Source organism: Oryzias latipes, chromosome 7, assembly GCF_053564925.1.
Source record: "Oryzias latipes strain Hd-rR chromosome 7, Olatipes_Hd-rR_3.1".
NCBI classification, from domain to species: Eukaryota; Metazoa; Chordata; class Actinopteri; order Beloniformes; family Adrianichthyidae; genus Oryzias; species Oryzias latipes.
Genome location: NC_136243.1, coordinates 10360882 through 10586580, shown reverse-complemented (window position 1 = coordinate 10586580; position 225699 = coordinate 10360882). Strand labels below are relative to the sequence as shown.

The 225699-nt window shown below is 42.1% G+C and overlaps 11 protein-coding genes and 2 pseudogenes across 20 annotated transcripts; 7 read left to right on the top strand and 6 right to left on the bottom strand.

Moving 5' to 3' along the window:
• The first annotated feature begins 5876 nt into the window (after positions 1-5876).
• camk1gb (calcium/calmodulin-dependent protein kinase IGb) lies at positions 5877-15408 on the top strand. Its single transcript, XM_004071001.5, has 13 exons — positions 5877-6016; positions 7166-7277; positions 10766-10891; positions 10976-11050; positions 11126-11264; positions 11405-11528; positions 11648-11723; positions 12438-12550; positions 12636-12714; positions 12930-13017; positions 13206-13549; positions 13637-13726; positions 14618-15408. The coding sequence occupies exons 2-12, from the start codon at positions 7192-7194 to the stop codon at positions 13692-13694; spliced, it is 1308 nt and encodes a 435-aa protein (XP_004071049.1). The 5' UTR covers positions 5877-6016; positions 7166-7191; the 3' UTR covers positions 13695-13726; positions 14618-15408.
• Positions 15409-21435: 6027 nt separating this feature from the next.
• On the top strand, positions 21436-23840 carry g0s2 (G0/G1 switch 2). Of its 2 annotated transcripts, none has more exons than XM_078950206.1 (2): positions 21436-21517; positions 23005-23840. In XM_078950206.1, the coding sequence occupies exons 1-2, from the start codon at positions 21504-21506 to the stop codon at positions 23366-23368; spliced, it is 378 nt and encodes a 125-aa protein (XP_078806332.1). In that variant the 5' UTR covers positions 21436-21503; the 3' UTR covers positions 23369-23840. The 2 variants fall into 2 exon arrangements, with proteins under 2 accessions (XP_078806332.1, XP_078806331.1); XM_078950205.1 differs by lacking the exon at positions 21436-21517 and adding an exon at positions 22762-22925.
• Positions 23841-24073: 233 nt separating this feature from the next.
• LOC101164981 (TAF8 RNA polymerase II, TATA box binding protein (TBP)-associated factor) lies at positions 24074-72638 on the top strand. 4 transcript variants are annotated; one of them, XM_078950204.1, is made up of 8 exons: positions 24074-24261; positions 26872-27031; positions 27281-27379; positions 27449-27511; positions 29035-29159; positions 29243-29390; positions 29469-29611; positions 72209-72638. In XM_078950204.1, exons 1-8 carry the CDS (start codon positions 24214-24216, stop codon positions 72347-72349), a joined length of 927 nt encoding a protein of 308 aa, XP_078806330.1. In that variant the 5' UTR covers positions 24074-24213; the 3' UTR covers positions 72350-72638. The 4 variants fall into 4 exon arrangements, with proteins under 4 accessions (XP_078806330.1, XP_078806328.1, XP_078806329.1 ...); XM_078950202.1 differs by having other exon boundaries at positions 72206-72638; XM_078950203.1 differs by lacking the exon at positions 72209-72638 and adding an exon at positions 42480-42943.
• A 5075-nt stretch (positions 72639-77713) lies between these two features.
• On the top strand, positions 77714-84323 carry LOC144994036 (transcription initiation factor TFIID subunit 8-like). Of its 2 annotated transcripts, none has more exons than XM_078950207.1 (2): positions 77714-77971; positions 83783-84162. In XM_078950207.1, the coding sequence occupies exons 1-2, from the start codon at positions 77849-77851 to the stop codon at positions 83924-83926; spliced, it is 267 nt and encodes an 88-aa protein (XP_078806333.1). In that variant the 5' UTR covers positions 77714-77848; the 3' UTR covers positions 83927-84162. The 2 variants fall into 2 exon arrangements, with proteins under 2 accessions (XP_078806333.1, XP_078806334.1); XM_078950208.1 differs by having other exon boundaries at positions 77731-77971; positions 83786-84323.
• A 670-nt stretch (positions 84324-84993) lies between these two features.
• LOC101165235 (V-type proton ATPase subunit S1) lies at positions 84994-95537 on the bottom strand. Of its 2 annotated transcripts, none has more exons than XM_078950200.1 (10): positions 95297-95537; positions 92778-92898; positions 92505-92579; positions 92233-92423; positions 90327-90364; positions 90149-90234; positions 89847-90067; positions 88933-88968; positions 85846-86083; positions 84994-85762 (listed from the first exon to the last, which is right to left on the bottom strand). In XM_078950200.1, exons 1-10 carry the CDS (start codon positions 95392-95394, stop codon positions 85550-85552), a joined length of 1317 nt encoding a protein of 438 aa, XP_078806326.1. In that variant the 5' UTR covers positions 95395-95537; the 3' UTR covers positions 84994-85549. The 2 variants fall into 2 exon arrangements, with proteins under 2 accessions (XP_078806326.1, XP_004071051.1); XM_004071003.5 differs by lacking the exon at positions 95297-95537 and adding an exon at positions 94200-94705.
• On the top strand, positions 94942-105471 carry gdi1 (GDP dissociation inhibitor 1). Its single transcript, XM_011477635.4, has 11 exons — positions 94942-95297; positions 97047-97154; positions 97244-97343; positions 97430-97564; positions 97665-97863; positions 97947-98078; positions 98166-98265; positions 99534-99705; positions 101503-101647; positions 101763-101817; positions 103072-105471. The coding sequence occupies exons 1-11, from the start codon at positions 95253-95255 to the stop codon at positions 103222-103224; spliced, it is 1344 nt and encodes a 447-aa protein (XP_011475937.2). The 5' UTR covers positions 94942-95252; the 3' UTR covers positions 103225-105471.
• Positions 105029-120312, bottom strand: itih6 (inter-alpha-trypsin inhibitor heavy chain family member 6). Of its 3 annotated transcripts, XM_078950199.1 has the most exons (17): positions 120050-120259; positions 118577-118612; positions 116807-116961; positions 114547-114617; positions 114317-114427; positions 113977-114224; positions 112281-112450; positions 111966-112082; positions 111054-111225; positions 109465-110979; positions 109329-109361; positions 107665-107712; positions 107546-107575; positions 107346-107438; positions 107149-107262; positions 106618-106998; positions 105029-106144 (listed from the first exon to the last, which is right to left on the bottom strand). In XM_078950199.1, the coding sequence occupies exons 4-17, from the start codon at positions 114594-114596 to the stop codon at positions 105891-105893; spliced, it is 3336 nt and encodes a 1111-aa protein (XP_078806325.1). In that variant the 5' UTR covers positions 114597-114617; positions 116807-116961; positions 118577-118612; positions 120050-120259; the 3' UTR covers positions 105029-105890. The 3 variants fall into 3 exon arrangements, with proteins under 3 accessions (XP_078806325.1, XP_011475911.3, XP_011475912.3); XM_011477609.4 differs by lacking the exon at positions 114547-114617 and having other exon boundaries at positions 120050-120312; XM_011477610.4 differs by lacking the exon at positions 114547-114617 and having other exon boundaries at positions 107346-107387; positions 120050-120312.
• Positions 120313-120505: 193 nt separating this feature from the next.
• On the bottom strand, positions 120506-138627 carry LOC101165483 (6-phosphofructo-2-kinase/fructose-2,6-bisphosphatase). 2 transcript variants are annotated; one of them, XM_004071004.5, is made up of 14 exons: positions 138364-138627; positions 130676-130801; positions 130481-130577; positions 130321-130387; positions 126718-126792; positions 126213-126269; positions 126000-126121; positions 125705-125912; positions 125482-125628; positions 123917-124021; positions 122803-122932; positions 122637-122699; positions 122501-122565; positions 120506-120949 (listed from the first exon to the last, which is right to left on the bottom strand). In XM_004071004.5, exons 1-14 carry the CDS (start codon positions 138422-138424, stop codon positions 120890-120892), a joined length of 1383 nt encoding a protein of 460 aa, XP_004071052.1. In that variant the 5' UTR covers positions 138425-138627; the 3' UTR covers positions 120506-120889. The 2 variants fall into 2 exon arrangements, with proteins under 2 accessions (XP_004071052.1, XP_004071053.1); XM_004071005.5 differs by lacking the exon at positions 138364-138627 and adding an exon at positions 131388-131737.
• Positions 138628-152587: 13960 nt separating this feature from the next.
• LOC110015389 (P2Y purinoceptor 1) lies at positions 152588-153979 on the bottom strand. The gene has a single exon (XM_020704902.3). The coding sequence runs from the start codon at positions 153926-153928 to the stop codon at positions 152948-152950; it is 981 nt and encodes a 326-aa protein (XP_020560561.1). The 5' UTR covers positions 153929-153979; the 3' UTR covers positions 152588-152947.
• Positions 153980-156867: 2888 nt separating this feature from the next.
• Positions 156868-162131, top strand: LOC110015296 (UDP-glucuronosyltransferase 1-2-like; annotated as a pseudogene).
• Positions 162132-164479: 2348 nt separating this feature from the next.
• LOC111947623 (P2Y purinoceptor 1-like) lies at positions 164480-167552 on the bottom strand. Its single transcript, XM_023956249.2, has 2 exons — positions 167525-167552; positions 164480-165289 (listed from the first exon to the last, which is right to left on the bottom strand). Exons 1-2 carry the CDS (start codon positions 167550-167552, stop codon positions 164505-164507), a joined length of 813 nt encoding a protein of 270 aa, XP_023812017.2. The 3' UTR covers positions 164480-164504.
• Positions 167553-174002: 6450 nt separating this feature from the next.
• On the top strand, positions 174003-188037 carry LOC144993881 (uncharacterized; annotated as a pseudogene).
• Positions 188038-204298: 16261 nt separating this feature from the next.
• Positions 204299-207800, bottom strand: LOC110015388 (P2Y purinoceptor 1-like). The gene has a single exon (XM_023956912.2). The coding sequence runs from the start codon at positions 205679-205681 to the stop codon at positions 204701-204703; it is 981 nt and encodes a 326-aa protein (XP_023812680.1). The 5' UTR covers positions 205682-207800; the 3' UTR covers positions 204299-204700.
• Between the last annotated feature and the right edge of the window lie 17899 nt (positions 207801-225699).

The following is a 225699-nucleotide window of genomic DNA, read 5'->3' as shown; positions in this document are numbered from 1 at the left end:
AGAAGGTTCATTCAGCAGCAGGGATCAGAGGAGCCCTCTGGTTTTTTTTTGGTTATCTAACAAGCTTCTATTGCATCACTTTAATGACCATCAAAGCTTAAGTCCTGGTTTATTCTTTTGGGGAATTAGAGTTCATGCAAGGTGGCATGTGCTTTTTTAACAGTTTGTCATTTGAATATCTAAAGTCTGTGGTACTGGAACATATTACATGGGGGGGGCGAGAGGGGGGCAGAGCAGTTCGGAAAGGTGGCAAATGAGCAGAGTGGAAGGCCATTGCAAATGAAATGCGTTTTTCAAACTGTTTTACTATTGTTATTAATACTAAAACAGCTGTTCTTTTAAGCGAGGCGATTTTACTAATGTATAGCAGTAGAAAAATGCTTTTTTTTAAGTGTAGAAACTCTTAAAAGCCCAGCAGGGCCGGCATACACGATACAGGGGTGTAGCAAATTATTTGGGGGGGCTCAAGATTTCAGTTAAAAATATAACATTTGTTAGTTTTTTAATGCTTGAAGAAGCTTGTATCGATGATTTCTTAATTTTTGTCACTATTGATATCAATATTGACTCAAAAATTTGGGGGAGAGTGGGGAGGCAAAGCTTTTTGCATGGGGGGCAAAAAGCCCCCCCCTTAGTTCCACTACTGTATATAAAAAAGCTTTTTAAAACTTGCAATCGCTTAAATGTTTATTTTTGGGAGGATAGTCGTAATGGTTTGAGTTTTTATTTGTGAATTCGTACTACACGGGAATACAAAATAAAAGTACTAAATTACTCTGTAATCCCTTATATAACTTTGGTAACATGCAAACACACCTGTGGGACTGAACCTCTTGATTCCCGCTGGCTGTCTTTTAATTGGCTTACTGCTCAAAGATGGACTTTACCTTCACGGAAACAAACACATTTGTACAAATGGAAAGACTGGATTTTAAAAACAATATGAATGACATTAATTTTGTTCATCTTTGGTCCAGGATAATAAAGCACACTTCCCTTCCCCGTTGCTCTATAATCAAACATGTTTAACACGTCTTCTTTTCCATCCAGTCCAACAAAAAACTGATAGAAATATAATGGATATAAATAAAGTTTAATCTGAATTACAAAAGGGTTTTTTTCAAATATACACCTTGTGTGTCAGAAGATTCAGGACAGCAACAGTAAAATTAGGTCCAACACAAGAGGCCTTCAGCTCTTATCTGTTTGCTCAGCTGTTGGACAGGAAAAGTCATAAAAAACAAAAAAAAACATGTTTGTATTTTTGTACATACAGACAAGACGGACATAGACTTGTTTCAGCAATGCTCATCACTGCAAACACTTCCTCAATTAATCTTTAGCGGACTGTTTTTTTTATCTACACGTTTAGGGCAGAAAAGTATTCATGAGTCATTGATTGTGCAGGTCGTCCCACTGAAAAAGAGGAGTTTGTTTTGTAATCATCATCATAAAAACACTGTAAAAAATCCATAATATTCCATTATCCATTCAACCATTTTCTGGACCTATTTACTCCCTTTCTTGGTTGCTGGAGCCTATCCCAACCCCTGTTGGGAGGGTACAGCTTGGGCAGTTTGAGGAAAATCACATTGTAGGATTTGAAAGAATTTAGAGGTGCAGAGAATCAGCATTTGGTAGGTAAAAAAAACATAACAAGAGGTCATCCTGTAGGTCCTTATCAGGTTTGAACGCACTAAAGCTAGGGAATTGCTCCCTTCTTTCATTTAGATCTCCTCAAAAAACTATGATCCTTTGGGGCTTTTGAGACTTTCCACATCCTCCTGACATTCCTTGTTAGATTCAGGTCCAGAAATTGGCTGGACCACTCCAGAACCTTGAAATGCCTTGTTATGCAGTCACTCCTTTGTAAACTGGGCCCTGTTCCAGAAAGCAGGTTATTTGAGTTACCTCTGTAAGTTTGAGGCTAAGGAAGCAGATAACCTCAGCTTTCGGTTCCAAAAACAGAGGTATGTTACAGGGTATGTCAAGTTGCCATAGCAACTGATGCTATGAACATAACCTGGTCTGGAGCAGGTTTAGTTGAAGGTTAGTTTGTTTTCAGAGAGGTGAACCAGCATGACATGTCCATTTGAAGATGATTTAGTGGATGAAGAAGCTCAGACAATACTTTTTCCACCATGACAGGATGATAAGACCACATATGGATGTTGGAAAGATAAACCTTTTTACTTTGATCTAACTTAATTATTTGCTTCAGTTAAGATAAATATTTTTTTTAGTTCAGTCAACTTAATAATAACACATAGTTTTCAAACAGTTATTTTACTTTCATTGAAATTAATTCAATTAAGTAGGTGTAACTTTGGTGCTGCTGTTAGATTGGCAGTGGAAGGAATTGTGGGATACCATTTCCTTTGCCTGTCTGGACGGATTTGTTTAATATATATATATAAACTCATGTGTTTACTTTGTCCATTATTTATTTTCTCCAAGCAAAAACTCTGTCTTTTGCTTAGGAGCCGTATTACTTTTTTGATGGACATATAATCTTCATACGCCGTCATTAAAATCTCAGACCCCGTCTCACTGAAGTATAGCAGTTTCTTTTTTTGTCCACGCGTTTCCATGGTGACTCCGGAAATCGGCGATCCATTAAGAATGTCTTAATGTACTTGCTGTGCACGAGCATTAACCCAGGGTTACCAAGTCGAGCGTAATTACGCTAACTCATATCCGATCTTTTAGAACTGACATACCCAGAGTAAGCAAGTTCAGGGGGGTATTCCAGAAAGCAGGTTATGCTAGCTCCCACGGTAAGTTTGAGGCTAAAGAAGTGTGTTTTCGGTTCCAAAAACAGAGGTATGTTTCAAGGTATGCTTAGTTCCCCTGGCAACTCATGCTCTGAACGTAGTTATCAGACATTTATTTTATTTACATTCAAATTAATTCAATTAGGTAGGTGTAACTTTGGTGCTGCCGTTAGATCGGCACCGCAAAGGATTGTGGGATACCATTCCTATTGCCTGTCTGGACGGATTTGGGTTTAAGTGTGGGTTTTTGACCAAATGTGTTAAGTTGTTTAGCTGTTTTACTGTGTTTTGCCGGGTTATTTTGTCCTACTATGCTCAAGTCTCTGCACCATGAGTGAGAGGGAGGGAGAGGATGATGAATTTATATAGCACCCCTACTGTCAAATACCATATTGACAATGTCAGAAGGTTGGTAAGTGAATGTGAACCCTCCGTGTTCAATACTTCTTTCTTTTTATTGTTTTAAAAATGAGTATATCTGCCGGCTCAAACTTAGACATATGAGAGTTCAAGAATTACAATAAATTAAGATGGAAAAAAGATTAATTGAATTGGAGTAATATGACATTTTGTTAGATAAATAAGTAAATTTGAGTTGTATAAACACAAATTAAGTTTTATTGACGTAAGAAATTAGGTTGAATAAATTTAACGCATTTACTTACCAATAGAAGTATTTCATTTAAGGTGGCAAAATTGGATAAGATATATATATACATGCGTCATAAGGAAAATGGAAATAAGATCAGAAACTCGTGCGTTTACTTTGTCTGTTCTTTTTCTCCAAGCAGAAACTCTTTCTTTTGCTGATGATGCAGCCGTGTTACTTTTTGATGGACGTATAATCTTCATACGCCGTCATTTAAATCTCAGACTCCGTCTCACTGAAGTATAGCACTCTGTTTTATTCTCCACGGGTTTCCATAGTGACTCCGTAAATCCATTGAGAATGTCTTCATGTACTTGCTGTGCACGTGCATTAACCCAGGGTTACCAAGTTGAGCGTAATTACGCTACCTCATATCCGGTCTTTTGGAACCGACATACCCAGAGTAAGCAAGTTCAGGCGGATTTCAGCCAGAGTTCAGGGTTAAAGTCAGGGTAGTTTAAACATGCTTTCTGGAATACCCCCCTGAGAAGCAGCTTTAGCAGTAGACTCCTACACTCCCACTGTGCAAAGGAACGGTACAGGAAGTCATTCCTGCCATCAGCCATTTGACTTAGCAATTCATCTGTCAGTCATGGGTGTACATGAAAATAAGAGTTTTGCCTGTATATTTTGCCTCTCTGTATATTTTGTATTTATTTTATTTTATGGTGCTGCTACTACTGAATTTACCTACGGGGATTAATTAAGTTGATCTAAATCTTAATCTTAACAACACACAAAAAAAAAAACACGCAAAAGAACAATGCCACTCAAATTAAAAAAAATGAAAACAAAACAAATCAATACAAACCAAACCGAAACACAACTAAACTCAACAAATCAAAAAAATATAACAAAACGCACAAAACGTTAAAATACAAAAAGCAAAATAAAACAACAAAAAACAAACAAAAACAGAACAAAACAATAAAAAACAAAACAAATCACACAAAACATTACAACACCAAAAAACAAACCAAACAAAAAATACATAATAAAACAAAACAAGGGAAAACAAAACAAAAAACAACACACAACAACAACACATCACAAAACAAAATAAAATGAACCAAAACAAAAGAAAAAGAACACAAAAACAATACAATGCAATGCAAAGTCAAACCAAAGCTACACAAAAAAACTAAACGTTGGATTGTTTCAGGCAGAGCGGTTATTTATTTTTTATTGAAGTCCTAATAGCAAATTTACATTCATTCAAATAAAAGACAATCCATCTATGGGAACACAATGACCCAGACAACATTTTCTGTTCACTCTTATTTGCAGAGACCTCCTTAAAGCTGTAAACAGTTTCATGAGAGTAACTCCCCCACTCAGTGTTGTGCTCACAGCCTTAAGACCTGTTGTTCTCAGGACATGGTTGCTTACTTTCCCGTGCTGTTAGCGGTCTGAAATACGTGATCAGAGAGGCTCATCTGTTTGTTCAGCACGACGTGTCCTTTGCCACTGCTGTGACTGAGAGGTGACATGAGCACCTGCTGCAGATTAATAGATAAGCCTGTTAAAGGTGAAGTCTGAGGACTGCATTATAACCTGTCTACAGGCAGAAACCTGAAGCTGCACTGTGGAGAAATGACGCAATACTTTTACATCTCACAATATTATTACCAACCCAACTCCCAATGTTAAAGTGCCTAGGATAGCACAAGGGTTACAGGGTGAAACAGGTGCTTCAAACAAAAAAGGCTCTTTTTTTCAGCATCTCACTGTAAAGGAGAGCACATATATGTGTCTTTGTTTCATTATTCTTGATAGTCACTGCAGCTCTGCATCCCCATCTTCTCACAAACAGAATCAAACGCATATTTCACATTCCTTCATTCCTCACCCTCAATACTCCACCCATTCTTACAAAACCCCGCCTACAATGGCTGGAAAGGTACATGATTGGCTAGAGTTGTTAAATTCAAAAGAAGTGGTTGACAAGTCTGCAACAGTCCCCGCCCCTTTTACATTTATTGTAGGATTTTACATTTATTTATGATTTTACCCCCCACCCAACATCCTTCTCTCTCCGTCTCTCCCTCCTCTTCTTTTCTGTCCGGTCCAACAACAACGGTTACTTTTAATCTTGATTTTCATATGTCATCCATCATGCGATAATTGCTACAAAAACAGCAAAAACACAATGTTTAATTGGAGTGGGTCCTTAATGAACTGAAACAAGTCCAGTCCTCAATGTGGGCGGGGCATGGCAAAGGCGCAAACGGGATTGGTTGAAAATGTGTCTTTTTTTTGACCCCCTACCAATCACTTAAATATTGAATGATGAAGAGGAGAACACATGTAAACAGCAGGTAATCCCTGACGGATTGTAAAGAAGCTATAAACAATAAAACAGTCCACCTGTGTCGCAGACACACAGCACACCTGCCCTAAAGCCACGCCTCCTGACTGCTGAAACTCTGCCGCGTCCACTTGGAGACGGTTGGCCCCGCCCCTCTGTTGCCTCCTCAATCTCCGACGTGACAGCGGACTATATGTAGCGTTCCCCGCTGCGCCGCGCGTCCTGACGCCGCAGAGCTTTTGGCAGGAGAGTCAGAGCGGAGCTCCGTCAGCGCACAGCTTCTCGGTGAGTCAGCATCTCCTCTATGAATCCTTTTCAAGCTTTGCTTTTAGGTTGTGTTTACATTGATTCAGAATGAGAGCTGTGAGGATGCTGGAGTCCTTCTGTTATATGATCAGCATCCATCTTTTTTTGCTTTTTATTCTGAACATATTTGACTGCAAAATGTGAAAATCACTGATGTCCAAAAACATGCTTCATAGGTTAATTGGTTAAATTTCCCCTATAGGTGTGAACGTGAGAGTGAATGGGTGTGTGACTGTGGCCCTGCGACAGACTGGCAACCTGTCCAGGGTGTCCCCTGCCTTCACCCATGAGTGGCCGGGATAGGCTCCAGCAGCCCTGTGACCCCAAAAGGGACATAACGGGTTTAGAAACACTGATGGAACAACACGCCTCCAAAGCTCTTATTTTGAAGGGCTCCTCCTTGAGAATTGTGCTCCACCGTGCTGCAGCCTCATGTGAATTCATTCACAAAAGTTCCTCTTAAAGTTCACGTCAGGACGCTCATTTGCAGCGTTTTAAATGAGACGTCTATTCGAACCCTGCAGGGATTTGTTTCAGGATGTTCCTGTGAATTTGTGAGGTCAGGTCCTGAGATCAGGAGTTACTAATCCATTATATAAGAAAAAGAGGACAGGAAAGCAAAGTGGGTAACCTGTTGATTTGAAGTGCCTGTAATCCGCCTCAGAGCCTCCTGTTCTCCTGCCTGTGGCTCCTTCTCCGGCTCTGACCTGATTCAACATGAGATCTGGAAACCTCGGTGCAGCCCTCACTTGTTCTCTGAACTGCCTTTTTGACAAAAGTATGTTTCTCCTTTGACAGTTTTGGGTTTGCAGGCTTTGATTCTGAAGCGTCCACAGACGGTCTGGGTGACTCAGAGCAGCACCTAAACCCTTTTGTCGGGCATGCAAACATGACCGGCGGCGACCTCCAGACAGTCTGAGCAGCGCAGACGCGCCAATCTTCACACCTACTTTGTGATAACTCAGCAGATATAATCCCCAGATATTGTCCGTCCATGCTTATGATGAAGGAGTCTGAACATTAATCAGGGATTAATTCTACTGCGGCACGTTTGGACTTTCCCAGCATGCTCGAGCAGGAACGGGGGTGTCGAGTGTGACACCTGTGCTCCTCTGTTTTCTCCTGCAGAAATCCCTGCTAAAGCAGCTGCAGTCATGGGGCGTCAGGAGTCAGACCACATGTGGAAGAAGAGCACGGAAAACATCCAGGAGATCTTTGATTTGATGGAGGAGCTGGGATCGTAAGTACATTTCACTGGCCCGCTTTCCCTGGAGTCCTCTCCTCAGCTGTTTACAGACTTGGTCATTTGTGCTGCACAGCTGGAGGTCGCAGAGAGATTAGCAAAGAGGCTGGAGGCCGACTTACAGGCTCAGACAGCAACAGTCCGCAGACAGGATAAGTTCATTCATAAAAAACCTCCAGGCTCTCATGAATGTTGTCCCACTGCAAGGTTACTGCTGTCAAAATAAAATAACAAGAGTAAAGTCAGTGATTCACAGAAATCAATTTAATATTTTCAAAGACTGACTAAATTAAAAGTAAAAAAAAAAAAAAGTTTCTGTAGAGTAGCAGGAGTTCATTAGAAAGTTGCATTGTGGGCAGGACTCCATGTTGCCGCCCAGCACATTTTCTACATCACAAATACAATCTTTTTCCAACTGCATTTTTTTAAAATCTCTTCTTGATTCTCAGTGATTTGAATAAAAGACTCAGAAATACAATTTTGAGCTTCATTTTCTCTATATGTTTCCTCCATCATCAGGAAAATGCCCCAATAACGTGTTAAAAACACCAAAAACACGATTTTCACAAGAGTGGAGCTTGAAAATCGTTGTCAGATTGCAAACGGGTCAAAAACACAAACACTACATTTATTAAGAGAGCTACTAAAACTGGCAGATCTAACAAGTAGACTAGAAATCCAAAAGTTAAATTTTTGACTTAAAAAAAATCTAAGTGTTATCACAGACACTTAGTAAGTAAAAACATTCATAACATGTTTTCGTCTCTGAAGGAAATTAAATTTAAAGAAGTTACCTAGTTAGAGAAGGTCTTTGGGACATTTTTACATCCATATTGATCATCTGTAGCAATATCATAACTGCAGCAGCTATCAGTCAACAGTCAAACTAGCGGACTGGATTTTCTTTGCACAAAAACAAGGCTGCGGTCTTTTGAGTCTATTAAATTGACGTTTTTCCCAGATTTCCACCTCATACTGTTTCATTACACACACAAAAAGGCTTAAAGAGTACTTTGTCTCCTCAGAACCCATGGGGTCAATTTTGGCTGCTGTGATTCTTTATTTTATTATTTTCCTTTTTTTTTGGCTGCCACCCAAAATGAGCAAACAGACCTAAACAAATAAACTCATGTTTACTTCCAGAGCCTAGACAATACTGTTCTTGTGGTCTCCAGGGTTAAATAATACCAAATATGGAAATATTGTTCTTTTACTTTAGTTTAAAAAAAAAAAAGAATTAAAAATTAATTTGATCTGAAACTATTTAGAGCTTTGGAATTGACCACAATATGTCCATCACTCCAGGATCGTTTTACATCTCAGTTTTAGAGAGGGTACCCACATTTCTGCAAGATCTATTCTCTATTGCATATTTCTCTTAATTTTGTCTCGATCTTAAACGTTTAGTGCTTAATTTTATGCTCATTGGTGAAGCTTGTTGGATGTAAAATTTTGCATTGTCAAAAATACACTGAAAAAATGGAATCTTAAAGTAAAAATGTCTTACGTTCAATAAAAGCTTTCATGAAAAATAATCTTATCAATAAAGTTTTTCAAAAGCAAAATAATGTTAGTTTCAGAAAACATGTCTTAGTGACTAGGATTGTTGTCTAAAAATAAGAATTCTTTGTAATAAGACCGTTTTTCCCTTTGGGAGATTTTCTTTGACAATTTAAAGAACATGTTCTTTGCAGTGTAGTGCTGTCATTGTTTTGCAAGATGCAAAGAAAACAATTACTTTCTAAAAGTCAGTTAATCATCTTTTGAGGTGTTTAGCCTTAGCAGTGCTGGCCTACTTTCTGCTGCGGAAATCTGAAAACCGTCTCTTGCTGTAAAGCTTCTAATGAGCAGATGATTAAAAAAAATAGACAAGCCAATGTTCCAGCAGGCTAAAAACAGGAGCAGAAGCAGCTGCCAAAAGCTCTCATCCCAAGATGTCCGGGATGATTGGGTTGTTAAGGAGGCGAGGCCCTCCTGATCTCACAGCGTCATACAGCTCAGTCAGTCGGAAGCAATTACATTTTATTTCCCCAAACAGCTTTTGAAAAACACACAAAGGAAGGGGTTTGATGGAAACGTTGATACGTGTGAGACATCGGGCGATGGGTTTCTCTTTTGAGACTGACTCAGAGGATCAGCTGGGAGGGTGACTGGATCTCCTGACTCACCTGTGAAGTCCTTCATTCATAAAAGAGCAAACCCTCTGAGTTTTCACGACGCCTCTCGGGCGTGACTTTTCCTTTCCTCTACCGTTAAAAAAGTGAAGGGAATCCAGAAGGGACTTCTGATTGCATACGTCCCCAAAGTTTCCCCCACTGTGACTCATCACACGGAAGGCAAATTACATCCCAGTGGTTCCTAAGCAATAAAGACCCATGAAAATATATGGAAAAACAACAGTTGTACCGTCAGTGTTCAACTTTCAGGTCTTTACCATCAGGACTATGGAGAAAAAAATCAGAATCAACTTCCTATAAATTAGTTGTGCTGTTTTTCCGAAAGAAATGTGGGTCACGGTGGAGACAGAATGTCCCATGTATGCAAAGCCCTTGACACCTGCTGTTACCTGGCCTTTTCTCTGCCGCACATGCTCAGTCCGTGCGCCTGGAGACTGCAGCCCGCTGCTCCTTCCATTGCGTCAGGGATAAAGGCTTTAATCCCCCTGGTGGAACAACCAAGGCTGTGCTGAAGATAGCATGGCTTCAGAGCAGAATAATGAGCTTCTGACATGCAAATGGTTAAGCCACAGGTCAAAACTCAAGAAGTTATTCAGAGAATTTGGAATTAGGAGTCTTTTCAGATTACCGGTAATGCTAATTAAAGCAATCCAGCTACTGCTTTGCATTCTTTAAAGAGGAAGGAAAATGGTGTTTTGGGTGTTTTTAATGTGTTCTTGTAGCATATTTCTCATGGTGGAGGACATATTTAAAGAAAATTAAGCTTAGAACTCCATTTCTGAGTATTTCTTTTTCGAAATTCTTGTAAATCAGGAGCAGACGGGAAAAAATGCAATTGCAAAAAGATTGTATTTGTGACGTAGGAAATACATCATCCATCTGTAGATGCGTAGCTCCGCACTGCACTGATGATGTTAGATTGATGGTGTGAGGGGCTGAAAGCTAGCTGGAGAGAGTGTAGACAGAAAGCTCTCAGTTATGGGTGGCGGGACAGGGGGCGGAGTTGCTTTTTGTGGCTAAAAATGTCACATTTATAGTGACAAAAACCACAGACAACACTTTGAAAACAAATCAAAAGACATTCGCAGTGGGACAGCAATAGTGATTTTAAAGAGCCTTCCCTAATACATTCAATACTTGCATCCTTTAAACCTAACAGAACACCAGTTCTGATGAAGTCCTGGTGGTCTTTTTACATGAATAAGAAAAACATTTTTATTTGATTAAGGGGGCGCTGCAAATCTCTGCTTTGAAGCAGCAAAGGACATGAGTAACAGTGCTGCTTCTTCATCTTGTTTCCGTGAACAGAGGGGCGTTCTCAGAGGTCTTCATGGTCAGAGAGAGGAAGACCGGAAAGAAGTTTGCTATGAAGTGCATCAAGAAGAAAAAGAAGAGGGACATCAACCTGGAAAATGAGATGGCAGTTCTGAGAAGGTAAATCACTAATATTCTAAAACTGCTTTTATTCTGTCGTCGAGTTATGCTACAAAAACTTTTTCTGTTTTCGTTTTAATACAGAATTAAACATGAGAATGTCGTTGGGCTGGAGGATATCTACGAAAGCCGGACCCATTACTACCTTATCATGCAACTGTGAGTTTTTCTAACTTTATAATTAGAGTATCTGAGTAAAATTGCAGTTTTTTATTGTTTGCGCCTCTTGTTCAGTGTTTCGGGGGGCGAGCTCTTTGACCGCATTCTGGACCGGGGGATGTACACAGAGAAAGATGCCAGCAGAGTGATCCAGCAGGTGCTGCAGGCTGTCAGCTATCTGCACCAAAACGGCATCGTGCATCGCGACCTCAAGGTGTGAATCAGCGAGAAGAATTTGAAAAATATCAATGTTCAGCCCATTTCATTCATTCATTCATTCATTCATTCATTCATTCATTCATTCATTCATTCATTCATTCATTCATTCATTCATTCATTCTGACCTCTTTGCAGCCGGAAAACATTCTGTACTACAGTCAGGATGAAGACTCCAAGATCATGATCAGTGACTTTGGACTGTCAAAGATGACGGACACCGGCATCATGTCCACAGCCTGCGGGACCCCAGGATACGTAGGTGAGGAAAAAAAACAAAGGGACTTTTTTTTTTTTTTTTACTAAATCAACCGGAACCTTTTTCTTTTTTTCTTTTTCTACAAACAAATGTAAAGATTTCTCTCTTTGAATCCCTTACAGCCCCTGAAGTTCTTGCACAGAAGCCCTACAGCAAGGCAGTAGACTGCTGGTCCATTGGAGTCATCACCTACATCTTGTAAGTTCCTGTTTGTTTATTTATTGTGAGTTAATTTCAAAGATAAGAACTTAGTTTGTGTTGTTAAATCGAGTTTCCCAAAGATGCAATTGTGTATCACCGTCTATAAAGCTGCATTTAAGCTGCAGGTTTTAATGACTTTAACTCACATCAGATTGAAAAAATAATTGACTTTACACTATTTGGACAGTTCAGGCTGCCATTAGAAAACAACACGGGCAAAATATAAAAAAATAAACCAGATAAGTGTCTATTTTGGCTGCTAAGTACAATTAACCTTTGGTTGTATCCACAAAATGACACTAAAGCAACCATTTCAGGTTTTTTAGAAGAGTCTACACACGGTCAAAGCGGCAGAAAGTAATTTCTTTATCTGACCTGATTTAAAGGAAAATGTGGTTTTGAAGCTGCATAACTTTCCATCAGTTTGTGTGCACTTTCACATCATTTACAGACAACAATCGTCATGAAGCTATGCAAACATGAAGCAGCAAAACCTAGTTTTTTTTTTTAGATATTTTTTAGGTTCTTTCTTCTCTTACTTTTACTTAACGAGACAAATATAAAATTTCAGCACAAATTCTGCCTTCAGCTGGTTTTCTGAGGACTTGTCTTGTGTAGACAAGACAAGTAAAAGGCAACGCTCTAAAAAAATGTACCGATGTGTGTGTGCTCTTAGTCCCCGTCTCATTGATCAGTTTCATGTCATTGCAGGCTCTGTGGATATCCCCCATTCTATGAAGAGAGCGAGACGAAACTCTTTTCCAAGATCATGAAGGCGCAGTACGAGTTTGACTCGCCTTTCTGGGATGACATATCTGAATCTGGTAAATACACAAAGTCCTCACACACGTCTGTTGAGCATCTGCGATACACCGTTTTACCCCTAAAATGTTGTTTCTTAATCCCCAGCGAAGGATTTCATACGGAACATGATGCAGAAGACCCCTAGCATGCGGTACAGCACAGAACAAGCACTCAGACATCCTTGGTAAGGAGAAAAACTTCCCAGAAGTCTCAGTTCTGCATTTTGCAAGGGATAAAAATCCAAAAGGATATATTTTACAAGTATATTAAACATTTTAGCTTTTAACAGACACAAGATAAAGAAAAAAAGATTTAGTTTGGAATCTATTTGTCATCAGGTTTCACCATCTTGTTGGATGATTTCAGTTTAAAGTTTTGTTCCTGTTTCTGCTTTCACAGGATTATTGGGAAGACCGCCCGCAGCAACGACATCTACTATTCTGTCAGCACCCAGATCCAGAAGAACTTTGCCCAGACCAAATGGAAGGTCAGTCCACACTGCATATTTGGTTTTAAGCCTAAATCTGTTAAAGCTAAATGATCCTAATCCTCCAGATTAAGAACAACATTTGACTAATGACAAAGAAAACTGATCTAGTGATAGTTTCTGCCATTCAGGAAAGATAGTTGTCACCATGGCTACAGATGGAATCTCCTCTTGTCTTTGTGTTCTAGCAAGCCTATAATGCAGCTGTTGCCATCAACCACATGAAGAAGCTGAAGCTGGCTCACACAGAGCTGCCTCTGAGGCAGACCAGCATCCCTGACATCAAAGTCATTGATGTGTCCTCCCCCACGAAAAACCGCAAACACCTGGGCCTGGACAGGCCGGAGCCCAGGGCCGCTGAGGTGGTCGAGAAAGGGAAGCACCACATGTCTCTGCCCACGAGCCACGTCGACCTGAAGAGCCACGTCCATCCACTGCAGGCCAGCCAGAGCCAAAGCGACACACACCACGCACCCTCCATGGCTGAGCAGGGAAAGCATGCATACCACTCAGAGCCGGCCAACCTCAACGGGTCAGTACCGCCACCGTCAAACCTCCCGACTGACTGGAAACCCGTATGCGGCTGATGCACGATTTTAATGTTGTGTTCTGCTTTTAGGTACACCAAGAATCACAGCGGGAAACCTCTGCAAACTGGAGTTTGTGCCGTCATGTAAAAAAGGAAGAAAAACAAAAAGCATTTTACGTGGTAGGTTTCAAGACTCGGATTTAAAGACCCACTCCAATCATCCTTTGGTCTATTGGAAACTCTTTCTCAGTGGCCTTTTAATTATCATTATTTTAGGCAAAAATTAAAAAACCTATGTCGGTTTGTAGAACATGCTTTATGAAGAGATGCAGTAGTTAATAATATTAATGGATTGGACTTTTTCTGCGCTTTTCCAGACGCTCAAAGCGCTTACAATGTGTCCATTATTCATTCACTCCTCATTCATTCTTGGTGATGGTAGCTACTGATGTAGTCACAGCTGCCCTGGGGCAGACTGACAGAGGCGTGGCTGCCAGTTCGCGCCTTCGGCCCCTCTGACCATCACCGGGACATTCATACACATTCAGTGTGGAGCCACACTGGAGGCAAGGGGGGTGAGGTGTCTTGCCCAGGGACACGGCGGGGGTTGGCTGGTGGGAGTGGGGATCGAACTGCCGACCTGCTCAACCCACTGAGCCACTGTCGCCCAAGTTCCTTAGAAGTTGGCCTCTGTGTTGTGGGTGGAACTGTTGGCACAGAGTAAGTCTGCCACCTTCCAGTCCCCCTTCTGTTTACCCTCCCTCCTGCTAGCTATCAGCCCCGAAACCTCACATTGGAGCGGAGATGGGAGCTTGTGGCCCGCCCTGCATATTTTCTACATCATAAATACAATGTTTTTATAAACAGCATTTCTTCATCTGCTCCGGATTCACAACAATTTGAATAAAGTAATACTCGGAACAGGAATTTTAGTCTTAATTTTACTGCTAAAACTTGCTAAAAAACAACATTTTCATCAGAGTGGGTCTTTAAAGCAACTCTATTTTTGTTCTTTGGAACTGCCAGCTGGTTATCATGCATCTCACCCCCCTGTGCTGCTGCCCCCTGCAGGTCAGTGCTGCTACTGCTGCTTTGTGTCAGCCCCTGGTCTAAACCCACAGGAAGAGGCGGCGGACCCTCCAGTGGACCCAGCAGTCGACAGGATTTATGTGCCTACGAAACCTCCCAACCAACACATACAGTCATTTATTCAACCGAAACTCTCACTTCCAAACGTATTCTGTGTTTTTGGAAGAGTTATGACGGGCTCACCTGCTGCTGGGAATGGGGTAAAGGGGGGGACCCTGAGCTCTCTTCTTTAAAAAGCTTTAAATCAAGTTTTCTATGTTATATTATGTTTTTATTTATTTTTAATCATAACTCAGAGTGTTGGAGTTATTCAAGCATTTTGCACTTTATTTTTTAGTCATTTGGATAAAAAGACAAAGAATTAAAAACTTTATTTGCACCTTATTTTTTTAGAATATTGCAGAAAAGAAATATTAAAAAAATAAATAAAACTATTGTTCTTCAACTGATTTTAAAGTGTTACGATGAGGCCAATTAGTGCTTTACATAAAAACCATGCGTCTGCTGTGAATAAGCAACCGTGTGTGATTTTAGCAGATGCTAACATTTTTTTTCTTTGTTTGAACTGATGCAAGATACAAATGCCAGGCTTTCAATGTGAAGTGTATTTTAACTGGACAGAAATACATATTGTTTTTGTGTGCTGGAAGTGAAACACAAAGCGTTTGTCCCCTCCCCAGCTGTGGCAGCTTTGTGTTGAGGCATGAACAGATATTGCTTTTATGGATGCAGATATTCTGTGTGTCTAGAAATAAAGTTTAAGTAAATCTGAATTACTTGTTTTTCTTTTTATCAACAATGACCCTCTGAACTATTTCATTGAAAATACTTACTTTGCAGAGTGGTGTCATTATTATAAACAGTATTGAGTAAATTACTTCTAAAAAGTAATTGATTACTTGACCTAATTACTGAATCAAAATTGTAATTAGATTACTTTAATCATTACCTATTTGAAAAAGTAATTCACTACTCATTACTTTTTTTCCTCTCATACAAAGTCTCAAGGGGAAAACAGCACAAGATTCCTTTGTCTTTTATTTAACTTTATTTGTAAAGCAATGACTGTGCAGAGGATGAACCCAAGAAATGACCTGGCTTCATTAGAATTCAGACAAAAATGTGAGAAATGACACAAAAATAAGTGACAACATATGGTCTATGCCACTGTCAGATGTGAAAAAAATGTATATCTTTATCCCTTGTGCTATGAGGCACATTAAAGTTGTTTCATCCACATCAGTACATCAGATTCAGAATCACTTAATTTGCCAAGTACAGTGCATGTACAGGGAATTTGACTTCAGTGACCTGTGATGCCAGGTCTCTGCTCTGCTGCTCACCTGCTGCTCCTCGGGGATGGGAGGACTCCTCGCAGCTTCTCTTTTCATCTCATCTTTGAGCCAGTTTGGAAAGTAAAGTGACTGCAGCAATGAGGGCACGTCCATGCTTTACTCGATCTCCAATTCTGTGTGTACATGCGTTCGCGTCTACGCCAGTAACTCAGTTGTTTTTTTTTTAACTTAACCTCTGTTTTGTCTTATTTAACTAAGAGAAAATGTCAAAACCTACGTTAAAAAATAATGAGGGTTTCTATTGTTGAGTGATTTTAATTAATTACCAAAATTTGTGCAGTACTTCATTACATTCCTGTGACAGACAAAAGTAATTAAATTGCAATAATTCGATTCTTTGTAATCTATTACCCCCCACTATTGATTAAAAATGTCTTCTTTATTGTAATTGGCTGTATATGACACTGGACTAAGTTACCCATAAGTCACCCTTAGAAAATGTCTTACTTCCGGCTCCAACCATATCAAGTCAATTCATTCGCCATTTTTTCACAATACGCATACCGCCATGAAGGAGCCAGATGTTAGTGAGCAGGAATTGGTGATTTAGCCAATCAGGAGTGATCTTGTTGGAAGGTCACACCTGTACCACTTGAAACCAGATTAACCCTTGTGCTATCTTAGATGACCCCACCCTCCCTTACATTGACGTGTTATTCCTACCATGACAAAGGTGGATAAAGGTGAAAAGGATTTCATATAATCCATGGACACCAGTGAAGATCCCAAATCATTGAAGAAAAAAGGTTCAGAGCACTGTCTAGTGGGTCTAGATGACCCAACTCCCAATGTTAACGTGCTGAGGATAGCACAAGGGTTACAAAGTTAGGATTAATAAAAGCATGTTAAAAAAAGGTATCTGAGCAAGAATGGTTATTCTGACATTTATAATAAGTGAGTAAAAGCCTTCTTACTTCTCTATCCCTTGTTTTCAATGTAAGGGTGGGGTCATCTAAGATAGCACAAGGTTTAAGATGGTGAGAATTACAGGAAGCCATCACAAACACAAAGTTTTAGATCCTTTAGGATGTCTCCTATTTTATGCTTCTTTCACAGACATAAAGTTCAGGTAAATGCTTATGTTTATTGCGTGACAGTTCTGCTGAAACACCAAGTGTTGTGCGTTCCTGTGAATGTGATGAATTGCCATGTTTGCAGTTCTTATTGTGCTGTTTTCTTTGAAACTTCAGAGACACAAACACACACACGGTGCCGCTGAGCTCCGGCTGAAAGACTTTTCACATCCAGACTCCACATAGGCGGCTCTCACCCCCCCTCAGACGTGACATGGCTGACCTGGTAGAGCCCGGCGCAGAGACAAACTGTCAATTGAAAGATGAGGATAGAGAAATGTGGGGGAAAGGTCCTGGAACAGACATGGCCTTTTCCCTCCAGCTGCCAGCACCAATGCCCAGAAATGAGTTGCTCAAAGAGAAACATTGTGGACTCTGCAATCAGGGTGACACAATCAATGTCTTTTGGAAGTCTGCACTGCAGAGAAGTAAAACTTTGACTTCTTCACAGGATGGGGAAGAAATGTTTGGCTGTGAAGAATGGCATGATTGTTTCACATAGCTGAAGGAATTTGATCACCAGATGCAGTGGATGCAGTTTATTTTTCCCCCAAACAGAAATGCAGCTTGTATTTGTTTGTACTACATCACAAAGAAATATCTGAGTGAAACCTAATTTGAGTGTTTTTGCTGGCCAGATGTCTGTGCAGAAAAACCCCTTGTCTGAATTGTGTTTTTGACAGTACACAAAAATAAAAATGCAGTTTCAGCTTTGACTTTTTTACCTTCCCCCAGATGAAAGTCATGAATCAAGACGTCGCTCAAGACGAAATGCTGCAGTTGTAGTAAGTGCCCACTTTATTTGTTTAAAAAAAAACACAAGATTTTTAGTTCTGTCTGCATTCAACACAAGTTTCAGGTGTAGCATTGAGTGTTAGAGGGCAACAGCAGATTCCTACAGATGTTTGATGGTCTGAATGTGTTTTTCCACAGCAAGTCAGAGGGCAGCTTTAACCCTTGTGCTATCTTAGATGACCCCACCCTTCCATTGACGTGTTCTCCCTACCAAGACAAAGGTGGATAAAGGTGGAAAGATTTCATGTAATCCATGGACACCAGTGAGGATCACAAATCATTGAAGAAAAAAGGTTCAGAGCACTAGTGGGTCTAGATGACCCAACTCCCAATGGTAAAGTGCCTAGGATAGCACAAGGGTTACGTTCATCTTTATTTGTAGCTCAACTATAGTATTTATTTGCTGCTGAATCTTTTATGAAGCTAGAGGAAAGATTGAATCTAATTGAAAATGTAGAGATCTCCTTTTACTGTTTCATTTAGCCCCTCTTCTTTGACCTGTGATGTTTGTCAACAGAAGAAAAAGCTCCAGGTAAAGGATGATAGATTAAAAAAAAAGCAAACTCAATAAATTAAGTTTTGATAAAAGCTTAAATTCATCTTCTAAACCTGCTTTGTTCCCGTTTTTGGAGTCAAAAAGTAAATGGAGCCAGTTGCATGCCAGCAACTAAAGGGCAAAGGCAGGGTTCACCCTGGACAGTTCACCAGACCACAAAAGCTTCCAGCTTGCTCGAGCGGTGGCGTGTAAAGCGCTCGATTCAGATTGTGTTTGATAACGTGACTTTCCAAATGAAGCTTCCTTTCATCTCGCGCGTATTACCGAATGCCGAGCATTTTCTGCAGTTTTGAATTCAGAGAAGGGTTATCAATATGACCGTTCTTATAGAGAGACATCACTCATTCTGTGTTTGTGGCGTTTAGAGAGTAGTGATGGGTTGGTCGTGGATGCAGGCTTGTTTTACTCGCACAAGGAGAAGAGACAGACACAGAAAGGGAGCTGTGGTGGTTGCAGGGTTTTGTTTCACTTTAAATTTGTTTAAAAGGAAAAAGATTTAAACAATTATTTAGCTTTTTTTACATTTTTATCTGCAGTGAATAAATAAAATCGTATTGATACACACTTTTCAGCATTACCAGTTCTCTTTGTGCATACTTGTATATTATTGTTCATAATAAATTAAAGCAATAAAACAATCTGAAGAGCTGATTGGGATACGATGGGAATTCCCATCAGTATAAGAGCGGAGGGATTTTTTCCCGCATTGTTGCTATTGGCACATTGCTTTATAAACTGGGGGAAAATATTTTGGTCAGTTTATAAAGCAATGTGCCAATAGCAACAATGCGGGAAAAAAATTTCATTTACTGAGATTTGCAATCAGACATTGATTCACAAACCTAACATTTTTTCATATAAATACATTTATCTACACATTCAGCACAGAAAAGCAGTAGCACAAGGATTTCACAGTTCTATTTCTTTTATGGCAAATTGTGTATACTTTATGAAATTTGGTGTCATAAAGATCAATTTTTTTAAACTAATCTTGCAAAAACAACAATATTTGCTTTACAATATTTTATACATAAAATGTGTGTGGCACAACTGCATTATGATTATTCATGAAAGAAACAGACTTTGGAAATCAAACGTTTTATTGCTACACATGATTTAACACACTGCAGTCTTTCATGACACACTGGTCCTATTTTGATCCATCCTGATGCAATTTAATAGTCTGACCAGTAGATGTCACTAGTTTCAGTGTGTCAAATGCTTCACAATCCCAAAACATTGCAATACAATTTGATTCATTTTGGTTCAGTGTTTGAGAAAACTTTGGTTTCTGAATGATAATTTTGCACTTATTTATTATTAACTGTTATTATTTATAACTCATTAGAAAACTAGCATTATTAAGGATGTTTCTGTTTGTATCAAAGGTGAAAGAACTTCAGCTGGGTTCAGATGGAGCAAAAGCTCTGTGAAGTAATCCATGACTTTTGCCTCCAACCTATGATTAGTTTTGGATTATTGGAGCAAAAGCTTTACTCTTTATGCTAACATGACGTTTTGCTTGAATCCTTGATGTTTAAAAAAAACTTTATTTAAAATATCAATGTGTAAACAAAAAACAGTGTAAGCCGGAGAACCTAGCATAAATGGCTTTTAGGAAGTAAGACTGGATTTTGTGTACTGTTAAAGAATTACAAAATGGTAAAATTGAATAAAAAAGCAAGTAAATAGGAAAAAAAAACATTTAACTAACGAAAATCTATATGGCTAACTTAATTCTAATTGTTTTCTTAATTTCAAACATGAGAAACTTTAACATCTCCAAAGTCTAAATAATTTATTCCTTAGGGTGTGAAAGTTGCCCTAAAATTAGTTTTAAAAAAAGGGGGGTTTTCAGTTCTCCAAGTCTGGTCCTTGATTTTTACTTTATTTTTATAACTTTATTGTACAAAACGGAAGTACAGTACAAAACACAATTTTACAAAATAAACTTCAAATGTGCCAGGGGAGCATACATATTAAATGTATTTTACATAAAAACATTCAAAGTTCTACAATTTTCATACAAACATACAGCTTTCTGATTAAGGCTTTTAGAGATGGTATTGATTTTTACTTTGAAATTCGGACAGGTGCGTCTGACGTCATCCGACAACGGCCGGTCAGCACGGTGTTTATTTGTTTTTAATATCCCTTTTTTATTTCTCTCTCTCTCTCCTCTCTTTCCATCTTGCAAAGTCAACATTAAATTTGTCGCAAGTATTTCGTGTTGTATTTTTCAAAACGTTCAATAAAAAAGGAATAAAAAATTGAATAAATACAATTTTTAAAGAGTTTGTTTTTGTTCTTCCAGTTGTATAGTTTAGCTTATTTGATCTTGGAGCGCGCGTGCGGTTCATTAGCATTAGTAGGGCGCCACGTGGGCCTCTGCTCTCAGGACCGTGGGAGCCGCACAGAATGACTGTGCTAGTCAAGAAGCGCGTGCCGTCTGCGGACCTCACGTGCGCTCGTTTTTTCACCGAGCGCTCGTGACACGTCTCTCCGTGGCAAAGATCAGACACATTTCCCAACTCACTGACTTCACCCGCGCTCCTCTAGCGGCGCAAGATTTGGGTCAAAGGTCCGGGCCAAAGAGTTCGGGTACAGCGGACTCACGTCCGAGCAGCGGCGTCGCTGGCGCTGCGTCAGTCAGCCTGCAGGAGCGGGGCAGCTGGGAGCTGCATGACTGCGGCGCAGATCTGAACCTTTGCTCCTCATCTCCCCCAGCCCTTCCATGCTGTCAGACGAGGCTACTGCAGGGGAGGATCATCTGCGTGGACACAAATCTCCTGATGAAGATCATTGAGGTGGCGCCATTACGGGGGACAAACCCCCCGAGGAGCCCCCAATCCTTGATAGCACGTGGTCAATTTAGACTAAAAATATCACTATCATCTATGGGGAGATAATTTAACCCCCAACTGACGTATTACATACGAGTTAATCAATAGATATTAACTAAAACGTACATTATTATTTAGGTGGTTGAGTGAAATGCAATAAATTATTCCAACCTCCACCTACAGGGGGCACCAACACTGCTTTAGGTTTTTCCCAAAACCATAGAAGAAGAAAACAACCAAGACCTTATGAACGTTTTTAGGTCTGCATAAAACTTTTTTTTAAATATAACCACTATCTGTGTTGTAGTTGTTGTGTTTTACTTAGAATTATCTTTTCAACCAAGTTTGAATTTTAAATTAGGAAAAATATCAAAGAAGCTAAATCTTAATTGTCATATTTTAAAGTGATAACATATGACTCAAGTTTTTAGTTTAAAGTACTTTGATTTACTTTTGTTGATCTAGTGGTGGGGCAGACAATATACGTTTTTGATGCTATGTCTTGCTATTAAAAAAAATAAAAAGAAAACATGTTTTTAGAGAGTAATATGAAATTTTTATTTATTTAGCAAGATATTTGTCATTGTCATTGTAATAACGAAATTACATTTGAAATATCGACAATCCCCCTAATTATTTTAAGGGGTTAATAATTTATTCCAATCGTTTAGTTGTTGCCTAGGTATTGAAAAATATTTTAAAAATAAACCAGGTTGTGTTGACATTGAAAAAGATGATTGCATAGCTTAGAAATTATATATGTCTTAATCACACATTTATATCCAACAACCATCTTTGGGATAAACTGATGTAAAAATTACCACAAAAAAAAGCAAAATTCTGACATTTTCATTATACTTCCTTAAGCATAAAGTGGTACACTTTAACTTTAATTTATAAAGTATACTTGAGTTTAAATATAAGTATAGAAAGCACACTATAGACCATGTACATGCAGAGTATGAAGTATACTAACTAAATAATTTTTCAGACTAAACTGGAACATTTTAATTTTACAATATATGGATGGTATATCAAAGATCAACTTTAAGTATACTGCCTTACTTTTAGCATAGACGAAGTATACTTATAGTACACTAAAATAGACTATTATTTCTGAGGGAAATCAAGTTGTGTTTACATTCAAATAAAAAAAATTGCACAGCCTAGAAGTGATGTACACATGTTGGATTTCTGAATCACGGTTTGTCCTAATGCCATATTTGGACCAAACTGATGTAAAAATTATGCACATTTTCTGAGATATTCTAACATTTTCAATTGCCCTATATTTCCACTCTAAAAAAATTCCATAGGCGCATTGGGAACATTGTGGATTATTACAAGTCATAAACACATCCAGCATGAGTCATGGGTTCTGGCACGTTGTTATATGTTTATTGGATCTGTTGGGCAACAAATGATGTCACATACTCACTATAAGGAAAAAAACTGTCTCACTCCTTGTCCCACAAACTCCTGCACTTTAACCCAAAACAAGTGGTAATCTATAAAAAACAGAACAGTACACTCATGAATATGCATGAGTGTCCTCCACTGTGGGGGTTGGCTTCTTTCTGCTGTCCTTAAATTGAGATGTCTGCCCAAGTGTACAATGATTGTCCTCAATACACAGAGAAAAGTGAACTCTTTGGCATCCCCTTTAAGGTGAGCCCTGGCAAAAAAAGGACTTTGATTCCATATGAAGTTAAAAAACTGACCAAAATGTTCCTTTTTCTTTCTGCAGAGCCATCATGGAAAACAGTGGAGACATTGTACCATTTATGAAGGAGGTTCTGAAGGAGGGGCCCAGCAGGAACATGGTGAAGATCTACGCGCTGGGCTCTGCTCTGACCCTGCTGGGAATGGTCGGCGGAATGGTGGAAATGATTCTCCTGCCCTTTTCTGGGGACAGCCCTGCTGATGGCAAACAGACTGCTGAGCTTTTCATGGACAAGAAGAGAAGGGAGAGGCTGCTGCTGAAATCCCACCATGTCCAGATCCCCACTGAAGCTGAGGACATACTGAGCGTGGTGGTGCCTGAGGTCAAGCCCAAACATCTGGGCATGGTCACAAGGAGAAGCTCGGCCACTCGCCTGCATGCTTCCTAAAAAGACTTTCTCACTTTAACGGAAATGGACAATGGCAGACCTTTTTATTTTTATGAATTTCTAATTTATTTTAGTTTTGGTAAAAATGTTTTCTGCCCCTTTTTTTAACAGAATGTCAGATGTGGTGATACACTAAAAACTGCAGGACACAGTGACCTCAGGCTGCTGGGCAGCAGATTCTAATATGGATCAAATACCATGGGAAGGAAAGGGGAATTGTGCAATTCAATTTATTGTGTGTTTTAATAAAAATGGTGTTGTGCTAACCACTGGTACTCAGATTATAGGAAAATAGTGTCTACTTAAAGAGGCACATTTGCTGCTCCTGCACTGAAAAATCGTGAGAAATTGAACAAAACTTTTTTCTTTTAGTCTTGCTTTGATGGCATCAAGTATTTGGTGATTGAGGTACTTAATAGATGTCTGTGCAACAAGCCTGAATTAAAATGGGTTTTTTAATTGAAAATCACAATATTTTCTCTCTTTATTTTTTCAATTTTTTGGAAAAAAATATAACATTTATTCAGGATAACTTAACACTTTCAAAAAAAAAGTCAGATATTTGAATGCATTTTATGTTGTTTTTGTCATGAAGCCGTTTCTTTTCTTCCATCTGCCAGTGGATAAAAATGACAATGTAAACAATCGCAGTACTGTAGACGGACGTTAGGGGGCAGTGTCGGCTAAACTCAAGACATTCACAATCGTTTCCGTCTGAATGACGGAAGTGTCGTCATACATGGACAACTTATTTACTAGCGGTGGCTTATCGTGTCTAAGCGAATAAATCTGTTTAATTTAAAAAATTCACACCTAAAAAGGAGACATTTTTGAAGTTATTTCCAATGGCAGATCCCGCCGTGACGCCGGGAGGCGCGTTAAACTCCAGCGGGGTAAGAAAAGCGTTTGTGTTTGTCGTAAATGCTGCAGGTTTGCATCGGAAAGCTTGCTAGCAGCCACATCTGGATGCGGAAAGGTTTCATCGTTGATTTTGGGTTAAATGGCAACAAGTACGATTATACTCCACTTTGTTTTGAACGACTAGCTGAGCTAGCTTTAGTGTTTTTGTGCAACATGCTCTGTAAATGATTCTCTTCATGTTGAGACTATTGTTTCGGACGGAGTATATCTATGCTAACTAAGCCGACTATTCTTGATGATGAGGTTTTTAGTTTTCTGAACCTCCTGAAGGTTGCAACTCTCTTTAATACCTCCGAGCCCTCCTGGACTCTTTAGTACTGCCCTAACAGCAATTCAAAATATAAATTCACCCTTATTTATAGAGCGCTTTTCCTGCTACAGAACACCTCGATGTGCTTTATACAAAGAAAAAAATGTATAATGGTAATCATTAACATAAATTGCATGGTGGCGCAGTGGTTAGGACTCTTGCGCCCTGGTTCAAGTCCCGGCTGTGGGAACCTGAAACAGAACGGGACCTTTCTGCTTGGAGTTCGCATGTTCTCCCCGTCCATGAGTGGGTTTTCTCCGGGGACTCCAGCTTCCTCCTGGCGACCTGTGCAGGATGTTCCCTACCTTCGCCAACGAGTGGCCGGGATGGGCTCTGTAGCCCCGTGACTCCGAAAGGGTCTTAACGGGTTTAGAAGATGAAATGAAATTAGCATTAACATAATAAATATTGATTAACACATACACAATCTACAAGTCTCCAAAATAAAAAATAAAATATGAGGAAATGTACCAAACTCCTTGGAAAGCTACACAGATAAGTTTTGAGTTCTGTCTTAAGCCTCTACATTGGATGAAGCCCTCACATCCACAGTGCTGAAATGTGGCCTCGCTTTCTGTTCTGACCTTTGGGACCATCAGCAGACCTGCACCTAAGGTCTCTGAGAGGGTCATCAACTAAAAGCAGTTCTGATTAAAACTGAAGTTCCATTTTTTTATTAGCATGAGACTTGTAGAAACTAACAAAAGAACCTTAAAATGGATCTTTATGCTCCCTGGGAGCCAGTGCAAGATTTCAACATTTCAGTAATGTGCTCCTTCTTTCTGACTCTGCTTAAGAGGTGCACAGTTGAGTTTAGAACAAGCTGCAGCCAATAAAGATAAAGATAATCTATTTTAGATGTTAAAAAAGTGTGGATTCATATTTCAGTGCTGGCTTTGGAGAGAAAGGGTCTCACTCAGACAATATTTCTAAGATGAAAAAATGCAGTCTGCATCAAAAATCCCACCAAGATTTCTGAGTTTATAAGTAATGGGTTTATAAGGAAAAATGGACCCTCTCTTCTCAGCTTCAGGGCCAAGATTTAAGAAATGTCTGTTTTGTCTGTATTGAGCTTTAAGAAAGTTCTCTCCAATCCAAGTTTCAACATCTAAAAAACAACTTAAAAGGTCATCAGTGGGTCCCAAGTCATCAAGTGTCTCCTGATGACATCACCAAGTTGAAGCATGTACAGGTTAAAAAGTGTAGAACCAAGGACGGAGCCTTGTGGCATCCCACATGTCAGTCTGTGTTATGACGCATCATTTACATCAACATTAAAATCTCTTCCTGTGAAATGAAATTCAAAACGTCTGGAGACCGTTTCAGTGATAACATCTGCATAAGTATTTCTTAGGAACTGTAAACACAAGCAGCTGCTGCAGATTTTTTTCATTGTTGTGTTTATGATAAACGAACAAGTTTTACTTTAGATTTGAGCTGCTGTTTTGTAGACACTACAGAGGAAGGAAACTGACACGTCACACAGTGAAGATATGTGCAGGGCGCTGAAAGCTAGGCTGAAAGGAACATTGGTGAGCAACAGTATGGTTTCATGCAAAGGCTGAGAACCACAGATCCAACATTTGCTTTTAGGACGCTTCTGGAGAGGAACAGAGAAGGTCAGAAGGAGCTGCATTGTGTCTTTGTAGATCTAGAGAAAATGTATGACAGAAAACAGAGAAAGGAGCTGCGGTCTGGATGAGGAGTCTGGAGGAACAGAAGAACGTTGGAATTATGCAGGATATGGATGAGAGCTGGAAGACGTTGGTAAAAAATGTTCTGTAGGCACGACAGAGGAGTTCAAGGTGGAGGTGGGACTGCACCAGGGATCATCTTCGAGCACCCTCTTGTTTCCATGGTGATGGACAGTCTTGACGGATGAGGTTGGACAGGAATCTGTGTGGATCATGATGTTTGCAGATGACATTATGATCTATAGTGAGAGGTAGCAGGCGGAGGTTTCCTCTGGAAATGAGATGAATGAAGGAGCGGAATTCGAGTGGAACAGGGAGTAAAGGTGGAGGACTTTAAGTTCTTTGGGTCAAACAGTCCAGATCAACAGAGAGTGTGGGAAGGAAACGAAGAGCTCCCTCTTCATCTCTTCCCCTTGGAACCTCCCATTCCAAGGAGGTTAAGACAGGTGAAGGAAGGTTTCAGGTGTGACAAGATTGTTAGCAAGAACGAAAGGAAAGGTGTATAAGTCTGTGTTATGATCGAATAGATATCTTTGTCTTGCATCTAAATAGTCTGCATACTTTTTTTTTTCTTTTAGCGAGGGTCTGGAGCCAAAGCAGCTTCAAGCCCTGCAGAGAACTACCACCTGGCCCGGCGCCGCACCCTGCAGGTCGTGGTCAGCGCCCTGCTGACTGAGAGCGGCTTTGACAGCGCTGAAAAGGCGGCGGTGGAGACGCTCACAGAGATGATGCAGAGCTGTATGTAACAGTCCTGAACTGGAACGTTTAAAGCCAAAGAAAAATCGGTTCCATTTGATTCCTTCATTTCTGTACTTTTATCATGAATTTTCCCTTTAGAATGTTTTAAGGTGACTTTTGTATTTTTGTCACAAACTGATTTTAAATGTGACTCAGTTAGGCCTTTACTGTTGACTATTCATATACATTAAAAATGTTCTCCTGATGAGTCACTGCTTTATTAAGTAAAAAATGAGGATTTTTTTCTAGACATCACAGAGATCGGTCGGTGTGCCAAGGCCTACTGTGAGCACACAGCCAGAAGCGTCCCCACCCTGTCAGACGCGGTGCTGACTCTCATTGAAATGGGTAAGATGACGGGCTGCTCTCCCTCACCCCTGTTAGAGCCGCCATTGACGGAGCTTCAATCGTTTTCAGGTTTCAATGTGGACACGCTGCCGGTTTACGCCAAACGGTCGCAGAGGATGGTCATAACTGCTCGTAAGTAGATGCGCCTTTCATCGGCTCTAGAGGTTTGGTGCCGTTTTAAGGGATTTCTCTATCCGGAACATGAACTTTCTATTGTCTGGGTGTGCGTTGAAATCAAACTCAGAATCTCGATGCATTTGGAATTTGAAATTTAGACTTTTTTTTTCTTTTTTTTGGTAAAATCTTAAAAATACTAAATCATTGAGTCTTTTTGCTTCTGTTGAAACGTTGAAACACATTTATTGATGTTACAGAGAGGAACATGGTGCCTTTTGTTGCAAATAAAAGTAAACTTGATCTGCACGTGTGTCTTCCCTACATGGGAGAAAGGGGCGTGTCTGAGGAGAACTCCTCCAAAACCTCACACGGCCAGCTGTGATGTCATTTCATGGCATGAGATCCTTTTCTCTGCCAGGTCAGTCAGGATGAAAATCTTAACGCCGTGTCACACAGTTACTACGTACATTTTAAGTATTTTCTACGTAGGAAATTTCCGTCTTTTGTGATACATGCATGCTATTCATAATTCATGTGTTTTTTTTGTGTTAGTCATTCATCGATGTCCGCCGAGGGTCTCAGGTCTTTACGTGAATTTGGTTTTGAGTTGTTCAAAATTTTTGGTTGGTTGAGACTAATGCAGTTTATGCGTATTTAACATAGTTTATGCACAATTATTATGTAAATCGAACACAATTGCGCGTGATTTTAGGAGATGCTTACACAAATATTTGGGTTTCCACGACAGTTGCATGTATGTTTAACGGAGTATTCACACATGTACCACCAATGTATAACTTTTTGTATAACTTATAAGGCGCACATATCACATTAAAATTACTCAACTGATACATGAGTCACTAATAAATTGCATATAAACAGCACAATAATCACGCACAGTTCACGTAGATTGACGTGTTCTTTGGTGGTTTATTCATCTGTCTTCCGTGGTTTTAACATGGTTCATGCCTGATACATCTGTGAAAATTTCACATAAAAAAGTACAACTTTTCTCGCTTTTCACATATTTTCACTCATGACCAATTTCTTTTACAAGCGCAAAGCTGCTTGCTTTGCCGATCAACTTTTGATCTGTTGTAAAAGCGTCTCCACTGCTCTTTTTCTTATGGTTGTGTTTTAGGCCAAACCAGAAACATCCTGTCATTTTGTAGGACAAAGTTTCTACAGTTCTACAGTTTCTTCTACAGTTTCTTCTTATTTAAAATTGGTGGGGAGTGAGCTTGCCCTCATTTCCCATCCTCCTTTTGTCTACACTCTCTCCTGCTAGCTTACAGCCCCTCAAACTAACATTACCGGTGCAACATTACTGCTGTAGGCTTTTTCAAAGAACACTTTTGTCTTCTCCTGATTCTCAATGATTCGAATAAAAATATACTCAAAAAGGAAGTTTTTAATCTGAAAATTCTTTATAAAAGTCCTCCATTTTTAAGGAAGATGCTATAAGATTGTGCTAAAAACACCCTTTAAATGGTTACCTGCAGTCAGTGGTTTTTTATTTTTTATTTTTTTATTTCCAGCTCCGGTGACGAATGCTCCAGGGACGCCCAAGTCTCTATCGGCGGGACAAAAACGCACACACCCATCTCACATCCCCAGCCATTTGCCAGAGTTCCCAGACCCCCACACCTACATCAAAACTCCTGTGAGCCCCCACACCTGAGCTCAAAAAAGCAGCCAGTTTGCTTTGGAGGCTGTTTTCTAAAAGCCCCCGTTTCCGTCCTGCAGACTTTTAGGGAGCCAGTGTCCGACTACCAAGTGCTCAGAGAGAAGGCCGCCTCCCAGAGGAGAGACGTGGAACGAGCCCTCACCCGCTTCATGGCCAAGACGGGAGAAACACAAAGCCTCTTCAAGGACGACGTCACCGCCTTCCCACGTGAGCCTCTCTGACCTTCCGCTGTGACCTCGCTTAGGTCCTACACGGGCGCTAATGAGTCCTCTTGACCGCCGTCAGTGATCGCCGCCCGGCCCAGCGTCATCCCGTACCTCAGCGCCCTTCTGCCCTCGGAGCTGGAACTGCAGTCCCTCGAGGAGACGGACTCCTCCGAACAGGACGACCAGACGGACAGTGAGAACGCAGCGGGGAACATCAATTCTGTAAGAACGCACAGATTTCTTGCACTCTACTGAATCCATGCTAGCCTGTTTGCTGGGAGAGCTCATAAAGACTTAAGGACTTAGGGCATGGGTGCTCATTACGCCGATTGCGATCGGTCGATCTTCATGGACATGAGGGTAGATCGCCGGCCAGCAAAGACAAATAACCCCCCAAAAAAATGTACTTCTAAAAACTCCGTAAGCCAATCAAACTCCCCGACTTGTATTACATCTGAACCTAAGTCCAATGACCATAAACATCCAGCAACTTGTTGCTTTATGATGCTTTATTATTGTACCCCCCCCCCCCATTCTATAATCACCCACCTATCCCCCCTCTAACATTTCTCTCTCTTCTTCCTTCCTTTTCTTTTTCGTCCGGTCCAACAAAAACTGTTACAAATGAAATTAATTTTAAAACGTTTAGTATAAATTACAAAAGAAAAGAGGTACAAAAAAACATGAAGGACATTGTTCATCTTGACCCAAAAGACAGTGGGGGTGTCAGTTAGGCTCAATGGCAGAACAAAGAATTTCAAATGTTGAAAGCCGTCTTCTACTCATTCTCTTCTCTGATCCTAAGGTGGACATAAGCATTGATCCAGATTAATGGTTGCAATGCTCACCTTTTCATGTATAAAAGTCCGAATATTTTGCAGAGTACCGTAGGGAATCGAACCCTAACCTGCTAAAGCAGGCATACCATTATCAGTCTCTTTATTTTTTTTAGACCAAACATGAAAGGAACCGAGGATTTCCCTGTGCTTGGACCATGATTCAGCTTACTGGACTGTCTCCGGCCCCTCCACTTCCTCCCCTGAGTCTAGACGGAAATGGTGAAAATTCAAACTGAACCATTTAGAAAGCAGCATATCTCCTAGTCTAAGTTTATTTCTGCTGTGAAAAGGTCCCACTCTACAAACACCACTCACTCCATAACAGTCTAGATGCTATTCTAAGGCTCCTGAAGTCAAACCTCTGTGTCTGGCTGCCCAAAGCAGTTCTGTCCATCAAAGTTACAAACAGAATCAAAGCCATGGAGTTCATTTGGCCTGAACCAAAAAGAAAACATGGTGGAAGTAACAGCCATTACAAACTACTTTATTAGTCCAGCCTCTAGTTCTGGCTCCAGGGTGAGGTCCAGGTAAATCTTGTTGGGAGGAATAAAATGTTTTTTGTTTGAATCGCCCTTAGTCTGGCCCGTCCCCCAGGAGCAGTTTACCATGAAACAGCCCAACAGGGCAAATGCTTCTAGCAACACAACTCCTGGGGTCATTCAGGCACGCAAACCCCTCCACCACGATAAGGTGGCAATTCAGGGAGGGGAATTCATCAGTCACTAGCCAATTACTACAAATTACTGTGGGGAAACCGAAGTCCTCGGAGAAAACCCACAGGACTGCCAGGATTTGTTCAACTTATTTCCCTATAAATTTGGTGACTGATAATTTGTTTTGTTGGATCCAATTGAATGATTTTATTTTTATAATTTATTTATTCTTGCTATAAAGGCCACAAAAAATTAACTAATATATTTGTAAAGTGGGGGGGAACCGAAGCGCTCGGGGAAAACCCACGCAGACGCCGTCCTGTCAGCCGACCATGTCAACCAACAGACCAACGTGCTGCCCCTGTTTTTGAAGCTCATTTCGGGGATTTTTCCACAGAGTGGAGAGAAACCTTTAGGGGGGAGGATATTCTTTTTGGGTTTGGAGGTCCAGACCTGGCAGTCAGTGGCCGAATTGTTGAAGGAACTTTGGATTGTTAAATCCCTAGGCATGGCCGTCACCTTTGTTTCTAATTTTGGGGAGTGGGGGTGAAAACTATCAGGGGCTTGTTTTTACTGCTGGGCTGCAATAACACACAGTCTTGGACCAAAGGTGAGCTGGAACCTTCTTCAGAAAATCATTTCTAACATGTCTTTTTATTTTTATTTTTATTTTTTTTGTATTAACATTTCTAACATATTTTTATGATAACATCTTTTTTATTTGTCATATATTTTGCAAATTTACTAGAACTATCATTAAATAATATAAATGAAGAAGTAACAAAAAATGAAAACAACTATAATAAACAAAATTATATAAAACTTAAATTAAAACATTAAACAATCTTTAAAATACCCAAACTATTTTAATAACACACAAAATCTAGAGAATTAGACGTAGAAGGATTTTGTTTTGGCTTTTGCTCCCATCCAGAGTCCTTCTTTTAGGCAGCTTTACTGGCTGAATTCTTGTTCTTTTTGGATTTTGTCAGACCCAGAAAATGTCTTGCCCTTTTCCAAAATGATGGAGACTTTTTCTTGGCTCCTGGAAGTTCTTCAGAGTCCTCTTTGATGACCTGAAGACCTCCATCTTCCAAGTGCTGGCTGGTCTCCTGGACTGGGTAGGCGTCCTGAGTGTCCTCTGTGGTCTGGATCACGGTGACCACAGGGACTGGAGGCTGTTGCTGGGCAGATCTTTCTTCCAGCAGTTGACGGATTTGGCTCTCTTTGTCCTGAAGCTGAACTCTCAGACTCTGCAGCTCTGCCTGAAACTTCAGCTCTGTTTTGCAGGTCGCGACGGTCATGGTGGCGATCTGTTGGGCCGTGGTTTGGAGGGAAATGTCCTGCTCCGCTTTAAGGCTGTTGATAATCTGCTGCTTCATCAACAGTTCTTGTGAGAAAACAGATCTCTCATGTTCCAGCTCTTGACGCAGGACTTCCACTTTCTTTCTGGTAGCTGACATCTGGGCGTTTTGGTCTTGGTGAGCTGCCTTCAGATGTTCAATCTCTTCCTTCAGGAGAGTCTCAGTTCTGGATTGTTGACTTTTGGAATCCAGCTGTTGTCTAAGACTTTCCAGTTCTCGCTGAAGGATCTTATTTTTCTCACGTTCTGCCTGCAGGTCTTTGGTAAACCTTTGCTCATTTGTTAGGAAAGCCACTTTTAATTCCTCGTAATCTCTCTGGAGGTCCTTCTTCTTTCTCTGCTTGATGTCGCTTCTAACTTGGTTAGAGACTTTGGCGGCGCTCAGTACGTCTGGATGGGCGTATTTTTGAAGCCTCTCCAGTTCCCGCTTGATCTCTTTTCCATCATTAATGAATTTCTCTTTGAGTTTTTTTTGTTTGGCCAGTTGTAGCTTTGTTTCCTCCAATTCTTGGTGTAACTGGGCAATAAAATAATCAGCATGGAAGTGAGATTCTGCGTGTCTGGGCAGAACCTGGGTTCCATTATAACCCTGGTGGGGGTTGATGGGCATGGCACTCGGGTGGGGCTCCTGGTAGTTGTTTCTCCTGGAGAAATGTTGTTGTCCATGAAAAGCCATTGTTCGTTTGGAAAATATGTTTAAAATATTCCCAAAAGATAAAGTACAGTAGAATAAACTACTCTCAGCGGTTGTTTAAACTGCAGTGAGGTGTAGGAATGCAGCGGAAAACTATCCGGGGCTTATTTCAACAGCTGGTTTGCAATAAAACACAGTCTTGGAACAAAACTGAGCTGGAAGTTTCTTAAGAAAATCTACTTCTATTTAGGGACATATCATCGATGACATCATATGACATGGATGATGTCATAACCCCAAAGTCTTTGTGACATCAGAGTAGCTTTAAGCCTACATGTTCTGACACGGGGGGGGGGGGGGCTTTGATGAGGTCATCGCCGCGGTGATGACCTCATCAAAGCATTTTTTTTTTACGTTTTTTTTTTACGTTTTGCATATGGTGCGTGGTTGGAACTATAATAAACACATAAAACACATTCATCTTTGCTGATAATTTACTTTTTCTGCTAGTCGTGTGTTCAGACTTCAAGGATTTCTATAGAAAACCTTTTATCACTCCTCTCCTTCTCTCCTGCCTGCCCGTGCACGGCTGTCACTGCCTCTTGGAGCACCACGTGGCACGTGCTCACTCTACTTACACACCCACACACACACACACCCACACACACACACACACGTGCACTGTTTCAGAAACACACACACATCCTCATTCTACAACTCTTGCCAGGGAAAGATGAAAAATTTACTGCGTTCTGATTATTAATTTCCTTTGTATTTATTTCCATTACAAGCTGCATGCATTCTTGAGAGCGCGACATGACCACCGTGTCAGACTTCTAGGATTGTGCTGGGGGGGGGGGTGTTATTACTGTTCTCATTCACTCTGTAACATGAACGTGGACTGTTAGATTTCCATGGCAATCACTACATTTTTTGTTTGGGAACTATTTTGTGCGCAAAGTTACGTGTCTGTCTGAACAAAGGCTGAGCCTCCTGCCCCGTGTTCTTCATGGGTGTCTGGCTTCATGGCCGCCAGAAAGGTGACAAAGTATCTGCAGTCTGTTTATTACTGGGCAATATATAATTCTCTGATAGGATGTCTGTACCAGAGAGCACAGGTGAAACACGCGTGCAGCTAGAGAGCGGTCCACTGCAGAAGAATCAACACGCACCCCCAACACACGTGTGCGCGCTCCTTCCTCCTAGTCCTACACACGACGCAGCGCGCTCACACAGCCTCAGTCAATCTACAACACCTACATAGTCAGTTCATTAGTTAGATAGGTAGTAGTTAGTTGTTATTTGTTAATCTTCTTCCACTTTCGGCTTCTCCCATCAGGGGTCGCCACAGCGAACGAGTCGCATGGTAAATTTGGCAATGTTTTTACGCCGGATGCCCTTCCTGACGCAACCTTCTCAAACCGGGCTTGGAACCGGCAGAGGTAGAGAAGGGAACAGGGAGCAGCTCGGAGTCGAACCTGGGTTTCACAGACGGAAGGCGCTGCAAACCAGCACGAGCTAAACTGGCTCCGGTACTGTTGTTATTTGTTAATAAAGAATAAAAATACAATGCGGCCGCTGGGGAATTTTGTGTTTTAACCGCGACACCGCGCCCCCTGGTGGTTCATCACCGCGGTGATCAAAAATCCGACACCGTCACAGCTCTAATATCTCTCCCCGTATCTTTTCAATTTCTTTCTTAAAGTAAATCTTTTTCAAAGCCAACAACAAAAGAACCAAAAAAAATAATGTCATTCAATAAATATCCAACATTTCAACTATTCGCAGACCATGTCTTGCAGTTGAAAAAGTGCGTAAGGAACCGATTTACTGTTTACAAGCTCAGTTTGCTACACTCTGATTTACTCTCCACATTGGTCTTAGCCTGGCATCTTTTCTTAGATGGAAGTTCATCCATTTCTGGGGTCGGGCTCTGAGCTGAAGAAAACCTCAGGACAGAGTGAAGGTGTTCATGTTGGGAACTGGTGGGGTGTTGAAGAATCCAAGCGCGGACATGAAAAATAGAGTGTTGATCTGTCCTGAAATGTCTGATCAGTCTGGCAGGCTGTGGCTTCTCCTGGAGGCCTCCTCCTCTCCTGAGGTCTCCTGTGGGTCACAGCTGCAGTCAGTCCTCACCAGGTTCCTGTTTAAGGCAATGGTTCTCAAACTTTTTCTCTTGCTCGCCTCTTTGGAGGAGGAAAAATGTTCATTCCCCTCGCCCCCCCCCACACCGTGAAAAACTGTGACAAAATAAGCCAAAAACATTTATACTTAATACCACATCACAATTTTCAAGATTCCTGCTGCTAGATACTAGATACAGAAACACAAAGTTGTGTTATTGGCTGCGATGTGCCTGCTTTGTGCTTCACATCTTTCCAAAACGAGGTTGCAGGTTTGTTACTGCAAGTCTCAAGTTGTGCTCAATATATTGAGCCTAGCTCTGTTGTTTTTTCTGCATAGCCCCCCCCCCCCCCCCCCCCCTTAGGAAAAAGAAAATGTTTCACGCCCCCCCACTTACGCGGTGACTGTAAATAAGATCAGTATCTATAAAAATAGTGTAAGTATACCTAAAATTGTATCTTTTGTGATGCTGAGAAAATAATTCAATCAAGAAATAATAATAAATGTAAATTGATCTGAAACATGAACACAGCAGCACCAATAGATTTAACCTTTTTAGTCTGAAGAAATGGATAAAAACATTGTGCTCATTTTTTCTAAATGATCTATTGTTTATTTATGATCTCATAAAGTTCAGCTGTTTTCCTGCATTACCTGCTGTCTTTATGTCAAATACTGACACCAACTAAACAACAGGCAGACGTAAAAAATATATTTATATGAAAATAAAGACGTCATCAAAATGTCTACAATAGTTAATAAAGAATGACATTAATAGCATGAGCAGTTCACAGATTTCAGGCTGTTACAAACTCTGTGATATAACAGATAATAGGAAAGTAATAGTGGCGCAGATATTTTATCCAAGCACTGAGCGCTGCCGCACCTGTTAAATTTGCTCCCTGGGCAATTGCCCGTTTGGCTTGTGTCTAAAACTGCTACTACTGTGCCCCCCCCCAGCATAGCATCCCCTCTATTTGAGAAGCACTGCTGTAAAACAAAGCGAGCAATCCGCTGCTCTGTTTACCCCCCCTTTCTGAAAATGACAAGGGTTATGAGGTAAAAAGGGCACAGACAGCAAACGACCCCTTTCTCACATCAACTTCTCTACGCCCCACAACTACATATTAGGCGCACCGCCTCATAGGGCGCCCCCTACAGTCTGGAGAAAATGTAATACTTTTAAATGTGCCTTGTAGTCATGAAAATATGGTGATTCTAACAGATTATGAAGAAAAGCTGCTCACTTAACCACCGTAGAGAATTCTTAAAGTGTTTCATGTAGGCGCAAAGCTGCTTTTCTCCGCGGCGTTTCTTTTTTTTTTTTGAACTCTTTATTTAAAGATTTTCAATTTTTTATAGAAACACACATACATTTAAAAAAAACAGCTTTAAAACTGTACAGTCGTAGAAGGTGAAATAAGTAAGAACCAAGTATATACATATATACGTACATATACAGGTCTATACAAATGAGAGTAACATTAAACCTGCCAACCAGTGGCATGTGAAACACAGCTTGCTTATAGATTCCCTTAGTAAATTTTTTATAAAACAGACAACAACAAAAACCCAAATAAGTCAACTGAAATAGACCAAAAATAACAAATGTTACGACATATATAAGTCAGAAATGGTCCATATATATATATATATATATATATATATATATATATATATATATATATATATACACAAACATACTCTTATAGGGAAAATAAACAACAACAAAACAGAATAAAAACACACTTAAATACACATACACTGCAGCTCCCTCTTAAAATTGCTGATCTATTCTTTAAAACCCCTTACCTCATGTAAATGGCAGACCCTCAATATATGTTATGAATGGTGCCCACATTTTATAATATTTGCCCGTTGAGCCCTGTATATTATACCTAAGGTATTCCATTTGTAAACACATCATGGCTTCTCTCATCCATTGGACAAAGGAAGGGGGCTGTTCATCCTTCCACTTCACTAGAATTAGTCTACGTGCCAGGAGAGATAGAAAAGCTATTGCGTTCGTTTGATATGAGTTTAGTCCCTCTGTGTTCGGGAGAGCACCAAACACTGTTGTGAATGGATTGGGATCTATTTTCCTCCCACACAGATTTGAAAATGTTTTAAAAACAGAATCCCAGAGCTTATCTAAGGCAGTGCATGACCAAAACATGTGACTCATCGTAGCAGGTGAATGGTTGCATCTTGGGCATCGATCGTCACTGCTGTTGTATATCCTTGCCAGCTTAGCCTTCGTTAAGTATGAGCGATGAAAAACTTTGAATTGTGTCAAACTGTGTCTAATGCAGATGGATGTTGAATGTATGAGGGTAATACTTGTGTTCCAGATTTCCTCTGGAATCTCAGAATTCAGGTCTTGCTCCCAGGAGTTTTTCAACTGACTTAGTGATGTAGGGTCAATGTGATGTAGTTGGTTATATATTTGCGAGATCTGACCTCTGGTGGTGGGTTGAGATTGCAGGCAATTTTCGAGAGTACCGGGGAGTGGTTGTATTGGATAACTGGTGAAGTGTTTCCCTGCAAAACTGCGGACCTGTAGGTATCTAAAAAAATGAGACTTGGGGATATCAAAATTTTTACAGATGCTTTCAAAAGACATAAATGAACCATCAACAAATAAATCAGTAAAAAGGACTACTCCTTTTTATGCCATGTTTTAAAACCAAAATCATTTAGGGCAGGTGGGAAAAATGGATTAGAGGAGATTGGTGAGTAAACGAGAGTCCGCTTAAACCCAAAGTGGCGACGACATTGGAACCAGATCTTAAGGGTGTTTATAATCACTGGGTTTCTGAAGCTATTTTTTTCAGTTATTGGCAATGAGGCACACATAAATGACACTGGTGACGCGGGGAGATCAGAGGTGATTTCCATGGTGGACCAAAGGGGTCCTCTGTTTTCTTTAAAAGTGCGGAGCCAAATTGATAGTTTTATAATATTTGCTGACCAGTAATAATATTTAAAATTTGGCAAGCCAAAACCACCTTCAGATTTAGAACGTTGCAATTTGGACCTACGTATTCTTGAGCATTTTTTATTCCATATAAATGAAGATATGAGTCCATTTAACTTCGTAAAGAACACCTTAGGGAGAAAAAGGGGAATCATCTGGAAAAAATACATAAATTTAGGCAGAACTGCCATTTTGATCGTGTTAATTCGCCCTGCTAGAGAAACTGGTAAAGCTGACCATCTGGCCAGATCTGCCTTTGTTTTCTCCAAAAGTGAGGAAAAGTTGTATTTATAAAGAGTATTATAATTATTAGTAATTTGAATTCCAAGATAAGCCAATGATTATTTTCCACTGTAAGTGGAAATTTTGAATAATCCAAGTCTCTTGCCAGTTGGTTAATAGGAAAAAGGATACTTTTTCCTAAATTCAGTTTGTACCCTGATAAAGATCCAAAGGAGCCAAGTAATTCTAACATCCTCGGAATAGACTCCTCTGGGTTCGTGATGTATAAAAGTAAGTCGTCAGCATACAATGAAGTTTTGTGTACCTCTCCACCCCGACTAATCCCATTAATTCCCTTGTCTGTTCGTAGGGCAATTGCCAGCGGCTCAATTGCAAAATCAAAAAGTAGTGGGCTCAACGGGCATCCCTGACGGGTGCCTCTATATAAGACGAAATACTCAGAGACGGTACTATTAGTGCGAACAGATGAGAGGGGCATTGAATACAAAGTTTTAATCCAGGATATGAACCCTGAACCAAAGCCAAACTTGCGCAGTACAGCCAGCAGATATCCCCACTCCACACAGTCGAAGGCCTTCTCAGCATCAAGTGAGACAATTAGCTCTGGAGAGTCAACTGAGTGGGTGGAATATAAAATATTAAACAAACGCCTGGTGTTAAAATATGACTGGCGGCCAGCAATAAAGCCTGTCTGGTCTTCGTGAATAACACTGGGGGCTATTTTTTCCAGGCGAAGCGCTAGGACTTTGGTTAAAATCTTGTAGTCCACATTAAGTAGACTAATTGGTCAATATGATTCGCACTGCTGGGGGTCCCGGCCTTTTTTTAAGATTACTGAAATCGTGGCTTGGGATAATGTTTGAGGCAGTTTAGACGATGCATGAATTTCTGCAAACATCATGCAGAGTAGAGAGGCAAGTTTGTTAGCAAACACCTTGTAAAAGTCTGATGGAAATCCATCAGGACCTGGAGCTTTGCCATTCTGTAATGAACCAATTGCCGTCAATATTTCAGCCACAGAAATATGTCTCTCAAGTGTCTGTTGTTGATCTGATTCCATCGAAGGAATATTTAGTTTCTCCAAAAAAGCTTCAATTTCATCGGAATTACATGTACTTTGACTGGCATAGAGACTTTGATAGTAGTTCTTGAAAGCTGTATTAATTTGTTTGGGGTCCGTCACTATTTGAGTTGAGTCCGTTTTGATCTCTGTTATTGAATGATTAGAAATTGATTGTCGCAACTGGTGTGAGAGCAATCTGCTTGGTTTTTCCCCATGCTCATATACTTTTTGCCTTGTTCTGAGCAGTAACTTCTCTGTTGCTTTAATTGATAATGTTTCAAATTCAGATTGCAGCAAAAGCTTTTGTTTGTATAAATCAGGTGTTGGGTTGCTGGCATACTGCACGTCCAGATTTGCTATGAGCTTGGTTAATTCCCTAAGTCTCTCACCACACTTTTTGTTCTTTTGAGCTGTAAAAGAGATTATTTGCCCACGTAAATATGCTTTAAGAGACTCCCATATTAGAGTTTTAGAAACATCGGGTGTGTCGTTTATTTCCAAAAAGAGATCAATGTGGGAGGAAATATATTTGCAAAATTCTTCATCTGATAACAAGGTTGAGTCAAATCTCCATACCCGTTGTTGCGGGGCATGAGCTGTGGGAAATGAAAGGTCTAGTTGCACAGGAGCATGGTCCGAAATAACAATAGCATGATATTTACAATTAGTGATCCGAGAAGTAAAAATATTATCTACCAAAAAGTAATCGATCCTTGAGTATGAATGATGTACTGGAGAAAAGAAAGAGTAATGTTTTGCTAATGGCTCAATAATACGCAGCGGGTCAGAGACACCATAGTTTTGAATGAATGTGTTGAGAACAGAAACTGATTTAGGTATCGCTGCTGACTGACGTGTGCTTGATCTGTCAAAAATCGGATCAAGAACTAAGTTCAGATCTCCACCCATAATGAGGTGATGAGTGTCTAAACCTGTTAACTTGGCAATAAGGCTTGTGAAAAATTGTGGGTTGTCCCAATTAGGGGCATAGACATTAACCAAAAGAACTGGGGTGTTACACAATTTACCAGCCACAATAACAAAACGACCATTGGCATCCTGAATCACATTTGTACAGACAAATGAAAGTTTTTTTCTAATAAGTATGGCAACCCCTCTTGCCTTTGTGTCAAAAGCAGAGTGATGTGTCTGTGAAAAAAAGCTGTGTGTTAACTTATGAGCATCAGCGGAACGCAGATGCGTTTCCTGGAGAAAGACTATATCTGGTTTGAAACTCAGCAAATGTGTAAAGACTCTCCTCCGTTTGACCAGATTATTAAGCCCCTTTACGTTCCATGTAATAAATGTCACTGAGTTGGGCCCCACTGTTTGCCTTAGATTAGTAAGGGCGGCCATGTTTACTTAGGTTTCATCCTCTCGGAAAGGTGCACACCCACACAAGGATGAGGTATATATATTTGGAGCTGCAACAAAAACAAAACAAAACCTACAAACCAAAGAATCAACACACATATTAAACACAATAAACCCGAATCTCCCCCCTCCCCCCCAATGAGCTGGTGTACCATGTAAACCTGTCCAACCACTATACTCACCAACCACAATGCTCATTACAGAAAATACCTAGGATACAAAATATTCCCATCTAACAGAGTCTAAACTAGAATGTAACAAACCTCCCTCTCCAGAACACTCTCCTTCATTTGTCTCAGTCTTCCTGCTGGTTGTTGTGCATCAGATGTTTCTGGGTGTAGTCTTTGGCTGCAGCGGGATCTAGGAATATTTTCTCACCCAAGCTTGAAGAAATTCTCAGCCTCGCAGGGTACAGCATCCCATATTTCACACCCTGGCATCCTCGCAGCAGCTCTTTAACCTCTTTAAAGGCTCCTCTTCTCTTTGCCACTGTGGCTGGAAGATCAGGAAAAATAAGGATCTTGTTGCCATCATACTCCAGAGACTCTTTCCTAGCAGCTCTGCGAAGCACATCCAGCTTTTCTTGATAGTAGTGAAACTTCACTATCAGTGGCCGGGGTTGCTTTCCTTTGGCCGGGGTAGATTGCAGGCTGTGGTGCGCTCTATCCAGCGTGGGGGCCGAATCCATGCCCAAAACATCCTGAAGTAGCTTAGCCACCGACTCAACAGGCCACGTGCCAACTTCAAACTGCTCCTTTACCCCGAGAATGCGAATATTGCAGCGGCGTTGCCTTCCCTCCAGGTCCTCGGTCTTCTCCGTCAGGGCCGTCACAGTAGCTTTTAAGCGGCACATTTCTTCCTCCATGTTCACCACTCTGTCGGAGTAGTTGTTTGTAGCATTCTCCAACCTAGCTATCTGGGTCCGATTTTCTGCAATGCTAGCATCCAGTGGACTTAGCTTAGCATTAAATTCGCTTCTCAGACCTTCGAGTTGATCTTTGAAATCCCGTCGGAGCGACTCCATATTTTCGTTTAGCATTTGGCATTTAGATTCAATTTTGATATCCAGCGTAGCAATCTTAGCCAGTACTGTTTTCTCCGAGTTTGTGATAGCATCCATTAGCTTAGCTGTATCCGATGAGCCGGGGCTGCTCTCGGTAGCTTTGGCAGCCTCTAACATTTTGGTGCTTCTTGATCCAGACATCATGGATGAACGTCTTCTGTTCGGTCTGAGAGAGCGTTTCTGGAGAAGGTGAATCAGTTTAGGAAGATAGATGTTTAGTATTTAACCGAAAAATCGGGTATTTCTGCGGAGCCACAAGGCTAAAAGTTTTCACATGTCGTTGCTCAAACCACGCCCTTCTCCGCGGCGTTTACGGTTGAATTAGAATTCAAGGAACACTGGAGCTAAGGCGCTGGTGTTAGAGGGTTAGGAGGAGCGCAGGGTTTGTCTTGCAGTTCCCTTGAGGCTGGTTGGAAATGGAACCTCCCATCGTTGTGCGTGTATTGTGAAGTATTTGTAAGTATGATGTAAACGGGGTGATGTAACGACATACGGGTGATGCTGGTGTCCGGTGCGAGTACTGACTCCTTACCGACTGCGTGCACATACTACAGGCACAGGCTGTGCACGTGATGTAAGAATGATTCCTAGGTACCTGTAGGATGTCCACACAAACACCATTTTTGTTGTTTTTAGTGAACGCACTAACCTTGAACTTTCTCTAGCAGACTGTGAAAGAGCCTATCGTCATCACGAGCCAATTGGTTTCTAGAATCTCCACTGACTTCCATGTTTGTCTCTGCTGTGCGTCAAGCAGGACGATCCAGGCGACGACAAAGAAAACTCCATGCTTCCTCCCAGCGCCGTCGTCTCGTCCGCCAAAGCCAACGAAGACAACATGATCGACAACCCGTACCTCCGACCCGTCAAGAAACCCAAAGTGAGGCGGAAGAAGTGACGCAGCAGCTCGGCGGACAAACGGACTGCTGTTCTGTCAGTCAATTTTCCTGTGTGGACAGACTCCTATTTTTGACTTTTTTTTGTATTGAGGACAGTGAAGTCATATTGTGAGAAAAAAACAGTGACGAAGCACAAATAAAAGATTAGCTGCTTTGGACAAGTTATGAAAACTTTATTAACACTGAAACGAGAAAAAAACATAAAGTGGATTTCCTCTGAAATAATCTGCAGTGTTTTTGCTGGAGACCAAGCAGCTAATATTCACTTGGTAAATAATATTGTTACATTCTGCAAACATAAACTTGACGTTTTATGACCAAATATGCCTTTTTGTTTTTAATCACTGAAAATGGCCTTAAAAAAACAATCAAGCAATTTTAAACAACATAGGCAGATTACAAGAATAAGGATTATTTAGAGCTCAAATCTGAGACTAGTAGGTTTTTTTCTGCTTTATGTGATTTCATATTTCTGTTTAGAGGAATCTCCTGAGGTCGTTTCATGTCTTTTTCTTTTTTTCTTTTATAGTTTGTTGTGAAATCATTCTGTTTTTGGGGCTCTTCCATTCAGTTCCTCCATTTATGGGATTGAAAATCATCTTTTTATGATGTTTTCCTTTTTCGGATGAACAACATATCTCATCCATTGAAGTCTTTCATGTTTTATGCTTCTAAGCTTTTAGTGGTTGAATGTCAGAGCCCCATCTCAATCAGAGATGTGGACTGAAAATGAACGAAAGCAGAGGATTAAAAGTTAGGCTTGATCATCAGATTGACAGACCGAGAGGGGAATTGATCGGCAAGAGCCGTTGAACGTTTCTCTGAACTTTTTCTGGAATTCTTTACTAATTCCCCTGCATAACATCTATTCAATCCATAAAACTGAGCAAAGATTTAGGATAATTTGAGTGTTACTGTGCCAAAACTGCACAGACACAGGTTCAAGGATTAAAACAAAAACCGCTTGTTTTTCAAACCAAAAGACACTGAAGTGTGTGTAGATGGATCTTTATTTGCAGTTCCGGACAGTTTACTGCACACATGACAAATTAAATCCGGCCTCATTTTGTCTTTTTTCTAAGCATCAGACCAGATGAGGAACGGTCTTTAGATCATTTCATCCCAAGTGTAAAACTTTCAGGGATGCTTAAAGCTTTAAAGTTGTTTTCTTTACAAATAAATTAGGAATCTAGAGAAACTTTGACACAAACACAGAGCTTCCAGCAGGTAGGCACATCTGTCCACATCTGTCCATCTGGTTTCACATGCAGGCACTTCTTTTAATAAAACAAAATCAAGGCGAAGCGAAACGGGACAGACGTGGGTTTTACAGCAGGGGTCAAACTCGCGGCCCGCGGGCTATTTGCGGCCCCCAAGATGATCTTTTGCGACCCCCGCCGTAATATGTATGTTTAATGTTAATGCGGCCCGCCAGTCTGTATGAATGATGCTTTTTTATAGTTGTGCGCGGAGCTGATGAACCAACCAATCACATCTGTTGCCTTAAGGGACAAAGACTTTTGCATATAGCATGAAAAAAATTCAAGCAATGATGATAATTGCTATCACTGTCCCTAAGGATGAGAACAATAGAACTCATTCAATTTCCACTACAATGTCTAGATGAGTGTCAGCTATGTCTGATAACTTGGCCAATTAGCTGGACCGGGATCTTGCAAAGTGCAGGTGGTTAACGTCCAGTGTAATGAGTCTGTGGACGGCAACAGTAGAGCAGAGCCAAGGATGTGTTTACATGTTTAGGTCAAAAATGTGATGGACAGCTTCATGTTGTCTAAACATGCCACCCTGTTATTAATCCAGTTGATATGGTTCTCCATCTGTGTCTAGGTGATAGAAAAGCATTTTTTTTTATATTTAGAGCTCTAAGCAAACAAACAGTTGTCTATATAAAAGAGCTTTTACAATTGTGCACTTTTAGCAGGTCTCTGAGTTCATGTGACCAATGTATGGTGGATTTTCACAGACCTTGTTTAAAACTGAAGGTGAGAGAGACTTAGAGAAATGGCTTCATTGTTCTGGAGTTCTTTGTTTCATCCACAGAAGAGTAGAATTGGTGATTGATTTTGAAAAGCTGCTGAAAAAAGTATCTTTTTCAAATTGCAATTTCTAACTTGGGTTTTACATTTTGTGTTCCATTTTTTGTGCTTTAATTGGGAAGCATTTGTTATTTGTTTGGTGTTTTTAAGGTTCTGCAAATATACACATCATTTTTTAGAGACATTTGTTATCAGTTGTGTTTGTTGATTTGTAGTTTAATTTCATTGGATGTATAGATGTCGTGTGGGGGGGAGGCTCGAGAGCAGGTAGGACCCAGGCGCAGAGACGGGAGGCAAACAGGTTCAGGGCAAGTGGGTTTATTTAACTAACAAAAAGCGCTGCAGAGCAGGATGACAAAACTAAAAACAAAAACTTACTGTGGCATGGCAAGGGACATGGACGCCAGACAAGAAGACGTGATCAACATGAGCAGAAGTTAATGGACCAGCACAGGAGGAAGGCAGAGACAAGACTTATATACAGACAGGGCAGACAAGACACAGGTGAACACGATTAGGGCAGATGGGGACCAAAGGAAGTAAAACTCAAGAAACATGACAAGACAGGAAACCTTTCAAAATAAAACAGGAAACAGAACCAAACAAGACAGAACAAGAACTAAAGCGAAAAACAAGACAACAAACTGAAACCATGACAATAGAAAGGAAAAGAAGTTCAAACATTGATTATAAAAAAGGATATAAGAGATAAAAAAAAAGAAAAAGGAAAAGAAAAAAGATAAAATATTGATTTAATTGCATTTTGAATGAATAAAAAACAATGATTAATAGAATCAGAATCAGGAATCAGAAAAAGTTTTATTGCCAGGTTCAGTAGAGCGCACTTTACAAAACGAGGAATTTGACTTGGTGTATAGTGCAATTAAGAATAAGTTAAAAATTAAGTTAACAACAACAACACACTATATACAGTAGAGTAAGGTGAATTAAAGTGGGAGCACAGATGGGCTGGGATGGTGGGGCCTGTAAGTGGCACCGACAGTCCTTTGGTGGGCGGGGGGGGGAGGGGGGGTCACCTGGGGGAGTTGGGGTTCTGTTCAGCAGGCTGGCTGCAGTGGGGAAGAAGCTGTTCTTGTGGCGCGAGGTCCTGGTCCTGATGGACCGGAGCCTCTTGCCAGAAGGGAGGGGCAGAAAGAGATTATGTCCTGGATGAGAGGGGTTGGCTACAATCCTGGCTGCCCGCCTCCAGGTCCTGGAGATGTGCAGCTCCTGGAGAGACGGGAGGTGGCAGCCGATCACCTTCTCTGCTGAGTGGATGACGCGTTGCAGCTTGGCCTTGTCTCTGGCCGTGGCCGCAGCGAACCAGACTGTGATGGAGGACGTGAGGGTGGATTCGATGATGGCGGTGTAAAAGTCTACCAGCATCTTTTCAGGGAGGTGAAACTTCTTCAGCTGCCTCAGGAAGTACATCCTCTGCTGGACCTTCTTAGTGATGGAGCTGATGTTCTGCTCCCACTTGAGGTCCTGGCTGATGATGGTTCCCAGGAAGCAGAAGGACTCCACAGAGGTCACCGGGGAGTCACAGAGGATGACAGGGGGGAGGGGGGCTGGGGCCTTCCTGAAGTCCACTGTCATCTCCACTGTCTTCAGAGCATTAAGCTCCAGGTTGTTAGCGCTGCACTATGACACCAGCCTGGCTATTTCACTCCTGTAGGCCGACTCATCTCCGTCAGAGATGAGGCCGATGAGTGTGGTGTCGTCAGCAAACTTCAGGAGTTTGACAGACAGGTGACCAGCTGTGCAGCTGTTTGTGTACAGGGAGAGTAACAGGGGTGAAAGGACACAGCCCTGGGGGGATCCGGTGCTTGTGGTCCGAGTATCTGAGACGAGCTTCCCCAGCCTCACATACTGCTGTCTGTCCGTCAGGAAGTCTGTGATCCACCTGCAGGTGGAGTCAGGCACATTCATCTTGGAGAGTTTTTAATACTAAAGATGTATGAAAGACATACCGAAAAAATATGTCTTTCAGTGTTTAACTGGCTGTCTTTGGATTATGCATGCCTGAATAATGGTCATTCTTACTCCTCATCTCTCTGTTCACTGCTTGCTAATTTACATAGCAGGGGTCCCAGCAGGAGGGGGCGGGGTTGTAACACGACTCCTTCAGCAGAGCCAGGCTGAGAGAGGCTTTGACATGTAAGATGTTAGATGTTAGAATGCCAGATGTTAGAATGACCAGTTCATTTTATATCTATGAAAATATTCAGGTAGCTATGGGACATGTTTAGCTATAGGTCTGTGAAAATTGGTGTCGATTGTTGAAACATAAGTTACCATAAAAAAATGTTTGTTTGGAGTCTAGACAGATTTAACACAGGTTTTTGGATGAAAAAGGATTTTTTATAAATCATCTGTTACACTTTTAAGTCTGAAAAAAATATGGAAGGCAGCAAACACAGATCCCTACCGTTTTTAATTTTTTTGTGCTGATATTTGAAAGATAAGTTATGCAAAAAAATAGGTGTTTGCAGTTTTGCCTAAAAAGACGTTTTCGGACCTTTTTGGATGAAATGATGTCTAAAAGTTCACCTGTAACTTCAATAATTCTGAATTTTTTTAGGAAGCAGTAGCACATAAATGCCTATGAAAGTTGAATTCTTGGTGCTGATAACCTAAACAGAATTTATGCTAAAAATCTTTGTTCAGTCCAAAATTTCATTAAAAAAATCAAGTGATGAAGTTTCTCGTAGACCCTATAGTGTTACATATCAAAGCTGGAGGTTATTAAAGGCATCTAATTCTGAAATCTCAGCTTCCTGAGACAAACGGCTGATTTATAATAAATTTCTATTATTTGGGTGCACATAATCGACCACTTCCTGTTACGCAGGCACCGTCAGGTGTACACCCATGAAACTTTACATGATGAGAGAGGACCCTTCTGAGTATCTCCAGTTTTAATTTCATGCACATCGGACAAAGCAAAGAGAAAATACAGGGCAGAATGTGCCCAATGCAATAACTAGGTGGCGCTATAGAGCTCGTCCAAGATTGTCATATCCATGGGTTCAGAATAGAAGCTTCATCATATCCATTGAATTTCAGTGAGATTGGACAAGGAATGTGCACGTGAGAGCAACTTTTGTGTGCATGGCGAGATGCCCAACTTTGCCGCTCTGTCACGACCACACCCCCGCATTGAAAGTTATGGTTTTTTGTCAGAGTAAACTTCAATGGCTTTTCAACAGGTGGATGTCTTTTTCAGGTGTGTCGGCTCATCCTACTCAGAGCAGTGATGCTCCAAGTAAAACATGTCATTTCATCTTGCCAGCAGGTGGCGCTACACTTTTTCCGGATTCTTTCACTGCAGATGTGTTCAGAGTCAGACTACAATCATGCATATCAATTTTGGATCAGATTGGAATATGCATGGCTGAGTTATGGCCATTTTTCTTTTCATGGCGTGTTTTCGAAACAACGTCAAATTTCTACGCGCCGCCACGGCCACAAACTTCTGTAAAAACTTAAAAGCTTTGCAATTTAACATCGGACATGTGTATAGTTTACAAAACCAAAGTTTGGAGTCATTATTCACAAATCTCTAGGAGGAGTTCGTTCTAGAAGGAGGCCTGCAAATGTCCAAAATAGAGCAAAAATGACATATTGACCTCAATATATCAGACTTCCTGTGCGAGTGACAGGTGGGTCCTTTCAGACTTTTTTGTAGGTCTCCATCTGATGAACATGCCCTGTAAAAATCAAGCTTGTACGTTAAAGCGTATGCGGGGCGTCGGGACAAAAGTCACTGTAGGTGGCGCTGTCGAGCCATTTTTGCGCACCCAATCCAATTTCCCATAAAATACGAAATTTTTCGCGACTCCTGATGTGTGTGCCAAATTTGGTGAGTTTTGGGGTATGTTAAAGGCCTCAAAAATGCGATTCTTCCGGCAGAAGAAAAATAATAATAATAATTAAAGCTACAAGTAGCATTTAGCGGGCCCGAGCACGTGCGACCGCATGGCACGAGCGACCGCCCCGTGAGCAACGCCCTGCTCGAGCCATTCTCGTCGTTTTTTCTTGTCCATTCTGGAGCTCCAAGCTAATGTTAATACGACAGTAGGCCTTATGTGCAGAAGTGATTGGCTCTGGACATATAATGACTCCTATTGTGAAAATCATAAAAAACCTCAGCTGCAAAGCAAAACAGAACAGGATTTTTAAGGTGCTATTGGTGGAGATATCTGCTGAATATGGTGAATATGAATATGGTGAATCTGAACTTGTATTCTTGACTGACATTACTGGAAAACTAAACCACTTGATCTGCGAGCTGCAAGACAATGGCAAAACTATATTTTTTTATTGACAAGCCTGCCTGAGCCAGTGTTTTTCTTGTGGGGATCTTTTCTACCAGGGCTTGCCAGCTTGGTCAGTGGATGTTGCTGCAGTTGTCTCCCTTGCTGGGACAGCTGGAGTTAAACACAGCAACCTCACGGCTGTGAAGTGGACCCCGTTGCTGTCCCAGTCTGGATGGGCACTGTGGTGATGTTCCACATTTTGTGTTCCATTTTTTGTGATTGTATTAGAAAGATTTGTTATTTATTTGGTGTTTAAAGGTGGTACATATTGTATATACACAATCTTCTTAGAGACATTTGCTATATGTTGTGTTTGTTGTCGTTGTAGTTTAATTTCTTTGGATGTATTGAAAGGAAATGAAAAGAAGTTGCAGCATTGATTAAAAAAGCATAAAAGAGACATTTACTGTCTGATGTTGCATCTGTAGGAGTGTACTGAGACTGGGCTTTGTTTTGGAGCACATTCATATATTTTGTTTGTAAAAAAAAAAAAAAAGATAAAATTTAAAGTTAATTGTATTTTGGATGAATAAAAAAGCAATGATTAGTGCTAAGGATGTATAAAAGACAAACAAAACAAAGGAAATTGCTGTATTTTAGTGTTGAACTAGGCTTTCTAACTGTTCTACTTTCTGTCTGCCACTCCTGGCTAATTTACATGTGAGCACACAGCCGGGGGGGGGGGGGGGGGGGGGGGGGGGGGGGGCTAACTCCACTCCTGCAGCAGGGGAGACTGATGAAAAGCTTGAGGATGTAAGATTGAATAAATAAAATCCTAGAGTTGACCAGTTCATTTTATAAATGTAAAAATTTTTTATTTTGGTGCTGATAAACTAAACAGAAGTTATGATAAAAATATTTGCTTGAGTCAAAATGTCCAAAAATTTGCTTTCAGCACAATAGGGTGATTAAGGTGGTTAAATGTTTTCTCGTACGTATAGTGCTGCTTTTCAAACGTGGAGCTTTGTAAGACGCATCTAATTCTGAAATCTCAGCTTCCTGAGACAAACGGCTGATTTCCTATGAAGCTTGATTATATGATCATGCTTCATGATCATTTATGAACATATATAGCTCGTCCAAAATTGTCATATCCATGGGTTCAGAATGGAAGTTTCATCAAATCTATTTAATTTCAGTGAGATCAGACAAGGAATGTGAACGTGAGAGCAACATTTGTGCATGGCGAGATACCCAACTTCGCCGCTCTGTCACGACCACACCCCCGCGTTGAAAGATTTGTTTTTCATCAGAGTAAACTTCAATGGTTTTTCAACAGGTGGACGTCATTTTGAGGTGTGTTTGCTCATCCTACTTGGAGCAGTGATGCTCCAAGTAAAACATGTCATTTCCTGTTGCCAGCAGGTGGCGCTACACCTTTTCCAGATTTTTCCACTGCAGATGTGTTCAGAGTTAGACTACAATCATGCATATTAATTTTGGATCAGATTAGATTATGCATGGCTGAGTAATGGCCATTTTTCTTTTCATGGCGTGTTTTCGAAACGACCTCCAATTCTGACGTGCCGCCATGGTCACAAACAACCGTAAAAACTTAAAAGCTTCGCAATTTAACATCGAACATGTGTCTAGTTTACAAAACCAAAGTTTGGAGTCATTATTCATGAATCTCTAGGAGGAGTTCGTTCTAGAAGGAGGCCTGCAAATGACCAAAATGAAGCAAAAATGACATATTGACACCAATATAGCAGACTTCCTGTGCAACTGACAGCTTGGTCCCAAGAGACTTTTTTGTAGGTTTTCATCTGATGAACATATCCTGTAAATATCAAGCTTGTATGTTAAAGAACATGGCGAGCCTAGCTAAAACAAACATTGTAGGTGGCGCTATTGAGCCGTTTTTGTGCACCCATGCGAGTGCTGTATATATAAGTTGGAGATATGTAAGAGGCATCTCATTCTGAAATCTCAGCCTCGTGATACAAACGGCTGATTTTTTATGAATTTATAATTATCTGACTGCAACGCAATCAACCACTTCCTGTTTGGCGGTGGCTTGCGCAGGCACCGTCAGGTGTACACCCATGAAAGTTTAGACGATGAGAGAAGACCCTTATGAGTATCTCCTGTTGTAATTTTATGATTGTCGGACAAAGCACAGAGAAAAGATAGGTCAGAATGTGACATAAAATGTATTTGTCAATATCTAGGTGGCGCTATGGAGCTCGTCCAAGATTGTCATATCCATGGGTTCAGAATGGAAGCTTCATCATGTCCATCGAATTTCAGTGAGATCAGACAAGGAATGTGCACGTGAGAGCAACTTTTGTGTGCATGGCGAGACGCCCAACTTCGCCGCTCTGTCACGACCACACCCCCGCATTGAAAGTTATGGCTTTTTATCAGAGTAAACTTCAATGGCTTTTCAACAGGTGGACATCATTTTGAGGTGTGTCGGCTCATCCTACTCGGAGCAGTGATGCTCCAAGTAAAACATGTCATTTCATGTTGCCAGCAGGTGGCGCTACACATGTTCTGGATTTTTCCACCTCTGATGTGTTCAGAGTTGGACTACAATCATGCATATCAATTTTGGATCAGATTGGATTTTGCATGGCTGAGTAGTGGCCATTTTTCTTTTCATGGCGTGTTTTCAAAATGACCTCCATTTTCGACGCGCCGCCACGGTCACAAACATCCGTAAAAACTTAAAAGCTTCACAATTTAACATCGGACATGTGTGTAGTTTACAAAACCAAAGTTTGGAGTCATTACTCCAAAATCTCTAGGAGGAGTTCGTTCTAGAGCGAGGCCTGCAAATGTCCAAAATGAAGCAAAAATTACATATTGACCTCAATATATCAGACTTCCTGTGCGAGTGACAGGTGGGTCCTTTCAGACTTTTTTGTAGGTCTCCATCTGAAGAACATGCCCTGTAAAAATCAAGCTTGTACGTTAAAGCGTATGCGGGGCGTCGGGACAAACGTCACTGTAGGTGGCGCTATCGAGCCGTTTTTGTGCGCCCATGCCAATCTCCTATAAAATACGAAATTTTTCGCGACTCCTGATGTGTGTGCCAAATTTGGTGAGTTTTGGGGTATGTTAAAGGCCTCAAAAAGGCGACTCTTCCGGTAGAATAATAATAATAATAATAATTAAAGCTACAAGTAGCATTTAGCGGGCCCGAGCACGTGCGACCGCATGGCACGAGCGACCGCCCCGTGAGCAACGCCCTGCTCGAGCCATTCTCGTCGTTTTTTCTTGTCCATTCTGGAGCTCCAAGCTATTGTTAATACGACAGCAGCCTGGGGGGGGGGGGGGGGGGGGGGGGGGGGGGGGGGGGGCTGTAATCTGTTGCCTTAAGGGACAAAGACTTTTGCATATAGCATGAAAAAAATTCAAGCAATGATGATAATTGCTATCACTGTCCCTAAGGATGAGAACAATAGAACTCATTCAATTTCCACTACAATGTCTAGATGAGTGTCAGCTATGTCTGATAACTTGGCCAATTAGCTGGACCGGGATCTTGCAAAGTGCAGGTGGTTAACGTCCAGTGTGATGAGTCTGTGGACGGCAACAGTACAGCATAGCTTTTGGTTTCCACAACAGAAGAATTCCTGACACATCTGCCCTAACAGACAACTACAAGAGGAGTTGAAATGTATAACACGGTGAAGGAGTTTTTGTGCAGAAAAAGGTACAATTAGAAAAGCTGGTAGCAGTGACTGCAGATGGGACTCCTGCTATGATCAATAGACAAACAGGTTTCATCACTCACTGTAAAGCTGACCCAGACTTTCCAAAATGTCTGCATTACTGCTGCGTCATTCACCAGCAGGCCTTATGTGCAGAAGTGATTGGCTCTGGACATATAATGACTCTTATTCTGAAAATCGTAAACAACCTCAGCTGCAAAGCAAAACAGCACAGGATTTTTAAGGTGCTATTGGAGGAGATGTCTGTTGAATATGGTGAATATGAACATTGTGAATCTGAACTTGCATTCTTGACTGACATTACTGGAAAACTAAACCACTTGATCTGCGAGCTGCAAGACAATGGCAAAACTATTTTTTTTTGACCAGCCTGCCTGAGCCAGTGTTTTTCTTGTGGGGATCTTTTCTGCCAGGGCTTGTCAGCTTGGTCAGTGGATGTTGCTGCAGTTGTCTACCTTGCTGGGACAGCTGGAGTTAAACACAGCAGCTCACGGCTCTGAAGTGGACCCCGTTGCTGTCCCAGTCTGGATGGGCACTGTGGCGATGTTCCAATGGCCAGGCTGGCTCCTGGTATAAAGAGATTCCCAAATACCATTTCCTAACCGCAGAGCCAAGGATGTGTTTACATGTTTAGGTCAAAAATGTGATGGACAGCTTCATGTTGTCTATTGATGTAAGTTTAAACCTAAACATGCCACCCTGTTATTAATCCAGTTGATATGGTTCTCCATCTGTGTCTAGGTGATAGAAAAGCATTTTTTTTATATTTAGAGCTCTAAGCAAACAAACAGTTGTCTATATAAAAGAGCTTTTACAATTGTGCACTTTTAGCAGGTCTCTGAGTTCATGTGACCAATGTATGGTGGATTTTCACAGACCTTGTTTAAAACTGAAGGTGAGAGAGACTTAGAGAAATGGCTTCATTGTTCTGGAGTTCTTTGTTTCATCCACAGAAGAGTAGAATTGGTGATTGATTTTGAAAAGCTGCTGAAAAAAGTATCTTTTTCAAATTGCAATTTCTAACTTGGGTTTTACATTTTGTGTTCCATTTTTTGTGCTTTAATTGGGAAGCATTTGTTATTTGTTTGGTGTTTTTAAGGTTCTGCAAATATACACATCATTTTTTAGAGACATTTGTTATCAGTTGTGTTTGTTGATTTGTAGTTTAATTTCATTGGATGTATAGATGTCGTGTGGGGGGGAGGCTCGAGAGCAGGTAGGACCCAGGCGCAGAGACGGGAGGCAAACAGGTTCAGGGCAAGTGGGTTTATTTAACTAACAAAAAGCGCTGCAGAGCAGGATGACAAAACTAAAAACAAAAACTTACTGTGGCATGGCAAGGGACATGGACGCCAGACAAGAAGACGTGATCAACATGAGCAGAAGTTAATGGACCAGCACAGGAGGAAGGCAGAGACAAGACTTATATACAGACAGGGCAGACAAGACACAGGTGAACACGATTAGGGCAGATGGGGACCAAAGGAAGTAAAACTCAAGAAACATGACAAGACAGGAAACCTTTCAAAATAAAACAGGAAACAGAACCAAACAAGACAGAACAAGAACTAAAGCGAAAAACAAGACAACAAACTGAAACCATGACAATAGAAAGGAAAAGAAGTTCAAACATTGATTATAAAAAAGGATATAAGAGATAAAAAAAAAGAAAAAGGAAAAGAAAAAAGATAAAATATTGATTTAATTGCATTTTGAATGAATAAAAAACAATGATTAATAGAATCAGAATCAGGAATCAGAAAAAGTTTTATTGCCAGGTTCAGTAGAGCGCACTTTACAAAACGAGGATTTTGACTTGGTGTATAGTGCAATTAAGAATAAGTTAAAAATTAAGTTAACAACAACAACACACTATATACAGTAGAGTAAGGTGAATTAAAGTGGGAGCACAGATGGGCTGGGATGGTGGGGCCTGTAAGTGGCACCGACAGTCCTTTGGTGGGCGGGGGGGGGAGGGGGGGTCACCTGGGGGAGTTGGGGTTCTGTTCAGCAGGCTGGCTGCAGTGGGGAAGAAGCTGTTCTTGTGGCGCGAGGTCCTGGTCCTGATGGACCGGAGCCTCTTGCCAGAAGGGAGGGGCAGAAAGAGATTATGTCCTGGATGAGAGGGGTTGGCTACAATCCTGGCTGCCCGCCTCCAGGTCCTGGAGATGTGCAGCTCCTGGAGAGACGGGAGGTGGCAGCCGATCACCTTCTCTGCTGAGTGGATGACGCGTTGCAGCTTGGCCTTGTCTCTGGCCGTGGCCGCAGCGAACCAGACTGTGATGGAGGACGTGAGGGTGGATTCGATGATGGCGGTGTAAAAGTCTACCAGCATCTTTTCAGGGAGGTGAAACTTCTTCAGCTGCCTCAGGAAGTACATCCTCTGCTGGACCTTCTTAGTGATGGAGCTGATGTTCTGCTCCCACTTGAGGTCCTGGCTGATGATGGTTCCCAGGAAGCAGAAGGACTCCACAGAGGTCACCGGGGAGTCACAGAGGATGACAGGGGGGAGGGGGGCTGGGGCCTTCCTGAAGTCCACTGTCATCTCCACTGTCTTCAGAGCATTAAGCTCCAGGTTGTTAGCGCTGCACTATGACACCAGCCTGGCTATTTCACTCCTGTAGGCCGACTCATCTCCGTCAGAGATGAGGCCGATGAGTGTGGTGTCGTCAGCAAACTTCAGGAGTTTGACAGACAGGTGACCAGCTGTGCAGCTGTTTGTGTACAGGGAGAGTAACAGGGGTGAAAGGACACAGCCCTGGGGGGATCCGGTGCTTGTGGTCCGAGTATCTGAGACGAGCTTCCCCAGCCTCACATACTGCTGTCTGTCCGTCAGGAAGTCTGTGATCCACCTGCAGGTGGAGTCAGGCACATTCATCTTGGAGAGTTTTTAATACTAAAGATGTATGAAAGACATACCGAAAAAATATGTCTTTCAGTGTTTAACTGGCTGTCTTTGGATTATGCATGCCTGAATAATGGCCATTCTTACTCCTCATCTCTCTGTTCACTGCTTGCTAATTTACATAGCAGGGGTCCCAGCAGGAGGGGGCGGGGTTGTAACACGACTCCTTCAGCAGAGCCAGGCTGAGAGAGGCTTTGACATGTAAGATGTTAGATGTTAGAATGCTAGATGTTAGAATGACCAGTTCATTTTATATCTATGAAAATATTCAGGTAGCTATGGGACATGTTTAGCTATAGGTCTGTGAAAATTGGTGTCGATTGTTGAAACATAAGTTACCATAAAAAAATGTTTGTTTGGAGTCTAGACAGATTTAACACAGGTTTTTGGATGAAAAAGGATTTTTTATAAATCATCTGTTACACTTTTAAGTCTGAAAAAAATATGGAAGGCAGCAAACACAGATCCCTACCGTTTTTAATTTTTTTGTGCTGATATTTGAAAGATAAGTTATGCAAAAAAATAGGTGTTTGCAGTTTTGCCTAAAAAGACGTTTTCGGACCTTTTTGGATGAAATGATGTCTAAAAGTTCACCTGTAACTTCAATAATTCTGAATTTTTTTAGGAAGCAGTAGCACATAAATGCCTATGAAAGTTGAATTCTTGGTGCTGATAACCTAAACAGAATTTATGCTAAAAATCTTTGTTCAGTCCAAAATTTCATTAAAAAAATCAAGTGATGAAGTTTCTCGTAGACCCTATAGTGTTACATATCAAAGCTGGAGGTTATTAAAGGCATCTAATTCTGAAATCTCAGCTTCCTGAGACAAACGGCTGATTTATAATAAATTTCTATTATTTGGGTGCACATAATCGACCACTTCCTGTTACGCAGGCACCGTCAGGTGTACACCCATGAAACTTTACATGATGAGAGAGGACCCTTCTGAGTATCTCCAGTTTTAATTTCATGCACATCGGACAAAGCAAAGAGAAAATACAGGGCAGAATGTGCCCAATGCAATAACTAGGTGGCGCTATAGAGCTCGTCCAAGATTGTCATATCCATGGGTTCAGAATAGAAGCTTCATCATATCCATTGAATTTCAGTGAGATTGGACAAGGAATGTGCACGTGAGAGCAACTTTTGTGTGCACGGCGAGACGCCCAACTTCGCCGCTCTGTCACGACCACACCCCCGCATTGAAAGTTATGGCTTTTTATCAGAGTAAACTTCAATGGCTTTTCAACAGGTGGACATCATTTTGAGGTGTGTCGGCTCATCCTACTTGGAGCAGTGATGCTCCAAGTCTAACATGTCATTTCCTCTTGCCAGCAGGTGGCGCTACACTTTTTCCAGATTCTTTCACTGCAGATGTGTTCAGAGTCAGATTACAATCATGCATATCAATTTTGGATCAGATTGGATTATGCATGGCTGAGTAATGGCCATTTTTCTTTTCATGGCGTGTTTTCGAAACAACGTCGAATTTCTACGCGCCGCCACGGTCACAAACAACCGTAAAAACTTAAAAGCTTCGCAATTTAACATCGGACATGTGTCTAGTTTACAAAACCAAAGTTTGTAGTCATTATTCACAAATCTCTAGGAGGAGTTCGTTCTAGAGCGAGGCCTGCAAATGTCCAAAATAGAGCAAAAATGACATATTGACCTCAATATATCAGACTTCCTGTGCGAGTGACAGGTGGGTCCTCTCAGACTTTTTTGTAAGTCTCCATCTGAAGAACATGCCCTGTAAAAATCAAGCTTGTACGTTAAAGCGTATGCGGGGCGTCGGGACAAACGTCACTGTAGGTGGCGCTATCGAGCCGTTTTTGTGCACCCATGCCAATCTCCTATAAAATACGAAATTTTTCGCGACTCCTGATGTGTGTGCCAAATTTGGTGAGTTTTGGGGTATGTTAAAGGCCTCAAAAAGGCGACTCTTCTGGTAGAATAATAATAATAATAATAATTAAAGCTACAAGTAGCATTTAGCGGGCCCGAGCACGTGCGACCGCATGGCACGAGCGACCGCCCCGTGAGCAACGCCCTGCTCGAGCCATTCTCGTCGTTTTTTCTTGTCCATTCTGGAGCTCCAAGCTATTGTTAATACGACAGCAGCCTGGGGGGGGGGGGGGGGGGGGGGGGGGGGGAGGGGGGCTGTAATCTGTTGCCTTAAGGGACAAAGACTTTTGCATATAGCATGAAAAAAATTCAAGCAATGATGATAATTGCTATCACTGTCCCTAAGGATGAGAACAATAGAACTCATTCAATTTCCACTACAATGTCTAGATGAGTGTCAGCTATGTCTGATAACTTGGCCAATTAGCTGGACCGGGATCTTGCAAAGTGCAGGTGGTTAACGTCCAGTGTGATGAGTCTGTGGACGGCAACAGTACAGCATAGCTTTTGGTTTCCACAAGAGAAGAACTCCTGACACATCTGCCCTAACAGACAACTACAAGAGGAGTTGAAATGTATAACACGGTGAAGGAGTTTTTGTGCAGAAAAAAGGTACAATTAGAAAAGCTGGTAGCAGTGACTGCAGATGGGACTCCTGCTATGATCAATAGACAAACAGGTTTCATCACTCACTGTAAAGCTGACCCAGACTTTCCAAAATGTCTGCATTACTGCTGCGTCATTCACCAGCAGGCCTTATGTGCAGAAGTGATTGGCTCTGGACATATAATGACTCTTATTCTGAAAATCGTAAACAACCTCAGCTGCAAAGCAAAACAGCACAGGATTTTTAAGGTGCTATTGGAGGAGATGTCTGTTGAATATGGTGAATATGAACATTGTGAATCTGAACTTGCATTCTTGACTGACATTACTGGAAAACTAAACCACTTGATCTGCGAGCTGCAAGACAATGGCAAAACTATTTTTTTTTGACCAGCCTGCCTGAGCCAGTGTTTTTCTTGTGGGGATCTTTTCTGCCAGGGCTTGTCAGCTTGGTCAGTGGATGTTGCTGCAGTTGTCTCCCTTGCTGGGACAGCTGGAGTTAAACACAGCAGCTCACGGCTCTGAAGTGGACCCCGTTGCTGTCCCAGTCTGGATGGGCACTGTGGCGATGTTCCAATGGCCAGGCTGGCTCCTGGTATAAAGAGATTCCCAAATACCATTTCCTAACCGCAGAGCCAAGGATGTGTTTGCATGTTTAGGTCAAAAATGTGATGGACAGCTTCATGTTGTCTAAACATGCCACCCTGTTATTAATCCAGTTGATATGGTTCTCCATCTGTGTCTAGGTGATAGAAAAGCATTTTTTTATATTTAGAGCTCTAAGCAAACAAACAGTTGTCTATATAAAAGAGCTTTTACAATTGTGCACTTTTAGCAGGTCTCTGAGTTCATGTGACCAATGTATGGTGGATTTTCACAGACCTTGTTTAAAACTGAAGGTGAGAGAGACTTAGAGAAATGGCTTCATTGTTCTGGAGTACTTTGTTTCATCCACAGAAGAGTAGAATTGGTGATTGATTTTGAAAAGCTGCTGAAAAAAGTATCTTTTTCAAATTGCAATTTCTAACTTGGGTTTTACATTTTGTGTTCCATTTTTTGTGCTTTAATTGGGAAGCATTTGTTATTTGTTTGGTGTTTTTAAGGTTCTGCAAATATACACATCATTTTTTAGAGACATTTGTTATCAGTTGTGTTTGTTGATTTGTAGTTTAATTTCATTGGATGTATAGATGTCGTGTGGGGGGGAGGCTCGAGAGCAGGTAGGACCCAGGCGCAGAGACGGGAGGCAAACGGGTTCAGGGCAAGTGGATTTATTTAACTAACAAAAAGCGCTGCAGAGCAGGATGACAAAACTAAAAACAAAAACTTACTGTGGCATGGCAAGGGACATGGACGCTAGACAAGAAGACGTGATCAACATGAGCAGAAGTTAATGGACCAGCACAGGAGGAAGGCAGAGACAAGACTTATATACAGACAGGGCAGACAAGACACAGGTGAACACGATTAGGGCAGATGGGGACCAAAGGAAGTAAAACTCAAGAAACATGACAAGACAGGAAACCTTTCAAAATAAAACAGGAAACAGAACCAAACAAGGCAGAACAAGAACTAAAGCGAAAAACAAGACAACAAACTGAAACCATGACAATAGAAAGGAAAAGAAGTTCAAACATTGATTATAAAAAAGGATATAAGAGATAAAAAAAAAGAAAAAGGAAAAGAAAAAAGATAAAATATTGATTTAATTGCATTTTGAATGAATAAAAAACAATGATTAATAGAATCAGAATCAGAATCAGAAATCAGAAAAAGTTTTATTGCCAGGTTCAGTAGAGCGCACTTTACAAAACGAGGAATTTGACTTGGTGTATAGTGCAATTAAGAATAAGTTAAAAATTAAGTTAACAACAACAACACACTATATACAGTAGAGTAAGGTGAAGTAAAGTGGGAGCACAGATGGGCTGGGATGGTGGGGCCTGTAAGTGTCACCGACAGTCCTTTGGTGGGCGGGGGGGGGGGAGGGGGGGTCACCTGGGGGAGTTGGGGTTCTGTTCAGCAGGCTGGCTGCAGTGGGGAAGAAGCTGTTCTTGTGGCGCGAGGTCCTGGTCCTGATGGACCGGAGCCTCTTGCCAGAAGGGAGGGGCCGAAAGAGATTATGGATGAGAGGGGTTGGCTACAATCCTGGCTGCCCGCCTCCAGGTCCTGGAGATGTGCAGCTCCTGGAGAGACGGGAGGTGGCAGCCGATCACCTTCTCTGCTGAGTGGATGACGCGTTGCAGCTTGGCCTTGTCTCTGGCCGTGGCCGCAGCGAACCAGACTGTGATGGAGGACGTGAGGGTGGATTCGATGATGGCGGTGTAAAAGTCTACCAGCATCTTTTCAGGGAGGTGAAACTTCTTCAGCTGCCTCAGGAAGTACATCCTCTGCTGGACCTTCTTAGTGATGGAGCTGATGTTCTGCTCCCACTTGAGGTCCTGGCTGATGATGGTTCCCAGGAAGCAGAAGGACTCCACAGAGGTCACCGGGGAGTCACAGAGGATGACAGGGGGGAGGGGGGCTGGGGCCTTCCTGAAGTCCACTGTCATCTCCACTGTCTTCAGAGCATTAAGCTCCAGGTTGTTAGCGCTGCACTATGACACCAGCCTGGCTATTTCACTCCTGTAGGCCGACTCATCTCCGTCAGAGATGAGGCCGATGAGTGTGGTGTCGTCAGCAAACTTCAGGAGTTTGACAGACAGGTGACCAGCTGTGCAGCTGTTTGTGTACAGGGAGAGTAACAGGGGTGAAAGGACACAGCCCTGGGGGGATCCGGTGCTTGTGGTCCGAGTATCTGAGACGAGCTTCCCCAGCCTCACATACTGCTGTCTGTCCGTCAGGAAGTCTGTGATCCACCTGCAGGTGGAGTCAGGCACATTCATCTTGGAGAGTTTTTAATACTAAAGATGTATGAAAGACATACCGAAAAAATATGTCTTTCATTGTTTAACTGGCTGTCTTTGGATTATGCATGCCTGAGTAATGGCCATTCTTACTCCTCATCTCTCTGTTCACTGCTTGCTAATTTACATAGCAGGGGTCCCAGCAGGAGGGGGCGGGGTTGTAACACGACTCCTTCAGCAGAGCCAGGCTGAGAGAGGCTTTGACATGTAAGATGTTAGATGTTAGAATGCTAGATGTTAGAATGACCAGTTCATTTTATATCTATGAAAATATTCAGGGAGCTATGGGACATGTTCAGCTTTAGGTCTGTGAAAATTGGTGTCGATTGTTGAAACATAAGTTACCATAAAAAAATGTTTGTTTGGAGTCTAGACAGATTTAACACAGGTTTTTGGATGAAAAAGGATTTTTTATAAATCATCTGTTACACTTTTAAGTCTGAAAAAAATATGGAAGGCAGCAAACACAGATCCCTACCGTTTTTAATTTTTTTGTGCTGATATTTGAAAGATAAGTTATGCAAAAAAATAGGTGTTTGCAGTTTTGCCTAAAAAGACGTTTTCGGACCTTTTTGGATCAAATGTTGTCTAAAAGTTCACCTGTAACTTCAATCATTCTGAATTTTTTTAGGAAAACTAAACCACTTCAACTGTGATCTGCAAGGCAATGGTAAAACTATATTTTTTATGGAACAGCCTGCAGTGTTTCTTGTGGGGATCTTTTCTGCCAGGGCTTGCCGGCTTGGTCGGTGGTTGTTGCTGTTACCAATCCAGTTGATATGGTTCTCCATCTGTGTCTAAGTGATAAAATCAGAATCAGAATCGTTTATTGTCATTGTACATGGGGATACAATGAAATTGCAGCAGCCTTGGAGTGAAGGAGTTACATAAAATAAAAATAAAAATAGAATAGAAAAAGAAATACTGTATTTACAACTCTTAACAAAAAATGAACAATATGGACAGAAACTGTTAAATATTAAATATTTGTGAATAAAATAGAATGGAATTACATGAGTTGCTGTGAGCACAGCTTAATAAATATCAAGTTATTGCACAGTGACCCGGTTAGACAGTCAGGATATTGCACGCATTGTAGTAAAATTAGAGTGAGGTGTGGTTGGTGGACGTATGTGCATTCCGTATGATAATTGCCTGTGGAAAAAAAGCTGTTTCTTAGTCTGTTTGTCCTGGTTCTGATGGACCTGTACCTCCTTCCAGAGGGCAGCAGTTCAAACAGAGGGAAAGCAGAATGGGTGGAGTTAGTGGTGATGCTAGTCACTCTGCTGAGGCAGCGAGACTGGTAAATGTCCTTCAGTGAGGGGAGGGGGCAGCCGATGATCCTCTGCGCTGTCTTTACCATTCTCTGGAGACTCTGCCGTTCTGCTTCAGTGCAGTGGGAAAACCACACTGTGATGCCATAGGACAGAATGCTCTCAATGGTTGAGCGGTAGAACGTTACCAGCAGCTCCTGGCTGACGTCGTTCCTCCTAAGTTTTCTCAGGAAGTGCAGGCGTTGCTGGGCCTTCCTGATGACAGTCATGGTGTTGTTAGACCATGTGAGGTCAGCAGAGATGGTGGTGCCCAGGAGGGTGAAGCTGTGGACCCTCTCCACACAGTTTCCATCGATGTAGAGTGGGGGTGGATCTGTTCTGTTTTTTCTGAAGTCCAGGATGATCTCCTTGGTCTTGGTGGTGTTCAGGATGAGGTTATTAGCCTGACACCACCTTGAGAGTTTCAGGACTTCGTCTCTGTAGGCCGTCTCGTCGTCCCCAGAGATCAGCCCCACCACAGTAGTGTCGTCTGCAAACTTCACCACGGTGTTGCTGGTGTGGGCTGGTCTGCAGTCTGCTGTGTACAGTGTGTACAGCAGAGGACTCAGCACACATCCCTGTGTGGAGCCTGTGCTCAGCGTCCGGGTGGAGGAGAGGTGGGGGTCAAGTTTGACTGTCTGTGGTCTGTTTGTCAGGAAGTCCTTGATCCACGAGCAGGTGAGTGGGTGGAGTCCTAGTTCAGACAGTTTGTTGACCAGAATGTCAGGAATGATTGTGTTAAAGGCTGAGCTATAGTCCACAAAGAGCATCCTGGCGTAGGTGTCTCTGTGTTCCAGGTGGCTCAGCGCAGTGTGGAGGGTGATGGAAATGGCATCATCCGTTGATCTGTTTGCTTTGTAAGCAAACTGGTGGGGGACGAAGATTGGAGGGAGGGAGTCTTTGATGTGTCCCAGGAGCAGCCGCTCCAGACACTTTGTGATGACAGCAGTGAGTGCAACTGGGCGGAAGTCCGTGAGGAAGGCTGTGGATGAGGACTTTTTGGGTATCGGGATGATAGTGGATGACTTCAGGCAAGCAGGGATGAAAGCCTGAGCTAGCGACAGGTTGAAGATTTTTGTGAAGACCTGGGAGAGTTGATCGGCGCAGGCCCGCAGAACCTTTCCGGGAACTCCATCAGGTCCCGCCGCTTTCCTGGGGTTTACCCTGCTGAACATCCGTGCCATCCGTGCCACGTCCATAAAGGCATTGTTTTTATATTTAGAGCTCTAAGCAACCAAACAGTTGTCTATATAAAAGAGCTTTTACAATTGTGCACTTTTAGCAGGCTGAAAAAATTATCTTTTTAAAATTGCCATTTCAAATTTGGGTTTTAAATTTTGTGTTCCATTTTTCTGTGCTTGTATTGGAAGGATTTGTTATTATTTTGTTTAAAAGTGCTACATATTGTATATACACATAATTTATTTAGAGAAATTTGCTATACGTTGTGTTTTTTGGTTTTGTAGTTTAATTTCATTGGATTTATATTAAGGAAAAGAAGTTGCAGCATTGATTAAAAAAGGATAAAAGAGACATTTACTGTCTAAGTCTTATGTTACATCTGTAGAACTGTACTGAGAGTTGGGTTTTGTTTTGGAGCACATTCATATGTTTTGTTTGTAAAAAAAAAAAAGATAAAATATTAAGTTAATTGCATTTTACATGACTAGAAAAGCAATGATTATTCATAAAAATCTATGAAAGACATACAAAACAAATGAAAAAGCAGTCTGCCCTCCCTCTTGTGTCTAAACTATTGTCACCTCACTTCTGGGTTAGTTAGCATATAAACAGGCAGCTGGTGTGTGTGTGTGTGTGTGGGGGGGGGGGGGGGGGGGGTGAAATTTGACTCCAGCAACAGAGCAGGCTGACGAACAAGCTGCAGCATGAGGAAAAGACTGAAGCATGTAAGAGGAAATGACATCCTACAGTTGACCAGTTCATTTTATATCTGTAAAGAATATTCAATAAGCATTTAGACATGTTCAGCTATATGCGTGTGAAACTTGGTGTGGATATTTGAAGCATAAGTAATTTTAAAACACACTTGTTTGGAGTCCAGACGGAAAAAGCACAGGTTTTGGGATGAATCAGGATTTTTTTAAAATCATCTGTTTCACCTGGACTTCTGAAAAAAATATGGAAGGCAGCAAACACAGATCCCTACATTTAAAAAAATAAATGGTGTTGATATATGATGATTAAGTTATGAAAAAAAATAGGTGTTTGTAGTTTTGCCTAAAAAGACGTTTTCGGACCTTTTTGGATGAAATGTTGAATAAAAGTTCACCTGTAACTTCAATAATTCTGAATTTTTTTAGGAAGCAGTAGCACATAAATGCCTATGAAAGTTGAATTCTTGGTGCTGATAACCTAAACAGAATTTATGCTAAAAATCTTTGTTCAGTCCAAAATTTCATTAAAAAAATCAAGTGATGAAGTTTCTCGTAGACCCTATAGTGTTACATATCAAAGCTGGAGGTTATTAAAGGCATCTAATTCTGAAATCTCAGCTTCCTGAGACAAACGGCTGATTTATAATAAATTTCTATTATTTGGGTGCACATAATCGACCACTTCCTGTTACGCAGGCACCGTCAGGTGTACACCCATGAAACTTTACATGATGAGAGAGGACCCTTCTGAGTATCTCCAGTTTTAATTTCATGCACATCGGACAAAGCAAAGAGAAAATACAGGGCAGAATGTGCCCAATGCAATAACTAGGTGGCGCTATAGAGCTCGTCCAAGATTGTCATATCCATGGGTTCAGAATAGAAGCTTCATCATATCCATTGAATTTCAGTGAGATTGGACAAGGAATGTGCACGTGAGAGCAACTTTTGTGTGCATGGCGAGACGCCCAACTTTGCCGCTCTGTCACGACCACACCCCCGCATTGAAAGTTATGGTTTTTTGTCAGAGTAAACTTCAATGGCTTTTCAACAGGTGGACGTCATTTTCAGGTGTGTCGGCTCATCCTACTCGGAGCAGTGATGCTCCAAGTAAAACATGTCATTTCCTCTTGCCAGCAGGTGGCGCTACACTTTTTCCAGATTCTTTCACTGCAGATGTGTTCAGAGTCAGACTACAATCATGCATATCAATTTTTGATCAGATTGGATTATGCATGGCTGAGTAATGGCCATTTTTCTTTTCATGGCGTGTTTTCGAAACAAGGTCGAATTTCTACGCGCCGCCACGGTCACAAACTTCTGTAAAAACTTAAAAGCTTTGCAATTTAACATCGGACATGTGTCTAGTTTACAAAACCAAAGTTTGGAGTCATTATTCACAAATCTCTAGGAGGAGTTCGTTCTAGAAGGAGGCCTGCAAATGTCCAAAATAGAGCAAAAATGACATATTGACATCAATATAGCAGACTTCCTGTGCGACTGACAGCTTGGTACCTACAGACTTTTTTGTAGGTTTCCATCTGATGAACATGCCCTGAAAAAATCAAGCTTGTATGTCAAAGCATATGCGGGGGCTCGGGACAAATGTCACTGTAGGTGGCGCTGTCGAGCCGTTTTTGTGCGCCCATGCCAATCTCCTGTAAAATACGAAATTTTTCGCGACTCCTGATGTGTGTGCCAAATTTGGTGAGTTTTGGGGTATGTTAAAGGCCTCAAAAAGGCGACTCTTCCGTCGGAAGAAAAAGAATAATAATAACTCTTACAGATACAATAGGGTCCTTGCACTCCGTGCTCGGGCCCTAATAATAATAAACATTCGAATTACAATAGGGTCCTTGCACTCCGTGCTCGGGCCCTAATAATAATAATAAACATTCGAATTACAATAGGGTCCTTGCACTCCGTGCTCGGGCCCTAATAATAAACCTAACAGATACAATAGGGTCCTTGCACTCCGTGCTCGGGCCCTAATTAATTTTAAAAACGTTTAGTATAAATTACAAAAGCAAAGAGGTACAAAAAACCATGAAGGACGTTGTTCATCTTGACCCAAAAGACAGTGGGGGTGTCAGTTAGGCAATAGCAGAACCAAGAATTTAAAATGTTGAAAGCCGTCTTCTACTCATTCTCTTCTCTGATCCTAAGGTGGACATAAGCATTGATCCAGATTTATGGTTGCAATGCTCACCTTTTCATGCATAAAAGTCCAAATATTTTGCAGAGTACCGTAGGGAATCGAACCCTAACCTGCTAAAGCAGGCATACCATTATCAGTCTCTTTATTTTCTTTAGACCAAACATGAAAGGAACCGAGGATTTCCCTGTGCTTGGACCATGATTCAGCTTACTGGACTGTCTCCGCCCCCTCCACTTCCTCCCCTGAGTCTAGACGGAAATGGTGAAAATTCAAACTGAACCATTTAGAAAGCAGCATAGCTCCTAGTCTAAGTTTATTTCTGCTGTGAAAAGGTCCCACTCTACAAACACCACTCACTCTATAACAGTCTAGATGCTATTCTAAGGCTCCTGAAGTCAAACCTCTGTGTCTGGCTGCCCAAAGCAGTTCTGTCCATCAAAGTTACAAACAGAATCAAAGCCATGGAGTTCATTTGGCCTGAACCAAAAAGAAAACATGGTGGAAGTAACAGCCATTACAAACTACTTTATTAGTCCAGCCTCTAGTTCTGGCTCCAGGGTGAGGTCCAGGTAAATCTTGTTGGGAGGAATAAAATGTTTTTTGTTTGAATCGCCCTTAGTCTGGCCCGTCCCCCAGGAGCAGTTTACCATGAAACAGCCCAACAGGGCAAATGCTTCTAGCAACACAACTCCTGGGGTCATTCAGGCACGCAAACCCCTCCACCACGATAAGGTGGCGATTCAGGGAGGGGAATTCATCAGTCGCTAGCCAATTACTACAAATTACTGTGGGGAAACCGAAGTCCTCGGGGAAAACCCACAGGACTGCCAGGATTTGTTTGACTTATTTCCCTATAAATTTGGTGACTGATAATTTGTTTTGTTGGATCCAATTGAATGATTTTATTTTTATAATTTATTTATTCTTGCTATAAAGGCCACAAAAAATTAACTAATATATTTGTAAAGTGGGGGGGAACCGAAGCGCTCGGGGAAAACCCACGCAGACGCCGTCCTGTCAGCCGACCATGTCAACCAACAGACCAACGTGCTGCCCCTGTTTTTGAAGCTCATTTCGGGGATTTTTCCACAGAGTGGAGAGAAACCTTTAGGGGGGAGGATATTCTTTTTGGGTTTGGAGGTCCAGACCTGGCAGTCAGTTGGCCGAATTGTTGAAGGAACTTTGGATTGTTAAATCCCTAGGCATGGCCGTCACCTTTGTTTCTAATTTTGGGGAGTGGGGGTGAAAACTATCAGGGGCTTGTTTTTACTGCTGGGCTGCAATAACACACAGTCTTGGACCAAAGGTGAGCTGGAACCTTCTTCAGAGAATCATTTCTAACATGTCTTTTTATTTATTTTTTTTTTTTTTAGTATTAACATTTCTAACATATTTTAAATGATAACATCTTTTTTATTTGTCATATATTTTGCAAATTTACTAGAACTATCATTAAATAATATAAATGAAGAAGTAAGAAAAAATGAAAACAACTATAATAACAAAAAATTATATAAAACTTAAATTAAAACATTAAACAATCTTTAAAATACCTAAACTATTTTAATAACACACAAAATCTAGAGAATTAGACGTAGAAGGATTTTGTTTTGGCTTTTGCTCCCATCCAGAGTCCTTCTTTTAGGCAGCTTTACTGGCTGAATTCTTGTTCTTTTTGGATTTTGTCAGACCCAGAAAATGTCTTGCCCTTTTCCAAAATGATGGAGACTTTTTCTTGGCTCCTGGAAGTTCTTCAGAGTCCTCTTTGATGACCTGAAGACCTCCATCTTCCAAGTGCTGGCTGGTCTCCTGGACTGGGTGGGCGTCCTGAGTGTCCTCTGTGGTCTGGATCACGGTGACCACAGGGACTGGAGGCTGTTGCTGGGCAGATTTTTCTTCCAGCAGTTGACGGATTTGGCTCTCTTTGTCCTGAAGCTGAACTCTCAGACTCTGCAGCTCTGCCTGAAACTTCAGCTCTGTTTTGCAGGTCGCGACGGTCATGGTGGCGATCTGTTGGGCCGTGGTTTGGAGGGAAATGTCCTGCTCCGCTTTGAGGCTGTTGATAATCTGCTGCTTCATCAACAGTTCTTGTGAGAAAACAGATCTCTCATGTTCCAGCTCTTGACGCAGGACTTCCACTTCCTTTCTGGTAGCTGACATCTGGGCGTTTTGGTCTTGGTGAGCTGCCTTCAGATGTTCAATCTCTTCCTTCAGGAGAGTCTCAGTTCTGGATTGTTGACTTTTGGAATCCAGCTGTTGTCTAAGACTTTCCAGTTCTCGCTGAAGGATCTTATTTTTCTCACGTTCTGCCTGCAGGTCTTTGGTAAACCTTTGCTCATTTGTTAGGAAAGCCACTTTTAATTCCTCGTAATCTCTCTGGAGGTCCTTCTTCTTTCTCTGCTTGATGTCGCTTCTAACTTGGTTAGAGACTTTGGCGGCGCTCAATACGTCTGGATGGGCGTATTTTTGAAGCCTCTCCAGTTCCCGCTTGATCTCTTTTCCATCATTAATGAATTTCTCTTTGAGTTGTTTTTGTTTGGCCAGTTGTAGCTTTGTTTCCTCCAATTCTTGGTGTAACTGGGCAATAAAATAATCAGCATGGAAGTGAGATTCTGCGTGTCTGGGCAGAACCTGGGTTCCATTATAACCCTGGTGGGGGTTGATGGGCATGGCACTCGGGTGGGGCTCCTGGTAGTTGTTTCTCCTGGAGAAATGTTGTTGTCCATGAAAAGCCATTGTTCGTTTGGAAAATATGTTTAAAATATTCCCAAAAGATAAAGTACAGTAGAATAAACTACTCTCAGCGGTTGTTTAAACTGCAGTGAGGTGTAGGAATGCAGCGGAAAACTATCCGGGGCTTATTTCAACAGCTGGTTTGCAATAAAACACAGTCTTGGAACAAAACTGAGCTGGAAGTTTCTTAAGAAAATCTACTTCTATTTAGGGACATATCATCGATGACATCATATGACATGGATGATGTCATAACCCCAAAGTCTTTGTGACATCAGAGTAACTTTTAGCCTACATGTTCTGACACGGGGGGGGGGGGGGGGGGGGGCTTTGATGAGGTCATCGCCGCGGTGATGACCTCATCAAAGCATGTTTTTTTTTTTACGTTTTTTTTTAACTTTTTCATATGGTGCGTGGTTGGAACTATAATAAACACATAAAACACATTCATCTTTGCTGATAATTTACTTTTTCTGCTAGTCGTGTGTTCAGACTTCAAGGATTTTTATAGAAAACCTTTTATCACTCCTCTCCTTCTCTCCTGCCTGCCCGTGCACAGCTGTCACTGCTTCTTGGAGCACCACGTGGCACGTGCTCACTCTACTTACACACACACACACACACACACACACACACACACACACACGTGCACTGTTTCAGAAACACACACACATCCTCATTCTACAACTCTTGCCAGGGAAAGATGAAAAATTTACTGCGTTCTAATTATTAATTTCCTTTGTATTTATTTCCATTACAAGCTGCATGAATTCTTGAGAGCGCGACATGACCACCGTGTCAGACTTCTAGGATTGTGCTGGGGGGGGGGGGGGGGGGGGGTGTTACGTGTCTGTAAGAACAAAGGCGGAGCCTCCTGCCCCGTGTTCTTCATGGGTGTCTGGCTTCATGGCCGCCATATAGGTGACAAAGTGTCTGCAGTCTGTTTATTACTGGGCAATATATAATTCTCTGAGAGGATGTCTGTACCAGAGAGCACAGGTGAAACACGTGTTCAGCTAGAGAGCGGTCCACTGCAGAAGAATCAACACGCACCCCCAACACACGTGTGCGCGCTCCTTCCTCCTCGTCCTACACACGACGCAGCGCGCTCACACAGCCTCAGTCAATCTACAACACCTACATAGTCAGTTCATTAGTTAGATAGGTAGTAGTTAGTTGTTATTTGTTAATAAAGAATAAAAATGCAATGCGGCCGCTGGGGAATTTTGTGTTTTAACCGCGACACCGCGCCCCCTGGTGGTTCATCACCGCGGTCATCAAAAATCCGACACCGTCACAGCTCTAATATCTCTCCCCGTATCTTTTCAATTTCTTTCTTAAAGTAAATCTTTTTCAAAGCCAACAACAAAAGAACCAAAAATAATAATGTCATTCAATAAAAATCCAACATTTCAACTATTCGCAGACCATGTCTTGCAGTTGAAAAAGTGCGTAAGGAACCGATTTACTGTTTACAAGCTCAGTTTGCTACACTCTGATTTACTCTCCACATTGGTCTTAGCCTGGCATCTTTTCTTAGATGGAAGTTCATCCATTTCTGGGGTCGGGCTCTGAGCTGAAGAAAACCTCAGGACAGAGTGAAGGTGTTCATGTTGGGAACTGGTGGGGTGTTGAAGAATCCAAACGCGGACATGAAAAATAGAGTGTTGATCTGTCCTGAAATGTCTGATCAGTCTGGCAGGCTGTGGCTTCTCCTGGAGGCCTCCTCCTCTCCTGAGGTCTCCTGTGGGTCACAGCTGCAGTCAGTCCTCACCAGGTTCCTGTTTAAGGCAATGGTTCTCAAACTTTTTCTCTTGCTCGCCTCTTTGGAGGAGGAAAAATGTTCATTCCCCTCGCCCCCCCCGTGAAAAACTGTGACAAAATAAGCCAAAAACATTTATATTTAACACCACATCACAATTTTCAAGATTCCTGCTGCTAGAAACTAGATACAGAAACACAAAGTTGTGTTATTGGCTGCGATGTGCCTGCTTTGTGCTACACATCTTTCCAAAACGAGGTTGCACTAAACCACAGGCAGACGTAAAAAATATATTTATATGAAAATAAAGACGTCATCAAAATGTCTACAATAGTTAATAAAGAATGACATTAATAGCATGAGCAGTTCACAGATTTCAGGCTGTTACAAACTCTGTGATATAACAGATAATAGGAAAGTAATAGTGGCGCAGATTTTTTATCCAAGCACTGAGCCGCCGCTGGCGCCCCTGTTAAATTTGCTCCCTGGGCAATTGCCCGTTTGGCTTGTGTCTAAAACTGCTACTACTGTGCGCCCCCCGAGCATAAAATCCCCTCTATTTGAGAAGCACTGCTGTAAAACAAAGCGAGCAATCCGCTGCTCTGTTTACCCCCCCTTTCTGAAAATGACAAGGGTTATGAGGTAAAAAGGGCACAGACAGCAAACGACCCCTTTCTCACATCAACTTCTCTACGCCCCACAACTACATATTAGGCGCACCGCCTCATAGGGCGCCCCCTACAGTCTGGAGAAAATGTAATACTTTTAAGTGTGCCTTGTAGTCATGAAAATATGGTGATTCTAACAGATTCTGAAGAAAAGCTGCTCACTTAACCACCGTAGAGGCTTCTTAAAGTGTTTCATGTCGGCGCAAAGCTGCTTTTCTCCGCGGCGTTTAAGGTTGAATTAGAATTCAAAGAACACTGGAGCTAAGGCGCTGGTGTTAGAGGGTTAGGAGGAGCGCAGGTGTGTCTTGCAGTTCCCTTGAGGCTGGTTGGAAATGGAACCTCCCATCGTTTTGCGTGTATTGTGAAGTATTTGTAAGTATGATGTAAACGGGGTGATGTAACGACATACGGGTGATGCTGGTGTCCGGTGCGAGTACTGACTCCTTACCGACTGCGTGCACATACTACAGGCACAGGCTGTGCACGTGATGTAAGAATGATTCCCAGGTACCTGTAGGATGTCCACACAAACAACATTTTTGTTGTTCTTTTTAGTGAACGCACTAACCTTGAACTTTCTCTAGCAGACTGTGAAAGAGCCTATCGTCATCACGAGCCAATAGGTTTCTAGAATCTCCACTGACTTCCATGTTTGTCTCTGCTGTTCGTCAAGCAGGACGATCCAGGCGCCGACAAAGAAAACTCCATGCTTCCTCCCAGCGCCGTCGTCTCGTCCGCCAAAGCCAACGAAGACAACATGATCGACAACCCGTACCTCCGACCCGTCAAGAAACCCAAAGTGAGGCGGAAGAAGTGACGCAGCAGCTCGGCGGACAAACGGACTGCTGTTCTGTCAGTCAATTTTCCTCACAGAGGAAAAGGCCTGGAATGAACCCCCCCCCCATCAGGAGCAGAGCTTTGGTCTCTTCCGTCTCTGGTGCCAATGTGGACAGACTCCTATTTTTGACTTTTTTTTGTATTGAGGACAGTGAAGTCATATTGTGAGAAAAAAACAGTGACGAAGCACAAATAAAAGATTAGCTGCTTTGGACAAGTTATGAAAACTTTATTGACACTGAAAAACATAAAGTGGATTTCCTCTGAAATAATCTGCACTGTTTTTGCTGGAGACCAAGCAGCTAATATTCACTTGGTAAATAATATTGTTACATTCTGCAAGCATAAACTTGACGTTTTATGACCAAATATACCTTTTTCTTTGTTTTTAATCCCTGAAAATGGCCTTAAAAAACAATCAAGCAATTTTAAACAACATAGGCAGATTACAAGAAGAAGGATTATTTAGAGCTCAAATCTGAGACTAGTAGGTTTTTTCTGCTTTATATGATTTCATATTTCTGTTTAGAGGAATCTCCTGAGGTCGTTTCATGTCTTTTTCTTTTTTCTTCTATAGTTTGTTGTGAAATCATTCTGTTTTTGGGGCTCTTCCATTCAGTTCCTCCATTTATGGGATTGAAAATCATCTTTTTATGATGTTTTCCTTTTTCGGATGAACAACATATCTCATCCATTGAAGTCTTTCATGTTTTATGCTTCTAAGCTTTTAGTGGTTGAATGTCAGAGCCCCATCTCAATCAGAGATGTGGACTGAAAATGAATGAAAGCAGAGGATTAAAAGTTAGGCTTGATCATCAGATTGACAGACCGAGAGGGGAATTGATCGGCAAGAGCCGTTGAACGTTTCTCTGAACTTTTTCTGGAATTCTTTACTAATTCCCCTTTATAACATCTATTCAATCCATAAAACTGAGCAAAGATTTAGGATAATCTGAGTGTTACTGTGCCAAAACTGCACAGACACAGGTTCAAGGATTAAAACAAAAACCGCTTGTTTTTCAAACCAAAAGACACTGAAGTGTGTGTAGATGGATCTTTATTTGCAGTTCCGGACAGTTTACTGCACACATGACAAATTAAATCCGGCCTGATTTTGTCTTTTTTCTAAGCATCAGACCAGATGAGGAACGGTCTTTAGATCATTTCATCCCAAGTGTAAAACTTTCAGGGATGCTTAAAGCTTTAAAGTTGTTTTCTTTACAAATAAATTAGGAATCTAGAGAAACTTTGACACAAACACAGAGCTTCCAGCAGGTAGGCACATCTGTCCACATCTGTCCATCTGGTTTCACATGCAGGCACTTCTTTTAATAAAACAAAATCAAGGCGAAGCGAAACGGGACAGACGTGGGGTTTACAGCAGGGGTCTGAAACTCGCGGCCCGTGGGCTATTTGCGGCCCCCAAGATGATCTTTTGCGACCCCCGCCGTAATATGTATGTTTAATGTTAATGCGGCCCGCCAGTCTGTATGAATGATGCTTTTTTATTGTCGTGCGCGGAGCTGATGAACCAACCAATCACAGTGGGGTATATGACTCTTGGGGGCGTGACATTGACTGGGCTTGAAAGCAGGAGAACATTTAAGGCAGGACTCCTGACAGCCCCCTCCCCGGACCACATTGAGGAGTTCCTTACTTTCCTTTTTAGAATGTATCTATTCGCTCGTAATTTTTCTAAATCCATGCAGTCCGTGCTGAACTTTTCTCTGGGTCGCATAGACCCGGAGGAGGGTCAAGGTTATGCTTACGGTCAGTCGCGGCGGCGTATCACCCCCAACCCCCCCACCAAATGGTTCTCATGCAGCACACCGCTCCCGCGGGAGGTGGGCCGGCCGAGGAGAATATATGTCCCACACCTACATGCGTGACAGCTAACAGGGCTTCAAGATTAAACACGTGCGAGCAAAAACAAGATTTAGTCTTAGAAACACTGAAAATACGTGGGGAAAATACAACGATAAACGTGTTTGAAGTGAACCAGCACCTCGCCTGGACCGTTAGCGAGACCAGGCCCGGGGGGATGAAGACGAAGCTGCAGCGAGACTGAAGGAGAACAGTAACTTAAGTTGGAGTTGTCCTTAACATTCAATTTAGTCTTAATATGCCTCTCCCCTTTAGTATGATCTGTTATTATATCTTTTATATTGATTTTAATGTTTTGTAATGTATGTAGCCTTTTTTTAATCAATTGGTATTTTAAATTATTTTAATTGATCACTTAACTACAGAAACCATCAGGACACATGTCCCATAATGCATTGTTTTGTAGTCATCTGGGCAGCTTTCAGTCAGTGCAGTACTAAATTTCCAGCTGCGTTCACTTAGGTTTGCTCCTTGCTCCGCCCCTTTCCTCGTGATATCTTTGTGATGATTGACAGGTGATGTTTGTGCAAAAACATACGTCACACACCAGGTTATCTGCGCAGAGTTTCGTTCACCTGGGTGATCTCAAACACGCTTATTGTGCATCTTGGCTGCACATGTTTGCTGTCGCCAACACACATTTCCATCCTTTTTTTGAGCTTTTCTCTGATCTCAGGAATCTGTAACGATTGTTCTGATCTCCAGTGAACAGCGCCTGTTATTTTATGAACCAGTTTGAATTCAGTATGAAAACATAGTGTGGCAAGTAGGACACGCCCACTAATTGTGATGCAGCAGTAACAACTTGTTAATTTGGTGGCGGTGCTTTAAAAGCTCTCCTCCTCTTCGTCGGACATGAACTTGTGCTGTGCCATACATCCAAGGCATCGGGAAGTAGAACGGGGGTTGGCAGGCAGCTCCATGCACACAAGAAATCGGCCAGACGTTGGCGCATCTGCAGCGTAGCGGCGATAATCTGCAAGCGTGACGTGACTCTGTTCACCTAGATAAGATCTCCTCTCAGTGACCGGAACGTGTTTTAGGCTGCACGCCCTTCTCTCCCCGCAAATAGGGGATTAAGCTGCTGCTTTGCTTTTATTGTTTTTTATTGTGATTTCTGTCCGGGTCCCACCCCCGCCACGACGGAACCGGTTGGAGCGAACGCCCAGCTCACGGAGACCTCGTTGCTGTGGCATCTCACCGGACTGTGGACGGCTTCCACCCGCTGATCGGCGGTGGTTGGGCGGCTCACCAGCGCCCCGGAACACTAATCATCTTTTTAATCTTTATTTTTAATTCTGTGTCTCTTATTGATATTGTCAATTTTATTCTTGTTTCAGGAGGTAGGAGGCCGAGGTGGTGGACTGCTGTCTGGTGGTGGGTCCCAGTGTGCTGTGTGGTTTCCATCACGTGTGCAGTGATTCACAAAGAGGGGTGTTTGCATTGTTTTGATGCTGTTTTTAGCCTACTCGGTAAGCTCCTCCTCCAGAACATTTTTTTAACTGACTTTTATCAAGGATTGTTTTATTAAAAGGTTTCTTAACATTGTTTTTAACTGAATGCTAATAAATTATATTTTAAAACAAACCGCAGCCTCTGCCTTGGTTTAGAGCAGGACCTGCACCTGCCTTACTTTAAAATCTTTTCCTGGGGCTCAGCAGCCCCAGGTGGTGTTGTCAACCCGTTTTCTCGTGCTGCCACAATAGGAGTGGCTGACCGGCTGCTCTACAATAACTTGTGACCAGAGTTTAAATGTGCAAAAAGTCATAAGAAAGAAAATCCCAAAATGGTTTCTGAATTTTGTTTCTCCTTTACTGATTTGTGGTTTAAAGAGTAAACTTAAAAAAAAAATCTCTGACTTCTCCACCTTCAATCTCAATAAGTCCAGTCCAGATTTTCTGACAATCATCTTCATCTATACTGAGGGTCTCAGCTGTTTGGGAGGAAGTGCTGCCAAGTGTCCATCAGTGAGAAGTAAACAAGAGAAGCCGTGTTCAGAAGAACCATTGGATTTACAGAACTGTAGAATTTAAGTCTTCTTTTTTGTTTAATAGTTATAAGTCAACAGTGTTAACTGAAGTGTGTTAATATGGGCGTTTAAATTAGAAAATAGCAGATTTAGAAGACGATTGTTTTGGAGTCTTTCTTAACCCACTCTGTGCAGAATCCGCCTTCTGCCCTGGAGAAAATCTCCCGTGTGTTTCTGACCACGGTCGGAAAAAGAGAAGTCATCGCGCAGGAAAGGTTCAACACTTGGATCAAACTGTTCGGACAGAACGTCTGCAATCACTTCCTCATTCAAAACTCAGAGAGAGCACATAAGACGACCGAGCAGCCCCCCTTTTTCCTCTCCCCTCTGGAGCGCCCAAGGCAACGCCTCCTTCGTCGCTGAGTTGCCTCCATGACAACCGCAGTCATACAAAAGTCCGAGGGATGTCCATGGAATGCGGAAATGCTGCTACGTAGTCCTCAGAACGTCTAAGTTTGATACTTTCAGTATTGTATAGTGTAAATACAAAAATCGGATACGGGTCACTTTTAAAAGATGATGTAAGCGGGTCGTCAAAAAAATCGGATTTAGTCAGAAAATCGGATATGAGCATCAAGAGCTGCAGTGTAAATGCAGCCTAAATGATCTGTGTGAACCAGAACTCGTGATGGTTACTTGGGATCAATCATCTATTTACCTCAATGGTAAATAATAATAATTGACATCAATTCTTTAAAGTGGATTTCTTGATTTTCTCTGTCTCAGTATCCAAACGAACCTGCCATTAGGATGACAGACTGATCATTTCTTGTAGGTGGACAAACCTACAAAACCAGCAAGAGATCAAATACTCATTTTTCTCCCCTGTACTTCATGAACTTCTATAGTTCCATGAACTTCCATGAACTAGGATAATAAGGATAGGATTCTCTATAATGGGGGTAGGAGGTGCCTTACCTTAAGACATAGCCTGAAGGATAGCTGAGGACAAGCCTAGAATGAAGACAAAGAACCATTTCAATGACTTTCATGCTGTTCCAACCCATCGATGACTAAACCTCCACGCTCTCCAACCTTTTGCAGGCCACAGACCAGTTTCATGTCAACCATATTTGTGTTTCTGTATGAGGCTGAAGTGGGCGTGCCCTTTTTTTTTCCCTCTTCCAAGTTTCCTTTAACTATTGAGGCTAAAGTTCATCTTCATCTTTTGTAAAACCTCTGTATCTGCTTAAAACTGTATTTATAAACTATATTTTATGTGTAAAAGCATTCACACGTGCTTTTAATTTTCTCTTAACCCATAACTGACAAAATGGAAGCTAAAAACTGAAATCAGACACCAACTTCAGCCTCGTCTGACTTCTGTACATGTTTATGGACCTCCTTACTGAGAGTTGCTGGGGCTGCACGATCCTGTTAATTAGGGGATTTGTGTAGCCAGATCGATCCACTCGCCAGACTTTGTGCTGACGTTCAGATTGTGAGCCCAAAGCATGATGCCGGGACGCCCCGTCACGTTAAAAATGATGGGGGGGCTTAACATCTGCCTTGACTGCTTGAAGCAAGGAGCGGCCCATCTTCTCCTGAGGCACAGCGGTCTCCGAAATGACCTGGACAGGAAGTTTGCTGTGTTCTCAGTGGTCAAGCTTGCAGTCCCTCGAGGAGACTGACTCCTCCGAACAGGACAACCAGACGGACAGCGAGAACGCAGCGGGGAACATCAATTCTGTAAGAACGCACAGATTTCTTGCACTCTACTGAATCCATGCTAGCCTGTTTGCTGGGAGAGCTCATTCAGACTTTGGGACTTAGGGCATGGGTGCTCATTACGCCGATTGCGATCGGTCGATCTTCATGGACATGAGGGTAGATTGCCGGCCAGCAAAGACAAATAACCCCCCAAAAAAAATGTACTTCTAAAAACTCTGTAAGCCAATCAACCTCCCCGACTTGTATTACATCTGAACCTCAGTGCAATGACCATAAACATCCAGCAACTTGTTGCTTTATGATGCTTTATTATTGTACCCCCCCCCCCCATTCTATAATCACCCACCTATCCCCCCCTCTAACATTTTTCTCTCTTCTTCCTTCATTTTCTTTTTCGTCCGGTCCAACAAAAACTGTTACAAATGAAATTAATTTTAAAAACGTTTAGTATAAATTACAAAAGCAAAGAGGTACAAAAAACCATGAAGGACGTTGTTCATCTTGACCCAAAAGACAGCGGGGGTGTCAGTTAGGCAATAGCAGAACCAAGAATTTCAAATGTTGAAAGCCGTCTTCTACTCATTCTCTTCTCTGACCCTAAGGTGGACATAAGCATTGATCCAGATTTATGGTTGCAATGCTCACCTTTTCATGTATAAAAGTCCAAATATTTTGCAGAGTACCGTAGGGAATCGAATCCTAACCTGCTAAAGCAGGCATACCATTATCAGTCTCTTTATTTTTTTTAGACCAAACATGAAAGGAACCGAGGATTTCCCTGTGCTTGGACCATGATTCAGCTTACTGGACTGTCTCCGGCCCCTCCACTTCCTCCCCTGAGTCTAGACGGAAATGGTGAAAATTCAAACTGAACCATTTAGAAAGCAGCATAGCTCCTAGTCTAAGTTTATTTCTGCTGTGAAAAGGTCCCACTCTCCAAACACCACTCACTCCATAACAGTTTAGATGCTATTCTAAGGCTCCTGAAGTCAAACCTCTGTGTCTGGCTGCCCAAAGCAGTTCTGTCCATCAAAGTTACAAACAGAATCAAAGCCATGGAGTTCATTTGGCCTGAACCAAAAAGAAAACATGGTGGAAGTAACAGCCATTACAAACTACTTTATTAGTCCAGCCTCTAGTTCTGGCTCCAGTGTGAGGTCCAGGTAAATCTTGTTGGGAGGAATAAAATGTTTTTTGTTTGAATCGCCCTTAGTCTGGCCCGTCCCCCAGGAGCGGTTTACCATGAAACAGCCCAACAGGGCAAATGCTTCTAGCAACACAACTCCTGGGGTCATTCAGGCACGCAAACCCCTCCACCACGATAAGGTGGCGATTCAGGGAGGGGAATTCATCAGTCACTAGCCAATTACTACAAATTACTGTGGGGAAACCGAAGTCCTCGGGGAAAACCCACAGGACTGCCAGGATTTGTTTGACTTATTTCCCTATAAATTTGGTGACTGATAATTTGTTTTGTTGGATCCAATTGAATGATTTTATTTTTATAATTTATTTATTCTTGCTATAAAGGCCACAAAAAATTAACTAATATATTTGTAAAGTGGGGGGGAACCGAAGCGCTCGGGGAAAACCCACGCAGACGCCGTCCTGTCAGCCGACCATGTCAACCAACAGACCAACGTGCTGCCCCTGTTTTTGAAGCTCATTTCGGGGATTTTTCCACAGAGTGGAGAGAAACCTTTAGGGGGGAGGATATTCTTTTGGGGTTTGGAGGTCCAGACCTGGCAGTCAGTGGCCGAATTGTTGAAGGAACTTTGGATTGTTAAATCCCTAGGCATGGCCGTCACCTTTGTTTCTAATTTTGGGGAGTGGGGGTGAAAACTATCAGGGGCTTGTTTTTACTGCTGGGCTGCAATAACACACAGTCTTGGACCAAAGGTGAGCTGGAACCTTCTTCAGAGAATCATTTCTAACATGTCTTTTTATTTATTTTATTTTTTTTTAGTATTAACATTTCTAACATATTTTTAATGATAACATCTTTTTTATTTGTCATATATTTTGCAAATTTACTAGAACTATCATTAAATAATATAAATGAAGAAGTAACAAAAAATGAAAACAACTATAATAACAAAAAATTATATAAAACTTAAATTAAAACATTAAACAATCTTTAAAATACCTAAACTATTTTAATAACACACAAAATCTAGAGAATTAGACGTAGAAGGATTTTGTTTTGGCTTTTGCTCCCATCCAGAGTCCTTCTTTTAGGCAGCTTTACTGGCTGAATTCTTGTTCTTTTTGGATTTTGTCAGACCCAGAAAATGTCTTGCCCTTTTCCAAAATGATGGAGACTTTTTCTTGGCTCCTGGAAGTTCTTCAGAGTCCTCTTTGATGACCTGAAGACCTCCATCTTCCAAGTGCTGGCTGGTCTCCTGGACTGGGTGGGCGTCCTGAGTGTCCTCTGTGGTCTGGATCACGGTGACTACAGGGACTGGAGGCTGTTGCTGGGCAGATTTTTCTTCCAGCAGTTGACGGATTTGGCTCTCTTTGTCCTGAAGCTGAACTCTCAGACTCTGCAGCTCTGCCTGAAACTTCAGCTCTGTTTTGCAGGTCGCGACGGTCATGGTGGCGATCTGTTGGGCCGTGGTTTGGAGGGAAATGTCCTGCTCCGCTTTAAGGCTGTTGATAATCTGCTGCTTCATCAACAGTTCTTGTGAGAAAACAGATCTCTCATGTTCCAGCTCTTGACGCAGGACTTCCACTTTCTTTCTGGTAGCTGACATCTGGGCGTTTTGGTCTTGGTGAGCTGCCTTCAGATGTTCAATCTCTTCCTTCAGGAGAGTCTCAGTTCTGGATTGTTGACTTTTGGAATCCAGCTGTTGTCTAAGACTTTCCAGTTCTCGCTGAAGGATCTTATTTTTCTCACGTTCTGCCTGCAGGTCTTTGGTAAACCTTTGCTCATTTGTTAGGAAAGCCACTTTTAATTCCTCGTAATCTCTCTGGAGGTCCTTCTTCTTTCTCTGCTTGATGTCGCTTCTAACTTGGTTAGAGACTTTGGCGGCGCTCAATACGTCTGGATGGGCGTATTTTTGAAGCCTCTCCAGTTCCCGCTTGATCTCTTTTCCATCATTAATGAATTTCTCTTTGAGTTGTTTTTGTTTGGCCAGTTGTAGCTTTGTTTCCTCCAATTCTTGGTGTAACTGGGCAATAAAATAATCTGCATGGAAGTGAGATTCTGCGTGTCTGGGCAGAACCTGGGTTCCATAATAACCCTGTTGGGGGTTGATGGGCATGGCACTCGGGTGGGGCTCCTGGTAGTTGTTTCTCCTGGAGAAATGTTGTTGTCCATGAAAAGCCATTGCTCGTTTGGAAAATATGTTTAAAATATTCCCAAAAGAAAAAGTACAGTAGAATAAACTACTCTCAGCGGTTGTTTAAACTGCAGTGAGGTGTAGGAATGCAGCGGAAAACTATCCGGGGCTTATTTCAACAGCTGGTTTGCAATAAAACACAGTCTTGGAACAAAACTGAGCTGGAAGTTTCTTAAGAAAATCTACTTCTATTTAGGGACATATCATCGATGACATCATATGACATGGATGATGTCATAACCCCAAAGTCTTTGTGACATCAGAGTAACTTTTAGCCTACATGTTCTGACACGGGGGGGGGGGGGGGGGGGGGGGGGGGGCTTTGATGAGGTCATCGCCGCGGTGATGACCTCATCAAAGCATTTTTTTTTTTTACGTTTTTTTTAACTTTTTCATATGGTGCGTGGTTGGAACTATAATAAACACATAAAACACATTCATCTTTGCTGATAATTTACTTTTTTTGCTAGTCCTGTGTTCAGACTTCAAGGATTTCTATAGAAAACCTTTTATCACTCCTCTCCTTCTCTCCTGCCTGCCCGTGCACGGCTGTCACTGCCTCTTGGAGCACCACGTGGCACGTGCTCAATCTACTTACACACACACACACACACGGACATGAAAAATAGAGTGTTGATCTGTCCTGAAAGGTCTGATCAGTCTGGCAGGCTGTGGCTTCTCCTGGAGGCCTCCTCCTCTCCTGAGGTCTCCTGTGGGTCACAGCTGCAGTCAGTCCTCACCAGGTTCCTGTTTAAGGCAATGGTTCTCAAACTTTTTCTCTTGCTCGCCTCTTTGGAGGAGGAAAAATGTTCATTCCCCTCGCCCCCCCCCACACCGTGAAAAACTGTGACAAAATAAGCCAAAAACATTTATACTTAATACCACATCACAATTTTCAAGATTCCTGCTGCTAGATACTAGATACAGAAACACAAAGTTGTGTTATTGGCTGCGATGTGCCTGCTTTGTGCTACACATCTTTCCAAAACGAGGTTGCAGGTTTCTTACTGCAAGTCTCAAGTTGTGCTCAATATATTGAGCCTAGCTCTGTTGTTTTTTCTGTAAAGCCCCCCCCCCCCCCCCCCCCCCCCCCAGGAAAAAGAAAATGTTTCACGCCCCCCCACTTACGCGGTGACTGTAAATAAGATCAGTATCTATAAAAATAGTGTAAGTTTACCTATAATTGTATCTTTTGTGATGCTGAGAAAATAATTCAATCAAGAAATAATAATAAATGTAAATTGATCTGAAACATGAACACAGCAGCACCAATAGATTTAACCTTTTTAGTCTGAAGAAATGGATAAAAACATTGTGCTCATTTTTCTAAATGATCTATTGTTTATTTATGATCTCATAAAGTTCAGCTTTTTTCCTGCATTACCTGCTGTCTTTATGTCAAATACTGACACCAACTAAACCACAGGCAGACGTAAAAAATATATTTATATGAAAATAAAGACGTCATCAAAATGTCTACAATAGTTAATAAAGAATGACATTAATAGCATGAGCAGTTCACAGATTTCAGGCTGTTACAAACTCTTTGATATAACAGATAAGAGGAAAGTAATAGTGGCGCAGATATTTTATCCAAGCACTGAGCGCTGCCGCCCCTGTTAAATTTGCTCCCTGGGCAATTGCCCGTTTGGCTTGTGTCTAAAACTGCTACTACTGTGCCCCCCCCCAGCATAGCATCCCCTCTATTTGAGAAGCACTGCTGTAAAACAAAGCGAGCAATCCGCTGCTCTGTTTACCCCCCCTTTCTGAAAATGACAAGGGTTATGAGGTAAAAAGGGCACAGACAGCAAACGACCCCTTTCTCACATCAACTTCTCTACGCCCCACAACTACATATTAGGCGCACTGCCTCATAGGGCGCCCCCTACAGTCTGGAGAAAATGTAATACTTTTAAGTGTGCCTTGTAGTCATGAAAATATGGTGATTCTAACAGATTCTAAAGAAAAGCTGCTCACTTAACCACCGTAGAGGCTTCTTAAAGTGTTTCATGTCGGCGCAAAGCTGCTTTTCTCCGCGGCGTTTAAGGTTGAATTAGAATTCAAAGAACACTGGAGCTAAGGCGCTGGTGTTAGAGGGTTAGGAGGAGCGCAGGTGTGTCTTGCAGTTCCCTTGAGGCTGGTTGGAAATGGAACCTCCCATCGTTTTGCGTGTATTGTGAAGTATTTGTAAGTATGATGTAAACGGGGTGATGTAACGACATACGGGTGATGCTGGTGTCCGGTGCGAGTACTGACTCCTTACCGACTGCGTGCACATACTACACGCACAGGCTGTGCACGTGATGTAAGAATGATTCCCAGGTACCTGTAGGATGTCCACACAAACACCATTTTTGTTGTTGTTTTTAGTGAACGCACTAACCTTGAACTTTCTCTAGCAGACTGTGAAAGAGCCTATCGTCATCACGAGCCAATTGGTTTCTAGAATCTCCACTGACTTCCATGTTTGTCTGTGCTGTGCGTCAAGCAGGACGATCCAGGCGCCGACAAACAAAACTCCATGCTTCCTCCCAGCGCCGTCGTCTCGTCCGCCAAAGCCAACGAAGACAACATGATCGACAACCCGTACCTCCGACCCGTCAAGAAACCCAAAGTGAGGCGGAAGAAGTGACGCAGCAGCTCGGCGGACAAACGGACCGCTGTTCTGTCAGTCAATTTTCCTCACAGAGGAAAAGGCCTGGAATGAACCCCCCCCCATCAGGAGCAGAGCTTTGGTCTCTTCCGCCTCTGGTGCCAATGTGGACAGACTCCTATTTTTGACTTTTTTTTGTATTGAGGACAGTGAAGTCATATTGTGAGAAAAAAACAGTGACGAAGCACAAATAAAAGATTAGCTGCTTTGGACAACTTATGAAAACTTTATTGACACTGAAACGAGAAAAAAACAAAGTGGATTTCCTCTGAAATAATCTGCAGTGTTTTTGCTGAAGACCAAGCAGCTAATATTCACTTGGTAAATAATATTGTTACATTCTGCAAGCATAAACTTGACGTTTTATGACCAAATATGCCTTTTTCTTTGTTTTTAATCACTGAAAATGGCCTTAAAAAACAATCAAGCAATTTTAAACAACATAGGCAGATTACAAGAATAAGGATTATTTAGAGCTCAAATCTGAGACTAGTAGGTTTTTTCTGCTTTATATGATTTCATATTTCTGTTTAGAGGAATCTCCTGAGGTCGTTTCATGTCTTTTTCTTTTTTCTTCTATAGTTTGTTGTGAAATCATTCTGTTTTTGGGGCTCTTCCATTCACTTCCTGCATTTATGGGATTGATAATCATCTTTTTATGATGTTTTCCTTTTACGGATGAACAACGCACCTCATCCATTGAAGTCTTTCATGTTTTATGCTTCTAAGCTTTTAGTGATTGAATGTCAGAGCCCCATCTCAATCAGAGATGTGGACTGAAAATGAACGAAAGCAGAGGATTAAAAGTTAGGCTTGATCATCAGATTGACAGACCGAGAGGGGAATTGATCGGCAAGAGCCGTTGAACGTTTCTCTGAACTTTTTCTGGAATTCTTTACTAATTCCCCTTTATAACATCTATTCAATCCATAAAATTGAGCAAAGATTTAGGATAATCTGAGTGTTACCGTGCCAAAACTGCACAGACACAGGTTTCAAGGATTAAAACAAAAACCGCTTGTTTTTCAAACCAAAAGACACTGAAATGTGTGTAGATGGATCTTTATTTGCAGTTCCGGACAGTTTACTGCACACATGACAAATTAAATCCGGCCTGATTTTGTCTTTTTTCTTAGCATCAGACCAGATGAGGAACGGTCTTTAGATCATTTCATCCCAAGTGTAAAACTTTCAGGGATGCTTAAAGCTTTAAAGTTGTTTTCTTTACAAATAAATTAGGAATCTAGAGAAACTTTGACACAAACACAGAGCTTCCAGCAGGTAGGCACATCTGTCCACATCTGTCCATCTGGTTTCACATGCAGGCACTTCTTTTAATAAAACAAAATCAAGGCGAAGCGAAACGGGACAGACGTGGGGTTTACAGCATTCGGGACTTGCATTCTGTTTGGCAAAATGATTCTTTTTTCAGAGTGCAAATGTTTGATCTTGGAGTTTTGACATTCAGCGGAACGACTTCAATCCAGGAAAAACATTAAAGAAAATGGGGGGGGAAAAGAGAAAAGGAAAAGCTGGACTCTCATTGGTCCACAGGCCACCGGGAGGAGTGAAGGAGGAGCAAAGGACTCTGGGATGCGTCCTTCACTCTGACTGAGGCACGGAGATGAAAGGACCTTTGGGGTCGTCGAATCGATCCATGGTGTTGAGCTGCATGATCATGTGCAGGCCGTACAGGAAGATCAGCAGCATGAGCAGGGAGGTGAGGAGGCCCATCCAGATGGCGGGGGTGAAGAAGGACGCGCAGTCGCTGGCGTAGGAGAAGTTAGTTCCGTTGTTCAGACCGAAGCCCTGGATCTGGGTGAGGCAAACACGAGACGCCAGGTTAGACGAGCGAAATGACCGTTCCCTTAATGCAGTGGGTGGGACTCTTGCAGCACCTGGAAGTCAATAAAGTTGAGGCTCCACACCGACAGGCTGGAGTTGGTGTTGTTCCTGACCAGCAGGGCGTCCTGGAAGTTGTTAACCGACTGGCAGCGGAAGGAATACTCTGCAGGGGCGTAGATGCCGCGGCTGCCGGCGTAGGAGGCGCTCACTCCTCCTACCTCCAGCTCCACCGTGTCCAGACTGAACCAGTTGCGTGCGGACACGGGATAGAACCGCTGACTCATGGAAAAGCTGCAGCACAGCAAAAAACAGGAATTTCAGATGAGAGAAAAGAAAAATCTTAAAATTGCTGCACAGTGGAGGAAATAAGCATCTGATCACTTGCTGATTTAGTAGGTTTGCTCTGAGCTTCAGTCCTCCTTAGGTTTTCTAGAGGACTGAGGTCCAGTGACTGACTGGACCACTCACTCCATGACCTTGATCTGCTTCTTCCTCTGTCATTCCATGGTTGCCTTGGCTGTATGTTTTGGGTCATTATCCTGCATAGGAGCCTGTTTTATGCCTCCTGGTGGAGGGAAGGAGGTTCTCACTCAGCATTTGACAAAACATGGCTCCATCCATCTTTCCACCACAAGGTGAAGTAGGCCTGTGCAGATAAAAACCTCCAGAGCATGATGTTTCCACCTCCATGCTTGACAGTGGGGGTGGTGTTCTTGGGGTCACAGGCAGCATTTCTCTTCCTCCAAAAACGATGGGAGCTCTGTTTTGGTCTGATCTGACCACAGCACCCTCTCCCTTTAGGTGGGCCTGCACATCTGTCTTCTCAAACAGGGGGGCTGTGTTACCTCTAGATGTTAAACCATGGCAGTGTAAAGATTCACCAATGGTTTTCTTGGTGACTGTGGCTCCAGCGGCTTTGAGATCATCAAATAACTCCTACTGTGTTGTTTTAGGCCGATTTCTCACTGTTCTCGTGATCATGGAAACTCCACCAGGTCACATCTGGTTTGGAACCCCAGACCTAAAGGTGGATTGATGGTCATGTTGCAGCAACAGTTGTCACCTTAACCTCCAACTTCTTATTGATGGTTTTGTTGTCCATTCCAGTCTTATGCACGTCTACAATCTTCCCCTAAATCCACTGAAAGCTCTTTAATCTTTCCATGTATGAGAGTTTGGAGTCTGACTGTTCTGTGGACAGGTGTCTTCTCGACAGGTGATCACTTCCAACAGGTGTCTGTTATTCAGGTAAAAGGTTGAATAGGAAAGTCTAACTGGTCAGTGTGAACCAGAACTCTTAATGGTTACTAGGGATCAATCATCTATTTACCTCAATGAAATACAAATAATTGATATCAATTCTTTAAAGTGGATTTCTTGATTTTTTTATGTCTCAGTATCCAAACAAACCTGCCATTAGGATGACAGACTGATCATTTCTTTTAGGTGGACAAACCTACAAAACAAGCAAGAGATCAAATACCGTAATTTCCGGACTATAAGCCACTACTATTTTCCTGCGCTTACAGCCCTGCGGCTTATTCAGTGACGCGGCTAATTTATGGATTTAATTGGTGGCCGCCATGTACTTTCGATCTTTTGTATGTACTTTCGATCTTTTGTATGTACTTTCGATCTCAGTGAATGGTTTGAATTTTCTATCTAACACCAAGCACAAGGCATTTATTTTTCAACACACCTCTTAGCAGCCAAACAGCATGGACTTGACTTCAGGTCTTAGACACTTTAGTCATGGTTCAACAAAACGAAACACGCATGCCCGGCCGCATCCCAGAATCCTTTGGTGCCATTAGACCCAACGTGCACGTGATCGCCATTACAGTATGATGCAGCTTTCAAGTTAAAAGCAATCGTTAAAAGCAGCGTAAAAAAATCCACCGTCACCAACGGGTTTGGAAAAGCCGGTCAGCTGCTGACGGAAAAGCTGCAATCTGCAGCTGGCTGCACGTAAATATGTGGGAATAACATCAGCCTTTATTTTGTCGGGACACGACTGGAAACACAAATCGACGATTGTTTTTACGGTTTCTAAGGACTGAGCGAAAGTTTTGGTTTGAAAAGCTCACAGCCTCCGTGTGAGGTGGAGACATCTTCTCCTGCTGCTCTTATAGAGCTGCGGGGCCGATGGCAGTCTGATGGCCCCCACACGTGGCATCGCATCCGCCCCTCATACACAAAACGTACAGTATTAAGTCCGATTGCTTTGCACAGACACGATTTGCTCCTTCCACCGGCGCAATGGGGACGAAGTGGTCCTCCTTGAAGCCGCCCTGGCCAGAGGTGTCGGAGTAGATAGGAAGGGGAGACAAGGAGCGCGCAGGGCGGGAGCGGAGCGCAGAGGCGTCCGCGGAGTGCAGAGGCTTCTGACTTCTGACGCACGCTTTTCAGTCGCCGCTGCTTTATTTTACTGGTGTGTTTTTTTTTACCAGCCCTGTTACTCCCATAACGCTGCCGCGACACAAGCGGAAGGAGAGCTGTTCCCGTTCACCCCTCCATGCACTGCTGATACTTGCTCATTCTTAAACACGTACAACAGTATGGCGAGCCGGGCGTTGGCCCCGCCTTTAGCCCCTAAGACTCATGGGAAATGGGGAATCGCGGATGTAAATTTCCTCATCATAACTGAGGGATGTAATGTTGATTATATGGTTACTGTTTGTAATTTTATGTATGATACCTAGATTGTCAATAAGTAAAAAAAAAATGAAATAAAAACACCATAACTGAGGAACTTGTGAACAGAATAGAGGTCCGTGCTGTTTGACAGATGTTGACATACTCAAATACATGAGCCTGAGGCAAAGCTGACTCCACCCACAGTGTGCTAATGAATCGCACTCACTCTGGGATTCAGGACGTGATCTGTCAGGATGACAATGTCGCCTAACACATGCGCGGCTTGTACTCTGACGCGGCTTATGTCTGTTTAAAAGTAATTAAACACGAGAAAATGGGTGGGTTCGGCTTTTATTCGGGTGCGCTTTGAAGTCCGGAATTTACGGTACTCATTTTTCTCCCCTGTACTTCATGAACTTCAGCATGTGTCTGCTTGTTATTTAACTCCATAATTAGGATAAAAACATAACGGATTCTCTGTAATAGGGGAGGAGGTGCCTTACCTTAAGACATAGCCTGAAGGATAGCTGAGGACAAGCCTAGAATGAAGACAAAGAACCATTTCAAAGACTTTCATGCTGTTCCAACACAAACGATGACTAAACCTCCACGCTCTCCAACCTTTTGCAGGCCACAGACCAGTTTCATGTCAACCATATTTGTGTTTCTGTATGAGGCTGAAGTGGGCGTGCCCTTTTTTTTTTCCCTCTTCCAAGTTTCCTTTAACTTTTGAGGCTAAAGTTTATCTTCATATTTTGTAAAACTTCTGTGTCTGCTTAAAACTTTATTTATAAACTACATTTTATGTGTAAAAGTGTTTGAGTTTTGAAGATGGAAAGAGTTTTTTCTCTTAACCCATAACTGACAAAATGGGAGCTAAAAATAAAAATAAAAAATCAGACGCCAACTTCAGCCTCGTCTGACTTATAATATAAATATAAGAAAAACGTTCACAAAAACTGGCGTTTTCTATTAATAACCACAAATCTTCCGTTTGAGCAACTTTATCGGCAGCATCCTCGTAACATTAGGCACCCGGTTGCTGAATATTCTGCTTTATTATAATTATGGTCTGTGATAATAAATCCATATTTGGAGTAAAGACTCCTGGTTTTGTCTGTTAAATGCAGATTCCTTTTATTTTGAAGTCGAAGGCTTTACTTCGGTTTCGGTATCGGATGGATTTTCAAAACTTGATTGAGCGACTCGACGTGTGACAAGAACGAGTCAGACGGGGTGGAGAGAATCCAGTAGTTTTTCAAAATAAATCCTTCAGAATCAGATGAGAAATAAAACAGAAAAAAAATGCAGATTGTGTTTTTTTTCTCTGTGACCCAGTATTATGTCCAACGGACCGGTACTGGTCTGCAGCCTGCGGTTGGGGACCACTGCCGTACATGTTTATGGACCTCCTTACTGAGAGTTGCTGGGGCTGCACGATCCTGTTAGTTGGGGGGTTTGTGTAGCCAGATCGATCCACTCGCCAGACTTTGTGCTGACGTTCAGATTCTGAGCCCAAAGCATGATGCAGGGTTGCCCCGTCATGTTAAAAATGATGGGGGGCTTAACATCTGCCTCGACCGCTTGAAGCAAGGAGCGGCCCATCTTCTCCTGAGGCACAGCGGTCTCTGAAATGACCTGGACAGGAAGTTTGGTGTGTTCTCAGTGGTCAAGTTTTCACTTTTAAGTCCTGACATCATTGAGGAGATGCTATCTTACCCTCGACGGCTGCTGTCCGGTGTATATGGAAATGTACGGAACGCCTTTTGTTTGGACGACGCTCAGAACCTTCCCAAGAACCTCATCTGAGAACAACCAGAGAACCAAAACGTGATTTTACTCTGAAAAGTTCTAAAAAAAAGCAAATGAAAATCTTTGGTCAGCGCCTCCAGCCTACCGTTGTTACGGAGAAGCTCCTTGCAGGACTTCAGTGAGCTGAAAAACAGCAAATTCATAGAACAACTGAAGAACTAAGAGAGAGAGAAAGATGTGATTGTTGGAAGATTGCTGTCATCGCTGTCAAACAGTGGAACACCTACATTCCATTCATGAATTTGAAACCCAGAAGCACAAAATGTTGCAGTTCTTTAAAAGGCCACTAGAGACCGGTTTCATAAGAGAGCAAGTCTTCATTTGCTCCCATGTTAAATCAAAATGGGATCATAATGTCTGTCAGGCTCCGGTCCACAAGGTGGCGCCACTTCATGCTCCATGTTCGCTGCTAAGAATTCTGGTACGCAAACTGTCGCTACTGTTCAACTGCAAACCAAACAAATTTGTTCTCCGCATTTGACCCATCCCCTGGGGGAGTGGTGAGCTGCAGACACAGTGGATTTAACCCCCTGATCCAGCCTTAATGCTGAGTGTCAAGCAGGGAGGCATTGGGTCTTTGCTATGACTCGGCCTGGGTTTGAACCCACAACTTTCCAGTCTCAGGGCGGACACTCTAACCACAAGGCCACTGAGCTGGTTAAACCTCAACTTTAACAGCCGAGCTGTGTTCAAGTTTAAAAAAAGTAACACAAAAACATGACAAAAAAAGTTAAAACCTCTGTTGTGTGTTTTTTAGAGAAGTGCAGTGGATTTGTGGTGGAAATGTTGAATTTAAGATGAACTAAGATGTTTAAAAAAACATTTTCAGAAACGATTTAAATTGATAGAATATCTAAAAGACAAAAATGGGAAAGGAAACGGTTGCGGAGTTGAAGCCAAAATGCAAATCCAACTATAAAGTTATGGTATAATTATAAAATACTGCAAAAGCGTATTTTACAATATTTTATTGCAGCTTTACAGTGACGGAGTGACAAACCAGTCAGAGGTCCAGCTCTGTCCTCTGAACAGAGCCACAGAAGAGTCCTGGCTGAACTAACATCTATGGTGGAGCGCGAGTCCCACTCACTGCAGGACCCCCCCATCTACCCTAGAGAACACCCTCTGAGACAGACGGATCTTTACTTCCCGCAAGTCAGAATCTACAATAAACATCTGTGACCGGACGCTTTCATCAGAATTATCCCCAGAATTTTGACCCTAAACTGTTGGAGTTTTGAATGTTTTATTCTTTTATTTTAAATAACGCCCAGTGACAAACTGGCGAAACGTTTCAGGGTTTAACCCGCCTTTTTACAACTGCTTCAACAAGGACATTTCCCCTTTGAGAAAACAAATAAAGGTTTTAGAAGAGAAATAGAAAAAGAAGTAGAATAGAATAAAAAAGAGAGAGAGAAGAATAGAACTTTATTTATTCCACAAAGGGGAAATTGCCTTGTTACCATAGCTCTTAAAAACAGCAGAAAGATAACAACTAACAATAAAAATATACTTTAAAAAGAACTTTCTAGGAAAAAAATCCAATTGAATAAAATAAAATTCGTCCTGGTGTAAAACACCAAAAATAAAAAATGCTATAAAAGGAAAAAATAAAACATTTTTGGCTGTTTACAAGTTTGAAATACACAATAGCAAATGATCAAACTCATAAATACACTTCACTTGTATACCCAACACTCCAGCGTTACTATTAAATTTGCCTCAGAAGCCCATTTGCTTAAAAAAATTAATGAATTAGCAAAAAAAAAAGTGGAGACTGTTGCGCCACCTGGTGCTCAAAACCTGCAAAATCATTGAATTTTTTATTATTATTTATGCTCTGATAAAATTAAAAAGCATATCTCACAGAAATGTTCATGTTTCATGAAGTTTATGTTTGAATATTTGTTTTAAAAATACTGTAAAAATTGAGAGTAAACACAAATGTCTGTAATAAAGTGTCAGATGTTGGTGGATGGGGGGGGGCTCACTCGCTACAGTAGGGCAGGTTGATGAGCATCAGGTTGTTGACAGACACGTCGATGCTCAGGTGTGACAGAGTGTCTGGATCTGCAAGCACAGGTGAAGCCCTAAGCTCCGCCTCCAGCAGGGCCGTGATGGCAGACGGGCTGCGCCACTCCAAGGCGGGAAAAGCCACAGATGAGGAAGACTGGAGGGCGGCCTGGATTCAAGTCAGCCAATTAAAAAACACAGACATCTGCAGTCGTAGCAACTTTATATGTCAAACTTAGTTCAGACTTACCTCCAGATTTTTAAAGGCACTATCCTGCTTGTTTCCAAACACGCCCCCATAACGTGTGAGGTCATCTTTGCTTAACTGAGACAAAAAGAGATCAAAGTTTCTGTAAAAATGACAAAAATAGATCCTCAAAAAAGAATCAACCCCATAGATCTGTCAGAACGATGAACTGTGGAACTGGACAATGTTGTCACACACTGCTGGGAAAAGGGAAGTAACTGTAAAGCTCAAGGTCACCAAAATGACAAAAAAAGAAGCCATGACAGACAGACAGACCTTCTCCTGCAGGAAGAGCAGCACAGTGTGGGGGCCGGAGGCAAAAACCGGGCTGAGGTAGGCCGTCAGCTCCTGATCAGAGCTTATGTGACCAGCTGAGGGGGAAGCCAGCGGGGGTAAACTGAAAAAACAACAACAATAAAACCAGGACTTCATTAATATTGCTTCAGAGGATATTTGAATGACACTCCAGTTCTCAGAACAGCAGTTTATTTTGTGCAACACAGAACTTCAGCCGTTCCTTAAAACGCTTTCCGTCCACTCAAAACCAACTTTAGTCACAACAAACCCAATTTCTGCTTTAATGTTTATTATTTAGGCAAACAACATGATTGTAGTGTAATGCTGAAAATTCAACACTGAATCAGAATTATACAGAACTACATTAATCTGCCAAAAACAAGATAATTTAAATTAAATAAAAGCCCAACTTAGTTAAGAAATGGACAATTACAACTGCTGAAAATAAAAAACATTTAAACTGACAAGAAGCAGTTTAAATAAAAGTTTTATTTGAAATAAAAAGCCTAAAAGTGTTTATTTTTAATTATGTTAAGACAAAATGTACTTTCTTTGCATCAAGCCTACAGTGAGACAAACTGGTGGATGACAGGAAACACTGGCAATACAAAACGGTATTCAGCCTATTTCCTCTTGTTCTGGAGGAAATGATGAACATGCAACGCAGCTTGTGGCGGCAGTGTCATGATATGGGTTCTTCTTTAACTGTTTTTTATTAGGCTTAGAGACAAACCAAATATTTCAAAGACAATAACGGAAAATAGGCTCATAAATACACACAAAGAGAAAATGAAAACCGAAAAATAGATATAAATCCAAACTGCTTAAAATCTGATTAAAAAAATCAGAGCCTCAGTCAGCCAATGACAGAGTGTCACATAGGATGACATCACTTACAATGACAGATGGGACACATTTCCTACTGAAATCCCATAAACATGTGAGGGAATTGCTTCAAAGACATTCTGATTCCTGAAAAGAACAAATGAACTGCAGCAGTAACGCAAAGACGGGTATAGATGCAAAAACAACTTTAACAACTAACTTTTCCACACTAACAAGAGCTTTTCCCTCAGGCAGAGTTGTTTATTTCCCTCATTTTGACCAAAAATGAAGATATTTTACAGAATAAACCTGTGTGTTTTGTTGAAAGGTTACGTGTAAGGAGAAATGTATTCTTATTAAACTTATATTAACCATTTATGCAGCTGAAATAACAAATATTATATTAATCTTTATTTATTTGTAAATGCTGCAAAGTTTAAAAAAAACATAGTACATTGTTTTGTTTGTTAAAAACCGAAAAGTCAAACTTTGAGTTAGCTTCGAGCGTTAGCATTAGCATGCTAGGGAAAGTTAGCTAAAAAGTTCCGGTGAACAAAATCAACCCCAAGGTCTTACCTGTCCGTAGACCATATCAGAAGCGGTACTTGTGCGGTGGAACGCACCGTGGATAAACCGACGGAAAACAACAACATAAACGACAATAATCGCTCTCGAGCGTGGATTCTATTCTCTGCCATCTTCCCTTTCCGCAATGCTACTACAGTCACGTGATCCCAACCAGCTGACAGTCATGTGCAAAGAGAGAGGATCCTCCTTCTCTCATTCACCCCCTTGACTGTATATGAGTCCAAACAAACTAAAAACTCAAAGACTGTTTCCATTTAGAGTTGAAATCTATTTTTTTTAATAAAGAGTTTAAAGGTTCACCTGGCAGCTGTCCGTGGTGCTAACACAATATACATTATTTGACATAAAGTTGCATATACCTTGTATATGTTGTCGACTTGCGATATCTGCACACACGAGACTAAATACTAAAGAATGTGAGTGTGTTTGTAAAAGTATCTAAACGTAAAACGGTCGGCGTGTTTTCAAGCAACTCCCATCACACAGCTGTGTCCGCGGAAGGATACAGTCGGACGCATCCGTGCGACACTGTGCCGACAACTGGAAAGGATGTGGAATAAATGGAAATTAAATTCATTTCATATTTCCAAACAATAAAAAATAATAATTTCAGCCATCTGAATCTCACTTTGCATGTATAATGTAAGATAACTCTGTTTAATCCATGCATAAATGGACATTTTGTCATGCACCACGTCATCTTGAATCCCGTATTGTGAGGTGGGAAGGGATGGGAGGATTCGCACTATTTCCCGACGCGGAAGGAGAGCGGTTCTGGTGTGCTTCACAAGCAGGGCCATCTTTGGTCGTCCTCGCCGGTGACAGAGTGCTCAGCCCATTCCAGTCATCATTGTTAATAATACATAGCGTCCGACTTTAAGGAGCTATTTAAACCCGTTTTTAATAAAAGGAAAGGAGAAAAGGGAGGGCGCTGTCCTGCTGCTTGGACTGACCGGCACTAATTCCTCCAGCACCTTTCATTTCTAAAGGCAACAGAAGGAGAAAAAAAGAGGGAGAGGACGGGAGAGGCGGCGATCCAAAATGGATGAGGAATATGATGTGATCGTTTTGGGCACTGGACTCACAGTGAGTAGTCGAGCCACGTTAGCGCGGCGCAGACACGGGAGTGTGCTCCTCCTGCGGGAGGTTTGGGAGGCGGACTGCAGGCCAAATCCTCCCGCATCTGTACCGCGTCACAGCAGAAAAGACGATGATGCTCAGAAAGAGGGCGAAACAGCAGCAGCAGACGTTCATCTGATCCTTCAGGAGCCAACAATTGCCAGAGACGTGAATGACCGCCGCCGGCGGCCTGGTTTCTGGTGTCGGTGTTGTGTTACGCCCTGTAGCATCTTTTAGGCGTAACCCCACACAGCCTGGCTGTCACGCTCCTCTTTGCATAGGCAGGCCTTCCATCCATCCATCGCGAAGGCGCAGGCCCGAATCCTGCTTTTATTCCGGGGTTCCCTCCAGCAAACACACGCAGTAATGCGGCAGCAATGCGGCACCAGACCCCGACATGTGTGCTCGGTGACATTTGTCTGTTCCATGTTGCTATTCATGTCCATAGAAAAAACGTCAAACGTTCCCGAAGTTCTCCTCTGTATGTGGAAAATCCTCCACTTTCATTGCATATTTCGAAAATGTATTATTATTATTATTATTATTATTATTATTATTATTATTATTATTATTATTATTATTATTATTATTATTGTAGTAGTAGTTTTACATTCGCACATGCGCACAGGGTTTCCCGAATCCTCTTCCGTAGCCTCCACTATCGCTAGTTCTCATCACATCAAAAGTTCATATATTATTACATGATTGTGAATGCAGTTCACTTCAAAGACCCACCCTGATCATCTTCATTTATTGTAAAAGTGTTCTCAGTGCTCTTTTAGTTATGATTATGGCTTTTTTTTTAAAAAGCCATAATAAAAATGTGTTAATTTCTACGAGATAGTTTCTGCAAAGCGGCTGGACTTTATTAGAAAATAGCCTTTAAGTTATAGGCAGTAGCGTTAGGGTGGAGCAACCATGCCCCCTTCCCCTCTCCATTGCTGAGAGTTCTCTGTTTACGCCCTCTTCCGCTAGCTTACAGCCCCGCACACCCTCAACGTAACATTATCGGTGCAACAAAAATGGCGAGCAATATTGAAGCCACCCAGCCGTGCAGTTTGTATCCAGATTCCAGCTCAGACGAGGGAAACAAAAACGAACATGGATCTAGTCAATTACGGGTGAATGCATCAAAAAGGAACAGGAAGCTTGTGGCCCGCCCAGCGTATTTGTGATGTCACAAATACATTTTTTTGTTTTCAAACAGCATTTTTTCATCTGCTCCTGATTCACATGGATTTGAATAAAACTCAAATTGATTCTGGAAATTATTGGTGATACCCAGCCCCAAAATTAGCACCACATATGAGCAATTATTTAGGTAATCAGAGCATAAAGAACTTGCTAACAAGTCAACTAAGTTGACTAAGCGGCTCTTCTTCTGCTTTGCTGACAATAAGCGATACTGATACGAGCATCTACAGTGCCCTCTTGGCAGCTACACATAGGAAAATAGCAATCACATTTTTAAAAAATTTAAATCGCATATAAGTTGCTCCTGAGTATAAGTTACAGCCCAGAGCAGATTTTGCACAAAAATACGCCTTACACTTTAGGTACTTAGAAATGCAATTTCAAGCTTAAATTTCTTTATATATGTCCTCCATAATCAGAAAAAAGGCCCCCACCAGGAACATGTTAATAACACTTTTTTCATTGATGTGGGTCTTAAATTTAGAGCTAAATCTGCATTGCCTTTAATTCTGTTCCTTGCAGGAATGCATTCTGTCTGGGATCATGTCAGTGAACGGGAAGAAGGTCCTGCACATGGACAGGAACCCTTACTATGGTGGAGAAAGCTCATCAATTACACCCCTGGAGGAGGTAAATGTCCTTCTGGTTCAGAATAGTACTTTTTAATCCAGTTTTATCATTTCTTCTTGTGGTTAAGCTGATATCTCCTTTTTCTACAGCTTTACAAGCGCTTCAACCTACAAGATAGCCCGCCTGAATCGATGGGCAGAGGAAGGGACTGGAATGTTGACCTCATCCCCAAGTTTCTCATGGCTAACGGTCGGTTACGGCTTATATCTGCATCTAAATTAAATCATTGCTATGAAGCTTCCTTGGTTCATCTTTGGACTATTTTTGGACTGCAGGTCAGCTTGTAAAGATGCTGCTATACACAGAGGTGACACGGTATCTGGACTTCAAAGTAGTGGAGGGAAGTTTTGTTTACAAAGGAGGGAAGATCTACAAGGTGCCCTCAACCGAAACCGAAGCCCTCGCTTCAAGTAAGACACGCTCCATTCCATTGTCGGATAGTGCAAGTGGTGTGTAGAGCTTTCCGTTTTGGGATTGTTGTCGTCATGAAACCCTGCTTTGGGTTTTCAGACCTGATGGGGATGTTTGAGAAGCGAAGGTTCCGGAAGTTCCTCGTCTTTGTGGCCAATTTTGATGAAAATGACCCCAAAACATTTGAGGGTGTGGACCCTAAAGCCACAACGATGAGGGATGTTTACAAGAAGTTTGACCTGGGTCAGGATGTCATTGACTTCACTGGCCACGCCTTGGCCCTCTACAGGACAGATGAGTAATGGCAACTTTATTTTTTCAGATTAGTACATATTTACTTATAAATGTGTAAATCCTCATTGGTTTTGTCTGTACTCCCAGCTACCTTGACGTTCCCTGTCTGGAGACGATAAACCGCATCAAACTCTACAGTGAATCCCTGGCGCGTTACGGGAAGAGCCCTTACCTCTACCCTCTGTATGGTCTAGGGGAGCTGCCACAAGGATTTGCCAGGTGCTGTAAAGATTTCAATGGGGATATGTCACATTTCATGTTGGAACACTTCTTAGCATAAAGTGGGTTCTTTAATTGTTTCCGTAGGTTGAGCGCCATTTACGGAGGAACCTACATGCTGAACAAGCCGGTGGAGGAGATTGTGATGGAGGGTGGTAAAGTGGTTGGAGTGAAGTCTGAGGGAGAGGTACGGCCAGATTGCCTTTAGATAGAATGTATTTACTTTAGATGTGTTTCTCACTCCAGGAACGTCAGATTGAATCAGTTCAGTTGGGCGGGGAATGGGAATAAAACCTCACACCGTCATTTGTCCCAGTTTGCTTTCACACTGCACTGTCAAGAGTGTATCAGTCCTTCTTGAAGAAACATGCAGTTACAACAGCTGCTCATATGATGGCAATATTTTACTGAAATGAACACTAACCAGGAAAATAACAACAAAGAAACCCTTTAAAAAAATCACATATATATTTGCAGGATACATTTTTACCACCCCTTGTTTAACCCTTGTGTTATCCTAGGCACTTTAACGTTGGGAGTGGGGTCATTTAGACCCACTAGACAGTGCGCTGAACCTTTTTTCTTCAATGATTTGTGATCTTCACTGATGTCCTTGGATTACATGAAATCTTTCCACCTTTATCCACCTTTGTCATGGTAGGGAGAACACGTCAATGTAAGGGTGGGGTCATCTAAGATAGCACAAGGGTTAACAACAAACTGCTTACTATCCTCTTATGGTTAAACATGGTTTTGGATTCACTCTACTGGCAGCTTTTTTGGTTTGTTAGCTACACTTTTGAACCATTTTACCATGGAAGTCTAACTCCAGTGTTGACATTCTTTAACTACTGTTGACCGGTAGTTCCAGCGGATTCTGATGTGGAAAAAGCAGCTTTGTGCTCATATGCAACACTGTACAGTAGTAAAATACTTACGCCATCTATGTAAATCAGCTAATTCTGACGCAGAAAATAGTGACTTTGCGCAATTGTGCTACCCTTCCTGTTAGGCAAGTGTTAATCATTGAAAAGTAGCTTTTCTCTGCATTAGATTTAGCTGATTTGCATTGATTGCGTGAATGGTCAAAGAGTTACAGAATGTCAAAGACTGTGTGTTTTTTGGATATTGCCGGCGACATCTTCGATGTTAAAGATGCACTTTCAAAAAAAAGGGTCCAATCTTCCAAATAAAGTGGGCAGTAAGAAATAACAAATTGCGGTGGCAGCACAATGACTACTAGAGTGAATGTATCGTCTGTTACAACCTAAAGCCTTGTGTCAGGTCTTGTACACCATCCTTCATCTTTCTTTATATAAAGAAATCTAGTCATAAAACAGCTTAAAGGATAACACCTGTTAGTTGGATTGCGAATTGTCAAACTGTTTTTAAAAACAGAGATGCTTTTCCAATGCCGCAGACGGTTCATAACCTGGCGTGTTGTATCCGCTGTAGGTGGCTCGCTGCAAGCAGCTCATCTGTGACCCCAGTTACATCTCGGACCGCGTCCGTAAGGTGGGCCAGGTGATCCGTGTCATCTGCATCCTGAGCCACCCTATCAAAAACACCAACGATGCCAACTCCTGCCAGATTATTATTCCTCAGAATCAAGTCAACCGCAATTCGGGTAAGCTTCTGCTAACAAGCAGGCTAAAACCCAGAGGGTCCTTCAGGAATGATGAATGTGTTGAAACCTTGAGTGATGTTGCAAAGGTTACAGGGTCCTCTTCTTTCAAATTTTGATAAGCTAAAGAATGAGTTTTCTGCTAACATTTTCACTAATTAATCATAAATCACATGTGTGAAAGCTCTTGGTTTTGAAACTAGCATGTGCAGCTTTTCTCATATCTTTAAGCCTGCCTGCAGGCTAGCAGGTTTTTTTGGTGGAAAATCCAAAAATAAAACTCGCTTCGTGAGGGTCGTTACAGAGTTCAATAAAGCCAAGTATTGACTGCTGATGGTGATTCAGCGAAATCTAAAGCACTAATCTAAGATGATGGGCCGGCGCTCTGTTTTTCTGTCTCGCACTCCTTAACCTTTGATGTGTCATCTGATTCCTCTTCAGCGCCAAATGGACCAATCTCATTCCAGCTGTTTCACTGACTTTAAAGGGCAATAAACAGAGCAGATTAAGCAAGAATGTACTCAAAGACAGGAATTCTACAAGTTTTTTAAGAGTTTTTGTTGTAATCTAGATTACTATCCTTATATTTACGTCATGATTGTTTAAAAAATCATGAAATAAATACAAGTATCAGGATAATCTAATAATGTTGAATTTGACAATATTTATCTGTATCTTTTTTTCATGTCTATCTATCAATGTTTCATATCTTTCTTTACTAAATTTACCATTAAGCTTGGCCTTTTATCGAACATTTTGATGCATAGCATTTGCAGCATAATATAGCAATTCATTCAGTTAAGATGACCTTTTAGCACAAAACAATGCTGACATTTGTTGATTTATTTTGGTTGTTGCATTTCCACATTTGGTTTATAAGAAGCAACTATGACATAATTTTCAAATTTGAAATGCTTCTTAAGAATTTTTGAGGCTTTTATGCTAATTTAACATTTATCTATGCAGTTTCAGCAATATTTATGCTTCGTTTAGTATTCTTTACCAATATTTGGATATTTAAAATTTGATTGGACTGTTTATATTACTAAATATACAGTATGTCTACTTGATAGTAAATTATTTCTAAAACAATATCAAATGTCATTTAGCTAATTTAGCTATAAGCCCTTGATGGATCCATTTTGGTCGCTGGTATGGACATTTTAGCATTTTTTTAGTCATGTTTTGGCTAGTTGAAATAATTCTGGATGCTCAACGTTTGTTAGGATTTACCCCTGAATTAAAGCAGTTCAAAGAGTGTTAGCTTTTTTTTTTACAATAATTAAAATCTTTAGTTTTTTATTACATTTTCTTTAGCTTTGCTTAACTGTTTTAGCCAATTTAGTATTTAGCTTGGTACTTGAAGGTATAAGTCTTTGTTTCAACCTTTAGAGCATCAAGACAAACTTTCCTTTAAATTTAGGGTTTTACTAATAATGCTTTTAGTTTTATAATTTCCCCTGTGCATATAGGAAATAAAATGAATTCTTATAGTTCATTTCTGTTTAGAAAAACTTTGTAAAGGGACGGTAGGAAGGACAAACACAGGAGTGCATGTCTGTGACTTAATTTTTTGCTGAAAAAGTCATACGTTTTTCTCGGTGTGTTGAATACTTTGAGTTTAGATTGGTTGGTGTGGAAAAGAGTCACAAGTGGAGGATCCAGAAAAAAAAAAAACAGGGACATAAGTCAACTAAATGTTGACATCTATCATTTGTTTCTGCTAAGCGTTACAAACACACTGGTTAGGTTCAGTTGACCTCTTTTTCTCTATGTGTGACTATTGCCTTTCCTATCCAGACATCTACGTCTGCATGATCTCTTATGCTCACAACGTGGCGGCCCAGGGGAAATACATCGCCATCGTCAGCACCACGGTGGAAACCAGTGAACCAGAGACAGAGATCGAGCCAGCGCTGGAGCTGCTGGAGCCCATCGACCAAAAGTCTGTGCAGTTTCCCTGTGTCATCGCTCAGCATTCTGTGCTAGTGCCTTTAGCTAAGAAACATTAAACGCAGCGCTTAACAATGAGTAAATGATTGTTTCTGGGTTTTTTTAAGGTTTGTGGCTATTAGTGACCTTTATGAACCAACGGATGATGGTACTGAGAGCCAGGTAAGATCGAAGCCTAAAAACTCTCATTTACATGCTTTGCAAAACTATAATGCTGGAGATTTGTTCACACTGTGATTCACACAAACAGCTTGAATAGATTCTAGTGTCAGTATTTTAAAAACAGACTTTAATAAGGTTTAAATGGTCTCTAATGATTTCGTTGACCTCCTGACCTTTCCCTGTGAAGCAGATTGAAATGAAGAAGTAATGTCCCATTTTGTTATCCCTTTAACACCCTTTAACAGCTTCAAGTCAAGTTTACTTTTGACTACTGCAACTCTTCAACCGTTTACATAATTAACGTATTTCCAGCGGATTCTGTTGCACAGAAAAGCAGCACTTAATGCAGTATATTACTTAAGTAATTTGTTGCATACTGGTGCAGAGCTGGTATGAACAGCCGCCTTTCTCCGCATCAAAATCATTTGATTCATGTCGATCGAGCAAACGGCCGAAGAATTACATTATGTCAAAGATCGTGTGTTATTTACGTGTAGCTGGTGACAGCCCCAGCGTTAAGCTACGTTCACACCGCTCTTGTAAATAGGCATTCAAGCTACCGGTTCCAATGAAAAGTCGATGTAAACGTGTGCATAGTGCATATTTCAAGCTGCTGCGTTCAAAACCCTTGCGTTCATGCATCGCTACTCAAGTTACTATGGCCGTTTTTGGGCTCTAAGTACAAAACGTGTGTCCATTGAATGCATGGTGAAACTTAAACCTGTTGAACCAATCAGGGACTTGGGTTTAGTAGTGACGTACAGATGTTGTCCCTTTTAATTAGCAAAAGTGCCAACTGGTCGAAAATTGATCATGGAGGAGAAATGAATGATCGTGGTTGGGCCTGGTCGAAAATCTATGACACCAAGTCTTTCATATATCAGAATGGAGCTGTGAAAGAAAAAGCCTGGAGCAAGATTCAAGAGATTCGCACCACTTTGACATTTCACATCAAACCTCTTCCAACTGTAGATGGTGGACATGAGCTAATATCGGGTAGCAACAGTCCAGTTGAAACACCATATGCTAAATGGGCTTTTAAGAACAGACTTTCAGTGTGTTTTTGAACATGCGTGACATGGGCGATGTGAACGTAGTATTAAAGGGAAAAAATTCATTGCTGGTAATGTTTTGTTGCTTGTCTTTACTGGCTAATATTTTAGATGTTGGAGATGTTTGATTTTGCACATAAACCTTTGCACACCATCGTGAGTGAACGAACATCTCAGTCTCGTCTGTTTTTGTTTGGCCCAGGTCTTCGCCTCCAGATCCTACGATGCCACGACCCACTTTGAGACCACATGCAACGACATCAAGGACATCTACAAGCGCATGACCGGAACCGACTTTGACTTCGAGAACATGAAACGCAAACAGAACGACGTGTTTGGGGAGGACGAACAGTGAGGGGAGGCGGGCTTTCTGAGAGTGGGCGGGACCAGGACAGGAAGCAAGGGGTAAAAAGTTGCGAAGAGGCGGCTGAACCTGCAGCAGAGAGCCAGGACTGCCTGAGCGGTGCTTCAAACGGTGGGGTGGGTGGGTGGGTTGATTGGGGGGGGGGGGGGGGGGGGGGGGGCATGTGTGTGGTGGGAGGGGACTTGTGTGTGGGCTCCGCCTCTTCCGCGGCCGTTTGCCCCGGTTTCCTCCCTGCCACCCTTTCAGACACAAAGGCTCACAAACACACTTTTCTAACACTCCTGTTCCGTGTCACCGAAAAGCAGGGTGGATCCGGTTTTTCATTTCCATTGTAGAATTGACGGTATATTCATGTCTTAACCATTATCTTTAGAGGTGAACTCATTACTTGCTGTTGCTGATTTTATGAGCCTTTCATTCTTTCTTTAAAATCTTTTTCAGACCTTGGGTGGATGGAAAGGTGGCAGTGCTAAGGGGTCCGTCGGTTCGGACAAGAGTTGGGTTGCAGGTTAGCGTAGAATCCTCCGGAAGGGTTGCCTCCAGTCGACATGCATGCATCTTTTCTCACACAGTAGTGATGTACATAGACTAAAAATGACACTGTGGTTTGAAGGCTGGACCGTTCCACTCCCGTCTGCCCTGCTTTCACTTTCCTCTTTCTCTGTCTTTTAACCCGTGCTTCTCCTCGCTCTCACTGGTGTTCGGTTTGGGCAAAAATGCTGAAAAGTGACGTGTAGATGGGCTGTCGTCAACTGGTGATGCTCACATTGCAGTGCTGTGGTGAAAAGCTGCCGAGTAGCTATTTACCGTCAACCCCCTCCAGAAAAGACAAAAAAAAAAAGTTCAATTTGATTGTCCATGCTGTGTATCTTTAATGTTTAGAACTTTCTAACATTTGAAATGATTCAGAAGTTTTCTTTGCATGTAATGGGTGCACACTTCACTGGCTGAGGTTATGAAGTTTACGAAGCAGTGGCTGATGGTTTGGGGGGCTTCAGGAGAAAAGGGACTCTTGGGAACAAGTGAAGGAGAAACCTGCGAGGGTTGAAGTAGGAAACAGGACGTAAGCGAGCAGCGCTGTGAATTTGACAGTTTCGTTTTGGAGGGACGAGGATGAAGACTGAATTTTCGGCTTACAGTGAAAGCACCAGACCGTGTTTCCGCTGTTCAAACCCTCGTGTTTGTTATGGACATTAAGTCATCGCCTTTAGGACGTGGAAGACAGGGAGGCTTTGTTCCAAAGCAACAGTGCTGCCCCCCTCCCCCCCCTTTTTTATTTTTTAAATCTAACTGAGATACTTTTTTTTTGGTTCTCGCCTTAATTCTGGGTTAATTTTCAAAGTCTGGACCCTCTTCAGGAAATTGACAGCTTTGTTTTGCATTGGGCGGGGCAGGTCAGTGCCAAAAATAGTCTCTCTGTTATTGGCGAAGCTCGCAAAAAAGTTCTGATGTGATTGTTTTATCAACACAAACGGAAGTGAGTCATCTTACGTCTGAGTGCAGAAAGTTCCCAACGCACCTCAAGTACACTCATCGCTCTAAAGAAACAGAAGATGCTGCACTTGTTTACTTGAAAATTGGTTCCGACTCATCCGATCTACCACGTCTCATCCTTTATTTGGGGGGGTGTGGTCAAATGTCTTATCATATTTATTTTGTTTTTTGTTGAAAAGTTACATGCAGAATCTCCTATGCTAATAATTTAATTGTGAGACCAGATTGTTAAATTGCTGCACTCCAGTTTGATTTGTTTTTGTGTATTTTTTGCTGTGTTGTTACTGTTATGTAGTGGTCATTCCATGATTTTATGTTTTATTTCACAAAAGAAAAAAACAAACAGCTGGAGGAAAACAGTTGGACTCCATCTTCATACTGTAAACATGTTACCTGGTAGAAAAACAGGAAACTCCTGAAACCCTGGAACAGAGATCATGTTTAACCCCCACCCCCACCCCCTGTCTCAGCATTGGATACTGTTATTTTATTAAATGGGGGGTCTGGGGGCTCGTGTGTGCTTGTACTGTTTTAATTTAATCCAATATCGCCTTTAAAAACCACTGTTGACAATATACCTGGAAACTGACAAAAGACCTAGTTCAGGCTGAGTAGTAGAAAACTTACTGTCCTTGTTTGATCACTAGTATGTGAACAATGCCTAATGTCTTGTGTAACAAATACAATGAATTAAACTATGAATGAAACCATAGAAAAATAAAAAAAAAGCACATGGGAAACATGGCGAAGACCCTGTGTTGTGTTGTCTTTATGGGAGGATTTTTATACAAAGGACGTTTTTTATTATTACAGATGTTTCAGACCCAGGAAACCACAAAGGAAGACTCAGAAGACTTCTTTTAGAGAGATTTCCCATCAAAGCTGGGGTATATTTTGAAGCAAATGCTCAAGGGGATGTTCTGTCGCCACGGGAGACCAGAGGAACTCTTGTTTCTGATGGGGAGCGTGAATCCAGTTAGTGATGGATTGAAGATGCAATTCAGTCTGATCAATCGAAGCAGCTTTGTGATGCATTCAAATCCAGTTTGTCTTTTCGCCGCAGCCTCAATCCAGTCACGAGTTGCTTGTAGGCTCAGTCCATGAAGAGGGGCACTTCTTTTTAACCTAGAGAGCCTTCATGGGTGGTGTTGACTCTGCTGCAGTTACACATGATTCACCACGTAGCTGTCGTAGGGATGACCCAGGAGTCTTTCTACCTCTGCTTTGGGCACCACCCAACATTTGCCAGGGTGGCGCTTTTGCAGAGAGTCTTTTAGCATCTTGTCCTGCAAGGTTACCAGCATCTGCTCCGACCCCCACCTGAGGACCCCCCTCACCGCAGTTCCATCCTTGTTAGCTGGGTGATCCGGGTGTGTTTTCATCTCTGTGATGCTTATGTCAGCATGCTGAAACTGCCCTGCAAGCCAAGAATAAAAGGTAATGGTTACTTTTAAGTCCCACTGCGTTCTCAGTGGTCTTTTAATTATGGTTATGCCGTTTTTAGCCAAAATCTAAGAACCCATGTCACTTGACAGAACATTCACTGCAAAAACAGGCCCCAAAAATTCTCACCCCAGTGACAGATTGTCTTTTATAATTCAAATAAATCTGCCAATGGGGTAAGACAAATTGTCTTACCCAAAATTCTTGTGTTTGTAAAAAAATCTAGTCACTAAGAATATATTTCTATTGATAAAACAATTTTTAAAGTGCTCACTTGCCAGCAAACAATCTTCTTTTTAGGCAAACCAGACTTTACTTGGTGGATCCAAACCAAAGCTCATGCAAACTTTAACACAAAACAAACTCTTGATCTTGCTAAACAGTTCAGTGTTTAGGGTCATTTTTAGGGCAACGCCCTGCATTGAGGGAGATAATCTGCCTGCTTACCCAGGAGGCCTTGGGTTGAAGCAGAAAGCCCCCATCCATTTGTGATGTAAAAACCCAAGTGCGCCATCTGGAGGTAGCTGGGGTGTTTGTAGTGGTGAAAGAGGACCAGGAAGCGCACACCTTTGACCAGCTCAATCCAGCAGCCCTGGTGGTTGTCCACAGTGACCGTCACACCCTGCCTTGTGATGGATCCCTGTTGGTTGAGGGGAAGACTGTCCCGTCCTTCCCCTTCCACCGCCACCACATCCAGCGATACGGTGACCGTGATTTCACCAGAGCTGCCCGGCGAGGAGATGATGAGCTGATCAAAGTAAGTCCGAGAACGACTCTCCACTCCGTGCTTGGACGGAGCTCCGAGGAGGCGGCCATCCACGATGATCCCTTGATGAAGGAAAAGAGAGCATGTAGGGTTACATCATCCATCCATCCAGTTTTCAAAGATACTTAATCCCTTTTAGGATTACAGGACGCTGGAGCCTATCCCAGTTTGGCAAACTACGTTGAATATTAAATCCTTAGTGCTCTGTATACCCTTCTCTGGGTCCTCCAGCAGCCTGAGAACATCATTGGCTCTGCCGTCCACTGTGAAACACAGACTCTGACGCTGCCTTGGAAGCTGAAGCACAAAGTGAGGGTCTCCATCAACTGAAACAGAAACACACTGAGCTACAAACAGATCCAAACAATCCAAAAGACTCGAGGGGAATGATCAAATGAAGGCCCCTGACCTGATGAGAGGAACCCCATGGAGTTCGGACTGGACTGAGGTTCTAAAAGCACAAGACATTCAACTAAAGGACAGTCCTCTTCACTCCCAAGCACTGAAACCAATCACAGGACTACACATGTATTGCAGCACAGGAGGAAGGATCAGAGGGTCCACTTTAGGCTGCAGAACATTTTAGAGACAGGTTCCACATGTACTCACCATACGAATCACCGTCGGCTGTGTCGTCCCCTGAAAGAAGCAGGACTGATGTTTAAACTGAAGGTTTTCTGGACAAAAATAATACAACACAGATTTCCCAGGAAACAAAGAAAACTTACAGGCGTCATAGCTGAGATTGTAGTCGTAGTCAAAATTGGCGTCATAATCTGTTAAATGGAAGTTTTGAGTTAGAGAGTAAGAAGAGAATTTTGGAATTCTGCGCTGCTTATCTGTTACAAGTTAAAACTCCATTGAAAAGTTTACTACCAAAAACAGAGCCTTCAAAATAAAAGGGCTCAAAATTCACAACAGATTATTTTTATGTTAGAGAGTTAGATTGGTGATAGTCTGGAATTTTTTTTTTGTGACTCAGGTGAAAATGCTATTACCATTGGGAGTTGGGTCGTCTAGACCCACTAGACAGTGCGCTGAACCTTTTTTCTTCAATGATTTGTGATCTTCACTGGTGTCCATGGATTACATGAAATCTTTCCACCTTTATCCACCTTTGTCATGGTAGGGAGAACACATCAATGTAAGGGGGGTCATCTAAAATAGCACAAGGGGTTAAAACAGTCAATTAACTGATTAGTGTAACCCCTTGTACTATCTTAGATGACCCCACCCTTACATTGACGTGTTCTCCCTACCATGACAAAGGTGGATAAAGGTGGAAAGATTTCATGTAATCCATGGACACCAGTGAAGATCACAAATCATTGAAGAAAAAAGGTTCAGCGCACTGTCTAGTGGGTCTAGATGACCCAACTCCCAATGGTAAAGTGCCTAGGAAACCACAAGGGTTAATCTCTTAAAACAGATAAAAATACATTATCAGTGAAATTTTCCTCAAAATTATTTTGTTAATAAATGAAGGACCCCTTAAAAGAATGAAGCTTTTTTTTATATAGCACTTCACAACACCTTCAGGGTACCAAAGTGTTTCACAATAGGAAGAGAATACTTCACTTCATTCCTAAAATATTTGTCTATTCCAGCGTCCTCAGTTCAGCTAGATCTTACAAGAAGACAAATGTGTTTTTTCTCTCTAAGGTTGAACTTTTATCAGCTCAGGTTCTGATCTGCTCACTGCTTGTTCTTGACAATTTTTTTCCATTGTCATATTGCAAAAAAGTCACAATTTTCTCCCAACACAAACTTGGGCACTTGTTTTAGGTCTGTTTTAAGATGCTGCTCTTCTGACCCAGAATCTCACAGAGACTAATGGGTCCACTTAATGTGTGTCTTTTGATCACTCTGGTTTGATTGTCAGACATCAGTAGTGAACATGTCTACTGCAGGACGTGTGTGCCCACGGATGACTGATCGACATCCTGAAAAAGGTGCTTCTTACTGTCTATCTGCCACATCATAAGAACGAAAAAAAAACAACTAATTTTGGTTAAGTTGTTTGGTGGAACTCTAAATATTTTTCTTCATCTCCATAGTTGCATGTGGTAAAAAAACATGAATTCTATTTAATTAAAGCTGCCTTCTCATCCTGATCCACAAAGCATGTTTTCATTGCATCTATTGGACCACACTTAGAGCAGGGGAGTGCTTTTGGGTATTTTTCAACTTTTCTGCTGAGTTTTTCATAAATTGTCCAGAAGGACTTTTGTTTTTGCTCCCTAAAACCCTAAATTGTGTGTTCTTGTAGAATCTGATGGGTCTCTTGAAGGTTTTTTGAAGGGAAAGTATTGTTTTCTTAAAAAAAGGATAAAGATTACAATTGAAAAAGGTTAAAACACTCAAAACACATCAGTATAAACTTAATTTTTACCTTTTCCTTGGAAATGAATTAAAGTTTCGTCATCTAAAAAACAAAGAATGGTTAGTTAAAGACTAAAATGGAATATGTTTAAAACGTCAGAATAAGGACATTAAAAAGGGTTTGTAAAGCAGACGTGCAAACCTACCAACAAGCTCAGCTGTTTCCCAGGGATGCGGGCCGTTTGTTACTCCAGGCATGGGAACAAAAGTAGCTGGCACCAGCGTGGGAACGCCCATCTGTGTGTCTGTTTCTGAGTCCTCTTCCATATCAGGATCTGATGGAAAGCTGAGTGTAGGATCCAGCTTGGATGCAGCAGCACTGGTTTCAGGGGGATAATGGTCTGGAGCTGATTTGGCAGCATTCTCTACCCCAGCAGGAGCCTCTGTTTTATTGACAGTGGGCTGGGTGGGCCTTACAGAACTGGAATGTGGCGTTGAGGTTCTGAGTGCAGTGGTTGGTGGTGCTAAAGTGCTGGAAGTCTCCAGATGCTGGGTGGTTGTTTTGGTGGTGCCAGGTAGAGGTGTGGAAAGTTTGGCAGGTGCAGGAAGGTGGGCTGTTTTTGGAGGAAGACTTTTGGGCGTCTTTCCCGCTGGAGAAGAAGAGGCGTTTTTAGATTTGTTTTGGGAGGCAGGGGGTATTTTTCCAGAGATGGCCGCCATTATAGCTTTGATAGGATTGGGATTTGACGATGATGCAGTTTTCTTGGATGGTGAAACTCTTGTTTCTGCTTTGGAAGTTGGAGTTGAAGTGTTGTTTGGTTTGGGGATATTTGGAGTTGACTGGGAATGTTTAGATTGTAATCTGTGTTTTCTTAAAAAAGCTGCAGGTTTGTGGGTGGTAGTTGCGGCTGTAGTTGTGGGATTTGCCAAAGGTGGAGTTGTGGTTGGTTCTTCTGCGTCTGGTTTAACAACAACTAGAGAGGTGAACGGTGTTACAAAGTTATATTTAAGAGAGAGGTTAGTGGCTTTTTCTGTCAGTAACCTTTGCGCTGAAGGATCAGTAGTATTCAGTTTGGCCACAGAAAGCTCCCTGATGGTAAAATAAGCCCAAAGACGATAGACGAAGCTGGAGATCCGCTCCAAATCTTCTAAACAGTCCAGCGAGCCTTCACTCCCACTTCCCTTTTCATGGGAAACATCCACATCGTTTTCCATCTTAACCTCCTCCTTTAAATCCGTTGCTGACATCGACACCTTGAGGTCTTGGACTCCTGGTCTGACTCTTCCTGCCACGACCAACTCCGAGCCCTGGAAGTAGTTTGGAAACATCGAACGGGTCACGTCAAACGCCTGGTCGTCCAAGTAGGACAGCTGGATGTCTGACAACAAAGGACTGGCCACTTCATCATAGAAGCCCTTCAGCTGCAGGGCGGCATCCGCATCCTCGTACACCATCCGGGCCACGCCGCCGTTCTCCAGAGCCAGACGTTTCAGAAGAAGTAAGTCCGCATCGTCGCCAAAGGCGAGACCGAACAGAGAGGCGGAGCCCAGCGCTTTCCTGGCATTGTTCAGGATGATGTCGCCTGATGTCACTCCGATGGTTGCTTCTCCGTCAGTGAGAAAAATAACCAGAGGGACACGAGAAGACAAGAGGCGACCGGAGGATGAAGATGGGTTGAGGAGCTGGGCAGCGGAAAGCAGAGCTGCGTTGATGTTGGTCCCTGATACAAAAACAACAGAGACGGTCAGCATTTGTGGACAAATAAATTTACACAATAATCCAACATGAACTCACATCCTTCTGCCATAATCCGTCTCACAAACTCTTGGGCTTCCCGTACGTTCTGCCGAGTTGCTCGCACCGTTCGACCTTTCTTCCAAGTCTGAACTTTGTCTGAGAAGGTGATGATGTTGAAGTGGTCTCCTTCTCGAAGGTCCCCAAGGATGGTGGTCATGGCTTGTTTGGTCTACTGACAGAAAGCAGAAGAAATACTAAGTTACTTTGTCTTTATTATTTAAAAAAGTAACATCCATCCATCCATCCATCTTCTTCCGCTCATTCAGGACCTGGGCGCGGGGGTAACAGTCTAAGCAAAGATACCCAGATTTTCCTCCCCCTGGACACTTTGCAGATGACACAAGATGGCGTCTGACATCATTGAATCCACCACCCAGAAGTGGAAATTACACAACTTTAGGCGAAAGCAGACTTTTTTTTTTCCTGTTTAAATATTTGATTTTACAGTGAAGGACCTCTGTTTACAACTGATGATGTCACAGGGCCATCATGTTATCTGCAGCCAGCTCCTCTGGGGGGACCACAGGCTAGTCAAGAGATGAAGTTTCTCCAGCGTGTCCTTCCCCGGGGCATCCGCCCAGTCCGACATGCCTGAAACAGCTCCCCGGGGAGACGTCCAGGAGGCATCTGGACCAGATGTGGAGGAGCAGCGGTTCTACTCCGAGCTCTCTCCGGATAACTGAACTTCTCCCCCTATCTCTAAGGGAGCGCCAGCCACCCTACGGAGGAAGCTCATTTCAGCTGCTTGTATTCGTCATTAGTCATGACCCAGAGCTCATGACCATAGGTGAGTACTGGAACGAAGAGCAACCAGTAAACTGAGTAATTTGTTTCAGAAAACCCATTTTTGATTTCAACCTCTCAGTTTAGTTGTAAGCAGCTGAGAGCCAAGAGTTTGGTGCACTTTACCTGCTTTATCTTGTTGCCTATCATGGATCCACTGATATCAATGACAAATATCACATCCTTGGGAACCACAGGAAGCCCTCTGGGTGCAAAGTAATGAACAAAGTAACCATCATACACCTAGCAGAGAGGAGAAGCAGATTGTTAACATCAGAAAGGAAGAAAAACCCAAGTTTTTAATAATTCAAATGTCACCAAAAAGAATATTGTTCCAGAAAATGAAATCAACATTTTACAGATGCAACAAAGTTGATCCAAAAAAACCTACATTTTTACTATGAGTAAATGTCATGACACAGAATTTAAAACGTTACTGACCTGGATGTCACCCATGAGGTCTTTGAGGTCCACATCATACTGTATGATGAAGTCTGCATTGAGGCCTTTAGAGGAAATGTTGCTTTGCTGCTTTACAGTCGGGCTAAACTGAACTCGAGCACATGTGGCGCTCTTCTCCACATGGGAGGAAACAGGGGTGTCCATTTCTCCTGCAGGAAAGAGGTTCATGGTTAACGTGAAGAAGAAAAATCCCCTTCAGAAAGAGGTTAGTGCTTTGGAAGAATAGCAAATCAGCTAAATCAAACTCAAACTTCACGACTATTTTCTTTGATGTCCATTGAAGATCAAATTTCAAACTTATCTGAACTTTTTTCTCGTCTTTGTACTCTTCTTAAATGTAACCCTGTGGGTGAAATCCACACAGAGTGGCTGCAGTCTCAAAATACATTTGTGTCATGAGGAAATGTATAGCTTGAACACACTCTTGTAGCACAAATAGCTAGATTCAAAACACACATCTCTTCTTACAACGCAAAAAAGGGAGAAAAAAAAAATCGATGCTGACTCATAAGGCTTTTTATAATAATGAAAACTAATCTAAATGATTTTATTTGTTATTTTAAAGAGGCGACAAAAGACATTTAAGAAGGAAAAACAGAGATGGAAATGTGTTGACAGGTTCCACAAGTGTGATGCAAAGATGGAAGGAGAACGTTGAAGATCTGATGAATGAGAAACATGTTAGAGAGCACAGAAGAGAAGAGGTTGCTGTTATGGAGCAGGAAGAGCAAAGATCAGTGAAGATGAAATGTTACCATGGGGATGGACAGACTGACAGAAGAGGTTAGACAGGAATCTATGAGGACCGTGATGTTTGCAGATGACATTATGATCTATAGTGAGAGCAGGGAGCGCATAGAATCATAGAATCTGTGGGTAAAAGAGAGGAACTCTCATTTACACACTGAGGATACAGGGAGCAGAGGAGAAGGTGGAAGACTGTGTTCTTAGAGTCAACAGTCTATAGTTACACAGAGGGTCAGGGAAAGAGGTGGAGAGGCATCTGTAAGCATGTTCGAGTGGGTGGAGGAAGGTTTCAGGGGTGATATGTGACTATAGAGAGTCAACAAGAGTGAAAGGAAAAGTGTAGAAGACTAGTGAGAACAGCCATGTTGTTGGTTTTCAGAGACTCTGATGCAGAGGTGGGAGGCAGATCTGGAGGTAGCATAATGACAATGATGAGGTTCTCTTTGGAAGTGAGCAGGATGTGTAGATTCAGGAATGAATCCATCTGAGGAAAGGATCATTTTAAATGTTTTGGAGATAAACGTGGGGAAGCAGATGGAGATGGTTTGGACACATTGAAAAGAGGAAACGTGATGATGTTGATAAAAGGATGCTGAGGTTGGAGCTACCAGCAAAGAGGCCTAGAGGAAGTCCAAAGAGGAGGTATGTGGATGTGGAGAAGGAGTATATGAGGGTGGATGGTGGGAGGAAGGTGTAGGCAGTAGGGACCCTAAATAGGAGAAGCCAAAAGGCAAATGTGAAAGGTAGTTAGATCAGGAATGAGCAACTTCAGGCCTCGAGGGCCATTATGTCTGCATGATTTCCAGGTATCCAAGCCTTCATCATGACCTGGTTCAGGTGTGTCCTGTCAATTAGAGCATGCCAAAGCAGGCCTTGAGGCCTGGAGATGCCATCCTTGGGTCAGATGTAGTCTTCCATCACATTTCACCTGGATTGTTGTTGGAAATCAGTCTGCTCGTCTTCAGAGGAAGAACTTTGATGAACCTAATCCCAGTCCTCTCTGATATTCTGACATCTACGGTGAGGTTCTGCACAAGCTGCCCGGGCCTCAGACCCAAACTGAGCTCGTAACGCCCAAGTCGACGACTTAACAGCTCTTCATACGCAAGAAGGAAGGACATCCGAGTTCCCGAGGGCACGGACACGGCAACGCGAAACTTCTCGATTTCCCGCTCTCTACAGCAAAGCAAAAGAAAGAAAGCAGGAACCTCAGAGGTTAGGGGAAAAAAAGCAAAATCAAGGGTAAATGAGAAAAAAAAAGAACTGACTTGGTTGCTACCAGACCGGCTGTTTTTCCGTGCTTCTTCGCAGCGTCGTAAATTTTCCTGGCGGTAGCTCTTTCCGTCACCTGGGCCACGTACACCTTACCGTTGGAGGTGCTGATGAGGTGGAGGAGAGTTGAAGAAGAAAAAGCCCTCTGTGTTATTTACAGTAGCCAGATTGTGTTACAGTAAGTGACCCTTCGCACAGCTTTAGAGCCAAATCCACTGCGCTTCACCTCTTGTATTTCCACAGCGGCCTGAAGGCTGCTTCACAAACACGCATCATGCTTGTTTACAGACGGAGGTCCTGCCATGTGAGGAAGATGTGGACAAAAAAAAAAGAGTAATTTCCCTTTAAAAACATTATTAAGGGAAAGGGATCAATGTGTGCTGCAGAAAGAAAACTCAAACAGAAGTCGTATCTGACGTAGTGTGAGAGGATGCTAATGTGAGGTCACATCATGGCACTAGAAAAAGGCATAAACACCAGGAGTTCCACCAAAAAAATAGGCGAGCAAGCTTAAATGGAGTTTAGTTAAAACAGTTAAAACCTCCTAAGAAAAGAAATTTGTCCAGTCAATTACAAAAACAAACAAACAAACACCATAACTACAATTCCCAGAGCTCCACCGCTTCTCATTTGGCATCACTGAAAACCCCAAATGTCTTCTGTAAAAACCAAACGGGTTCATTTATGCAGGGGTTGGGAGGTATTCAGATTCAGAATTGTCCTCTACATTGTAGTAATCCACCATGTATGCAACTGTATCATCCGCGTATGTGTAACATTAGAGAGTCAGTTGATGCATAATGCGCAAAGTGATACATATGTCACAATAAATCCATATTTCATGGAGATAACTCCTGGTTTTGTCAGTAAAAATCATACATTTTTTTAAAGCTGAAGAATTCTCCTCCTTTTCCTCAATGGCTCATTTTTCCCCAAAGTTACTTTCCAAAGATTTTTGTTTTTTTGCTTAACTTTGTAAGCTTGTTTTAGTGGTTGGAGCAGCTGCTTTCAGAAGAATGGCTTGATGTGCACCAAATGTAAGCTGTAGAAGAATGTGGTGGAAAAAGTCAATTGTCAATTTGGAGCTGGATGAAGTGACCCCTCCCCCCTGGCGTTCTAAACAGGAAGTCCTCACTGGTTCCAAGAACCCAAAATCCCATAGACTTCTATAGAGAGATAAACAGCTATTAACCAGTCATTCTATTAGTTAGAACAACCATTCTTGCTTTGATACCTTTTTTTTAACATGTTCTAGATAATCCTAATTTGTTTTCATACATTTTTTGTAGTGCAAGTTATTTAAGTTATAAACTGACCAATCAGATGCATCAAGTGGCAGGGATGTGGACTTTCAACAATCTCACTCCTGATTGCTGACAGTGGTTGCCTTAGAGATGTTAATTCAGACAGATTTGGACCAATCACTATGTCTGTATCGTGGAAAAAAAAGGGCAACTGAAGGGACTTCATTTGGTTGGAGCCAGAGGTAAGCCGTTTTCTATGGCTGACGCCACGCTCCAGTTTTCATATACTGTAAATTGTCAAGAGTAAGTCATAAATGGACCAAATCCAGTAGTTTTTCAAAATAAAACTTCCTTCAGAATCAGCAAAAAACAAAATGAAATGGAAATGATCTAAGTTACAATATGATTTTTTAAATTTGGTCTGATACCAAGTGATTTATAGACTGGTCTCAGTTTGGGGCCCAGGGGTTGGTAACTACTGCCCAAAGAACCAAAATTTGCATTATTGGTAGTCAGGAGAATAGTGGAACTGAATGTGAGTGGAGGGTAAGAAGAAGTGGTAGCTTGTACTTTTATGTGCAGCCGATAAGCCGGGAGGTGGAGGAGCTGAACACGAGTGACCCGCAAACACAACCCAACAGAACACAGCCCCCTCAGTTTGAAAAAAACCCAACACAATATGGACACAACTATTTCCCTTCAGGTATACAGGAAAAGACGACAAAGTGCGAGGAATCGTCACCTTTAACCAGCAGCTCAGCTTCCTAACTCACACGTACTCCAAACATCTAGTTCCACATACAGTAGATGTGTGTCTGCAGCGGACCTGAGCTGGCAGGCTGCCTCGGTAAACTGTGTGGGGGAGAAACGGGGCACTGCGCAAACTCCTGTCATTTTCTATATTAACTTTCTGACGAACATTTACAAAGCTGCTATTCATTTGCCGTAAGCCCCTCCCTCCTTCTCCCGCAGCCACTTCCGCTCCCAAATCCAGCTCCAGCAAGGCCAAGCTATTTGTTTTATTTATATTTTGCTGTTTTTCTGAAATAGAAGGCCTTCTAAACCCCTCTAAGTGATCAAATTATCCGTCACCTCCGGACCGGAATTCTTGCTCCTTACATAATCCCTCTGAAGTTTTATTCCTGGAACCAAATCCCCCAAAAATGAGGGACAATATTTCCCTCTCGGTTTGACAGAGTTCCTTCAGAGAGGATCAGCTCCTGGACGGGCGGCCAGACTTACATGGTGAAGTTGGAGATGAAAGCGGAGGAGGGCAGGTCCACCTCAAAGGCCGCCTCCTTGACAACGGGGAGCTGGTTCCACACCGAGCTCTGGACGGTAGTGACGGCATAGCGGGACACCACAGTGCTCCTCACGTGGTAATCTGTCACCTTCAGCTGCGACAGAAACATGCGTCACTTCACAAGCGCCACAGTTTGGATCCAGACGAGAACTTTCACCACATGGGTCCAAAAGGGAACTCCAGTACTGAGCTGCGTATGTTACAAATGGCTACGTGTGTGGGCAAAAACCAATTCTGGGACACAGGAAAAGCTAGTAAATAGCCGCACACATCACAGTCCTTCCTTCATGTGACCCTTTTTCCCTGCATGGAAATGACACACAGCAGCTCCCTGCATGGGGGGGGAACGCTGGCGCCTGCATCCACCAGTCTGGTCAGTGCTGGCCACATTTCTGCAGGATGAGGGCGAGTCAGGAGCAGCTACAGCTCACCGCTGTTTAAAAAAGCTGCGGTTTGTGCAAAACAGACAGGATTACTGTATGTTCTGGGGGAATGGCTTCACCGTGAACCCTGAGGTAAAAGGAGGGAGAAGCCACAGTGTACTCATGACAGCCAGAAGAGGATTCTGCAGGGAAAGCTTCCTTTTCTGTTATCTGTTTGCTTTTACTTTAGCTCCACTCCTATCATCTTTTGATCTAAGCTCCCTGGTCTTTTAATTACGATTATGTCGATTTTAGCCTAAATAAAAAGTATCTCTGTCATTTTCTAGGCCATAGTTTGGAGAGGGAAATGGCTCTAGACAAGATGGCGACCTGATGGCAACCCTAAACACCCTGATCCTAATTCTAGCCCTAACCATATTTTTTACTCTATTTTTTACTCTAATTTTCCATTTTATTTTAGATATAAAAAAATTAAAAAATACAATAAAATAAATAAAAACATTAGAAATCCATACAACACAAATTGAAAACATTTATAAAACTCTATCTCGTTTTTACATTAATACATTAGAGTGACAAAGGCAAACACATAAAAAATAAAAAGGGACATGAGTGGATCCTGGTCAGTTCATGGAAGGGTACTGAACAAACAAAAATTAAGGGGGTGAAACCCTTCGTCATAACCCTGGCCCTAACCCAAAAGTGTTTAGATTAGTAGAAAAACCTTTATTGAAGCTTCCTGTTCTGGATGGTGATGTCTGCAGCCAGGTTCTCATGTAGTTTCTGTGCAGCAGAAGTTCATTAGAAATGAATCTGAGTTGTGGGTGGGACTGTTGGTGCAGAGTAAGCCTGCCCCCACTTCCCATCATTCACCTGTTTACATTCTTCCCCTAACTTACTGCCCCTAACAACCCCCAACCTAACATTACAGGTGTAATGAAAATAATAATAATATTGGAGCTATCCAGCTGTAGAATTTAGAGCCAGATTCCAGTTTAGACGAGGAATTCCCTGTTGTTCACTGATCTGTCTGCCATTTGAAGGCATCAGAACAGAGCAGAGCAGGGAGCTTGTGGCTTGTGGTTATTTTCTTCGTCACCAAAAAATAAAAAAAAAATAAAAAAATTCAAACAATATTTTTTGTCTGCTCCTGATTCACAACAACTTAGATAAACCAATACTCAGAAATGTAATTTTAAGCTTAATTTTCTTTATAAATGTCCTCCATCGTGAGAAAACTACCACAAAAACATGTTAAAAACACCAGAAACTAAATTCTCATTGGAGTGGGTCCTTAAATTAACAGAATTTAACCTGTGAACTTACCACTGGTTTGGGGGGTTTGCTCTGACGCTTTACTCTCTGAAAAACAAATAATAATGTGAGACAAACAAGTTAGATTTGCTGCAAGCCAATAAGAAATTTTGTCCAAACGAACCCCCATATTTGGGGAGCATTCTCAGCCATCTGCCCCTTTTTTGAGGGCTGGGTCAAGACTTGGTTTCAAAACAGTCTGAATCAAAGCCATTCATGAATGAAAGGAGAAGTGAAAGAGGACATCAATGCTTTCACTGTACACACGGCAGCCTGTTAGTGCTGCACAAGTCACTGCTGTGTCAACACATGACCAAACATCCTGAGCATTGTGGGGATTTCACCTTTAAGACTGGAAATCATTCATAGCAGTTTGTTTCAGGAAAATATGATCCACATAGAAAAAGAGGATAGAAACAGACTACATTCACTCAAGTAACTTCTGAGAAGATGCAGCAGCAAGCTTATTCAAATATACTTTTTACCTATAGATAAAAAAAAAAAACACTTTAACTCCTGAGGTATAGAGCTGAATGAATCTCACTCTTACTATTCATTCCACATGTCAAAAAAGAAAGTTTTTTTAACAGAAACCCTGCAAAAACTTTTTTTCCAGCAAATACTTTTTTTTCTTACTAAAATTAAAATTGTTATTACTGTTATTACTTCAGTAGTTAAGTAAATTTCACTTCAATTTTACTACAGTTTGACGATGATGAATATTTTAATTTCTATTTCTGTGTGGTTAATATTAATTTAAATCAACACTCCCTTTGGCAAAAAGTAGTACATATGAAGTTTATTTGGTTAAGTATACTTGAGTATAAGTATAGCAAGTATTCCATAGACTATGTTTGTGTAGTGTAGTATACTAAACTATACTATACTATCTAGTATACTAACTGAATACTTCTTCAAACTATATTGGAACATTTTAGGTAGATAGAATAGAAAAAGTAAACTTCAAATTTACTGCCTTACTTCTATTTTTTTTATACAAACTTTATTGTACATTTTTCAATTTACAGAAATTCCCAGTCACTTGCACAATAAACAATTGTTAATATCAAACACACATATAAGACCGAAAAAACAAAAGAACAGTAATATTTTTAACAATGTGTGTACCTCTTTGTTTGTTTTTTATTTTATTTTTTTATAGATGCTCATATATAAACCAAATTAGGGTGAACAAACGTTATAAATGCACAAATTACTTCTAATATAGATTATATTTTGTATTTCTCCTTTTTGCTAAACTAAATTGGTCACTTTACTTACCCTAACTCTGAAAAAAACCCAGTTTATTTTAGGCAAACACAAAAAAAACGTATATTCTTAAGTACTTTTTAACTTTAAATGTCCATTAAAACATTTAATAAACCATTCAACGACGCATTATTGTGTAAATGAAGCTATTATTTGTGCTTCATTTCTTTTTTACATAATGTCCCTGAAAGCAGCATGATTAAAAACTTTCCTCACCTGTAAATGAAGGCTCCTGCCCAGAAATGCCTCAAAATCCCGCGATATTCCTTCTTGCAGGTAGAAAGCGAGACAGACTAGAACGACGGGAAGTTTCGAAAACATTTTTGCTCCCAAAAGTTGTGTCGTTAAAAAAAAAAAAAAAAAAACATTAAAACCAAACCCCCGCCGGCGCGGCGCAGACTGACGCAGGCGCAGAACACTCCTCTCGTTTTACGTTGTACATGCTGGGAGCTTCTGCCCCCGCCGAGCTCCAGGAGAAATGAGGGGTTTTTAAAACCTGCTCCACTATTTGAAGAAACACCTCCTCCACCTCCTCCCTATACCTCCCTCTTAAAAAAAAAAAAAAGTTTTCTCAAAAGTCTGCCCATTTTCCAAAATTACTCCCTGATGGGAGTTTCCAGAGAAAACATGAAAACCAGCTTTAACCTATAAAAAGATGCAGGAAAAAAACTCTCCATGTCAAATTTTATCTTTATTTATTTACATTTTTACACTGAAATCAACAAAGAATTTTCAATTACACCTTAAAGTGATGGTTTTTTAGGAGCTGTCCAGGGTGCCGATTCGTATTCTGAAATACTATAATCCAAGTTTGCTGTCTGAACTCTTTAGTGTGCATTAGTGGTTTAAACGTTTCTCATTTATTTGCAGGAATACGGTCTTTATGTGAATAAATTCGAGGCTTCATGTTTAACGAAAGATACTCTACAGCCACTCAGACAGACGGACAGACAGCTTTCACAGACACGGAAACAGAACCAGCTGCAGGTCGACTGTGAGTCTGTCAGTCTTCTCTAAAGGAGTCCATGAGATGTTCCTGTGTGTTAGGAGGAGTTCTTATACATGTTCAGGAACAGTCTGCAGAGCTTCATCTGGGTCTCTGTTGATGCTCACATTCTGCAAAAAAAGACACAAGAACAGAGAAAGGAAAGTCAAATGTTTTTATCAAATTAAACCTCAGTCACAACAATGTTTTTTTTTTTCTTAATAAGGTGTAGATGCTCAGGGTTGTTTTTCCTGGTGACTTCTGTTTTTACTCATTTAATTTGATCTTTTTTACTCACTGTTAGCGATTTATGTGTCTACTAAGATGCATTTATTCATTTATTTCACTGAATTTCCCCACTTCAGTACAAAGCCAGATTAAGGCTGTAAAGTGGAGTTAAGCCATGAAAATGTAAAGCCATAGCTCTACTATTCCCTATTTACTTTATTAGTGAGTTATTTTATGCTTTACTATGTTATGTGTATATGTGTGTGGGGGGGCATTGTACATGATTTATACTCTTTTTGTGCGTGTAATCCTCTTTTTCCTTGCTTTTGGTTTTTAAGGTTGGAAAATGGTTTATACAAAGATTTTCTGGTCACATTAGTTGGAAAGGTGCTCTAGAAATAAAACAAAGTTGGATTTCTTTAAGAGTTTGAATAGAGAAACACACCATGGATAACAGAAAGAAAAATAATTTGTTGCCAGTAAATCTCTTAAAACCATATTATTCATCTTTAACCATTTAAGCTGAGTACCTCCTAAAGGAGCAAGACAGCTTTTATACACAGAAAAGACAAAAAAAGCTTCACAGATGCAAAAAGTTAAGCCATAAAAATGTAAAACAGGAAAATTTCAAATGGAGGAAATCTTCCTGGGGATGACATACTTTCAAGAAACATAAAGCTTTTTAAAACACATTTGAAAAAAGAAGCTTCACGTCTGCTAAAACGGTCAAATCAAACAATAAACTGGCTTCTTGTCCTACCAGATGTTTTGTTTGTAAGACAGTTGTCATTGTGGATGCAACCTGTTCTGGACAATTAAAATAGCTTCGGTTTCTAAGATCAATCACACATGAGTTGTGTACTTTAAACAGTTGTGTGGTGTGTATAATTGTGTGAACCTCACTTTGTCAGAAGTTTAGTCATCATATCTGGACTTCTTAAGAGCATGTGAGTTTTCTCAGTCATTTATTCCTCCGTTTAATTTATTCTGTAAAAAAAATCTGGTTTCAGGCTGCTGCACACATTTCCAAGTGGCCAGCAGATGGCGCCAGAGTTCAGTGAGCGTACAGGGACAACAGTCAGTTCAGTTGAACATCTTTAAATGAAAACCAAGTTTGAGAAGAAGTGCATTAAATACGTTGCTCACAAATGTGCAAAAACGTGAAGCTTTTAATATAGATGGTATGAAGTTTAACGGAGCTGAAATTCCTAAATTTACATATGTGCTAAATAAGGAACACTTCTTAAAATTATGATTTTATTTTTGTTTTTAAGCCACGGAGCCACAGTGGAGGGGTAAAAAAAAGTGGTTCCAGAGCCTTCAGGTTTTAGACCTCTGGATTAAGGCATCACGCATTTCTTCTGCTGGTTTTTCTTTCAAGACTGAACCAGAACAAGAGAGGTGGTTCCTTGGTGAAAGTGCATCATCCTACATGTGAACTGGAGCAAACTTACTTTTGGCCTCTCCCTGTGCGTGTTGACGGCCTCAATATTCAAATAAAAGGACTCCACCTTACAGCCTTAAACAGAAGAAAAATTCAGAGTTATGCAGGAATCTGCAGCTGTCATGGACCCACAATGCACCGCTTACCATAAGCGACTGGTGTGAGTTTGAGCACAGTGTGAAGAGGGCATCTAAGATAGGGCAGCTCGTCTGCAAATAGAACAAAATCAGGCTTGCTAATAGTGTTTGTGGAGTCTGAACTAAATTTTGTGCAGAAGAGACTCCAGGCAACCGGATTCTGGTAACGTCATACCTGCAGGTTTGTCCAGGAAGTACGCGAGCAGGCAGCGCATCACAGCTTGGTGGCAGATCACCAGAACGTTTTCCTGCCTCTCCAGCTCCATGATGACGGGCTCCAGGCGGTGAACCAGATCCTCATATGACTGAAGGAGAGCCAGACACGTTCAAAAAAGCAGGACTTCTCTGTACCTGAACTACACGCTCAGAATGATGTTCTGTTCTCTATTTTATGATGAACAATATCTGAAGAAAAAAAAAACGGTTGTTGCAAATAAACTTCCTCTGGAAGCCCTTGTTTTGCTCTCTGAAGGTTTAAGTTCATGTCCAGATCCTCTGATTACTGCCTTGCCTTAGATAAAATATGCTATAACACCATAATTATAAAATATATGTATTCAGCATCAGTAAAATTGTAATTTTTTTGTTCCAGCGAAGAAAATTCTAAAACCCTTGCAGTAACTCCTGGAGTTTATTTTATTTCAAGAGGACAAACTTCAACTTTGACATTTAAATAAGCAGCTAAACTATGACTTCTACTATACTTGCTATAGTATAGTACAGTAGTTCTGAAACTTGGGGATCTTCTAATTACATTTTTCAAGAACTATTTTCACCAGAGAAAGAAAGTCCAATAAATTCAGTTTTTTTTTTATCTTTTCCTGTGTCCCAGTAAGTAACAACATCGTGTCCCATAATCATGTAATTTTTTTTGTCATTAATTTATATTTAAAAACAAACTGTAGAATACGTTTTAGAGTAAATATCCCTGATTTCTGGTCAGTCAATTACTTTTAAAATTGTAGGTTTTCTGTAAAAACTTAAAATAATTCAATTAAATTTGTTGAAATGAAATGACACAACTTTAATTTAACTTAATTTGTATTTATTGGATTTTATTTGATTTAACAAACCCCTGGAGTAGTTTGTAACACTGAGAACGTGTTTATGAATAAAAGTATGAACACACATTGTTTGGCAACAAAGCCTTTTAAAACTATTATTAAAGCATTAAAAACTATTCTAAATGGATTTAATGTTTGAGTTGAACTGTTTATATTGGTTACAACTTTAAACAGACAAATAAAAGAAAAGTCCAATAAAATAAACTAAAAGGAGGTGGTGCTCACCTCTCCTTTGGGGTAGCGGTATCGATACTTGTCCTGGTCTCTCAGAGCAAATTCTTCCATAAAGTTTTCTTGAATCTCTTCGTAGGTGAGCTCCTCACAAACCCCCTGGAGGAAAAGTGGGATCAGCTTTAATGGAACGACTGATCGACAGTTTTGAGTCAAAACAGTGCATACAGTAACTCTACAGTGTACAACACCTGAAGTAAATGAGCAAAACAGGAGATAACTTACTGACTTTTGAAAATATATTCAGCTTTCAGAGTTTATTACAATAGTTTATAGAGAAACACTTCATGACACCAGAGCCCTCCCAAACTAAAACTGCACGGCAAATCTATTGATAAGCTGCAACACTCACAGACGGATGAGAGGAGCCTCCAAAAACTAAGACAAGATCAGGCCTGTCAGAAGTCAGAGCTCTGTCTCCTCCTCTGGTCACCAGAGGGAACCGTCTCCAAAGTACTGAATGCACTTTGTCTCCTAGCAACCCCGGCGCACAGTTCCAGGATACCTGACTTTCATTTGCAATCACAGTCTGCTTAAGCCCTGCACTGAGCCTCACTCAGTGAGAAGTTTTCTTCGTGCCACTCTACCTTTACTGAGCATTGTAGCTGGACCGGATTTCCTGACCACATTTTATATCTGACTCTGTTTGCCTGCCCTGAACCTTTATCCACCTTTGTCATGGTAGGGAGAACACATCAATGTAAGGGTGGGGTCATTTTGACCCCACCAGATAGCACAAGGGTTAAGCTGAGATAATAAAGCTGCTGAAATTGGATCCAGCTTTCTGTCTGTTTTGTGACTAGGCCACTGCTGAGGTTCATTTCATTTTGATAAAAAACAAAATTCTGTTCAATCGATTGTAAACTTTCCTGAGAATACCCCACCATCACTGTGAAACATTTGTCACCAAAAATCTAATTTGTAAAAATACATTTGATCATTTTAATAAATTTATAAGCTTTTGTTAATAAAACAAAAATGTTGGTACTATGGACAACTGTAACATTAAATTAATTACAAATTAAATTCAAATTAACTTTAGAGAAAAGACAAAGCTGGTAGCCTTGTAAAAAGTTTCAAACCAAAAGTTTAGATAAAAAGTTAGAAATATTGAATGATGAGTAAATTATATTTTTTACTTGCACTGCCTTAAATGTAGCTGTGTTAAAGATTGGTTTCATTAGTGTAAACTACACACAAATTATAATTAAAAAAACTGCCAAATTCGTATCTATTATAGCTGAGGAATCAGTGTTTTTATAAAACAGATGTTCACCAACTGCATCTGTATCTAAATCCAACATTTAACTTAATTTAACTCTTTAGGATTTAGAACAAGTGCTGTCTACCTATGTTTCTCAGATGATCAGATGAGGAAGTTTTGAATTTATTTATCAATATTATTAATATTTTACGTGACTATCATTTGCTTTTTTTGTAATATTGGGAGGTAATTGGTTCAGCTGTTTGGTAAAATGTACAGAGCATGAGGAAAATAAAGACTTCATTAAAAAAGGCTTTTCTCTGAAAAAAAGGGAAAGAATTTATCTCAATCTCACAGCGTCGATCTCATTCAGAGCCTTCCACTGCTCATACTGGACTCCCAGAGCCTCTGCAGTCTGGATGGTCCTCTTCATGTGGCTCGTCCACACCTTCAGGTCTTTGATTCTCTGCCCTCTGATGAAGGACGCCAGGGAACTGGCAAACTGAAGCAGAGAGAGATGAGGACATTTCCATCTGCACGAAAGGACTAAACCTCTTTTTATATTTGGGTCCATTCACCTTTTGCCCTCTGGGGGATAAACTGGAATCCCCACCAATGCGGCCCAGAAGGTTGAGCTCGCTCTCGCCATGGCGGCTCAGGTAGATTGACCGCGGGGTGACGTGGATGTTCATGAGGTAGTAGACGATCCTGCTCTGAATGTGGTCTCGGACCCGGTTGACCAGGTATCTGCTACCGACGTCAAAGATCTTTATATAGGACAGGTTTCTGGACACCAATAAAAACAAAAGTGAGAACTTACTAATACAGAGGATCATACTGTGCATCATTATGGTCCTTAAAGAACACAAATACCTGTCCTTCTCATCATCTATAGGCAGGTAGCTGGTCTTGTAACAATCAATGCGCTTGATAAAGTCCTCCATGGCTTCATCTTCGTCACGGTCGATGTAATCTGGACTCCCAAACTTCACTTGCTGTCAAAATGACATTTATGTGAAGGCATAGAATAAACTGCAGCCATTTCAAAACGAGAAACTAATCGGAGGATATGAAAAGGTTTCTCACCCTAATATTCTCTGCAATGATTTCTGGATCATCACAGATGGATTCTACAAAGAAAACCTAAGCAGAAAAAAGGAAAATCAGCCATATAAAATCTCTGGAAATATTTGGAACCAATGCACAAACACAGTGCCCCCTGTGGTTGCATTGCAAAACAACAACAAAAAAACAAAAACAACAGGGTGATAGTGGTAGAACAAACATTACTGCTAACTCCCAACCATGTGAGTAACATAAAAAAAAGTATAAAACAGTCTGACACTGCTACATGTGAGCTATGTTGGCGTATTCTCAAAAACACCCGACCAAATATTTTGATAGAACACCATATACCCAATGAGTTATATCGCTAAAGACAATACACAAAAATGTTCCCATTGTCCAAGATACGTAAAGAGCGACGCCAGGTCTGTAAACTTTGAGACATGCGGATGATCTTCTGATCTGTTTCCTAATCATCCCCCTGCAGGAACAGTAAACATGTGATGTTCGTGAGAGTTCCACTTGCCTTGTAGCCCCTCTCTTTTGCAAAACTGTTGATAACGGCCCTCCTCTCCCTTGTGGTGTTGGTGGCATCAAAAACCTTCACGGCCGAAGGGCAGCAGAAAGGAAACAAAATGAAGCAAACAGAGAAATGCTTATTTAGCGCTTTATAGGCAAGGCAAGTTTATTTCTTCTTCTTTCTCTTTCGGCTTTTCCCATCAGGGGTCGCCACAGCGAATCCTCCTTTTCCACCTCACTCTATCATGAACATCTTCTACCCTAACACCAGCCAACTTCATGTCCTCTGTTAAGACATCCATGTATCTCCTCTTTGGCCGTCCTCTTGCCCTCCGGCCAGGCAGCTCCATCTCCAACATCCTTCTACCAATATATCCACTATCCCTCCTCTGAACATGTCCAAACCATCTCAGTCTGGCTTCTCTGACTTTGTCGCTGACACAGGCAACATGAGCCGTCCCTCTGATGTACTCGTTCCTTATGCTGTCTAACCTGGTCACTCCTAAGGAGAACCTCAACATCTTCATCTCTGCTACCTCCATCTCAGCCTCTTGTCTCTGTCTCACTGCTACCGTCTCTAACCCATAGAGCAGAGCTGGTCTCACCACTGTCTTGTACACCTTTCCTTTGAGTCTTGCTGGCACTCTTCTGTCACACAACACTCCTGACACTTTCCTCCAACCGCTCCAACCTGCCTGCACTCGCCTCTTCACCTCTTTTCCACAATCCCCATCACACTGAACTGTTGACCCCAAGTACTTAAACTCCTGCACCTTCTTCACCTCAGTCCCCTGTAACCTAACGCTTCTACCTTGATCCCTCTCGTTCAGACACATGTATTCTGTCTTACTACAACTGACCTTCATGCCTCTTCTTTCCAGAGCAAACCTCCACCTCTCTAGCTGTTCCTCCACCTGCTCTCTACTCTCACTGCAAATTACAATGTCATCCGCAAACATCATTGTCCAGGGAGATTCCTGTCTTACCTCGTCTGTCAGCCTGTCCATCAGCATAGCAAACAAAAAAGGACTCAAAGCTGATCCTTGGTGTAGTCCCACCTCCACCTTGAACTCCTCTGTCTGACCTACAGCACATCTCACCACCGTCATACTTCTCTCATACATGTCCTGAACTACTCTGACATACTTCTCTGCCACTCCAGACGACCTCATACAGTACCACAGCTCCTCCCTCGGCACCCTGTCATACGCCTTCTCTAAATCTACGAACACACAATGCAGCTCCTTCTGACCTTCTCTGTACTTTTCCATCAACATTCTCAAAGCAAAAATGGCATCAGTGGTGCTCTTACGGGGCATGAAACCATACTGCTGCTCACAAATCTCCACCTTCTTCCTAAGCCTGGCTTCCACTACTCTTTCCCACAGCTTCATTGTGTGGCTCATCAACTTTATCCCTCTATAGTTGCTGCAGTTCTGCATGTCACCCTTGTTTTTAAAGATCGGGACCAGAACGCTTCTCCTCCATTCCTCAGGCATCTTCTCACTCTCTAAAATCCTATTGAACAACCTTGTTAGAAATTCCACTGCTGTCTCTCCTAAGCACTTCCATACCTCCACAGGTACGTCATCAGGACCAACGGCCTTTCCGCTCTTCATCCTTTTCAGAGCCTTCCCAAGGCAAGTTTATTTGTAGAGCACAATTCTTACACAAAGTAATTCAAGGTGCTTCACAAAACAGAAAAACGCATTAAAATCACAATACATCATAGAAATAATCAACATAAAATTTACTTTAAAAGAAAAGAAAAAATTTGAAAATTGATTCATATACACGGCTAAACAGAAATGTTTTAAGTCTAGATTTGAACATGAGCACAGAAGAGGCCTGTCTTACGCCTTCAGGGAGGCTGTTCCAGATTTTAGCTGCAGAATATTGAAACACTGATTCCCCTTGTTTAGTTCTGACTCTGGGTATCAACAGGAGGCCGGCCCCTGAGGTCCTCAGAGTACGAGATGGTTCATATGGCACCAACATGTCAGAGATGTACTTTGGTGCTCGGCCATGGAGAGACTTGTACACAAGCAGAGCTGCTTTGAAGTCTATTCTTTGAGGTACAGGGAGCCAGTGCAGAGACCTGAGCACAGGACTAATGTGATCATACTTCCTGGTTCTGGTCAGGACTCGAGCAGCAGCATTCTGGATGTACTGAAGCTGTTTTACAGCTCGTTTGGAGAGGCCGGTGAGCAGGCCGTTACAGTGGTCTAACCTACTGGAGACAAATGCATGGATAAGTATCTCCAGGTCTGGCTTTGACATAACCTATAATCACCAGCAGCAATGTCTTGCAATAAGATAAGATAAGATAAAGATGCTTTATTGATCCCAGCTTGGGAAATTGGGTTGTTGCGGCGTCAGCTTTAAGCTCAAGATACAAACACACAAACAGTGGGTGACAACACAATGTCTAGTCCTAAGACTCTTCAACACATGAATGGGCAGGGGAAGGCTCGAACCTTCAGTATTTTAATCAAAGGCTGATCGCTCTACCACAGGTACCCCAGAAACACAGATGATCAAGCATCGTTTCCTATCTATGGAAGAATTTCTGTGGCATAATTAAAAATAAAAGTCAATACCAGAAATGCTGTTTTGTTGACTCAAAAATAAAATGAAAAAGCAATCCACCAAAGCGCATTTTCTTTTTCTTCTTCAACACTCCGCTCATTCTGTTGCTCAATTAAAATGATAAAGAGAGGTCCAGGAGAGAGCAAGGCAGGGGCCGCCCGGCCGCCCATATTCTTTGTTTTAAATAAATGACAACTGCATATAAGGACATTCATTTGCAAAAACACGCTGCAGCTTCAAAACAACCCCAGCTCTGACCTTACTTCCCTGGGGCCCAAAGGCCGCAGACATGAAGCTGTGAGGAGAGGCTGAACTCTGCGTGTGTCCAGAACAGTATAGTGACTCTCAAATGCACCTTCATTGTAAGGATTGAATGTTACCATTGTCTGTTTGCTCCCTGCTTTTTGAATCTTTTTGTATGTCTGGAAGACTGGGTACGAACTAACAGCATCTCTCTTGTTTCCTGAAAGGAATGGTGCAGGAAACAGGTTGCAGTCAACACTTAACAGTAAAGGGTAAAGGTGAAGTAGACAGGCATTTTGAACAGATTTTTCATATTTTTCAATCAGTGCCTATCAGGTGAAAGTTGAGTGCTCCCTTCATGCAGGCTGACCATTAGAAATAAGGAAATTAGACAATCAGAGTGTGGTTTTGTGTGGACGTCCAACAGGCAAATCACGTGCTACTCCACGCTTGCAGCATCTGTGCGCGGTCAGTATGTTCAGTACGTCACTAATGACTAGAGTGTGGCGTGAGAGCACCGTACGAAAACATCACCAGTACGTCAAAAGTGCGAGACACTTCTATTATCCTTACAAATACTTCACGAGGCATTTACTACACGCATTACAAATGGTACGTTCCATTGGCTGCAAGGGACCTGCAAGACACACCTGTGATAACCAACCAGGGACCCTATAAGGGGCCAGACAACCCAAAAACCAGCAGCACCCATCCAGGTCAACCCCCCTGCGTGAGTGCATGTAACTACGCCATAAGCTAATGATGGTATCTTACTTACAGCGACTTGTCCGTTTTCCTTTGAGAAGTAGACGGCCACATCTTTGAGAGCAGCTGAAGCGCAGGCTCTGAAAGTCATGTGACACGCATGAAGAAAACCAAAATGATGGAGGAAGAGCAAGATGTCAAAGACGTCATACTGACAACGGAAAAACACTTACTTGCGGATCCTCATGGCCTCCTCATTGTCAGGTTTAAAGAACTCAAAGTTCTTGTAGGTCTTGACTGCTTCCCTGCGATACTGACCCACATTAAACACTGACAAAGAAGAAAAAAGGTTATTTTTCCCCATTAAACCTTCTACAAACATAGAGCTTAAATTCCATTTCTTTAAATTCATGGAGTCTGTGTCTGACCTTTCGTAGGAACGCCAATCCAGTTCAGATAGCGAGTCAGCTTCTTGGAGATGTAGGTCTTTCCTCTGGCAGGCAGGCCCACCATCACAATCACAGTGGGGGAGTTACAGAACTGAGGCACGGAGGCTGAAAAAGAGTCGGAGGTGAGATGTTTTATTCTGCAGAGGAGCTCGGGCTGCAGTTGATCCAGTTCCAACTAAAACTCTTGTATTTCAGCTCCTTGAACAACTAAGACTTGGAAAAAGCAGCAGAGCCTTCTCAGGTGGATGAATGTTCAGTTTGCGTTGCAGTCTTAAAGTAATCCTCGTCACACAGCTGCTGTGTCTGTCAGTGTGCCTAACAATAAACCTTATCTATCCCCATCTTCAGCCAATTCTCTCTGGCAGAGCCTTCTTCAAACTGTAGCTTTTTACAGGATTCCAGCTCACAAACCTAAAACAAAAAGCTGTGAAACCAGGAAAGTATCTCTAATCTTTAGACCCGAGCTACATTTGTTTCCGATGGCGTCCGTAATCCACAGGTCAGGGTTCACTTTTGTGATCCAGCATTGACCCAGAAAACTTCAGTGTGGTTCCAGGCGTTCCTGTCTTGCCTATTGTGACACCTTCTAACCTCAAATATCTCACGAATACCAGACAAATGATTCTTTTCCTGGAGCAAGAATACAACAACACAAAAGTAAAAACTCAAGCTGAAACCCTCTTGCACTTACACCCCCTCCTGCGGTTCAGGTTAAACCCCATCCACGGCACCCAGATCTTCAGCAGAGGAGTCTGTGTGAGGTTGTTCTGCTCTGAGGCCGTGTTCAGTGTCAAAGCCATGAGGAGTCTGCAGCAGAAGCCGCCTGGTCTGCCTGCATGAGTGACGTGTGCGTTTCCCTGAACGCAACCTTCAGCAGGTCAGCTGACAGAGAAGTGTGAGCTACAAGAAGGGGGGTGGGGGCAGAGCGTTTGTCTGCTCCTTCATCTGCTGCAGAACCTCAGTAGGTGACGTCAGACAACAGGACAGCATTCATAATCCATTAAGAGGGGCATCTGCTGTGAGGAGGCCGCCTCCTCTCAGGGAGAGCAGGAGGTGAGGAGTGCAGCAGAGGAGGGAGCGCTCATGAATGCAGACCAGCACAGCTTGTTCTGCACACACGGCTTGTTTTGAACACTGGTGAAGATGAACTTCTGCTTTTTCACCACTAGAGGGCAGTTTATAGCCTTTTTTTTTAACTCGTTCCGTCCAACAACTGAGCAAACATATTAGAGCTGAAGGCCTTTTGTGTTGGACAGGTTTTACTATCACAAAAAGAGGTTATAGAACTTCGAGAAACCAAAGTATAGATTTGTATAAACCCCTTTTTGTTGTATTACTTTTTATTTAGTTGTTACATTTAGTGTAAGAAGAATGTAAGAAGGGGGGGGGGGGAGTAAAGGGAAGAGAGGTGAGAAAGTGGGGGATACAAGCACTGATATGAATAAGTTATTATCTGCTGGAAAGACAAATATTACATCAAAGGTGAAATTCTGACACGAACATGAGCGGAGAATGTCTGTCCATCAATACACTGTGGGTTAGGAGGAGAGATGAAGCAGACAGGGAGCAGTGTGGCAGTGTGCACGTGCACGTGGAGGTGGAGATACATGCATGCTGCCGAAGTGAACCGTAATAAGGGGGACCAGATCCCCGCCAGCCCGACCAGCCAGACCAGGAGAGAGGGGGAGACCCCCAGGCCAGGAGCGCCCCCGGCATCGGGACCCAAGCAGCCCGGGAGGGGCGAGGGGGGGGGCAGTTTAAATCTATGTTAATGTTTTCTGAAATAATGTAAAAATGTTCTCTAAGGATAATCAAATCAATGCTCTTGACAAATATACAAATATTGGCAACTATGTTATATATATGTGTGTGTGTGTGTGTGTACGTCTGTCAAGAAGAAAGCATCTTCTTCCCTCACCTCCGTGTGTTTTTCTTCAGGTTCTAAACAATCTAATCTATGGCTTCTGCTATGGCTTCTGCTTAACAGTGGATGCTCCTCCTGACTCATTACTGTCTACTTGGAACAAGTGCCTGAAACACAACTGCTTCAGTATTGATTTGGGTTTACTTCTGATAAATGTAATGCATTTTAACTAAACAAAGAACAAAAGTTTAAATAAAAAACCTCCTCCGCATCACTGTAGTAGATATTTAATGCATGTAATGCATTTAAAACGTGATATGTGTGAATGTGTGGCCCTGAAATTGACTGCCGACCTGCTCAGGGTATGCCCCACATTTACTAGCTGGGATAGGCTCTAGTAACCCTATGCCCCTGGACGAGTTTAAATGGGTTTGGAAGGGAGGGAAGGCCTGTGAATCCTCACCCTTTGATGTTTACTTTAGTCCAGCATCTACTTGAAACTAAAAACATTTGTGATTTTTTTTTTCATAGCTGGAAACACATCCAGGCGTCAAGGGGTTAACTTCAAAAAAGCTGTTACAGTAAACTTTAGTTGATAGAACTTTAACTGATCCCACAATGAGGAAATGGTTTGTCACTTTGACTCAACAACTAGACAAATATTTAAAAAAACAAATAAATAATAAAGCAATAAAATACAAGAAATAACCCCATGAAGTGTCCAGTCTATGAGTTGAGTGGCTGACAGCAGGAAAGATGTGTGAAAGTGCTGCTTCCTGCAGCGAGGTGTTCAGGTCTCTGACAGAAGGAGCTGCTCAGTGCAGCCATGGTCTCTTACAAAGGGTGATGAGGATCGTCCAAAAGTGTACAAATGTGTACAAAGTTGTTGTAAAAGTGAAAAAAATTGCAGCAACAGAATGAAATTAATAATATTTTTAATAGTAATATAAATTATGTATTTCTATTTTAAAGCAAATACAGAAATAATCCACCCTGTTACTGATAAGAAACCTATTTAGGTGCAAACGCCATTTCTACCACTTCCTAAGAGATTAAAAAAAGGCTAATGTAGCAGGAAGTTGTGTGACTAATGTGATATCAAAAAGAGTGTTCTGTCATCTTCACTGCTGCCCTCATTATCAGAAGAATCTAAAGAAAAGATAAAGTCAGAAAAGTAAACTACTTCTATCCTGTCTGCCAGGAAGTTTCAGTTTTATGCTTTCGGGGGGGGGGATCTCTTCTTGTGATATTAAATATCTGAAACCAAAAAATGAAGTCATGCTGTCACACTATTGTCTTAGGGGGATTTTACATCTAGTTGATTTAACTAGTCTTTTCTGTCTAGGGACCAGCAACCTGTCTAAAGGGACTAAAGATGGAAATTAGTCTAAAAGGCTATAATGTTGTATATTTGCATTTTTAAATGTTAAATTGAAATATGATGTCACCTTTCTTAAGCAAAAAAACAGAGTATAACATAACTCTGTCACTTTCAGCAATGTAGTCATGGTTGTATACAGGTGATGAGCGTAACTGTTTCTCAACACAAATGTATCGGCTTGAATCCTGCATCAGGGCTTATGTGGGTGTCAGCTTGGGGGGGCTGGGGAGCATGAAGGACCCAAAATACAGAGAGGGGAGGCACACAGTTCCAGGGCAAAGGATTTATTCAACTAAAAAAAGCGCTGCAGAGCAGGAAAACAAAACTAAACTTACTGTGGGCATAGCATGAACACATGGCTGAAGAGAGTCAGGGAAGAGACATTAATGGACCAGCACAAGAGGAAGGCAGAGACAAGACTTAAATACAGACAAGACACAGGTGAACATGATCAGGGAAATAAAACTCAAAAGCATGACAAAACAGGAAACCTTTCAAAATAAAAAAGGAAGCCGAACTCAAATCATGACGGTGACATAATGGAAGCAAAAAACTAATACAAAGAAACCCAAAACATGGCTGTGGGTAAGGATTACTATGTGCACCCACGAGGTTTTTTTCTGGCCCTCAGCTTCCCTGAAACCGATGTGGTACCACCGTAAACTGAAGATACAACACTTTAATTCAATGCAATTTTATTTATATAGCCCAAAATCACAATGGGCTTTGTGGTTTTTATTCGTATTTTTTTAATATTCCTTTTTAAAAATACCTTTTCCTATGACAGACATGAAAGGCTGAAGGCTTGGAACCTTCAGAGTGGGTTGTTGGTTCATTACAGGGACATGCATGGACAGAAACCTCCCATACATTTTGTTTTTAGTGTAACACACAACCCACATGCCTGATTTCAAACGCTCTGCAAAACCGATACCAACATATCTGTTATAGGGCCTATATTTTACAAAATCAAAGAATTTCGAGCTATTATGTGTATTATAATGTTCATTACTTACTATAAACAACCCCAAAGTGGGATTTTGATCCATTCATGTATTTTGGAGCATTCCTTCGAAAATCTGCACGCTGAGTACAGCCCCTCCCAAATCATAAAAATAGAGTGTGTCCTCACATAGTGATGTAGATTAGTGAGAAAAGCCCCTTCCAGGAAGAGTCTGCACTGCCAGCACTGCGCCCCGGCTAACACACACACACACACACGCACGCACACCCACACACACACACACACGCACACACACACACACACACACACACTCATATCCACTTCCTTCACGGAGCTAGAGGTGATCAGCTAAACGCTTTCATTTTAAATGCAGAACATACACATCAAACTCTGCAAAAGTTTGGATGTTGTTTGTTTTCGTGGGGAAACACAGACACGCTGCAGAGACTCTAGGTTGATGTCATGAAATGGGCGGTGCTTATTTGGAACGAAAGGTGGTGCCTCAGAGATCGATCAGAAATTCAATTCTTAGTTGTGGGCGGTACTGTTGGCGTGGAGTAAGCCCGCCCCCTTCCACCATCTACCTGTTTAAAGTCTTTCCCACTAGCTTATAGCCCCTCACAACCAAAGCTAACATTACTGGTGATACAAAAGTGGTGAGCAACATTGTAGTCATGCAGTTGTGCAGTTTTGATCCAGATTCCAGCTCAGAAGAGGAAAACAAAGACATACACAAATCTGTTTGTCTGCAAGTGGATGCATCAGAATGGAGCGGAGCAGAGAGTTTGAGGTTTGCTGTAGTAACTTTTACATCACACCTAAAAGCTTTTTCCAAACAGCATTTTTAACTTGCTCCTGATTCACAATGTCTTTAATAAAGAAATTTTTCTCAGAAATGCAGTTTAAATCTTAGTTTTCTTCATATATGTTTTCTATCATCAACAATATGCCACAAGAACATATTAAAACCACCAAAAACACAACTTTAAGTGGAGTGTCTTTAAAGAAATATTTTTCTGAATAACTCAGTAAAAGTCATAACAGCATAAAAATACACAATAAAACATCTATGAAACTTTACATTTGTGGTTAAAACCTCCACCAGGCTACTTGGCAAACTCCCCCCTGGACTGTGTTCTACTCCCTTCTGTTCTCCCTCTACACATCAGACTGCACTGTTTCACACACCTCCAATGCAATTCTCTTATTTGCTGATGACACCACCATTGTGGGTCTGATCTCAAATTGCGATGAGATGGCGTTCAGGGCAGAAATCAGCAACCCGCCCATGTGGTGCTCTGAAAACAACTTGTCTCTAAATGTTCAGAAGACCAAAAAACTCATCTTGGAGTTTAGAAAACACAAAGGCCCCTCTACTAATACATGGGTAACGGGTGGACCGCGTCTCCCCCATCAGATTCCTGGGCATCACCATCTCTGCCGTGTTATTATTTTTTTTACTCATTGTTGTACAGTGTGCTGCTGATGATGAACCACAATTAAACTTTGCTGACAGTTGGAATAAAGTATATTCTTTTCTATTCTATTCTATTCTAAATCACAAGTCTCCACTAAACCTCACTGCTTCAGGACATCTTTCTTTCTCTGATATTTGTGCTTTAGGCAAAGCAAATCCACACCATAGTGTACTCTATTTAGAATTAAAGAATAAGTTATAAACACTTTTAGTACACTTTGACAGCCTCAGGATGTAAAAAAAAGTTGGATTATTGATGATAGAGGACTTCAAGCTCTAAAATATTTGCACTCAAAGTTAAAAAACAAACAGAAAAGTTTAGGTGTGGAGTAACTACATGACCTGGAAATCCTTTTAATGTAACTCTAAACAAAATGATTCTAGTGGAAAAATAGACTGAATTCAACATGAGTAGATGCAGCTGATTGATGTCTAAATATGATTTATTCTAACAGAGATCTGCATGAACCCTGGTGGACTTAAGATCAAAGTCAGCCGTCAGTAAGTCTTGAGCCGTGACAGCAAAGTGTGTTCTGCCATAAATACTCTACCACGAACAGCAGCTGCACTGGTTGTTCTTATGTCTCTCACGTGTTCAAATTGCAGTCAGGTTTTCCCTCTCCACCTCTCAGGTCGGTTTTCATACAAAAGCATAAAAATGAATCTGATCACAGCAGATTACAGTTATGCAAAAACCTTACAGGAGAAGCAATAGACTTATTTCAGTCAGTGTTTATTTTAAAAACATGATGGTAAAAGGTAGCATTCTACTATAGTAAGTCTTTACTGCTTTCATTGAGTTTAAGACAGTTGTAAGCAGTGTGTTACCATGACTGCTTTTTGATGGACTTTTCATGGATGTTTTGCTCAAAAATGAATGAAAAAAATGAAAAAAAAAAAAACGTTCTGAAAAGCCATGACGGTATTTAAAGAGGATATTTCACACAATTTAGAAAAATTCCATTTCATTTTTTTTACTACAAGAAAGCTGATATGAAAATATTGATGTCTAAGAGAGCTCAACACACTGAGAAACAATATAACAAATCAAATGATGAGCTTCAAGCAAATAAAAAATCCTCCATCATTTCGTCAGTCCGCGCTGCTGCTGTTTTCAGTTTCATGGAAAAAAAAAGTAATCTGAAAATCCCTAAATCTTTACACTGCACTTTCAGGCATGGTAGTGGAGGTCTAATGATTGGGGCTTGCTTTAAAGGCACAGATCATGGAGTCCTTGAATTCTCAACAGAAAACTCTGCTTTACCAGTTAAACGCATGTCTGAGACTAAGTCTAGCAACCACACAATGATGCAGCACAAAAAAACTAGTTGGTCATTCTAAACGTGTCTGAACCTTAAACTAGTCGTCCATATTCAAGTGTTCACAAAGCTCATTGAACTGAGTTGATGCGAAGAAAACAAGGTTTAAAAATTTTCTACAAATTAAAGCTCTCAAAACCAAAGAAACCCCGCCACAAAAAAGTATTTTTAAAATTTTATTGAGTTAATGCATAAAAAATAATGTATAACACTGTATTTGCATGACACCTCAAAAATACAAGATAAGATAAAAAGGGCGGGTCTAATTTTTGGTCATGACGGCTTAAATCACATTTCCTACTGATCAGAAACTACACCTATCAGCGAGCGACAGATCCACATGGAAGAGCCCAGGCTCGTAAAAGCCTCACTGAAGCCCCTCTACATAGTCCTATGTCCACTTTCAAGCATTTACTCCTCATTAGCAAATTATCTAAAAAAATAATGCAGAAAAACATTTAAGTCTGCACAGAAAAGCATGAAAGCCTTTTTTTTAATACTTCCCCTGTGTTGAGCATTATTGCAGTTCAGTCAAAAAAGGAAGGTATAGTCGCTTTGCCTGTGCATTAACAATGACAGAACCTCGCACAGATCATAGAAACTTTCCTGAAAAGTTCCATTTGAATTTCTGAGCACACTTTCTGCAGAAGCAGGGAGCTCACCTGCACTGTCACACCTGCGGAGCTTCATGTTTTCCGGCTGGTTGGGCTCCATTGTTTGCATACGCTCCAAAGTGGCCTCCGCTGGACCATCGAGGTGACCGGCAAACAGGTTTCATCCAGTGTTACAAGAGGGAAGGCTCTTTTTAGAGAAGATGAATGCCTGCACTAAAGCATTCTCAGCCCACCCCCACTTCTGTGATAAATCTTTTTCTGCAACACATGAGATATATGATAGCAGTACGCCGGGCTTGTCCTTTAGTGTTTGGCAGGGCCGAGGTTCACTGCAGACTGCAAGGTAAGGGGAGAGGCAGCATGCAGGAGGCGTCATAAGGGAGGCAAAGGTCATCGGCAAGTTGTTTCTGACCATAGAGACATTTTTGTTTACAGTCTGCACCAGTCCTTTCCTGGAAAGCAGTGTGAGCGTTGCAGTTTGCTGAAAGGTATGCACGGGCTTCTACAAATGGGGAGGGGGGACCCTTGAAATGCAAAAACCTGCCTGTGACATAAACTAATACCCTGATGCCCCATTCCACATACCAAGACTGAGGAATCCTGTGACAAAAACACCTGATCTGAAAAATTTGGAAATATTTTGGTTTGAAACTTTGCAAATCAGGATAAACAATTTGATGAGCATTAATGCCAAATCTGCAGAGGAAATAGTTATAGATGTGCCTTTATTGTCACTGTCCGCATGTACAATGAGATTAAAAGCCATCGCCATATCAGTGAAAAACATATAAAATATACAAAACAAACATATCAGTTATGTGCAAAAACAAGACATACATGATCTGAACATGTTGGTTCTGTGCACACAGGGATTAAGTAACAGTGTTAGGGACGCCCAAGAAAATCCATTTTCACAATAAAGACGTGAGAAAAATATTGAAGTTAAGAGAAACTAAATAAGCAAATGTACATGTGCATATATACACAGGTATGTGCCAGAGTGTAATCAGGACATTCGGAGTTTAAGAGAGTCCTTTCACAAAAATAGCTTTTTAAAAATCAGTTTGAAAGCAGAAATAGACAGAATGTAATTAAAGTCAAACCAAAATAAAAATCTGATATGCATGTAACCATAAAATCACTAACTTTAGTTTCCCTGTTCTTTTCCTATTTCTGAACTTATTACAATAGAGGCCATTGTATGAGAACTGGACTGACAGAGTTTTACATCACCCAAAGAAAATGATTTACTACCAGCTCCAACCAAATAAAGTCAATCCGTCCAAAAAAGTTCATAGTGTCTTCAGTTGTCAATTTGGTCGTCATTTTTTCGTGGCATGGACTCCACCACGTTCAGGATTCTTGTCATTTCACCACAGGAGAAAAAACAAAATTCGTGTCTCTGTTCCAGGACCAGTCGTTTACAGTAAGATCAGGACAGGAAGTAAGAGACACATCAATATGATATATCACGATTCTTACTGAGTATTGCACTGAAGAGAATATATCACAGTATTGCACAGTTCCAATGATTATTGCACCGTCCTGTGATTGTTGCACCGAAATCTAGCACAGAAGAGAGTGCATCACGTAGCACTGCTTTTTTGAGTTGTCCGTGAGAGGGCGGGGGTGTCACAATGATCTTCCAGAGTTCAGCAGCCTTACTGCTTCAGGGAAGAAACTGTTCCTCAGTCTGGTGGTCCTGCTCTTTATGCCCCGCAGCCTCCTGCCTGAAGGGAGCAGGGAGAACAGAGGGTGTGAGGGGTGAGTGGGGTCTTTCAGGATGCAGGAGGCTCAATTCCTGCATCTGATCTTGTAGATCTCAGTGGTGGTCTGCAGGCTGTAACCCACTGTCCTCTGTGCAGCTTAAGTCACTCGTTGCGGAGCTTGTCTCTCTGCCACAGAGCAGCTGCCGTGCCACACAGTGATGCAGGAGGACAGGACACTCTCTACACACCTGTTGAAGGAGGTAAAGGACTGCGATCCCCATCCCAGCGCTGATGTGCCTTCTTGACTAGGTAGGAAGTGTTGGTGCTCCAGGTAACGTCGTTGGAGCTGTGAACGCCCAAGTACCTGAAGCTGAAAACCACTTCCACCACGGCCCCTCTGATGTGAAGGGTAGGAGGGGGGCGTCTGTCCTTCCTGAAGTCCACAATCATCTATTTGGCCTTGTTCACGTTGATGCAGAGCTTGTTATTGGAGCAAGTGTACCAGCCGGTGTCAGGAGGATTCATGCGCAGTGTTTTTTTGAACACATGGAGAGGCAGGCGGCTGGCAGCCGTGGGTCAGAGACAGGTGAGAGTCCAGGATCAGGCAGAGGTAGATGGTGGAAGAATGCTCAAAATAGCAGGCCAGAGACATAAGACTTCACACTGAAGGGAGTGGTTACTGATGGGAAACAGCTGTGGGGCTCCTGGGAGAATGACAGCAGGGGCTGATGGGAAGTGGAGTGTGGAGAAACAGGAAGTGTTAGTACTCTGGAGATAGTTCTTGCTGATAGCCAGAGGGGGAGACAGGGGACCGATTCATGACAGCCAGACAACTTCAGGAAGCAGTGATTGGTCAGAGTCAGTCTTTATTATGGCAACCATTCTTACCAATCAGGAGGGAGCTTGTTGGAAGTCCACATCTCTACCATTTGAAAGTGGGCTCTGGGAGTCTGTCAATCAAACGTTTGGAATGAGTAAGCAGATTTAATTTTTAGTTTTTCTTCTCAATAGAGGTCAATGGGATTTTGGCTTCTTGGTATCAGCAGGTATTTCCTGTTTGGATTGTGTGGGGGAGGGGTCACTCAGTCCACTTCTCATATACAGTCAAAAGTAGAGATAGGTAGAAGTAAGTTTCACCCATCTACTGTCTGGAGATGTCTGCAGCTTAAAAGCTAAACCTCAGATGTGGAAACGAGCAGGAAAACACAGGAACTGGTCTGTTCCAGGTGCCCAGGACTGATCGTCATAAACAGCAAATGTTTGTCTGTAGTGGAAGGCAGTCTATGGTCAAAGAATAATGAATGCCTGTAGGAAACAGGGAAGCATGGTGGAAATCTCTAGAATGTTTGGGGCTGCATTTCTGCAAATGAAATTGGAGATTTGATCCGGATTAATGGTTTTCTCAAAGCCAAGAAGTGCTGGCAGATACTTATCTAGCATTCAAAAACCATCAGGGAGGCGTATGATTGACTCTAAATGTATTTTGCAGATGGACAACAACTCTAAATATATGGCCACAGTCATTAAAACCATCTTCTGAGTAAAGAGGAACAGCATTACAGGAAGTGAAGACATGGCCCTCCCAGAGGCCTGATCTAAACATCATGGTAAGTCTAAGATGACATAAAGAGATGAGATCTGTACCTACCAGCCCTGTTTTGTCAAAAACTGACTCCAGGTGGATTTACAGTAGAATAATGATGTTTTGAAGACAAAAGTTAGTCACAAAAATATTGATTTGACTTAGATGTCCCTACTATTTGCTGTTTGATGAAAATAAATTAATAAACTCTCATTTTTTTAACGGATTCACTTCGCAGTATTTTTCCGTCTAAAACGTCAAACTAAAACCTTAAAACTTTGAACATTGTTTTTGTTTGTGTGTATATTTATCGCCCCAGTACCCAAAGCTTGGTAGGCATGCCACATGCAGAGGACCAAAATAGCGGTAAATGGCGTTTACTTATATAGCGCTTTCTACCTTCTTTCGAAGGCCCGAAGCGCTTTACAGTCCCATTCACCCATGCTCACACACATTCACACACTGATGGTGGCTAGTGATTCAGTAGTCATTGTTTCCCAATGACTAGGGAAGTCATTGGAAAAACATGCTACTCATTGATCTACTTGAGGTATAAAAGGAGCTTGAAAAGAGAAGTGGTGGATGGGGAAAACAGTAGTTACCAACAGTCTTTGTCACCATTTGGAAAAGCCTGCACTGAAGGTTTTTTAGTGAAGCAAAATGTTTGCAGGAGGTCATTTAAAGTAGAAAAAACAACCCAAAACATATAAAAACAAAAGACAAACAAAGTTTTCAGCTGTCATACACAAGATAAAAAGAAGAACTTCAGTCTTATGTCAGAGGGAAAGTTTGGAAGACTGATCCAGATTTTAGCTGCTTTGCTGTGCTCATCCTGAGTATGGGCACCAGTGGTTGTCCATGAACTTTGCAGGTTTGAATTGAACAGAACCAAAGAGCAAACAAAAAACAGATAATTTTAAACCTAAGATTTGAAAGTGAAAGTTTTTCAGGATTATTCCACAATCCTGGAAAAAGGGAGATGTGAATTTTTTAAAGTTTCCACCATCAGATAAGCAAGTCTCTGCATGTAAGGCGTCACATGACAACAAACTTCCTGGCAGTTAAAACAAAAATAATACGCAACATTACTGAAATAAACCCTGAGGACACTGCCACGTTAGACTGACGTCCAACATAAAGTGCTGCAGAAACAGAATCTCACTGGAAGATGACAGATCGATGCCCAAATATAACCAACAGAAGTCATTACTGTTTTTATTTAATTCAATTTACCAATCTCAAACATTAAAAAATTAAAGATTCGAGGCTTTTTCCTCACCTCAGGACCAAAAAGCAGCTTTTTCGGGAATTCTAACTTTTTGCTCTTTTTGATAACTTCAAATTACATGAAACAGGCAGTTTTTGAGCAAATCAAAGAGAATTAACTGTCTGATGAGTCAGCTGAAATAAGGACAATCCTTTGAAGAAGATTTTGGTTGACATCAAATGTGCTCAAGGCAGGTCTCAGGAGGAAACTCAAAGGTCTTGTAGATAATAGCACTTCAGCCTAACCACAAACCCTGGTGTCTGTGTTTATCTGAAAACACAAACAGTCTCCTTTATCCAATACTCTGAGGAGGCAAAGATCCCTATTGATATGTAGACGTAGGGTTACTCACTCAAGATGCAGAAAACAATTTATTTTCTGTAGCTCTGATTTACTCTAAAGCTCCACTCTGATCATCTTTAAGGGTTCCCAGTGGTGTTTTAATTACGATTATACAATTTTTAGACAAATCAAAAAATTGGTATCATTTTTTAAGACATAGTTTTGGTAGAGCAGCAGTAGTTCATCAGAATTTTGCCTCTGACTTGTTGCCGGGACTGTTGGCGCAGAGCAAACCTCCCCACTTCTGTTCCATCTACATTAATTTTCGTAAATGATTGAAGAGCTACTGTGGTCTAAAGAATTTAAACACTGGAGCTGAAGCTCTGGTGTTAAAGATCTGTAGAACAAATTTAAAACCAAACCAAGATGTCCCATCATCCATCTGTTTAAGTTCCCTCGCGCTGGCTTACAGCCCCTCACAACCTAACCTAAAACCTTACCGGTGCAAAAGAATTTCGAGTGATGTTGCAGCTAGCCATACAATTATTTTTTGTTTTTTGATTTGAAATGGTTTATTTCAAGCAATTAAGTAGAAATAATACACCAAAGCAATATAATCATCAGTTGTACATTCATAAAGTAACTAATCAAATGTATTATAATTAGACATAATTAATAAATATTGCTTGAAAGGGAGTGGAAGGAAGCTAACTTATATAATCCCTCCCCGTTATACAATAACCATTTTATTACATGATTTATCAATATCCGGTTCCCAGTTTTTATAAGACAGAATTAAAAATCATAAGGTATCAATAAAGCACATGACAAAGATGAATTACTTAAATTACTTAATTTTAATGTAAAAATAATGATTTTAGAAATGAACATGACAAATTTCCCCTGTTCCCCCTATTGCGTAGAGAGTGGCGTACGCCTTCTTTTGTGCGTACGCAAGGTTTATAAATGAATAAAATCGTCCCCCAGCCCCCCCCCCCCCCCCCCCCCCCCCCCCAGCATTGGGGCCAGGCCTCCCTAGCCCAGGGGCCCCATCACCTGAAGCACCGACCCCCCAGACCCCACACCCCCCACTAGGAAGGAGGAGCGAAGAAAGCGCCGCCCCCAGGAGCAAGCCGAACAGCCAGGGGGACCGCCGATTGGCTCAGTGGAGACCCCAACCTGTCAAACCTCCAAGGCCCCATATCGATAGAGGACCAACTTGCTCCCCCAAGCAGCCACCCCATGACAGGGTCGACCCACCCGCCCACCTGCCTCCCCCAGACCCTGCAGCCCCGGTGGGGGACGCTCGGAGCAACCACGGGCGCCAAGAGGCCCCCCCCCCAGTTAATCGAAAAAGCATCCACAAACAGCAAGAACAGTTTTTTCTTTTCACGTATCCATGGTCATGCTGAGTTCTGACCACAAATGCCTGTGAGAACTTGAGTGTACATTTAAACTTTTAGCACCTTCCTGCTGCATGGTTGGTTTGCACTGTTGTCTCACAGTAAGCAGGTTCTGGTTTAAATCCTGCAGGGTTCTTTCTGTATAAAGTTTGCATGTTCCCCCCCATACGAAGGTTTTCTCATGGTGTTCCATCTTCCTCCCACAGTCCAAAAACAAGCTTCAATCATTTTTTCTGCCAATCATTTTTTATCTTAAAGTAGCAGTTGGGTTAACGGCAAGCAACAACCATGCAACATCTTCAAAGTACTTGACAGAAAGACCACATTGAAGAGCACATTTCCTCAGTAACACAGCAACTGTAGACTTTCTGAATGGATGTTTGCAGAGGGACTTTAGGTTGGTTAGCAGGTGATCAGCTCTGTTAAAGATTGCAGGATACATCAGAAATTGGTCAAAGGGCAAAGGATCACTTGCAGCCAGATGTGGATAAAAAATGCAAACATTTATTTGAAAGGGCAGAACATCTTAAAAAGGCAATAAACATAATTAATCATAATAATATTAATGCTAAATTCTGAACGCAAATTCCTTTCCACTTGTTGAAAAAGTTTCTGTTGCTGTTGAAAAAGTTTCCTTTTTCTGAACTGATATGTTTCTGAACTGAACATGCAGTCTCAGTGATTTTCTTTAAAAAATAACTAGCATAAACGTAGACCTGATGTCTTAACTCCATGCCTTCTGCAGGTTGGACTTGTGCCAGCCTGCTCTTTGGAGCTGCTGCTCATTCAGAGTTTAATCTGAATCAGGAAACAACTTCACTCCTTTTTTTTACATTTTCATAGTGTCCACTGCTTAGTTAAAAAGAATTTTAATGCACTATTGCAAGTTGATGAAGCAAACAGTAGTAAAGGGCATAAAAGTTCATCTTATCCTCTCTGGTGCAGCAGTCTGTTAGAGAGCTGAGGTCTACAGGAAGTATTCAGCTGCTAAACTGCTCTGAGCTACTTATAGCTTCCTGATGTGATCTAATAAAACCAAGCTCCCACCTTCTGTTTCCAAATTTGAAGTAAACCAAATGTTGTCGTTCCACACACACACACACACACACACACACACACACACACACACACACACGCACACACACACATACACATACACATACACATACACAGAAAATTGTCTGTACATATACTTCTTTTCAGCTGTTTCTGAAATCCTCAGACCAGCCTGTCTGATAGCATCAATCATTCCACTTTCAAAGTCACATCAATCACCTTTCTTCCCAATTCTGATGCTCGGTTTGAACTGCAGCAGATCATCTTGACCATGTCTACATGCCTAAATGCATTGAGTTGCTGCCGAGGCGTTTTTTAAAAAATGACGCTTTTACGCGTGGCGTTTTTCGCATCGGTGTGCACACTCACATTGGTGCCCTTTGTTTAGTCACAAGGCGTTAAACGTCGGCGAATATCGCGCTCGAAATTCGTCCCGGTGTTTTTACGGGCCTTCAGGCTTTAAAGAACACAATTTCTAAGAGGCGGGGCGTTGCACTCCCCCAACAACAGGTTAGATGACAGAAGCCGATCCATTAAGCTCTGCCGTTCACGGAGCTTCATTACATAGAACTCCAACAGCCACATGGCCTAACGTAGGCCGCTATTATATAATCATGAGCGGGAAAAAACCGGCCGAACCGAACCTAAAACCGCCCAAATTATGCATTTTTGACCGCAAATTTACCCCCAAAACCGCCCAATCTGGCAACGCTGCTGCTAGCTTCTCTTGTAGAAAATCATGCTCCCTCCACAGCTCACTGTGACGTTACTTTCTGTTAGGCAGTTAGCCGCTCAGCCAGTTGAAATTTCAGAATAAAAGCACTTCCATTGCAGCTTTACTTCCGTTGTGAGTTAATGTGTTGTGAGGTGAGTTATTGTGTTGTGAGTTATTGTGTTGTGAGTTAATGTGTTGTGAGTTAATGTGTTGTGTTGTGAGTTATTGTGTTGTGCTGTGAGTTATTGTGTTGTGTTGTGAGTTAATGTGTTGTGTTGTGAGTTAATGTGTTGTGGGGTAAGTTAATGTATTGTGTTGTGAGTTAATGTGTTTTGGGGTAAGTTAATGTGTTGTGTTGTTAGTTACTGTGTTGTGGGGTAAGTTAATGTGTTGTGTTGTGACCCTTCTGGGCCACCGCACCCATCATATCACAATCCTCCGCTCATCAAACAGCTGGTGCATTTCTGAATCTTACCTTTCAAATAAAATCAAAACTTTATTTATAAAGCACTTTTGATATAAAAATATAACAAAGGCGGGTTTACGTAAAAATACAACAAAATATAAAAACAAGCACAAAAATAAAAAAATAGGGCCCCCCACTCCTTTCACACCTCCCACACCCTAACTGATGGGGAAAGAAAATGAGAAATAGGCTGAACACAAAAACAAGATGTTGGACACGCTGATAATTGGAACTTCCCTCTCTGTGAACAGCTGCATAGACAGCCAAATGCAGCATCACAGGCGGGGACCACTCCACCACAGCTAAGTGGTAATGCAGTTTCCCATCCAGGGCCTAGTGGCTGAACAGCAGCCAACCCAGAGGGAGAGGTTCCAGCTGAGGAAGCACCGGAAATAAAAATGAAAATAAAAATGAGAATAAAAAAGTAAACAAATTGATAAAAACAATAAAACATTGAAATAAGGTAAATTAAAATAACGCGTTAAAAATCCAGTTCAAGTTCATAAAACAAGATAAAATGGATAAATAAATAAACAAACAAACAAATAAATAAATAAATAAATACACATACATAAATAACTAAATAAATAAATAAAAGTAGTAAAAAATTTGCTAAAAGCCAGGTTAAAAAGATGGGTCTTCTGCCTTTTCTTAAAAACATTAATGCTCTCTGCGGCTATCAGGTCCTCTGGCAGACTGTTCCATAAACGGGGGCCGTAGTGCTGAAAAGATGCCTCTCATAGGTTTTGGTTTTTACGGCTGGAATGGTTAACAGACCAGAGCCAGAGGATCTCAGGGTCTGCCAGGCTTCATACTTTACTAAAAGATCTGATAAATAAGAAGGCACAAGACCGTTAAGACATTTAAAAACTGTTAAAAGTATCTTAAAATCAATCCTGAAGCATATGGGGAGCCAATGCAGGGATTTTAAAATTGGTGTGATGTGAGCCCGCCTCCTGGTCTTTGTGAGAACTCGAGCAGCAGAATTTTGGAAAAGCTGAAGGTTCCTAATGTTGGTTTTTGGAAGACCAGCAAGCACGGCGTTACAATAATCAATGTTACTCATGATGAAAGCATGCATTAGCATCTCCATATTAGCAAGAGAGAGTAGCGGGCGGACCCTAGCCAGATTTCTAAGATGATAAAAAAACAGTTTTAACCACCTGTTTTATATGGGGGATAAAAGTCAGCTTAGAGTCAAAGATAACAGCCAGGTTTCTGACTGTTTCTGAATGACTTAATGAAAGTTATTTTAACTTCAGAAACTGTTTCTCACTCTTGGCTTCAGGACCGATAACTAAAATTTCAGTTTTCTCCTGGTTGAGCTGCAAAGAAGTATGTGCCATCCATAATTTCACATCTAAAATACAGTGACAAAGTGCTTCTATTGGCTTTGTGTCATCAGGAGACATAGCTATGTGCAGCTGGGTATCATCAGCATAGCTATGAAAACTGATGTTGTGGCTCCTGATGACATTCCCCAGAGGAAGCATGTACTGTAAATGTTAAAAAGCAAGGGGCCAAGGATGGAACCTTGAGGCACACCACAATTAATTTCATGGACCCCCTTATTACACCTCCATCACCATCCCCCAGGAAAAGCCCCAAAACGTAGAGAGCTAAACCTTCATGGCCACTTTCTTGAGGAAGACTTTGGAGTGCCGTCAATACCAAGGCACGCTATGGGGACTTTTTGAGTTTTACAGATATTTCAGTAAATTGCTGAAAGAAAACCAGCAGCTTGTGGCAAATCTGGCTGCAAGCATAACGGAGAACAAGACTTTGGTAAAGGAACTGAACCAAACCAAGTATGATGTTTTTCTAACAAACCCAGTGTTTCCAGCAGTGCTGTTGGCGCATCATCTAAAGCTTCCACTGGTGTTAAATGTACACTGGCTTTCAGATGGGGATGCTCATTATCCTGTTGCACCTTCCCCACTCATACATCCCAGTCTTGTTCTCTCACAACCCTGACAAAATGAGCTTTTTTCAAAGAGTCAAAAATATTTTCTGTAAAGGCATGTTGGTCTATCTTTATTATTATATCTCTAACCCCCCAAATGGCTGCCTCAGAATGATATCCTTGGCCATCCTAAAACAAGGCTCTTTGTCACACACGGTGTACCAATTTGAACCTCTTTGTCATTTTTCACAGAGTACCAATCTTAGGTATTCCCCTAGTCTTTGACCAGCATGATAACTTGGTGCGTATGGAGGCCCATGGCGTGGCCGAAATCATTGACATAACAGCAATGGATGTCCAGTCTCTGACAAACTCTCTAAAGAATCTTCTGGACCCAACAAAACCCTACAAGCAGAACATGATAAAACTGTCCCGGATTTATCGCGACCAAAAAAATTAAACCCATGGACAAGGCTGTTTTCTGGATAGAGTTTGTCGTGAGGCACAAGGGTGCTGGCCACCTTCACACAGAGTCATATAAACTGTCGTGGTATGCCTACCAATGTTTAGATGTGATGGCAGTCTTTGGAGCAGTTGGATTGTTTATCTTTACATTTATCTGGATTTCTTGTAGATGTATGTTTAGATGCCTGACAAGAATGAAGAAGTCCAAGGTAGAATAGATGATTAATAAACATGAAAAAATTTGTAAAAAAGTATTACTCTGAATACTTTGAATGCTCCTAAATATTACATGTGATGGCTAAATAGATCTATAATCAAAATATAAAGGTCAATCAAGAATTTAAAAAAAAGTTATATTGGGCCATTTGTTTATTGTAATTTGTGGATAATCAATTGTATTACAGTACTCCCCCAGTATTTAGGGGTTTAGGGACAGAGGGACCCGTGAATCCGCAAATACAGAGAGCATTTACCCCACCTGCCCCCGCGTCTGTCATTGATTCTTACTTGACAAAAACCCTTCTGAAACATTTCTGCTGCTTTGTAAAAATGTATTAAAGAACATTGGATATTGCTCAACATAAAGATTTTTTTGTTTTTTATTCCGAGCAATAGACTGTACTGTAGCATACTTTATAACGCACATTAGGAGTGTCATTTTCTCTCTCTGTGCCATAAAACCAGGAGGCCATGCTTCCTCCTTCATAAGACCAAGACCTGCAGCGGGATTTGAGAGTCGGGCATGGCGTGTCAGTCCCTCAGTATACTGGTTTCATGCATCATTAATTCATCCGGATGATAATTATTCTTCGTGTAGCATGATAATGCTGCACAGCCGCAGGCAATTCCCCTGACTACCTGGGAGCAGTATAAGATTGGTTTGGCCCAACACTTGGTGTGTGGTGCTCACACCACGCCCATTTCATGGTGGCTAATCCTCTGGGCTTCCTGGTAAGCGTGGTGATGCTGTCTCCCTGTGAATCTGCTTTGGAGTTTTTTAAAAAAAACAAAATGTGTTTTTTAGCTCAAAGGGCTCTGGTATCTGGAGCTCCCCCAAGCGAGCTCAAGGTGTGGATGAGTTTCTTCTCAGTGATCTGTTTGTTTGGTCTGCGCCTCTTCCTGTTTTGGTTTTAAAATTTATTTATTTTATTTTATTTTATGACAGTGTGTTTTTTTTTTTTTTTTTTTTAAATGAAGGAGCAGCAGAAGCACCACTGCTGTTTTTGTTTGGCTTCCCAGATTTTATTGCTCCACCTCTCTACCCCCCGGGACACACTCCTCTCTACTGCAGGGCACGGAGTGTCTGAAGATCCTGAGTTTGCTTGTGGCTGTCAACTCCAGGCCTTGATGCTCCAGCTCCTGCCAGTGGGCTTCAGGCTGCACTCTGAGCTTGGACACTTTTCTTCTTGGCCTCTGAGGCGGCCAACAGAGAGTGGCATCAATCGCTCTCTTCTCAATGCTCATTGGACCTAGGACCTGCTGAGAGGGGCCACGCCCTCCCAAGGACCCGTAACAGCTGTGCTGGTTTTATCCTGTTTTTACCTTTTGGTTTTATGGTGTGTTTGTGTTAGTGTATGAGTGAGGGTGGGCAGTGAAGTTTTTTTTCATGCTCTAAAACAATATTGCCGACCCTTGTTTTTATAACCCCCCCAAACCCCCCCCCCCCCCCCTTTTTATTTTTTTTAGGGGAGAGTGCAGGGGCGGGGCGTGTCGGGCGACAATGGTGGAGGCTCAATTGGGGCATGTGCAGATTTAGTTTAGTTTATTTTTTTTTCACGTGTGTGAATGCCACAGAGTGGGGTGTTTTTCATTTTTATTTGGTTGTCATTCTCCTCCACGTGCGTTGGCCCACTGCTCTGTTGGTAAGCCTCGGCCCTTGAAGGGTTTTTCTTCCCAGTTCTCCCTCCCCATTGTGATTTGTGTCCCTTGTTTTTAATATATTTTAGCTGTAATATTTTTTAACTGGTACCACTTCTTGGCCTTATTTTGAAAAATGATCTGCCCGCCTGTGTTAAAGTGCTTTGGGTACCCTGTACCCGGGGTGGTGTTGTTGCTTTTTGGCTGTTACACCCACTTACCACATTCGCAATTATCCTCCTTATTTCCCCAGTAACACATTTGAAAAATGAATAAACTCCAGACTGGCGTCATAAACATGAATACATATAAAAAGAGCCAAATGAGCCAGTCTCGTAAGCCTTGTGCTATCCTAGGCACTTTAACATTGGGAGTTGGGTCATCTAGATCAGTGTTTTTTAACCAGTGTGCCGCGGCACACTAGTGTGCCGCGGCACACTGGTGATGGCCACACTGGTGATGGCCACACTTGGGAGATGGCCAAGTGTGCCGTGGGAAATTGCCCTCATTAACTGAGCTAAAAACATTTCCCATCTCCAGGATTTTTGCTCTCTGTTCATCCAAACAGGCCCTGATAAAACACTGAGGAGTTAGGAATATAAAAGATCGTAAAATACCTTTTCTTTGCGTTTATTTTATTTTATTAAAGACATTTTGATAAGAATGACGTACCGCGATTCAGCTGCACCTTCGGCTGTATTTTGGAAAAGTCCCGTGTTGGGGGGGTTAATCACATGTCATCGGTCTGACCAATCAGAAGTGCTTAAAGTCTTCACTTCCTTGTCCCGATTTAGCTCGTAAAGTCGCTCAGTTCTAACAGAAATACCAGCTAAAGCTCGTCTTTAGCGGTGTAGCTTTCCACAGAATCCGGTATCAGACCATGGAATAAGTGAACAAAACAATGAAGCTCCGAAAACCGATCTTCGGCCGTTTTATGCACTACATTTCCCATGATGCATTGGGTTGTGAGAGTGACAGCGCAAAAGGAGATCTGTTGTTAAACGTCTTGAAACTAACGAACACACAAACTGTTTTTAAATCTTCTAACTTAACTTTTATTGCATCTTTTAGAAAAAAAACAGCTGCAGTTTCCAGCTTTTTCTGTAACAATTATCTCAAAAATGCATGTGAGATTGTGGAGGGAGGGGCTGTAGATCAATACAGACTATGAGTTTCTCCTTTTTTTTTAATTTTTGGATGCTGGTGTGCCGCGGGATTTTTTTTTAAGGTTAAAGTGTGCCGTGTACGGAAGCTCTGAAAAGGTTGAAAAACACTGATCTAGACCCACTAGACAGTGCACTGAACCTTTTTTCCTCAATGATTTGTGATCTTCACTGGTGTCCATGGATTACATGAAATCTTTCCACCTTAGTCATGGTAGGAATAACACGTCAATGTAATGGTGGGGTCATCTAAGATAGCACCAGGGTTAAATGACTCTTTAAAAAAGATTCGGCTCCCTCCAAAGAGCCATAAATCTACTATCTATACAGTAGATCTAAATCTACTGCTTATTACCATAACACCAAACATTAACTAATAAATCCTTAAATTAGTACAACACATATTTGACACTTGAATCGTATTTATAGTGATCTGCAGCAGAGATGCAACGATTCCCTTCCTCCTCAGTTCAGTAAAGGCTGCAACATTCGGTTCAGTTTTCAACTGAGAATTGTGGCATCCCTAGTATTTCAAAATTACAATCACATTTGTTTTTTTAAACAAATTCAACCAGGGTAAAACATTTTTTGTCATGTTCAAAAAAACAAATTCCTTCTTAAACATATGTCCAGCTTTGCATCACATATATGGGTGAAATGTTTGTTTTTACAGGCATAATTCCAAACGGAGTAAAAACAAAGAAAAGGTTTTACGCAGAGAATGTGGTAGACATTTCAGGAGTTTCTGAGCACAAAGAAAAATTCTAAATGTCTTCACTTTGTGACACAGCAACGCTGTTCCTGCTGCACACAAACATATAATGGAAAATCTTACAAACTTGTTGTGGGAGCTGTCGGATGTGAGTGAGAATATGTTCACTCATCTGAAGATAAACCAGAGGATTGAGAGCACTGTTCAGACACACAAGCCCCCGACTGATCTGATGACCTGTAAAAACATGTTTATCCCACCAAACACAGATATTCTGTTTGCTCTGAATTCTAGAAAAGAGACTTAGGTTCCTAAAGACGTGATAAGGAATATAACAGACAGAGAAAAGAAGAATCAAGATGAAAAGAAATTTCACACACTTTTGTCTCAGTGTCTTCTCTATAGTGTTCCTGCGACAAAGAACAAAAGTCACATGTCCGTAGCAGCCCAGAGTGACGAGTAATGGGATACAAAATCCAGTGGTTGTCCACACAAGGCTGTATGTTAGGTAATCCTCAGTCTTTTCACGGCTTGTAGAGTGGAAGCACTTTTCTGTGCCATTGACTGATTTTGGAAAAAAGATGTCTGGCATACTTTGAACACTCACCAAAAGCCAAACAAGGACTGAGATCAGCACAGAATGAGTCACAGTTAGTCTTCCCATCATTCTCAGAGGATGGACGATGGCCAGGTACCTGTACACACTAATACAGGTGAGGAACCCGATGCTGCAGTACAAGTTCACATTGAAGCAGAATCTTGTCATCTTGCAGAAAATGTCCCCAAAAATCCATTTCCTTCCGCTGAAGTAGTACACCATCAAAAAAGGAATGGTGAACAGGTACAAGACGTTGGCAAGTCCGAGGTTGAGGACAAAAACATTTATGTTTCCCAGTTTCTGCCATTTCTGCAGCAACAACTTCAGCCCCCATGCATTACCCACAAAACCAATGATGAATGTGATGGTGTAAAGAGCAGGAAGCAGCTTGTTTTCAATGTCTCCATAGTTGGAAGAACAATTGGTTAGGTTCATCTTCTCTGCTGGAAAAGAGCCAGTCGAACTGCTGTCCTCTGCGTCTGAGTTAAAGTGAAAGAAATGAAAGCAGAACCCAACATGAAAAACTTCCTGTTAAAGCCACACCCAGAGAGAAAACTATAATACAAGAGCTGTTTGGTGTTAGGGTGTTTGTTATTCATATTTTACATTCTAAGATTCCTTATTTATTTTCTCTGTTTACAGTAAGAGAATTTTTTTCCCCCTTTTTCTGTTACTGTGATACAAAATTCATTTTGCATTACTGGTCATTCACAGATAAATTTTTAACACAAATTATAATCTTGTCAATTTACAACTTTCAAAACAAAAAGCCTTCCAAGAAAGCTCAATGTTCCGTCTTCTTTGTATACCTCTGAGCATCAACCACGATTCGTCAATATGCAGGTCTCTAAGTCGCTCTGTTGCTATCAATCCCCCATCCCCATTTTGACTTATGGATGCCGGGATCGCCAAATTGACCAAATCACCTCTGGCCATTGCTGAGTGCCTGCGCTGCTACCATACGGTTTCTAGCAATCGACCGGTGGCATTTGGGACGGCAGCACCGGGCTGGCTGGAGGGTGGCAGTCTGAAACCACTGATCATCAGAGGATTTTGGGGGACTTGGAGACCCTCCCATCAGTCAATTATCGCACTGCTGCCTTCCTGCCACCCACCTGCTGTACTGCCACCCCGCTGCCTCCAAACGTGCCTGGGCAGCCACTGACCGATGTCAAGAAATTGTCCAGTCACCATTTAATTTGAACTTTTTCTTAAAACTACAGGCACCGCGGGTCGGCAAAAAATACTGCCGCCTGATAACAAATGCCACAGCGTGGCCACTTTTTCTGCTGAATTTGCAGAAAAATCAATATTTACGTGGCAATGCTGTGGCATTTTGGCTTATGTGACCGTATTCTAAGAAAATGTTTAAGATGGATCTCAAGGACTTGGAAACTGTATGTTCTGCATTTATAACACTTTGCGTGTAATTACACCAGTGACTAAGGCTTTGTCCAGCTGCTGAAGGTTAGGGCAGGAACACTACTCATAACAATTAAACGAAAATCTCAATGGAGGTTGAATCCACAGCATTTAGTGATCACTTTACAGATTCTTTAAATATTGAGGCTGATGTATTGGGGTTAGACACACTTAAATTTATGTTTTCCACAAAAAGGCTTGGTGTAAAACTGAAGGCAGATCATCTGGTGATCAGCTGTAAAGGCCCCTGAAGGGCTTTGCTTGAATCCTGTTTTCTCATTATGTGTCTCATTATGTATTGTCTGCACCTCACAAAATACCAAAATGTTTCTACTTCTGGGTCATATTCTAAAAATTATGTTTCCAAACAGGCGTTCAAGGACACACAGGAACAACTAAAAAGGCTGAATTTGTTATTTAGATTAAAATGTAAAATAATTCTTTCTCTAGTTTTTTACATACTGTACTTTTCTATAAGCCTCAGATGTTCTAAGTTGTTTTCAAGTACAATAGCACCACATAGAGGCCATAGCAATTACACTTTCTTGCAAGTTCTTGCATTATTTCCCTTAAACTGTCACTTTATTATTTTGTCTGCATGAGAAACCACATAGAGGGCAGCTTTATCAACTGAGACATATGGGTGGGGGGCATTTTTAAAATTTTAACCAAATGAGTAGCCATTATGAAAATGGCTACTGAAAGTGGCCGTCGTTGGGAAGATTTATAGATTCTTCACAGGTCCCCGTCCTCTGCTCCACCGACGGGTCAGCTGCTGAACAGCGGTGTATCCTCTCCCCCCTCCCTTGCGGCCGATCAAATGGCTGCGCAGGCGCTCCTGGGACTTAGAGGCCTTGTGGCACAATTTGTATATGCATGTGAGTGGGGTGTTTTTGTTTTGTTTTGGATTTGTTGAGTGACCAGCTCTGTCTTTTTAAAGTTGGAATCAGGTCTCCACTTGGTTGAGTCCCCATTTGTATTAGTGTCCGCTCATGTTGCCACACTTTGCTTCTCTTTCCGCTGTGTTCACACCCATGTCTGAAACAAGCTCATCCTTCTTATTTCATGTGGAAACATGTGCATGTTATGCATGCTGCATTCATGTGACCACCTCATTACATAAAGAAAAAAAAAAGATTGTCTCAGAGTCACAGACAGTGTAGTGAGCAGCCGAAGGAGGGGAGGAGTCCAGAGTTTTAGTGTTTTTTAAAAATGTTCTTGAGTAAGAAAATTTCAGTAAAAGCATTGAGTTTCTTTGTAGAATGCTTGTTAATCTGTATTTATGTATTTTTGTGTTGCATAACTAACAAAGGCTAGATCTTGTTCTGAGCTGTATTTATATATAAAAAAACTAAATTTAATAAAGATGCTACATCCCTTTTCATGGAGGAAGGAGAAAATAAGTAACATAAAGAGAATTAGTAACCACACTTTGATAAAAATCTCTGTAAAAGGGCTTAAAACTCAACTGAGGAGATCAAAAAATCCCTAAGCAAGGAGCACAACAATAAGCTCCAACAACTACAATGAGGCTGTGCTGTACACCAGATGTTTCCAAAAATGGCTAAATCCAGTGAAGCTACTGGGAAAACATCTGGAGGGCCTGGTTAATTGTACACGTTTATCCATTTTTGTTCACCAAAATTGGCCCCCAGTCTAATGTTGAGTTCCTAATTTGGGCCTCCGCCACAAAAACTTTGAGAACCCCTGTTCTTGATTAAACAAAATCAAGCAAAGCAAAATACATTCAATTAGGATACATGCATAAATCTCTGTTAGGATTAGACCTAGAGAGGCGTGATTGGTTGGAATGACCTCCCTGACCAGAACCCGAGCTGTGTTTTGTTGTTGGACATCTGTGCTCGTCATAGTTTGCCCATAACGAACACCATGTTCGAGCTCAAAGGGTCCATCAATACACGTGGCATCAGGACACCACAGGCAGGAGGTCAATGACCGACTTTGAAGTTGTTTCAGGCGACCATCGGCCTTGTGTCTTGGACACTCGGGTAAAGAGAGGGGCAGAGCTGTCCACCCATGACTACATGGTGGTGAGTTGGATTCGCTGGCAGGGAAGGAAGCCGGAAAGACCTGGGAGACCCAAACGCACTGTGAGGGTCTGCTGGGAACGTCTGGTGGAGCCATCCGTCAGAGAAGTCGTTAACTCCCACATCCGGAAGAACTTCAAACAGGTACCGAGGGAGGCTGGTGACATCGAGTCCAAGTGGACCATGTTTTCCACCTCCATTGTCTCTGCTGCTGTTCAGAGCTGTGGACGCAAGGTCTCTGGTGCCAGGGGTGGTGGATCCCCTTTTTAAGAAGGGGGACCGGAAGGTGTGTTTCAACTACTGGGGAATCACACTCCTCAGCCTCCCTGGAAAAGCCTATGCCAGAAGAGTCCGACCGATAGTCGAACCTCAGATCCGGGAACAACAGTGGACTAGCTTTACACCCTCTTTGGGATGCTGGAGGGTTTGTGGGAGTTCGTTTATCCAGTCCATATGTGTTTCGTTGATTGGGAAATAGCATTCGACCTATTGAGGATGCTCTGGGAGCATGGGGTTCCGGGGAGCCTTACTGAGGGCTAATGACCGACCCTTATTATTATTTATTTATTTGTTACATTTTACATATTCTTTCTTTGGTGAGCGGTCTCCGAATTAGTAAAAACACAGCTGGAAGTAGAGCCTTTAGCCCCTAGGCCCTTGTTTTATGGAATAGGCTCCCAGCTCATGTAAGAGAGGGCCGACATAGTTTCCACGTTCAAAGTAAGGCTCAAAACATTCCTTTTTGGACAGGCTTATTATCAGACTAGATAGTAACCAGAGAATATTTACCTTACTGTTAACATGTTTGAATTAAACTTAACAACAATTTCATTTAGTTGTTGGTAGGCTGCTAGAAGTTTGAAGCAGGGGAAGCTATGGTGCACTGGGGTTCTGTCCTCTTTTCTCTTCTAGTTCCACTCTCCCTCTCTTCTCTATTCTTGATCATTATTCATCATTTAGTTATCTGTGCCTCTGTTTGGTGCAGTGCGATTCATGTACTGTCCCCCTTTTCCACTCCCCTCCTGGGGTGACGTCAGACAACAGGACAGCATTCATAATCCATTAAGACGAGCACCTGCTGTGAGGAGGCCGCCTCCTCTCAGGCAGAGCAGGATGTGAGGAGTGATTTTAGGAGATGTGGATTGCAGCAGAGGAGGGAGCGCTCAGCACAGCTTGTTTTGAACACTGGTGAAGATGAACTTCTGCTTTTGCACCACTAGAGGGCAGTTTAAATCCATGCTAATGTTTACTGAAATAATGCAAAAATGTTTTCTGAGGATAATCAATAAGCAATCGATTTTTTTCACTCGACAAAAATGTAAATACTGGCAACTATGTGTTATAAACATGTGTGTGTGTGTATGTGTGTATATATTTTTTAAAGTAAAAGCACAATAGCAGTCGCATTATATACATTAACTTCCCAATCCCTATCAAGGAACAAAGTAAATTTCCTTTTGACTGTAATTGACAATCATTAATGAATCTAATGTGATGTGTGTGTGTGTGTACCGTATGCATTTATGAAAGAAGAAAGTCTATATTTATGAGTAATTACATTGTCAAGAAGAAAGCATCTTCTTCCATCAGCTCTGTGTATTTTTCTTCAGGTTCTAAACAGTCTAATCAGGCTTCTGCTTTACAGTGGATGCTCCTCCTGACTCATTACTGTCTACTTGGAACATGAAAACACTTGAATGTGTTTGAGGTCACTACAGAAACTGAAAGTCACAGGCGGTTTCCTATCCAGGGACTAACCAGGTCCGGCTGTGTCTCCATGATGAGACAAGATCAGGTGTGCCTGAAACAACTGCTTCAGTATTGATTTGGGTTTACTTCTGATAAATGTAATGCATTTTAACTAAACAAAGAACAAAAGGTTAAATAAAAAACCTCCTCCGCATCACTGTAGTAGATATTTAATGCATGTAATGCATTTAAAATGGGATGTGTGTGAATGTGTGGCCCTGAAATTGACTGCCGACCTGCTCGGGGTATGCCCCACATTTACTAGCTGGGATAGGCTCCAGTAACCCCATGACCCTGGAAGAGTTTAAACGGGTTTGGAAGATGGATTAGTCAGAGATGTTTTGGATGTGAGTGGCATAATCATAAATAAAAGACCGCAGGGAACGTTTTTAAAAATAGTTTAAAAGATGACAGGAGTGGAACTATGAGTTCACAGATGTCAGAAATGAGCCTTCATCTCAGGGTGGATGAAACTTCTCTTCAAAATAAGACGTGAAGCTCAGCCATACCAAGAGTAAACCCTGGAGGAGGTTTGAACAATTGGTGAGAATTCTACCTGGACGCCCTCTGAATGAGGTGTTCAAAGCATGACCAGCCAAGAGAATCCCCCCTCCCCCCAAGCAAACTGGGGAAGATGAGGACATGTCAGCACAATCCTGGAAGATGGGAAGGCCTGTGAATCATCACCTTTAACCCTATTATGTTTACTTTAGCTCAGCATCTACTTGAAACCAAAAACATTTGTGATTTTTATTTTTTCATAGTTGGAAATACATTCAGACGTCAAGGGGGTTAACTTCAAATGAGCTGTTAAACTAAACTTTAGTTGATAGAACTTTAACTGATCCCACAACGAGGAAATTGGTTTGTTACATTGACTCAAAAACTAGACAAATATTGAAAAAATAGTTTTCAGAAAGCAGGTTATGCTAGCTCCCACGGTAAGTTTGAGGCTAAGGAAGTTGATAAAATCAGTTTTCGGTTCCAAAAACAGAGGTATGTTTCAGGGTGTGTCAAGTTGCCGTAGCAACACACTGTTACTTAATCACTATGTGCACAGAACCAACATGTTCATGTTTTTGCAAAAAACATTTGTGTGCAAATTTATGTGTTTCTGCAGGGTGCAAACCCTGTAATCCTATGTGCAAAAAAATGCAAACATTTATTTGAAAGCGCAGAGCATTTTAAAAAAGACAATAAACATAAATAATCATAACAATATTAATGCTAAATTTTGAAAACAAATTGCTTTCCACTTGTTGAAAAAGTTGCTTTTGCTAAAAGTTTTATTTTTCTCAACTGATATGTTTCTGAACTGAACATGCAGTCAGAGCGATTTTGTTTAAAAAATTACCGTAACTCAACTTCTTAACTCTCTGCCTGCAGCAAGTTGGACTTGTACCAGCCTGCTCTTTGGAGCTGCTGCTCAATCAGAGATTAACCTGAATCAGGAAACATGACCACTTCATTCCTGTTTTTACATTTGCATAGTGTCCACAGCTTTGTTAAAAAAAAAAATTAAAGTACAATTGCAAGTTGATGAAGCAAACAGTAGTAAAGAGGATTTTATGTTTGGGTTAGGAGGATTACAAGAGGAGAGGCTTTTCACTGTTTTGCCCTCTGTTTCCCTTTAATGAGCCACCCAGTTGCAAGAATGTGGACTGAATCCTGCATCACTCAGACTGATGAATCCACTTGAATGAGCAGTAAAATGTTTCAAAGAAAAAGTAAATTGTTGTGACTCAACTTCAATACTTCACCTGGATAATTGAGAACCTTCAAAGTGTAATAATTGTGTATTATATCTCATTTGCAAAAATGTCTTCATTTACAGCCTTGATGTTCTTCCTATTATTTACAACATTCCTGAATTCCGGATGAGAGAGTGGGAAAGTGCTTGTGTACCCAATGGATGAAAGCCATTGGACAAACATGATCAAAATACTGGAAGTGTTGCACTCAAAGGGCCATCAAATCACAATCCTCCGCTCATCAAACAGCTGGTAAATTTCTGAATCTTCCCCTTATTACACCTCCATCACCATCCCTCAGGAAAAGCCCCAAAACGTAGAGAGCCAAACCTTCATGGCCACTTTCTTGAGGAATACTTTAGAGGGCCGTCAATACCAAGGCACGCTATGGGGACTTTTTGAGTTTTACAGATATTTCAGTAAATTGCTGAAAGAAAACCAGCAGCTTGTGGCAAATCTGGCTGCTAGCATAATGGAGAACAAGACTTTGGTAAAGGAACTGAACCAAACCAAGTATGATGTTTTTCTAACGGACCCCGTGTTTCCAGCTGGAGTGCTGTTGGCGCATCATCTAAAGCTTCCACTGGTGTTAAATGTACGCTGTAACACAATGCTGGTCAAATGGCTGCCTCAGAATGATATCCTTGGCCATCCCAAAACCAGGCTCTTTGTCACGCCTTTACAGGGCCATTTTTCACAGAGTACCAATCTTAGGTATTCCCCTAATCTTTGACCAGCATGATAACTTGGTGCGTATGGAGGCCCATGGTGTGGCCGAAATCATTGACATAACAGCAATGGATGTCCAGTCTGTGACAAACTCTCTAAAGAATCTTCTGGACCCAACAGAACCCTACAAGCAGAACATGATAAAACTGTCCCAGATTTATCGCGATCAACCAATTAAACCCATGGACAAGGCTGTTTTCTGGATAGAATTTGTCATGAGGCACAAGGGTGCTGGCCACCTTCACACAGAGTCATATAAACTGTCGTGGTATGCCTACCAATGTTTAGATGTGATGGCAGTCTTTGGAGCAGTTGGATTGTTTATCTTTACATTTATCTGGATTTCTTGTAGATGTATGTTTAGATGCCTGACAAGAATGAAGAAGTCCAAGGTAGAATAAATGATTAATAAACACTAAAAAATGTGTAAAAAAGTATAACTCTGAATACTTTGAATGCTCCTAAATATGACATGTGATGGCTAAATAGATCTATAATCAAAATATAAAGGTCAATCAAGAAAAAAAACAGTTAGATTGGGCCATTTGTTTATTGTTATTAGTAGATAATCAATTGTATTACAGTACTCCCCTAGTATTTAGGGGTTTAGGGACTAGAGGGACCTGCGAATCTGCAGTATCTGAAAATACAGAGAACTTCTACCCCACCTGTCCCCGTGGCTGAAGAATGTCTGTCACTGATTCTTTCTCGAAAAAAACATTTTGAATCATTTCTGTTTCTTTGTAAAAATGTATTAAAGAACATTGGATATTGCTCAACATAAAGAGTTTTTAGTTTTTATTCGGAGCAATAGACTGTACTCAAGCATATTTTATAACGCACATTAGGAGTGTCATTTTTATCTCTGTGCCTTAAAACCAGGAGGCCATGCTGCCTCCTTCATCAGTTAAGACCAAGAGGTCCTGCAGCGAGATTTGAGAGTCGGACATGGCGTGTTAGTACCTCAGCAGAGTGTTTTGAGCGTCGCTTCTTCCAGAAGAGGCTGATGTCATGCATCATTCATTCATCCGGATGATAATTATTCTTCGACTACCTGGGAACAGTATAAAATTGGTTTTGCCCAACACTTGGTGTGTGGTGCTCACACCACGCCCATTTCATGGTGGCTAATCCTCTGGGATTCCTGGTAAGTGTGGTGATGCTGTCTCCCTGTGAATCTGCTTTGGAGTTTTTAAAAAAAAAACAAAATGTGTTTTTAGCTCAAAGGGCTCTGGCATCTGGAGCTCCCCCAAGCAAGCTCAAGGTGTGGATGAGTTTCTCCTCATTGATTAGTCTGGCGGATGGTCTGTGCCTTTTCCTGTTTTTAATATTTATTGTTTTTAATATTTGTTAATTTTATTATTTTAACAGATTTGTTTACATGTAGGAGCAGCAGAGGCACCACTGCTGTTTTTGTTTGGCTTCCCAGAGTTTATTGCACAGCAGTTACAGCCTGCTTCTGGCTGCCAGCTCCACCTCTCTACCCCCCGGGACACACTCCTCTCTACTGCAGGGCACGGAGTGTCTGAAGATCCTGAGTTTGCTTGTGGCTGTCAACTCCAGGCCTTGATGCTCCAGCTCCTGCCAGTGGGCTTCAGGCTGCACTCTGAGCTCGGACACTCTTCTTCTTGGCCTCTGCTGCAACCAACAAAGAGCGGCTTCAATCGCTCTCTTCTCAATGCTCATTGGACCTAGGACCTGCTGAGAGGTGCCACGCCCTCCCAAGGACCCGTAACAGCTGTGCTGGTTTTATCCTGTTTTTACCTTTTGGTTTTATGGTGTGTGTGTGTTAGTATATGAGTGAGGGTGGGCAGTGAAGTTTTGATGCTCCAAAACAATATGTTTTGTGTTTTTGGTTTACCCCCCCTTTTTTTTTTTTTTAGGGGAGAGTGCAGGGGCGGGGCGACAACGGTGGAAGCTCAATTGGGGCATGTGCGGATTTAGTTTTTGGTTTCGTTTGTTTTTTTTTTTCACGTGTGTGTGCTTGCCACAGAGTGGGGTGTTCTTTTTGTCTTTAATTTTGTTGCCACTCTCCTCCACGTGGGTCGGCCCAGCGCTCTGTTGGTAAGCCTCGGCCGTTGAAGGGTTTTCCTTCCCAATTCTCCCTCCCCCGTTGTGATATGTGTCCCAGGTTTTTAATATATTTTAGCTGAAATAAAATTATTTTCTGGTACCACGTCTTGGCCTCATTTTTTTTTTTTTATGATCTGCGCGCCTGTGTTAAAGCGCTTTGGGTTACACCCACTTACCACAATCGCAATTATCTTACTTATCTCCCACATAACTCGTTAGTAAAATGAATATACTCCAGACTGGCTCCCTAAACATGAATACACATAAAAAGAGCTAAATTAGTTAGTTTTTAAATGATTCTTTGAAAAAGATTTTGCTCCCTCCAAAGAGCCATAAATCCCGTCTCTCCTGCTTATTACCATAACACCAACTGCAGCTGCTGTATTGCATAGGTCTAGATGAACTCAACTATGCTGACTCAAAGGACTAGCATCTGTAACATAGACCTTTCTAGAAATCTCTTTGACTTATGATGTTTGGAATACAGAACTTTTCTGCTGTTACAGTGTGAGGTCGTTGCGGTATAAGTAGCCGTTGTGATTACAACCCATTGCATCACATATCAAAGAGAAAAGAATTTCAACTTAAAAATAAAACAAGATTACAAAATAGATAAAAATTGTGGTGTTTTAGCATTTTTTAAGGTTAATTCTATAAAGAACTACAGAGTTTTCTTTAGGTTATGGTTTTGTTTAAGTTCGATAGAAGATTTGTGTACTACAAAACAACAATAACAAACAAAACATTCAAAAAAATAAAAAAATTTTATTAGCTAAAAAGCAAGTAACAATAAAGAAAACATTTCAGTTGACTCATGTAATAAAAAATTAAATGATAAATCCTTAAATTTAGTACAACACATATGTGACACCTGCATCATACAGACCAAAAGTTTGGACACACCTTAACTTTTGGTCTGTACTGTAATTATACTGATCTGCAGCAGAGATGCAATGATTCCCCTCCTCAATTCAGTAAATGCTGCAACATAGCATTTCACAAATGTACAATAAGATTTTTTTTATTTTCAGAAACAAATTCAACCAAACATTTTTGTCATGTTCACAAAAACAGATTCCTTCTAAACATATGTCTAGCTTTGCATCATATATATATATATATATACATATATATATATATATATATATATATATATATATATATATATATATATATATATATATATATATATATATATTTTTTTTTTTTTTTCAGGAGTTTCTGAACCCGAAAGAAATTCTAAATGTCTTCACTTTGTGACACAGCTACTCTGTTCCAGCTGCACACAAACATACAATGGAAAATCTTACGAACTTGTTGTGGCAGCTGCCGGATGTCAGTGAGAATATTTTCACTCATCTGAAGATAAACCAGAGGATTGAGAGCACTGTTCAGACACACAAGCCCCCGACTGATCTGATGACCTGTAAAAACATGTTTATCCCACCAAACACAGATATTCTGTTTGCTCTGAATTCTAGAAAAGAGACTTAGGTTCCTAAACACGTGATAAGGAATATAACAGACAGAGAAAAGAAGAATCAAGATGAAAAGAAATTTCACACACTTTTGTCTCAGTGTCTTCTTTATAGTGTTCCTGCGACAAAGAAAAAAAAAAGTCACATGTCCGTAGCAGCCCAGAGTGATGAGTAATGGGATACAAAATCCAGTGGTTGTCCACACAAGGCTGTATGTTAGGTAATCCTCAGTCTTTTCAAGGCTTGTAGAGTGAAAGCACTTTTCTGTGCCATTGACTGATTTTGGAAAAAAGATGTCTGGCATACTTTGAACACTCACCAAAAGCCAAACAAGGACTGAGATCAGCACAGAACGAGTCACAGTTAGTCTTCCCATCATTCTCAGAGGATGGACGATGGCCAGGTACCTGTACACACTAATACAGGTGAGGAACCCGATGCTGCAGTACAAGTTCACGTTGAAGCAGAATCTTGTCATCTTGCAGAAAGCGTCCCCAAAAACCCATTTCCTTCCGCTGAAGTAGTACAAAAAAAAAGGGCCCGAATCTGGCAACCCATTACATAGCAGGTCCGTACGAACGTGCGCTCTAAATGTTGTTCAAAAGAATATTCCCTGCACTTCAATGACCCCACCACCTCAACACACCTGTACCAATCTGGCAACCCAAATAATGAAGTTACACCACTCTTAGCAACGATTGGTCATTATCATTGCGTCTGAGCCTGGCACAGTGTGCACGAACGCATTTGTCACATCAAAACAACAACAAGAGAGCATCATCATGTCAGAGATTGTATCCATCGGGCGCTGAAAAAAGAAAGAAGAAGAAAAAGATGAAGAAATTAAACATGAATCCCAAGGTAGGCTTGAAGGATGTTGGGGCCGTATTTTTACATCATCCAGCCTTTTTTGCAGCTGCGCGATTTACTTAAAAATACTGATCGATTCGAGGTCAAGTTTGCACATAAACGACCCCGTTTGGCATCATTTCCGATGGAAAAGTCGAAATAAATTCTGATACCCAAGTTTCTAAAAAAGACGAGGTCTGATATGAGCTTCCACAACCGCGGAAAGCAAAGAAAAGTAAATAATGGGCGGATAACTGTTTTAACTCACGTTATCGTATTGTTTAATTGTTTTGCTAACACATATTAGTGCGTTCTGCATTTTCCGGTTTATGTCAATCTAAAAACTGCTGTTACTCTGTTATAACAGGACAGGTAGTCTGACTTTTTCAACAATGAGTGTGCCTTAAAATCTTGCAATGACATAAAATATGAATATACTGATATATATTTATAAATGGGTACATTTATTTATTAATTGTTTTTGGCAGTTTTGGTTCTACATAATGATGATATTTTGCACAGTTCTTCCTCAGCCAACAGTTTCTAACATTCCTAAGAGATGAGGAGTAACTATACAATACACCTGCAATGAAAACAATACAGTGAAAGGTCAACTGCTGCATAGTTAATGGCTGTATAGTAATTTTTAATTATAAAGAAATAGTAAGTTAAGTCTATTGGCATTAAATAGGCTCTTAAGCTTCTATTGATAATAATGTAATGAATTTTATTTGGCCATGCAGGAGCACTCAAAAAGTATCTGGGCATTGGAGGTGGTGCGGCATCCACATCCCAAGATGTTCCTGACATCCCTGAAGATGTAATCTCAGGTAATGCCTAATAATAATAACTTGTAAAGTAATTTAAAAAAAGTGACTGCATAACCCCTTTTTTTTCATTAACAGCAGCTGAAGAGACCCCTGGAGAAGATGATGGCAGCTGTGTTGTCTGTAAGTATTCTGCTATAGTAATTCTATTAGCTTTATCATTGATTATCGTATAATAATAATTATTGTTTTTTAAGCAGCAGAAGAAACTGCTGTACCCACATCTTGTGTTGAAGGGGAAAACGTTGATGCTGCTGCTGCTGGTAAGTTCAAATGTAGCCAATATGGAACCTAAATTAAGCTTATTGTTTCATTATTACTTAAAAGAAAGCCCTACATGTGCGCGCACACAAACACACACACAAAAGTGAAGGCACTTCTTTCCAACTTTCTGCTTCCAGCATCACAACAACTGTTATATAGATTTGATTGGACTGTTTGACCTTTCACTGTTTGCTTTTGTTAAAGTTTTTTATCTTATGTTCCAGAGGCTCCAAGAGAAGAGGAGCCTATTGGATCAAAAATTCCAGCAACCTCCAACCCAATTGATCCAGCTGAATGGCCAACCATACTGTCTGATCAAGTAAGACTGGATTTGGTGCAAAGAGGCCCTCTTCAAACTGATAAAGACTTCGACTATCCAAAATCACCCTCGAACCGAAGTTTTAGTCATTTTCATACACATCGGCAGCTTTCGAATGGTGAAAAAATAAAACGCTCATGGCTAGTGTATTCTGTAAAAAATGATGCAGTTTACTGCTTTTCCTGTAAACTGTTCTCAAGAAAATCTTCACGACTTATCAAAGATGGACAAAATGATTGGATAAATATTGGAAAAAATTTGAAATCCCATGAGACAAATGAAGACCACATCCACAATCTAATGGCATGGAAATTAGAGATAAGAATAAAAACAGAAAAAACTATTGATAAAACAGAAATGGAATTACTTCAAGCTTGAGCAAAACAGATGAAGACAAGTACTGGTTCGATTAGTTGCCATCATCCAGTCTCTAGCTGAACGGAACCTTGGCTTGAGGGGTGCAGTCGACAAACTGAATACCCCAAGTAATGGAAATTTCCTAAAAGAAGTTGAGCTACTTGCCAGATTTGACCCAGTTCTCCAGGACCATGTAAGACGCATTACAGATGGAAATGATCATACCACTTACCTGGGAAAAAACATTAAAAATTAACTAATTGATGTCATCAGCAAAAAAATCTGTAGTGCAATTGTTACTGAAATTAGGGAGTCAAAATATTTTTCCATCATCCTGGATTGCACTCCTGATGTAAGTCACCAAGAACAGATGTCAGTAATTGTAAGGATTGTCAGCTTAAAAAGTCATCCTGAAATAAAAGAACACTTTTTAGGTTTTTTGCCAGTACTCAACACCACAGGTCTTGGGCTATCTAATGACATTTTGGAGAGACTTAAAGAACTTAATATTAATTTTGATGAGTTCACAAGCCAGTCATATGATAACGGGTCAAATATGAAGGGTAAAAACAAAGGGGTCCAAGCAAGACTGTTACAAAAAAATCCTAGGGCACTTTATGTTCCATGTGGAACCCACACCCTAAATCTAATGGTTGCAGATGCTGCTAAAACGTCAGTGAAAACCATCAGTTTCTTTGGGATGGTGCAAAAACTGTACACCCTCTTTTCCTCTGCCACCCAAAGATGGTCTATTCTTAAGGAACATGCCAAAATAACTCTTAAGTCCTGGTCAGAAACAAGGTGGGAGAGCAGACTTAATAGTATTGAGCCTTTGTATCAACACCTGGAAAAATTGCGAGAAGCTTTGATCGATGTCAGAGAAAAGACAAATGATGCAACAACCAGAGTTGAGGCACAGTCCCTTGCTGATGAGTTAGGCTTGTACAAATTTCAGATTTGTACTGTAGTTTGGTACATGGTCTTATCCAACATAAACAAAACGAGTAAGCTTTTGCAATCTCCAACAATGCAGATTGATGTAGCTGTGACCCTAATAGATAAAACCAAAACAATGCTATTAGAGTACAGAAAAACAGGATTTGCTGAGGCCCAGTTGATGGCAAAAGAGCGATGTGGGAAGATGAATGTGGAGGCAGTTCTAAAAGAAAAACGCTTGCGCAACACCAAGAGACAGTTTAATTATGAAGCTCCTGACGAATCCATCACTAATGCTCTGTACAGGCTTGAGGTGTCATTCTTTAACATTGTTGTTGATACTGCTATTCAATCTGTTCAAGACCGTTTTGAAACCATTACAAATGTAAGGGACAAGTTCAGTGTGCTTTACAAGTTCCCCATCATGGATGAGAAGACCTTAACTAAAAATTGTGAGGTTCTAGGTGATGCTTTGACTGATGGCAATTTGAGTGACCTGGACTGGAGAGAATTAATTAACGAAATCCGAAACTTGCCAAATCTTCCAGATGGAATGACTACATTTGAGCTTCTTTGTTACCTCCAGGAAAAACAGCTGACTGATTTATACCCAAACTTTTGGGTTGGGCTCAGAATAGCAAGTACAATACCTGTAACAGTCGCATCTGCAGAGAGAAGTTTCTCCAAGTTAAAATTAATTAAAACATATCTAAGGTCAACTATGGGACAGGAGCGTCTTTCAGGACCAGCCATGATCAGCATCAACCACCAAGTGGGGAAAGAATTAGATGACATCATAAACCACTTTGCGGCCGCTAAGGCAAGAAGAATGAAAATTTAATATTTGTAAATGACTGCTTTCATTTCAAAGCAGCTCTTTGAGCTGTAGTGTGATCTTGGATGGTTTTATTGTTATTTGTTGCTGTTTTTAATTATTTGGACTTTTGTGAAGGTCATTTGTTGAGTGCCTAAAGTTACATTAAAATATATATATATATATATATATATATATATATATATATATATATATATATATATATATATATATATATATATATATATACCGTATATATACATTTGTCATTCATATTTTTTTCTTTGCACTTTTAAAATTGGTTTGGCACCACTAAATGTGCGTCCAGCATGCAAGCAATATACTGTATTCAATTCTTGTGCAGCAGCATTAACACTTTCACAAAATGTATTATTAATAATTAGATCTCATTTATATAACAACAACAGTTACGCTTTGTTGGTGCTGCTGATCAGTTAGGGGCCCACAAATTAAATTTCGCTTAGGGCCCCCGGAAGACCAGGGCCGGCCCTGTGTATTGACAATAAGAATAATGCATTATGGGATATGAACGAAGCACGAAGCCTTCTGTTAAAAGCAATTGCTACCCGTTATGTTAATAAAAGAAGTTAACACAGCACATCCGTACTGAAGAGAGTTATTCCCTGCAACTCTAAAACACTACATACTGTAACGACCCAGAGTTTGGACAGAGCTGCAGGTGGCTGGCACCCCTTCTTTCTGCCAGATGCTACACCACAGTGTATGTCAATCAGCGGTGGGCTGGTGACTGGTGGGAGAGAGGGGGCGGGGTCTATCTGTGGGTGTGTGTGCGTGTGCTTTTGGTGAACGTTCTCGCTGGAGTTAGAAGAAGCTGCCTGTGCCTGTTGGTTCGTGCTGTAACCGTTCTGAGATACAGAAACATTAATAAAGACCTGTTTGACAACCGCCCGCCTAAGGAGCTTCCTTGCAGCTACTAGAGGTAAGATCGGGCCTAAAAAAATCCAGCCCGACCCGACACAGGCCCGTGGGCAATAAAGCCGAACCCGGTCCGAACCCGACCAATTAACTTGATTTGCAGGCCCGAGCCCGAAGCAAACCCGAAATTTCAATTTATCCCATAGTATTTTTGGCAAAAAAACTTCAGATTTCTTAAAGGTAAAATAATCTACATATTTTTATGATCATGAAAGTTCTCTTTCAACATTCGTTTCGGTATCTCACTATGGGACACGCCCCCTGCGCTGTCCCCCAGAAGCTCTTTTTCATTACGCCAGTCTTGACTGGCAGACAGAAGGTGACGCCTGCTCTCAGGAGGCGGGACTTCCTCCTGCTATAAGAGCCGGACGCCATCTTCTCTCCTCAGTCTAACACCTCTTTTCGCTCCCAAAAGCATCCTCAGACGGCAGGTGTAGTGTCCGAAGCTAGCTTAACTGTTCTTAGAGCGAGCTAACAACTCGGTCGCTGAACGCTAGTCGGTGTTACATAGCTTGTCTGGGTTACGCGGTTGGTTTGTCTCCAAACAGCACCCGTTAGAACTAGTCACCATACTAGTATTTTTCGTGCTTCGCTCTCAACCGGAGTCGACAAAGTCGTCATGGAGCCTGAACCTTTCCTCGCCATGGAAACGGTCAGACCTCTGCCTAGAGCTTGCGCATGTGGCAGCAAAATTGCCGGGGCAGACACCCATTCTGCCTGTGCTGCGTGTCCGGGGCTGCAACATGCCCAGGACGCGTTAGCATCTCCGGCTAGCTACGAGCATTGTGCGCGCCTCTCCCTCAAGACCCTGAGACGCAGACTAGCGCGCCAAGCTAGTCTGTCCAAGGCGGACCCGGTCTTGGGGGTAACCAGCCCTCCACTACCAGAGGAATCTACTCAGGGAGAGGTGGCAGGCATGAGCTGGGGCGACCAACTGGATGCGGTCGCGCCACTCGAGGGCATGGAGGAGCAGGAGGCAGCGCCCCCGGAGTTCCAGGACACGGTGGACACAGTGCTTGACTCCGGAGACGAGTCCATCAGCCTCGGCTCTGAGGAGGACGAGGAGGAGAGCGAGCCTTTCCTTCTGCCATCGGCTGCAAAGCCGCTGGCTGCGGGCGACGCGTGCGGCTGCTTCCCAAACCCGACTGCCGCGATGGACCTGCACGATGTCTGCAGAAGAGCAGCTGAAAAGCTGAGCATTAAGTGGCCTGAAGCCCTCACTGAGACCACCACGTCTCGCTATGAGGGATAAAGACTGCCTAAAGCCAAGTCTTCCAGCAGACAGCTGCTGCCAGTGTTCCCTGAGTGCTTGGAAGCGACCAGGACCTGGAGCACCCCCTTTTTAGCCAAAAGCCCCGTCCTGGGAGGCTCGGCTTTGGACTGGGCCAACATGGAGGAGAACGGATTTTCGCATATCCCTCCAGTCGAACCGCTGCTGGCATCCCACCTGCACCCGACGCAGAAGTCCACCATGACTTCCGCGGGCCCCGACCTGCCCTCGAAAGCTTACTGCTTCCAGTCAACTCTCACCGAAAAGGGCTACAAGGCCGTTGCCTAATCGGTGAAAGCCCTGAATGCATCTTCTCTGCTCCTAGCCTACCAGGCAGAGCTGCAGGAACAGATGTCAGCCACACTGTGACAAAGTAGTTATCTACCCTTCACCGGTCTATCATAATTCATCACTTTTAGACACATAATGCATAATCACAACCTGTTTAAGACTTCTTTGATTTTTGTAATGTTTCTCACCTTCTCTTCCTGTTGCCCAAGGAACAAAATGGTGGCCAAGGCCTTTACTTCCTGTTTAATAGTTGGGCACAGGAAGTGAAAAGAATTTGGATTTCTTTGTATATACATTTTGTTGTAATGATTTCAGTTGTTTGTTTATTTATGTATGTCTTTATTTGCAGGACTTTAACTGTATTATTTACAAGACATTTCGATCTTTTGTTGTAATTATTTGAAACGTTTGTTTAAATGTGACTTCCTTCCTGGGCGTGGCCAGCCAATTAAGTGGAGCCCATAAAAGAAGGAGCTCAGTGTGAAGGAGGGCATGTGTGAGCTGTGCAGCCAGAGTGTGAGACCAGAGAATAAAACCTGTCCCTGAACTTAAGAGTCATCTGCCTTCTATGTACACCAGGCCACTCTGGTCACATCTCATTGTGACATTTTGGTGTCAGAAGTGGGATTGAAGGCCTGTAGGAGGCAGCACAAAGATGACAACCAGGCAAAAGAAACCTCCAAATGAGAGCCGCCCAGAAGTTTCCCCGGATGTTGGTGACCAGCCGGGTGCAGCAGGTGGCCAATCTGAAGATGCCGGCAGTGTGGCTGAACTTAATAGTCTCCTTCGCGGCCTGTTGCAACAGCAAGCAGAGCGAGATGCCCAGGCTGAGCAGGAGATCAGGCGTCAGGAGGACCGGTGGAGAAAAATCCAGCACCAGTTTGTTCAACTCCAGCAGGAGGTTCAGAAGGACCATCAGGAGCGGACAGAAGTGGTGGCTGGCTCCACATCCCCCATTCTTCAAGCAGCGGAGAGTGGTTCACCTTCTCAAGACAGGTCAGTGGGACATCGGCACTCCAGTTTTGAGTGGTATCCAGGGTGGAAAAGCCCCAAAATGCAGCCCTACAATGAATCACATATCCCTCCAGTCGAACCGCTGCTGGCATCCCACCTGCACCCGACGCAGAAGTCCACCATGACTTCCGCGGGCCCCGCCCTGCCCTCGAAAGCTGACTGCTTCCAGTCAACTCTCATCGAGAAGCGCTACAAGGCCGTTGCCGCATCGGTGAAAGCCCTGAATGCATCTTCTCTGCTCCTAGCCTACCAGGCAGAGCTGCAGGAACAGATGTCAGCCACACCAACCCCAGACCTGTGGAACGAGCTATGCGTGGTCACAGACCTTTGTCTGCGCCTCCACAGGTCCGCAGTCCAAGCCTCTGGGCGAGCCATGGCCCTCATGGTAGTCCCGGAAAGAGCCTGGTGGCTGAACTTATCTAGTCTCTCTCAGAAGGAGAAGACTCAACTACTCGATGTGCCGGTGGACCCAAAGAGCCTATTTGGACCAGCGGTGGCCACTATGCAAAGGCGCTGTGAGGAGAAGAAACGGGAAGGTGAAGCACTGCAGCTGTGTCTGCCCAGGAAGGTACCTCCTTCTACCCCAGCTGCACCACATCTTTCCTACGCTCAAGCGGTAGCTAGACCAGCTTACCGCACTCCGAAACGCCAGCCTCAGCCAGGTGACCGGAGCCACGGAAAGCCTGCTGAGGCCAGAGGGGCCTGAGCCAAGAAACCGTTTGCTCCCAACGTGACAACGGCAGCCCAGCCAGCGCCTCCTGTCGCGCAGAGCGCAAAGAAAAAGAGGCGTGCCACCTAGGGCGCAACCACCAGGGACGGAGAGTGGTCACCGTCGGGTGCTTGCTTCGGTGACGTGCATTCTCGCCCTACACAAGTTCAAGATATAAGATTCAAGATTCTTTTATTTGTCACATACAAAGTTATATTTAGCAAATACAACCAGTAGTGAAATGTAACCCAGGTCCAAGTGGAGGGATATTTCTTTCCTCACCACGGGTGTTGTCATGGGAACCGTGCAAACAAGACAGGTGATCATCACAGACACCACAGACAGATCACCACTGACAGGCTGGGGAGCCACTCACGAGGGCAGGACAGTGAACGGTCTGTGGGGCTCCCACATGCGATCAGTTCACATAAACTGCTTGGAACTCCTGGCAGTGTCTCTTGGACTGAAACATTTCTTACCCTTCCTGAAAGGGTGCCATGTTTTAGTCAGGACCGACAATACCACAGTGGTGGCGAATATCAACAGACAAGGAGTGCTGCGCTCACTTCAGTTGCACACACTAGCACACAGACTGATTATGTGGAGCAGCTCCCGACTTCTGTCGCTGCGGGCCATCCATGTACCGGGGATAATGAACCGGGGAGCCGACCTGCTCTCCAGAGGGAACCCGCGTAACAGGGAATGGAAACTCCACAGCCAGGTGGTAGCCCAGATGTGGAGCATTTACGGTCAAGCAGAGGTCGATCTGCCTGACTGTAAATGCTCCACATCTGGGCTTCCACCTGGCTGTGGAGCTCAGTGTCAGATGTTCTACTCTCTGACGGACTAGAGTGCCCCCCGGGGGTGGACGCTCTAGTGCACGAGTGGCCGTGCCGACTTCTGTATGCGTTCCCACCGTTGGAGTTGATTGCCCCTACCCTCACCAGGGTTCGGGAGGGGAAACACTCTCTCTTCCTCGTAGCCCCTCGGTGGCCCGGTGAACACTGGCTAGCGGACATCATTCAGATGCTGCACAGCCAACCGCATCTGCCTTTTCGCAGGGACCTCCTGTCGCAGGCCCGCGGGGAAATTTTTCATCCTCACCTGGAACGCCTGGCTCTGTGGGCCTGGCCCGTGAAAGGCTGAATCTCATGGCAGCGGGACTCCCGCAGAACGTCGTGGACACGATCCAGAGTGCCAGAGTGCGGTCTACCCACTCCGCCTACGGCGCCAAATTGCGCGTTTTTGAGGACTGGTGCGTAAAAATGGCCGTAATGCCTTTCCAGAGCCCCGTCCCAGTCATTCTATCGTTCTTTCAGGAACTGATTGAAAAAGGTTTGTCCTTTTCCACCATTAAAGTGTATCTGGCGGCCATATTCGCCTGTCACATTGGTTTTAATGACAAAACAGTGGGCCAGCATCCGCTTTTTTGTCAGTTTATGAGGGGCGCACGTCGGCTCCGACCGATGTCGAAAAGCCTTGTTGCTCCTTGAGATTTACCCGGGGTGCTGGACGCACTGTCGTGTGCACCGTTTGAGCCACTGAGGAAAGTGAGCCTCAAAGCGCTCTCTTTTAAAACAGCTCTGCTTATTGCACTAGCTTCTGCTAAGCGAGTGAGCGACATCCATGCGTTGTCAGTTCACCCGTCCTGTTTGCAGTTCTCTAGAGGGGATTCTAAAGTTTTGTTGAAACCGAATCCGGCATTTATGCCCAAGGTTTTCAACCCTACCACCCCATTGAGTTTTTGGAATTCAACCCGCCTCCTTTTTCCTCTACGGAGCAAGAGAGGCTTCACACATTGTGTCCTGTGCGGGCACTGCGCATTTATGTGGAGAGGACGGCTGGCTTCAGAAAATCTGAGCAGCTGTTTGTGTTGTGGGCTTCTCCTCACACAGGTAAGCCCATAACCAAACAACGCCTGTCACACTGGGTTGTGGGCGCTATAACCATGGCTTATAACAGCAAGGGGTTAACACCCCCGGCGGGCCTGCGCGCTCATTCCACTCGCGGCATGGCATCATCATGGGCAGTTTTTCAGGGCATCTCTCTGGATGACGTGTGCACGGCTGCCAGTTGGGCAACACCTCCCACTTTCATCAGATTTTATAGACAGGATGTCACTAGATCAGGGCTGCCTCACGCAGTGCTAGGTGTGGGGTCCACACCTACACCTGTATGATCAGCCTGGTTGTTCTCTGTTGGTCTTCGGAGTAAGCTTATCTGGCAATACGGGAGTCTCTACATCCCATAGTGAGATACCGAAACAAATGTCGAAAAAGAACTTTAGGTTAAGAACTTAACCCCGGTTCTCTGAAACACGAGTGAGGTATCTCACCAGATCACCCTCCTTGCCTGGAGCGAGAAAAGGTGTGCTTACTTAGACTGAGGAGAGAAGATGGCGTCCGGCTCTTATAGCAGGAGGAAGTCCCACCTCCTGAGAGCAGACGTCACCTTCTGTCTGCCAGTCAAGGCTGGCGTAATGAAAAAGAACTTCTGGGGGACAGCGCAGGGGGCGTGTCCCATAGTGAGATACCTCACTCATGTTACAGAGAACCGGGGTTAAGTTCTTAACCTAAAGTTATTTTCTTTTGAACAGAGAGTGGTCGCTGCAGCCGCGCGCGTAGTCAAGCTCGCTGTTGTGGCATAGAGTTACCCGAATTTCGGGTTGGGTCGGGTTCTGACTCGGGCTCGGGCTTAAGATCTTATCTCTAGCAGCTACTAAAATACTTAAGTTAACGAGGTCTTGGTCTCCGGTCTACGCAGCACACGGCAGGCTCATTCAGTAACAAAAAACTAAATTAAATCGATATGAAACTCACGTAAACTACCGTAAATTCCGGACTACAAAGCGCACCCGATTATTAGCCGCACCCACCCATTTTCACGTGTTTAACTAACTTTATACATACACAAGCCGCGTCGGGATACAAGCCGCATGAATTAGGCAACATTGTCATCCTGACGGATCACTTCCTGACTCAGAGTGTGAGTGTGATTTATTAGCACACAGTGGGTGGAGTCAGTTTAGCCTCAGGCTCATGTCTTTGAGTCTATCTGCATCTGCCAAACAGTATGCACCTCTATTCTGTTCATAAGTTCCTCAGTTATGGTTTTTATTTTATTTTTATTTTTTTAACTTATTGACAATGTAGGTATCACACATAAAATTACAAACAGTAACCATATAATCAACATTACATCCCTCAGTTATGATGAGGAAATTTACATCCCCGATCCCCCATTTCCCATGAGTCTTAGGGGCTAAAGGCGGGGCCAACGCCCGGCTCGCCATTCTGTTGTACGTGTTTAAGAATGAGTATCAGCAGTGCATGGAGGGGTGAACGGGTAAAGCTCTCCTTCCGCTTGTGTCGCGGCAGCGTTATGGGAGTAACAGGGCTGGTTAAAAAACACACCGGTAAAATACAGCAGCGGCGACTGAAAAGCGCGCGCCTCAGCGCGATACGCGCGCCTCCTCGCGGCGCGTGGGTCAGAAGTTTCCTTCCACAACAAACACTTGCTCCGCGGACGCCTCGAGTAAGCCCTGGCTGCAGCCTGCAGAATGTCTCGACGCCTCTGCGCTCCGCGCTCCCGCGCGCTCCTTGTCTCCCCTTCCTATCTACTCCGACAGCTCTGGCCAGCGCGGCTTCAAGGAGGAGCGCTTCGTCCCCATTGCGCCGGTGGACGGAGCAAATCGTGTCTGTGCAGAGCAATCGGACTTAATACTGTACGTTTTGTGTATGAGGGGCGGATGCGTTGTTACGTGTGGGAGCCTTCAGACTGCCATCGGCCCCGCAGCTCACACGACACGCAGTCTCCATCTCACACGGAGGCTGTGAGCGTTTCAATGCAAAACTCTGCTCAGTCCTTAGAAACCGTTAACACGACCACGTCAATTTGTGTTTCCAGTCGTGTCCCGACAAAATAAAGGCTGATATTATTGCCACATATTTACGTGCAGCCAGCCGAGTCACTATGACTCAGAGGTAAATGCACTCATGAGCATGCGCTGTTCTCTCCGTCACGCAGCTGACCGGCTTTTCCAAACCCGTTAGTGATTTTTTAACGCTGCTTTTAACTATTGCTTTTAACTTGAAAGCTGCATCATATTGTAGCGGCGATCACGTGCACGTTGGGTCTAATGGCACCAAAGGATTCTGGGATGCGGCTGGGCATGCGTGTTTCGTTTTGTTGAACCATGACTGAAGTGTCTAAGACCTGAATTGAGGTCCATGCTGTTTGGCTGCTTAGAGGTGTGTTGAAAAATAAATGACTTGTGTTTGGTGTTAGAGAATTCAAACCACTCACTGTGTCCGAAAATACGTACATGGCGGCCGCCAATATAATCCAATAATTAGCCGCGTCACTGAATAAGCCGCAGGGCTGTAAGCGCAGGAAAAAAGTAGCGGCTTGTAGTCCGGAAATTACGGTACGTTTTTCACAAGTACAACTTACTTTGTCATTCCTCATGGTGGAAATTCTGTCCTCCGGCACATTTCTATCCCTTAAAAAGGAATAAAGAGGCTCCCGCTGATTTTCCATCTTTTCCCACAGTCCATCAAGACGAGAATGAAATATCCCGCGAGAAGGTGACGTTTTACTGTAAACAACTATTTTGTTATAACGTGATACGTTTCTCGTTATAACCTTATACGTTTCTCGTTATAATGAGATACGTTTCTCGTTATAACGAGAAACTGTTCCAAAAAATATTTTTCGCGTTTCCATAAGAAACCTTCCAGTTCAGTGACATTTTTAAAAGTTGGACTAGGACATCTTTCAAAAATGTACTTAAAAATATCTGTTTTGAGGGCTTTCATGAGGTTTCTTTTTCTTGTTTTTAATTTCTTTATATAATTTTTTTCCCCTAAGATAATTAAACGTTTTTTTTCAATAAGATTTATTTTCTTAGTTCTAATTTGTCTCTTTATTTGTAAGTTGTCTGTTTAAGTATTAAGCATTATTCTGTTTTTTTTGTTTTTACCGTGTTGACAAACTTTTTCCAAATACGACAACACTGACACGTGAACACCATTCAAAGGTCAAGACAAATTGAATATATCCCCTAACTCACTGAATACTGTTCAATTATCTGTTTCTTACCAGTTTATTTTCTTAAAAGCCATCATTGAAAGAATGTTTTTTCTCTAATGATTCTTGTTATGAACTGCTCCTGTTATTTAGAATATATTATGTAACTTTGGAAATCAAATTAAACTTCTGACAACAAAACGGCATACAGTCTCAAGATAGTAACACATCAAAACTTTTTTGCACTGAAAGATTGAAAATGACTGAAATGTGAAGCTTGAATCTTCTCCCTACTTTGTATAAAGTTAATTCTATGGTCACACATACAACTGCTTTTGTGCGATGGAGAGACATCGGCAGAATTTTCAAGGTCAGCTGCTGCCGCCGGATTTTTTGGGATATTGTTGGCATTGTTGGCATGACTGCAGATAGCGGCAGTCTTCGTGGGGATGAGGCTAAATCGCAGGCTGGCAGCGGCTCTGATTGGGCGATGTGTAAATGCCTCTGGTCGGCAGTGGTCCATTTCAGGTGAGGGGGTATATAAAAAGTGGGTCATTGCATCACTGGTCATTCAGATTTTTTACACCAATTATCTTGTCAATTTACAATTTTTTAAACAACAAGCCTTCCAAGAAAGCTCAATGTTCTGTCTTCTTTTTATACCTCTGAGCATCAACTACGATTCATCAATACGCAGGTCTCTAAGTCGCTCTGGTGCTATCAATCCCTCATCCCCATTTTGACTTATGGAGGCCAGATCGCCAAATTGATCAAATCACCTCCGGCCATTGCTGAGTGCCTGTGCTATTGACCGAGTGAGTGCCACTGACCGATGTCAAAAAATCAGCCAGTTGCCATTTAATTTTAACTTTCTCTTAAAATTACAGACGCTGCAGGGCGTGTGAAAATACTGCCTACTGATTACAAATGCCACAGTGCGGCCACTTGCCGAATTTGCCAGAAAATTAACATTTAGGTTGCAGTGGTGTGGAATTTTGGTCTATGTGACCGTAGTCTAAGTGAATGTTTTAGATGGTTGTTTAAGATGAATCTCAAGTACACAGCATATTCTGTATTTATAAAACTCTGCGTGTAATTACACCAGTGGCTACTGCTTTTGTCCAGCTGAAGGTTAGGGCAGGAACACAACTCCTAACAAGTAAAGGAAAATCTCAATGAAGGTTGTATCCACAGCATTTAGTGTTCACTTCACAGATTATTAAAATAGTGAGGCTATTGTATTGAGGTGATAGATAAACTTTATTTTATGTTTTCCACAAAAAGGCTTGGTGTAAAACTGAAGGGAGATCATCTGGTGATCAGCTGTAAAGGCACCTGAAGGGCTTTGCTTAAATCCTGTTTTCTTATTATGCAAAAGGTAAATGTTCACTGTTTGTCTACACCTCACAATGTATCAAAATGTTTCTACATCTGGCTCATTACTATTGTAAGGCAGTTACTTCAACATAGGATAACCCCCTGTCAGCCTATTCTTATTAGTTAAAGAAGTAACCAAGGTTATAATAGTTTCGGATTTTTTATTAGTTTTAGTTTTTATTTAGTTTTGAATTTTTGTTTTTAAATTTATTTAGTTTTAATTAGTTTTTAGAGGCTGCTTTACTAGTTTTTATTAGTTTTTATTTTTTGAAATTGCTTCGTTTTAGTTTTGTTTTTATTAGTTTTAGTGTTAGTTTTAGTTTCTTCTTTTTTTTTTTTTTTGTAAATTAGGATATTTGTCAGGTGCATGATTCAAAATCACCAGAATAAGTATTGTATGATAAAAACGCAATCAAAGATACATTTTGAAACACTTATTATTCAGAGGACACAAGGACAACCATCCTTAAATTAAAATACAACAGCCGATAACAGCATTACGTTATCTGCTCTCGCTTCTTTTTCGGGGGAGGGCGGGCGACAGGCTAGCTTGTCTAGGTACTGTTGATTTGCGTTGTTGTGTGCGCTTTTTAAATGTACTTTTAGATTCGTAGGGTTTTTCCCTTTGAGGAGCGTTCCACAAATTTTGTCTCCTGCTTCGACCAAAAGGCACTTACTTTAGTTTTCGACGCTGTTATATTCAAAAAAGTCCCAAATAGGACTCTCCCGCTTTCTCCCAACGTTTAATGCAGCCATCACGCTTATGTAAATGTCTATGACAACGCTAGCCGGCAGTGTCCGACAGACATCATGTGACGTCACAGAGTCAAGTACGTGATGCCGTAAGGTTCAGATTAAAGCCCTGCGCGGGACTATTTTCTTCATCCCGCCCGCGCCCGCTGAATTTCTGACCAATCCCACCCGCTCCCGCAACGTATGCGTTACACTCCCGCCCACACCCGCAATATGTATGTCCACTCCCGCCCGCACCCGCAAAACTCATAGAATTTAGTCCCGCACAGTAATAGAGATGCATTGATTTTGTATTGTCTCCCGTCCCGCAGGAAAAAAACACGTATTTGTATTGATATTATTAAAGAGATTCATGTCCCTCCTCCAGCCTCATCTTTTCATGCATTCCTCCTTTGTGTAATTTGCAACTTAATTATTAAATATATTTTCACAAATCCCGTTCGGTTAAAAGTGTGCGTGTGTGCGCGCGCAGACAGACGGCCCGCCCCGCCTCTTAGTAAGAGGCGGGGCGGGGCGGGGCGTTGCACACCCCCAACAACAGGTTAGATGACAGAGGCCATTGTGCGTCTCTAACTGGTGCCTTCACGGAGCTTCAGTACATAAAAATCAAACAGCCGCTCAGCCTAACGTAGTCCGCTAATATATATTCATGAGATATTCATGCCAGCACTGATCCCGCGGGTTTTTTTTCTGCCGCCCGCTCCCAGCACAATTCAAACCGCCCAATCTCGCGAGATTTGGGTTGGATCCCGCGGGACCCGGCGGGACCCAATCCCAATGCAGCCCTCTAGTTCAGATACACAATAAGACTAGCAGGGTGAAGTAAATAGACTTTATTTCAACCCAAAAGACTTATGTATTAAAAAGACGAAAACGAAGTATTTTTTGGGGTTAATATTAGTTAGTTTCAGTTAGTTTTATACACACAACAAACAGTTTTAGTTAGTTTTCGTTTTTTTTTAAAACTCGTTTTTATTTTTATTTCAGTTAACGAAAATGTTTTTTCAGTTCTAGTTTTAGTTTTTTCGTTCGTTTTCGTTAACTATAATAACCTTGGAAGTAACGCGATAATAAGTTGTGGGTAACGTGAAGAGATTTCAGAAGGTGCTCACGCTCATCGCATGGACAGGTCTCTCTGCTGTTCTGTGCCAGAGCAAGAGCCTGAGCAAATATTGCAAGCCTGTTGCTGTTAAAAGGAATTATCTGTTCTTACCTGCTCAAGACGAGTAAAAGTTACCGAGCAAAGAGTGCTTGTTGTGTGCAGTGATTTCCCTCCCCACGCACGTCCTCCTGGAGAGTTGCGCAATCGCCATCACCGGGAAACCACAGCACGACAAATGGTGTCAGAAGTGGGATCTTCAAGCTTTCAAAAATTGTGAGTGAAATCCACCTCACCAAAGAAAGGATCAAGGAATCAAATAGGGCATCATCCGTAATAACCAATGCCATAATTCCAAGCTTATTCAACCACAGTAAGTAATAAACGTAGCAGAAATATATCAAAAATAGAACTTGCTGATAAGAAAATAAAGTATGTTAAAGTATATAAAAAGAAAGTACAAAAAATAATAATATTTACAATAAAAAGTTTTATTAGAGGAGGGGGTTACATATCAAACAAAAATGCACAAATTGTTTCAGTGTTACATGCTTTGGGTGTTTTCATTTTTTTAATGTATTCATAAAATTGAAGCATCTATATCTTAAATACAGTAAAATTTGGAGTTGTTCTTTTTATTCTGCATTTATGTATATAAGTTTAGATTGGAGAAGTAAGACATTAATACTATTTTTTACTTTCTTATCATTAGAATTGAAATATGTGAGAATTTGTGTGAAATTTATACTAATATTACACTTAAATTTGATGTTTACAAAGCATTCTAATTGGTGCCAAAATTCAGAGGAAAATTTACAAAAGTAGAAAAGGTGAAGAACTGATTCAGGGAAATCAACACAAAAACTACAATTACTTTCTATATTGAAGAATTTGGATATAAACATATTTGTGGGTTAAATGTTATGTAGAATTCTTTTGTGTATTTTAAAAAAAAAAAATTTTTATGCAAAATGTATCTGGCAGTAACCATGCCTTTTTCCAATACTTATAGATATGCATTTATTGTCACTGTCCGCATGTACAATGAGATTAAAAGCCATCCCATATCAGTTCAAAAAACATATATTTTTTACAAAATATGAACATATCAGTTATGTGCAAAAACAAGACATACATAATCTGAACATGTTGGTTCTGTGCACTCAGTGATTAAGTAACAGTGTTAGGGACGCCCAAGAAAATCCATTTTCACAATAAAGATGTGAGAAAAATATTGAAGTTAAGAAAAACTAAATAACAAACAAATGTACATGTGCATATATACACAGGTATGTGCCAGAGTGTAATCAGGACATCCAGGAGTTTAAGAGGGTTAGTCCTTTCACAAAAATAGCTGTTTAAAAATCAGTTTGAAAGCAGAAATAGACAGAATGTAATTAAAATCAAACCAAAATAAAAATCTGATATGCATGTAACCATAAAATCACTAACTATAATTTCCCTGTTCTTTTCCTATTTCTGAACTTATTACAATAGAGGCCATTGTATGAGAACTGGACTGACAGAGTTTTACATCATCCAAAGAAAATGATTTACTTCCAGCTCCAACCAAATAAAGTCAATCCGTCCAAAAAAGTTCAGTGTCTTCAGTTGTCAATTTGGTCGTCATTTTTTCGTGGCATAGACTCCACCACGTTCAGGATTCAGGATTCTTGTCATTTCACCACAGGGGAAAAAACTAAATTCGTGTCTCTGGTCCAGGACCAGTCGTTTACACTTAGATCAGGACAGAAAGTAAGAGACATGTCAAAATGATATATTACGATTACTACTGAGTATTGCACAGAAGAGAATATATCACAGTATTGCACAGTTCCAATGATTATTGCACCGTCCTGTGATTGTTGCACCGAAATTTAGCACAGAAGAGAGTGCATCACGTAGCACTGCTTTTTTGAGTTGTCCGTGAGAGGGCGGGGGTGTCACAATGATCTTCCAGAGTTCAGCAGCCTTACTGCTTCAGGGAAGAAACTGTTCCTCAGTCTGGTGGTCCTGCTCTTTATGCCCCGCAGCCTCCTGCCTGAAGGGAGCAGGGAGAACAGAGGGTGTGAGGGGTGAGTGGGGTCTTTCAGGATGCAGGAGGCTCAATTCCTGTATCTGATCTTGTAGATCTCAGTGGTGGTCTGCAGGCTGTAACCCACTGTCCTCTGTGCAGCTTAAGTCACTCGTTGCGGAGCTTGTCTCTCTGCCACAGAGCAGCTGCCGTGCCACACAGTGATGCAGGAGGACAGGACACTCTCTACACACCTGTTGAAGGAGGTAAAGGACTGCGATCCCCATCCCAGCGCTGATGTGCCTTCTTGACTACTAGGCAGGAAGTGTTGGTGCTCCAGGTAAGGTCTTTGGAGCTGTGAACGCCCAAGTACCTGAAGCTGAAAACCACTTCCACCGCGGCCCCTCCGATGTGACGGGTAGGAAGGGCGTGTCTGTCCTTCCTGAAGTCCACAATCATCTCTTTGGCTTGTTCACATTGATGCAGAGCTTGTTATTGGAGCAAGTGTACCAGCCGGTGTCAGAAGGATTCATGCGCAGTGTTTTTTTGAACACATGGAGAGGCAGGCGGCTGGCAGCCGTGGGTCAGAGACAGGCGAGAGTCCAGGATCAGGCAGAGGTAGATGGTGGAAGAATGCTCAAAATAGCAGGCCAGAGACATAAGACTTCACACTGAAGGGAGAGGTTACTGATGGGAAACAGCTGTGGGGCTCCTGGGAGAATGACAGCAGGGGCTGATGGGAAGTGGAGTGTGGAGAAACAGGAAGTGTTAGTCCTCTGGAGATAGTTCTTGCTGATAGCCAGAGGGGGAGACAGGGGACCGATTCATGACAGCCAGACAACTTCAGGAAGCAGTGATTGGTCAGAGTCAGTCTTTATTATGGCAACCATTCTTACCAATCAGGAGGGAGCTTGTTGGAAGTCCACATCTCTACCATTTGAAAGTGGGCTCTGGGAGTCTGTCAATCAAACGTTTGGAATGAGTAAGCAGTTTTATTTTTTAGTTTTTCTTCTCAATAGAGGTCAATGGGATTTTGGCTTCTTGGTATCAGCAGGTATTTCCTGTTTGGATTGTGTGGGGGAGGGGTCACTCAGTCAACTTCTCATATACAGTCAAAAGTAGAGATAGGTAAAAGTAAGTTTCACCCATCTACTGTGTGGAGATGTCTGCAGCTTAAAAGCCAAACCTCAGATGTGGAAACAAGCAGGAAAACACAGGAACTGGTCTGTTCCAGGTGCCCAGGACTGATCGTCATAAACAGCAAATGTTTGTCTGTAGTGGAAGGCAGTCTATGGTCAAAGAATAGTGAATGCCTGTAGGTAACAGGGAAGCATGGTAGAAATCTCTTGAATGTTTGGGGCTGCATTTCTGCAAATGAAATTGGAGATTTGATCGGGATTAATGGTTTTCTCAAAGCCAAGAAGTGCTGGCAGATACCTATCTAGCATTCCAAAACCATCAGGGAGATTGACTCTCAATGTATTTTGCAGATGGACAACAACTCTAGATATATAGCCTTAGTCATTAAAACCATCTTCTGAGTAAAGAGGAACAGCATTACTGGAAGTGAAGACATGGCCCTCCCAGAGCCCTGATCTAAACATCATGGTTAGTCTAAGATGACATGAAGAGATGAGATCTGTACCTACCAGCCCTGTTTTGTCAAAAACTGACTCCAGGTGGATTTACAGTAGAATAATGATGTTTTGAAGGCAAAAGTTAGTCACAAAAATATTGATTTGACTTAGATGTCCCTACTTTTTGCTGTTTGATGAAAAATCAGTTTTTTAATGCATTCTTTGTTCTCAGTATGTATTCTTCTGTCTAAAACTTCAAACTAATACCCTAAAACTTTGCACATAGTATGTATATTTATCGCCCCAGTACCCAAAACTTGGTAGGCATGCCACATGCAGAGGACCAAAATAGTGAAGTCATTGGGAAAAACATGCTACTCATTGATTTATATGATCAAGTGAGGGAGACGTAACTCCGGTGACCTGTGACTGTTTCCTGTGACGTCATTTCCGGGTGAGCCTTTCCCAGTACTAGTCGTGTTTGACTGCTGTCCTCTTGTTTGGCATTAGCCTGAATACTATTGCTTACTCTAAGGGTTATCTGGGTTAATATTCACATCTAGCACCTTTTAGTAGCGAATACACTACTGTTAAATCGCTTGCTGTTTCCTTTTCATTTTGCTAAATAAACCACTTCTTTTTACCTAAACACCGCTAGCCTTAGCTTAGAACCTAGCATGGCCACCACTCCTTCCGCCTTTCCCCTTTTCTCCTGCCCCATGTGCCATATGTTTAGTGATGATCCTGCCTCCTTTAGTGAAGATAGCGGTAGGTGTGTTAAGTGTAGTCTTGTGTTAGACTTGGAGGGCAGGCTGGAGCAGTTAGAAGCGCGACTCCGCACAGTGGAAGCTAAGCCGGCTAGCCAGGTCGTTACTCGTAGCGCGGGACGCGCTACCAGGGCTAACTTAGTTAGAACCCCAGCGTTCTCCCAGCAGCCGGGAGACAGTCAGGGGTTTGTACCGGTTGGGAGGAAAATTTGTGCTAAACGCAAAGACTTAGAGCACCCGAGACTCCACGTTAGTAATAGGTTCTCCCCCCTCAGCGACACCCGCTGAACACTCAACTCTTGTTATAAGCTCTTCTGAAGTTAGAAACGTGGAGCTCCCAGCGGCTACAGTCAGGTGTTATCCGGGGGCCAGAGTTGGTGACATCGAGGGGAAGCTTAGGATGTTAGCTCAGAGTAAGTCCAGGTTCCGTCGAGTCGTGATTCACGCAGGCGGTAATGATGCCCGACGGAGACAGTCAGAGGTGGTTAAGTTAAACGTAGCTTCGGTGTGTAAACTGGCTAAGACGATGTCCGACACTGTAATTTTCTCTGGTCCCCTGCCGAACTTAGTCAGTGATGAAATATACAGCCGCTTTTCATCATTTAACCGCTGGCTTTCTAGATGGTGCCCAGAAAACGGCGTTGGTTTTGTGGATGACTGGAGCGCGTTTTGGGGGAAGCTCGGTCTCATGCGGAGAGACGGCGTCCATCCCACTCGGGACGGTGCTGCTCTTCTTTCTAAAAACATTTCTGCTAGCCTTAGTCTGTCAATCTGACAATCCAGAGACGAGACCCGGGCGCAGAGCAGCAGTGTAAAACGCTCCTCTGAGCCTCCCTTAGGGTTAGTGCTGGTGCAAAACCCATGCAGGGAAAGTCAAGCAGGTACTAGCTTTAGCCTATGTGCTGAAAGACAAATGAAAGGAGCTCGTCATAGAAACCTTAAAGTGACAGACAGCAGTTCTCACAAGTAGAATTATGATGTAATTAAATGCGGTTTATTAAACATTCGATCCATTTCCTCCAAGTCCCTCTTATTCAATGAGTTAATCATTGATAACAACCTTAGTCTTTTAGCCTTAACAGAAACTTGGCTCCAACAAATGAGATTGAATGAAGCAACCCCCCCCCCACTTATGCTAACTATCAGAAATCCAGGATTACGGGGAAAGGAGGTGGTTTGGCAGTAATATCACACTCTAGCTTACTTCTCAGCCCTAAAGTTAAAAATTCTCATAATTCATTTGAAAGCATCATATTGTCTATAAATCACCCAAACAGGAAAACTCAAAAACCTGTTTTACTCATAATTATTTATCGCCCCCCCCCCCCCCCCCCCCCGGCCCATATTCAGAATTTTTAACTGAGTTTTCCGACTTCCTATCGACTATTGTCTTAGGTTCTGATCAAGCTATAATATTAGGGGATTTTAATATTCATGTTGATGACCCCAGTGACTGTCTAAGAAATGCTTTTGCAGCTTTATTAGATGATGTTGGTTTCACCCAAAGTGTGAATGAACCCACTCACTGTCATAAGCACACCCTGGACCTTGTTCTAACCCATGGTATAGAGATCAACCAGCTGAGTGTCCTTCCTCTTAACCCCATCATTTCTGATCACTTTATGATTACCTTCCAGTTTACACTGGAACATCCTTCTGCCCCAGTGAATAAGAAACAGCTTAGAAGAACCTTAACTGACCGTTCTGTGTCTGAGTTTAAACACACAGTTCAGCCAGTACTTAGTGATATTCTGAGAAAATACTCTGAGTCCAGCTCCCATAGCATCAGTCCTAGTATAAATGACCACTTTGTTAATGATGCCTTACAAGCCCTCAGGAGTACACTCGATGTTGTTGCCCCCTTGAAACCTAAGTTCGTTAGACAAAACCGAGTAGCACCGTGGTTTAACGCTGAAACTTGTTCTTTTAAACAAGAAACCAGTAAGTTGGAAAGAGAATGGCGCCGCTCCGGTTCAGAGCAGCCTCTGGATATCTGGAAACATTGTCATGGTCGGACTACTAGGGAGACCCAGATGCTGGAACCCGGAAGAAACTCAGGAGCCGAGGTATAGTCAGGAGGTTTAATCAGAAAAGGGGTGAAGGTCGTGGATCCAGAGAACGGCTGGGAGCAAGGTGGAGCTCCAAGGACGGTGTAAGCAGTTTGGACGATGGGGAGCGCCGAGGTCGGCGTAGACAGTCTACGTCGAGGTGGAACGCTGAGGACAGCGCAGACAGTCCGCGATGAGGACGGCGAGAATCGCTTGGCATGAGTGGAGACACCGAGGACGGTGAAACAGGAACGGGGCGAGGAACCAGCGTGTCCAGTGGGGAGATGACCTGAAGGCATGAGACAAAGGGTGAGTACACGGCTTGGATTTTCTAGAGCAAAGTTACTTTGACTAGAGGCCAGACGTAAGCACCGGAGTGAGTATAACGGACTGGCGCTGGATACTGGTTTGGATTTCCTTAAGAAGGTCTGCAGGATGATGAAGTGATGAAGGGCAGCTGGTTCCAATCAGAGAGCAGGGAGGAGGAGGCAGCTGACGGAGGCACCGTGACAGTACCCCCCCCTCAACGACCGCCTCCAGGCGGTCCAGGACGGCGATCCGGGTGGGCCCGGTAGAAGTCCTCGATGAGGGAACGGTCCAGAATAAGGGAGCGGGAGATCCACGAGCGCTCCTCCGGACCGTACGCCTCCCAGTCCACGAGGAACTGAAACCCACGGCCCCGGCGACGAACATCCAGCACCCGACTGGCCGTGTACGCAGGGGCGCCGTCAACGACCCGGGCGGCTGGCGGGGAAGCGGACGGCGGGCACAACGGGCTCTCCTGGAAGGGCTTAAGCTGGGACACATGAAAGGATGGGTGTACCTTCAGCGCCGCCGCAAGCCGCAACCGCACACAGGAGGGGTTTACGATCCTCTCCACAGTATATGGGCCGATGTATCGAGGAGCCAGCTTAGAAGAAGTGTTCTGGAGAGGTATGTCCCGTGAAGAGAGCCAGACCTTTTGTCCCGGCTGGTAGGTGGGACTCACAACCCTGTGGCGATTTGCGATTTGGCAGTTCCTCTCCCTTGTGCGCAGGAGGGCGGCCCTGGCTTGGTCCCAGATGCGTTGGACACGCCGAAGATGATGCTGGACTGAGGGGACTGCCAAATCCAATTCCTGCGAGGGGAATAGGGGTGGTGTGTACCCGAGGGACGCTTCAAACGGGGACATACCGGTGGCTGACGATGGGTGACTGTTGTGATCTTGGCAGGATCAGGACGGATGTTACCAGCATCCATGACGAAACCGAGGAAAGAAATCATGGGTACATGAAATTTGCACTTTTCTGCTTTGACGTATAACTGGTTCTCCAGCAAACGTGAGAGAACCTGCCGGACATGGTGGATATGTTGATCCTGGTCCTGAGAGTATATAAGGATGTCGTCGAGGTAGACAAATACGAAACGATTCAAAAAATCTCGAAGCACATCATTCACGAGGTTTTGAAAAACGGCTGGGGCGTTGGTGAGCCCAAAAGGCATCACCAAATACTCAAAATGACCGAGCGGAGTGTTAAAAGCCGTTTTCCACTCGTCCCCCTCCCTCATGCGAACCAAGTGATACGCATTCCGGAGATCAAGTTTCGAAAAGACCCGAGCTTCTTGGACAGAGTCTAGAGCGGAGTTAATGAGCGGAAGAGAATACTTGTTTTTAACGGTGATTTGATTAAGCTCGCGGAAGTCGATGCATGGTCGTAATGTTTTGCCTTTCTTCTGAACGAAGAAGAACCCTGCACCGACCGGGGAAGAGGAGGGACGGATGTGACCAGAAGAGAGGGCTTCCGGAATATACTTCTCCATGGACAGTTTCTCAGGACCGGATAAATTAAACAACCTCCCTTTAGGTAAAGTGGCGCCTTTTAATAGTTCAATAGAACAGTCGTAAGGCCTGTGAGGAGGTAATGACCCAGCCTTGATTTTACTAAAAACGGTTCCCAGGTCATGATAGCAGAGGGGTACCTTCGATAGATCGATGACCTCGGGATCAGGATCGTGGCAAGGTGGTACTGAGGGGATGGCAGAGCGGAGACAGTTGGCCATGCAGGTGTTACTCCAGTTGGTGATGTGGAGATTGACCCAATCGAACTGTGGGTTGTGAGCACGGAGCCAGGGGAACCCTAGGATGATGGGAGATTGGGGGGATTTAGTGACGTAAAATTGTATGAGTTCATGATGATTACCAGAAGTGATGAGCTGGACCGGCTTTGTGCGATGGGTGATATGAGTGAGGAGCTGACCCCCTAAACCAGCCGCCTTGACAGGAAGTTCCAAAAGTTCTGTGGGAAGGTTGAGTTCAGAAACCAAGAGGTTATCAATAAAACTTTGCTCTGCACCAGAGTCAATGAGGGCTTTGCATTCGAGGGTCTTAGACAAAAAACATAGCTTGACAGGGATATACAGAAAGCGTTTCTCAGTGGTGAGAGATGATGGACCCACCCGCGGCCTGTCGTCTAGCGGGGGGTCCTGGTGTTTAAACGTAGCTTACACTGATGAACGAGGTGTCCGGCCTGACCACAATAAAAACAAACCCCCTCGTTTCTTCGCCTCTCCCGCTCTTCAGGGGTGAGCTTTGAATGTCCGATCTGCATCGGTTCTTCGGAGGAATGTCCAACAGATATATGAGGAATGGCGTGGGCAAAATCAGCAGCAGTGGGCGGAGGGTGAAAATTAATAGTGGTCTTCTTATCATGACGGGAGCGCTCTACCTGGCGTTCCCGGAGGCGAACGTCTGATCGTAAAGCAGCAGCGACGAGCGCTTCAAAGGAACTAGCCTCTGGCTGAGAACATAAGTGGTCTTTAATAGAGTCTTTGAGCGATTGGTAAAACACCCCTTTCAGGGCAATATCCGGCCAACCTGCCTCAACCGCTAGAATCCGGAAATCAATAAGATGGTCACTCACGGATCTGTGGCGTTGTTTAAGGGCTAGCAGTCGGCGGGTCGCTTCTTCTTCCTTGCGGGGCTGATCGAAGACCAACCGGAATTCCCCTAAGAAGCGCTCGAAAGGAACTTGATATATGGGATTCGCCGTCAGGTAAGCCTGCGCCCATTGGAGCACTTTGCCCCGGAGAGAGTTCACCATTAGGGCGATCTTGCTGTGGTCTGCGTGATAGTGACGTGGAGCCTGCTGGAAAATCAATTGGCATTGTAGAAGGAAGCCCCCGCAGGCCTCTACGTCACCCTGGAAAGGCTCGGGATGAAGCCGGATGTTTTTGTTTGTTAAGCTAATGGTAGCGGGGCCCGGACTTCCGGTGACGGGGACCGAGGAGCTGGCTGTGGCGTTAGCAGATTGTTGACCGGTTAAGTCCACCAAGGCTTGAGAGATGCCGTCCAAACGACGAAAAAGGTCCTGTTGAGCGGAGGCCATCTGGTGAAGGGTTTCGGCTTGGTGTCCCAGGGCTATACCTTGCTGCGCGACCGCCAAGCGAAGTCCTTCCGGGTCAGCTGGGTCTGGGTGTGGGCCAGTCCGTTCTGTCATGGTCGGACTACTAGGGAGACCCAGATGCTGGAACCCGGAAGAAACTCAGGAGCCGAGGTATAGTCAGGAGGTTTAATCAGAAAAGGGGTGAAGGTCGTGGATCCAGAGAACGGCTGGGAGCAAGTTGGAGCTCCGAGGACAGTGTAAGCAGTTTGGACGATGGGGAGCGCCGAGGTCGGCGTAGACAGTCTGCGTCGAGGTGGAACGCTGAGGACAGCGCAGACAGTCAGCGATGAGGACGGCGAGAACCGCTTGGCATGAGTGGAGACACCAAGGACGGTGAAACAGGAACGGGGCGAGGAACCAGCGTGTCCAGTGGGGAGATGACCTGAAGGCATGAGACAAAGGGTGAGTACACGGCTTGGATTTTCTAGAGCAAAGTTACTTTGACTAGAGGCCAGACGTAAGCACCAGAGTGAGTATAACGGACTGGCGCTGGATACTGGTGTGGATCCCCTTAAGAAGGTCTGCAGGATGATGAAGTGATGAAGGGCAGCTGGTTCCAATCAGAGAGCAGGGAGGAGGAGGCAGCTGACGGAGGCACCGTGACAAACATAGCATATTAAATTATAAAAAAGCTCTGCGTAGAGCTAGAAGCCAGTACTATTCAACCTTAATATCAGAGAATGGAAACAATCCAAGATTTCTTTTTAGCACTATTGCTAAATTAACTCGCAGTCAGAGCTCAGTAGAACCACATGTTCCTGTTTCTCTCAGCTCTGATGATTTTCTTACAATTTTTGATAGTAAAATCTCAAATATTAGACATAAGTTAAATCAAGTTATTCCTACTATCAGCCCAGAACAGGCTGAAGCGGTAGAAATGGAGGCATCCATAGAAACCTCTGTAACATTAGACTGCTTCACTATTGTGGATCAAGCGGAAATAACATCAATTATTACGTCCTCCAAATCCTCAACGTGTCGCTTAGATCCAATTCCCACTAGACTTTTTAAAGAAACTTTTCCCCTAATTAATGATCCCATATTAACAATGATAAATACCTCTCTGGAAACGGGTTACGTGCCACAGTCTTTTAAATATTCAGTTGTCAAACCTCTTCTGAAAAAGCCCAGTTTGGATCCTAGCATCTTGGCCAACTATAGACCGATATCAAACCTGCCCTTTATTTCTAAAATCCTAGAAAGAGTTGTAGTTAAGCAGCTTTACTGCCACCTACAGGACAACAGCCACTTTGAAGACTTTCAATCGGGGTTTAGACCCCACCACTATACGGAAACTGCACTAGTTAGAGTCTCTAATGACTTGTTATTGGCCTCAGAAAAGGGACTACTTTCTATTCTGGTCCTGTAAGACCTCAGTGCAGCCTTTGACACTATCGACCACAGTATTTTACTCCATAGATTAGAGCAGGACATAGGGATCAGAGGATCTGCTCTCCAGTGGTTTAAATCCTATCTGTCCGATAGGTATCAGTTCATTAATGTAAATGGCCATTCCTCTCAGTGCACTCGAGTCAACTATGGAGTCCCACAGGGCTCAGTCTTGGGACCGATCCTGTTTACGCTTTATATGTTACCCCTAGGAAACATAATCAGGAAACACAGCATTAATTTTCATTGTTATGCTGACGATACGCAGTTGTATTTATCCATGAAGCCTGACCAGAATGACGATATAGAGAAACTGAACGCCTGCATCAGTGACATCAAGACCTGGATGACAATTAATTACCTCCTCTTGAACCCAGAAAAAACTGAGGTCATTATACTTGGTCCTAAAAACCTCAGAGATGCTCTGTCTGCTCAGATAGTCTCCCTGGATGGCATAAGTATAGCCCCTAATTCCACAGTTAGAAACCTTGGGGTTTTATTTGACCAGGACTTATCATTTAAGGCTCACATATCTCAGGCGTGTAGAACTGCCTTTTTTCACGTGCGGAATATTGCTAAGATCAGAAATATACTTTCTAAGAGTGATGCTGAAAAACTCATCCATGCATTTGTTACGTCGAAGCTGGATTACTGTAACTCCTTGTTAGCAGCGTGTTCTAAGAGTTCCTTAAGAAGTCTCCAGCTTGTTCAGAACGCAGCAGCTAGATTGTTAGCTGGAACTAGCAGAAGAGATCACATCACTCCTGTGTTGGTTTCGCTCCATTGGCTCCCAGTTGATTCTAGAATCAAGTTCAAGATCCACCTGTTAACCTATAAGGCCTTACATGGAATGGCCTCGTCCTATATTAAGGACCTCATTGTCCCTTACCATCCAATAAGAACACTTCGCTCGCAAAATGCAGGACTGCTTGTGGTTCCTAGAATTAGTAAAAGTACGGTTGGAGGTAGAGCGTTTAGCCACCAAGCCCCTGTTTTATGGAATAAGCTCCCAGCTAATTTAAGAGAGGCCGATTCAGTTTCTAGATTCAAAGTTAGACTGAAAACATTCCTCTTTGGACAGGCTTATTGTCAGACTAGCTAGTATTCAGAGATTATTTAACTTAATGTTAATTTGTTTAAATTAAACTTAATAATAACTATTTGTTTTAAAAGGCTGCTAGAAGTTGAAGCTGGGGTAACTATGGTGCTCCGGGGTTCTGTCCTCTTTTCTCTTCTACTTCTACCCTTCCTCTCTTCTCTATTCTTGATCATTATTCATCATTTAGTTCTCCATGCCTCTGTTTGATGCAGTGCGATTCATGTATTGTCCCTCTTTTCCTATCCCCTCCTGGGGAGTGGGAGTGCTTCCAGACTCCAGTTAGCTCATCCGTGCTCCAGTTCCTGACCATCTACCTCGCCTTTGCTCCTGCTCCTACACCTGGCTGTGGTTCCTGTCTCCGGCTCGACTCGCGCCTTTGACTGTCCCCCTAACCACAGCTGGATGAAGCTCGTCTGCTGGACTTTTATATATGTAGTTGTAGATTTAGATAAGTTAATTCTTCTCTAAGAGTTCTGGTAAATCGCCTGTCCGTCCTGGGGGAGGATCCCTCCTTCATGTGGGCACCCCTGAGGTTTCTTCGTTTTTTCCGGAATCCGTTTTTTTTAGGAGTTTTTCCTCACCGCAAAGGGGGGTCTAAGGGCAGGGATGCCAGTATAGTTTAGTCAGTTTGTTAGTTCATTTTAGTATTTTCCTATTGAACTCTTTGTATTCATGATCCTTTTGAGTTCATGTTTTACTTCGAAGCCCATCCAGATGACTGTTGTTGTGATTTTGGGCTATACAAATAAAATTGAATTGAATTGAATTGAATGAGGTATAAAAGGAGCTTGAAAAGAGAAGTGGTTGATGGGGAAAACAGTAGATTTATCTTTGTCACCATTTGGAAAAGCCTGCACTGAAGTTTTTTACTGAAGCAAAATGTTTGCAGGAGGTCATTTAAAGTAGAAAAAACAACCCAAAACATATAAAAACAATAGACAAACAAATGCAATCAGTATTTTAGTCAGTAAGAAAATTAATCAAATTGAATTAAACTTAAATAAGTTTTCAGCTATCATACACAAGATAAAAAGAGGAACTTGCTGTGCTCATCCTGAGTATGGGCACCAGTGGTTGTCCATGAACTTTGCAGGTTTGAATTGAACAGAACCAAAGAACAAACAAAAAACAGATATTTTTAAACCTAAGATTTGAAAGTGAAAGTTTTTCAGGACTATTCCACAATCCTGGAAAAAGGGAGATGGGAATTTTTTAAAGTTTCCACCATCAAATAAGCAAGTCTCTGCATGTAAGGCGTCACATGACAACAAACTTCATGGCAGTTAAAACTAAAATAATACGCAACATTATTGAAAAAACCCTGAGGACACTGCCACGTTAGACAGAAGTCCAGCATAAAGTCCTGCAGGAACAGAATCTCACTCGAAGATGACAGATCGATGCCCAAATATAATCAACAGAAGTCATTACTGTTTAATTTACTCAATTTACCATTCACAAACATTAAAAAATTAAAGATTTGAGGATTTTCCCTCACTGCATGACCAAACAGCAGCTTTTTCAGGAATTCTAACTTTTTGCTCTTTATAACTTCAAATTACATGAAGCAGGCAGTTTTTGAGCAAATCAAAGAGGATTAACTGTCTGATGAGTCAGCTGAAATAAGGACAATCCTTTGAAGAAGATTTTGGTTGACATCAAATGTGCTCAAGGCTGGTCTCAGGAGGAAACTCAAAGGTCTTGTAGATAATAGCAGTTCAGCCTAACCACAAACCCTGGTGTCTATGTTTATCTGAAAACACAACCAGTCTCTTTTATCAAATACTCTGAGGAGGCAAAGATCCCTATTGATATGTAGGGTTACTCACTCAAGATGCAGAAAACAATTTATTTTCTGTAGCTCTGATTTACTCTAAAGCTCCACTCTGATCATCTTTAAGGGTTCCCAGTTGTGTTTTAATTACGATTATACCATTTTCAGACAAATCAAAAAATGTGTATCATTTTCTAGGACATAGTTTTGGTAGAGCAGCAGTAGTTCATCAGAATTTTGCCTCTGACTTGTTGGTGGGACTGTTGGCGCAGAGCAAACCTGCCCACCTCTGGTCCATCTACATTAATTTTCGTAAATGATAGAAGAGCTACGGTGGTCGAAAGAATTTAAACACTGGAGCTGAAGCTCTGGTGTTAAAGATCTGTAGAACAAATTTAAAACCAGCTCTCTCTCTCTAAGCTCTCTCCTACTGGCTTACAGCCCCTCACAACCTAACCTAAAACCTTACCGGTGCAAAAGAATTTCGAGTGATGTTGCAGCTAGCCGTACAATTATGAGCCAGATAACAGCTCAGAATGCAATTTAAGCCTATATTTCTTTATGTCTGTCCTCCATCTGAAAAATGCCACAAGAATGTGTTAAAAACACCAAAAACAGTTTTCTTGGAAGAGTCTTAAATCGTTGAACACTGTAAATGTTGCTGATGACACCTAACACCTTTTACACAAAATCAACGTAAATTGGATTGTTCTTATGCAGAGAAAAGTAGCTTTAGGTATCGGATTTGCTGTGATATGCAACACTTTACGCATGTAAAGCATTGTTACGCAACACTTCACATTGCATAACCCTGAAAGCCACTTCTTTTCCACGACAGTCAGCTGAATCACATTGACTACATAAGTACTTCCCTGCTATATAGTGTTGCATGTCAGCGCAGGTCTGTTTTTCTGTGCTTCAGAATCCGCTGGAATTGCGAAGATTCCCGTAATGGTTGAAGAGTAATGGCAGTCGAAAGCCCCCTGGGCCTAAAGCTCTTGTGTTAAAGGTCTGCTGAACAAAGAACAGGTCAGATTTAAAACCAAATCAAACTAATTGAATAAATGGAAATTGCAAATTGGAGAGTAACAGGGCTGATGGGCTGGCAACCACACCATGGAGATGGAGGTGTAGCTTAGGCAGCTCTTATAAAGCTTCCAGAATCAACCAGACAAGCCAGACAGACTGCAAAACCTGTAATAATTAAGTATATCCATTTTAATCAAAGATAAATGTTGAATTTTAGGTTACCTCGCAAGGGTATGCATTTCATTTAAAGTTAAGAGGGGAAAATAAAATTACACCAAGATGCATGAAGAAGATTTGTCTCCCAGTACTGTAGTGAAACATTTTAGTTGCTGAAGTCTTTGATCAGGATTTCTGTGTAGTATTCTGTTTTGCACAATGAGCTCCTTTTCAGGCACTGAGAAAACAAAAAAAAAAAAAACAATTTCTTTCTGTCATCAGTTTCAGAAGCTCATGCAATCAGACACGACATCGACTGTTTTTTTTAGATTTTCTTCTGCAGCCTGGTTTGGTAACATTTTTCTCTTAGTACAGGCTTATATTAAAAAACAAAACAAAAAAAAAAGCCACAAAATTGATGTTCGAGTCAAGACTGAAGACCAGAAAAAGAAAATCTCTAAGACATGAAGACACCTGCTTGAGTGCAGATGATGCAGCATAAGGGAACCAGAAAAGAAGATATTTAATGGAATAGTTTACTTTGAAAATGTTACCAGTTTTAATTGACATTTATAACAACCTACTGTGAGGATAAGAGGCTACATAACATATTTCAGGGCTAAAGCAGACCTTCATTTGCTCGTCATTTTCTCTGACCTTGCTCAGGGATCTGAATCTTAACAACTGTGAACTGTACTCTCAAGTGGGATGGTCTTCTCTGTCCACCAGGAGGTTCACACACTGGTGGATTTTTATATATTTTAAGGCTCTTCTTGGACTTTTACCTTCCTACATTTGCAGCTTGAGCGACTGTGGAATCCTACGGACGGCGTTCCAATGACCATCTGTTGCTTGCCGTTCCATTTGCCTGTACAGAACTGGGAAAAAAAGGCCTTTGTCTTTTCTGCCCCCTCCACATGGAAGACTCTACAATAATTCTGGAAATTTGTTTTTTATTTTATTGTAAAATTAATTTATTGTTTCTCAATGGGACAATTCCTGGGTAAAAAAAAAGGTTACAGTCCCTGACAAAAGTCTTGTCGCTTATCCATTTTGTAGAAACAAAAGCGTATAACCTCGCTTTTAATGAATCCATTGGTTTTAGAAATGTCTCATATGAAAGCTAAAACCCTCCCAAATTATGTTCAATATGCTAAAATAAAATTGCTTCACTGAAGAAAGATTGATCATTTAATGAACACAGGTCACATTTTGGCAAGACAAAAGTTTTGTCGCTTACATAGAGTAATGTGTAAATTTAACAAATAATTTACTTCAAAAACAAAAATATGTTGCATAACATCAGTGAATTAAGTAGTGCTACTGTGAGATCCATATTTAATATCTTGTATGACTTCCATGAGCTTGAAGGACAGCAGCCATGCGGTTTGACAATAATTTATACAATTTATCGATGAAGTCATCAGGAATAGTGGAGCAGTGGAAAAAGGGGCTGGCCTTGGATTTTCAGACCAACAAACGGTCCTCCCGAGCAGTTGTCTTGCGGGGTTTGCCGGATGGGCTTGTCAAAAACATCTCCAGTCTCTTCAAATCTTTTTCTTATTCTTTGTACTTGACGCTGAGACACATTGAAGGTGTCAGCCACCTCAGCAGTGGATCTGGTCTTTAGCCTCTTGATATTCAGCGCTTTGGTCTCAGGGTGAATCTTAGGCATGTTGTCTGAGGTCAAGTTGCAGTTGATGTGAAGGCCTGGTGTGCTGGGGTTCTTTTTATACACACCCACTGATTGATTGATCAGTAATTGATCACAAGTGAGGCTGTAATCTAAGATTGGGTGCATCATATGACAAGGCGACAAAACTTTTGTCTTGCCAAAATGTGACCTTTCTGTGTTCATTAAATGATCAATCTTTCTTCAGTGAAGCAATTTTATTTTAGTATATTGAACAGGGGAGGGTTTTAGCTTTCATATGAGACATTTTTAAAACCAATGGATTCATTAAAAGTGAGGTTATATGCTATTTTTTCTACAAAATGGATAAGCGACAAGACTTTTGTCAGGGACTGTAGATAAAAAACAAGGTTAAGGCTACACATCGTAAACATCGTAAAGGGGATTTTCAAAATTCCACGGGGGTTTAACAGACCCATGCAGCAGCTAACCAAAACCTTTTGATCATCTCTGACATTTGGAGTCTTCCTTTTTTAAACTTTAAGCCACTGAAGCTTCTAAAGCACGAGGTGAGAACCCACTTTAAGTACGAATACTGTAAACTAATGTTTTTTTTCTTCCACTTTCTAAACATAATATTGTTGCATCACAAACAGTTTTTTTATATACACCTAAAAGAATAAGCATCCACACACAGGAAGAACTGTTTTTCTTCTTTTCACGTACCTAGGGTCATGCTGAGTCCTGACCACAACTGTCTGTGAGAACTTGAGTGTCCATTTCACCTTTTAGCACCTTCCTACTGTCATGGTGGGGGATGAAGGAAGCACCCAGGCGCAGAGAGGATGAGGAGGCAGAAGATTCCAGGGAAACAAGGCTTTTAATAACTTAAACTACAAAAAACAAAACCACTGCAGAAAGCAGGAAAACTCGAAATACTTCTACTACTACTTCTTCCTCCAGCAGTCCAAAAGCATGCTTCAATCATTTTTTTGTTACTGGCATTCATCTCAAATAAGCAGTTGTGTTTACAACAAGCAACACCCATGCAACATCTTCAAAACCACAGTACTTGACAGAAAGACCACATTGAAGAGCACATTTCGTCAGTAACATAGCAACTGTAGACTTTCTGAATGGATGCTTGCAGAGGGACTTTAGGTTGGCTAGCAGGTAATCAGCTCTGTTAAAGATTGCAGGATACATGAGACATTGGTCAAAGGGCAAAGGATCGCTTGCAGCCAGATGTGGAAAGGCTCAGCACAGAAACATGTATAGATTTACAGATGAGAATTTTTGCAATAATACAGATTCTTGCCATGGATACAAACTTCCTGGCTTTAAATTATTAATGTTCTTTTTCCCCAAGCTTGCTTCTTCCTGGTCATGGTCACTAAGGTTTACAGTGAGTCCAGCAGCCCCATTTAAACATGCTTGTTTTTTTCTTTTCAAAAACCATTTTATGTACCTGGCTGCACGGTGGAGCAGTGGTTAGCCCTCTTGCCTCACAGCAAGAAGGCCCCTGGTTAAAGTCCCAGCTGTGGGACCTGAAACAGAACAACCGTGAATGAATGAATGAACAATGTTTCTGCAGGGTGCAAACAATGTAATCCTCTGTGCATAAAAAAATGCAAACATTTATTTGAAAGGGCAGAACATCTTAAAAAAGCAATAAACATAATTAATCATAACAATATTAATGCTAAATTTTGAAAGCAAATTGCTTTCCACTTGTTGAAAAAGTTGCTATTGCTTAAAGTTTTATTTTTCTCAACTGCTATGTTTCTGAACTGAAAATGCAGTCACAGCGTTTTTTTTTTTTAAACATTACCGTAACTCAACTTCTTAACTCTCTGCCTGCAGCAAGTTGGACTTGTACCAGCCTGCTCTTTGGAGCTGCTGCTCAATCAGAGATTAACCTGAATCAGGAAACATGACCACTTCATTCCTGTTTTTACATTTGCATAGTGTCCACAGCTTAGTTAAAAAAATTTTTTAAAGTACTATTGCAAGTTGATGAAGCAAACAGTAGTAAAGAGGATTTTATGTTTGGGTTAGGAGGATTACAAGAGGAGAGGCTTTTCACTGTTTTGCCCTCTGTTTCCCTTTAATGAGCCACCCAGTTGCAAGAATGTGGACTGAATCCTGCATCACTCAGACTGATGAATCCACTTGGATGAGCAGTAAAATGTTTCAAAGAAAAAGTAAATTGCTGTGACTCAACTTCAATACTTCACCTGGATAATTGAGAACCTTCAAAGTGTAATAATTGTGTATTATATCTCATTTGCAAAAATGTCTTCATTTCCAGCCTTGATGTTTTTCCTATTAGTTACAACATTCCTGAATTCCGGATGTGAGAGTGGGAAAGTGCTTGTGTACCCAATGGATGAAAGCCATTGGACAAACATGATCAAAATACTGGAAGTGTTGCACTCAAAGGGCCATCAAATCACAATCCTCCGCTCATCAAACAGCTGGTAAATTTCTGAATCTTCCCCTTACTACACCTCCATCACCATCCCTCAGGAAAAGCCCCAAAACGTAGAGAGCTAAACCTTCATGGCCACTTTCTTGAGGAAGACTTTGGAGGGCCGTCAATACCAAGGCACGCTATGGGGACTTTTTGAGTTTTACAGATATTTCAGTAAATTGCTGAAAGAAAACCAGCAGCTTGTGGCAAATCTGGCTGCTAGCATAATGGAGAACAAGACTTTGGTAAAGGAACTGAACCAAACCAAGTATGATGTTTTTCTAACGGAGCCCGTGTTTCCAGCTGGAGTGCTGTTGGCGCATCATCTAAAGCTTCCACTGGTGTTAAATGTACGCTGTAACACAATGCTGGTCAAATGGCTGCCTCAGAATGATATCCTTGGCCATCCCAAAACCAGGCTCTTTGTCACGCCTTTACAGGGCCATTTTTCACAGAGTACCAATCTTAGGTATTCCCCTAATCTTTGACCAGCATGATAACTTGGTGCGTATGGAGGCCCATGGTGTGGCCGAAATCATTGACATAACAGCAATGGATGTCCAGTCTGTGACAAACTCTCTAAAGAATCTTCTGGACCCAACAGAACCCTACAAGCAGAACATGATAAAACTGTCGCGGATCGCGATCAACCAATAAAACCCATGGACAAGGCTGTTTTCTGGATAGATTTTGTCATGAGGCACAAGGGTGCTGGCCACCTTCACACAGAGTCATATAAACTGTCGTGGTATGCCTACCAATGTTTAGATGTGATGGCAGTCTTTGGAGCAGTTGGATTGTTTATCTTTACATTTATCTGGATTTCTTGTAGATGTATGTTTAGATGCCTGACAAGAATGAAGAAGTCCAAGGTAGAATAAATGATTAATAAACACTAAAAAATGTGTAAAAAAGTATAACTCTGAATACTTTGAATGCTCCTAAATATGACATGTGATGGCTAAATAGATCTATAATCAAAATATAAAGGTCAATCAAGAAAAAAAAATTTTAGATTGGGTCATTAGTTTATTGTTATTAGTAGATAATCAATTGTATTACAGTACTCCCCCAGTATTTAGGGGTTTAGGGACTAGAGGGACCTGCGAATCTGCAGTATCTGAAAATACAGAGAACCTCTACCCCACCTGCCCCCCGAAGAATGTCTGTCACTGATTCTTTCTCGAAAAAAAAACATTTTGAATAATTTCTGTGTCTTTGTAAAAATGTTTGAAAGAACATTGGATCTTGCTCAACATAAAGAGTTTTTGTTTTTTATTCGGAGCAATAGGGTCATTTTCTATTTGTGCCATAAAACCAGGAGGCCATGCTGCCTCCTTCATCAGCTAAGACCAAGAGGTCCTGGAGCGAGATTTGAGAGTCGGGCACGGCGTGTCAACAACAACGAGGTTTGTTGTGATGCTCTAAAACAATGTTGTTGTTTTTTTGGTTTTCCCTCTTTTTTTTTTCTTTTTTTTTAGGGGAGAGTGCAGGGGCGGGGCGACAAGGGTGGAAGCTCAATTGGGGCATGTGCGGATTTAGTTTTTTGTTTCGTTTTTTTTTTCACGTGTGTGTGCTTGCCACAGAGTGGGGTGTTCTTTTTGTCTTTAATTTGGTTGCCACTCTCCTCCACGTGGGTCGGCCCAGCGCTCTGTTGGTAAGCCTCGGCCGTTGAAGGGTTTTCCTTCCCAATTCTCCCTCCCCCATTGTGATTTGTGTCCCAGGTTTTTAATATATTTTATCTGTAATATTATAATCATTATTATAATTATTATAATATTATCATTAGTAAAATGAATATACTCCAGACTGGCTTCCTAAACACGAATACATATAAAAATAGCCAAATTAGTTAGTCTTTTAAGATTTTGCTCCCTCCAAAGAGCCATATATCCCGTCTCTCCTGCCTATTACCATAACACCAACTGCAGCTGCTGTATTGCATAGGTCTAGATCAGGGGTCGGGAACCTATGGCTCGCGAGCCATATATGGCTCTTTTGATGGTCACATGTGGCTCGCAGACAAATCTTTAATTATACTTTTTTTTTCTTTTTTTCATTAGACCAGTCCTTCTCGGGCGCGATGCGATGCCAGAGGCGCGCAGTAGTAGCGGTGCTTGGAGAGAAAACTATCACTTACTATTATCTATTATTTCACAGAGTTTGTACCACCCGGAAACCTGTGAATTGCCGTGCCTAAAACTGCGCGCTCTCACGGGAGCGCGGAGACGGGATGTGTGAGGAAGAAACCAGAGGGTGGGGGTGGGGGGTGGAGTTGTGGGCACAGGTAGCAGGTGAATCGCGCAGGGATTGTAATAACGTAAAACCTGCTACCCGTCACTCACTGCAGCGTGGGTGTGTGGGTTTGGCTCCAGGTCTGCATGTGAGCAGTCTTTCTCACATGTAAAGAACATTCAGACCAACCTACGATCACGTTTAAAGTCTCAACGCCTCATTTATCAGCAACAGCATAACAATATTATTAAAAAGAATCCACAGACTTATTGTACTTTAAAAATGTTGAAATTACATCAAATGCACACATTCACTTGTATATTTAGTTTTAAACATATCGTTGCTTACTGACGTGGACTGGGTGGCTGTTGGGCCGCGTTAAAAGTTCTCATCTGATTGGCCCTCAGTTCTGTCGCTCAGCCTGTTGTTAGGTAATTTGGACCAATGGGGTTCAGCTATGGGCCGAATAAGGGAAATAGGAGGGCTGGAGCGGAAGGGGGGAATATAAAGTTGGGAGAAGCGCTCTCGTCTCGCTGGAGAGAATAAGGAGTTGCTGAATTAATCGTACGGCGTTTGTTGCAGTCTACAGTAACCAGAATAAAGAACCTTAAAAGAGGTTAAGTCTCCGTGCCTCTGTGTGGGAAAGGGACGCTACATTATTGTATGGCTCTTTTGAAATTACATTTCAAAATATGTTGCGTTTATGGCTCTCTTGGCCAAAAAGGTTCCCGACCCCTGGTCTAGATGAACTCAACTATGCTGACTCGAAGGACTAGCATCTATAACATAGACCTTTCTAGAAATCTATTTGATTTATGATGTTTGGAATACAGAACATTTTTGCTGCTGCAGTGTGAGGTCGTTGCGGTATAAGTAACTGTTGCATCACATATCAACGAGAAAAAAAATTCAACTTAAAAATAAAACAAGATTACAAAATAGATTAAAGTTGTGGTGTTTTAGCATTTTTTAAGGTTAATTTTATAAAGAACTGCAGAGTTTTCTTTAGGTAGTGGTTTTGTTTAAGTTTGATAGAAGATTTGTGTACTACAAAACAACAATAACAAACAAAACATTCAAAAAAATCCTTTTTTTATTCACAAAAAAGCAAGTAACAATGAAGAAAACATTTCATTTGGCTCATACTAAGGCTGTTTTATGTAATAAAACATAAAATGATAAATCCTTAAATTTAGTACAACACATATGTGACACCTGCATAATACAGACCAAAGGTTTGGACACACCTTAACTTTTGGTCTGTACTGTAATTATACTGATCTGCAGCAGAGATGCAATGATTCCCCTCCTCAATTCAGTAAAGGCTGCAACATAATATTTCACAAAAGTACAAATAAACATATCTCTAGCTTTGCATCATATATATATATATATATAAACTGAGTCAAAACAAAGAAAAGGTTTTATGCAGAGAATGTGGTAGACATTTCAGGAGTTTCCGAACCCGAAAGAAATTCTAAATATTTTCACTTTGTGACACAGCAACTCTGTTCCTGCTGCACACAAACATATAATGGAAAATCTTACAAACTTGTTGTGGGAGCTGTCGGATGTGAGTGAGAATATTTTCACTCATCTGAAGATAAACCAGAGGATTGAGAGCACTGTTCAGACACACAAGCCCCCGACTGATCTGATGACCTGTAAAAACATGTTTATCCCACCAAACACAGATATTCTGTTTGCTCTGAATTCTAGAAAAGAGACTTAGGTTCCTAAAGACGTGATAAGGAATATAACAGACGGAGAAAAGAAGAATCAAAATGAAAAGAAATTTCACACACTTTTGTCTCAGTGTCTTCTCTATAGTGTTCCTGCGACAAAGAACAAAAGTCACATGTCCGTAGCAGCCCAGAGTGACGAGTAATGGGATACAAAATCCAGTGGTTGTCCACACAAGGCTGTATGTTAGGTAATCCTCAGTCTTTTCATGGCTTGTAGAGTGGAAGCACTTTTCTGTGCCATTGACTGATTTTGGAAAAAAGATGTCTGGCATACTTTGAACAATCACCAAAAGCCAAACAAGGACTGAGATCAGCACAGAACGAGTCACAGTTAGTCTTCCCATCATTCTCAGAGGATGGACGATGGCCAGGTACCTGTACACACTAATACAGGTGAGGAACCCGATGCTGCAGTACAAGTTCACGTTGAAGCAGAATCTTGTCATCTTGCAGAAAGCGTCCCCAAAAACCCATTTCCTTCCGCTGAAGTAGTACACCATCAAAAAAGGAAGGGTGAACAGGTACAAGACGTTGGCAAGTCCGAGGTTGAGGACAAAAACGTTTATGGTTCTCAGTTTCTGCCATTTCTGCAGCAACAGCTTCAGCCCCCATGCATTACCCATAAAACCAACGATGAATGTGATGGTGTAAAGAGCAGGCAGCATCTTATTTTCAATGTTTTCATAGTTGTAAGAACAATTGGTTAGGTTCATCTTCTCTGCTGGAAAGGAGCCAGTCTAACTGCTGTCCTCTACGGCTGAGTTAGAGTGAAAGAAATGAAAGCAGAACCCAACATGAAAAACTTCCCGTTAAAGCCACACCCAGAAATAAAAATATTTCATAAGAGCTGTTTGGTGTTAGGGTTTTTGTTTTTCATATTTTATATTCTAATATTCCTTATTTATTTCATTTAACTTTTACTTTAACAGGTCATTTCCAAATAATTTTTATAAAGTCATTATTTACTTCTTTAATCCCCTAGAACTAGACAAAAGGCACTTCCTTTACACAGACAACAAGAGCACTGCTGCAGAGAAGAGAAACCTTCCAGTTCAGTGACATTTTTAAAAGTTGAACTAGGACAGCTTTCAAAAAATGTACTTATAACTGACAAAAAGTCCAAATTTGCAGCTAATCCATTTCAAAACTCTTCACAGAATTTACTACACTGGACAGAGGATGTCAAGATGGGTTTCAGTAACTCAGACATTTGAGAGCACTGTGACAGTAATCTACCCGACCGTTACATGCACGCACTGTGGTTCTGCGCGCCTGTCCAGGCTCTCTGGCAGCAGGTATGTGCCGATCTATCAGTCTGGCTTAAGGTTTCAATCACGGCTTCACCGTCACTTTGTGTGCTTGGTGACATGAGTGCCATCGATATAGAAGAAGGATTAGCATCTATCATTTTCATAACTCTTTGTATTGCTAAAAAAACTATTTTAATTGGAAAAACAAGAAAAATATAAACTTTAGTCAACACAGAAATCTGCTGTTTGAACATATCAGCTTGGAAAAAATGTCAGCCCAAAGTTCAAGTAACTTTGAAAGAATTCAGTTTCCCTGGTCTCCCGTGGCTGACTCCATGATTTAGGAGGTGGGGGGCCTGGTCGTCGCTGCTCCTTGCCCTTCTGCCGTGGTTCGGGGTGGGGGTCGGGGCCTCCGGTGCCTGGGGGGGCGGTGGGGGCCCCTCTCCCCTCAAAATATACACTCCAACATAAAACACACACACATGCACACCCTCACAAACACACATACACGCACACATATTTCAGGAAGGTGGGACCTAGGACCATCTGTCCCCTACCCCTTCCCTGGTGGGGGGTACGGGTCCCTTGGCGACAGCTATCGTTTCCCCTGGGTGCCGGTTTCCTGGTCCCGGCGGTGCTCTCTCCGCTCGGGGGGGGTTCACATTACACCTGGGCCGGAGGTGTTCGTGTCCCTGGGGGTGGGTTCTGGTCCTTGCCCCTGGGCGCTGGGCCCCGCCAAATTTCCAACAGCGACCGAGCCTGGTCGCGCCATGTTTACAACACCCCTTGTGGGCCCCCTTTTTCCCCGGGGTGCTCCCCTCCAGGGTGGGGGTGGCTGGCCCCTGCCTTGCTCCTCCCTGGACCAACCGTGGGCCGGGTGAGTGGCTGCCTGGAGTGCGGAGCGGGTCTCCCTTGGGGGGCCCTGGCTCGTAACTGGGGTTGGGGAGGGGGGATGCCCGGAACTCCTGGGTGGTGATGGGGTGCTCGTCTGGGGCTGTGGGTGCCCTTCTCGGGTGGGGCCCTGCGTTGGGCTCTTCCGGCGCGGCAGGGGGGCTGCTCTCCTGGTTGGGTTGGGGCGGCGCTCTCTTTCCCCCCCGTGCTTCCCTGCTCTCTGGCTCTGGGGGCCTCGTGGCGGTCCTGCCGGTCCTGGCCTAGGTGGCGGATTTGGTCGCCCGGGGGGCGGTTGTCCCCTGCCTGCTGCCGTGTGGCGTTGGGGGGTTCCAGCTGCCGCTGCTGCTGCGGTGGGGGTCTGTGTGTGGGGGTGGCTGGGCGCTCCTCCTCCTTCTTGTCACATTCCACAATCCATTTTAGAAGAACATAAACACTCACCTGAGCACAGGTGTTAGCTCACCTTTGCACTAATAGTTTGCATGATTGAATGAATGATTTCACACTAATTGGTTCAAAGGCATAGGTATGCGTGTGTACATGTTGACATGTGGACATTTTTGCAGCTAGCAGGTGTGTTGATAACATTTGAGTGTGTGTGTGGACAGGCCTCGCCCTTTTTGTACTACATTTAAACCTTACCGTAATGATAAACAACCAGTAAACCTGTCTGCTCTATGCTGCTTCATGGTCTTATCCCACCCCCTCCCACTATCACCCCCCCCCTCTCTCTAACATCCCTCTCTCTTCTTCCCTCCTTTCCTTTTCCGTCCGGTCCAACACCAAAGATTTTCAAACATGATTGAAATTACCAAAGTTTGGCCTCAATTACAAAAGGGGTTTATTCAGACATACCTTTGGTTTGTCTGAAGATTAATAACCCCTGTTGTTAAAGTGAAATATGTCCAACACAGGAGGCCCTCAGTTCTCATCTGTCTGCCCAGCTGTTGGACAGGACAAGTTAAAAAAAATTATAAATTTTTTTTTTAAAAACTGTACTTATAAATATCTATTTTATGAGGCCTTTCATTTCATTTTTTCTTGTTTTTAATTTCTTTAGATATTTTTTTCCCCTAAGATAATTAAATCAAATTTATTTTCTTAGTTCTAATTTGTCTCTTTATTTGTAAGTTGTCTGTTAATGTATTAAGCATTATTATGTTCTTTTTCTTTTTACCGTGTTGACAAACTTTTTCCAAATACGACAACACTGACACGTGAAGATCCTTTCAAATAGTTCCGGTTCCGGGTTACAGCAGCAGGACGCGTGGCGTGCCTCTCTGCGAATACAACTATCTTCAAATTACTTAAAAGGTTGATTTTCTCCAAAAAAGAGAGCTGACCATGCCCCCGAAGAAACCCCAGGAATACGAAGACCTCAAAAAGACTCTTGACATTATTCAAGAGACGCTGAAAAGTTTTGTGGAACAAGTGTCGGCTAAGCTAACGCCACTTTGGGAGATGATGGAAGAGTTCCAAAGATTTCGGGCTCAAAACGAGCAGCGAGAAAACCGGGTCGAGATTCTGGAGAAAAGACTGGACGATGTGGAACAGCAAGTAAGGATGAATAATGTCATTCTCACTGGAGTACCATTCAAGACTCGAGCGAAGCTGAATGCAGCTGGAGCAAGCACTGCTAATGCTGGCGCTAGCGTAGCTAGCAGTGCTAATACGGAGATCGGTGCAGAGTCTTTGATACAGCAAATACATTCATTTCTCACATCTAAAGGGATTTCCCTGGATCTCAATACCATCGAGACCTGCCACCTGCCAAAGGAGACGGATAAACCAGCGATCCTCATCAGGTTTGTGAATCACAAACACAAGCTAGCTTTGATGACCCAAAGGAAACAACTGAAAGGTTCGGCTGCTTATCTGAACGACCATCTGACCAGAAGGAATGCTGAAATCTCAAAACATGCACGGCTTCTCAGGAAGCGTAAGCAGATTGAGAACACTTGGGTTAAAGGCTGCAGGATTTACGTCAAACCGCTCGGTCCAGAGGACCGGTCCAAAGTTCTGGTTGTGAGCACCATGAAGGACTTTGAGAAGTGTTTGATCACGGTCGTCTGAAACAACATGGAGTAATAAACCAAAGAGCCAAATAATTTCAAGAAATATGACACGTGGATTCCTCACTTTTTCTGTATGTCTGACGTAACCTGAATAACAGCAGAGTTCTGACCTGCAGACAACTTGACCTCAACTTTCACCGTCGCTGATATCAGCTGAAGAAGGATATGGACCTGAATCTAATGTCTGCAGACATAACATGGAAGAGAACTATTAACTGTTTTGAACCCAGAGGATCAGCTGTTATCAGTAAAAGAAGAAATACCAACCTTGGACAATCGACAGTTATGGACCCTTTTTATTTTTCCCCTACAGCATTTCTTTATTATATATATAAAAAAAAAAAATACAAAAAAAATATTAAAAAAAGTAAAACAAATGATTAATCACTTATTGAAAATTGTTTAATTGATTGACTTTTAATGATATTACTTCACTTTCTCCAATAATTGATAAATTGATTCAAGAATCTTTCCTAATGTAGCATAATTTTGCACATGTTTTTAACTTTTGATACTTGATGAAATTTTGCTATGAAAATTCCTGAAACAGTGTTGTGTCTACTTTACTGATATAGTATTATGTTTTATTCATATGAATGGCTTTTATAAGTAACATAATCTGCATATATTTCAGATGACTGATCTGCATTTGCCATGTTGATTTCTAAAATAGTTATTTTTGACGTAATACTTAAGTAATTCATCTTTGTCATGTGCTTTATCGATATCTTATGATTTTTAATTCTGTCTGATAAAAACTGGGAACCGGATATTGATAAATCATGTAATAAAATGGTTACAGTATAACGGGGTGGGATTATATAAGTTCGCTTCCTTCCACTCCCTTTCAAGCAATATTTATTAAAATGTCTAATTATCCTAAGTTTGATTAGTTACTGTATGAATGTATAACTGATGTTTATATTGCTGTTGTGTATTATTTCTACTGAATTGCTTAAAATAAATCATTTCAAATCAAAATTTCAAATCAAAGGTCAAGACAGATTGAATATATCCCCTAACTCACTGAATACTGTTCAATTATCTGTTTCTTACCAGTTTATTTTCTTAAAAGCCATCATTGAAGGAATGTTTTTTCTCCCAATGATTCTTGTTATGAACTGCTCCTGTTATTTAGAATATATTATGTAATCAAATTAAACTTCTGACAACAAAACAGCAGACAGTCTCACGATAGTAACACATCAAAACTTTGCACTGAAAGATTGAAAATGACTGAAATGTGAAGCTTGAATCTTCTCCCTACTCTGTATAAAGTTAATTCTATGGTCACATATACAACTGCTTTTGTGCGATGGAGAGACATCGGCAGAATCTTCAAGGTCAGCTGCTGCCGCCGGATTTTTTGGGATATTGTTAGCATTGTTGGCATGACGGCAGATGGCGGCAGTCTTTGTGGGGATGACGCTAAATCGCAGGCTGGCAGCGGCTCTGATTGGGCGATGTGTAAATGCCTCTGGTCGGCAGCGTTTCAAGTGAGGGGGTATATAAAAAGTGGGTCATTTTGCATCACTGGTCATTCAGATTTTTTACACCAATTATCTTGTCAATTTACAATTTTTTAAACAACAAGCCTTCCAAGAAAGCTCAATGTTCTGTCTTCTTTGTATACCTCTGAGCATCAACTACGATTCGTCAATACGCAGGTCTCTAAGTCGCTCTGGTGCTTTCAATCCCTCATCCCCATTTTGACTTATGGAGGCCAGATCGCCAAATTGACCAAATCACCTCCGGCCATTGCTGAGTGCCTGTGCTGCTCCAGTACGGTTTAGAGCAATCGGCCGGTGGCATTTGGGACGGCTGGAGGGTGGCAGTCTGAAACCGCCGATCATTGGAGGGTTTTGGAGAACTTGGAGACCTTCCCATCAGTCAATTTTCGCACTGCTGCCTTCCTGCCACCCACCTGCTGCTGGACTGCCACCCGGCTGCCTCCAAATGTGCCTGGGTAGCCACTGACAGATGTCAAAAAATCAATGAGTCGCCATTTAATTTTAACTTTCTCTTAAAATTAAAGCCGCTGCAGGGCGTGTGAAAATACTGCCTCCTGATTACAAATGCCACAGTGCGGTCACTTGCCGAATTTGCCAGAAAATTAACATTTAGGTTGCAGTGGTGTGGAATTTTGGTCTATGTGACCGTAGTCTAAGTGAATGTTTTAGATGGTTGTTTAAGATGGCTCTCAAGTACACAGCAGATTCTGTATTTATAAAACTCTGCGTGTAATTACACCAGTGGATATTGCTTTTGTCCAGCTGAAGGTTAGGGCAGGAACACAACTCCTAAAAAGTAAAGGAAAATCTCAATGAAGGTTGTATCCACAGCATTTAGTGTTCACTTCACAGATTATTTAAATAGTGAGGCTATTGTATTGAGGTGATAGATCCACTTTATTTTATGTTTTCCACAAAAAGGCTTGGTGTAAAACTGAATGCAGATCATCTGGTGATCAGCTGTAAAGGCCCCTGAAGGGCTTTGCTTAAATCCTGTTTTCTTATTATGCAAAAGGTAAATGTTCACTCTTTGTCTTCACCTCACTATGTATCAAAATGTTTCAACATCTGGCTCATTACTATTGTAAGGCAGTTACTTCAACATAGGATAACCCCCTGTCAGCCTATTCTTATTAGTTAAAGAAGTAACGTGATATTAAGTTGTGGGTAACGTGAAGAGATTTCACAAGGTGCTCACGCTCATCGCATGGACAGGTCTCTCTGCTGTTCTGTGCCAGAGCAAGAGCCTGAGCAAATATTGCAAGCCTGTTGCTGTTAAAAGGCATTATCTGTTCTTACCTGCTCAAGACAAGTAAAAGTTTCCGAGCAAAGACTGCTTGTCGTGTGCAGTGATTTCCCTCCCCACGCACGTCCTCCTGGAGAGTTGCGCAATCGCCATCACCGGGAAACCACAGCACGACACTATTTTAAAAACTCTGTTTCCGAACAGGTGTTCAAGGAAACACAGGAACAACTAAAAAAGGCTGGATTTGTTATTTAGATTAAAATCTAAAAGGATTGTTCCTCTAGTTTTTGACAAACTTTTCTATAAGTCTTAGATGTTCTAAGTTGTTTTCAAGTACAATAGCACCACATAGAGGCCATAGCATTAACACTTTCTTGCAAGTTCTTGCATTATTTCCCTTAAACTGTCACTTCATCATTTTGTCTGTTTCAGAACCACATGGAGGTCAGCTTTGTGATCGGAGACATGGGGGGGAAAGGGCATTTCTAAAATTTTAACTAAATGAGTAACTATTATGAAAATCTGTGTTATAGTGACAGTATTCATGTCTAATGGAACTTGTTGGGTTGGGCTTGTTGCCCAACCCAGAACGTGTTCAGAGCTGCATTTACAACTAAAAATAACATGCAGAAAAACAACCAGAGTTCACTCCTGTGGCAGGATGAGTTAATTGGGCTCCAAAGCGTAGGTACTCCCATCATGAGGCCTAAAGTGTCCAGTTTTCTGATCAGAATGTCCGGGATGATTGTATTAAAGGCGGAGATGTAGTCCACAAAGAGCATCTGAACATGGCTCTGCTGCTCGTGGCTCAGCGCAGCATGCAGGGCTAAGGCGATGGCATCCTCTGTAGACCGGTTTGTGCAGTATGCAAACTGGTGGTGGTCGAAGTCTGGGGGGAGGTGGTCACTGATGTGCCGGAGGACCAGTCTCTCGAAGCACTTCATGATAACTGGAGTGAGGGCCACTGGACGGTAGTCGTTGAGGCTGGAGATGGGGGATTTCTTCGGCACTGGGATGATGGTTGCAGATTTCAGGCAGGAAGGTATCACTGCCTGGGCCAGGGAGAGGTTGAAGATTTCTTTAAAGATGGGTGCGAGCTGAGGAGCACATGCTCTAAGCACTTTGCCAGGAACCCCATCTGGGCCAGCTGCCTTTTTGGGGTTCACAGCTAGGAGCGCCTTCCTGACGTCGTCCTCAGTCACAGTAAGTGACGTGACTGGAGAGGTGGAGCTGGATGGGATTGGGGGTGGGGGTGGGACTGGTGCGGCAGAGTTCTGTTGTTTTGGAGCCTCAAAACGTGCGAAGTAGTTATTCAGCTCCTCTGCTAGGCTGCATTTAGATGGTCTGTTACTGTTACTGTTACTGTGGTCGGTTACTTGACATCCCCTGTAGTTGGTGATGTCATGTCATGTATGCCCTTCCACACCTCCTGCGTGTTGTTGCTGGACAGATGGGACTCGATGGTCCTCCTGTGGCCCATCTTAGCCTTTTTGATCCCCTTCCTCAGGTCAGCACGGGCAGCTCTGTACAGAGCTCTGTCGCCTGACCGGAAGGCAGCGTAACGGGCTTTGAGGAGTTTGCGGACTTGGGTGGTCATCCAGGGTTTCTGGTTAGGGAAAACCTGGATGCTTTTGTCCACAGTCACATTTCCAATACAGAACTTGATGTAATCCAGCACCGTGCTTGTGTGTGTTTCCAGCTCCTGGTGGTGAAACAGATTCTAGTCCGTCTGCTCAAAGCAGTCTTGTAATCTGCTAAGTGCATCATCAGGCCAGGTCGTTATAGTTTTTGTGATGGGCCTCCCACTACGTCTGAGGGTGGTGTAGGCTGGGGGTACCAGGAGGGAGAGGTGGTCTGAGGGGGATGGCTCTGGATCATGTTTGATGTTGGTATAAACATGATCCAGAGTGTTTTCACCCCTCGTGGCACACTTAGCATGCTGGTAAAAATTTGGCAGTACAGTTTTCAGATTAGCCCTGTTGAAGTCTCCTGCAATAATATGAACGCCGTCGGGGTGGGCTCGTTGATGTTCGTTTATGATGTTCAGCAGGAGAGAGAGGGCTTTGTTTGTGTTTGCGTCGGGTGGAATGTACACCGCCGTAACAATAACAACAGTGAACTCTCTCGGTAGAAAGAAAGGCCGGCATCTAACAGTCATGTACTCCAGATCAGGAGAGCAGAAATTGTCTATAATTGTCCCATTGTTTTCGTGTGTGTAGATGCAGAGCCCCCCTCCTCTGCTTTTACCGGAGTCTTTTGTTCTGTCCCAGCGTAGAAGAGTGCGGCCTGCTAGCTGCATGCTAACGTCGGGTATCCCCGAGTGTAGCCATGTCTCGGTGATGATCATTACACAGCAGTCACGCACGTAACGGTTGTTAGCGAGTTGTAGTTGTAAATAATCCATTTTGTGTGCCAAGGATCTGGCGTTGGCGACATACAGGCTCGGAAGAGGTGGCTTGTGTGGTTGATTCTTCAGCCGTAGCATAGCTCCAGATCGGCGGCCCCGTTTCTGCTTCCTCTCTTTTTGCAGTCTGCGCCGCCTCCAAGTTCCGACAACAAGCCACGGAGAGCCCGCTGGTCTGGCGATTTTGGCCGGGATGTCGTGCGTGTAGAGAAAGTCGTTCGAGATAGATGTTTGATGATGATTTCCTAAAAAACAGAAAAAACATACAAAAACAACAAAAAATAGCACTGAATAGGAGAGCCGTAAGCCGCAGCGTCCTTGCGCGCCGCCATCTTGATAAAAGGGATTTGGGATAAGGGATTATTTGTATAACACAATTTGTACACAAAGTAATTCAAGGTGCTTCACAAAACAGAAAAATGCATTAAAATCACAATACATCATAGAAATAATCAATGTAAAATTTACTTTAAAAGAAAAAAAAAAGAACATTCTTTTTTAACATTGATTTAAAAAGAAAGGAAAGAAATGAAAGAAAAGTACAGATAGGGCCTTCCAGTCATATACATGGCTAAACAAAAATGTTTTAAGTCTAGATTTGAATATGAACACAGAAGAGGCCTGTCTTACGACTTCAGGGAGGTTGTTCCATATTTTAGCTGCAGAATATTGAAACGCTGATTCCCCTTGTTTAGTCCTGATTCTGGGAATCAACAGGAGGCAGCCCCCTGAGGTCCTCAGAGTACGAGATGGTTCATATGGCACTAACATGTCAGAGATGTACTTTGGTGCGCGGCCATGGAGAGACTTGTACACAAGCAGAGCTGCTTTGAAGTCTATTCTTTCAGGTACAGGGAGCCAGTGCAGAGACTTGAGCACAGGACCAATGTGATCATACTTCCTGGTTTTGGTCAGGACTCGAGCAGTAGCATTCTGGATGTACTGAAGCTGTTTTACGCTCGTTTGGAGAGGCCGGTGAGCAGGCCGTTACAGTGGTCTAACCTACTGGAGACAAATGCATGAATAAGTATCTCCAGGTCTGGCTTTGACATTATGTTTTTGATTTTGGCAATGTTTTTCAGATGGTAAAATGCCACTAATGTTACTGACTTGATATTGTTGTTAAAGTTCAGGTCAGAGTCCATGATTACCCCTAGATTTCTGACTTGATTTGAGGGTTTAAGAGACAGAGAATGAAGGTAGCTGCTGAAACTTTCTCTTTGTTTCTGTGGGCCAAAAATAATAACTTCGGTCTTGCTTGGGTTTAGCTGGAGAAAGTTGTTCTGCATCCATGCACTGATTTTTTGGAGGCAGTGGCTGAGTGAATCCACCGGCCCATATTCACCTGTTGTCAGTGACACATAGATCTGAGTATCATCTGCATAGTTGTGATAAGATATGTTATTACTGCGTATTAACTGCCCTAGTGGCAGCATGTAGAGGTTGAACAGAAGGGGTCCCAGGATCGATCCCTGGGGCACACCACAAGTCAAGGCCATGTAGTCTGAGACACAACTCCCAATTTCAACAAAGAATTTCCTGTCTTCTAGATAAGACTTGAGCCAACTTAGGGCAGATCCAGAGATGCCAACCCAGTCTTGGAGTCTGTGCAAAAGGATCCCATGATCAACAGTATCAAAGGCAGCACTCAGGTCTAGCAGGATTAAGACAGTGACTTTGCCATCATCAGTGGTCAGGCGGATGTCGTTGGTTACCTTGATAAGAGCAGTTTCTGTGCTATGATGGGGTCTAAAACCTGACTGGAAGACATCAAATGAATTGTTTAATAAGAGAAAGTCAGTGAGCTGTTTGTAGACAACTTTTTCAAGGACTTTTCCTAAAAATGGCAGATTAAAGATAGGTCTGTAATTATTCAGTACAGTGGGATCAAGACCGCTCTTCTTCAGGAGGGGTTTACTGACTGCAGTTTTTAAGGCCTCGGGAAATATTCCAGATTGAAGAGACATGTTAACTATTTGAGTAATTGGTGGCAACACACTGTTCAGGACAGACTTTAGAAATCTAGTGGGTAACACATCAAGGCAGCATGTAGACGAGCTCAGACGGGTGATGGTCTCTTGGACAGTTTGGTCAGTGACAGGTACAAAGTGAGTCAGCTTAGAGTGAGTAGGTGGCCGTTGTTGTGGAGTTGATGGATTTTTTAATGCCCTGTACCTTGTCAATAGAAATACAGCAAACTCATTACATTTAGGTGTGCAAACCAGTTCTATTGGTAGCTGGGTTGGAGGGTTAGTTAATCTGTTTACTGTTGTGAACAGGATACGAGAGTTGCTGCTGCAACTTCCAATGATTTCAGAGAAGTACCTTTCCCTTGTTCTGCATAAGATCTGGTTGTAAGCATACAACTCCCCCTTATACATTCCATAATGAACCTGGAGTTTTGACTTGCGCCACTTTCGCTCAGCTCTGCGGCACTGTTTTTTCTATGCCCTGACTAGATCATCGTTCCTCCAGGGAGCTTTCTGTCTATGTTTTCTCAATTTAACCTTCACGGGGGCAATGGCATCCAGATGCTAGAAGTATCAGAATTCAGCATTTCATCAACATTGGCACCAGAGGCGTTTTCAGGGTTTATCATTTCTAAAAACTGTGCCCTAGTGCTCTCATTTATTTGTCTCCTTTGGACAACTGCAGGGTCAGGCGATGGTTTGGGCGCAACAGACAGGTTAAAGAAAATACAGAAATGATCATAGAGGGCGACATCAACCACACTGACATTGTGAATAATAACCCCCTTTGTGATGAGCAGGTCCAGAGTGTGCCCTCTGCTGTGGGTGGGGCAACTCACATGCTGAATTAGATCAAAGGTTTCAAGGACAGCATTGAGCTCTTTTGCATTTCTGTCATTGACATTATCAACATGAACATTAAAATCACCTGTAATGACTAGACCATCAAAGTCTGTGCACACAACTGAGAGCATTTTCAGTGAAATCATCAATGAAACTTTGGCTTATGCACAGTATTAGTCACCTGCACACACAGATATCCTGCTAAAATAGCTAAAACTAAAAACAAAATAAGGTCTCGATCAATGATGTGATGGTCTGGGACCCATTGGCGATCCGCAGGTCCATAACCCTCCCTGTTGACTAGGTATTGTATGCCCCGGCCTATTCGTCTGGAATCAAGCAATGTTTTGACGGTGTAGATCAGACCCCCATCCACGAGACGAGGAGCCGGTGGAGGTACCAGAGCGGAATGATGGGGCGACGTGGAAGATTGTATGCAATAAATTAAACTTTTCAATAAAATTGTTCATTTATTTAACAAAAAGTTTTTAATATCTTGGAAATAAAGATAATTGTGAAATTGGTCTGTAATCTGTAAATATATGGCAATCTTCATTTTTAAAAATTGGAATAATTTTAGATATTTTCATGTTATTTGGAAAAATCCCCCCCCTCCCCCCTAAAAGTCATGTTTAATATGAGTTAGTGGTTCAACAATGAACTAAATTGTGTTTTAATCAATCTTTGGATCTTTTATTTTAAAATTTTCTTACAATGTCTAGTATTTCTTTTGCACTAACTTCAAACACAAACATTGAAAACTTGTTTGGTTGGATTTTAAGTTTTTTCAACTTCTTTATTGGCTCTTTTATTGCCATTGCAAGTTTATTTCCAACATTAGCAAAGTATTCATTTATTCATTTGCAATAAGCATTGGATTTCTAACATGAATATCATCTTTAAAAAAAAAACCGTGGATACTCGTTTTTCTTAATGTTTTTTTGTTTAATTTGTTTATTATTTTCCAAATTGTCTTGAATGTGTTATTTGTGTTGCTCAATTAACTCATGATAATGGTGTTTTTTTGGAATTTCTTATTTTATTCACCAATTTCTTTTTATAAGTTTTACATTTATTTTCTTTTTTCTTTGCTTTTTACTTTTACAAACTGTCTGTCTGACTAATTATAATAATTGGACAGTTTAAATTATAAATGTGCCGTTACAGAAAGGCATCATAAGCTGCATTCACATTCTTAGAAACATAGATTTCATTCCACGTTTGATTACATAGAGCCCTCCTAAATGAATCATTGTTATCAGGATTGCAACACAACATCTTGTACATTTTTCCTGGGTCTGTCATAGATTTTCTTTGAAGACACATGTTTCAACATTGCAAACACAGGCAAGTGATCAGTAATATCACAAAACAAAAGGCCTCTTCAAGGTTTACTTCCACCATCTTGTTATCATCAAGCCAAGTTTCTGATTCAGCAATCACATTAAATCTTTTTAAATATTTAAGAAACAGTTCTATAGAAGGAAAAATTCTTATAAAAACTTCTGCTGTTGAAGTGAATAACTGATAAGCCTTCTTGAGTGTCCACATTATTGTTAAACTGTTCCACATTATAATAATTACAACTAATTTCAAGATCATTTTAATAGTTTGAGTCCAGGTCAATGTCATTTTCAAAGTCATGCTTCGTGTTTTCAGATTGATAATGGATATATGAATCAGACTAATTTTCTGTACACTGCATTAAGTGATCCTTTGCAGCTGTGTTAACTTTACACCTTGTTTTATTTTTCATTGTATTGTCTGTCATAATTATCAGGCATCCAGTCCAGTTTCCAAATTAATGTGGGGATACTTCCTAGGTGTTGTTTGAACAGTCCCAAACCCGTTCCCAGCATACAGTACCTGCTTATTTCAGTCATTTGAGGTGATCCACTTTCATGTTTGTTATAATTATTGAGCGTGTAGATTCCACTCCGTTGGGTCTGATGTAAACTTTCCCATTCCTTGTCCAAGTTGTCCTTAGTAGCTGAATTTTTTACTTTACAGACATTACCTGCACAAAAACAGATGGTTGCATTTCAGGATTTTTCTTTGAAATCGTGGAGATGTTTTGCTTTTCCAGAGTAATATTCTTGCTGTTTAGAAATTGCAGAAGTTGTTGTTCCAATGACTTTAATTCCTCTGTAAGAGCGTCCTCACCTTCATCCATTCCAGATGCTACTTTGGCATAACTGGGATGTTTTGTTTCAAATCCTGTGATGATAACATCTTTGTTTTTTGCTAATTGTTCCAGGAGTTCAATCTTGTGGTTTTTTTGAATAATTATTTCTTTCAGTTGCTTGATAACCTCAGGAAGATCCATGATACTTTTTTGCTGAGTCATAACTTTACTTATCTCAGAACTCATAAAGGATAGTGATTTTTTTAATTTCCTCCATCTCTTTTGACAATTTTTTGGTTGCCATTGTTTTTTACAGTCCAAATTATTCACACTTGTCCCAGTTAGTAGGTAGATTTTGGTGAAGCTGCTTTGTCTTGATGGTCCAGGTGTTCTTCAGGCTAAACAGTTCTTGGTATTAATATTCCACCAGATTTCCAGCTTTAACTCGCAATACTCTTCAGATATTATATAGTATGTAGATTCAGCACTTGAAAGCTTTAGATCAGTGTGATTCCAAATTAGATCTTGTAGATTTTAGTAACTTATGCCTTTGTCACAATTGCCCTTATGGGTAGATACGGCTGGCGCTTGGTGAGTGGCCTTTAGCCCCTAGGCCTCTGTTTTATGGAGTAGGCTCCCAGCTCATGTAAGAGAGGCCGACACAGTTACCACATTCAAAGTTAGGCTTAAAACATTGTTTTTTTGGACAGGCTTATTGTCAGACAAGCTAGTAACCAGATAATATTTACCTTACTGTTAACATGTTGGAATTAAACTTAATTACAATAACAATTAGTTGTTGGTATGCTTCTAGAGGTTTGAAGCTGGGGAAGTTATGGTGCACTGGGGTTCTGTCCTCTTTTCTCGTCTACTTCTACTCTCCGTCTCTTCTCTATTCTTGATCATTACTTATCATTTAGTTCTCCGTGCCTCCATTTGGTGCAGTGCGATTCATGTATGGTCCCTCATTCCCTCTCCCCAACTGGGTTGACGTCAGACAACAGGACAGGAAGGGTTAATAACCCTTGTGCTATCTTAGATGACCCCACCCTTACATTGACGTTTTCTCCCTACCATGACAAAGGTGGATGAAGGTGGAAAGATTTCATGTAATCCATGGACACCAGTGAAGATCACAAATCATTGAAAAAAAAGGTTCAGCGCACTGTCTAGGACAGGGGTCGGCAACCCAAAATGTTGAAAGAGCCAAATTGGACGAAAAAAACAAAAAACAAACATGTCTGGAGCCGCAAAATATTAAAAGCCCTATTTAAGCCTTATAATGAAGGCAACACATGCAATATGTATGCATATTAGCCTACTACCAAAATGACTAAGTTGTTACAAATACATAATGAGCATTATTAACGAATGAATGTTTATTTGCCCTGCAGTGCATTCTGCGGAGAACGATGCGTCACGTGACTGCTCTGTTGTGCAAGTTTAACTTCATTATAATAAGAATGAATTATGTTTCATTGCTTTGATAAAATTAAAGAAATGTAATAAAGAAATCTGATTTTTGATGTCATTTTTATTTTGAGGATTCGAACAAAAAAATAATAAAATGGAACGTGCATGCCCCATGACAGTCAGCTTGCGCTCGGATGACAGAACAGCTTCAAGCATTTGCGGCGCCTGGAGACTTTCATTCAGCTCGTTTAGGTGGCTTGTCACAGTCATTTCCACCAAAAAGTGCAGCTTTTCTAGCCACACAGGATCTTCCAGTTGCGGGTAGTTCAGGTCTTTGCTTTTCAGGAATGTTTTCACGTGTTCTAAACAGACGAAAGAGTGACGCAAAACGTCACCCCTGGACAGGCATCGGACTTTGTTGTGTAGCAGGATATCAAAATATTTCCTTTCAACTTCATCAAGCAATGCACAGAACTGACGGTGATTTGATTTACATCAGCCACCTGCCTAGCGGTCCGCTAAAAAAGTAAAAGTAAGTACAAAGTACAAAGTACTAAAAGTAAAAAAAAAAAATATAGCCCTGCTGGCAGAAACGTGTGTCGCAGGCTATGACGCAAATTTTCGTTGACATAAATGTTGAAATTGTAGTGGCGGTCATGTGCATTTCAGGTCTGTTAGCAGCAGGGGATTGTGGGATTGTTTGCCCACGTTTCTTTTTTATTTATTTTTATTTTATTTTATTTTTTTATTTTTATTTTTTTTACTTGTCCTGTCCAACAGCTAAGCAGGCAGATGAGAGCTGAGGGCCTCTTGTGTTGGACATATTTTACTTTAACAAGAGGGGTTATTCATCTTCAGACAAACCAAAGGTGTGACTGAACAAACCCCTTTCGTAATTGAGGCCAAACTTTATTCATTTCAACCATGTTTGAAAATCTTTGGTGTTGGACCGGACGGAAAAGGCAAGAAGGGAAGAAGAGGGAGGGATGTCAGAGGGGGTGACAGTGAGAGGGGGGGGTAAGACCATGAAGCAGCATAGAGCAGACAGGTTTACTGGTTGTTTATCATTACGGTACAGTTCAAATGTAGTACAAAAAGGGCGGGGCCTGTTCACACACTCAAATATTATCAACACACCTGCTAGCTGCAAAAAATGTCCACATGTCAACATGTACACAAAACAGATAGTGTTCACGAACGCATACCTATGCCTTTGAACCAACTAGTGTGAAATCTTTCATTCATTCAATCATCCAAACTATAAGTGCAAAGGTGAGCTAACACCTGTGCTCAGGTGAGTGTTTATGTTCTTCTAAAATGGATGGTGGAATGTGAAAAGAAGGAGGAGGAGCGCCCAGCCACCCCCACACCCAGACCCCCGCCGCCGCAGCAGCAGCGGCAGCCGGTATTCCCCCAACGCCACAAGGGAACAGGCAGGGAACAACCGCCCCCCGGGCGACCAAGACCGCCACCCAGGCCAGGGCCAGCAGGACCGCCGCGATGCCCCCAGAGCCAGAGAGCAGGGAGGCGCGGAGGGAAAGAGAGCGCCGCCCCAGCCCAGCCAGGAATGCAGCCCCCTCGCCGCGCCGGAAGAGCCCAACGCAGGGCCCCACCGGAGAAGGACGCCCACAGCCCCAGACGAGCACCCCACCACCACCCAGGAGTTCCGGGCATCCCCCCGTTTCTTTCCATATGGCAGTTTTGTTGTTCCACCTTAGTTTATTCTTCCTGTTATGTTGGTTCTTTATGTTGCACCATGAGTGTGGAAGGGAGACAGGTTGATGACCACTGTGCAATGTTCAATGTGGTGAGTAATCAAAATAAATGGGTTTGATAGGCTGGAAAGAGGCTGCGCTCTCTGATTCTCCATTTGCCTCCTCCTCTCTGAGACTGTTCAGAGTCTATGAGTTGAGTGGCTGACAGCAGGAAAGATGTGTGAAAGTGCTGCTTCCTGCAGCGAGGTGTTCAGGTCTCTGACAGAAGGAGCTGCTCAGTGCAGCCATGGTCTCTTACAAAGGGTGATGAGGATCGTCCAAAAGTGTACACATGTGTACAAAGTTGTGTTGCAGCAACACAATGAAACTACTAATATTTTTAATAGTAATATAAAGCATGTATTGCTCTTTTAAATAAAACAAATACCGGTACATTTCCAGAAATAAGCCACCCTTTTACTGATAAGAAACCTTTTTAGGTGCAAACGCCATTTCTACCACTTCCCAAGAGATAAAGAAAAGACTATTGTAGCACAGGAAGTTGTGTGACAAATGTGAAATCTGAAGGAATGTTCTGTCATCTTCACTGATGCCCTCAGTATCAGAAGAATCAAAAGAAAAGATAAAGTCAGAAAAGTAAACTACTTCTATCCTGTCTGCCAGGAAGTTTCCGTTTTATGCTTTCAGGGGGGAAATTTCTTTTTGTGATGTTAGATATCTGAAACCAAAAAATGAGGTTATGCTGTCACACTACTGTCTTAGGGAGATTCAGTCACTTTCAGCAATGCAGTCATGGTTGTATGCTGGTGATGAGCGTAACTGTTTCTCAACACAAATGTATCGGCTTGAATCCTGCATCAGGGCTTCTGTGGGTGTCAGCTTGGGGGGGCTGGGGACCATGAAAGACCCAAAATGCAGAGAGGGGAGGCACACAGTTCCAGGGCAAGGGATTTATTCAACTAAAAAAAGCGCTGCAGAGCAGGAAGACAAAACTAAACTTACTGTGGGCATAGCATGAACACATGGCTGAAGAGAGTCGGGGAAGAGACATTAATGGACCAGCACAAGAGGAAGGCAGATACAGCGGAGCCTCATGTTTTCCGGTTGGTTGGGCTCCATTGTTTGCATACACTCCAAAGTGGCCTCCAGTGGACCATGGAGGTGACCGGCAAACAGGTTTCATCCAGTGTTACAAGAGGGAAGGCTCTTTTTAGAGAAGATGAATGCCTGCACTAAAGCATTCTCAGCCCACCCCCACTTCTGTGATAAATCTTTTTCTGCAACACATGAGATATATGATAGCAGTACGCTGGGCTTGTCCTTTAGTGTTTGGCAGGGCCGAGGTTCACTGCAGACTGCAAGGTAAGGGGAGAGGCAGCATGCAGGAGGCGTCATAAGGGAGGCAAAGGTCATCGGCAAGTTGTTTCTGACCATAGAGACATTTTTGTTTACAGTCTGCACCAGTCCTTTCCTGGAAAGCAGTGTGAGCGTTGCAGTTTGCTGAAAGGTATGCACGGGCTTCTACAAATGGGGAGGGGGGACCCTTGAAATGCAAAGACCTGCCTGTGACATAAACTAATACCCTGATGCCCCATTCCACATACCAAGACTGAGGAATCCTGTGACAAACACCTGGGGCCTGTTTCAGAAAGGAGGTTCAACCAACTCTGAGGTTAAACTTGAACTCTGAGTTGGTCTATTGAGAGATTAACAACTCTGAGTTTTCTGTTTCAGAGCAGCTGATCGGAGTTAGGTTAATCAACTCTGAGTGGACTGATTCACTGAGGTAAGCGTGCGCACCGCAACTATAAGAAGCCATTATCAATGGAGCGCAGATATTACGAGTCCCCATGGCAACCGTGAAAAAAAAAAAGTCTGCATATTTTTCGCCAGCTGAACTTGACGTGCTGCTGCCGAGTTACAGTGAATATGAGCACATATTCCGGATGAAAAGCAACACCGCTGCATCTGCGAAACAGAAACAGTTAGCGTGGGAAAACGTAGCTGCTCAAGTTAATGCCTAAGTTTGCATTTAAATCATTGTTATAAAATATTGTCTGTAATAACTTTTTAAATAGCGTAAGGTGTGAAATAAAAAATGGCGATATTTAGGTTTACTTTTGAAGTGTTATTCCTGGTGTAACTGCATGAAATGCTGCATAGTGTACAGAACCAATCGGGGGGAAAATGCATTTAACGTCGGTAATGTTTAGAGGACTTTTTTTGTTAACCTTCCCCTCTTGCAAACGTTGGTCAGTTTAATATTTATACATGCAATTGTGTTTTTAAAAGTGAGCTTTTGCCTACCCTTGTATTGATCAAGTGGTATAGGTCTATATGGGATTAAGAAAGTAAGCAGTACTAGCAAATTGTGTTTCCAAAAAGTAATTGTTACATTAATCTAATTCAATGTCCCTGATTTAATTTTCATGTAGATGTAATCCTGCAGGAATTAAAACAACATGGCTGCAGCTAATAATTAAGTATAAAAACATAATTCAATCAGGTCAAATGTGAGCATGTCATGGATGTAGGCTTTGTTGACAATATTTGACATATGAAAGATCTACATAGCAATACATATCTAATGTTGTTTTCATTGTATATATGTAATAGACTGCAACGAAAAACGGTAACGCTCAAACAAAAACATATGGGAAAATGACAAAAAATTGAGTCTAGGTCTCAAAATCCTCGCACGACGTGAATGTAATTCTCTACAAATTAATGCAGCCTCCTCGTCTATTGGGTCCTCCAAAAAAGGACAAGCCATTCTTGTCACTTAGCTTGTCTCTGTGTGACGGAAATGTGGGCAATGAAGGTTAAAGCGAAAAATAATGCTTCGTCTTTAAATAAGGGAGGGGACCGGCAGAAACCTTGACTTTAGAGAATAAAACCTGCCCCCGACCAGGTTAGGTTCACAGCGTAAGTAACCATGGACACTGACTCCAAGTATAAGTTACCTCTCTTTCAGAAACGGGTTTGACTTACTCTGTTTTCTCTGGTTTAACAAACCTCCCATTCTGAAACGGAAAACCCAGGGTTTCCCTGATTTCAGGGTTAACGCACTCAGAGTTTACACTTAACCTCCTTTCTGAAACAGGCCCCTGATCTGAAAAATTTGGAAATATTTTGGTTTGAAACTTTGCAAATCAGGATAAACACTTTGATGAGCATTAATGCTAAATCTGCAGAGGAAATAGTTATAGATGTGCCTCTATTGTCACTGTCCGCATGTACAATGAGATCAAAAGCCATCGCCATATCAGTGAAAAACATATAAAATATACA

Coding starts and splice junctions, on each gene's coding strand:
- g0s2 (XM_078950205.1), top strand. CDS start 22,801: ATGAGTGTCCTCCACTGTGGGGGTTGGCTTCTTTCTGCTGTCCTTAAA. Junction 22,926..23,004: donor TCTTTGGCATCCCCTTTAAG/GTGAGCCCTGGC, acceptor TTCTTTCTGCAG/AGCCATCATGGAAAACAGTG.
- LOC144994036 (XM_078950207.1), top strand. CDS start 77,849: ATGACCTGGACAGGAAGTTTGCTGTGTTCTCAGTGGTCAAGCTTGCAG. Junction 77,972..83,782: donor CAGCGGGGAACATCAATTCT/GTAAGAACGCAC, acceptor CTGTGCGTCAAG/CAGGACGATCCAGGCGCCGA.
- LOC101165483 (XM_004071005.5), bottom strand. CDS start 131,496: ATGGCTTTGACACTGAACACGGCCTCAGAGCAGAACAACCTCACACAG. Junction 126,270..126,717: donor CAAAAGAGAGGGGCTACAAG/GCAAGTGGAACT, acceptor TTTTCTGCTTAG/GTTTTCTTTGTAGAATCCAT. Junction 122,933..123,916: donor ACCGCTACCCCAAAGGAGAG/GTGAGCACCACC, acceptor GCTCTCCTTCAG/TCATATGAGGATCTGGTTCA.
- LOC110015389 (XM_020704902.3), bottom strand. CDS start 153,928: ATGAACCTAACCAATTGTTCTTCCAACTATGGAGACATTGAAAACAAG.
- LOC101164981 (XM_078950202.1), top strand. CDS start 24,214: ATGGCAGATCCCGCCGTGACGCCGGGAGGCGCGTTAAACTCCAGCGGG. Junction 24,262..26,871: donor GCGCGTTAAACTCCAGCGGG/GTAAGAAAAGCG, acceptor TTTTTCTTTTAG/CGAGGGTCTGGAGCCAAAGC. Junction 29,391..29,468: donor CGACGTCACCGCCTTCCCAC/GTGAGCCTCTCT, acceptor GACCGCCGTCAG/TGATCGCCGCCCGGCCCAGC.
- gdi1 (XM_011477635.4), top strand. CDS start 95,253: ATGGATGAGGAATATGATGTGATCGTTTTGGGCACTGGACTCACA. Junction 99,706..101,502: donor TCAAGTCAACCGCAATTCGG/GTAAGCTTCTGC, acceptor TTTCCTATCCAG/ACATCTACGTCTGCATGATC. Junction 101,818..103,071: donor ATGATGGTACTGAGAGCCAG/GTAAGATCGAAG, acceptor TGTTTGGCCCAG/GTCTTCGCCTCCAGATCCTA.
- LOC111947623 (XM_023956249.2), bottom strand. CDS start 167,552: ATGGTCCTGGAGAACTGGGTCAAATCTG. Junction 165,290..167,524: donor GGAGAACTGGGTCAAATCTG/GCAAGTAGCTCA, acceptor ATGGGTTGCCAG/ATTCGGGCCCTTTTTTTTTG.
- LOC101165235 (XM_004071003.5), bottom strand. CDS start 94,321: ATGGCAGAGAATAGAATCCACGCTCGAGAGCGATTATTGTCGTTTATG. Junction 92,424..92,504: donor GTGCCTTTAAAAATCTGGAG/GTAAGTCTGAAC, acceptor ACTTGAATCCAG/GCCGCCCTCCAGTCTTCCTC. Junction 88,969..89,846: donor TGCAGCCCCAGCAACTCTCA/GTAAGGAGGTCC, acceptor TCTTCATTCTAG/GCTTGTCCTCAGCTATCCTT.
- LOC110015388 (XM_023956912.2), bottom strand. CDS start 205,681: ATGAACCTAACCAATTGTTCTTACAACTATGAAAACATTGAAAATAAG.
- itih6 (XM_011477609.4), bottom strand. CDS start 120,154: ATGTTTTCGAAACTTCCCGTCGTTCTAGTCTGTCTCGCTTTCTACCTG. Junction 118,613..120,049: donor GCAGGAGCCTTCATTTACAG/GTGAGGAAAGTT, acceptor TTTGTTTTTCAG/AGAGTAAAGCGTCAGAGCAA. Junction 107,263..107,345: donor CATGGGGTTCCTCTCATCAG/GTCAGGGGCCTT, acceptor TTTCTGTTTCAG/TTGATGGAGACCCTCACTTT.
- camk1gb (XM_004071001.5), top strand. CDS start 7,192: ATGGGGCGTCAGGAGTCAGACCACATGTGGAAGAAGAGCACGGAAAAC. Junction 11,051..11,125: donor TACTACCTTATCATGCAACT/GTGAGTTTTTCT, acceptor CCTCTTGTTCAG/TGTTTCGGGGGGCGAGCTCT. Junction 11,724..12,437: donor GGAGTCATCACCTACATCTT/GTAAGTTCCTGT, acceptor ATGTCATTGCAG/GCTCTGTGGATATCCCCCAT.